Source organism: Tiliqua scincoides, chromosome 1, assembly GCF_035046505.1.
Source record: "Tiliqua scincoides isolate rTilSci1 chromosome 1, rTilSci1.hap2, whole genome shotgun sequence".
NCBI classification, from domain to species: Eukaryota; Metazoa; Chordata; class Lepidosauria; order Squamata; family Scincidae; genus Tiliqua; species Tiliqua scincoides.
The window spans coordinates 198396736-198624724 of record NC_089821.1 but is presented as its reverse complement, the minus strand read 5'-3'; the positions used below and the strand labels follow the sequence as shown (position 1 = coordinate 198624724).

The 227989-nt window shown below is 43.0% G+C and overlaps 3 protein-coding genes across 7 annotated transcripts; 2 read left to right on the top strand and 1 right to left on the bottom strand.

The window, feature by feature from the left end:
- Positions 1-5115: 5115 nt before the first annotated feature.
- Positions 5116-137791, bottom strand: NT5DC1 (5'-nucleotidase domain containing 1). Of its 2 annotated transcripts, none has more exons than XM_066610949.1 (12): positions 137607-137791; positions 134323-134414; positions 130640-130711; positions 126075-126181; positions 123975-124054; positions 121969-122050; positions 41360-41534; positions 35726-35823; positions 22046-22164; positions 19491-19649; positions 15776-15944; positions 5116-6663 (listed from the first exon to the last, which is right to left on the bottom strand). In XM_066610949.1, the coding sequence occupies exons 1-12, from the start codon at positions 137697-137699 to the stop codon at positions 6545-6547; spliced, it is 1365 nt and encodes a 454-aa protein (XP_066467046.1). In that variant the 5' UTR covers positions 137700-137791; the 3' UTR covers positions 5116-6544. The 2 variants fall into 2 exon arrangements, with proteins under 2 accessions (XP_066467046.1, XP_066467049.1); XM_066610952.1 differs by lacking the exon at positions 137607-137791 and adding an exon at positions 136353-136417.
- COL10A1 (collagen type X alpha 1 chain) lies at positions 108428-117803 on the top strand. The gene is made up of 2 exons (XM_066611819.1): positions 108428-108569; positions 115936-117803. The coding sequence occupies exons 1-2, from the start codon at positions 108428-108430 to the stop codon at positions 117801-117803; spliced, it is 2010 nt and encodes a 669-aa protein (XP_066467916.1).
- A 16630-nt stretch (positions 137792-154421) lies between the features above and the next one.
- Positions 154422-202518, top strand: FRK (fyn related Src family tyrosine kinase). Of its 4 annotated transcripts, none has more exons than XM_066610942.1 (9): positions 154422-154488; positions 154561-154855; positions 176210-176331; positions 180898-181061; positions 183204-183372; positions 188372-188530; positions 190480-190661; positions 201520-201685; positions 202304-202518. In XM_066610942.1, exons 1-9 carry the CDS (start codon positions 154422-154424, stop codon positions 202516-202518), a joined length of 1539 nt encoding a protein of 512 aa, XP_066467039.1. The 4 variants fall into 4 exon arrangements, with proteins under 4 accessions (XP_066467039.1, XP_066467040.1, XP_066467038.1 ...); XM_066610943.1 differs by having other exon boundaries at positions 154422-154538; positions 154611-154855; XM_066610941.1 differs by having other exon boundaries at positions 154422-154538; positions 154605-154855.
- Positions 202519-227989: the final 25471 nt, after the last annotated feature.

Genomic DNA, 227989 nt, shown 5'->3' with positions numbered 1-227989 from the left:
GCTCAATAGGTGGATCGCGATCTACCGGTAGATCGCGAGGCAAAATGAGTAGATCGCGGAGTGCCGACCCCTCCCTTCAGGTGTCTCTGGGAGGAAACGCCGGGAGTAAGGCCCATTGTACTCAATGGGGCTTACTCCCAGGTAAGTGTGGCTAGGATTACAGCCTCACAGCCTAATCCTAGGCATGTCTACTCAGGAGTAAGTCGTTATACTCAGTGGGGCTCAAGGTAAACCAACATACATTGTACACATAAATGTTATATGTTAAGATGGCGCAAACATTGTAAAAAAAAACTCTGGTAGATCTCCGGGCCTTGCTGGGTTTCAAAGTAGCTCTCGAGCCAAAAAAGTGTGAGCACCCCTGTTCTACAGCAATGTGGTAGGGGGAATAGCACAGCTTCCCTTTCTATGCAAAGTGAATCATTGGTCTTGCAACTATAGGAATCAGGCCTAAATGTCTTTTTCCCCCCCTCCAAAGCTAATGAAGAGAGAAATTACAGCATCAAAGAAATAAGTACAAACATATAACATACAGATCAAATGAAACGTTTGATCTTTCCAAACATGATTTGGATAGTTTTTTCTGGATTACCCATGTGTAGCATATATTGTTTTCTTGGGATAAAAGACATTTAAAAAGAACAAACTTTCAGCTTTCAGTTCTAAGCTTGACATTGCTGGTCATCTTGTTTTACTGGAGAAGAGGTGAGAGAGAGAGAGAGAGAGAGACTGTCTTCATAACTTGTTTTGCCTTTATTATTGCAGTCCTCTTGTTTATTTAATGTTTATTAAAACACACACACACACACACACAGAGTACACCTAAAAATCTCAATGAATATACGTAAAACTTATACTTTCTTTTTCTTAACATAGCTGGCAGCCTTTTTTTATTTCCCCATTTTTGATTTAATGAATTTTGTAGGACTGCTGTGTGAAAAAGCCCAAGGTTGATGGCCCGAATACAACTTGGAAGGATGAGAAGACCGCATGCAGAGCTAGGCTGCCTTTTCTATCCCATTTGTGTTGTGGCTCTTTTGGGTGTTCTACCCTTCAATTTGGCCAAGCAACCTAAACCATAAAAGTGTTTCAAAGTGGTAAGCATGGTTTTTGACTACCCAGAAAACAAGAATGTGAAACATGCTTGTTGGGAGACCGAAGCTTGAACTCAGTCTAGGGTGAGAAGGCCTGCCTTGCCTTCAGCACAGTTCTGTTGCAAATGCTTTTGTTATGGCACTGACCAAGCTTCAGATCTTGCCTCTATGTGAATAATCGCATCTGTTCAGTTCCAAGAGACCTTCTGTGGTCTTGCAGTGCTTATCAAAGAGGAACTCACAGTTTTCCACAGCACTCCCTCCCATTACAGCAAATGCATCAGGCATCCTGGATGCACTTCAGTACCTTGGGCTGAAGAGGAAGGAATCCTGGCCTTTTAGCCATAAAGAAATGGTTTGTACTGTATATTGGCAAAGCTTTCTTTCACAGTGACAATCCCAGGCACTGTCAGACTTCTGAAAATCCATCTTATGTTTTGGCAGCGCCTTCCTCTTCTGTTTTTAATAACACGCTACTCACAAAATGCAGAGCCCTGTGCTTATATGTGCTCGCTCGCTCGCTCTCTCACTCTCTCTCAGTGGTTCACTGAGGCCTTACACCTGCTTTCTGATGTTCCATTGATTCACACGTGCAATTAATAAGCTTAATAAAATAGCTCAGAGGCTAGGTGATACACAGAGTGCTCACTTCAGAATTTTTTTAAAAAGGTACTTGGTAGATGCAGGGTAAGGGTTTCTAAGTTTAGCTTGTAATACTTAGCATTTGTTGACTGAGCAAAGTCTTCACATGAATTATCTTGATGTAATCCTTACAACAGCCTTGTAAGGTATGCATTATTATCCCCATATTGCAACTAGAGAACTGAGCTGAGAGGGCACGGTTTGTCTAAGGCCATCTACTACCTTCACAGCAGAGGAGAGATTCAACTGAGGAAGGCCTGGTTTGCAGCTGAGGCTCCAAGACAGCCCTCAGCCCTTTATTGTTCTTTCCCAATTATCTGGTTCTGTATCACACTCATAAGCAATCCAAATAGATGCCAAGAATGGAATGGCTACATTACTGGTTCCCAACCTATGTTCCCTGGACCATAAGTGGTCCGCGAGACCCTGAGAAATGGTCTGCAAGGTATGAGAGGAAAAAATAGCTTTTGATCACTTTCAGTGTTTCGCTGAGTGCTCTGCCACAGACCAGCAGAGAGGGTAAAGAATGGACTGCCTGAGGCCAGCACAGAAGCATCAGCTGCTGTATTGGAATCCTGGAAGATCTGGTGAGAAGGTAGATGTGGTGTCAGCAATGGTCCCTTTAATGGTAAGGCCTGGGCATCCAGCAGAGTGTGCTGCACAGCTGCAGCCACTTGAAGGCAATTGGGCCCTCGCCCTCTGGGATATAAGGAGCACCTGAGGCAGGAAGGGTTTGTGGGTAGCAGAAGGAGGAAAAGCTTGAGGAGACATTGGTGAATGGACTTTGGAGACTGCTGGAGATACTGGAGTTTGGCATGTGGCTGCTGAGGACCAAGGGTTTGCTGTAGTGGCTGGAGGCTGCTGGCAGAAGAGAGGACCTCTGCAGGTTGAACAGGCAAGCTACCCTGGAGGTGGGGTCCAGCAGGACAGAACCAGGGTTATTTGTTGGGGGAAAGAAGGGGAGTTAATTTGCTTAAAGTGGGTATAATTCTCCAGGCAGAGCTTGGCCTTGGAATTTGGCAAAACAGCTGCAGCTGTGGATGGTCCATTCTCTGTCGGTTTGTGGGGGACTGCTTGCTTGGGAGCACTTTCCCACAGATGGCAAGAGAGAGTGGAGAATGAATTGCCTGCAGCTGCACCTGGCAAAGAAAGCAGCAATTGACAGATTTTCTCTAAAAAATGTCTAATAAATCTCTAATTATTACAAATTTATATTTTTTGTGGGCAGGGGGGTTGAGGGTTGCATGTGGTCCACAATGATTCCAATTTTTGCCTCAGTGGTCCTAAAGGTTGGGAACCACTGCACTGGACAGATACATGTACACACTCACTGTAAACTTTGGGCTGTCCACCAGCAGAACTTGAGTTCTGCTGGCCTAAGGGCCAGCCTGCCAGTAGAAGTGATATTCTGTTGATGGGCTGGCATTTCTGCTGGTGAGCAGAGAGAGGTGGCTGTGGGGGCTGAACAGGGGGGAATCAGAGCCTCAGGGGTGCATGGAGAAGGTGGGTGAAGGGCAGGTAGCTGCGGAGATGTCTGTCGATAACCTCTGCTCCGTTTTAGCCCTGGCACACTCTCTACTTGAGCTTGTGAACTAAAGGGCTGGTGCAATATTTATCCAAAACAATTTGAGCTAGCTGTTGTGGTAAAAATATTTAAAGCACAGAAACACTTTCTAAGTTAGATGGGGAAAAAACCAAAGAAAAAGGATAGAGTAGAAAAAATGCTTTGTAAATTTTTTAATCTTCCTGGTTTCTATCCAGGAAAAATCTTATGTTATTGGAGATGGAATATGGGGTGAGAGAAACTACAGCTTTGAGAATATTCTGCTGTCTATCAAGGTAGTCTATTCCTGAATTCTGAAAAATCCAGAAATCCAAAGAGGGAAATCATGCTGAGAGAGGTGGATTCTTTATTAAGTAAATATTAAATTTTTGGTTTAAAAAAAGAAGTGCTGTCTCTGGAGAATAAAAGCTAAGTCAGTTCCTCAGCTTGTGTAAAACTAAGAAAAAATGGTAAACCTAGTGTTGATCAAAACTTACATGATTTCTGGAGCGTAAGCCAAGAATGAGCTGTTGCATATCTATGTATAATTTCCTCTCTCATGAGACCTCGAATGTATTTTTTTTTTTGCTGAAGGATTGGTACTGTACTCCTTTGTATGATGCAATAAGTAGGTGGTTTAAGCAGCAGCCTTGGGCCAATTCATGTGAACCTTGAAAATATATTGAGATGTGAGTTGAAAAGATGTGGTCTGAATTTGGAAAGCTGCCATAGTTCCTCCAGGCAAAGGTACCTTTAACAGAGTTATTGCAGAAATTCAAAGGGTAAGAGGGAGCGTGCATTTTCACTCTGCCCAAAAGAATATATGTTCAAATGCATGTTTACATGCTAACGAAGCACATCCTGTGCACTCAGAAATAGAATGTGGCAATCATATAATTGAATTTGTCCTGCACTAAATTCAGATTAGTATTGTCAGATTGCAGTTTGGAACTCCTCCCACCCAACTTTCTTATTTTGAGATCTGCTGCTTAGCTGGGTTGTGAGATAGCAAAGATAACATCTCGCAGCTAGGGCAAGTATGTCAACACCACCACCAAGGATCAGGACAGAACAGATAGGGAAGATGTCATTTCCTCTTCTTCTATTACATTGGAGAATTTAAAACTATACCCATGTTCTTCAGGTTGTAATATTGACATTCGAGGTCCAGGCAATTAACTGGGTCACTGCCATGTGCAGTGAAGTGATGCTTTTTTTTTAAAGTGATAAATGGGGCAAGAAAGGGGAGCAACTTGGATACCACCCAGTGGGGGGCTAAGGCCCCCACTATGCTCCTGCCATGACTTTGGACTGATTTGCATTGCCCCATTGCTCATGCTATGGGTAAAAACCTCATGGGGTAAAAATTCAAAAGCACAAGTTTTCATGCACATCTAGTTCGACCCTAAAGGCACAATCCTAACCAGGTCTACTCAGAAGTAAGTCCTATTTTGTTCAATGGGGCTTACTCTCAGGAAAGTGTGGTTAGGATTGCAGCCTAAGTTGGTTTTCTTCTGCAAGCAAGAAAACATTTGGGTTTGTACACAGAGCCAAGCAATCAGTCAGCAACTTCAACACACACCAATGCTCAGCATATTTCTTCTCTCTGACTTTAATAATTTGACTTAAACATGAAGGAAATTAAAACATGACTTTTAGATTCTTTATGTTTCACGTCTTTGAAAAGTGTCCTTAGATCAGCAGTGAATCAGCGTAATTCATGAGTTTCTTCATTTTTGCCTTACTTAATACTGAAGAATTCACGACTTTCTGATAGCCTAAAAAGAGTTTCGACTCACCCCGCCTGCATAAGTAAGAGAATCAAGAGTATCACAGGAATAAATAACCTTTATTTTCAATTTCATACAGAGGTGCACTGTCTGAAGATGGAAGGGTTTTAGAAGTTGTGACGTTCATGTTTATACCAGATCCTTAGACTGTAATTATTATTACAACAGATCACCCTTCCTTAAGAAGTCCACATACAAGGCAGATTCTTTCCAATTTGGTAAATCATTTTCTCTTGCTGAGAAAATAATTTACTGATGTACATACTGGCTCACAGCCCAATCTTAAGTGTGCTTACTCAGAAGTAATCTCAAATGAGATAATTGGGCTTACTCTCAAGTAAATGTGCAAGTTTGTAGCCTTCATAAAGTTCCAGAAAAAGGACCAATTTCTCTCATATAGATTTTGTTTTAGCCATTTGAAGGGTGGAAATGATGAAACTACTGAGCTTTTTTTTACAAGGCAGGATCTGCATTTAGTTTACTGTCCTCTGCATCCTGCAAAGTTATAAAATTTCTAAACAAGAACCCTTTCAAAGCAAGGGCTGAGATGTAAGTGGGAGAGTAGTCGTATTAGGAGAAATACTCACCCAGAAGAGAGGCAAACCAGCCCTTGAGGGTGCAGGCAGTAGGAGTAGCTTACAGATGAGACAAAGATGAAGCTGCAGAACATGGCTTAACATAGTGATCCCTTGCCTGTCTTGCTTGTTTACATATTAACTTTCAGTGCTTTATTGTTAGACCAGGATTTATCTGAAGCAATCTGTTCAATCTGTATACAACAAATCTGTATTTAAAAGGATGGATCTCATAAATGTGCTTTGAAATAGATGCAGTATTTTTCTCTAATCTGGTATGGAACTCACTAGGATGAAGTAGTTGATTTAAGTTGATCCACTGTGGATTATGACACAGTTTGTACATTACTGGGCCTTAAAGTCCATTCCTATTCTGGAGAAACAGGTGTGCCTTGTCCCCTCCACCATGCACATCAAGTCCTGTGTGGAATAGCCTTGTTTGTACTATCCCTGCTGCCTCATTTTACATTAGAAGAAAACAGGAATGGGAGCATCGTGCCTATGGCTGCTGGCATAAAGCTCTTCTGCCGTACATTATGGAAGATGGCAAGTGGAGGAAATGGAGAGTGCCCACTCTCCAGCCATAAGATAGTACTTGTTGGGCCCAGTAATATATGTATGGAACCAAAGTGGCAAAGTGTTTGTATCATGAACTAAAAAGACTGTAGCAAGTTCTCAACAGGCAGACTGAGAAAACATTATGGACAAATAATCATTACTTGTCTATCACTGTCATGCTGTAAACAAACAACAACAAAAAACCCAAGTAGCCTCTTTTGGAAACTGTTTGGGTTCTATTTTGGTTTTGGTGTCATTCCATTCTTCGTTACTCAGTTACTTTCCAGCATATTAACTTAAGCAATATAAAGGCATCTAGCTCTTCATTTTTGTACAGATGATCTATTTTGTTGGCACTTGCTCACCACTTGACAACAAGGATCTTGGAGGTTTGGGATAGTAGCCAGCAGTTATACAGCTATCTGAAGAAAATCGAGTGAATCTATAATTCAGTGGCAAATCTGAAAAAAGCAGAGAAAAAACAAACGTACCATGTTTTTATAAGATATACAGCTCATATCACAGCAGTAATCTACAAAGAGCGGTATTTGTCCTCCTTAAGCTTGTCATCTGTGTGCTTATTATTGTAAGCATTTAATCAGACCACATAATTATCACATGATTACATATTTACTGTATAGAGTTCATATGCTTGAGTGTGATGTTGATACTTTGGCTTATGCTACCAGGCATGCTGAGGTTGTTTAAAGGATGTTTTCTTTAAAAACTACTTCTAAAGCATCTGAAACTTGTATTTTTATTTAGAAATAAATTACCTGTGTAATTTGTAAGGATTTTGTCGTGTGTAAGTGGAGCACGACCTACTACATAATAATAATCACATACTAGCAGTTTAAAGAAGGGCTGCATTCACTTTCCCATGCTCTACTTTTAATCCACATTGCAATGCATATCAAAATAAAAGCAAGGTGATACTTGCAATAATTATGCCATTGTAATCTCTCTTCTTACAATGATTTAGAGAAACAGGAATATAGCCCATCACTTGACAGACGTGGGCAAAGCACTGCACTGTTGATACTTGTGAGAAACTTTTGAAAGGGCTTTTATAATGTGATACCAAGCATCAAACATTGTGTGTGGTTGGGAGAGCATCTAGTACCGCTCCCAAGAGTAGGGGCAGATTTCAAAAGTGATTGCATACAAACCTATGCTTGCATTTGCAATTGCATACCTGAAAGGTATACTGATCCTGTATAAAATTCTCATGCAGATAAGTAATGACAGGATTAAAGAACAAAAGCCCAAACTTCCATTCCTTCAGGACTAGCTACAGTATTTATAACAGTATAAAGGAATGCATTATTTATTTTATCTATTTTCTCATTCCAAGCCAATACCCACTGGAGTGCTCCTACTGACTTCACAGGAACAAAAAGAGCTTTGCTGAGTTCCAGGCATCAAAAGATACTTTCTCCATAAGCTTCACAGCACAATCCTATGCATGTCAACTCAGAAGTAAGTCCCATTGTGTTCAATGGTGCTTACTGCTAGGAAAGAACGGATAGGATTGCAGCCTCAGTGTTCTTACTTGAGACACTGCTCTACTTCTACTTTTGCCTACCTATTATTGCCCACCTTTTAGAGTGAAAGGAATTATACTCTATCATTTTTGTTCTCACTGTTTCACTTACACAGCCACACTCATTATTGATTGCAGCTTATTAAAAGCAAATAACTTGTATACTTTAAATATAATTGTTGTAAGTGTTTGCGTGATCATAGCTGTGGCGGTAGCAGCATTTTTCATAGAACTCCGGTTAGGGGGGCATCACTGCCTCACCTTCCATCTCCACACTGTTAGTCCCTGGTACTTGACCTTGGATGGTTCTACAGTGTTCTGGCTTCCCACAGTTTCTATAATTAGGGTTTTAGTCTGTGCTGGCCCTGCAGCCATCAACTTTGTAGACATGGCAAGATGACAGTAGACCACGAAGCAAGAAGAGTTTATGTACCTCTTGTCATGACAATATGGCAGCAACAAGAGATGTAGAAGCTCTGCAACTATATAATTGGTGTGCATTCATTGTCCCTTTTAAGATTGTCTAGTTTTTGCCAATACTTCATTTATTCATTCAATTTATACCCTGCTTTTTTCCGAAATGGGCATTCAAAGCAGCTTTTTTCCTTATGAAATATCCTTTTCATTTTGTTGACTACTTACTCAATCAGCATTATAACTGACTGAAGCCTGCTGTTGGCCATTGATCTGACAACAAATAGACCACAGTAGACTGTGTGTGAGAACATCTAGCTCACCTTCACATGTGATTCCTTTTCACATAATTTCAGATTTTAAAGACAACTTGTGATATTTGTGCAGATGCATCTTCCCAGCAAAACATCTAGGTTAAATTAAGTACTATGCCACTGGATACTCAATTTTAACACTACTTGGGGCAACATGTTTGCCATAGGCAACACAGCAAAAATGTTTTAAAAGCTCCAGAAGCAGTCAGATCACCACAGGCATGCTGGCCTGAAGATGAGGCCAAAGCAGGAGGAGGAGGAAGCTGAGAAAAGCAGAAAGGGAAGAAGTTGAGTAAAGCAGAAATCGCTGCTCCTGTATCAAAGAATGTTATGATTCATAATCTTAGGGGAAATGACTTGGCAAGGTTGCAAAATATCACCACTGGGGTCTCTCTAAAGAGATACACAAAACGAAGGAAAAGGCCTGGAAGAAAGTACTAGCTGGCTGAGAAAGGACATGAAATGCCATGCAAAGTGCCTAGAACACTAGTTAAGAACAGTTGTAGATTGTGTGAAAGGGGGTAGTGGAAACACACAAATCCAGGGTGATTTTTCTGAAAGCCTACAAAATATGTCCAAGAAGGATGCTGTTATGCTATTCCTTAGACAACTCCTTTCCCCCCTTAAGTGATAGTGCTCTGTGCACTGAGACTAGGAATCAGCCTGTCACATTCTCCATGCTGTTTAGAGCCCTGGGTCACATTTCACATATAACATTCCCCTCGCATACTTATACTAGAGTCCCCTGCCTATCTGAGTTTCCCTGAACAAACAGCCTTGACCAAAACTTTCCTGGATCCCTAGGTTCACCTCACGTCTGGTCACTGGTTCACCTCCTTCATTTGACTTTGAAGCAGGAAATCTGAACACCTGTTGATGTCAAACCAGCCTATCTGAGCCTGGGGGTTTGGGGGCGTTTAATGCCAAAATGGGGTAATAAAGGGAGCTGACCAACAGGTGAGGAAATGTGTGTGAATGCAAGATATAAGATGAGCCACACCAAGATGAAAGCCACAATGTTTCCAGGTAGGAAATGGTTAATTCCCAAGAAGATTTTTTTTCTCCAGTGACAGGGGATGTGGAATTGTAAGTGGACTATTTAAGTCAAAGAAATCTAATTACTTATGTACCAGGGGACATCCACTCAAATTGAGTGTTGAGAGAGTTAGAACAGACAAAAGAAAATATTTCTTTGCTCAGCGTGTGGTTGGTCTGTGGAACTCCTTGCCACAGGATGTGGTGATGGCATCTGGCCTGGATGCCTTTAAAAGGGCATTGGACAAGTTTCTGGAGGAAAAATCCATTACGGGTTACAAGCCATGATGTGTATGCGCAACCTCCTGATTTTAGAAATGGGCTACGTCAGAATGCCAGATGCAAGGGAGGACACCAGGATGAGGTCTCTTGTGATCTGGTGTGCTCCCTGGGGCATTTGGTGGGCCGCTGTGAGATACAGGAAGCTGGACTAGATGGGCCTATGGCCTGATCCAATGGGACTGTTCTTATGTTCTTACTTTATTTTGGACAGTGGATATTGATCTCAAGTATAGAATCTATTTGTCTGCTTTTTCTCTTTTTCCATTTTAATTCCCAAAAACCTTTTCCTTTGATTTGATTAAAACAAACCTGCCTAGTGCTTTAACTCAAATGGCCTCCTGCATCTGTAGCCTTGTTCAGCCCTACCCCAAAGAAGGCAGATGTGTGATTGTATTGGAATGTGTAGGAGAGAAGCAACACAAGGATGTAGGTGAAGACACTTACAGCCCAATCCTGGGCTCCGTGCTGCAGCCCTGTGCTGCTGCAGACTGCCGCAAATGTGCCATAAGGCATGTTTGTGAGCCTCACTGCTGGGCTCCCACCTGTGCTAGACCAGCACCGGCTGGTGCTGGGCTAGCACGGGGCTATTGACCAGCCTCTGTGGCTTGGCGATCTCATGGACCGCAGAGCCACGGCATGGTGGACGGGGACGGGGACAGGGACAGGGAGGAGGCATTCCAGGGAGGGGGGAGGATGGCAGGGGGCGGGCAGGCGGAGGCGTGACGCGGAGGTGTGCTGGGGGAGGGGAGCGGGTGGGAGGTGTGCTGGGGGGAGGGGAGCGGGTGGGAGGTGTGCTGGGGGAGGGAGGGAGGCGGATCCACGGAGCTCCGCTCCACAAGATCCAAGGCGTTTGTGGAGGGCTCCACACCCTTCACGAACACCTTTACTTTACCGCCGACCGTATGGTTGGCAGTAAGGTGAGTAGTCCCACTGCAGGGCTGCTTACCTTACCCAGGAGAAGGGGATGAAAGTCTCCTTCTCCCGAGGTGCCTCCTACGGTAGCCTGGGGCGTGCAGGATCCGGCGGTAGCCGTTCTTGGTACTGCCTAGGCTGGGCGCTCCGGGCAGCTCAGGATTGGGCTGTTGGCCTCCTTTTCAGGTAAGAAATCAGGGTTGTTTGTTGACAAAGGGCCCAATCCTATCCAACTTTCCATTGCTGATACAGCTGCAATGCAGCCCCGATGTAAGGGAATGCACACCAGAACCAGGGGACATTCACTAAAATTGAGTGTTGGGAGAGTTAGAACTCACTAAATAATATTTTGCAGAGTAGCGCATATTTGCAAGGGTGGATGTGTTCTCACCCAAGGCCATCCTGGAGATCACAAAAGATGCTGAAACTTATCTTTGCATAGTCCTTCCTTGCATTATAAACTTTAAAGCACTTGATGTACATTTTGTTCAGCTTAACTTGCTACAACATAAAACTTCGAAACCTACTTCCTTTCTTAAGTCACACACCACTGCAACTTTCTTTTCTATTTTTAGTATTAAAAGCCTGCTGTCAGAGCTCATCAATTTTCCCCACAGCTCTGGGAAAGAATGTTTCATTCTTGCTGACTCTGGCAATGTGGAAGTTTTGTTTTGACGTGGGAGACATCCAATCTCCACTTTGGAAGACCTCAACACTGTAGCTCATTATTAAAAAATACTGAGATCCGAGTAACATGTTTCTGATCTTACTTTTTAATGATTATGGGTATCTTGTTGCATGCCTGGACTCACAGAGTGATTTGACTTTGTATAATTAAGATTTTTTTCTGGATGGAGGCAATTTTTACACTTCCATTATCTGTTCTGGTACTCTGTACACAAAAAACAGTGAACCTTTGTTCTCAGGAATGGGATAGCCAATCAGGAAGCCCGTCTTGCATGTAATACTGACTAGTCACCTGCCCTGCTCCTGAACTCCTCTAGTGAAAGCAAGGGCATCATGGGGGAAAAGAGAGAGCATTATTCTCTTTGCAAACTGAACACCTGCAACTGGTATTCAGAGGCATACTGCTGCTGAATGTAGAGGAAGTGTAGGCCATCATGACTATTGATAGACTTGATTACCATGCATGTGTCTAATCCCTTTTTAAAATCATCTAAACTAGTGGTTATCACCCAGGGATGGCCCAGTCATGAGGCTGATTGAAGCAGCTGCTTTGAGTGGAGAGCTGGAATAGGCAGAGAATTGTCCCCAAGTCTGCCCACTGCACCACTCTACCCTACTGCACCCCCCCCCAGCTGCTTCAAACCAGCACTTCAACTCCTCTCACTCACTGAGAGGAAAAATGGTGCAGTAGATCCAAATTCCATCCACCCACCTTTTCCTTTAGCACTGTTGCTGCAAGCAATCACAGCAGCAAGGCTGCAGAAAGAAGGAGCAGACCACTTTGATGATCCCATTAAGATTGCTCCACTTCCATAAATGGTTAAAACAGGATTGTTCCACACCTGCCTCCTTCTGGCCCACCAGGCAGGAAGATCGAATGGGCAAGAAAGAGAAGGGTATGGAGCATTCATTTCCTATGCATTTTATGTTTGCCATCTCCCACTTGTTCTTGCCCAGCTGCGTTCAAACAAGAGGTTGGGTGGAGCATGCTGGCAGTGACAGGGGAATCAGCTGCTCTGTGCTAAGTTTCCCTCTCCTATATTTTCCTCTCCTTGTCTGCTCACCTGCTTTTTCAAACAGCAAGTGAAGAGGAGATGACAGTGGCAGGACCTGCATACACTAATGAGCATGCAAGCAAACATAGGTGGGGGGTGACCTGGGGGTACATGCTGGTGGGTATGGTGAATTCTGCACCATTTTATCAGCAGGTTTGCTTGAACTACCCCTACTATCACTCCTGTATGTCTTACGACAACAAATTCAAAAGATTACTTAAGTGCTGTGGAAGTACTTCCCTTTTTCCCATCCTGAATCTCCCACTACTCAGTTTCACTGGATGACCACACGTTTTAATACTGTGAGAGAAGGTGAATAAATTCTCCCACTCTGCACCATACATAATTTTATGCCTCAATCATGTCCCAGCCTTAATCTCAGAAAATCTGCTCCGATGACTACAATTTCTATGATGATCTCAATACCATTACCATCAGGGACCACTGTGGAATCACAATTAGTAATGGGCATTGCCAGACAATGCTAGACAAGATTTAGGAACTTTCATGAGATCAAGTGTGCTAAAACTGAAAAGGAAGAAAAGATCACACCAGTTAGGGTCACACGGTGTGCCTTAGAAGCAGATGTTCAAGATATTAGATTTTGTTTTGGGAAGATAATAATAGAACTTGAAATAGAGGACAAAATGGCAGGTAATTTTTAATACAGTATATCCTTTTCCCTTCTCTGCCTTTTCAAAAATAAGCATGCTGTTATTTTCTTAGGACAAAACCCGCAGGCTGCTACTCTGAATTACGCTAAAGCACATCTACATTCTTTTGCACCTCCTTTTAAGAATATGGATTGCACCAAAGTTTACTAGTGGATGTTCATGTTATGTTAATCAGTGTTGGCTGCACTAATAGAAATGGATTTGCGTGGTCTCTTGGGTTACCTCCTAATTCGGAATGTTGATGCAGATAATACATTTCTCCTGGATGTTTCAACAAAAGAATTAAATTATTATTCAATAGAGGAATAATATAGAGACTGATTTTTGTGGTCAACTGGAAGGCACAGAGAGGTTTATGCATTTTAGAGAGAACAACTTTAAACAATAATCTTTAATCATCATATACATGATAATCTATCTCTATGGTCCTAATGATTAAAGTAAAAACTGAAATGGATTATTGCACCAGCCAATCATCAAGGAGAAATTGGACAGATTTTGAGTATAGGTTCAATCTTTTTAAAACTTTATTAAAATCATAGTACTAATAAGTTAGAATGTTACTGGACAACACCATCTTCTTTTGTTCATGATAGTGGGTCAAAATGTTTGGGAGTTATTTTGGGTTCTCCTGGGCCTCCTTTGTTTTTCAATTCTGGCTCAGTTGATGTTCCCTAAACAGAAAAAGCTTTCTTTTTTTCTTATACCCCTCATTCCTTAAAAAAAAAAAAAATCAGTAAACTAGAGAAAAAAATAGAGATGTTATTATTGCTCAATCTTCAAGGGATTTGTTTGGATAGTATAGAAAAAAAAAACATTTTGTTTTGGCCATTAAAACTGTCCCATTTGATCAGATTACATGGATTACTTTGTTCTAATTCTTCAATGCTCTGAGAATATCTAAAAAAGGATTTAGAGATGAGCATTACATTTCTGAAGTAGGTCTTCTGTTTGCATTAGATTATAATTATCTGATGATGTGTTTCCTTGCATGTTTGGATAACCACCAATTTATTTCTATGTAAAACTGCACTAAGAGTTTACTGATAGATAGCTTGTGACGTTAATCTTCTAAATCAATTGCAAGGTAATCAACACACAGAGACCAGCTCTAATGCTCATGCTCACTGAATGCCAAACTGCTTTTTAAACTTCTACAAGTTTTTTTAAGTATGTTTCAAGTTTGTTGGAAAAGTTAGAAAAACAAGAACAATATTTGCAGCTATTTTCTTTCTGTATTGGATACAGCTATATTTAATCTATTAATGTTGAAAATTCCAATCAATCTCCACCATCCTTGCCCAGTTATGACATCATTGCTTGTGTATAAATGAAGAGTGGAACTTGTGGACTGTGGGGCTTTTCTTCTTGGCTTTACAGCATCTGAAGGGTATGAATGGTGTTCCAACACAAGGCCCAGTTACAGCCTGCATAAAATCATTTAATGGAAATGAAATCAAAGCCTACCATGAAAAAACAGAAAAACATTAAAGAGAAAATGATGTACCTTACTCATTTTACTAGGAATTTTTCTCTTAAATCTTACAGATGTGGCAAAATTTGACATTTCATAGAAGGTGGGGATCAACTTTTGGAGGTGGGGATCAACCACTGATGAGGAGGTAATCTTTTGGGTTATATAGTACTGGTTGTTGCAAGTCAGTATGTCTTTATGAGTTGTTACATAAAGAGAAGGGTAGCCCAAGCCTATCCCTGCCGGTGGCATTGGGTACAACAGTGCCAAGGCTAATGCTGCATCCAGTGGCACCCCTGGGGCAACCAGAGGTCTCCTCAGGGGGACTTTCATCCCCTCCCCCTGAAGAAAGTCCCAGGCCCTGCAGTGGGGCTTCTTAAATGTGCGCCAGCTATTTTGCCAGTGCAGACTTGAGAGCCTCTGTGTCAGGCTTTGTAGTTTGACACAGAGTAGGATATGGTTGAACAGGGCTCCACCAGTCCCATTCCCCTCTTGCCCTGGTTCCTCCCCTTGGTCTGCCCTCCCCCCACAGAGGAACGCCTCCTCCCTGCCTTACAGACCTTACAGCAGTGATTTTCAACCTTTTTCATCTCATGGCCCACTGACAAGGCACTAAAATTCTCAAGGCACACCATCAAATTTTTGACAATTGACAAGGCACACCATGCTGCCAGTGGGAGGCTCACATCCCCCATTGGCCCTACTAATAAATGACCTTCCCTCAAATTTCTGTGGCACACCTGTGGACCACTTGCGGCTGCCTTACAGCAAGGGAGCTGTTCCCTTACTCTGGTTGGCGTCCATCTGATGCTGGGCCGGTGCCAGCATTCCCCACATGGAGGGTGCTGTAAACGTGCTTTACTGCATGTTTACGACACCCAGTGAAAGGGCTGAGGAACTTTAGGATTGGTTCCTAAGATCAGGAGATACGTATGCAACAAATTCAAGTCAAGCAACAAAGAAAATTAAGAGTTACAATGACAGTTAAAAAAGGAAGAATTTATCCTGCCTCTGTCTGAGCTCTCCTCACTTTGGGATAGCTAATCTACCACCACACACACACACACACTCACACACAAAACAAACAAACAATTATTTGGCAATTATTTAGAATGCTAGACATCAGTATTTATTTTAAAACATCAATATTATTTTGGAACTTCTCAAGGTTCTTCATTCTTACCTGCTATTGCTTCAATGCTTGGGATTGTGATGGTGCTATAAGTCTTAACACATTTGCAGGACCATGTGTTTACTAAGATTTCCTTTTTGTCTTCCGCTCCTGAAATGGTATCCACAAAGAAAGAACCCCATTGTTTAGAAACAGAATGAAGAGGTTTGGGATGATGTCTCTGAAACATAAATAAATATGAAAGTAAATACCAGCTCCATATGTGTATGAATGAATGAATACATTAACGGAGTTCCTGCATGAATGAGATTCTTACTGATTTTGGCACAGTGTGAACTGCAGGATCAAAAATTCCCCCAATACTAAGTCAATGGAGAAGGCTTAATCTCCTGTAAGCACTGGGCTACACACCACTTCCAATAGTTAGTCATTCTAGGAATCCTTAGCTTTTTCTTCCTATAGAATGAATTGAACTGAAATGTAATTGATAAATGCTGTTTAATTTTTTTTTAGCTCTAAGAATGCCAAATTGATAAAGCCACAACGCTTGGGGATACTTTCTTTTATTTGGTTTGGTTTCGCTGTCTCTCAGCTTTCAGGACTGTTATCTCAGGCACTCGGTTTAAAGATTAAGAGCACAGGAAAAACGTCATAAGAACTGATTGATGATTGAAAGCTTGCAGATGATTTTTAAACCACTTGAAACACTCCTATAAATAGGGTATTGATGTAATTCAACACCCACCCCAAACACACAGAAGGTTGCGGTTGTCTTTTGTCGCAGAATGTACAACATGCTTAGAGCCTTTCATAGATGATTGAATAGCACCTCTTTGTGTGGTCAGAGCCCTCATGGTTAACATATTTACCTATTTTCTATCTTTCAAAGTTAGCTATTTCTTAAATAAATATACTTTAAAATAATGGCACCATGGGTGGCATCAGGGATAGCCAAACTGGGCCTGGTCAGTTTGGCTAAGTCCACCCTTGAACCCTGGTGGCTGTGATAGTGCCTAATATGCCAAAGGCATCACTGGGGTTCCAGTGCAGGACTCTGGCTCAGGGCTCAACAACCTGGTACCAGCTCTGAATGAGAAGTCATTTACTAGGCTTCAAGGTGAAAGTACAGGGCCAGCTGTAATTTCGGGATCACAGGCAACTGTGAAGTTTAAGGGCTATAAAGCGTGGGGCACATCTCAAGTTTGGTTAAATCACACAATAGTATTAGCAGCACTGGGACCACAATAATCAACTGACACCAGTTGGCTCTGTCTGATGCTCATCTAGGCTGGCATGTGCTAGGAAAAAGAATCAGTTAAGCAGAAGAGGTTGACTGGGATTATTTTAAAACAGTCTAAAAGGTTGAAACAGACTAGTTAATTGGTTCATTCAGTTGCAGGGATGTAGATGTTATGGGCTGTGCCTCTGTGCAAAGGAACATAATGAACTGACATTTCTGACCTACCATAGCCCCACTCAGTTCAAAATCCTTTGATCAACTCAAGTTGACTTTTCTTCTGCTTGCTTGCTGTCACTGATAGTAGATACAGTAATTTAACATAGGTTTCTTGCAGAAGCACAGATGACACCTGGCTGAACAAAAGCTCTCTGATGCACTTCCAGAAAGAGATCACAAATTAAAATCCAGCAAGTGCTGGTGCTTCATAACCTACATTGATTTCATAGGGAATTTACACTGGATGCCTTAGAAGTTCCTTTGAAATCTTGCAGGATACAGAACACCAACATATGCTGAGCTGTTCTAAGGATTTCATGTAAAATCTCAGTAATGGTTGGACAAGTAGTGCAAGAGATCCAACTTTTGTGTGTGTGTGTTTTGCAAAGTGACTCTATCCATTGTAAGAGAACTGAGCCCCAACGATTAAAGGGGACTCTTACACCATGCAATTGAGGCATACCTAACTACCCTGGTATTAGGGAAATAGTTAACAATTGGCCAAAACTGACTGAGGACCCAATCCTATCCAATCTTCCAGTGCCCGTGCAGCAATGCCAATGGGTCGTTCACTGCATCCTGTGATGGGGTGGCAGTCACAGAAACTCCCTCAAGGTATGGGGATATTTGTTCCCTTACCTCGGGGCTGCACTGCAGCTGCACTAGCGGTGGAAAGTTGGATAGGATTGGGCCCTGAGGGTGCCAAACATGAATAGAGAGCGGCATATTGAAGGAGCAACAGTTGTGGCTGTAGGGCACTTCAGAAGATGCTGATATGACCTTTCCATTGGCTTTCAATTGTAGTGTGCCTTTTCAAATGGCTTCTTAATGTAGTTGCTGAACAGGTCACTAGGATGTGGATTTCATGTTGTACCTAAACACACCTACTAAGGTGTCAGTGCTGATGAACAGTGTGGAACCAGGGTGGGAGGGAGGTGGGACTGGCGAAGTCCTGTTCTGCCATATCCTATGCTTCGTGTCAGGCTGAAAAGTCTGACACAGAGCTCCTCCAATCTGCGCAGGCAAAATAGCTGGCGCAGAATGGAGGAGGCCCATTGTGGCCCTTGAGCCCTTACTCAGGGGAAGGCAACAAAAGTCTCCTTCCCCTAAGGAGACATCTGGTGCCTCTGGCGGTGCTGCTGGGTGCAGCAGTAGCTGTTTTGGCGCCACTGCACCCAGCGGAGCTACAGGTGATAGGATCGGGCTGTTTGCTGCTATATAGCGCTTTAGGTCAAATTAGATGTGTGCTTAATTGTGCAGTGTGACCTTACAAAAGTTTAGTTTTACATACAAATAGTAAGCAGGGAGGCACGGATGGGACTAAATTCTGCAGGGAGTTAGGGGACCTTTAACATCTTGCCCCTACTACAGTTTTGATCCCAATCATGCCTCCCTTCTATTTTTAAATGAATTTTTCCCCCGCAAAAAACCACATGGTGCCCAATTTTGGGATCCTCCTCATGCTATATACAACAAAAATGGACTCCCTATCACGTCAGGTCGCACAATTAAGTAGATATTGGATTTGGCCCTTATTCGGCCATGATAGAAAACTGTCACAAAGACAGTAATACATGTGTGATTCCAGAAATGCATACTTTACACACATTTTCAGTCTGATATGTATTTTTAAAATGTAAGAGTAATCTATTTCAGAGACAGCATTTGTTCCATATAGTTTCTAGTGTTCTGGAAAGTATCACTGTGTACACAGTTTTAAATTCCCATATTCTGACCAGTAAACCAATTCACTGACACAAGGAACTAATTCTTTTGCTCTTTTTTCCTATTTTTTGAATACTTTTTGCTAACAGGAAAGGATTGTCTTCTTTCCTGTCTTTGAAACACAGAGGAAGGAAACCACGCTTGAATACTTATTATTTTTCTTCTAAATTTGATGTGCTATTTCTGACTTCAAGCAAAGCAAACCAAAACAAACAACTATTTATAATGAATGGAAAGTCAAATAAAGTATTGTCATAGTTCTATTAAGAATTATTTCACAGCTTGTTTAATATCATATCACCCTGTAGGGTTGACAATGGCTTTTGTAGGGACCTTGAGCATAAAGCTGGTGGGTTCCTCTACCTGCATACAAACCCGCTACCCCCTCCAACTGCCCCAGAAACTGGGCAGGAAATGGAGAAGTTCTGCAACACCTGCATGATGGAGAGCTCTATATTCATAATGTCTGCAAATTATGGCCTTACTGCTAAGGTATGTCTTCCACTGAATGTAGTTGAAACCGAAGTTATATCAAATCCAGTGTTTTTAGGGAATTCATTTAAAATAACTGCAAATAGTCCTTACCTCATACTTTCCTTTTTTCTCTAAGGGCTCAGACTCCATTTTTGTACGCACCATAGCCTGGTCTTCTCTAAGCTCCTCCAAGATGAGGACAGTCTCCCAGTTACTGTAGTGATTGGCTGAGAAAATGTCTGAGTGCATGCTGTCACCAAAGTAAACAATCTGAAAGAGAAGTAGTAAGATAGTTGCACACTTCATATAAGAAAAGTACAAAAAGAAAAAAAAAAGCTTCAAGAAAGTCAAGTAAAAAGAATCAAGTTCATGAAATATCTATCAAGGAATTTCCTCCTCCCAGCCAACTCCCAAACGACGGTAGGGCATCACAGAATGGTTTATATGTAGGGAGTGCCATTTGAAAATTGTCATTGGCATTTCTGATAAATTTTGCAAAAAAAAAAAAACTGATTCTGGGACATAGCCTTTCCAGTTTTCTGGTGCTGGCGCAGCTATGCTCATGAGGTGTGCACTGAATCCTGTGGTGGGGATGCAGTCACAGAGACCTCCTCAAGGTATGGGAACGTGTTCCCTTACCTCAGGGCTGCATTGTGGCTGCACCAGTGCTGGAAAGTTGGATAAGACTGGGCTCCTTAGAGTCAAATCCTGAGCTCCTAGCACTGGCCCTACGCCATTACTAAGGGCAATGTTTGCATTGCCATTGCAAACATGCTGTAAAGACACATCTGTGACACTCGGTGTAGGGTCAGCGCTGGTGCTAAGTCAGCGCCAGTCCATGCTGAGCACAGTGCCAGCTGGAAGCCTGCTGTGCACTGCCTGGAACAAGGGAAGAGCTCTGGGTGGTACAGAGGTTTGTTGGGGCAGAGGTGAGGACAGGGTGGGGGGCGGGAGCAGGACAGGACTGGCAGAGCTCTGGATATCAGATGTCCTCTTTCCCCGAGGAGATGATGGTGGCTGCCCAGCTCGAACAGGATGCAACAGCAGCCATTCTGGCACTGCTGCTCCTCTGGGCGCTAGGCAGCTCAGGATTGGGCTATCAGATACTAGGGTAAATGAGGATTACAAATGAAGCTTGTCACATACAACCTTGGAATTTTCATATGAGAGGACCAGCCACCTTTTTAGGTGGAAATGAAAGGACTCTCATTGGCCCAGTGGTTTTAACCCTCTAACTTCTGAAATTTGAAAGAAGAGCCAATTGTCAGAACTGCAGTTTAACTTTCAATGCTCTAGTCCAGGGGTCTCCAAACCCAGGCCTGGGAGCCAGATGGGGCCCGCAGAGAGCCTCTATCTGGCCTGTGGCCAGCCTTTGATCCCCTTAGAGTCTCTGGCCCAGTTGACCAAACACAACCAGAGTTATGCTTGTGGGGTGGGGGAATGAGGGTCCATTTAAGTACATGTGATTTATTTCTTGGGCGGTGTTGGTGCTTGGAGAAATCCTGGACATTTGAGCCCATTCATTCATTCATTCATTCATTCATTCATCCATCTAAGTTCCATCTCTAAAGTATTTATTTAAATTTTATATTTAATTTTTTTTCCGGTCCTTGACACTGTGTCAGATATTTGATGGGGCCCTTCGGCTGAAAAGTTTAGAGACCCCTGCAGTCTAGCCCATCACTCTCCTCTCCTCCACACTTCATTTTCTGTTCCACCCCCACCTTTGTGTTCCAAATCAGAGTGTGGGAAAAGGAGCAATGGAGATGAATAGACAACTGGAGGAGGATGCATCTCTAATCCGCTGCCTAAAGTGAACACTTTAGTTGGCTTCATGGCTGGGCTGGTCCTGAGTGTATAGTTAAGAGCAACCATAAGTATTTGGCATATTACTTACAAAACAAAATATGCACCTTTTAAAAAATGTTTATTATACTAGTCAATCTTGCTCATATAAATTATGGTTAGCTGAATGGCAGACTGCAGCAAGACAATTTAATTTAGCCCTGCCAAATTTTAATCAAGGTGTGATTTTAAAAGTTGCCCACAGTTTCACTCATAAGAAAATGAGTTTCCAAAAGTTGTGAGGAAAAAATGTTTTTCTAGCATTTTTCCCTGGGTTACATAAATAATGCCCAGTCATGGTATTCTATGCTATGAAATTCTAGGTATTTTATTATACTGACCACCTAGATGGGCAGTTTGTATTGTGCAATACACTGTTGGGGAAAATATAGGAACTGCTCATAATACAAATATTGACCATGTCTGTTTTTGAAGGCTGCCATTAATTTATGGTACACAAGACTCAAAACAAATGTAAAAATACCATATTTAAATAATCTAAAAAGCCATGTTGAACATGATTAAGGCTGCAGTCTAATGCACACCAGCTTGAAGGTAAGCTCCAATGAACACAGCTGGACTTTGTTTTCAAATAAACAAGCAAGGATTGGGCAGTAAAGGTCATGTATGAACTGCTAAGAAAATTACACAACATAAATATATAGGCCTCTCATTTCTAATCTACACAGAAAACACTGCTACTAGTCACATGCTGCAGTCTGCACATGTGAAAAATTAGCCAGTTGCACTTATATGTTAAATTTCTGCAGATATTTTGAAAGTAGGTCTGCTATTGTACCTTGTCATCTTTTTCTAAATACCTTTGGTTCTAGTTTCCCAGTCATCTTCTTCAGCAACTCATACAATTGGGTTGCGTTACCTTGGGAGTACCAGCCAGGTTTGTCCAAGGATAGGATGGCCTCTTGTTCTTCATCATTCTCTGATATAACAAAGCAAATTTAGCCTAACTTTAGTAAATATACATTGAATACCCAATCAGTCTTCTAGAACCATTTGTAGAAGGGTTTTAAAGAGACTTTGCTCTGAGAAAGTTATTGACTGACATCCGCAACACAATCACAAACTATTTTGCCCCTAGTGTCTCTGAACTTGTTTGGAGTCAACAGCAACCTCAACAACCTGCTTGGAAAAGCTTTAAAGAAATTCTCTATCATAGACTCAGGGTGCAATCCTAAACGTGCCTTATGCTGGCTCAAGTCCCTTGGGCCAGCATAGGAGAGTCGCAAATGTGCCGTAAAGAATGTTTGCACCTCCATGGGAGGAAGCTGCATTTGCGCATGCACAATGGTAGGTGTGGGGGGCGGGAAGGAGGCATTTCTGGGTGGGGGCGGGCAATGGGCAGCCCTGGGGGCGGGCGTGTGGAGAAGGGTTGGGACCCGGCAGCTTCAAGTGGCTCCGCTCTCCTCGGACTTGCGCCACTTCCAGAGGTGGCGCAGGTCTAAGGAGACCCATTGGGGTGAGCAGCCCTTACCCAGGGGTAAGGGGAAGAGCTTCCCCTTGCCCGTGGCTGAGCCGCTGCAGCCAACGAACCTGCATTGGATGCAGCATAAGCCTCCAGGTTGAACTTGATGGTCTCTGTGGCCGAAGTTCGCTGGACAGGTAGACCTGCTCTCTCTCCTGGACTTGGGGCCCAGGTAGACCTGGGCTCCCAAATTAACTTATGGTCTCCATGGCTGAGTAGACCTGGGCTCCTGCCTGGTCTTGGAGCTGTTCGTTGGAATAGGAGCCCAGGTCTAAACAGCCAGTAGATCTGGGTGGGAGCCCTGGTCTACCCAGCTGGTTGATCTGTGCTCCCATTTCAGCCAATCTTGCCCGTTCCCACCCCAGTGGGTGTTCCCTCTTCCTGATTTTGCTCCCCATCCCAGCAGGTGCCCTTCCCTGCTGGCAGACAATTTGGGGAGTCAAGCACCCATGGCCCCCCCTGGATCTGCCCCTGCTTGCAGAAGGCAAAATATCTAATTAGCTATCTAATTAGCTGATGGGCTAAAATAAGAGTTGAGGCAGCCATTTGGGTTATATTATAGTTTGCTGCTCACTGTGGATTTTGCTGAGAAGTAGCACACATTTGGGAGACTGTAGGTAAGCTACCAGGTCCATAAAAAGCAGGGAGATTGGAGATATGTAAATTAGAATGTTGAGCTGAACTAAACTAAACTAAGAGATCAGAGATAAGCTGCACTAGAGCTTCAAGAAACACAGAAGAAGGAGCATCTACAGGCCACAAAAAACTAACAATAAAGGGAAATACTTCAAATGGTTTGGAAGTGGGGGAACTGAGTTCAGTTGAGGGGAGAATTGTGCCATCCTGTGCAATCTGGGGCTGGGTATCTTCTAGGGCAGGACCGGCCCACAGATAACATGACCTGAAAGTTCAAGGCTATCAATTGTTACTTGCCATAAACAGACCTTTCAATTCAGTGTTGTGTCCACCCAATCTTATCCCCTGCCACGTTACAGCATGTAGCTACACTACCCGAACAGAGGCTGTGCAGTGGCAGCCTCCTTCTTCCTCCAGGAAGAAGTAGAAAAAAAATATTGCCACAGCTCCAAAACACATGTGCCGTCTGCCAGGGGCCAGCCCATCCGTGAGCCCCTGACTTACCTGTGGGGGATGAGGGGGCAGCATCCAACCCCAAGCTGTCCTCCAAGAGCGCGGACGGACCCGCGCTGCTACTGCCATCCCTGGAGGGCCACCTGGAGGTGGCGAGCATTCGCCTAGCCAAGGCCTCCAAACCGCAGTCCCAGCAGGGAGGGCGGACAAGGTGCAGCCTCCCCGACTGCCCCTCCACAGCCGACCAAGGCCCCCCTTTAACCAGGGCAGGCAGCGGGAGGAGCGGCCGCTGCTCACACCCTCCGCCCGCGACCAGAACACCAGGAAACCTTGTTGCTTCCCAGGATGGCCAGTGGCAAAGACCTTGCCAGCTGGAGACGACTGCAGCAAGCCCCACCCTGGACAAGGACGCCATGTGCCATGGCAGTGGGGCGGGTATCCTCTCCACTAGGGCAGGCAAATCCGAGGAGCTGAAGCACCCCCGACCTGACAGGCAACTGTCTGCCATCCCATTAGACACCAGGGAATATGCAGGGGGAAAAGAGGCTGGGGTCACTTTAAGGATGTCTGGCAGGAAGGGGGAGAGTCAGGTGGAGCTGATAAGCTCAATAAAGCTGGGCCTGGCCAGTGATGACTGAGGACAGGTGAGGCAGGCAGTGCAAGTGAAGGCTGCCTGCCTGGGAGCTACTGGCTTGCCTCAGGACCCAGGCAAGGGGGTCAGGGTGCAGTCAAGCCCCCCCCTGGAAATAGTCTGAGGCTGAAGGTTACAGGTGAGCCACGCTTGTGGGACCACTTGTCCAGCAACGTTGAGCGGTGCCCTGGACCAGAGGCCTGACATCATCCTACTTGGTACTTTGTTAGAATGCTTCCATTTTTACAGTTAGCAAGTGCTGGAGTGAAAGCACAAAGAATGCATCTCAGAGAGAGGCTGTGCTGGAAAGAATAGGGACAAATATTGTACAGAAAACACAATTAGTAGATATGAGATTCAAGTTTTTGCTCACTTCAAATTTGTCATGAAACAGAAGCCATTCCCAGGAAGCTTAATGGCAGATGGTCCCTCGCCCTGTCTTAGCCATCTTCTTCACTTAGCAAGCTCTTTCACTAATGGCCTCAGAGCATATTAACGCTGTTTACATGGCAGAAAACAAAATGTTCTCTTTTCTGAAAGGGCTTGCTGATATGTAATAATGTATTAATGCTTTCACAAGAATAGGCAAAAGTGAGTTACAAATAACAAGTATTTTACTATAGCAGTTTTAAAAATAATTATAGAAGGGTAACTTCTAGACAAAATACCTCTTGTTTATGAATGCTCTATAAATTGGATAAAAAAGAACCCTAAAGTTAAAACAAACTTGTCATCGTCTTTTCATAAAGAGACCAGATTTCCCTCTCAAGTTTTTTGCATAAGCAATCAGTTATATGGACAAAGTAAGATGTGCTATTCTTAATTTATAATTTCCTGGTTTATATCTTAGATTTGTTCCACATCAACAAGCACATCTGAATGTTCTTAGTTGTTCTGTAAACATATTGCTATTTTAAAATACTTTGTCTGAAACTCTGAAAAGCATTTGAATATTTTTTTAATGCTTGCCAAATGCACATGTCAGGGTATCAGAGCTGACAGATAAACGTCAGAAGAATACCTTATCCATAAAACTTGTGAGTTTATATGCAGATTTTTGAAAGTGATTGTACAGAAAACGTACACCTTGAAAGAAGGTGATACTGGAGGCCAAGCGAGACTATGAGGAACGCATGGCCAGCAACATTAAGGGGAATAATAAAAGCTTCTTCAAATATGTTAGAAGCAGGAAACCCGCCAGAGAAGCGGTTGGCCCTCTGGATGGTGAGGGAGGGAAAGGGGAGATAAAAGGAGACTTAGAGATGGCAGAGAAATTAAATGAGTTCTTTGCATCTGTCTTCACGGCAGAAGACCTCGGGCAGATACCGCTGCCCGAACGGCCCCTCCTGACCGAGGAGTTAAGTCAGATAGAGGTTAAAAGAGAAGATGTTTCAGACCTCATTGATAAATTAAAGATCAATAAGTCACCGGGCCCTGATGGCATCCACCCAAGAGTTATTAAGGAATTGAAGAATGAAGTTGCAGACCTCTTGACTAAGGTATGCAACTTGTCCCTCAAAACGGCCATGGTGCCAGAAGATTGGAGGATAGCAAATGTGACGCCTATTTTTAAAAAGGGAAAGAGGGGGGACCCGGGAAACTATAGGCCGGTCAGCCTAACATCCATACCGGGTAAGATGGTGGAATGCCTCATCAAAGATAGGATCTCAAAACACATAGACGAACAGGCCTTGCTGAGGGAGAGTCAGCATGGCTTCTGTAAGGGTAAGTCTTGCCTCACAAACCTTATAGAATTCTTTGAAAAGGTCAACAGGCATGTGGATGTGGGAGAACCCGTGGACATTATATATCTGGACTTTCAGAAGGCGTTTGACACGGTCCCTCACCAAAGACTACTGAAAAAACTCCACAGTCAGGGAATTAGAGGACAGGTCCTCTCGTGGATTGAGAACTGGTTGGAGGCCAGGAAGCAGAGAGTGGGTGTCAATGGGCAATTTGCACAATGGAGAGAGGTGAAAAGCGGTGTGCCCCAAGGATCTGTCCTGGGACCGGTGCTTTTCAACCTCTTCATAAATGACCTGGAGACAGGGTTGAGCAGTGAAGTGGCTAAGTTTGCAGACGACACCAAACTTTTCCGAGTGGTGAAGACCAGAAGTGATTGTGAGGAGCTCCAGAAGGATCTCTCCAGACTGGCAGAATGGGCAGCAAAATGGCAGATGTGCTTCAATGTCAGTAAGTGTAAAGTCATGTACATTGGGGCAAAAAATCAAAACTTTAGATATAGGCTGATGGGTTCTGAGCTGTCTGTGACAGATCAGGAGAGAGGTCTTGGGGTGGTGGTGGACAGGCCGATGAAAGTGTCGACCTAATGTGCGGCAGCAGTGAAGAAGGCCGATTCTATGCTTGGGATCATTAGGAAGGGTATTGAGAACAAAACGGCTAGTATTATAATGCCATTGTACAAATCTATGGTAAGGCCACACCTGGAGTATTGTGTCCAGTTCTGGTCGCCGCATCTCAAAAAAGACATAGTGGAAATGGAAAATGTGCAAAAGAGAGCGACTAAGATGATTACGGGGCTGGGGCACCTTCCTTATGAGGAAAGGCTACGGCGTTTGGGCCTCTTCAGCCTAGAAAAGAGACGCCTGAGGGGGGACATGATTGAGACATACAAAATTATGCAGGGGATGGACAGAGTGGATAGGGAGATGCTCTTTACACTCTCACATAATACCAGAATCAGGGGACATCCACTAAAACTGAGAGTTGGGCGGGTTAGGACAGACAAAAGAAAATATTTCTTTACTCAGCGTGTGGTCAGTCTGTGGAACTCCTTGCCACAGGATGTGGTGATGGCGTCTAGCCTGGATGCCTTTAAAAGGGGATTGGACAAGTTTCTGGAGGAAAAATCCATTATGGGGTACAAGCCATGATGTGTATGCGCAACCTCCTGATTTTAGAAATGGGTTATGTCACAATGCCAGATGCAAGGGAGGGCACCAGGATGAGGTCTCTTGTTATCTGGTGTGCTCCCTGGGGCATTTGGTGGGCCGCTGTGAGCTACAGGAAGCTGGACTAGATGGGCCTATGGCCTGATCCAGTGGGGCTGTTCTTATGGTCTTATGAAAGTTCACAAAGAAATAAAATATGAACAAGCGATGGGAATAATTGCTCACTCCTTTTTAAGGGGTAGTCTTCCCATTAGGTATTCTTCCATATTTCCTCTAAGGGGTCTGCAGAGTTGCATAGACTCCTTTGGTTGCTGTGCACTGGTTCTGTGCCATAATTGGATGCATGTAACACGTTATCACTGGACATCCAGCAATGCTGAGCTCTGAACTATATGAAGCTTGGCTTTCCAGAGCTTTGAGCTGTGCACCCACACAGCTTAAAGGGAACAGTGGTAATGACTTAAAGGGAACAGTGGTGTGTGTACGTCGTCTGCCCCAGGGCCAGCACGGATGGCATGGTGGGCAAGAGCTCCATAAGGTTTCAGGGGATTGCCCACATATATATCCAGGTATTTATATCCCACTTTTCTACCTCTGAAGAGGCCCTCAAGGTGGCTTACAACAGTTCAAAAATAACAATACAGTACTAAAACTCTCAGGCCAGTGCTAGTTTCCATAGGAGCCAGTGTTATAAGCTCCCTTAAGTCTGGGCCCTTCTTTCAGATGAATGATGTCTAACGTTTGAGCAGAAACACAGTACAGTACTCATTATGTGAAATATACGGCAGCTAAAGATTACAAATCTATCAGCATTGTTTTAATTACACTGAACTCACTGTATGCTTTGTACCAAGTTCAAATACTGAGTTCTATGCCTTTGTCACAATGATCTTGAAAGAGAAGCAAGGGATGAAGAAGTAAAGGGGTGGGACCGCATGAGTCAGTTCTCTGGCTTTCATTGAATTTCATGGAGTCAAGTAAAAGGCCTCAATCATTTTGGATACTATGTGGGTCACAAAATCTGTTCCTATCTCAGACACTGGCAGTAATAGGGCCTGGAGGCAGGATTTGCTTTTCCTTTAACTGTGCTCTTTATTGTATCTTGTTTTGTTTTATTGTAACAAATATGGTAACTCGATGGGACCGTCTAACAATGAAGTCAGCCCCTATCTCTGGACCCTGAGAAGACCAGTGTCAGGTAACCTCTACTCTACTCCAGAAACACCTCCAAATTGCTTCTATTCATTCTCATGAAAAACAAAAGTGATAATGTGATTATATCCTTCCTCCATCCTGCCTAGATAGCCCTCCCATTGACTTGGAAACAGGAGACTCACAACACAATCCTATGAATATCTATGCAGAAGTAAGCACCAATGAGACTTTCAGCCCAATCTTATGGGCTCATAGGACTGGCTTATGGCAGTCGTGAAAGCATTTCTGGTAGCGCATAAATTTGTGCACTGCTGCAATGCTGGCAGGAAGCCCAGAACCTTCCTGTGCAGACTGGGGCAGCAGAGAGGATCTGCCACCAGAAGTAAGGCAGCAGGGAAGGCAGGATGGGGTGGAGAAAGCAGAAAGGGGCATGGGAGGGCAGGACGAGCTGGCATGAGGGGCAGGGGAAAAGCGGATCAGGTCCATGAAGGGGGGATTCAGAAGTGACAGCTGCTTCCAAACCCTAACCCCCTTTCCAGGCCCGATCCACCATCCCATGTTAATACAGACTTGCACCAGCACAGATCTAAGTATATCCCCCTTGCACCATGGACATTTACCTCCAGGTAAGGGAATGAACATTCCCTTACCCAGAGGAGATCTCCATGACTCAGATCCCCCCCCCCCCAGATGCAGTGGTAGCCTTTTTTATTAGTGTGTGTGTGGGGGGGAGGGGTTAAGATTGGGCTCTTACTCCTGGCTAAGTGTGTATAGGAATGCAACCTTAGCAAGAGACTTTTGCAAGTGATTAAAATCAAGTAATTCTAGTGTGTCTCAATTTCTCCAGCTGTAAAGACATTTATTATTTTACTGGGACATCAAATTGCCAAAAATAATACATAACTCTACAAAATCCTTGGATCGATATCAGACATTTTCAGCCACTGTGCCACTGCACACTGGTGTGCTGCGAATGGTCTGCGGGTGTGCCATTGGGAATTTGGGGGAGGGTAATTTATAAATAGACCATTTGGGGATTGGATCTCCTCACCAGCAGTGCAGTGTGCCTTGTCAATTGACAAAACACTGGTGGTGTGCCATGACAATTTTAGCACCTTATCAATGTGCTGAGAGATGAAAAAGATTAGACATCACTGATCTATGCAAACAAATTTTCAGACAGGAGAACAATGGGGATAATGAGCAAGAAATCATTCAAACAGTATCAACAGATCATATGAACAATGATCAACTAATATACCACTTGTGAACAGTGGCTGCATGCATAGAAAACTCTGAAAAAAATATACTGCAACTTTGAGTCTGATGGGACTTTCAGAGATTTAAAATGGAGAGATTTAAAAGAGTTAAATACTAGCAGTTTTTGCATTGCATTTTTTAGGTGTACACCTAATCCTATAGAACAGAGAGGCATTTATAAATATATGTACAAATACATATTTTACATAACCGCAACTTTGTATGTAAACTCCATGGCAAACCTAGATCTGCCTCTGTGTATCATGCATATATCATGTATAGCTGCCTTGAGTCATTTCAGGGAGAAAGGCAGGGTAGAAATACTGTAAATAAATACAATACCCCAATGCACTAGTCTAAGCCTCCTGTAGAAATTTCATTCTCCATCAGGGTAACACTAATTTCTTCGGATTTAAATTTTTTTTTTTTAAACCACTAGTATGTCCATTCACTATAAGGTTCACTATAAGGTTCTCACTCCTATAGTGAAGGTCCATTCACTATAAGGTTCTCTCTCCTGCACGGCCCACTCCAAGTTATTACATGAGAGGGATACTTTGCTTCTTGGTGAAGGATTGTGGCCAGTGACATCGCTAGGGGTGTGTGGACCACACAGGGTGGCATGTGGGGGGGGGGTAAGTCCCATTATAGACAGTGGGGCTTACTCCCAGGAAAGTGTGAATAGGATTGCAACCTAAAACAGAAAAAAATTTCACCTTACCCTGTCAAGCCTCTGTTTCATTTTTTTTTATGGGGGGGGCTACCTTCTGGAGCATTTGTTGAGCTCCAGTTGCATCAAATCAGGATCATTCTGGTGGCCTCACATTTCCCTTCGCCTGACCTGCCCAGGAGCCAAGGCACATTTGCTTACTTGCAAGTAAACACAACCATGTGGCTTAGTTTCACTTTCCATAAGGTTCAATATATTCGCCAGCTTGGAGGGAGGGACTTCCTTCTTGGGTGTTTTTTGGGGTTACGTTCATTGGATCAGGACCATTCTGGTATTGTTGGATTCCTCTCAGCCTGCCCTTTCTGACGGACTAAGGCATGTTCACCTACTCACAAATAAATGCATGATACGGCTCGGTTTCACTTTCCATTGGGCTCCATGCATTTTTTGTTTTCCGGTTTTTTGCCAATAACTTTTGTAAGAAAGGAGATATTTCACTCTGGGTTTCTGCATTGCAGTCTGCTGGAAATTCCGCATCCAACAGTACATAACATGATGGTATTACTCCTAACCACCATGATTTTAGCACATCACCCTCCCAGTGTGCGTCACCCCCCCTTGCACATCACCCGGTGCAACCTGCAACCCCCGCACGACGCAACTGGAGGTAAGAGAACATACATTCCCTTACTTTGAAGAGGCCTCCATGAGTGAAACCCAACTGCAGGATGCAGCACATGTCCCATTGGCACTGCTATGCCAGTGCTGGTAAGCACTGACATAAGGGGTTAGGATTGCGCCCTTAAGGGGAAAAATGCTATGTGTTTTAATCAGAAGCCCTAATTTCCAGATACAGTCAAGTGTACACCTTATAAATTAGCTGTGGGTTAAAGCACAATCAACACAACACAGCAGACTAGCAAAGGAGACAACCCCTGTGAATTATAGGCAAGAATTTAACCTTCCCTAAGCTCTGTACTCCAACTGTTGCCGAAATATGATGCTCTCGCAGTCTTATGAGTTAATTAATAACCAGAAAGTTTTAGAACTAATTGTAACATGCTGAAAATAACTAACTTGATATTAAAGGTAATAAAAAGCAGAATGTGTTTCCTGTGAAAAAATAGTTTAAGACCAAACTGTAGAAAAAGACTGGAGATTTTTTGGGGGGAGGGGGAGGCCGAGAACAACACAAATGAAAAGTGAAGCTTTTAATGAAAACCAGCATGAACAGATGCCTGGAAACTATGTCTAAAGGAAGTTTTTTGGCAGCTGCTGCCAAGCTCGAATTTGTAAGGAATGTAGTATGCAAAACCCTTCATTTTCATCCTCTCATTAAATGCTTCAAGTCCTGGTTTGCAAATCCCACTACTAACTGTAAAAGTGATGTAATTGCATCTTAGGAACTCTGCCACATCATCTAACATTTACACTAAATTACTGTAACAGAAGACAGTAAAAAGATATTGATCCTTTAATAAGTTCACAAACGCTATGCTGATCACTAAGTAGCATTTTCTTCACATAGTTTTCCTTATGAAAGAATGCATCCTCCCTATACCTCCATATGAAATATTTGCCATGCCAGTTAAAAAAAAATCTAAAATAGGTTGTTGTTCTCTGTTGTATTTCTATAACGAGCAGTAAAGGTGGCCACCAATTCTTCCATGCACATTTCTTCTTAGACATTTACATTTTTTTTTCATTTTTGACAGTTTATTTCCATTCCTCCTCCCTTCTTATAGTAGCAAGCAGATTACTTCATTAGCTACTTCATCTCACAACAACCATAAGTATGTGAGTGCATGCACATGCTTGCTAACAAAAACATTTGCTAAAGCTTTTTTCCCTGCATATTACAAGAAAATTGGGTTTGCTCATCACAGAGCAGGTTCATCACAGAGCAGTGCAGTTCTGGGACGTTTTCATACATCTGTTTGGTAATTCACACTCTCCATTCTGAGGCTGATAATTACAAAATCTTAGATGTATAATAAAAAGATAAAAGATATATGCGATGATGTCCTACAATAATAAAAGGATGCGAAGGGATGGGTATGTGTATGTGTGGTCCAGCAACCAACCTTGTCTTCAAAGGAGCTTTAATGGAAAGGTCTGACCTAGCTAAGATGGGGCACTGCCTCTCCAAGAACTAATACCATTGGATATACTGCAGCTGCCCTAGTTGGGAAGCACAAATCTATTGTTCTAGGAAGAGGGGACACCTCCAAGACCTGGAGACCTGAATGTCCTGCAAGAGGAGGAAGGGAGCATGGGATGTATCACACTTTTTGGCTCCTATTTAATCATCAATTGAGCCCACCTCTGAACTTAGCCAGATCAGAGAGAGAGAGAGAGAGAGAGAGAGAGAGAATGCACATGGTGGAGGAGAAGGCCCTGGGATGATGCAGTCTCCTTCCCCCTGAAGACCGAGGCCCCAAGATAGAGGGCTGCAAATGGGTCATGACCCCAGATCCTCGCAGTGTGGTAGAAGCATATCAAGGCTGCAGACCAAGGCTGAACAGTATGCATTTCTTTAATAACACACCAAACTTTGTACTAGCACTAATGTAATCCAAGTTCTAAATAAATTCAGGAGTTTATTATAATGAGGATTTGATATTATAGCATCTTCAAAGGACAAGTAAATTATTCCACAGAGAAACATTTATTTTAGGTGCATTTGGCTGGATACACTAAAGCTTTTTCCACCCTCAACAAAAGGAATATTGTGTCTGTCTAGTCTCTGGAGGAAGCAGCACTGGCTTTCTTTGAAACAGGTTTTGCATAGCTTTCAAATCACTTTAATGCCAAATGCCGCATTTAATATCAAAGCCGAGCTGAAGGACAGGCTTCTTGTACTTTTAGGGTTTAGATTTGAAGATGCTGATAGAGATACCAGGAGAGACTTTGAAGCAAAAAATGTAGAGCCCCCAGATATATAGTTACTTAACTTTTCACATTCTACAGAAGAACAAGCACTCGTGGAAATTAGTGGGAATTTCCAACAATGGGTAAATTTCTCATATAACTTTGGAGGCTGACATATCACTGATCACTATAGCATTTCAAACTTGAAATACAAAAAAAATGTTCTGAAACACAGCAAGTTTCATTTACAAATTGCTTTACAAACAGCAACGAAGAGTACAACATGCAATAGGCTGGCAGCAGATGAGACTAAATACTTCTGCGGAGACTAATACTTCTGCAGAGAACTGCTGAAACCAAAGATCAAACGTTTTTTCTCAAAATTGCAGCATCGATTCTATCTGATAGTACACATTCAGAATTTTATCAGCAATTCCACTGCACTGCACTGCATCGTGGGCTAGTGTGACTGCCAACCCTTGTGAGCCATGGCAAATACCTGGATTGTGTGGGTGATAAGAACTTAAGAACAGCCCAGCTAGATCAGGCCAAGCTTGATTTAGTTCAGCTTCCTGTATCTCACAGTGGCCCACCAGATGCCTCCGAGAGCACATAAGACAACATGATCTTAGCACCTGGCATTCAGAGATAGGCTACATCAAAGAACAAGAGGCTACATATAGTCTTCATGACTTATAACAGTGATGAACTTTTCCCCCATAAATCTGTCCAATTCCCTTTTAAAGACATCTAGGCAGGTGGCATCACAACTTGCTTAAAATAGGAACACTTTCCTTATGCAAGCTTGATAGTGGCAGTGTGTTCTGAAATTAACAGCCCAATCCTATCTTCTGCCAGCCCATAGCATTCCATGTCGCCAACACAGCATACCCTGCATGGTATTGTGCGGGGTGGGGGAGGATGACAAGACAGCTTAGGAGAGGGAAGTAAACATCTTTTTTACTTACTCCCACAGAAGCTGCCTGGCCACCAATGAGTTTCTTTGGACCTATGCCAACTATTTAGCTAGCATAAGTCCAAGGAGCATCAGGGGATAGGTCAGGCAGGGAAAAGGGGGATATTTATTTTCTGTATTTATACCCCACTTTATTTCTCCAATTTAAAAGTGCATAATCCCAGGGAAGGCCACCAGTATGGTTGTGTAAAACAGCCAAGCTAAGTTCAATTAGAAAGTTTTTGAAATCTTACAAACTCAGGCAATTTTAATCATCCGAACAGAATGTCAATTCTTTAGGTATAGTTCCTACACTGCTGGAATCACATAGATAGCTACTTCAGCAAAATGGCTTCCAAAATGGTTTTGTGGGGGACTCTTCAATAGTTACGCTTTCAGATATATACCTAAGACGTTAGAAGCCTATACTTTACAATGTTAAGTCTGAATGCAACAGTAACTTGCCTGCAAGCACATACTTCAAACATAAAAAGTGGGGCAGCCCAGTTCCATGTAACTCCTCACGTGGCAATGCAGCAACACCAATGGGGCACTGCTGTATCGCACAGGCCCTGGAGGGGATTTTCAGGTCCTGGAGTTCTCCTCTGTGTAAGAGAACATTTGTTCCTTTGCCTGGGGGTAAGCCTCCATCACCTGCATGGGTCTACTTGGACCTGCGGCTGCTATGTAGCTGATGCAAATTCAAGTGGACCTGGGAAGTGGACTGAGACCAGGAAGGGGGATAAGATATCGGTTGTACCACAGCCACCAGTACTGTCCTCTTCCTGGTCTCGCTCTACCCTGCGCTCTGCCCCATACCTCCCTACCTCCCACCCCCTGTGCCAACATACCGGCACCGGGGGATATGGATGACTGATGCTGCATGTACCAGCCTGCCAGCTGCTTGCAGAGGCCCTATTAGGCTTTAAAAGGATACTGTTAAAGAAACTTTTAGAGGGACACTGGTCAGCCAATGGTGAAGAGCTGCATCTCCCTGTTGAGAGTACATTCAGTGGCAAACAAGTGGTTTACCTCTGTGTTATGAATAAAATGCCACAAATTGGCCACTACTTTACATTAACCCTTTACATTAACACTACTTTACATTCAAAGAAAACCACAAAATTCGTACCTAGTGAAGATACTTGCTTGCAAATGCTTGGACATCTGATGTATAACAATCAGCAATATTACTGACTTAAATTTCTACTGTGTGACAATAGGATGTCTTGTACCACTTTACTCTGTTAGTCCACAATCATCACTTATGCCTTTATCACCACTTCCTATCTTTTTTTGTATTCTGAGAACGTAAAGCTTTTTTTTGGTCAAAATCTGTTTTTTAGGAATTTATTGTATCTTAAAAAATAATCGGCACTTTCACTGTTCACAGCAGCATCTCTTTTTTGCCTGTAATAATGTGCTTGCCTGAAGTTCTTACAGTGGCTTGAATATTTACATTTCACCCAGCTTACCAAGTGTTCGGAAAGGTCTTTGATTTGGTGTCTGAGAGAAGAAACCAGGCTTCAAGGCGTTGGTGATCACAATGTCAAAAAGCTCTGCAAAATCATTCCTGCAACAGCAATAAATAAATAAATAAATAAATAAATAAATAAATAAATAAATAAATAAACATGCATTTTCATGAATTAAACTGACATTCCTCTCAATCCATAACTCATCAAGCACTAATACTGAACAGATCTAGCTATAGTTACCTGTGTCTCAATAACTTTATGTATAGATAACTGTAACATACTTTATGTAGGATTGCCCATGAAGGCCTTTAGGAAGCTTAAACTGGTGCAAAACATGGCTGCTAGGATACTGAAAGGTGCCTAGCTGCATGTGCAATTCTGGATGATATGTCCTACATACAAATCATACCTGGCTCAGAGCAAAGTACTACTTCCCTCCACATGAGCCTGGCTGTCCATAAGATCTTCCAGGGAGTGAATTCTGTCACCTTCTGAAATATATCTGGTAGCAATTCATCAAAGGCTATTCTTTGTGGTGGCCCCCGGTCTGGAATTTCCTGCCTGTCAAGTGCGGGTAGGCTCCCTCTACGCTGACATTTCAATGCCAGTTGAAGGCCTGCCTATTTTGGCAGACTTTTGTTGGTTTGTTAAAAGTTTCTGTTCTGGCAGTCAGATTTTATCCCCTCTCTTCCTTTTTTCCTCATGCGTCTGACATTTATACTGAGTATTTTAGTGACTGCAATTATTGCTGCTGGCTGGTCCATTTTAGTTCTTGGCTTGGAACTTTTTTTCCAAGTATGATTATTGTATGTCACCCTGAAATGTGTGAGAAGCAAGGGACAGACATTTTTAAAACAAGTAAGAAAATAAACCACTGTCATTTCATAAATTAGTTTTTTTAGTGTAAAACTATCATGCCTTGTCAGAACATAAACATCCCAATCAACGTAGTAGTTACTTGCATATATTAGAGCCCAATTGGATTTCCCCTCTGCCACCGGTGAAGTGTGTGATCCGCAAGTAGGAGGAGAGGATGCTCTTGGAATGACATTTATGCCAGCACCTGCAGCGAGGCTGTCAGTGCTATTGCAGGCAGTCAGACAGCTGACCAGTGGAAAAGACTGTCTGCTGGCATGAGAAGAGTGGCAGTAGGGGTAGGTGGTGGGAGGAATGGGGGAGTCTCTGGGTGGGGAGGAGTGGGATCAGTGGCACTTGCATGTGGCCGGATCCTATCCCTCCTCCCTCTCCCTTCTCCCTTGTCACCGCCATTACATTCCCTGGTTCTGCACTGGAAAACAGATGGCGCAGGACTGACAAGACCCATAGCAAAGACTTTCCCTAGGGCAAGGTAACAAAAGTTCCCTTAACCTAAGGAGACCTCTGCAACGGTCCTCCCCCCACCCTAGGATGCTGTAAGTTGCAGCCACTCTGGGCACAATTCCATGCCACTCTGTGCCACCCCCTTCCTCTCCTCCTTTATGCACTGCACCGGGAATTAAAGCCTCTCTCGGAGGAGAGAAACGGGGGGGGGGGGCGTCCAGAGTGGCACGGAATCGCACTGGGAGTGGCTGCTAGTACTGGTGTGATGCAGCTCTGGGGTGTGTCTTTCCTCTCCTCTGAAGAGATTAAAGTTGCGTCCCAGAGTGCCATGGAATCATACCCAGAGTGGCTGCAACTTGCTCAATTTTGAGCTGCCCCTCCTTCTTCAGGAGGAAGGTTTATTTTTTAAAAGGGAAAGAAGCTGGCAGAGCTGCTGGCTTTTTTTTCTTTGAACAAAAAAAAGATAAAAAATGGGTGGTGGGGGCTGAGGCTGGCACAGCCACTCCTGCAGACATGGTGCACGGGGCATTTGCCCCCCTTGCACCCCTAGGTACACCACTGGCCTGTGCAAATTTGAACAGGGCACTTCAGGTCTTAATGGTGATAATTATTTGTTCCTATTTTGGGTGAAAGACAAGAATTGCATAAAAGCAACAAGACACTTCTGTTTCCAACTAAGGGCGCAATCCTAACCCCTTTTGTCAGTGCTTTCCAGCACTGGCATAGTGGTGCCAATGGGACGTGTGCTGCATCCTGCAGTTGGGTGTCACTCACGGAGGCCTCCTCAAAGTAAGGGAGTGTTTGTTCCCTTACCTCAGAGCTGCATTGCCCATTGCTGGAAAGAACTGACATAAAGGGTTAGGATTGCGCCCTAAGTCTAAGAGGATATATCTAAAATTCCAGCCTGGACTTAGTTATTGAGAACCATTAACTTCTTAATGGTTTTCTTACTGATGGTTAGTGATGATGGCTGATATTTTACATTCACCCAAAAACATCACACATATTTCTCTATCATAAATCTGCAATGGCTGCTAAATTCTAGAAAATGTACATCTAATCATGTAACAGCAGACTCTGACTGCACAATGTTCTATTATTATTTGTTTAAAAAAAAATCCTTGCTTCTACCGAAAGGAAAATAGCCCCACAAGAAATGTGTAAAACACACTCTTTATGGCAGTGCTAGCACATTTTTGTCATGCTACTGAAATTCAACATAGATTTGATAGTTAATCAAATGTGAAACCGATCTAAGAATAATTAGACAAATAGGCTTTACAGGAGACTGGGCATCAGAAATGCCTAGAGCTCTTATACTGACTAAAAATAAATAGTTTAATACCCCAAAATTAACTCCATCTGTGAAATGCGTATGAAATATAATGCTTAGAGTCAGATAATCTACTCTGAAAAATACTGAGTGGTGATGACAGGAAATTTCTCCCAAAGAATTACATTTTAATAATATTAGATATAAGCAAATGGTAGCATTTATATATACTTTGGGCACAGTCCAGGGCAAGTTATGCTCACTTAAATACCACACTGAAATCAGTGAGACTTAAAAAATTCAGTTTCAATGGAATGTACACATGCCTTGAATTCAGTCTGGATTATGCTCAGTGGCAGAAAGCCAGATGCAGAGGTAAGCATGCCAATGTCCTACCTACTTCAGGTGGATGTATGTGAATAATTGTGCACTGCAATGCAAACATTTTGGGCATCTTTTATGAAAGAATACAAAACATTGTCCAGTCTCAATGAAAGCAGCCAGATACTCTGTTATTCCCATGCACTATTAGTAAACATTTTTTAAAAGTTAAAAATCTTTTTTAATGCATTAGTCAAGGTCAAATTCTCAAAAGAGATAGCTGAAGACAAAATTTTCTTATTGACCAGACTGTGAAATATTCTGTACCAGGGTCTACAAACTAGCCTTATTTTTCCAACTGCAACTGGACAGATGCTTTAAATCAGGGGTATCCAAACTTTTTGGTAGGAGGGCCACATCATCTCTCTGTGTTGGGGGCTGGGAAAAAAAAATTTACATTTAAAATGTGAATAAATTTACATAAATGAATATATTAGAGCTGGAACTTAGATGAATGAATAAAAGTCTTGCGATAGCTCAAGGCCTGTAAAAGGCCTTATGCAAAGCAAGGCTAGCCTTTTCTTCACTGCCACTGCTGCTTTACATACGTGAAACAGCAAGCAGCAGAGGGAGCCCTCAGCCTTCAGCTCATGTGAGAGATCGAACAGTTAGCCTTCATACTGAGCAGTTGCGTCAGGCCAGCACAGGCTTGAGCAAGTCTCCAGTGGGCCAGAGGCTTATTGGAGACTGAGGGCTCTCCACGGGCTGGATTGGGAGTCCCTGAGGGCCGCAAATGGCCCCTGGGCCAGGGTTTGGGTACCCCTGCTTTAAATAGTTAGATGTGCTTGTTGTTTTGTTAAGGAAAGTGTGTGAAAATCAATAGCAAAGCGTAATAAAATCTTTATTATTCTGAGGGCAAATGCAGTGGATTTTTTAGGTTTGTTCTAGCACAGGGGTGTCCAAAGTTTTTGGCAGGAGGGCCACATCGTCTCTCTGACACTGTGTTGGAGGCCGGGTAAAAAAAAGAATTAATTTACATTTAAAATTTGAATAAATTTACATAAGTTTACATAAGTGAATATATTAAAGATGAACTTATATTAATGAATGAAGGTTTGGCAATAGCTCAAGGCCTATAAAAAGCCTTGCACAAAGCAAGCCTGGCCTTTCCTTTGCTGCCACTACTGCATCACAGATGTGAAACAGCAAGCAGTGGAGGGAGCCCTCATCCCACAGCTCACACAAGAGGTCAAGCAGTTGTCCTCACACTGAGAGCAGTTGCATCAGGCCAGTGTGGGCTCCAACAAATTTCTGGAGGGCCAGAGGCTCATTGGAGACTGGGGGCTCCCTGAGGACCGCACTGAGAGAACTTGAGGGCCACAAGTGGCCCCAGGGCCGGGGTTTGGGCACCCCTGTTCTAGCATATCGAGAACATAATCGGGTGCAGGAAAATATTCCATATGCCCACAATGAACATGAACTGGAGAGGGCAGATGGTTATAGGCACTGCCCAGACTTATGCAGTCTTAGCACAAATCACCTGTGTGCGTATGTGCGATTGAAACTATCAAGAACGCTGTCTGTTTTGTCTTCCAGGGTTCCCTTTCGATGCACATTATCTATGCACACCCAGTTTGTATGCATATAGGGTGTGTGCAAAAGCTTTTTTGGATGTTATAGAAGGGCTAAGTGCCTGATCCAGATGAATGTGCGCCAGCTCAATGCTGACAAGCACTGTTGCAAACACACCATATGGCATGCCTGTGACCATTAGTGTAAAAATTCAAACATGAGTGTAAAAGTTCAAACATAAAGAAGAAAATCTCTCTGAAAAGGAAAACTTTTTACCATTCCAATTTGATTTTTTTTGCAGTTGAATCTGCTCCTTAATTTCACTGGAAGTTGATTTCAATGAAAAGAAGCAAACCAATTCAACACATCCAGTACTTAAAAAGAAAAAGAATCTTGGTTTGCTCTTATTTGTGCCCACAGAGGCTGCAGAGGTCTCCCACTAGTGCTATTGAGAGCTTTTCTCTCAGGGAAAATAGCCATTATGTGAGTCCTATTTGTCCTGGGACAAAAGCTCCCATTTGGAATCTGGATTGGGACCATGATGGAGGCAAGAGCTAAAGGCCGCCCATCCTCATGTTGCAATCCTGATCCAGCTTGATCTCCTACTCCATAACTGCTATCTATAGGGTTACCAGATACAAAGTGGGACAGAGTGACTATGCCTTTAAACATTGTATAGAAAAGGGAATTTTGGCAGGTGCAGCTTTTTAAACCCATGTTGAGCTGCACCTGCCCTGCCAAACTTCACTCTTCCATAAAATGGTTAAAGATATTGGTACTCTGTCCCACTTTGTATCTGGTAATCCTAGCTATCTAGCCCAGAAAAACCAAGCACCTCAGAATCATGCATGTTACTAGTTCGGCTCTAATGTGCATTAGTCATTCTAGATTCTAGAATAAATATAGGCAAAAGTCCTTAAATGTCCCTCTCTAATTGTAAGCACTTTTATTACCATAAAAGGTACCATCTATATAAAACAAAAGTGGCTTTTTCGACTTTAGGGCTCCTGGACCTTTAACAATCTCACAGATGACAAGCTGCATCTGCTGAAATTTCTTCCTCTGTTAAAGGTCCAGGAGCCCTAAAGCTGAAAGGTTGGCCATCCCTGATACAAAACATTAAATTATGAACACACTGCACTTACCCAAGGATGTGCTCACAAAGGAGTCTGCAGTAGTCACTGTGAGAGCTAGTAATTAACAGAAGAATCTTTCCACTATCTTTCAGCCTTCTTAACCACTTTTTAACCAATTCAGGACAACACTGTATATATTTCTCTGGATTTCTTTTCACTTCTGGAAAGTATGTTCCACAATTTTCTGAAAAGTAAACAATAAGATCACGTATATTACGACCAGTGTATCCACTGGTGGATTTCCTCCATGTCACTCTCTTTGACATGTCTCCACAGGACACCAACCAACTGCTTTTTAAAATTCTCTGTGTTTTAAAAAGCAAATTGAGGAATCCATACAGGAAGATACTAAGATGGAAGCGATCTGAGGAGACCCACTGTGGAATGAGAGGCTTATGGAGGGCTAAAGGGATAAATCCCCTTCCCCTTCCAAAGTCTCCCAATCTGCATTCCTAGTTGGCTTTTCAGTGGCTGCACCACTGTGTGTGTGTGTGTATGGGGGGGGGAGGATAGGATAGGGCTATTAAGTTATTACCAAATTTAGCAAATGAGTAGACCAATATATAGGGCTTGAATCCAAAACAACAAGGCTTTCCTGGCACCTTCCCCCCTGCAGCCTCTTCATCCCTAAAAACTAAATCATGATGGTTTGTAAATACTCTGAAACAGTGTGGCATGGGGCACAGAAGGTTTAAATGGGAAGAGGGATCAATGAATTTTGGAGGCAGGGTACTTAATATAAGCAGAGCTGCCTTTTCACTCTCACAAGGCCTTTCCAGATCCAACCTTAAGATAACTAGAGAAGTCACAAAAGGGACCTTTGTGTATCTTTTGCTCAAGACAGGAAGAGCATCCCACAACATTTAAGGTTCTTCTATAGCAGGGGTGCCCAAACTCCAGCCCTGGGGCCACATGCGGCCCTTGAGGCCTCTCAATGCGGCCGTCAGGGAGCCCCCAGTCTCCAGTGAGCCTCTGGCGCTCCTGAGATTTGTTGAAGCCCACACTGGCCCAACGCAACTGCTCTCAGCATGAGACCTCTTGCATGAGCTGTGGGATGAGGGCTCCCTCCACTGCTTGCTGTTTTACATCCGTGATGCAGTAGCGGCAACAAAGGAAAGGCCAGCCTTGCTTTGTGCAAGGCCTTTTATAGGCCTTGAGCTATTGCAAGACCTTCATTCATTCATGTAAGTTCATCTTTAATATATTCATTTACGTATACTTATGTAAATGTAATCAAATTTTAAATGTAATTTAATTCTTTTTTTCCCCGACCCCCAACACAGTGTCAGAGAGATGATGTGGCCCTCCTGCCAAAACCTTTGGACACCCCCGTTCTATAGCAACTAGAAGGCTGAACTTTGGCACACAAATAGCCGAAGACACACTAACTCAGGGGTGATATCAGGGGTTGGCAGGCTGGGTACTAATTGATGGTGTACCCCTATCAGAGGGCCTAACCAAAGGGACTAATTGCTAAACCACAAATACTAGGAACAGCAGTAGTGCCCAATACACCACCAGGGGATGAGTGGAGATGCCAAATAGGCCTAGTGCAGGCTTTTGCCTCAGGGGCAGAAACCTTGCACTGTTACTGCATTAACTGCTAGGAAAAAAAAATTTAAATGGTCCTGGAGGCCAAATTTAGGCTTTTAGGCAGGAAGCTGAAAGCCAGGACCTCAAAGGTAGCGTTCTCTGAAGTGCTACCTGTTCCACGCGCAGGGCCAGCTAGGCAGGCGGAGATCAGGTGTCTCAATGCGTGGATGAGACGGTGGTGTAGGGAGGAGGGGTTTAGATTCGTTAGGCACTGGGGAACGTTTTGGGACAAGCGGGGCCTGTACAAGAGGGACGGGCTCCATTTGAACCAGAATGGAGCCAGACTGCTGGCGCATAACATTAAAAAGGTGGCAGAGCAGCTTTTAAACTGATCCCTGGGGGAAGGCCGACAGGAGCCGAGGGGCATCCGGTTCGGGACTCCTCATCCCTATGGGATGAGGATGGGGAGGTTAGAGAACAACAAGACAAAGGCAGGGTAGGAGAAGAAATTGGGAAAGGTAGGGAGATGGGATGTGATAGACAGTTTGGCACAATGAGAGGATGCGGGGACAAAGGAGCGAATAAGCAGCCCATCCTGGGGCATTCCGTGTATAAATGCTTTTATGCGAATGCCAGAAGTCTACGAGCAAAGGTGGGAGAACTGGAATGTCTGGTGACAAGGGAAAATATTGACATAGTGGGCATAACGGAAACCTGGTGGAATGCGGAGAATCAGTGGGATACCGCAATCCCGGGCTATAAACTCTACAGGAGGGACAGGCAGGGGCGTGTTGGAGGTGGGGTGGCCCTTTATGTTAAGGAAGGGATAGAATCCAGCAAAGTAGAGATTGAAGGTGGGTCCGACTCCACCGTAGAATCTCTGTGGGTTAAATTACCAGGCTTGAGCAGCGATGTAATACTGGGGGTGTGCTATCGTCCTCCAGACCAGAAATCTGATGGGGACCTTGAAATGAGGAAACAGATCAGGGAGGTGACAAGGAAGGACAGGGTTGTAATCATGGGGGACTTCAATTATCCTCATATTGACTGGGTCAATTTGTGTTCTGGTCACGATAAGGAAACCGGATTTCTTGATGTGCTAAATGACTGTGGCTTAGATCAGCTAGTCACGGAGCCCACCAGAGGACAGGTGACTCTGGATTTAATTTTGTGCGGTACGCAGGACCTGGTTAGAGATGTAAACGTTACTGAGCCATTGGGGAACAGTGATCATGCTGCGATCCGTTTTGACGTGCACGTTGGGGGAAGAATACCAGGCAAATCTCTAACAAAAACCCTTGACTTCCGACGGGCGGACTTCCCTCAAATGAGGAGGCTGGTTAGAAGGAGGTTGAAAGGGAGGGTAAAAAGAGTCCAGTCTCTCCAGAGTGCATGGAGGCTGCTTAAAACAACAGTAATAGAGGCCCAGCAGAGGTGTATACCGCAAAGAAAGAAGGGTTCCACTAAATCCAGGAGAGTGCCCGCATGGCTAACCAGCCAAGTTAGAGAGGCTGTGAAGGGCAAGGAAGCTTCCTTCCGTAAATGGAAGTCTTGCCCTAATGAAGAGAATAAAAAGGAACATAAACTGTGGCAAAAGAAATGTAAGAAGGTGATAGGGGAGGCCAAGCGAGACTATGAGGAACGCATGGCCAGCAACATTAAGGGGAATAATAAAAGCTTCTTCAAATATGTTAGAAGCAGGAAACCTGCCAGAGAAGCGGTTGGCCCTCTGGATGGTGAGGGAGGGAAAGGGGAGATAAAAGGAGACTTAGAGATGGCAGAGAAATTAAATGAGTTCTTTGCATCTGTCTTCACGGCAGAAGACCTCGGGCAGATACCGCTGCCCGAACGGCCCCTCCTAACCGAGGAGTTAAGTCAGATAGAGGTTAAAAGAGAAGATGTTTCAGACCTCATTGATAAATTAAAGATCAATAAGTCACCGGGCCCTGATGGCATACACCCAAGGGTTATTAAGGAATTGAAGAATGAAGTTGCAGATCTCTTGACTAAGGTATGCAACTTGTCCCTCAAAACGGCCACGGTACCAGAAGATTGGAGGATAGCAAATGTCACGCCTATTTTTAAAAAGGGAAAGAGGGGGGACCCGGGAAACTATAGGCCGGTCAGCCTAACATCTATACCGGGTAAGATGGTGGAATGCCTCATCAAAGATAGGATCTCAAAACACATAGACGAACAGGCCTTGCTGAGGGAGAGTCAGCATGGCTTCTGTAAGGGTAAGTCTTGCCTCACAAACCTTATAGAATTCTTTGAAAAGGTCAACAGGCATGTGGATGCGGGAGAACCCGTGGACATTATATATCTGGACTTTCAGAAGGCGTTTGACACGGTCCCTCACCAAAGGCTACTGAAAAAACTCCACAGTCAGGGAATTAGAGGACAGGTCCTCTCGTGGATTGAGAACTGGTTGGAGGCCAGGAAGCAGAGAGTGGGTGTCAATGGGCAATTTTCACAATGGAGAGAGGTGAAAAGCGGTGTGCCCATAGGATCTGTCCTGGGACCGGTGCTTTTCAACCTCTTCATAAATGACCTGGAGACAGGGTTGAGCAGTGAAGTGGCTAAGTTTGCAGATGACACCAAACTTTTCCGTGTGGTAAAGACCAGAAGTGATTGTGAGGAGCTCCAGAAGGATCTCTCCAGACTGGCAGAATGGGCAGCAAAATGGCAGATGCGCTTCAATGTCAGTAAGTGTAAAGTCATGCACATTGGGGCAAAAAATCAAAACTTTAGATATAGGCTGATGGGTTCTGAGCTGTCTGTGACAGATCAGGAGAGAGATCTTGGGGTGGTGGTGGACAGGTCGATGAAAGTGTCGACCCAATGTGCGGCGGCAGTGAAGAAGGCCAATTCTATGCTTGGGATCATTAGGAAGGGTATTGAGAACAAAACGGTTAGTATTATAATGCCGTTGTACAAATCTATGGTAAGGCCACACCTGGAGTATTGTGTCCAGTTCTGGTCGCCGCATCTCAAAAAAGACATAGTGGAAATGGAAAAGGTGCAAAAGAGAGCGACTAAGATGATTACAGGGCTGGGGCACCTTCCTTATGAGGAAAGGCTACGGCGTTTGGGCCTCTTCAGCCTAGAAAAGAGACGCTTGAGGGGGGACATGATTGAGACATACAAAATTATGCAGGGGATGGACAGAGTGGATAGGGAGATGCTCTTTACACTCTCACATAATACCAGAACCAGGGGACATCCACTAAAATTGAGTGTTGGGCGGGTTAGGACAGACAAAAGAAAATATTTCTTTACTCAGCGCGTGGTCGGTCTGTGGAACTCCTTGCCACAGGATGTGGTGCTGGCGTCTAGCCTAGACGCCTTTAAAAGGGGATTGGACGAGTTTCTGGAGGAAAAATCCATTATGGGGTACAAGCCATGATGTGTATGCGCAACCTCCTGATTTTAGGAATGGGTTAAGTCAGAATGCCAGATGTAGGGGAGAGCACCAGGATGAGGTCTCTTGTTATCTGGTGTGCTCCCTGGGGCATTTGGTGGGCCGCTGTGAGATACAGGAAGCTGGACTAGATGGGCCTATGGCCTGATCCAGTGGGGCTGTTCTTATGTTCTTATGTTCTTATGACATTTTTACATTTAACACTCAAAAAATAGGGGATAAATTTTCCTTCTGAGAGCAGATGGCACTTCGTACACAGCAAAACCATACACAGGTGAAATGTTGACCAGTGGGATTTCAATGGGTTGTACATTCGAATCAGAATTGGGAAGTATTTCCAGTGGCAGCCAGCAACATGCACCAATGCCTGCAATTCAAGTTAAATTTACTAGCACTTCTGCAACCATCCCCCACTCCTCTTGCTAAATATCTGTGGTCAGGTTCACTTGAACAAATCTTAGGCATTACTTTTCTGGGTGGAATGTGCACAGTGCTCTTTCCCAACTCAAAACAAAAACAGAGATTTGAACTCCTTAGCTTTCAACTATTTCATAAAAAGGAGCAGAAGGATATTTGAAACTGCAATATCTGTAAGAAATGAAATTGTTTTGGCTGCTCATTCAAAACCAGTTGCTCTAAAGCAGTATTTGGATTTAAACCAGCAAATTACCAGCAGATTGTAAGGGGACAAAGTGATTTAAACTGAAAAGGAACTATTCTATGGTTCTAGTCTATGGCTCTGGCTCTCAAAATTAACAATTAAAATATTTTGTAACTACATCACAAAAACAGTATCTACAGCAACCTGGTAAAAAGGAGAGCAAGCAGCTTTATTACACTGGAGTTTAAGAGGAATCAATATCATTCTCTTAGATCAGGGATCTCCAAACCCCAGCCCGCAGGCCACATCTGCCCCTCTGGAGAATTTTATCCAGCCTGCGTGGTTCCCCAGCCTCCTGGAGCTAAAATGACTCCAAAGACGCACTTTCACATCTCCCGGCATGGGAAAATAGCTCATTCAGCCACTAGAGGAGCCAAATGAAATGCACTTGTAATGGAATAATTATTCCATTCCATTCCATTCAGCGTCTCCAGTGGCTCAATGTGGTGTATATCCATGCTTTTTCAACCCTTTTAAAAAATTCATTACCCACTCTTCCTGTGAAAGTCAATTTTGCCCTCTGCTGCCCCATCCTTTTTTAACATCCATTCTCCCCCTTCCTGTACAAGTCAATTTTGCCCTCTGCTTCCCTCCTCCTTCCATGCCCACCCATTTATTGTATTCAATCAAACTCTCAGCCATTGTTTCTCCATGTATTTATTTATTATTTATTTTCCGGCCCTTGACACCATATCAGATGTACCATGCGGCTCTTGTGCCGAAAAGTTTGGAGACTCCTGTCTTAGATAAATCTTTTTGGTAAGAAGGAGTGGCTTTTGATATGATGACATCCTGGTAGGAATGAAACTAAAAGATCTGGAACACAAACAAAATTCAGGTGGCTGGTCCTGTCAGCAGCATTTGAAAATCTCTCCATTAAGAAATGACTTCCAATTAAGAAATTATTTGAGATCAGAACTATGGCCCCATGCTCAAACAAACCATCAACCAGAAGAAAGGCAGGTGAGATGGCCAAGGTGTGCGTGGGCTCTACATCACTTCAGGTGAGGTGGAGGGTTTTCTTGACACAGAAAGACAAGATTCCGGGGAGGAATGGCTTAGCCTTCCTCCTGAGAGACTAGGAAGAATCTTTCATGGTGTGATAGCACATCATGTGAAGCCATACCTGCAGTGGGACAATTCAAACACAGGTATACTGCATTATTTGTGGTCTGTCAGAACAAGGTCTAAGTAACCACAGTGTCTCTATAAGGAATCTGCTCCAGAAAGCACAATACAGTATTCTTTGAGAATGATGTTATAGTCCAGCAATCTGCACTATAAGTCTCCCCAATGTTTATGTTGAAGACTAGCCAAAAACCCATGGATTTTCAGGGAAACTAATCAGATCAAAATATGCTTCCTATGTTTTTTCATTTCTTTGAGGATCAAGGTACTGAAGCTTTTTCTACTTTTCATGAGACTGAGAGAATGCTTTGGAAACTGATATGATGAGGTTGTAGTTTTCACCTTTCCTTATTTTGTTGCTTTAATAACCCCAAACGCTGAAGTTTGATTTGAAGGCCAATAATGTACAGGTATAACCTAATTATCCATGGATTTTCTACCTGTGGTTTTATCTCAACCCGATAAGGGCCCTTTAAATTAAAGAAAAAAAGTTGCTTAACTATAGCTTCATTAATGTGAGAGAGGGTAGCTGGCTGACAATCCATCAAACCTTCTCTCTCCAGGCACTTAGAACAGCTTCATTCTAAGGCAAGTGACCCCTCCCTTCCCCCTAGGTGAAAGAAAAACACTTTGCATTGGTGGGGTCGCTGGTTTGGAATGAAGCCTTTCTCAGTACCTGGAGAGAGACTGATTGATGGATTGTCTGCTTAATGACTGTCTTACATCACAAGTCAGCAAGCTGTTTTTAAATCACCTAGCAAAGGGACATTGTTTTTAAAATGGATTTGCTTTAATGCAATTTTTGCCATCCACTTGAGTTCTGGGAACGGAAGCCTCATGAATAACATTGTAGTTTCACTGCTCAAGATGAGTAGGCCTGACCCAGTACACTAACTGAGAATGCTGCTTTGAATTCCTTGAAGGAAAAAGTAATAAGCACATTGTGTTGGATCCAAAAGGTGACCTTTTGCACACAAAAAAAGTATTCTGTTTAAGGTGGGGTCTTTTGTTTGGATGGTAGTGGAACCTTAATTTCAGGTCAACAGAGAATTTCCATGTATTTATTATTTATTTTTCACATTTCTATACCTCCCTTCCTCCAGTGAGCTCACCGCAGTGTACATAGCTCCAGAGGCTTACATAGCTCCGGCCTCCTTACAACAACCCTGTGAGGTAGGTGAAGCTGAGCAATAGTGACTGGCCTAAGGTCACCCAGGAAATTTCATGGCTAAGTGAGGTCTAAGTCCAACTCCCAAACCACTACACCAGTGGTTCCCAAACTCTCCAGGAGTCTGAGAACCTGGGGTAAGTGCTTATGGGGGCAGGGACTGGAATGGGGGGATGTCCTGATGGCACTGTAGTGATCACGGTTCCACAGGCACCCAGGTGCATTTACACATATCGGGGGCGGGGCGGGCTGTGCAGCCCCCCAGCAGGTCCTGGAGGCTCGTAGCTCCCTTGGTGAACTTCTCCGCTGCAGTGGGCAGTGATTTGCAGTTGGAGCCCACTTCCAGTTTCGGGAAACTCTATGCTCTGGAGCTCTGAACGCAAACTGGAAGTGGGCTCCGACTGTGAATCGGAGCCCACTGCAGTGGCAGGGAGGCTTGCAGAGGGGGCTGAGCCTCCAGGCCTGCAGGGGGGCTGCACAGTCCTCCCAGGTATGTGTAAATGTGCCTCGGTACCTGCTGCACTGCGATCGCTGCTGGCACATCCATTAATGGGTCACTCCCCTTAAGGTAAGTACTATACTGTAAGATAAGCATAAGATAAGTACTTCTAGTAATGTAAGATTCAATGCTTGTTTCCCATACCACTCAAACTGGAAAACTTTGCATCATGTCTGAAACCATCCCAAGCTTCATGGATTCACACAAACAGCTGGACTGGGAGGAGATGACAGCACAAGAAGCAGCAGCAAGAAGCTTGGCCGCAACAGCCATCACCATCACCAACAGCTCAGCCACAGGAAATATGGAACATCTGGCAGAGGTTTCGAACTAAGCATTAGAACAACTGTGGCAGGAATGAGTAAGCACTTGGAACTGAAAAGGCTGCTTGACATACAGATGTCCCAAAGATTAGCTACACTCTAGCAACTTGGTGCTGTGGTCTATTGGTGCTGGGGAGCAGTGCACTGTTTTCATCTGACCCTGTCAACATCTTGACTTGTTACATACTTTTCTATGGACAAAAACATGAATGTGTGGGATTTTCCCCCCTTCACCCGTTTAATATTTCTGCTATTTATAGTTTCTAGTGGGTAAAAAAGGAAAGAAGCAAGGCCACACTGACACTTCAAGACTGAGAAAAGAAGTTTTAAACATTCTGTTGAACTTGTTACATGGAATGGAACACAGCCCAACTAAGAGCGTTATAGTTGGCTTCTCACAAAGACATATAAATCCTAGAAGATCCTGGAATGAAAACAAAGGCAACACATTTGTATATTTGTTTCACAAGGACATCATGGGAATTTTATGGGGAAAAAGTATACTTTACAGGATGTTAACACTTTGTAGGAATCCATGATTGAGAAGTTTCTGGGCTGTATTCTAGAGACCATCTGAGAATCAAAGTTGAAACCTGGACCCTATAGATCAGGGGTCTCTAAACTTTTTGGCTAAAGGACCACATCAAATATCTGGCATAGTGTCGAGGGCCGGAAAAAAAAATTAAATATAAAATTTAAATACATCAGAGATGGAACTTGAATGAATGAATGTCCAGGATTTCTGCAAGCACCAATACAGCCCAAGAAATAAAGCACACACTTAAATGGGCCACCATTCCTCCACCTCACAAGCACAACTCTGGTTGTGTTTGGTCAACTGGGCCAGAGGCTCTCAGTGAATCAGAGGCTGGCTGTGGCCCGGATAGAGGCTCTCCGCGGGCCACATCTGGCCCCCGGGCTGGGGTTTGGAGACCCTTGCTATAGATTATGAATATACTCGTATACCAGAGCTATGCATAAGCAGCAGTCCACAGGAGCTTAGCTCCCACCCCACAAATACCATATCATGTTAGACACAGAATGGGGAGGTAGCTTAGCACATGCCAGATTCAGTCCTTGGTACCTGAAGACAACACTGAGCTAAATGGATCAACAATGCACTCAGTGCCAAACTTGATATGATATTAAATCCATCATTGTTTTTAAACCTTAAAACACCAAATTCTGATTAGCAGGGCAGTACTAGGTATTTAATATAGTAATTCTATGCTGCTTCCCATTGAAAGTAGCTGCTATGTGTCCCTTGAGATGTAAGTGCAGTAAATGGAACCATTGGAGCCTTGAGTGGAGGGTGATTTTCATCAGGAAAGTAAACGATTAAGCACTTTATTTTGGAACCACGGTCCCAATTCAGATTTGACCCCCCCCCATACATACACATAGCTGCTATTTTAAAATTTAACACACACACACACATACACACACACCCCCCCTGAAGATAATGCATTTAACACTAGTTTGGTCCTCATTTGTACATGTTCAATTTAGCATATTAAAAATACCATTTTATTGAAAGAGAGGTTTCTAGCTGTTATATCTACTAACAAGGTAGGCTCCACACATGAGGCTGAGAGAGGCATGTGTGGGGGCTCCATTCCCATAGAGTCCACACCTGTGCTCAGTGAAGCCCTGAGGCAGTGAGACTCCTCAAGAGGTGGCGCACGTCTGAGGAGACCCATTGGGGCCAGCAGCCCTTATCCAGAAGTAAGGGAAAATGTTTCTCCTTGCCTCTCGCTGAGCTGCTTATGGCTACAATCTTGTGCTGGATACTGTGCAAGCCTCCTGGCTTGCCTGGTTCAGCGCAGGATAGAATTGTGCCCTTTGTTATAGAAGGTTCTACTGAAAATTTATATGGAGCAAAACCGCCAAAATACACAAACCTAAAAATATAATTTTTTAATTATGATTTTCACCCATTCTGACATCTTTTCCTATTTGGATGTCATTTTTTTTCTGTCTGTGCTTTTGGCTTAAGTCAATATATTTCAAGCAGAAGTTTCCAACAGTTTATTTTCTTTCCAGACAAAGCGGCCATGGGAAAGATTGTATACGCTGATGTGTAGCCCCTATGTCACAGGAGACTTGCTTGCAAAAAAAGTGGCAACTCTCTTCTGAGGTGGGAAAAGAATAACTTCAAAACTGAGAGCATTAGTTAATTCTTTTGAAATGCCAATCTTTCAACTTAACTTAGGTAGTTACTGCCACCTAGTGGCACTGGACTGAATTTACTAAACATTTTGAAACATTTTAGATGTGTGTTTTTCAAACATTTATGGTCACTTTCCACAGCCAAGGAAAACCAGAGAGTTGATTATGAAACCTTCACACAGGATCATAGGGCATCTTTTAGGTACCCACTCCATTTCTGTGGAGGACTGGCCAGTTTTATTGGTCTCTCCACTTTTCCACTGAAAGTGACCCCTGAACCTGATGATCTCTTGCATTGGTGTATTGTTGAGGATGGTAGTAGCGCTGAAGAAGCTCCCATTCATTAAAATATTTCTGATCTTTCTTATAAGAACATAAGAACAGCCCCACTGGATCAGGCCATAGGCCCATCTAATCCAGCTTCCTGTATTTCACAGCGGCCCACCAAATGCCCCAGGGAGCACACCAGATAACAAGAGACCTCATCCTGGTGCCCTCCCTTGCATCTGGCATTGTGACATAACCCATTTCTAAAATCAGGAGGTTGTGCATACACATCATGGCTTGTACCCCATAATGGATTTTTTCTCCAGAAACTTGTCCAATCCCCTTTTAAAGGCGTCTAGGCTAGACGCCAGCACCACATTCTGTGGCAAGGAGTTCCACAGACCGACCACATGCTGAGTAAAGAAATATTTTCTTTTGTCTGTCCTAACCCGCCCAACACTCAATTTTAGTGGATGTCCCCTGGTTCTGGTATTATGTGAGAGTGTAAAGAGCATCTCCCTATCCACTCTGCCCATCCCCTGCATAATTTTGTATGTCTCAATCATGTCCCCCCTGAGGCGTCTCTTTTCCAGGCTGAAGAGGCCCAAACGCCATAGCCTTTCCTCATAAGGAAGGTGCCCCAGCCCCGTAATCATCTTAGTCGCTCTCTTTTGCACCTTTTCCATTTCCACTATGTCTTTTTTGAGATGCAGCGACTAGAACTGGACACAATACTCCAGGTGTGGCCTTACCATAGATTTGTACAACGGCATTATACTAGCCGTTTTGTTCTCAATACCCTTCCTAATGATCCCAAGCATAGAACTGGCTTTCTTCACTGCCGCCGCATATTGGGTCGATACTTTCATCGACCTGTCCACCACCACCCCAAGATCTCTCTCCTGATCTGTCACAAACAGCTCAGAACCCATCAGCCTATATCTAAAGTTTTGATTTTTTGCCCCAATGTGCATGACTTTACACTTACTAACATTGAAGTGCATCTGCCATTTTGCTGCCCTTTCTGCTAGTCTGGAGAGATCCTTCTGGAGCTCCTCACAATCACTTCTGGTCTTCACCACTCGGAAAAGTTTGGTGTCGTCTGCAAACTTAGCCACTTCACTGCTCAACCCTGACTCCAGATCATTTATGAAGAGGTTGAAAAGCACCGGTCCCAGGACAGATCCTTGGGGCACACCGCTTTTCACCTCTCTCCATTGTGAAAATTGCCCATTGACAACCACTCTCTGCTTCCTGGCCTCCAACCAGTTCTCAATCCATGAGAGGACCTGTCCTCTAAGTCCCTGACTGTGGAGTTTTTTCAGTAGCCTTTGGTGAGGGACCGAGTCAAACGCCTTCTGAAAGCCCAGATATATAATGTCCATGGGTTCTCAGTAGGAACTCCTGAACCATTACTTAGGAAGTGCATAGTTTCCTCAGAACAGAGTTTGAAACCCCACTGTTTTAGGATAAAGACAGTTTAATCGCAAAACACCAACAAACAAAAACTAAACAAGCAACTTATGATTCTTGACCCTTTAAGGACTATAAAGCAAAGCAACAGTCAATAGTTCCTATTATGGTAATCCTATGGACCTGTATGAATGAAACTGTAACTGGCTGACTGCTTTCAGGTGATTACAGTCTAGTGCGCTTACAGTGTATGCACACATCTCCCCTTGTTTCTTGGTTAGTTTTCTTAACTGTGCATGTGGGGTTGTCCAAACTGCCTCACAACATGTGCTGTGAATACAGAGGGGAAGTTCATGAACCATCTCCCCCTCAAGTCATTAAGGAAAATGCCCTGGAGCAAGAACAGGGCTTAAGATGTACATGCACAATTACTGCATATGTCTTTTAACTACATGGGATCAATCTGGTGATTAAAGTATCATCTATACCAGTGGTTCTTACACATTTAGCACCGGGACCCACCAGGACAGACTGAGAATCTGTTGGGACCCACCGGAAGTGATGTCATGACCAGAAGTGACATCATCAAGCAGGAAAATTTTTAACTATCCTAGGCTGCAATCCTACCCACACTTACCCAGGAATAAGTTTCCTTTACTATCATTGTTAAAAGAATATACATAGTAGTTTGTTAAAAGCACAGGTCTATAACATTTCCCCATATGCAGTCACATCCCATGGTAGCATCAAGTCTAATATATTAAAAATAAAATATTGAAATGAATGGGGACCCACCTGAAATTGTCTCGTGACCCACCCAGTGGGTCCCGACCCACAGTCTGAGAAACACTGATCTATACCAACTATGTGAAGGCAGTGGAAATGACCAGCTCCTAAAGAGAAATAAGCTCTGCTAACTTTGGAATATGACTTTGGCTAAAGACAGCATCTACATCCCTAAATGCTCTGATATATCACATGAGCAGTAGACATTCTCCCACAGGGTCCCCCCTTTATCCCTTGTCTTCTCCTAGCTGCAGTAACCATGAAACCTGTAATTTTGCCTCAGAAAAGACACACTTTCCACGGTGCAGTTTTTAGTCAGAGGTGTGCTGCAAGAAGGTTTCTGCAATTAAAATTGTAATGTGGGTAATGCATTAATACATGGTATTAAGTCCAGTTTGAGAATGTCAAGCTGCTGACTCTCAAACAGTGATTGGACACATATTTCAGCACTCCTCCGACTGAAAAGTTGACATTACATTATGGAAACTCTACTTATACAAGCAGCACTGACTATCAAAACATCTGAAAGTTTGTATCATAAGCCTACATTTTAATAAAAATATTATATTTTTTCACATTATTTTTCTCTTTGAATAAATAGTCCCACGTATGATAGAAGTTAGCATTACAAACTGCACTAGATCCTGAGCTACAAGAGATGTTCATTTACAGAACCTTTTCTAGCAGTACAATATTATGCATATTTACTCGGAAGAAAGTCTATTACATTCTAGTAGACTGACTCCCAGTGTGTATAGGATTGCAGGGCGAACTGTCACAAATTGACTGGAAAGCTCAGTTTGGTAGCTAACCAGGAATACTTAGAGTGGCCAATTTCACTTATCTAGACGGCAGACAACAGCAGTCTGGAATACAGCTTTAGTATGCCTTTCTTTTTTTTTTAGTTAAATGATATTTCAGAAGTTTTTACCCTAAAAAACTGTGCTTCGAATTGCTGTGATATTTAACCAATGTATATTGCTAGCTTTGATTCACCTTCTTACGGAAATAATAGTTCACGTTTGTTGCTTTCTGCCAGTCTTCTTGGAGGAACTCCATAGAGACCTGCAACTCAACCCAAATGGAACCAAATCCATCTCAAAGTCAAAGAACCCACATTGAGAGATCCAAGTTAAGTTAGACTCAGGGTCAGCTGGTAACATTGCTTTTTTTGGAATCACAGTACCAAGTCCGTAGCATTCAGTGAGCTATTTTAATTTTAAAAAATCTATAGAGAAGTGGTCACGTAGGAATGGTACTGCAAAAGCAGGGTTTTTTTTTACTGCAGCGTATTTAGTATTCCCTTGTTTCTATGAGTTGATGAAAACATATCTGCAATTCATTTTAATAAGGAAAAGGATTATAATCCTTCAAAAGAATATTTTAAATGTTTTCTATGTTTTTAAACGTTCAAGTTGTTACAATCCTAAAGCAAGTCATTTCACGCATCCTTCTGCCCAGTTACCAGTTACCAGATAAAAACCACAGCATATAAAAACATAAGAAAAGACCCACTGAATCAGGCCATAGGCCCATCTAGTCCAGCTTCCTGTATTTCACAGCGGCCCACCAAATGCCCCAGGGAGCACACCAGATAACAAGAGACCTCATTCTGGTGCCCTCCCTTGCATCTGGCATTCTGACATAGCCCATTTCTAAAATCAGGAGGTTGCACATACACATCATGGCTTGTAACCCCTAATGGATTTTTCCTCCAGAAACTTGTCCAATCCCCTTTTAAAGGCGTCCAGGCCAGATGCCATCACTACATCCTGTGGCAAGGAGTTCCACAGAACAACCACACGCTGAGTGAAGAAATATTTTCTTTTGTCTGTTCTAAGTCGCCCAACACTCAATTTTAGTGGATGTCCCCTGGTTCTGGTGTTATGTGAGAGTGTAAAGATCATCTCTCTATCCACTCTGTCCATCCCCTGCATAATTTTGTATGTCTCAATCATGCCCCCCTCAGGCACTTCTTTTCTAGGCTGAAGAGGCCCAAACGCCATAGCCTTTCCTCATAAGGAAGGTGCCCCAGCCCCGTAATCATCTTAGTCGCTCTCTTTTGCACCTTTTCCATCTCCACTATGTCTTTCCTGAGATGCAGCGACCAGAACTGGACACAATACTCCAGGTGCAGCCTTACCATAGATTTGTACAACGGCATTATAATATTAGCCGTTTTGTTCTCAATACCTTTTCTAATGATCCCAAGCAAAGTACTGGCCTTCTTTACTGCCGCCGCACATTGAGTCGACACTTTCATCGACCTGTCCACCACCACCCCAAGATCTGATCTGTCACAGACAGCTCAGAACCCATCAGCCTATATCTAAAGTTTTGATTTTTTGCCCCAATGTGCATGACCTTACACTTACTGATATTGAAGCGCATCTGCCATTTGGTTGCCCATTCTGCCAGTATGGAGAGATCCTTCTAGAGCTCCTCACAATCACTTCTGGTCTTCACCACTCGGAAAAGTTTGGTGTCGTCTGCAAACTTTGCAACCTCACTGCTTACCCCTGTCTCCAGGTCATTTATGAAGAGGTTGAAAAGCACTGGTCCCAGGACAGATCCTTAGGGCACACTGCTTTTCACTTCTCTCCATTATGAAAATTGCCCATTGACACCCACTCTCTGCTTCCTGGTCTTCAACCAGTTCTCAATCCATGAGAGGACCTGTCCTCTAAGTCCCTGACTGTGGAGTTTTTTTAGTAGCCTTTGGTGGGGGACCATGTCAAACGCCTTCTGAAAGTCCAGATATATAATGTCTACGGGTTCTCCCGCATCCACATGCCTGTTGACCTTTTCAAAGAATTCTATAAGGTTCGTGAGGCAAGACTTACCCTTACAGAAGCCATGCTGATTCTCCCTCAGCAAGGCCTGTTCATCTATGTGTTTTGAGATTCTATCTTTGATGAGGCATTTCACCATCTTACCCGGTATAGATGTTAGGCTGGCCGGCCTATAGTTTCCTGGGTCCACCATCTTTCCCTTTTTAAAGATAGGCGTGACATTTGCTATCCTCCAATCTTCTGGCACCGTGGCCGTTTTGGGGGACAAGTTGCATATCTTAGTCAAGAGATCGGCAACTTCATTCTTCAATTCCTTAATAACTCTTGGGTGGATGCCATCAGGGCCCGGTGACTTATTGATCTTTAATTTATCAATGAAGTCTGAAACATCTTCTCTTTTAACCTCTATCTGACTTAACTCCTCGGTCAGGTGGGGCCGTTCGGGCAGCGGTATCTGCCCAAGGTCTTCTGCCATGAAGACAGATGCAAAGAACTCATTTAATTTCTCTGCCATCTCTAAGTCTCCTTTTATCTCCCCTTTCCCTCCCTCACCATCCAGAGGGCCAACTGCTTCTCTGGTGGGTTTCCTGCTTCTAACATATTTGAAGAAGCTTTTATTATTCCCCTTAATGTTGCTGGCCATGTGTTCCTCATAGTCTCGCTTGGCCTCCTGTATCACCTTCTTACATTTCTTTTGCCACAGTTTATGTTCCTTTTTATTCTCCTCATTAGGGCAAGACTTCCATTTACGGAAGGAAGCTTCCTTGCCCTTCACAGCCTCTCTAACGTGGCTCGTTAGCCATGCGGGCACCCTCCTAGATTTAGTGGAACCCTTCTTTCTTTGTGGTATATATCTCTGCTGGGCTTCTATTACTGTTGTTTTAAGCAGCCTCCATGCACTCTGGAGAGATTGGACTCTTTTTACCTTCCCTTTCAACCTCCTTCTAAACAGCCTCCTCATTTGAGGGAAGTCCGCCCACCTCCATGCACTCTGGAGAGATTGGACTCTTTTTACCTTCCCTTTCAACCTCCTTCTAAACAGCCTCCTCATTTGAGGGAAGTCCGCCCGTCAGAAGTCAAGGGTTTTTGTGAGAGATTTGCCCGGTATTCTTCCCCTGATGTGCATGTCGAAACGGATTACAGCATGATCACTGTTCCCCAATGGCTCCGTAACTCTGACATCTCTAACCAGATCCTGTGTACCGCACAATATTAAATCCAGAGTCACCTGTCCTCTGGTGGACTCCTTGACTAGCTGCTCTAAGGCACAGTCATTTAGCATGTCAAGGAATCCACCTCCTTTTCATGACCAGAACACAAATTGACCCAGTCTATATGAGGATAATTGAAGTCCCCCATGATTACAACCCTGTCCCTCCTTGACACCTCCCTGATCTGTTTCCTCATTTCAAGGTCCCCTTCCGATTTCTGTTCTGGAGGACGATAGTATGCCCCCAGTATTACATCACTCCACAGGCCTGGTAATTTAACCCACAGAGATTCTACGGTGGCGTCGGACCCGCCTTTAATCTCTACTTTGCTGGATTCTACCCCTTCCTTAACATAAATGGCCACCCCACCTCCAACACGTCCCTCCCTGTCCCTCCTGTAGAGTTTATAGCCCGGGATTGTGGTATCGCACTGATTCTCCGCATTCCACCAGGTTTCCGTTATGCCCACTATGTCAATGTTTTCCCTTGTCACCAGACATTCCAGTTCTCCCATCTTTGCTCGGAGACTCCGGGCATTTGCATAAAAGCATTTATACACGGCTACAAATTGTACAATTGTACAATATGGCTACAATTACTTCTTTCTCAGCATACTTTGGAGCAAAGAATTTTAACAACATGTAAATATCAGGTAAACATGGTACTTAGGGTAATTAGAGCTATCAGAGCCAGTCCTTCAAATTTACTAACCAAACCTGAGCACACTTCCTGGCAAGTTAAGTTCCACTGGGCTTAGTAGAACTTCTCATTAAACAAGCTAAGGATGGTACTGGAAGTTGCTTAGGAATTATACTACTAATAAAGTGGCCTGTGCTGTATTCAGTGCAGGTTTAGAGGCCGCTGGAGGTCACCTCAAGGTAAGGGGATATTTTCCCCCTTACCCCATGTCCAGTCACCCCATAGGGCTACTTGGATCTGTGCCAGCTATTCAGCTGGCTGAAAAATGAGCAGCCTTTGTAAGGTTTTCCAGGCTGGGAGTGGGGGTTAGAATTCAGCCTGTGCTGCTGCAGCCAATCTCACCCCCTTCCTGAGCCCAATCTGCCTCATGTTCCACCCTCCCCAACCCAAAAATGCCCCCACCCCACCTTTGTTCCACCCTCCCACCACCCTCTCCCACCCTGGCACCACCCAATGCAAACTTACCCCATTGGGCTGGAGCAGAGTCTAGATCTGGCTCTTCTGAGCTGGTACAGGCCTCCATGCTGGCCCAGCTGACTCCCAAGTTGGCAAAAATGTGCCCTATGGCATGACTGCCACACTTGGGAGCTGGTGCAAGGGGCCTGTGCCAGCTCAAGTAGTGCTCTGGATTGTGCCCTTAATAGAGTAAAGAACAACTGTTTCTATTCAACCCAGCATGATATCTTTATCGACAGCTCATTGCTAGTGTCTCTTGCATTTCATTTTAGATTGTGGGCCCTCTTCAACAAGGACAATCTTTTCATTTATTTGCTATGTAAACCACTTTACGCTATGCAATCTTTGTGTACATTTTTGTAAACAAGCACCATATAAAAATGATTCTTTTTCTACTACTACCACTATGACTAAATGTAGCAGAAAGTGTACGTTGTATGTGAGTTAGGGGTGCAGAGGGAGAAGGACCTCAGAAAAGTACAGGATCTTTAGGATACTGATTTCACAACTGTTTGGTCTATCAGTATGGTAGTTGCAACAGTTCCTGTGCGGACTGTGGGTTTCTGCACAAATGAGTGAGAATGTCAAGCATAAGAACATAAGAGCCCTGCTGGATCAGGCCAAAGGGCCATCTAGTCCAGCTTCCTGTATCTCACGGTGGCCCACCAGAAGCTTCAGGGAGCCCACAATATAGCAAGACACAACCAATGTCCTGGTGCCCTCCACTGCATCTAGCATTCTGAGGTAGCCTACTTTTAAAATCAGGAGTTTGCACATACCTATCATGACTTGTAATCTGTGATGGACTTTCCTCCAAGCACAAATAAGTGCCTCCATCTGCAGAAGTATTTAATGTTTCCTCTGAACAAACATTGTTATTTATAAGCCCTGTCAAATATCAGAAAATAATTAAGATCTGGATAGATTTCATTACTTTCCATATCCTTTTTTATTTTGAACAGTTTTGTCTACCATACAAGGTAGACAAGGTTAAGAGAAGTTGCCAGTGTTCAGTCCAGATCTTAATTCACTTGCTTTATGGTAGCAGTTGCACAATTTTACAGTTTCAATGCACAGAATAGATGCATGCTATCAGGTAAGCACAGCATAGTACATACCAGGTTGTACACTGCTTATATACAATTATATTTTACATATAAAATTTGCTAATTTGCATATATTCATTAATTTTAATATCCTAGTTTATGTCACTTGCAAATGGCTTGTAGTCTGTACAAAGCTCTTTTAAATTCTATTTTTTATGAACCACCAGAGGGAGCAAGTTACAAAAAGAAAGCTTGTACAGAAAGCATACCTTATTTTGGGGAGAATATACAGTATTGTCACGCTACTCTAAGTTAAATGTCTATATAACCTGATGCATCTAGACTGGCATTATTTTCCCTGCAATCCACTAATGATAACCATATGATCCCCACATAACCTGTGGATTAGTTTCTGATTTTTCCCCCCCAGAAAAATGTCTTTTACCTCATTAGAGTTACAACACACCTTTAATTGCTCCCCTCCCCACTGTCCTTTTACAATCATTATTGAAGGCTTAAATAGAATATGCTGAATTTGTCAACACTGCACTCATATGTTCAGTCACAGACCAATCCTAACCTGTGTTAGGCCAACTGGCCTGCACTGCATCCAGTGCATTTTCGCAGGTGACTGTCATGCAAATTGGAGTAAGGCTGTGGTTTACAAACTCTCAGGGAGTTTGAAACCCGCAGTGAATCTTTGCGGGGGCGGGGGGGGAGGCAGCAGGGGCAGGGGGAAGGCAGCGACGCAATCCCCAGGATCATGTCACTCAGGGGCTGCAGGGACTGGGGTGCACTCTCCAGTCCCTGCAGCAGCCGTCCCTGTGTGCAGGGAGCCCTGCGCAAGCGCCTGCAGGGCGCCCCAGGTCAGGGAAACGGAGAGTGGAGCGATCTGCTCTGCCTCCGCAAAGCGGAAGGGGAGCGCCATCGCCCCACTCTCCCTTTCCCTGAGCTGGGGAGCCCTGCAGGTGCTTGCTGCTGCATGGACTGGTGAGTGCACCCCAGTCCCTGCAGCCCCGTCAGAAGGGAAAGAGGAGCGATCGTGCTCCACTTCCGGTTTTGCGTAGCGGGGCGTGATCACTCCACTTTCACTTTTCCTGACCTGGGGAGCCCTGCCGAAGGTTGTGCATGGCTCCCCGTACCCCTGGAGGCTGCAGGAGGCTTGGGCAAGTGCACCCAAGCCCCTGCAGCCCCCCTGAGCCCCTGTCTCCTGGCTGCCCCTGACCCTTAAGGGGGCAGAAGCCAGGACCCACAGGCTGGGGTGTCGCGACGCCCCAGTCTGAATACCACTGGAGTAAGGGGATACTCATCCTCTTACCCAATGTTGCATGCCAACCACCCCTATGGGGCTACTTGCAATTACTGGTGCAAATCTGAGCTGCCCAGTATAATGCTGGGCTGGCTGGGAGGGGGATTAGGATCTAGCCTGAGTTGCCCAGGTTGTCATCCCAGGCCCAGTCCACCCAGCAGTGCGCGACCTTGCACCAGCGTACCTGACTCCCAAGATGGTGTGAACATGTTTTACAACACATGGGTGGCACCTAGGAGACAGCACAAGTTTCCCACTTAGGCCAGCCTAAGTGCCAGTTAGGAATGTGCTGTTAATTTATTTCAGCAGATAATATACCGAGCTCCTTCAGTCAGAGCCTAAGAGAGGGGGGAAAAGGGGGTAATTTGTACCTGGGCACAGGGTCAAAAGGGGGACCCAGGAGTCAAAGGAGGGGGCCCAGAAATTTCTTGGAATATTACGTTTTCCTGTCTATTCAGACTTGTTGCCCGCATGGGATGCTGGGGACACTAACATGACTGGGGATGCTTTGGGCACTACTGATGCCACATTGGTGGGTAGACCTGGGCTCCAAAGACTTTTCCAGCTGTCTCTACTCTCCCCCTACCCTGTTTTGCCCCTCCCTGTCCCTATTCAGCTTGCCTGTCACCAACCTCCCCCCCCCCTCTGTTTCACACCCCCCCTTGCAAAGGGGCCCAAAAGATACTTTGTACCAGGGCCTAGGGGAGGTGAGTAAAGGGGGTAATTTGTACCCGGCCCAGGGTCAAAAAGGGGGCCCAGGAGCCAAAGGAGGGTGCCCAGAAATTTCCTGGGATCTTACATTTTCCTATCTACTCAGACTTGTTGCCCACATGGAATGCTGGGGATACTACCGTGAACTTGCGGCGGCAGCTACTGCAGCTATTGGCAAGCCATATATGCTGGGCCAAGGAATGCATACATGACATCCCTTAACACAGTGTCAAATCTGGCTTGCTACAACAGCTCTTTGGTTTGGGTATCTCCTTAGCATGAAGGAGTGTGTAGGAGCTCAGGGACACAGCTGCAGGACTACAGCTGCTGCAGAAGCAAGTTTTGGTACACACAGGACACTTTCCATCCTAGTGTCAGCCTAAATGTGATCATGCTAATTTTCTGCAGTGGTGTTCTATATTTAAAAGATTTTAAAGAGACTGAGGAGTGTGTTTGGTTTTCCGCATTACTGTATCTAGCTGCCTATGCAACATGAGTGGGTTGACTTTTCCAGCTGTCCCCACCTTCCCTCCACCCTGTTCCGCCCCTCCTTGCCCCCATTCTGTTTTCCCATCACCACCCTCTCCCACTCTGTCTCACCTCTCCCCCTTTGAAAAGGGGCCCCCCAAAAACTTTGTACCCCCTGATAAAATTTCTCTCAGAGGCCTTGCCTTCAGTACTGGAGACCAGATCATAAATCTATCTTAAGATCCCTTTCCTATTAGGGACGCTTCACCATTTTGGGGGTAATGAAGTAAACAGGTGACCTGCAATTTTGATAAATCATTTATGAATTTTGTTCATATTACTATGGGCCATCTTTGGTAAAGATTTTTATTACATTAGTTAACAAAGGGCCCAATCCTATTCAACTTTCCAGTGCCAGTGCTGCTGCAATGCAGCCCCTAGGTGAGATAATAAATATTCCCATACCTCCCTAACTACCATCCCACCACAGGATGCAGTGCGTACCCCATTGGTGCAGCTACTCCAAGGCTGGAAAGTTGGATAGAATTTGGCCCTAAAGCTGCAATCCTAACCATACTAGCCTGAGAGTAAGCCCCACTGAACAAAATAGGACTTACCTCTGAGTAGACCTGGTTAGGATTGTGCCCTAAGAGAGCAATCCTAACCAACTTTCCAATACCTAGGTAAGGACAATGCAACTCTGAGGTAAGGGAACAAACATTGCCTTACCTTGAGGTGGCCTCCGTGACTGCCCCTCAACTGCAGAATGCAGCACATGTCCCAGAGACACAGTCAGTGCTGGAAAGTTGGTTAGGATTGTGCCCTAAATTTGTTAATAAAATAAAAGTAATAAATTTAGGAAAAAATAATTTGGTAAAATTTAGAAATTGGGCATCATTTACATCTATTTACAGAGGAACAAAGATGAAGAAGGGATTTCAGTAAGATTCGGCTGAAAAACTTCCAACATTCATACTTGGAAATTCATATATATTCATAAACTTTGATATACAGGTCCAGCCTTGTTATACACAGATTTTTTATCCACGGATTTGACTCAACACGAATGGCCACTGCAAATGAGAAGGAATGTGCTGATCCCTGGAGAAAGGGAAAAATGCACCCCTTTAAAATCAGTTTAAAAAACTGAACAGTCCTTTAACAATAGCCTCCTTAATGAGAGAGAGGGCAGCTGGCTGACAATCCATCAATCCTTCTCTCTCCAGGTGACCCCTCCCTTCCCCCTGAGCACATGAAAGAAAGGTGATCACTTTGCATTGGTGAATGGAGGGACTGAGTGAAGCGCCTTTGTAAGTGCTTGGAGGAGGACTGATTGATGGATTGTCTTCTTAATGACTCTTATCTTACAACACAAAGGTCAGCAAGGCTGTTTTTAAACCACCTGAGCAAATAAACTTTGCTTTTTAAATGGATTAGTGCTGTAGTGCGTTTTTTTGCCATCCACCTGAGTGCTTGGAAGGGAACCCAAGCGAATAATGAGGCTCAACCTGTAGGTTTAAAGAGGAAAAACAAAGGTACTTCTGAATATTGCAGCAGAACAGAGTTGCAGAAATGAGACCTCCAGAAGACTCTTTTTAGCATGGATTACTTCTCATGTGGAGGGAAGAAGTCTCCTGGCTAAGTCTGGTATTTTCAGGGCACAATCCTAACCAGGTCTACTCAGAAGTAAGTCCTATTTTGTTCAATGGGGCTTACTCTCAGGAAAGTGTGGTTAGGATTGCAGCCTCATTCTACCATCCCACAAAAAGCCATATTGCTACTGTGAAAGGCAAAGAGAACCCCAAAACTCTCCTTGCTTCACATTGTCGTCTGCATACTGAAAAACTGACATGTTCATACTAAAAATAATGACTAGGTTTTCCTATTGCCAGTTGTGACATTTCTCTTCCAGTTCCCAATTCCAGATCAGTGAGGCCCCACAATGCTAATCTGCCTTTCCCTCATTTCATCCAGCCAGGCTTCAGTGATGACAGAATATTGGGGCTCTATTCCTGAAATAGTTATGAACTAGGAGACGTTGTCTATCACTGATCTGGCATTGTTAAGCACCAGGTCACAGCTTTGCATGGGCCAATGGGAGAGAAATGAATAATGATGTAAGCCCACAATTGTCCATGACCTGGTCTCTTGCTTGTGTAATCAGAACATCTCCAAAGTCCCACACAACTCCTCTCTGCTATGTAGTCAGAGCAATAACAAATTTTTCTACAAAGTTTCTGGTTCACTGGGTTTTTTTTTTTGTTTTATGGGTGTATTCATTATTTTAGAGTCCAATGTATGATCCAACAGGGCCTTAGGACAGCCGAGGTGAAAGAAGACACATATCTTCTCCGGTCACTTGGGGAGCCATCATGCTACGTAAACTATGTGCTGCCTTGAGTCCTTTGGAGAAAGAGTGGGATACACCAGTGGTGGTGGTATGGTAGACTGCATGGTCAGTCTTCTCACATAGTTGATCAGCTGAAAACCATCTGTGTTTGCTTGGGATGTTGTTTGTTGTTAACTTCTTTGAGTGCAACTATGGGTCTCTTGTTCTTGCTCAGCTTTCTTTCCGGCTGCTGATTGATTCAACAGCAACCAGATGGTAGATAAAATGCAAACAAACAAAAACAAAAACGCTTTGCAGTCAGCACGCAGTACTGAGCTTCAGAGCATGAGCCATGGACTGGGAATCCATGATTAATAACTCAATTTAGCCATGAACTACTAGGTGGCAGGCAAGTCACTGTGCACTGCCTTTGGCAACAGGCAATATAATTTTGATCTATTACAGCTGTGAACAATAAGCTGTAAAGTTTAGTAAGATGTGAAATAGTCAGAGCACCTAGAAAAAAACACTATATACACGCAGTGTTACTGGTTAAAGATCATGAAATGTCATAGGTGAGGTATTATTTATTTATTTATTTATTTAAGAGATTTATATCCCCGCTTTTCTATCCAATGAGGACACTCACGGCGGCTCACAATTAAAAACATATTAAAAACATAACATACATATATAAAGACATTAAAAATAATAAAACACAATAAAAGCCTGGATCCCAAATTAAAATCCATTCAAAAAGTGCCATGCCCCCTAGTGTCAGCATAAAAGGTCTCACTAAATAAAAAGGTCTTAAGCCCCTGCTGAAAGGATTCTAAAGAGGGAGCTGTTCTCAATTCCAGGGGGAGGGAGTTCCACAAATGGGGAGCCACCACTGAGAAGGCCCTCTTTCTTGCCGCCACCCCCTCACCTCCACTAGTGGGGGCCCCTCTGATGACCTGAGAGGACAGGTCAGATTATATGGATTATATGGAAAAGTACCCTTCTGTCGGTTAATTACTACTAGTCATTATGACTATGTCTGGGCAGGAGTTCTGGTCTAGAGGGTAGAGCCTCCATTGCCTGAAGATTAACATCCACAAGGTCGCCAGTTCGAGGCCACCGGCACCGTGCGACCTTGAAGCAGCTGGCAAGCTGCAGCTGAGCTATTCCATCTGCTCGGAGCGTGGGAGGATGGAGGCCAGAATGTTAAACCAGATTGGAGTGTAACACCTTGAATGTAGTGGTTCTTGAAAGAAAGAACCTTCTTTCAATTTGTAAAAATCCCTGCGTGGATTTAATAAGCCTGCCTACGTAAACCGCCTTGAATAAAGTCTTGAATAAAGACCAAGAAAGGCGGTATATAAATACTGTATATTATATTATATTATTATGTGCTACCTCCAGCTGCAGTATGCCTCTGAATACCAGCTGCAAAGGGAGAAAGAAGGGGTGGGAGAGAAGTATGCTTCTCCCCTCTCCTGCTTGTGGGTTTCTCAGAGGAAGCTGGAGAACCACCGTGAGAAACAGGATGCTGGACTAGATGGGTCTTTGGCTTGATCCAACTAGGCTTTTCTTATGATAACATAGCTACTCACTTTAGAGCTTGGGTAAGCTATTATCTTTCAGCCTAATATTTTCCAGGCATATTTTATGAACAATTTAATAAACTCCAAGATGGTTTGCTTTTATTCGATCATAACATTTCAAAGTATTTTGACTAGGCGTTTGTAGTGTATTAGGGTCAAATCGTACCCAATTTTCCAGTGTGGGTGCAGCTGTTCCAATGGGGTGTGCATTGCATCCTGTGATGGGGAGGCAGTCACAGGGGCCTTCTCAAGGTATGGGAAAATTTGTTCCCTTACCCTGGGACTGCATTGTGCCTGCACCTGTGCTGGGATGTTGGATAGGATTGGGCTCTTTGACCTCAATAAGACCAATTTATTAATTAGACCAGTGTTTCCCAAACTGTGAGTCAGGATCCACTAGTGGGTCACAAGCCCATTTTTGGTGGGTCACTAAAAGTTTCTGAAATTTTTTTAAAAAACACTTTGCAAGCTACCTTGCCCAGTTTACAGAAGAAAACTGCAGCAGCGGGCAAACCAGAGGGAAAGACTGCTCTCATGGCTAGGACTCTAAACTGTGGTATGAGGTAATCTTCATACCCCCAAATTAAAATGTTACATTTTCCAATTTTCTCTAGTAATTGTCATCATGTAGATCATGTGAGAACCCAGTTTCAGCCTTTTGTCTGGTCTGGAAGTCCCTAATTGCACATCTTGCTCCAGTTCAGCCTTCTGGGTACCCTGGAATGACTGAAAGGTTTGGGGGAACAGTTCTTAAACTCTATATGGGGAGTGTAGCAAATGTCTACACATACTATATGTAAAGCCTCGGGAGTACAGGACCCCAATTATTATTAATATTTTATTAATTATTATTAATAAATAAAAAATATTCTTTCTATATCACTTTTTTCTAGTATAGCTATGTGGGTTGCATTAGATTGTCCTTATAAAAAATGATGCTATGAAGTATAAAAAGTCTTGATGCAAAAAAGTTTGGGAAGCACTGAATTAGACTATTTAACTTTTCCTTTCCAAACCCTAAAACAGGCTGTTACCTCCTCATATACTTCAGATCCAGTAATGCAATCTCAGCTTCCTGCATGAAATATAATATATATCATTCTTCCCAGCATTTCATATGCCATGTAGGTCTAATAGTTCAAAGTTGTACAGTTAGTAAAAGTGTCATCCTTTAAGCTAGCAGCATTTCTTTCTAATGCTGATGAATGAACTTATACAAGCCACATCCATGCTTACAGCTTTTGCCAATGCTGAAGTGACTGTGTAGTCATTCTGCTGCTGACACATCTTCAGAAACATCCAATGCAATTTTTGTGTCAGTTGTCAAATCACCCAGAGAATATGGTTAAGAGGTGGATATAAAACATGTTCTGTGTTGAATTGCTGATTCAAAGAGCAGAGACATCATTTCAGTTCAAGTACTATTTCTTTGAGGACAATAATAAAAGAAGGAATCTTGTTCTAAACCTGGTACATTATTTAGACTTGCTTTCAGCAAAGTATTGTTTTTGCTTCAGCTGAAGAGACCAAACAGAGGGAATATAATCTGATTTAAAGATTTAGATAGTGTGACCAGCGCTTAGTTATAGTCTAAGTATGCTATACTGGCAGAACAAGGCATCTAATTTGAAAGAATTGACATTTTCTACCAAACATTTTTGTTTGTTTGCTTTGTTTTACTTAAAGCACATTTTCCTGGATTCAAGAAATGCACAAACTTTGAACTGTATGTGTTCAAGAAGTTGCAGCTTTCAGAATAACACAAGAAGTCCTGCAACAAAATGTTGCATCTCTTCATTCCTAAATTGTTCTATATTGCTTAGGCAAAAAATGTCAAAGCACTGGGTTTTTGTTTATTTTCAACTGACAAGCAATTCTGATTTTGCTGGCAAGTACCTAATTCTCACCTAGTTATATTTCAGTTTACAACTCTACACAGCCTCCGGCTTTTCATAAAATGAGATCCAGTTTCAAGAACCTCTTGTTCTTTTGGTGAGCACGGTACAAACTGGGACTTTGTGTCCCTTATGGTTTGTATAAGTGCCTTGCATGATGTGTGATGACACTTTGATAATTTCTGCAACCTTTCCCACGACTTTCACTGGTTCTTGACGATCCAATAGATACTGCATTAATGTCATGAAATCTAACCCCACTGTGTGATATCTTACAACAACTCTGTCAGGGTTTTCCACATTTTTATTCATAATCTAGCCCTACCTCCTCTCAATTCTTCACTTTGTAACATCCTAAGTCCCCAATCTGAATGGGTGGAGGGTCTCTGTAACCCCAATACTCACTTCTTCCTGTTTGCACATAACCCTTTCCTTGGTGAATGTGATGGATTTGGGAACCATCACCATCAGCTTTGGTTTGAGATAATCATAAATAGCTTGGTGACAACTGTCCCATCCTTTCTCCCCACCAGTTAATTCTTCCCCCAAGTCTTCAGCAGAAGAAATCTATAAAGACTGTTCTTCTGACTGCTCCAGTAGCTTAGCAATCTGCACCTTACTTCAGCACTTACAATCAGGATGTATCTGATCCTGTTTTAAAGCTAGTTCTTTATCCAGTCTTTCTAATCCTGACATATTGATGATTTCAGTGCTTACTGGGATGGTTTGGCTGGTTAACTCTTCAATGATTTGTCTTCGCTCTCACAACTGTGATTGATATTATTCTAAGGACACCATCTGATTTTGTCCCTGTTCATTCAGAACCTCGTTTTCCTGACACCCTTTAAACTCTTTCTGACATTGCTTATTGCTCTTAACAGAAGTTTCTTCTCTCTCTGCTCACTCCAACTACTGTGGCTGCGCTCTGTCAATCAGAAGTTTCCACAGTATGTGGAGAATACTATTTCTCCATCTGAGAGAGAGCCTGTCTTTTTTATTATAACATCCCTTAGCTCCCACAGCAAGATCCTGAGAGTAATAAGCAGAGTTTTCTTGGGGCTATGTAGTTGACTCAGCACTGTTACTCGTGTCAGTAGATTTTCCTCCTATTAGTTTTTAGGCTCCTTTTCCCTCCACATTTTTGGCTGTCCCTTGTGCTGGCACAGTGTTCCCAAACAGTTCATGTAACTATGAGTCAGTATGCAGTATAGTTTAATTTGTGCTTACACTTACAATAGCAAATGTGATTTGGATTCTCACACTATCCAATTCTGAAACAGTGACCAGCCTCCCCCTTACCATATTTCTCCACCAACTGATCAGTAGAATTTCTGCAGCTGGTACAAGCTGCTCAGGGATCTTTTCTGAGAGGGTCACTGCTCCAGAATGAGTCTCAAGACGCAAGTATTTATTTTAGGAAAGCTTTATTTCAATTAGGAAAGATATAGAATTATTCTATATAGAATTAATTCTATATCCCAATTATTCTGTTGTCAACTGACCCATATCCAAATCATAGTTTCATAAGCATACAACTTTGGGTAGCGAGCCCGAGGGTAGCTCAGTTTCTGAAGTTTGAATGTATGCTGCCTTTTCTTTCGGATCAGTGGTCTTTTTACTTTGCATATGTTTTCAAATTTGTTCTTCTTGGTCCTGCTTTTAACACTTCTATCAGCTCCTAGCTGACATTTTGCATTAGCATTATGCTACTCGGCTGGAGAATATGCCAGCTCTGTCTGGTATAGATTGAAACATGCAAAACAGGTGGATGTGGCTTTAAATGAAACCGCAAGATTGGTTATGGGATGTTTAAAACCAACCACAATACAAAAGGTGTATTATCTAGCAACCTTTCCCCCTCCTAAATTTTGTAGGGAAAATATGGGGCAGATAGAGTGGGTTAAAGGGACGTCCTTAGAAACTAAATGGCCATCAACCCCCACAGTCGAGATTGAGACTGAACAATAATTTCCTTTGGACTGTGCCCCCCCCCCCCCAACAACCAGTCACCACAGACTGCTCTGGAACTCTGGAACTTCTGAGTGAATGGGCACAAACATATGCCTGTCCACCACCCAGCCAAGAACAACCTTGGCCTATATGGAAAACTTTAAACAGATTGCGTGCTGGGGTAGGAAGATCAAAGGATGATTTCAGGAAATGGGGTTTCCCCATAGAAGACACTCTGTGTGAATGTGGAGAAGAACAAACCACTTCACATATGTTACAGTATATATGGTGCCCTTCAATATGTAAGGAGGAAGACCTTATGTTGGCAAGGAAGAATACTGTTGTAGTGCCCCCGGTATTGGGTAAAAGATATCTAGTTTTAACCTTTTTATGTATAGTTATTTTATATGTGTAAAATTTCATTTCTGTAGGTGCTTCTCACACAAATAAAGAAGCCCCTAGCTGCCTGCCTGCTTGATCACTCCTTCCTCCCTCTTGAGTGGTGTTTCTCAAACTGTGGGTCAGGACCCACTAGGTGGGTTGTGAACCAATTTCAGATGGGTCCGAATTCATTTCAATATTTTATTTTTAGTAGACTTGATGCTACCATGGGATGTGATTGCATTGGGGAAAATGTTACAGTTCTGTACTTTTGACAGGTTACTATGCTATTAACAATGAAAGTAAATGGGACTTACTCCTGGGTAAGTGTGGGTAGGATTGCAGCCTAGGCTTATTAAAAAGTTTCCTGCTTGATGATGTCACTTTTGGTTATGACATCACTTCTGGTGGGTCCTCATTCTAAAAAGTGGGTCCCTGTGCTAAAAGTGTGAGAACCCCTGCTCTTGAGCATCATCTGTCTGTCAGGCTGTGGTTATCTTGTCCTCTTTCCCTGGCATGATTTAGTGATCTTCCAATGGGCATATCTGGACTGGTTCACATACTTGTTGCATCTTCTCTCATCCCTGGACAAACATAATGGCATCAGGATGTAATGGCACTGTTCTGTGGTCCACTGGTGTTTTCGAATATTTTTCGAGGTCTTTCCTGGGAGCCAAAAGGGGTAACTGAGTACAGAGGAGAGCTGTATTCCAGGTCTCAATCTTGCTTGGAGCAAGAAACTCAAACTCAGTTCATCAGCCATTTTGTTTGGTTCACACTCTCAAGCACCACAGAAAAGAATACATGATACTCATCTAACATTTATTCAAAATCCAAATCCAATGTGACCCATGATAGCTTTACTTAAGACTTTTGCAGATACATGGAGGAGGTCCAGCAGTCCCTCTTATCACACCAAAAGCTGCTTTGGAGGGTCTCCAACTTCTGGCATGGCTTTTAAGGGGGCACAAGGAACTGTAGTCAGGAGGAATGCACAGCTCAAACCTACACAGGCTGGGTATAGTGTGCCACATATTTGTAAAGTGGGTTGGAAAGGAAGAAGTGTGGAGGCTGGGGGAAAGATTTCATCTGTAATCCATTTCATCTTCTCACCACTGTTTACCTTTCCATTCTGTTTGACAGGGTTATGTGAAATGCAAAAGCATACACAGTTCTATTATCTATATCAGGGGTGCCCAAACCCCGGCCTGGGGGCCACTTGCGGCCCTCGGGGAGCTCCCAGTTTTCAATGAGCCTCTGGCCTTCTGGAGACTTGCTGGAGCCCATACTGCCCCAAAGCAACTTTTCTCAGCATGATGATGACTGTTTAACCTCTCACCAGAGCTGTGGGACTAGGGCTCCCTCTACTGCTTGCTGTTTCACGCCTGTGATGCATCAGCAGCAGCAAAGGAAAGGCTAGTCTTGCTTTGTGCAAGGCCTTTTATAGCCTTGAGCTACTGCAAGACCTTCATTCATTCATATAAGTTCCATCTCTAATAAATTCATCTATGTAAATTTATTCAAATTTTAAATGTAAATTAATTCAGTTTTTTCCTGGCCCCCCACTCAGTGTCAGAGAGATGACGTGGCCATCCTGCCAAAATGTTTGGACACCCCTGATCTATATTGATCCCCCCCATTTGTGGTAGTTTATATCCACTGTGGTCTAAAGACTTAGCTGTAGTTGTACTTGGCTGAAGATTTTAAGAAACAGATTTTCATCTTGAGCGCCCAGCTTAAACTTCATTTAAAATCAAATTGTCTCTAGTTATGTTGACAAGGAACTGCCTTAGTCAGTCAGAGAAGAATTTCAAGAGTCATTAAAGTCTAAAGAACAGCTTTAAAGGCATTATTACCATAAAAGGTCTAATACATGTAAAACTGATGGCTAATCTTAGAGCCCAATGAGGTGTGCTGGTGCAACTGGGAGGTCTGGACAAATGTAATGGCACCAAGATGTAATGGCACTGTTTTATGGTCCACTAGTGTTTTCAAATATCTTTAGGGGGTTTTCCTAGGAAATGAGATGAGATCTGCTGGTGCAACAGCTTCTCTATTTGTCTCTGGAGTGCTGCTGCTACAAAAGTTGGAAGGCTACAGACCAGCTGTTGCAGCGGTCATAATGGTGTTGGGTTTGAACTAGGGTTGGGATTGGGCCAGGTCGGGCCAGAAACAGATCTCAGTCACCAAATCCTATCCCCCTACCCTGGGCCTGATCCACCCCCTGCGGCTACAGCTAGTGTAGATCTTAGTAGGCCCATAGGGGACCCCGTAGCAGCTGAAGAGGTAAGAAAAAATGTTCTTTATTAACCTCTCCTGGCCGGTTGAGACCCCAGCTGGCCTGCAGGATGAAGCTGCCATTACACCAGCAGCTCTGCACTTTGTAGACCAGCCCAGGACAAGATTGGGTTGTGAGTTGGGCATAATTTATTCCATGTTACAAGTGCTACACAGAGGAAGGTCATGTTAATTGCCTGTACCCTTTGTACATTCACACAATACGTATGGGATAATTAGGTGTCTGCCACTTAATGACAGTGATATTTTCTCCAATCCCCATTGTTATGCGATTAGGTTTTAAGGGAACATTCAGACCACTCTAGTGTCTTTGTTGTGAAAACAGACAATCCCTGCCAGAGACCCACTGGCTGTTCAGGCTACTGGAGACTGATTGCCTCTTCTTCATATTAAGAGCCTCTTTGCTGTGTACACAGAAACTCTGCTGCAGGCTATGGGACACCTGATTGACTCATTAAGAGTTTCTTTGTTGTGCTTTTATATGCAGTCCATCATTAAGTGGAAGATAGTTAAGTGGCACATGCCTGTACTGTCTTATTAAAGCAAAGAAGGCAAGATACCCTTCTGCAACATTTTGATATAATATGCAAAGTAGGGGACCAGTATGACTCACCTGAGGGCCTGTGTATGAGAAAGCCCTAGTCATGCAAAAGTCTTAGGTAAGTGCACAAATGTGTTAAAGTAGTCTCACTGATAAGTACAAATGTTGATTTGTGAGCCCAGGGACAAAAACTAAACCACAATTCCCATTCACACATGTTTGTCACAGGGCAGTGTGTTTAGTGATCTAAGCAACAATTTCTTTGGAATAATTGCTCACTCCTGGCAGATGGCTATCTGTGAGACTGAATACAAGAAGCTCTCATATTGCATTAAGACAGCTGTTGGACACGTAAGCTAAGCCCAACATCCAAACAAACCTGAAATGTGATTCTGTAACATAAACAGAGGAACACACATGGGAAAGCTTTACAATTTTCCCCCTGCAAAGTAAGTATATATCTGGTACGAACTAATTAGAAACTGCAAAGGGAGTGTTTTCTTAGCCAGGATAATCCTATCCCATTGTAAACAGGTATGCCAAAAGATATGTCATGCCTTTATTTAAATGAAGACATGGGATCAGATGTAAAAGAATCCCCAGTCCCGTACCACTTCTCTTACAGAGCCACTTGCTGCTTGGAAAGAAGAAAAAAAAAATCCCTTCTGCAACTGGCTCAGAAGGCAGACCCATCGTTCAGTAGCCAGCATATGATTCAACCTATCTTTATGGGGAAAAAACGTAACAACAAAAAGCAATCCTTAGAAGGAAACAAAGAACTGCTTTGTTTTAACTTTCCTGAAATGCTTTTTGAAAGTTTTTGTGAATCAGGAATATTGAAGAAACCCTGAGAGAAGACAAGTGGTAGCTGTCAGCAGGCTGACACTCACTGTACTTGTGAACACCTTCTACACCGCTGCAAAGGTAGGACTAGACTAAATGCATGGAAGTATAAGTTTAAGGTCAAACATCTGTCATGAAGATAAACTAAAACTTAATTTTTTAAAAAATAAGTCTCATTTATAGAATTAACAGTCCTTGGGGGGGGGGGGGAAGAATCAATCAGTGTGAATTATATACGTATATCATGGCTGATAATTCTTGTTTTGTTATTTTTAGAAAGCAAGCACCAAACAAAAGTGCAATAAGCATTCCTGCAACTCGGGAAAAAGTACATTCCATTCTTTAAACAAAAATAATATTCCAGAAGGTCCCCTCACAAAATACACCAAGTATTCCATTCCATTTGTGTGAAATTTAATATCTGAACAGTCAAGCTTTTCTGTGTCATTAATACCTCATGTAAAATAGTTCTTTAACAAAAAAATAATTCCTATTCTTAGCCACATATGTTTCCATTGGGATACATTTCAGTCAAGAACGGGTCATGTACCAGTTACTACTCTAAGTGTTTCTTCAAATTAACAGTGTTAATTTTGTAAATAACTTTGACTGTGAAAAAGCTTGAAATTAAAATCCTATGAACAGAACAAGCACACACCTTTGAACATTACACTGCTGCACAAAAATCGCCTTTCCCCAGTGCTCTGAATATTACATAAAGCATTATGATATAGAAGTCAACCCTTTCATTAATACCCCACAAGTATGTTGATAAAGAAAATGAATTCATACAGCTAAATATTTTGTACTGCTAACATTTGAAAAGCATACAATGGAAGACAAAGGAAGACTCATTTAGGCTGCAATCCTAACCACACTTTCCTAAGCCCCATTGAACAAAATAGAACTTACTTCTGAATAGACCTGGTTAGGATTGTACCCTTAGTCTTTTTTTCTCCTCTCAATAATTCTTCCAAAAACAGTACTGCTATACTGTAAGAGAATACACACAAGAAAAACAGCCAGAGGGAATTCCTTTGTGGCTTCAAAGCTTTTGTTTTTTTTTCCTGGTCACGGTCTACTGAAAAAGGGATAATAATAAAAAAAATTAATGGTATTTGTGCTTCCTCTTTACTTGGCTAGGAGACTTGGTAGTATCTGACTCATTTTTTTTTTTTTTGAGATTATTAATTTTATTAGTCTAATAAAATTAGACTAATAGACAGATGACCTTTTCCAACCTGAGAATTGCCTCATTGTAAGACAAAAATTCAATGCAGATTCCAGGACTATCTTTTCAATACTACAGGCAACCCCTCCAATATAACCAGAATGGTAGAAATTAATTGTATTTTGGAGAGACACCATGTGAACTCTTGTAAACATTAACATCTGAAGGTGCTTTCTGCTGACGTGGACCACTGAACCATTTAGCTCAGAAGTCTATGGTGAGTAAGGGAACAAACATTCCCTTACTTTGAGGAGGACTCTGTGAGTGACACCCAACTGCAGGATGCAGCACATGTCCCACTGGCACCGCTATGCCAGGGCTGAAACGCACTGACATAAGGGGTTAGGATTGTGCCCTAATCAAATATCATGATATTTTGTAATCCCCCCCCCCCCAAAAAAAATGAGTCTGTATGTATAAATTACTGAATGGTTTTGTTTTGGCTTACAGCCCGATCCTATGGTTGTCGGCACCACTAGGTGCAATGGCGCCAAAATGGCAACTGTTGTATCCAGTGGCCCCATGGAGGCCACCAGAGGTCTCCTCAAGGAAAGAAGCCTAACAAGGAGGATAGGATCCGGTGGACGAGGTCTCCACTGGTTGCAGCCCCTTCTCACCTAGTCCCTCCCCTGGAACATTTCCCTCCTGCCCCAAATAGCTGCATCGCTGGCCAGATGTGCCACTCACTACCAGCCAGTGTTGTTCGGGTGCTGGACCCAGCGCTGTCTGGCGCTGGCCCAGCACTGGTGCTCCCTCCTCCTACAGTGCCATAAATGTGCTTTATGGCACGGATACAACAGCTAGCGCTGGTGCTATAGCCCAATAGGATTGGGCCCTTAATGAAGTTGCAATCGTATAAGACTTTTATGTTGTACTTTTATAGCTTAGGTACTTACATAAAGTGTTAAAAACCATATAATTAACTGGATGTGATATAAATATGAAAGCCCCTCCCTTTATGTCCCAGAGGACTTAGTATTTAAGCAGATGAACTAATTTAACACAAATGGTTTGGGAGATTATTTAATTTGGCTATTTTTGTCTAGTTCCAATAATTGGTATAGTTATATGAAATCCTTACCCCAAATGTTAACTTTTTCCCGTCTTCTAAAAGTAGCTCCCACAAAAATAGCAACAAGCCTGCAGCTTGTGAATAATGAGGTATAAATATGTTCCCATTACTAATAGTTATAAGGTTACTAAATATAAATTTAAAAAAGTAAATTTCTCTTTTCAGTTGACGTTTACTTATTAAATATAACATGTTTGTTTTACTTCAGCTACTTTATAAGGACTTGGTATTTTATGGGGAAGTACGAAATACAGTACTTTTGAAATACTTTACCTATTTTTATGATAGAAAAGCATTCTTTTATCTTTCTGTTTTTAAATTTGTTTTACTCTGGAAAAATGATCGTGGATCTGTTCAGACACTATGTTTGTGGCAAATCTGCATCTTGCCATACAGTTTCAGGGGATGATACTGTGTATGAGAAGAAAATGAAGGACAACATCTGAAATTTATTATGTATTTTTATATCATTTCAGCCTCTGGAAGGGCTGCTTGGCAAATGCACTTTGTTACTATGCATACAGCAGTAAAACCATAGTGCTGGTTCAATAAGGGCGCAGTCCTAACCCCTTATGTCAGTACTTTGCAGCACTGGCATAGTGGTGCCAATGGGACATGTGCTGCATCCTGCATTTGGGTGGCACTCACGGAGGCCTCCTTAAAGTAAGGGAATGTTTGTTCCCTTATCTCAGAGCTTCATTGCCCTTAAATCAGTGCTGGAAAGCACTGACATAAGGGGTTAGGATTGTGCCCTAAATTATTTTTGACATTGCTGAATTTGTCTTAAACTGTTTATTTTTATATTGCTTTATTCATGCTTCTGCATTTCTAAATATCCTCATTGATTTAGCAATTCTGTTCAGGCATCTGAAGTTGAGGATATACGTATATGGCAGTTTAAAGGATAACAGCCCTGGTGTTGCATTGGTAGCCAAGTGAGTCAATCTGTCTGTTGTGGTATCCTTGGCATGTTGCTCAACCGCTTCAGTCTTACTCAAAAAAGTACTTTTTTTCTGGTAGAGTTGAGGCAGACAAACAATCTTTGTCACAAAGTGTAACAATTAAGAAGTCCCTCTCCCCTATATGGGCCTATCCCTTCCAATTGCAGCGATAGTAATTATACTTTGTAAAACAAAGTGTTTGGGGAGAAAAATGGAATTACAGGCATGCTCCCCATCCATGGGAGTTCTGTTCCGGAACCCCCAATGGATAGCTGAATCCACAGATATGAGGGAATGCCTCCCACCCTCTGGAGGCGAGGGATGCTCTGCTCTGCTGTGGATCCCTCACCTCCAGAAAGTATTCTAAAACCCACAGAGGCCACGTGTGCCTGCTTGCAACCCCTATGGGCCTCAGAATGATTTTTAGAGTGAAAAAAGTGACTTCTGGGTTTTTCCGTAAAACTAGAAGTGACACTTTTAATGCCATATAAGGCACTAGGAGGCCCGGAGAAGACTCTGAAAGGCTTTTATGAAAAAACTGGAAGTCGCATTTTAACTCTAAGAGTCATTCTGAGACTCAAAGAGGCTAAGGGTGGACATGCATGGCCTCTGAACACCCTCTGGAGGCGACGGTAGTAGAGCTCCGCTTGCCTCTGGAGGGGGCACCCACAGACTCAATCCACAGATAAGTGAAAGCGTGGATAAGGGACCAGCAGATAAGGGTCTAAAAAGTAATTAACATTGTAATGCCCCCATCTCACATTTATGTTAATCAAATGTTACATTTGTGCCTTATTTGAAAACACATGCATCTCGCATAACCTTTAATCCAGTATTTTACATTTTCAACGTTTCTAACATGGAATAAGTACCCTTTAAGTTGTTTCTTTTTACTACTTTTTTTTTGGGGGGGGGGGGAGAAAACTGGGGAAAAGTTTTACTACTTTTCCCCAGTATTAATTAAACATATTTTAAAACTATACATATTAGAATTTCAGTAGTCTGGCATCCAGTAGTCCACCACTCCTGATAATCCAAAATCAAAATTGTTTGGGAGCAGATTCCCAATCTCTTCGGCTGCTGCACAGGTGTAGTCATGCCTGGCTCAGAGATGGCAAGTTGGATGGTGGTCAGGATAGCCAAATCTGCTATCCTCAATAGGATGTCCTCAATAGGATATCATGGGGTATGAGACATCCAGGTTTTGGCATGTAGCTATGATATTATTGTCTCATACCAAAGCTTAGAAGTACCCATGTAGATCTTGTTCTGCTCAAGAATTCTGGGACTTGGGTCAGATATGAAATGTATCCATAGGATCTGGGCTTGTGGAACTGCAATTGTCCAAGCCAGTAACTCTGGAAATGGCTCAGAATAGCATCCAAATGTCTATCTACCCTTCCCCATTCTCATGCTGTGTTGAAGTAAGGGAGTGTAAAAATGTGTGGAAGTAGCTTAGTCTCAAAAGGGTCAAAAGAGAGTTCATCTGACTAAATACCATATTTGTGTGTACTCTTAAAAGCAGTGGTGTAGCTAGCGAGGGGCGTGGGGCGTTTTGCCCCAGGTGCCAGCCTTGGAGGGGGGGTTAACTCCATAAATGAACCAATATCGCTAACATCGCAGAGGTTAGGAATAACCCCGTCATGCTATATACTTTTGGATGTGGAATTTCCAGTGAAATGCAAGGGAAATAAACTGGGGTAAGATCTTTCCAACAAAATTTATGGTCAAAAAACCGGAAATAAAAAAAAAATGCATGGAGCCCTATGGAAAGTATGCCCTATGGAGACCGAACCATATTGCACATTTACTCACAAGTAGGTGAACTTTCTTTAGTCCATCAGTAAGGGCAGGCTGAGAGGAAACCAAGGACACCAGAATGGTTCCTATCCAATGAAAGCAGCCCCCAAAAAACACCCAAGAAGGAGGTCAATCCCTCCAAGCAGACGAATGTATTGAGCCCTATGGAAAGGGCAAGTAAGGCACATGGTTGCATTTACTTGCGAGTAAGCAAACATACCTTGGCTCCTGGTCAAGTCAGGCAAAGGGGAATGCAAGGCTAGCTGCAGGTCCCAATCTGATGAAAGTGGAGCTTAACAAATGCTCCAGAAGGCAGCCCCCCCCCCCCATGAATAAAATAGAGGCTTGAGCTGGTAAGGTCAATTTTTATTTGTTTACAGACTTGCAAAGCCAGATGGGTCCTGATAGTGATTTGCTTGAAATATAAGAACTTACACTGAACTAGGCACTGGGGAGGGCTGAAAACCTCACTGATATTTATGTGCGGGGTGTGGGTGTTATTGCAGGCAGGCTACAGAGAAAATTCACTTGGTGAAACAGGGCTGGCTTCCCCTTATTTATTTGTTTTTCTTTAATTTAATTATTTATAATTATTTTATTTTGTTTGATGATGTCACTTCCAGCCATGACATCACTTCCAGTGAGTCCTGGAAAAATTGTCATTCCAAAAAATGGGTCCCAGTGTTAAAAGTTTGAGAACGACTACCTTCACTCAAAACAGGGCAGTGAGACATCCTTGGGGGGGCGGCGTCCTCCATGACCCTCCCCTGAGTGTCATGCAGTCTGTTTATTGCCCTTAGTGGTAATTAAATGGCCATAACGATCTTAACCACTTAACACCTCTCAGGCTTCTCCAATTTCAGTTGCCAATTGCTCTTTAACCATAAGAGCTTTCAGTCCTGGTAGTCAGGCCAATTTGGTAAACCCCTTGCAGCCGTGCTCCAGCCTGAGCCTCTCTGACTTGGCTTGAACCCAGGAGCAGGTCTCTGTTACTGGGGTCTCTAGTTTACATTCACTCTGGATTAGCTTCCACAACCAAGTCCCCTTTGTTCCATCAGTCCCAATAATCTAGTCAGTTGTAATAGATAGGATTTATTGAATAAAGATTTAAAGAATAGTTATACAGACAGCACTGCATCAGTCATAGATTTCAGAATTTAGGGTAGAGCATATCAATACAATACTCAGCACTAATAAAACAATAAAGAGCTACCTCCTAACTCTAACTATCACTCACCAAAGTCCTTACTCTTTTAGAGTTCCAGTCCAACCCATCCTTGCTGCAGTCAAGGCGGGTCCATCTTGTCAGAATGGTCCAAGCTAAGACCCCCTTAGCCAAAGATAAAGCTGTAACAAAGGAAAGCCCTTTCCCTTCACCTGACCCATCTACCAATTAGAACTCAGATCCAGCTGAACATTCTAGGGATAGTGCCACAAGCCTCCTTGCTCATGGTGGACTCCCCCTCCCAACGTGAAGAGTTCACAGCGGTACCTTGTTGTTAATCAAGTTGGCCTTGGAGCCAATTTAGTAGCTTGGCACCTTATCTGAGGGCCCTGTGAAGCAGCCTCCTCCACAGTCCTCTCAGACCTGGTATGCACTAATTAGAAGTTGGTTACAGCTGGGCCTTGTAACTCAGGCCTAGCAACGTGGCTATGAGCAGAAGCTTTCCTTATTCTGATGTTACCTGATCACCAATGTTCACTTTTCCATCACAGGGGTGACACACTAGTGATCAAAAATCTTGAAATTGTGGCTTTTAGGAATAATACCAGCATGTTATATACCATCTGAAGCAGAATTTCATCCATTGCTTGTGGGGAAACATTCACTACATTTATTTTTCTGGCCATTATTATTATTCATTCCATGTCATGATTATTACTATCTCTGTCTCACCTACCTCACTGGGTTGTTGTGAGGACAAAATAAGGGGAGGAACCATGTACACCACCCTGAGCTGCTTAGAGGAAGGGTGGTATAAAAATGTGAATGAATGAATAACATAATAAATAATAATTAATAATAATAATTAAATTAATTATGTGATATGGGGTAACAAAAATTTATGGGCCCCGGGTGTCAAATGACCTAGCTAAACGCTTAAATGCTTTTTTTTTTTTTAACATTATGAGATGATGTACAGATGATCCTGTAAATGTGATGAGTGGTCAAATCAGTGGCATAGCTGGAAGGAGTGCTGCCCCAGGACACGCCTTCCAGGGACGCTCCCTGACCTGTACTTCCCCGAACGTGACCAGAGCTGTACTCCAGTTGCATTCGGGGATTGTTTGGAGACTCAGATGGCGTCCCCAGGCCTCAGAAGGCCTTGGAAAGCCTTAGAACATCTGGTTTTCTTTGGGGGCGGTGGTGGGGGTTGTGATCAGCTGCAAGTGAGGGGGCAGGACCCCAGCAGCTGCAGTGGGGGCAGCATTGCCACCCCCCATTGAGTGCCACCTGGGGTCACAGCATCCCTGTGGACCCCCCCAGCTATGCAATAATAATAAATAATAATAAAACTTTATTTTTATCCCGCCCTTCTCCCTAACGGGACCCAGGGCGCCTATGCAACTGGGTCAAATAGTAAGTACCAACATATTTTGTATAATAATATAATAGTTTAAAATGGTTTTTTATCTACACATGAATATAAACGTTCCCAATATTTTCATAAGAGATAGGAAAAAAACAACACAGATAACTTTCTCATGATTTCCATTTTTTTCCATGAATGTTTCAACATCGAATTGTATGTGACTTTCACGATTTGTTGGGAATGATGTGAACAAACTACTGTCATTATGTGAATCACTGGAGTTGGGGCTATAGAAAGAATCCTAAACAATTTCAGGAGTGCTTGAGAAATTAGTTACCTAAGGGCGCAATCCTAACCCCTTATGTCAGTGCTTTCCAGCACTGGTACAGCAGTACCAATGGGACATGTGTTGCATCCTGCAGTTGGGTGTCACTCACAGAGGCCTCCTCAAAGCAAAGGAATGTTTGTTCCCTTCTCTCAGAGCTGCATTGTCCTTATGTCAGTGCTGGAAAGTAAGTAAAGCACTGACATAAAGTAAGCACTGACATAAGGGGTTAGGATTGTGCCCATTGTTATATAAATGGATTCGGACATTATTAGAGCAATTCCATGATTTTACAAAAGTGGCACAGAATTGAAGCAAAAGAAAGTTGTCTTTTGGGGCTACCCAAAGCTCTGCAGTAATATCTTAATTGGGCCTGCATTGAATGTTTATAACTTTTGGACACGTGAGGAAACTTGGACCATTTACCACTATTTAGGAAATTCAGAGGAGGGGTGGTGGTGGTAATGGTCTGTCACAGAGAGGCATCACAGAGCTCACCACATGGATAGAACAGTGCTGTAATAAGCTGCACTAACCCCCTGTCATGTATGCTTGTGTGATTCTGTGCCAACTCCTCTACAGGTATGTGTACAGTGTCCCTAGATGACTTCATATCATGACCATGAGGCAGTCTGGATAACACTTTAATTGCAGTGGTTGTCACTCCCCTAATTTCTTCACTAGTTTCCTCAACTGCATTGATTTAGCAGTGTGCATAGAGGGAAGGTTCAGACAATCCCCCCCACCACCACCATTGTTACCAAAGAGAATGACACAGAAGCATGGGCTGGGGCCAGGGTGTGCATGCACATCCATAACAGCATATGCAAGTCTTTAGAGTTGGTACACAAAGCCTCTTACTCTAGCTCCATCCAAAATTGCTTCTGACTCTTGACCACAGCTCCAACTCTGTACCCACAGGCTGGCTCAGTCAGAGTCAGAGTCACGGAGTCAGAACTGGAAGCCATTTTGGGTGCAGCAAAAAGGCAAGCACAGTATCCATAAGCCTCCTGCTTGCCAATGGATCTCCTCAAACTTGTACCAGCTCATTAATGGCACAAGTCTGAGAAGAAAGGGATGGGTAGCCTTGCAAAGGAGACAATAGGATCCAGTGAGAACAACTGCCACCAGATTCACCCCTCACACTGGCTCCCCATCCCTGCAACCTCCTCCTTCCTAATGCTACCTTACCTGTTCCAGCAGGCGTGGCGGGCTCAGCAATGGAGTTGCAGAGCCGCTGCCTCTTGTAGCAACACACACAAAATGGCAACCAACTGACGGCTCTACACTTTGTTGGCAACCATTTTACATTAGTGGAACTTACTTCTGCTGTCATAATGGGCTCTGCATGACAGTCTGATTCTTGATAGGATTGGGCTGTTGGTGCACCAGCTCTACAGCCCCGATTGTATGGGGCTGATTACAGATTAAAACTGTCACTCAAATCAGACCAATGACTGAAAAGAATTTGGTTGAAATGGGTTTACATTGCCAGCTGCAAAACCATTGCCTGCTTCTGTAAGGCAGGGGTCTCCAAACCCTGGCCCAGGGGCCAGATGCGGCCTGCAGAGAACCTCTATCCAGCCCACGGCCAGCCTCTAATCCCCTGAGAGCTTCTGGCCCACTTGACCAAACACAACCGGAGTTGTGCTTGTGGGGTGGGGGAATGAGGGGTCCATTTAAGTTTGTGCTTTATTTCTTGGGCTGTGATGCTGCTTGGAGAAATTCTGGGCATTCATTCATTCATTCATCTAAGTTCCATCTCTAATGTTTTTACTTAAATTTTATATTTAACCTTTTTCCCCAGCCCACAACGCTGTGCCAGATATTTGATGCAGCCCTTTGGTCGAAAAGAGACCCCTGCCTTAAGGGGTAGGGACGGCTGATGGCAATGATGTGATAGGATTGATCATGCCACTGCTGCACAGGAACCTTTTTTGTACTTACCCCTGTCTGCAGCAGCCTCACAGAGCCCTCTGCAGGGCTCCCCACACCTCAAAACATTTAAAAAATGTGATTGCAACCCACTTCTGGGTTATGATTGCAAAACAGGAAGTGCTTCAGGATTGCATTTTTTAAATGTTTTGAGGTGTGGGAGCCCTGCATTGGCTGCTGTGGAAAGGGGTAAGTACTAAAAAAAACCCGTTACCCCAGTAACAGCATAATCATTCCAAATGTGTTGACACCGTCCCCCATCAAGACTTACCTCACTTCTCAAATTCCCTGTGAGCTTGAGAACCACTGGCATAGATCCATCATGTTTACAGAATTTGTCTGAAGTGACAAACGCCATAGAAAAGAGGAGCTCTTTCCTGTGATTAGGAGGGCTGTAAGTGTGGTGCGTGGGGTTCCAAAACTCACTGACAGGGCTTGTTGGTGCACTCTTTTTCCAACACTATCACATTTTGGTCTCCCTGGATGCAGTAATATTTGCAAAAGGGCTAGAGCAGTGGCTCTCAAACTTCTAGCACAAAGACCCACTTTTTAGAATGACAATCTGTCTGGGACCTGACGGAAGTGATGTCATGGCCAGAATAATTATAAATAAATTAAAGTAAAACAAATAATTTAAAAAAAGGGGTAGCCAGTCCTGTTCCACCAAATGAATTTTCTCTGTAGCCTGCCTGCAATAGCACCCAACACACACACATAAACAAAATCAGTAAGATTTTCAGCCCTGCCGAGCACCCAGTTCAATGCGCTTATATTTAAACCATATCACTATCAGGAACCACCTAGTTTTACAAGTCTAAAAAGAAAAAAAAATTCATCTTACCAGTTTAAGCCTCTGTTTTATTCTTTCCATGGGGGGGGGGGGGAGGCTACCTTCTGGAACATTTGTTGAATTCCACTTCCATCAGATTGGGACAATTCCAGAGGCCCTGCATTCCTCTTTGCCTGATATGACCACAAGCCAAAGCACAGTTGCTTACTCATGAGTAAATGTGAACATGCAGCTTAGTTTTGCTTTTCATAGGGCTCAATACATTTGGCAGCTGGAGGGAGGGACTTGCTTCTCAGATGTTTTTGGAGGTGTTCATCAGGTGTTCATCAGATCAGAACCATTCTGGTGTAATTGGATTCCTCTCAGCCTGCCCTTTCCAGTGGGTCTAAAGCCAGTTCACCTACTCACAAGTAAACTCATGATACGGCTCAGTTTCACTTTCCATAGGACTCCATGCATTTGCTTTCTCAGCAATCAGCTAAAGCAGGGATCTCCAAACATTTTGGCTAGCGGGCCGCATGAAATATCTGGTGCAGTGCTGAGGGCCGGAAAAAAAATTTAAATATAAAACTTAAATAAATAAATTAGAGATGGAACTTAGATGAATGAATAAATGAATGAGTGGGCTCATTCACTCAGCTTTTCCGACCCTCAGAACACCCTCCAGATGCAATAAGAGCACAGCTCTGATCATGTTCAGTCGAGTGTTCAGTCCTCTTTCAGGGAACAAGAGGCTGGCCACAGGCCGGATAGAGGCTCGCTGCAGGCTGCATCTGACCCCGGGCCAGCGTTTGGAGACCCCTGAGCTAAAGCTTCGCAACCCAACAACAATCAGGTCACACACAACCCACCGTTTGAGAAACCCTGGGTTAGCAGGTATGGCTAAATCACAGCTGATGAAAAGGACAGCTATGACAAAATGTCACTGTACAAAGATTCATACACAGAAATATTTCTTTTTCTTTCTCCTCCCTCTCCATGCAACGTCACTCTCTGTCTAGTCTAGAAAGAATATGAGCTGTTTCACTTCTCAAGTGTACACTAAGCCACAGGGCTAAATAAGACTGGTATGGTCTAGAAATATGAATATATAATCTCTGCTGAGTGGGCAGCCATCCACCTTGAGAAAAAAATCTCGGAACCAAGGAGGATTTGAGTATTCATGAGCCTCAGTTTCCAACATTATGACTAGCTTTTCCACTTATTGTATATAATATAAATACTGTTCTCGATAGGAACCTGTTAACATTTATCAAAGTTTATTATTATTAGCATTTTTTTTTAAAGTCTCTCATTTATCCCTAAGCAACTATCCAGCTGGCTTAGATTATGCTGTTTGCACACATTATTATTATTATTATTATTATTATTATTATTATTATTATTATTAATTAACAGTATTTATATATCGCTTTTCAACTGAACGTTCACAAAGCGGTTTACAGAGAAAAATCAAATAACTAAATGGCTCCCTGTCCCAAAAGGGCTCACAATCTAAAAAGATGCCAAGGAATACCAGCAGACAGCCGCTAGAACAGACAGTGCTGGGGTGAGGTGGGCCAGTTACTCTCCCCCTGCTAAAAAAAGGAGCACCCACTTGAAAAAGTGCCTCTTACCCAATTAGCAGGAGTTACACATTACATATAATGAGAGAGTCCGAGCACACTTTTTCTGTCATACTTGAAAAGGAAGCTACCTGTACTGAATCAGACCTTTGGTTCATCTAGTTCAGTATCGACTCCATTGACTGGCAGTAGTTATATAGGGTTTCAGACAGGGGTATTTCCAGCCCTACCTGCATGTCAGATATTGAACCTGGGTCATTATACATGCAAATGCTCTTCCCTGAGCTACAGTCCCAGAGCACTGAAGTATAGGCAGAACAGTCCCAGATCAGATGGCTAATATTTGTTGACATCAACAGAATTATTCCAATCTATTGTACATATGCCCTACTCAAATGCTACACTTTATGGATACTTAGTGAGGCAGACTTGGATGAGATGGATATACAATTTTTTTCTCTCTCACCACAAGTGAGAGACTGGGGAAAACACCACAAGGGAGAGACTGGGGAAATCACTGAACAACACTACTGATGGTTCAAAACATGGAATTCAAGATTCTGTTCCAAACTAAACTGACTGTTTCTCTTTCATTTTCTCTCTGTTTCCTCCACTGTCCAGGTCCCTGTGAGCCTCCCCCCCCCCCACACACACACACCTTGCTCTGATAGAGGGTAAACACATGCAGTGTTTATGTGGACTGTAGTTCCCTGCAAAGTAATTTAAAAGAAAGGCAAAGCCACTTCATGATAAATTATTTTTCTTTTTTTTACTCTGAGCTAGCCAGCCAGCAGATGAAGTAGAAATGTTGTTCAAGGATTCTATTAGTGGTTAGCTAATAGTACCCCCTTGTGTACCCCGTTCTCCAAAATATTGCTACACTGTTTGCATGTTTACCCTCACTTTCTTTTGGCAGTTTTTCTAAGGAGGGGAGCTGTGAACTATTTGCTCCTGCTAGGTTATATGTGTTCTCTCTCTCTCTCTCTCTCTCTCTCTCTTTCTACCCCCACCCCCCAAGTAACCAGAAGGAAGTGCTGACTTTGTTTTAATTTGGCCTCAGATGTCAATATATAGCCAATGAGCACTGGCTACATGGTCTGTGGCCAAATCAGAGTAGGGGAATACTTCTTGCCTTTGCTCTGAGATCTTGTGTTAGGTGCAAAAACGGGGGGGGGGGGGTTGGAATAAACAAAACCATGCTTCATAAGAGTAGAAATGGAACTTGCTGCCATCACCAGAATCACAAACAGATGGTAAGACAGAGAGAAAAAAAGGTGAAGCAGTGGTCAAGGAAAGGTTCGAAATTTGATCTTTTGTTGGCCCACACACTGCATCAAATCTGTCACATTAATCCATGTTAGTGCCATAAGATCTTACCCTTCCAGGCTGTTGTAATGATGCTTAAAAATCTGATGTTGATGCCTGAAGGGTACTGGAATATTTCTGAAGAGTTGAATGAGGTTATGGGGAGGGGCACGGAGAGAGGGGTGTATTTGCATTTGCAAATAGGTCTAACATCCTGAGTTTGTTTCTGTACCTGGCTAGCTGTTTCACAGCAGCTGTTTTGTTTTCCATTTTTGAAATGCTATTTTGTTGTTGCTAGTTTTAAAAGAATTTTTTTTTCCAGTGGGGGTTTGTCAAGACTATGAATGGAAGTTCTGTGTGATGTTTAATGTAGGTCAAGTTTTAAGCCCACTATTTCTCAGAGCACCTTTTTAATGACTCATTCTGTCACCACAGCCAGAATTATACCATAAACTTCACTATGTGGATGTGTTGCCTATCCCTGAAGGCCACATTTCAGGGCTTAGCATATTTACACCAATGAGAAGTCTTTGACTATGGGAGGGCTTTGTGTCAATATTGAGAAAGTCAAGAAATGGTTGCATTGACCCTACCCTGAAAAATAAGGGTGTCTAGAGGTCAGTCTAGACACCAGTGGTGGAGAGTACATTATTTCCTGCCACTTATAAGAACATGACTTATTTTTGAAACTTTTTAAAAAACCTGGCCATGGGAAGGTCAATCTGAACTGGGACCATGGCATACAGGTCCAGCCTTGTTATACATGGATTTTTTATACACTGATTTGACTCAACACAAATGGCCACTGCAAATGAGAAGGAATGTGCTGATCCCTGAAGAAGGGAAAGAATGCACCCCTTTAAAATCACAGTTTAAAAAACTGCTTTTTACTGTGGCAGAGAAACAGTCATGCATGTGATTACAGGTGTAACCCACCATAGACACTCGCCTATAAGTCAATCCCACAGATAAGTTGAGGGCAGGTTTTGAGCCAACAACCATGGAATTTTCTATGACCCTTGGATAAGTCGGGGGTTAAACTTAGGGGGGTGTCTGACTATAGTTTTGTTTGATTTTACTCAAGGCCAGATCCTGAAAAATAACCCACCACTAATTGTTACCTAAGAACTGTAATCTCTAATTTATTAAAAACATAGTAAAAGATCACAAGATACATTTTTATTCTTTTAAAATTCTGGTCTTCATCACCTTTTTGTAAGCCCTATCAGAGTAAGTGCACTGTAAACTACATACCAGTAAAACAGTGGTTCCCAACCTGGTATTCACGTACTCCCAGGGACACTCAACAGGACCTTTAGGGGTACTTGAAAAAGAATGGAATAATGGCAGAAAAAGGCAGGTCATGCTCCAGAATGCCTTGCAAGACAGGAATGCCTTGCAAGGACCAGCAAGGCAAGAAGGGAGGTAGCTGGTTGGCTGTGAAAGCCCCACCAATATCTAGTTTTTGGTCATCAATTCATGTATGAACCAGTAATTGAAAACCAGCATAGTAAAAAAGCTGAAACATAATATGGAAAGTGATCAATCACCCAGAATTTCTCAGCACACTTCTGGTGCAAAACTGTGCAAAGGCAGAGTCTTCTGTTCTTCAAACAGATAAAAAGAGAAAACACTGATAAATACATGAAGTCTGGGCTTTCATACAGAGGAGATGAAGGCTTGTATTATTAATTACAAACATTTTGCTAATATGAAGGGTACAGTTTATGGAAATGGGCTGCCAAGGGATATGCAAGTGAAAAAGGTTGGGAACCCCTGCAGGAAAACCATTAATCAAATTCACCTTGAAGGTGTCTGGTGTGTTAAGCCAGAAGCTCTACATACAACATACGACCCATAACACAGAACTGGGAGTGTGCAATTCAATTCACAGCAGAGAGATGCAGCTGCATATATTTGCAAGCCTTTTTACTCAAAAGTAGACCCCCTGCTTTCCATGGGTGTTATTCTTAAGTAAGGGTGCATTGAATTGTAGCCTGCTTCAAATGGAAAGGAGGATTCCCATCCTTGTGTTTCAAAAAACAGACCTGCTTTGCAAGCATTTGCAAAGCAGAACCAGGCTGTAGCAGAAGGAAGGAGAATAAAAGGTTAACTTTGACTGAACTGTTGCTGTAGAAACAAATTGCTTCTAAGGAGTTTGTGCCTACCTGCTGCTTGAGAAACTTGGTGCTTGAGAAAGGAAACTTTTCAGAGCTGAAAGGCTCTACCCTCTGATTGACCTGGAGATAAGGCGAAGTGATAATTTGAGCTTGATTACTTGGCAAAAATTTCAGGTACTATAGGAGAGTATCTACAGCAATTATCCACACATTTTTCTATCTCAAAGCTGATGTGAAGGGCCCTTTAAATTAAAGGAAAATAGTCATTTAATAATGCCAGAAAGGTCAGCCAGCTGACCATCAATCATTCTCCCTGCAGGCTTCACTCCTCCCTTCCCCCTGAACACCTGAAAGAAGGCTAAATGGCAGCGATTATCACCTTCTTCATTCTTTCCCCCTCTCTGGGGCTCCTGGTGAAGGGAGAGATTGCTGCCTCCTAGTGAAGTCTAAGCACCCGATTACCTCTGTGTGCATTTCAAAAGGTCAGCAAGGCTGTTTTTAAATCACCTGAGCAAAGAGACTTTGTTTTTTAAATTGATTTGCTATAGTGCGTTTTTTGCCATCCAAGTGAGTTCTGGGAACGGAACCCTTGCAGATAATGAGACTCAACCTGTACAAGCAATGCATGGCATACAAGCAATGGATTCTTATTCCTTTTTCAGAGTGGTAAATTGTGCCCCAAAGTTGCTGTTAGCCCTGGGAAGGAAGCTTCTATTGGCCCCACAGAAGTTTTCATTCTATAGTTAATAGCACTTTTTGGGGAGGGGGCTATACTATTTTTGTTGGCACAGCAGAAAGAACAAGAACCCCCCAAAATGGCAGCTGCGACATCCAACGTGCTCTGGGCAACGCCGCCTCCTTGGGAGAAGGGGACTTTCATTCCCTTCTCCTGTGTAAGGAAAGTAGCCCCACAATGGGGCTACTCGATTCTGCACCCACTATTGAGTGGGTGCAGAGTAACAGAGTTCCATGTTGCCAAGCGGCTCTGGATCTGGTGGAGCCAACCCAATATGGCTGCCATTTAAACTTAAATAAGCAAACATGCAGAAACAAACTATGCATTTCATGGAACGTGAAATTGACTTGGAGTCTTACCAGCCAATGGTGCCTGACACAGAATCAAAACTCAGTGCACAAAAGCAATAAGAACTCGTATAGATGAAAATGATTTCCAATATCCCTTAATGCACAATTCTATGCATGTCTACTCAGAAGTCCCACTGAGTTCAATGGGTTCATACTCGCAGGTATGTATGTAAAGGATTGCAGCTGGACAGTCCAACCAGTGTAAACAACCCCGGCATCCTGCAGCAGATTTTTGAGTTCCAGAGGCCACCTTGAGGTCAGGGAACATTTGTTTCCTTGTCCTCCGACAGGTATACTCAGACCCACACCAGCTTTGCTTGCGCAAGTTTGAGTAGACCCAGGTAGATGAACTGAGGCCAGGAAAGGGAGCCGCTGCCACCTATAACTGCCCCTTCTCAACCTCGACACATCCCCATCCCCAGTCACCACCTTTTTCTTCCTGCCCCATTTCATCCATCACCTGCCCTCCACACCAACTTCCCAGTGCCAAGGCTTCCATGTTGGCTGCTCTCACATAGGCAACAGATGTTTACTGTAGGCTGTGCTCTATGGAGGGTCACATTTTGCAATGGCCATAAAGTATGCTACGTCACTGGAACATGCATTCTGGTGATACAGAGGCCCAATAGAATTGGGCTGTTAGTCACTGGATCACTACGATCATAATCATAACATATGAATTGTTACTGGTGAAAAAAGTTATCAAATGCAGCTAGATGCCATTCACAGTCACTTTGACAATGCAACCCTTGGCTAGTGACTGCAATCCAAAGAGCAATTCTATTAGTTTCCTCCATATTTTTAAGGGACACTAATTTAGTATAGCATATGATTTTCACATTACTAGATTTGGAATATGTCTAGCAAAAGTTTCAAAAACAATAACAATAAAATCAAATTCAAATCCTCACTGCCTTGAGAACAGTGGGAAAATTCCACTGACCCCCCCTTTCATAAAAGCAGACATCAAGTTCAGAATGTTTTAGTCCTTGTAGGACTATATTAACTACAGTCTCATATAAATATTGTTTGTTTTTCTATTGGTTGAGCTAGTTAGTTACTGCACAAGACAAGACAGAACTTCTGGTAAGCATATATCAAAGGCCGACCACTCTCGGATACATTCTTGCACATTTCCGACTGCACAGCCTTTAAATACAGCACTCACTATACATAAAGCAGTAGCAGAGCATTGCTCACCCTTACAGAGGAGTCAGTTTGCAAGACAGAAACATGCCAAAATAACTTGTACTAAGGACAGATTTGAATTCTGGCAAATATTAATGGAATTAACAGATGGCATGCCAAGGATGAGACTTTCTGTTTGTACCTAGTGACTGGCTGTGCAAACGTATTCACTTGTAAATAAGCTGGAAATTCTGCCAGACAACAGACTGTCATGCTGAAAGTACACTTGGGATACTCTGAAGAGACAAGTCAATCCACTGTAAAATATCAATGTTTAAATAATGTTCCAATGTTTGAGGACTCAATATAAAAAACAAACACTTCCAACTACAGTAAACACATGAGTGTTCAAAAAGCAAAATAAAAACTAACACAACCTGATGTGAAATACCAGTGAAATGCTAAAGGAGTGACTAACTTCCTTAGGCTCTTACATGATATGATAGTGCCAGGAGGGTGTAGCGTGCCAGGGAGTTGTAGATAATGCATGGGTAAGTGGAACTGACATTTTGGCTGCTTTTCTACTGCATTTTGGCGGCTGCATAGGACAAGTGCAAGCCAGTCAAGCTTCTGGCTATATACAATGAAAGGAGAGCTGGTCTCTGCCCAACATATTTGCCATGTTCTCTTAACACTGGATGGAACAACTTATGAATGGGGGGGGGGGGGTAGAGAAATCTGCAAGATCTAGAACAGTTCAGTAGGAGTGTGCTCTAGCAGTCTAGAAAGAAAAACTTGGCTTTGCCAACATTCAAAACATTTTGCAGCACATTTAATGTAGGCCAGAAAGCATGGGGAAAATATTCTAATTGCACCAACAGGTCAAAATCAGCATACCTCCTTGTTATTCATCTATTTATAGTATGGTGGCAGCACAAAGTGTTGTGTCTTACACGCAGGTTTTAAAATCTCACCATTGTTACAAACATAATTAAAAGGTTAACTGACACCCTAAGTCTGAATCATGTGCTGAGTTCTTTGAGTGAGGCCCTCTTGTATGCCCCTCATCTGTCTAAACTGAGGTTGGAGGAGATGCATTAGAAGGACCTTTTTGGTGGTAGTCCCTCTTTGTGGAATGTACACCCATTGGAGGTTCACTGTGCTTTACCCTTTCAGTGCTCTTTAAAACCATTTTTTTTGTTTTCTCAGGCCTTCCCGTACAAATTTAATTGCTTTTGGTAATTGTGTTTTTCTTTTACAATTTTATATTTATTATTTTATTTATATATTTTTTCTATTTATTGTTGAACAGTACTTTAAATTGAGTTGTTAGCTATCTCAAGTCTTTTTGGATGAGGCAGGGCACACATTTTAAAAAATGAATAATATAATAAATATATGAAACTCAGGGCAGCATACAAAGAGTTTCTAGATAGTCATCAATTCAAGCACTGACCAAACTAACACATGCTCATTATCAACATGTATCTTGTCCTCAGGCCATGCCCTGCGAATAAAGCCTTTGGTCCCAACACTATCCAACTTTCCAGCACTGATGCAACCACAATGCAGCCCTGAGATAAAGGAACAAACGTTCCCTTACCTTGAGGAGACCTCTGGGACTGCCCACCATCACTACAGGATGCAGCACATATTTTTTTCATATGAAAAGAGAAACAATGGTCTTCATTCAAGCTCTTGATTCATGAGGAGCAGGAAACTATATTAGTAATATAAATATAAAATGCATATTTTAAAAGCAGGCCTAGACACTTGTTCTGATACTAAACAAAAGATTTCAAATACTTTTTACCTGAGCACATGTTTACACATGGGGAGTTCTCCTTCATGAATCAGATGTTTATCCACAGCCAGATAGAAGCAAATCAATGCTTGTATTCAAGAAAGTACACTCTGCAAAATAGCTGCTAAGTGTCCAGAGACTTGCTGTGGAAGATTCCTCTAATTATGTGGTGTTTGAGGAAATATCTTGAACACTCCTACCTTAAGGGGAAGTGGGTTTAGCACTTCTCCTTCAGGATTTCACTGACGTACAGACTGGGGAAAACCAATACACTCGTTAATAAATCCGAGAGAGAATAGCAACTGGTGAAATGCTGGTTTTCTTGAAGATAGCAGAACATAATCTAAAATGACTTGATGTTTCTTTTTCTAACCCGAACAGTAAAAATGGATTTTGATTATAGCAATAATGATAAAAAGGGAAAGCAACATTTACTATGTGGATGCCTAGAGGGAGTAAAACATCCCTGAAGTTACGATCTATTAGAAATTGATCATGTAAAGAGCCAGTCTTCTTAATCAGAGTTATTATTTTTAATTTTGTCACTCCAAAAATCTTGAAAACCTAGACCTTCTCAAATTAACCATTATTTCAGAATACAGGTGGAGTCTGTTTATCTGCGGATTTTATATCCGTGGTTCTGGCTTCAGAATGACCCACAGAGGCAAAAAAAACACAACTTTGGGTTTCCCTCGGGAAACCAGAAGTGATATTTTTATGTCTTTTAAGGTATTCTGAGACTCGGGAAAGCCCCCGGAGGGCTTAAGGGGCCAAAAATTGTGGATTTGATTATCAGCAATTTTCGGCACCTGCAAGAGTCCGAGAATGGATCCCGGCAGATACTGAGGCCCCCACCTGTATGTGGAGGGGCAACATCAGCAAGCTGCCCCTTCCATTCAGCTACTCTCCTTCCTATGCACCTGTGCAGAGACTGGATTAGAAAGGGAAGTGCAAGCACTCTGCAGTGCAATAGAAGAACTATTCACATAGTCCAGACTCTTTCACATTTTTTTTCCTTCCTTGGAAACAGATTTTCAGAATACAAGAGGATGAAAAAGAATTCCAAGGCACCTGATTTCTTGCAATACAAATATGAGCTTTTGTGAGACAAAAAGTTTAATGCCGCACATGCACGAACTGGCCAGAGAGGCGACGCCTGTACACATCTACATGCATATGTACAAGGCTTGTGCAGGCCACTCATATCGATGGCAAGATAGAAAGAGCAGAATCATGTTGGTAGGCTCCACCTTGAAATGTTGATCTTACTTCATGCTCAGACTACATGTATCACCTCAGGTTGCCAACCGTTTGGGCCTCTTTAGGAGTCTCTGAGAATCAGCAGTGATCTCCTGGGTTGGTTGGCAACCTTCAGTCTCGAAAGACTGTGGTATAAGCCTGCAGCACCTGGTATTCCCAGGCGGTCTCCCATCCAATACTAACCAGGCTACCAATAACAGCAACTGGAGAAGCGTTCAAGCCCCTGAAGTGCCCGCCTACCATTCCTGAGACTCAGTACTAAATCTTCCTCTTAAGTATTGACCATTACCTGCACAATAGCCTGCACACATCTTCCCCAGTAGATTATATTTAGAGACCTTTATTGGCATTAATCTTCCCCAGTATCTGAGACACTGAGCAGGCAGGTTACACAAGATAAGTGAGATGAGGCAGCAAAGGTAGAGGAGATAGCTGAAGCCTGGATTGCTGGGGGGGGGGCAGGGCGAGGGAGCTCAAAGGCACCAAGACTAGGAATGTTTTAATTTCCCAATAAGATAACTAAATTGAAAAATGCATGCACTGGTGCTGTCCCATGCAGTCCTAAATGAACTTTAAAATGAACGGAAGCTGCACTCTCTTCTCCCCAAGCCCCTGGGTTTCATCATTATGCCTCTAATTTTTTTTTTAACTGAGGCTATGGCACAGATTTTAAGACATAGTTGCCCCCTGACCTGAAAAAAATGCATAAAGCAGTCCCTACTTCCCAAGTCATTTTAAAAAGTAAACATATAAAATAGAGCTGTATAAGTAACATTTTACTGTGTAGAGAGGTTTAATGGCTCACTTTCTATTGGAAATTGTGTTTCATATACAAACATGGATAAAGACACAAGGAGAAATAATATCTATTTTACAAGGTGATACTAAAAAACAAAAAGGAACCCATCCTCACCCATCCATGAGCCAATCGACTAACCCAGAAATTATAACCATGTTAAAACTCCACGGACATCTATTTAAAAAATCAAAATCAGTGGAAGCCAGGCATGACATATTTAAACTGCAAAGTCAAATGGATACATAAGCACTGCTAGAGTATCACAAGGGTAAAAACTGCTTGTCATATACTCAGTTTTGCTTGCTGAGGATTTCACAACTTCATGTATCTGATGAAGTGACCTGTGGACCATTGAGAGTTCTTTCTCATTATAAGGACAATGTGTGCTTATTCTACTTTAGCAACTGACAAAGAAGTTATGACTCACCCTAAAGCATTGGTCGTCAAACTGTGCGTCACCTGAGGTTGCCATGGAGAACTCACATGGATGCCATGGAATGTCTCCAGCGGTTTCTTCTCCCTGGCGCCATCACCTTGGATCTTGCGTGATCCAAGATGGCAGTGCTCAGGAAGAGGCCACCGTGAAATAAGGTAACCATGATAAGTGTGGGAACTGCTGCCATAAAGAATAATAAATGTATTTCAGCATAAGCTGTATCAGCATAGTCCCAAGTCACCCGAGTTAAACTCTATGAGGATTATTTCGAGCCTGGACAGGGTACATCAACAAGCTCAAAATACCTGTGATAGCAGGTACTTGTTCTATTAGGTACTCCTAGTTTGGCTTGCTGCTACCACTACAGAGGAAGCTGATATCCCAGAAAAAACTTCAGTCTTTGTAATACTTGTGCTTTTTCCTCTGCCCATGTGAACTCACTCACACCTGCTTCTTTACTCACTGAAATCTGAATAAATACATCTCAATTAGGAAACCCTGTGCATATTTAGAGAGTTTGGTAAACTCAGGTCACCTGTGTAACAGTTTTGAAGGACTATAATATGAAAACTATTTTAGCTAAAGCCACAAGCATCACAATTGACTGCAGGTAAACAGACAGCAGGACAGCTATGCTATTGGGACTTGGCTAGTTAGTATAAAAATAGTCTGGTACTAAATAAAATGTTATGGTCAGATGTCACCCTAAATGACCACTCAAGTTATCATGCATCTAATGCCAAAATAAACAGGCCATTCTTTCACAGTAGAATAAATCCAGAGATTTACAGGAGAAACCTACCATCCTTTGTTGTCTCAATATGACAGATGCAAACCTAAAAAATGACCAATAAAAAGAGAGTTATAGTATAACCTTAAGCATGCTTACTCTGGTGTAATTTACTAAACATTTACTAGGGAATAAACAACAACTACAGAGCAATCCTAACTTCTGGTTTAGGCCAGCACAATTCACTTGTGCCAACCCAGGGGTATCACAAATGTACTGTAAGACACATTTGAGCCAACTTTAGAGTCAGGAAGGCCAGTACAAGAAGTTGCGCTGGCCTCCCTGCGCCAGATCCAGGCCTGGTGGGCTAGGTTTGCGTCAGTCATCAGGAGAGGGTGGGTGGCAGGTGTTCCCGGGGGTGGGCAGGAAGCAGGAGACGGACCAGGTGGTTATGCCAGATAGTGACCCCATTCCTGGGCAGTGCGGAGCAGTCTCTGGCTGCTCTGTTCTACTCAGATTTGCGACACCTCCTGAGGTGGCACCGATCCAAGTAGACTTATTGGGGCCACTGCAGCATGACACGGGGTAAGGGGAAAGTTTTCTCCTTGCCTTGGGTTGCGCTGATTCTGGCCCCAAACTGGCCCCAGTGGGCCTGCGCTGTATCCAGCGCAAGTTAGGATTGTGTCCTTAGTTAACTGTCACTGTCATAAGAAAAAAGAGACAACACAGCAACCAAAGTCATTTCCAAAAAGTCTCTGGCAACTACATCTTCATCTACACTGTGTACATCTTCACTGTGTTGCTCAGAATTGACACAACGACAAAAGACACCAATCAGCACATAACAACAACAACAACAACAACAACAGGTATTTATATACCGCCTTTCTTGGTCTTTATTCAAGACTTTATTCAAGGCGGTTTACATAGGCAGGCTTTATTTAAATCCCTTATTAAATAGGGATTTTTACGATTTCAAAGAAGGTTCTTTCTTTCAAGAACCACTACATTCAGGTGTTTCATTCCGATCTGGCTTCACATTCTGGCCTCCATCCTCCCACGCTCAGAGCAGATGGAATCGCTCGGCTTCAGCTTGTCAGCTGCTCCAAGGTCGCACGGTGCCGGTGGCCTCGAACTGGCGACCTTGTGGATGTTATCTTCAGGCAGACGGAGGCTCTACCCTCTAGACCAGACCTCCTGCCCATGGCAAATTCTCCATAACAACCAGTCATGAAAAGTATTAGTCTAGTCTACAACAGGTACACAAAGACTGCATTGTGGAAAGAATCTTCCACCTAATGCCCAACGGGATGCCAGGAAGAACCTATTGTACCAGGTCTGGCACAGTTGAATATACCAAGCGATTAAGAGGTTTGCTCACAGAACAACCAGAACACAGGTTTCGGAGGGGGAGAAGTTATGCCTATCATGAGTCCGCCACCAACAATGTGCAGAAAACTTCATATACAGCCATTTTACAAGGGAAAAGATGGGCTAACATGAAAAGGAACAATGTATCCTATACTGTGCCTGCGTGCCCAACGAAAGCAAGACAGGCAGTGAGACAACCTAGTTGTTATTTCAGTGGGAAAGGATAATGCAATCAGGGGAAAAACAGAAAATGGAGGTTCAAGTCTTATTCTTGGGAAACATTAAATATAAGTGACAGCCATAAGGGGCACCTATTTTTGGGTGCCTTGCCAGCAACAATTATTTTGCATATAAAAAGTCCTCAGCAGGAGGACTGGAATCCAAGCTCCACAGGTCAGGTAAGTCAGTTCTTCCACCTGTAAGGCGTGTTACTGGTGCAGAGAATAAGACATGTCAACGCTGCTAACAGTTCAAGGCCTTCAGTATACCGAGTTCATCAGCAACTCTTTCTCTGATGCATCTGTGGATCTATGAAAAGTGTGGGTTTTAGCGTCCGAAGCTCTTTATGGATTTGTCTGCAAGCTGAACAGTTTTTTAAGGAGGTAATCTTCCAGCTTCCTGACATCCATCATCTTTATACAGGTTGAACCTATTTATCAGCGGATTTTGGATCCGAGGATTTGGTTCAATGTGGACCCCCCCTGAGCCCGTTTTGGCCTAACCCAAAGCCTCTGGAGGTGGCAGGAGCTCTGTTTCGGTCACCTCTGGAGGCTCGTCTGCAGAGCTGCACATAGCCTCCAAGGGCCTAGGAATGGTCTCCGGAGGTTCTAGAAGGGCATGTCCAGTTTTCAGCCCGCAAACTGGAGTGAAGCTGGTATGAGTGATTTAGAAGCCATACAACCAGTATTCCTCAAAGAGAGTATTGCACCTCAAATTACTTTCATATATTTATTTAAAGTATTGTTCTGATATATTTTAAAGAAAATACTACATTTAATGTTATCTTTATTTACCAAGTAAATTTTATGTTATTTTACACAGTAAGAACCCTCCATTCTCAAGTCTTTAGTACTACTCTGAAATCCCTTATGGCAGTGGTTCTCATGCATTTAGCACCAGGACCCACTTTTTAGAATGAGAAAGTGTCAGGACCCATCGGAAGTGATGTCATGACCAGAAGTGACATCATCAAGCAGGAAAATTTTTGATCCTAGGCTACAATCCTACCCAGACTTACCCAGAAGTAAGTCCCATTTGCTATCGTTAAAAGAATATACATACCATATTTCCCCAAAAATAAGACACTGTCTTATATTTTTTTTGGCTCAAAAAACCACACTAGGTCTTATTTTCAGGGTAGATCTTATTTTTTTCAGAAGTCAGTCTCTTTATAGTTAATGGGACTTACTTCCTGGAAGGTGTGGAGAGGGTGTCCCCTAAGCACCCAGGAGAATCTGTGCCTGCCTGTCTACTCAGAAGTCAGTCCCTTTATAGTTAATGGGACTTACTCCCTGGAAAGTGTGGAGAACCTCAGAGCCCGGTAGGTAGGGTTGCCTCACTTGCTGCTTCTCACCTCAGCTCCTCCTCAGCGTCCTCTGCCCAAGATAGCACAGCAGGCGCTTCCTAGGTGGCACGCACAGGAGTGCAGCATTCCCGGTCATGTTGTCCACCTGCCCCTGCCCGAGGACCCCTTCCCTGGAGGGGGCCTCCATCCCTGCCCTGATTGCAACTAGGTCTTATTTTTGGGGAAACAGGGTAGTAGCTTGTTAAAAGTACAGATCTGTCACATTTCCCCAAATGCACATACTAGGGTAGAATCAAGTCTAATATATAAAAACTAAAATGTTGAAATGAATGGGGACCCACCTGAAATTGGCTCATGACCCACCTAGTGGGTCCCAAACCACAGTTTAAGAAACACTGCCTTATGGAATTGTTTGATAAAGAACACTGGATATTTAAGAAGTCTTAAAAAGAGTAGCATTAATTCCGAATTAATTTTGCCTTTTCATTTTGAAATGTTAGCTAATAATGCTCTCTCATGGGTACAAATTCCAAGAGGCTAAACTGTATTTTAAATTACATGGTATTAAAGACTCATTTTTTTTTTTTTTAAAAGATGCTTAAAGGTACTCAGTTCCTATATATACCCATAGGCATTTTATACTGTAGGTCAATACATTCGTCAAAAATAACCGCTACCAATTTTTGCTTTGAACATTTTTGGGTAATGGATATTTATAAAAGATTTCTAACAATTTTAACCATGAACCACTCTGCAAACCTGGAGCGTGGGAAAATATTTATAATTTACTTACACACACACACACACACACACACACACACAGAGAGAGAGAGAGAGAGAGAGAGAGAGAGAGAGAGAGAGAGAGAGAGAGAGAGAGAGTAAACTGGTATTTACTTAAATACTTTTCACTTAAAGTGGTAAATTATAATTAAGAATGCTTATATTTATATTTTATTTATTTATATTCACTTTTCAATAAAAGTAGTTCACGAAGTGGGTTACATAGTAAAATAAATCAATAAATGGCTCCTGGTTCCCAAAGAGGTCACAATCTAAAAGAAAATATAGAAGAGATATCAGCAACAACTACTGGAAATGTCATTATGCTGGGGTGAAGAGGAACAGTTGCTCTCCCCCTGCAAAGGTGTCTTTTTGCCCAGTTAGTATGGGTGTTAAAAATGGGGAAAAGACTTGCCTTAGGCAATAAGACTATGTACAACTGTCCTAAGCATTCCTCCAATACGAAAGATGCAACACAACTAATTTCATTACATAGTCTTCCTGCTCACTTCTCTTCTCCCAAGTCTTTTGGACTCTCCATCGTGCTATTAAAGTGCACTCTCATTATAAAGAATTGGTGGATAAATGCACTGTCAGTAGGAGCAAAGAAAATCCATGTTTGATCAGGGCAAAAGAAAAATATTTTGTACCAGCAAATTGTGACTTCCAATTTACTCATAGACCAGTGTAGGAATAGAGGATTTTCTCCAGGTTAAGGGGCAGTATGCCTATGAAAATAAGTTGTATGATAGCAGGATGGGAGAGGCGTATGCCTTCATCTCCTACCTGTGGGATACCTACAGGGAACTGTTGGGCCACTGTTGGAAACAGGATTCTGAACTAGCTTGGCCCAATTCACCAGGGCTCTTATTATGCCTAGATCAAAGCTTGTTTCTGTGGACTAGCATGCCTTCAATTCAATCTACGCCTTCTCCTGCTTCTGAACTACGGAGAGGGCTGTAAATCTAGAGTGTAACAGAATCTCAAAGATACAGTGCAGTTATGAGGTCTAGATTCATATATTTGGATAATTTAGGCAAGTGGTTTTCAAGTAGTGTCCCAGGCCCCTTGACGGCAGACTAAATTTCCAGAAAGACATGTTCCACACCTGTAGGATTTTGTTGTGTGTTCTAAGTGCATACTCACAGCATGTGTGCGGTGGCAGCGAAACCTAGTGGGTCCAGCCAATGCTGCCCATGAACTGTGTGTCTCAGAAAATGCCCCAGAATCCTGTGCAATATGGAAGAGGTTTTGTGTAGCAAATACACAAGGTGTCATCAGCAGATTAGATTCTCTGTGGGAGACTGCTGAAAGGCCCAACTATCAAATTGCTCACCGTATAAATGGAAAGGAATGATTTAATTTTAGTTTTGTAAAGAGTGGGTGGCAGATGTTTAAATCCAAATAGCTACATGTCAAACTATTTTGTAAACATTTTTTATTCCTGCTACAACATGAAAACAAAAGACAATCTCTTCCAGAAAGGGTTCCCTGAAGGTGCAAAGTCTAAAAAACTCAGCACAAGGCAAAACAGTAAAAGGGTACTCACCATCACTAACCAGTCCTAGATCCTGGATCTCCTCATCTTGGCAACTTCCTTCTCACCCAGCATTGTTAACTTTGTGGCTGCTCTAGTTCCAGCTTTCCTTCATGCCCAACTATGACATCCATTAGCCTCTGAGTGAGTCTTGTGCCTGGACAGCCACTGCTGTTTACTTCTCCACACCTCACACCTGGCCACAAACCCACTGGACTCCTAGGAGCCACAGCCTAACTAGGGATAAAGTTTGGGGTGCAACTGACCTTTCACTTTAATTAAAATACCTAACTCTTGTTCCAAGTGGTCCTCAAGTGGCTCTCAAATAAAAATACAAACCCCAAATTTAAAACATCTAACACCAGATCATTTCTACAAATCATAGCAACAACACAATCAACAAAAACCCAGTTACAAAAACAGCAGAAACTTAGCATTCACGTGATCGGTTTGCTCTGAAATGCCTGGTACAACCAGCAAGATTTGACCAACCTCCTGAAAACTTGAATGGACTGGCCTGTGATGCCACCTTTGGAAGTGGGTTCTACGAGATCAGTGACACAACAATACCTCTGGACCAGTTCAGTGGGTGAATTTTGTTGGAAATCTAGTGATCAAATCCTATTGACAGGATACACCACCACATCTTTAAATATGCCAATGCAGTGACAGCCCTGCTGGCACAGAAGTCTGCCTGCTGATGGATGTGCTACGAACACTAGTGCAGCATTCGAAAAAATACCATGCTATTGTAGCTTGGATGTCACTATGCAAGGATTGCATTGAAAGGGACTGACTTATTTGGAATCACAGGAAGTCATCCCTCAGGTAGATCACTTAAGGCTTCCAAGGCTCTTTCCACTTGCACTGTGCTATATAAATTATTAATTATTATTATTATTATTGTTAACAGTATTTATATACCGCTTTTCAACTAAAAGTTCACAAAGCTGTTTACAGAGAAAAATCAAATAACTAAATGGCTCCCTGTCCCAAAAGGGCTCACAATCTAAAAAGATGCACATGAATACCAGCAGACAGCCACTAGAACAGACAGTGCTGGGGTGAGGTGGGCCAGTTACTCTCCCCCTGCTAAAAAAAGGAGCACCCACTTGAAAAAGTGCCTCTTACCCATTTAGCAGGGGTTAAGGGGTTCAATAAATTGAAGTGCTTATTTTAGCTAACGGAAGCTACTTTTTTCTGGCATGAAATATATTGTGAATTGCACAGAAAGATGGCGATTTGACAAAGTGTTTTTTAATCTCTCCTTACTCCCAACAAGTGCTCCCTAAAGCCCTGTCTATTAGGGACAGCGGTAAGGTTAGCCACATTTATAAACTACTAGTGGATCTAAGAGTGGAATCTTGCTCCTCCTTTTACTAACACTAGCTCAAATAGGGTAAGAATTTATGCAAAAGTATAATTTTTGGTCAGCTATTCACATATGGATAAACAGGTGCACTTTTAAAGCACGCAGTTGCTACAAATAGCAGTCAGGGTATGCAAATAATCCCACGTTTCATTATGCAGACCTACAATAGCAATACATTTATGTCAGGAACCAAGGCTCACTCAAGGGTGGGACAAAGAGTCAACATGGTTTTGTGTACTTTCTTCCTGATCAAACATATGTGCGACCACACAGAGGCTATTCAATTTTTTGGCTGCAAGGAAACTGACAGGAGCTACTCACACTGAAAAGTAAAATGCAGCAATACCTTGAATTGCACAGGGAATATACTCCCTGAAAGTTGAGCACTGCATGGAACAGCACTATTGAAGACATTGTTGACCTAACAGGCAGGAAATGGTTGCCGAATGACCCAGAATGCATTACTCCCAGTGGCAAGAATGTCTCTCCATCACATCAGCAGGGCCTAGGATGGGGGAGGGTAAAAGGGGTAATTTGTACCAGGGTTCAGGGTCAAAAAGGGGGCCCAGGAGTCAAAGAAGGGGCTCCAGAAATTTCCTGGGATCTTACATTTCCCTATCTACTCAGACTTGTTGCCACCCGGGATGCTGGGGATACTACCACAAGCGTGCGGCTGCAGTTAATTTAGCTACTGGTAAGCCATATATACTGGGCCGAAGAATGCATACATGACACTCCTTAACACAGTGTCAAACTGGGAGGAAACTGGACGGCTACAGTAGCTCTTTGACTTGTGGATCTGCTTACATGGAGTGTAAAGGAGCTTCAAGCTTCCCATCAAGGAGTGTATAGGAGCTCAGTTTCAAGAATATAGCTGCTGAAGAAGCAAGGTTTGGTACACACAGGACACTTTCCATTCTCGTGTGAGCTTAACATGATCTTGCTAATTTTCTGCATGATTTTCTATATTTAAAAGATTTTAGAGACATTTAGGAGTGTGTTTTGTTTTCCATATTACTGTATCTAGCTGCCAATGCCACATGGGTGGGTAGACCTGGACTCCAAAGACTTTTCCAGCTGTTTCCACTCTCCCCCCCCACCCTGCCCCAATATGCTCACCCATCACCACCCTCCCCCACTCTGTTTTACCCCCCCCCCTTTGCAAAGGGGACCAAAAGAAATTTTGTACCTCCTAATAAAATTCCTCTCAGAGGCCCTGCACACCAGGAAAAAGCACTGTAACTAATCAATGCTAAAGAAAACAAGGTTATGGAAATTATCACTGCACAGAGATACAAGAACAGTGCGTTGACTCTTTTGAACTTGCAGGCATTAATATTTCAACCTCCTCAGCTTTGATGCCATGTAAGACAGCACTGGGAGGTTGGATATGAGTTGTAATTCAAGGAAACACCTTGTATCCTTGCTGAGCCATGACTACATATCCTGGACTGAGGCAGTGTCCATTACTGGCATTGCTGCCCAGTACCAAGTAATGGACAACCATTTTGAACATATGGAAACAAAATGAAGAGCTATAATTTCCTGAACTTAATGCCAACAATTTAAGATGACTGCCGTTCCCAAAAGTAATCTATAATGAAAATGCAAACACAAAAGTATATGTGGAATACTGGAAGAACTCTTACCTTTTTAAATAGTTTAATGAAGAACAAACAGTTAATGACATATTTAAAAATAACAACAACCATACGTTCAAAGCCTTAGCTCTACAAGGGCCTTACTCGGAACTATCTCCTCGGTAGTCCTATGGAGACAAATAGTATTATGGAGACAATCAAACTACCTGACAGAACTAAATTTATGGTGAAGGAGAAACCAGAATGTTCAGAATTAAAGATGACCAGAATGACCAATGCATTCCAAAAGCCTTGCTCAAAGACTGATCACAGGATTGTGTGTGTCCAGAAACAAGAAAATGCACACATAAATCATTGGGATTATACATACAAGCCTAGATCCTGGGCCCTATTTTCACCTTAATGTATACACGGTGCTCCTGGTGCATAGCTTGCCCCATTCAAGAGAGGAAATCAATAAATACAAAGAAAGATGCACATGGATCTCATTCATCAATTGCAATGAAACAATCCTTCCTTTTCCCTGAGTTCTGATGCATCTGTGGATGCATCTCACATCCTTGTTCTTCCACTGTTGACCTCTTTGACAGAGGAATTTTGAGATTGAAAATTTTAGAGTTGAAACCAATTTGGCACAATAATAGTGCAGATGGACTATTATTATAAGATATAATTATTATCTTATATTATTATAAGATGCAGACCTTATACTAACCTTATAGTATAGTTGTGGCCCACTGACAGAGTTTTAAATTCATGTCATTTTATGTGCTGCCTTTTGCATTTCTGTTGTGTCCCATGGCTGATATTCACATAAAACAGTTGCAATAGTATCAGTATGTGAACCCACACATATTTGCTAAGCTTTATCCTCCTTCCATGACAGATTTTTGTAAACAAAATATTTTTTTCCAACTAAAAAGTTGATAAAGAAGGTTCTCCATCTGCACTATTATTGTGCCAAATTGGTTGCAACTCTAAAATTTTCAATCTCAAAATTCCTCTGTCAAAGAGGTCAACAGTGGAAGAACAAGGATGTGATATTTGTAACTGGAAAAATTGAACACAAAAATGGATGTAGTGCTGCCACTTCCCTGATTTGTGTAGCAAACTTGCATACTCTGAAAACATACACTGTGAAGTCCTTACACACTGGTGAAGGTTTATCACCACTTACTTTGGTAGGGTCGGCTGCCAAAATAACCAAGTTAAAGAAAAGCTATTCCTAGCACAACTTCAGTTAAATTAAAACACAACTTTTCTATTGCTTGTTGTTTGCTTTTTTCTGATGCTAGCTTAACCTGCCTCAGTTCTAGTACAATGAAAGGGAATTCATAAACAGAGAAGGGCATCTAAAATAATAATAATAAAAAAATTCAACCTGACAACATGCCTGGCCACAAAAACTTTCCACCATAATTAGCATTTCCTGGTTTGAAGGCGGTGCTACAACATAGTGCAACTTCATGTCAGAAGACACAAACAGTATAAATAACTCAGGAGTGATGCTTGAAATAACAGCTTCTGCTCTGCACACCTGTGGCAGAAGGACATATGAGCCAAGACTGAAGCCTGCTCTACTACTGCACACTTGTAATTCTACATATGCCGGTATGCTGCAATTCCATCTGGTTTGACTTCCATTTAAATGGGACAGAGGTTTTCAGGGGCTCATTAAAGAGACTTGAGGGTATTCTGGTTACAGTTCCTGCAGAAGGATTTCTTGCTGTATTTGCATAGGCTTCTATTTCTGAAACAAGAAGACCCAAGCCTCCTTAGAGAAACTTTTCATGGGCTTGTAGATATATAATATTGCAGTACCTAGACCTTTAGCAATTTTTCCTTTATTTCTGAGACCATTCCCACATCCTGCATGCTAATTACAATTGATGCTGATCAAGCAATAAACTGTGACTAATCTGATACCTCTAATGATTTGTATTCTCAACAAGCAAAACAAAATGATGAACATTTAAAAATAAATCCTTCCCTGAACCCACTAAAACGCTAAAGCAGAGGGCTGGGGTGGGAAATACCTATGTTTTGATTGCAACTGTTCTGGTGTAGAAAAACCCACCAGCTCACCCTGCAGTAAAGCAAATTATACATAATTCTTTTTTTCTATATTTCAGGGTGGATTTATGAATATGAAGTCACAAATATCCTCTCTGGTGCTGCTGTTCTCTATGACCATTGTCCGTGGTGGCGAGGGATTTTACCCTGAACGATATCAGAAACAAGCCAGCGTGAAGGGGCCACCTTTCCTCCCTTTTAGTGTCAAAAGCCATGGTAAGTTATGCTTCTTTTTAAAAAAAATATGGAAAACTTAATAGTTTCGTTGCATATGTAGATTATGGTTCAAAACAATGCAGGATGCATAATGTCTTGTAACTGTTCTTTGGAAGTAGAAAAAGATGACTTTTTTTTAAACAGGTAAACTACAGATTTTCCTAAGGCATATACTAAAATTATCACTGTAGAATATCAAGGGAATATCAAACTTACCTGCTTTTTACCCATACGTATGAACTTTGCCATACTTCAAAGTAGTAGAGTCTTCATGGGACTGTATATAGCAAATTCTTCCTAGGACCATGTCCCAAGGTTGGTAGAAGATGCATGCATAAATGCTATTTGTGTAACAAGCCCTCAGGCTACAGAAAAGTAGAACAGGAAGAAGAGTTCAAACCACACTTCTCCCAGACATGCTAGCTTTCTATGAAGAAGTCTTTCTTTTTTTAAAAAATGACGAAACGTTCAAACACAAACCTCCTACCTGCACGCTGAGGTGGTACCTTCCAAGAAGGTGGCACCATGTGGTTTTTCTGAATAGAGAGATTGCTATAAATTCACACACGAACACTGATGCAATGAATGATCTTAAGAAAACCATAGGTTACAACTTCCCTTAGATACGGGCATTTCAGCTGATTTTGAGCAGGACTAATCTATAGTATACACGTGCAGCCAAACTTTATGCATATAATTAAAAACATGTATATGCCACCTTTCAAAGGCTCAGTAGATAAGAAATTGATTTTTAAAAGTTTAAAAATCACAGGACAATAAAAAATAAATGGTAAAGACCTGCCAGTGGAAATGTCCTTACTAAATATATGGCACATATTGCCACAATACTAACAAATACGGGTTGTCATTACAAAAACTCAGCTATATTTCCAGAAATTTATAATAGTGAGCACTGTTTCATCATCAAAAACCTCATGAGAAACAGAAGAGTAACAAGCACAAAAAGAAGACCAGACTATACAGAGACATCTTTATTATTATCAACAGACAGCATAGAATACACTTTTGCTCAAGATAGGTTAAATTTACAATGCAATCAGAGGCATGTTTGCTCAAAAGTAAACCCCTCTGTGCTTAGTAGCTTTCTCCAAAGTAACTGTGCAGCCTAAAACAACTCCAGATAGGTCTGATGGGGCAGAAATACTAATTTAAAAAAAATGAAAAAGATAATTTTCATTTAATTACAATTTCCTTCTGGATAATTTTCACATTAACCATCTAGAAGCAAAGGAGAAATGAAGAAATATGTATTTCTTTATTCTACTTTTTCATACAGTGTGTATAATGTGCATATAATGCATGTATACATTATATAGAATATCAAGTCACTTGATTAGGGAAAAAAGGCAGATACAGTCCAATCCTGAGCTAGTGTCTCAGTTAAGGTCCTACTGATCAACTGATTTAGATTTCTATTCCATCCTATCCACTCTATCATGATGCTGCATGGTACCAACACTGTTGTTATCATGAACTTGAAAATGAACTCAAAAACCTTGCTTGAATTTATGGACAAAGCACCTTTGGATAATTTTTGTTCTAACTGGTAGAAGATATTTGACCTAGAAATTGATTTAAATGCATTAAATGTAGAACTGTTCTTAATGATATTTGCTTATGCTGAAATACATACACTAAAACATATTTTGATTTAAACAAGTGAACATCTACTCTACAAGCTTTAGACTGATTAATGATATTTTCCCTTTCTTTAAGGAACCCTCCAAATTGTAGTTTGTGAGGGACTAGGACAAGAGATCTTTAAAGGAGAATGTTCTTTATTAACACTGCAATCCTAGCCATACCTATCAGGGTTTAAGCATCATTGACTATAAATGGGACTTATGTCTGAGTAGATATGCATTGGATTGACCCCTAAATTACAATGTCTTTTGTAATTCTTTATCTTAATCCCTTACAAACTCGAGTAAAACCAAAATATATGTTATTACATACATATCCTTTAATAGAGGAAAGTTTTACTTACTTGACATAAGAATGAATACATTGGAATGACTGTGAAATGTATTGTCTAGAATACAATACAGATTAAGAATGCTGTCATAGAGGCTAGAAGTACAGGCAAAGGGATTAATATATTTGTAAATTTTACAGAATTGAGATTTTTTAAAAATCTCAAGCTATAATTACTTAGGGAAGTTTTATACATTACTATTTCTGTTACTATCATATTTTTAAGGGGAACTTTAAAATTTCAAATGTTTGAACTGTTGCAGCCCATTCATGAAGCTAGGTGATGTGGCAAGTGGTGGACTGCAGGAGGGCAAATTTAGGGTGTCTTTCACCCTGAATCTTCCACCTCCCTACAGCCTACTGCACATGCAATCCACTCTGACCCACTTTCCCTTGAAAATGTACTCATTTTCCCTTGCCAGAAGCAAGTGGAAAGTGGATAATCCCCCTCCTTACCTTGCATCTTGAGCTGTTTCTTCAAACATGGAAGTGCAGGGCTTCTGGTTTGATGCATGGGGCTGTGTGAGTGAAGGAGCATGGTAAGGGGCTAGGCATGTATGCGTGTATGTAGAGGTGGCAGCAGCAGACCCATCAGGACGCCTTGTGTGTGAATTTTAATGTTGATGGGGAGGTGATCAACCTTCCCGCCCACCTGATTAAACATACTTGAGCTGATGGGTTATGTAATTCAATTGAGTGCCTTAATATCTTGTATACTTTATATCAACATTTAATGACGTATATGAGAAATAGTCACAAATGTCAAATGGCAACAATACTGTGGACTCTTTACTAGGATGAACCATTCAGAGACACCATTTTATGGTGAACCCAATAACACATTGGTTTTTTCGTAATTCTTTTCAAGACTTCAACTTTTGCCACAGAACTAGAGTACTTCCCTTTCTAAAATGTGATTTTAAAAGGTGCCTACTGCGCTCTTTAGGGGCTACTGTAGGAGCTGAGAGCTACTTAAAAGGTTTGCATTTACCTTCACATCAGATCCATCCCTCAGCACATACACAGCCACAATATTAATCACAGTTATGCGCTAAGATGAGACCAAACACTTGCAGTTGCATTGCTATTGGCTTATGTATCACCCTTGAGGCTCTGCTGATGGCAACCATAAGCCCTTCGTACAGTGAATAACCTAAAATATAATGAGCTTTGTTTTGCCAAGGAGAGTCCATCGTGAAGTGATTTGACCCAGTTGTGAGTCCATCATAAAGCAGAGACCTACTTCACTTTAAAGAATTCATAAAGTTGCCATTTCTGACAAGTTGAAAGTATTTCTAGGGATTTCCCTCCCCCCCCCCCCCAGAATGCTGTACTATATTGGAATTCCTGGAGGCCCTATTGACATCTGCAGGATTGCTTTCAGTAGGACTGCTATCTCTACCTGCAATAGCAGGGGAGAGCATTGACATTCATCCATTGTTTGTGGGGAAATATTCACTGCATTTATTTTCTGGCCATTATTATTATTATTCATTTCATGTCATGACTATTACTAGCCTCATCTACCTCACAGGGTTGTTGTAAGGACAAAAGTAGGGGAGGAACCATACACACCACCCTGAGCTCCTTAGAGGAAGGGTCCAAAAATGTGAAAAATATTGATTGATTGATTGATTGATAAAATTAAATTTTGTTGTATGGAGGTGTGTCAAAAATTTATGGGCCTCAAGGATCAAATGACCTAGCTATGCCACTGCAACAGATGCTTTAGTTCCACAGTCTAACTGAACAGTTTCTTGCTTTCTGCTATTTCTGGCTGAGTTTTCACAATTTCTCTCATATCCAAATGTTCAAATCTGCCTGCCCCTCTTTTCCTATGGTGTTCAACAATCAGCTTCAGGGATGTGCAGTGCGGGGGTGGCAGGTGAGGCAGAACTGTCCCATCCTTGTTTGTGGAAAAGCCTCACAGCTGCCCTGCCTGCTTACTCCCGAGAAAGCTCTCCTAACACCTGCCTTAGGAGACAATGGAGGTCTTTAACACATTGTACTATCAGGAAGTTCTTTTTAATGTTTAATCCTTTGTTATAATTTAAACCCATTTGTCCTGTCCTGCTCTCCAAAGCAACCAAAATCAAATCCAGTCAATCTTTCACATGGCAGCCCCCTCAGATATTTAGATAGTTATCAGGTCCCCTCTTATCCATTTCTTCTTAAACTAAAAATGCCCAACTCTTTCAATTTGTCCTCACAGGACAGGACATGTCTTCAAACCTTTCAACATCCTCCTCTGGACTGCTTCAGTTTGTCAATATCTCCCTTTACCTGTGGCCCCAGAACTGGACACAATATTCTAGGATGGATCTGATAGAAGTAGAATGCAGTGGCACCATTATTTCTCTCAGTCTCAATTCTACTGAGACCTTCTTATACATTTTTGTATGAAATAAGTTCCCTTAAGAACCATCTAGGAACGTAGACTTCTTTGTTGTAGCAAGCAAAACTCACATTGACTTTAGAGATATTACAAACAAATCAGTAACATCTAATTTTTTGAATTTCAGGAAGAAAAAGGAAAGGGCAATCTGTAGATTCAGTTTTTTGCTAAAAAGAGGCTTATTTTTTCAGTGCTTCATACACAGCTAAATGGTTCCATCTACTGGTTAAGAAAATTCAGCGCAACTATCTAGTGCTTAATTCTTATCTTACATCACAAAGGTCAGCAAGGCTGTTTTTAATTCACAGGAGCAAAGAAACTTTGTTTTTTAAATAGATTTGCTATAGTGTGTTTTTTGCCATCCATGTGAGTGCTTGGAATGGAACCCACGTGAATAATGAGGCTCAACCTGTATATCTTTGTAGGAGTTGTTTTATTAAAGTCAACTGAATAGATGTCAACCGAATAAAATTGTATTTTGTTTTCTTCCCTCCCACAACCCCAACAATGTAATAAATACAATATTTGGTATATTAAGTACACCCAATTTAAATGCAAGGTTCGTGTACGGCTGAGAAAAGAAAATATTAGGAGATATGTGTTTATATAATACAGAAGTTAGAACCCAATCCTATGCATGCCTACTCAGAAGTAAGTCCCATTTTAGTCCCAGGTAAGTGTGGATAGGATTGCAGCCATAATCTATAATGAGAAGTAAGGTAGTGTAGCTTAATAATGTATTTTAAAACAGTTCCTGAACATATATATAATTCTTTCTGCATATAATTTTTTCATTAAAGTTTTAATGCTCAATATAGATTTCAAATTTGAAGTTTTCAATACCAAGCCTCCCACTGTTGAAATGCAGACTATTAACTTCTTGAGAAAGGAACATGATTTTTTCTTGACAGGAGGAAGGGGTATTTATTTATTTAATTTATATCCTGCCTTTCTGTCCCAGTAAAGGGCACGCAAGGCAACTTACAAAAGAAATCATATAAAAACATAAAATATATAAATATGTATAGAAATAAAACATTTAAAAACAATAAAACACAATAAAACCTGGAACCCAAAATTAAAATATATAAAATAATAAAAAAAATAAAAAGCCATGCCCCCTTGTGTCAGCATTAAAAGGCTTCTTTAAATAAAAAAGTCTTAAGCCCCCACTGAAAGAACTCTAAAGAGGGAGCTGTTCTCAGTTCCAGGGGGAGGGAGTTCCACAGATGGGGAGCCACCACCAAGACCACTCTCTTTTCTTGTCGCCATCCCCCTCACCTCCACTGGTGGCGGCACAGTCAGAATGGCCCCCTCTGATGACCTGAGAGGACGGGTCAGATTGCATGGAAGGAGGCGGTCCCTCAAATACCCTGGACCTGAGCCATATAGGGTTCGACATGATATTTATGATATATCATTATATAAATAATAATGATAATATATATATGCACACATTCAAAAGCAATGGGGGGAAAATGATTACTCCATTCTGAACTGTCTGTGTTACATTCAAACAAACTTCTGCCTTGATATAAGAATGCTGTCATACAATCCTGATTATAATCCTGTGCACACTTTCTTGTGAGTAAGACCCATTGAATACAATGGGATTGACTCCCAAGTAAACATGCACAGAATTGCACTGTCAAGGAAGCTGCTATGATCTTGCAATGTTCCAAATCTTGTACAGAAAATAGAGAGAATCTATATTCTAAATGTTATGTAGAGAATTTATTATGTACATTAGATGTAATAAAAGTAGGACTGAACTGAAATTAAGTCCTTTTCTGAAATATTTTTGGCCTTATTGAAAAATAACCCCCATTTGATGACTTTTCTGTAGAAAATAACCAAAGGGCAGTGACTTTCTGATACTGCCCAAAAGATTTAGCACTATGAAAGTGCTCAAAAGTGCGATGTGAAACCAGAAGTGGTTTGCACATGCTGTTTCTCAACATTCCAAGCCTCGAGGAGCCCTGCAGAGGGCTGTGCAGGGATTCCTGCACCTCCTGCTGCTTGCCCATGCCCAGAGTAAGTAAAAGCACCCCCTCTTAGCAACATGATCCTGGTGATCGTGTCCCTGCCTCACTCCTTCCCCTGCCCCTTAAAGGGACAGGAGAAGCTTTACACAAACTGGTGGGGCACGACCCACCAGTTTGAGAACCACTAACATAATGGTATTGCAGGAACTCCCATTCCAATGGGTTAAAGTATGTATTATCCCAGGGTTGGCGAATCTGCAGTTCACAAACCACACTCAGCTCTTTGACATATAACGTTTGGCTGTCAGAAATATGTTGGCTGAGCTCCTTTCTGCATTACAAATAACATAAAAGGCAAATAAGAAATTTTCAAGTTTCATAATTATTCACCAGGTATAAACTGTGAGTCCGCTGGATTAAAATATACGTTTAATGTTCATCAAGAGTAAATATATTTAAGAATATAAATGCTTCTTAAATATTGCAGATCTCAAACACCTCTCCTGTGGCTCTCAAACATCTGAAATGTATTGTATGTGGGTTTTACATTAAGCAAGTTTGGGTACCCCTGTACTATCCCTTGGAGAGTAGGTGGTAAATATGTTTCTCCCTGAAAGCAATAATTTTGAACCAGAAATGGGTGAGTATTTAGTGCAGTTCTAAAAAAGGAGGAGGAAGGAAGATATCAGGAAAAGTAAGGTGCAGGAGTAAATAAATCCAGTTCCTAAATCAGTCTTTTATTAATTGGATCCTGCCCCAACATCATTGGTGCCTTTGAAAATTATCCCTTACATAGGTCATCTGACCAAACTCACAAAAATATCACATCATGAAAAATGGCTGTCATGATTCTAACTAAATTATGTATTATGTAATTTTACTGATTTATTTAGACTTCATTGCAATTTTTTAAAATGTTGACTATTTTAACTTGCCATTTTTGAACCAGTCAACTTCTAGAATGATACTAATTCTTTTATATTTGTTTTAGTTTTACAGGCAAGGGGAGAACAAGGGCCTGCTGGCCCATCAGGACCTCCTGGCCCAAGAGGACTCCCTGGTCCTGCAGGGGCTCCAGGAAAACCAGGATATGGAAGCCAAGGAGCTCCAGGGCAACAAGGCCCCCCAGGACCACCAGGACTGTCAGCAGTTGGAAAGCCAGGTCTTCCCGGTTTGCCAGGAAAACCAGGGGACAGAGGTCTAACTGGTGAAAAAGGAGATATGGGACCTGCTGGTCTCCCAGGGCCAAGAGGGCCACCAGGAGCCCCTGGAATTCCTGGTCCAGCTGGAATTTCTGTTGCCGGGAAACAAGGACTCCCAGGGCCACAAGGGCCAAGGGGCATCCCTGGAGAAAAAGGCGAGCCAGGCATTCCTGGTATAAATGGTCAGAAGGGAGCAAGTGGATATGGAGTTCCAGGTCGCCCAGGTGAAAGAGGTCTGCCAGGGCCACAGGGTCCACCAGGAGCACCAGGGCCTGCTGGGATAGGGCGGCCTGGGGAAAAGGGATTTCCAGGTCAGCCAGGTATTAAGGGTGACCCAGGTTTGCCAGGCACACCGGGACCAGTTGGTGCCCCAGGTCCCCAAGGTGCTCTTGGGGAACCTGGAGAGTCAGGAATAGGAAAACCTGGACCCAGTGGACCACCTGGATTACCAGGAATTCCTGGAGCAAAAGGACTTCCAGGCCCCTCAGGCTTGACTGGACCTCCTGGTCTCCCAGGCTTTGGAAAACCTGGGTTGCCAGGAATGAAGGGAAACAGAGGACCAGAAGGTTTCCCTGGTACTCCAGGAGCAAAAGGTGATCAAGGCCCAGCTGGCACTCCAGGGGAACCAGGACCAGGAGGACCCCCTGGGAACATGGGTCCTCAGGGGCTCAAAGGCTCAGCTGGTGAAAATGGATCACCTGGGCTGAAAGGTGAAAGGGGTCCTGCAGGACCAGCAGGATTCCCAGGAAGTAAAGGAGACAGAGGACTACCAGGATTAGAGGGGAAATCAGGATACCCTGGGGAACCAGGACTTCCTGGATCGAAAGGAAATCCAGGTTTGCCAGGTCCGAAAGGGGAAACCGGCCAAGTTGGATCTCCTGGCCTGCCTGGTTCAATGGGTCCAATAGGACCTAAAGGAGCAGCAGGAGTTAATGGTGAGCCAGGCCCACGAGGTCCACCTGGAATAACTGGGACAAGAGGTCCAGTTGGCCCTCCTGGTATTCCAGGATTCCCTGGCAGTAAAGGTGATACAGGTACACCAGGATTACCGGGTCCAGCTGGCATTGCTTCAAAGGGTTTGGATGGACCTATGGGGCCCCCTGGACCACCAGGTCTAAAAGGTCACACTGGAGAGCCTGGATTGCCAGGCCCTCCAGGTCCACCTGGTCCTCCTGGACAAGCAATACTCCCAGAAGGTCAGGCCCTGGCAGGAGTGCCTGTTATAAAAGCAGGTGCAGCAAATCAAGGTCTCACTGGAATGCCAGTATCGGCTTTCACTGTCATTCTCTCCAAAGCTTATCCTGCATCAGCAGCTCCAATCAGGTTTGATAAAATTTTGTATAATAGACAACAGCACTATGACCCCAGATCAGGTATCTTCACATGCAGGATACCAGGACTTTATTATTTTGCTTACCACGTGCATGTAAAAGGCACACATGTTTGGGTTGGTCTGTACAAAAATGGTTCACCCATCATGTATACGTTTGATGAGTACAAGAAAGGATACCTTGATCAGGCTTCTGGTAGTGCTGTTGTTGACCTCATGGAAAATGATCAAGTCTGGTTACAACTGCCAAACAACGAATCAAATGGCTTGTACTCTTCAGAGTATGTTCATTCCTCCTTCTCAGGTTTCTTATTTGCTCAAGGTTAACAACAGCCTACTGAAAAATACAGTAACTTAGGATGTGTATTTGTGTTTCTAGATGTCAAGCAGAGACTAGCTAAAGAAAATCTGAACACAAGAATTAAATTTCTATTGTAAATGGTGCATGATGCATATCTTAGGTGCTGTTTTTAAGAGACATTTAAAGGGTAATATAATTCTTCACAACCTATAATTGTATTTTATGCTAAACACAGAAATGTATTTAATTAAGAACATGTACATGCTCAAATACTAAGATTATTTATTATTCTCAAGATTAGGTTTTAGGAAAAGGATAACATTATCTTGTCTTATGTAAACCTCCAAATTCACAGACATGTGTTATGTGCATGCCTTTTCTTAGGCAGGAAGTGTTTCTAAACTCCACGGGACTAACGTTGCTAACCTTAAACTACTTACTCTTGAATAGTCCAATTCATAACTCTGGTAAGTATGTCAGGATAGGAGGTTTTAGGATTGCAGCATAATATGAGTAATTTGTTTTTCTTTCCATGTAAGATACAAACATTATTTTCATAGCCAAAACAGGTTAAAATTCATTGCAAGACAGCAGATCGACCCTACGATTACAAAGTTGTTTCTTTTAAAATCACCTTGTTCTGTAACAAGGTGTTAGGGCAGGTGTGCAAGGGCAAGTTGTCATGCAATGCTTCTTGTGTGATAACTTTAATTATCGCTTACTGATCTGAATATGAAATGATTATAATTAATCATGAACGATGATCTTTTATCACATCAGGTAATTATTTAAAATGCATTAACATTTATATAATAAAATTAAATATATGGTGCTACAAACTGGAATTTTCTGAATAAAGTTAGATTAGCATGGTTCAGTTTTGTTAACAGAGAAGTGAATCTTCTCCACTGCAGAAAAATATCAATTCAAGTATTTTGAAAAAGGCTGTTTTTCCTTAAAAACTTTAGAATCATCTGTTAACCAATTATTTCTTGAATAGTAATGAATATTTCATCATAATCTGCATCTTTATTAAGAACCTGGTTCAGAAAAGACAAGAATGAGGAACCTAGTGTTAATCTTACATACCAGATTGACATTACAATCTTAAGCATTTGCACTGAAATTACTCTTCTGTAACACCAATATATTTATTCTGTAGTACTGTTCTAGCAAGTTAGTATGCTTACTCTATCTCAAGAACTGACCTGACAACACAACATGCTATAAGCGCAGTTCATCTGTCATCTGACAGAGCAGCACGTGAGCCACAATCCAGCTCTAATCATGTACCACTGCAAGAATTAGTAGACCTAGTAAAGATGGATATTCATAGAACCATCCAGACATTTGCAATACATATGAGTCTGCATAGGCAAATATCCAGCTATACCTCTTTCTTGCTGCCTTGTATGAATCACATTCACTGCATCTATAAATATATTTAATTCTCAATTGATACAATACACATTCACTAGTATGAGTAAAGTACAAGTATGAAAATACTAGAATGAGTGGTCACTTAACTGAATAATCTCACTAAATGTTTTGTACTTTTACCCTCTACATAGAGTTATCTTTTTATGACATTCAGAGAATGATATGCATCTGTTAAGTAAACTAGAAATATTTTGCAATATTTAAGTTCATTAATATTACAATATGGTGCTTTTACAATTATCACATCAGTATGAGAGCAGTTGTATGTTTAAAAGTAGGTAATATTTCTATTCCATACTATGTTCTTCATAATGTGACTTTTGTTTGTGAAATCAAAATAAATTGATTGAAACCAGGACTTTATACTTTGTTCTAAAAATTTCTAGCTTGTTTCTTGCAGTAAAATAAAAACTTTTTATTCATTTTCAAAGAATATATTTTTCTGTTATTTAAAGGAGTTGTTTTGCAAAGTTTTGCTATTTCCCCAAGTGACGTGACTGACAAAAACTTGATATATCATTTAAAAAAAGTTTTATTGCAGAATTAATTCTGTTACAATAATTAACAGCCCAATCCTATCCTTCTCTAGCTCCCAGGGTTACATTGGTGCCAAAATGGTGATAGCTGTGTCCTATGGGAACAGGGAAGCAGCACCAGGTGTCCTTAGGCAAAGGGAACAAACATTCCCTTACCCCGTGTAACACCCAGACAGCCCCAAAGGGTCTCCTCAAATCTGCACCCACTATTGAGCAGGTGCAGAACTAAGGAGACCCATGTTGGGTTTCCCGGCCTGGGAGGGGTGTTAGGATATGGCAGCAGATATGCCACCATTGCCGCCCCCTCCTGGGCCCACTCCTCCCCTCTTCCCACCCTCCCCTCCTCCCTGGCAGTAGCACTGCAACAGCCTGGGCTGGCAGTGCCAGGAAAGCACCGGTGCCACAGCCCATAGGGTTGGGCACAGGACTACAAGAATATTGACTTCTAACTGTAGATTACAAGGCTACATTAAAGAGAAATCCACCTCTCTCTCTCTCTCTCTCTCTCTCTCTCTCTCTCTCTCACACACACACACACACACACACACGTAGGGTACAATTTCCCTAGTTCCATGTGGATTGCATCATTTACAAATCTTTACTCATCTTTATTAATTATTACATCTTACTTCAAAGAACTGTAAGAGAGGCAAAAGATCACGCCATGAAGAGCACAGGGCATTATGCACAAGCCTGAGTACAGGTTTTTCACATAGGTACACTACATTAGAAGAAGTAGTTCAGCATCAGCACTGTGCAAGAGTTCAGCATCAAACAGAAGAACCTAGTTTCAGTCCCCTTGCCTTGATCATATTACACTTAAAATGCTCGCCTACATATTATCACCATCCCTGAGGAGAGTTTTTTACTGCCTCCTACCACACAACAGAACATACAAGTTTTCATCACATTATGGTCTGTCACCATGTATAGCGAGTATCCTGGCCCTTCCACTTCATGTCAATGGTAGCACATGACTTGGAAGTTGTCACTCAGGATCCTTTCTGATGCTACACGGCATTCTTGGGTACACCTTTCATACATCTTGCAAAAACAACTGGCAGTTTGCACCCTGTGAAGTGTGCTATCTTTGATCTCTTCTGCCTTGGATTATTATTATTTAATATTATTATTAAGAACATTTATATACAGATTTTCAACAAAAGTTCACAAAGCAATTTACAGAGAAAATCAAATAACTAAATAACTAGAACTAGACATTCAGAGGCAAACATGGATTTACCAACCACGTGTTTGTCTCAAAATGAGGGCAGGAGATGGTACTTGCACTAGAGAAAAGGTCAGGATGAGATGCTTCAGCCTTCCCCTCCCTGCAACCTCTCCCATATAGCTGCTTTTCTTCCCGTCTGCCTCCAAACAAGGTTTCCCAGTTAAGTGAGGAAAAGTGACAGATAGGAGATGCTGCAGAGGAAGAGCGGCAGGCAGGGAAAGGATGCACAGCACACCAGTTCCCTGCTTTTCTCTTGCTAATGTCCCAGTCCCTTTGCACATTTAAGTCAAGCATAGGATTGGGAATTCTATGTTTGCTATGGAACATCCTGTTTCACTCTTAAATGAAGTGCTTTGAGAAACACTTTTATATCACTTAAAATGGAGAATACAAATCAGTAAGAACATAAGAAGAGCCCTACCGGACCAGGCCAAGGACCCATCTAGTCCAGCTGCTTGTATCTCAGAATGGTCCTCAGATGCCTCAGGGAGCACTCAAAACAACAAGATACCTGCATCCCATTGCCACTCCCTTGCATCTGACATTCAGAGGTAGCCTACTTCTAGAACCAGGAGGGTGTGTATATCCATCATGGCTATAATTGACTTTACCTCCATAAATCTGTCCAATCCCCTTTCAAAGGCGTCTAAGCCAGGTGTCGTCACATCCAGTGGGAAGGAGTTCCACAGATTAATTACACACTGGGTAAAGAAATGTTTTCTTTTGTCTGCCCTAAGTCTCCCAACACTCAATAATACAAATTAAGACTTTCATCAGTATAGAAGTGGGCATTACAACATATATAAAAATCCATGCAAACACTGCAGATTAGTTAAGGAAAACTATATGTTCAATGTTGGGATTTAAGGTTGGATTAAAACCATCAACAACCAGACAGTTTCAGCTATGTCATGACAGATACAGAAAATGTAGATTTAAAAAAAAAAATGCAGCTGTTATACAACAGACAGTGACTGTACTCACCTTTAAAAGCTGAAGTTTTATAATTATATTGTATGGCAGCAATCACATCCTTCCAAAAGTCATACTTCTGTCTCGGGCTGCGCTATAAACAGAAAAAGAATTCCTTAGTGAGAATTCCTCATTGATATAAGTTGCTTCAAATGTTAACAAAAACAAGCACTGTAACAATAATTAGCTGGGTTGACATATACAATAGATTGTAGGATGGACTATCCCACTTCATTTAAGTATCTACCTTGAAATGTTGTACCCCTGGTAGAGTGGTAGGTTGGTACATGTATGCATAATAGCTTGTGGAAATCAGGTACATCACCATACTGTTCAAGTCACATTGTCAGGAGGGGGGGGCGACAGTGATAGCACATAGACTGAATGCGTGCAATATATTTCCAAACAGGAGATGGCATGAACCAGCCCCAAAAGAATCACAGTTCAAGCATTTCAAAGGGATAGAGGTTATAACTTTCCTTCTAGCACAAGATGTCTTCTTATAGTCATCTTGCAAAAGAGATCCCGGTAGAACTGATTATGGAAGGAACTCAGTACTCATCTGCTCATAGGATTGTTACAGAATTGCGGCAAAGTTTTATCTGCACAGTATCTACACATTTCAGTTGTTGTTTATACTTGCAAATTGAATCCCAAAAAAGGTCCAAGTTACTCGGTCAAATGCTGAAATGCTGGTGCCCACTTTCTAAGCACAAACAACTTGATCAAGATGTCTTCTGTGAGAAGTCTGTGTCACTAAGTCCACTGTCTGTGGGAACAGTGCTGACCTCCTGACATGGACACTGTTATCTGTTCTGCTCATAGACTGTTCTGGGTGGAACATGCTTCTGAGGAAGGTTTGGTCCTAGTCCACCACAGCAGCTCAGTCAGATCTGACATTAATATGGATGATGAAGGAGGGTAATTCCATCAAGATCACATCTGTGACAGATCTACCATCAAGTCAGCATGGCCCTCAGGAATAGACAACAGGTTAATATATGAATTTATTAGTTTGTTCTACAGTAAAAGAACTACATGTGGGGGTCTATCCCTGCAGAAACTAAAAACAGTTTTATTCAAAATGTTTGCAAGCTTCTGAAGGCTGTGCATTCCACAACAGCGAGTGTTACTACAAGGCCATATTACAGAATATCATTGGTTGTATTTGATAGCATTCCACTCCAGAAATAAAGTTAATGTTGCAGCACAATGGTCAAGGAAGCTATTGTGCATTACACAATACATGAGCAGGATTGGAACAGAAATATCAGAAAAATGAGAGAACTTGTCAAACAGCCCAATCCTATGCTCCTATTTGCCCCCTCCAGCTACATCAAAAAGGTTTGTGATGCATATATGGGAAGGGGGCAGTCTCAGAAGTATCCACTGGGTAAGCTTCCAAGGCAAGGTCAGGTATACTTGGACCTGTGCCAGCAAAATCACTGGCACAAGTCCTCGTGGACCCAGGTCAGAGAATATATCCTGGAAGAAGGGTTTTAATTCAGCGGACACCACTGCTGCTGAACCTGCCCCCTTCTTGGATCTGATCCTTCCTCTTCCCCACCCCCATTCCGCCTCCCCATCAGCTTACCTGGGTCAGTGGTCTTTCTCCAAGCCTCTGCCACATGCAGGGCCACCACGGCCTTCCTGCCAGCACTCCAGCAGCACATGGCTTTTCAAGCAACCAGAGAGGCTTTTACAACTGCCATAAGTAGAGGTGTTTGTTTCAGATGAGTAAAATAGGATTACAATCCAAGTCTGAACACAATGGGCTTACTTCTGAGTAAAATGTTTATTATTATTATTTTTTATTTATAGAATTTATACTCCACCTTTCTACCCCGCTAAGGGCACCCAAGGTGGCTTATAAGTAACTCCATTTTCAAATACCTCTAGCCATAAGGCAGTTTCTGCTGGCAGAACCCTCATTCTGCCTGCGGATTTGCTCGATAGGACTGAGATGTAAAGTTATTAAGAATGTTCTTTTTGTAAGTTTTAAATCACATAATACTTACTTGATTCAAAATATCTACAATCCGTGCACAAAGAAGGGCTCCTGGCAGGTCAAAGTAATTGTCATAAGCATAATATTTAGCTGCAAAGAAGAAGAAAATAATAACTGAAGAACCATGTTGGTCATTTTACTAGAAACTATCTTCAAATAATCTCTAAGAAAACATGAATTTCTAACTATATCCTAACAGGTAAATTGGGTAACTTGCAATTCCAAAACGTTTATTAGGATATGGTTTTTCTTCTTACAATTCCACCTTTTACGGTTACTAACTTTTACAGTAGTCCCATCTTCTGTGCCATTAACAGCAGCTTAATTTTCAAATATCAGAAGTGATAGTGGACCATACTTGGGAAAGCTTTCAGCAACTCAATTAGAGAGTCAGTGCAGTAAGAGGTTAGAGCAGTGGTTCCCAAAGTCCTCCTTAGGAGGAGGGAACCACTTAAGTGCTTGTGGGGAGTGGGAAGATTGCAGCAACACGATCCCCAGGATTGCACTGTTGCTGAGGAAAGAGGAGAGGGGGTTCCTGGCTTATGTGAAGCCAGTGATGGGGCCCAGGGGGTGCAGGGAGCCTCGCAGACACCTCCACAGGGATGCCCAAGTGTGGAAAATTGTTTCTAAAAGTGATCAGAGGTCACTTCCCATTTCGCAATCGGAAACCAAAAGTGGCTTCCAACTGCATTTTTTTAAAAATTCTCCAGGCTTGGGGAGCCCTGCGCAGGTGTCTGCGGGGCTCTTTGCACCCCCCAGATCCCATCGCTGACTTCACATAAACCAGGAACTCCCCTCTTTTCCCAGCAGCAGCAGCACAATACTGTGGATCGTGCTTCTGCAATCCCCCTGCCCCTGCTCCTTAAGGGGCCAAACCTAAGCACTTCCTGGTTGGTATGTTGCAACCCACCAGTCTGGCAACCACTGGTCTAGAACAGTGTTTCCCAACCAGAGATTCTTGTACCATTGGTGCCCGTGGTACACTGCCTGGCAGCGACACCCACAATGCAATGCAACTAGCAGCAGCAGGAGGTTCAGCTTGGTAGGCAGAGCTCCAGCGTGTGCCTTTTGCGTGCTTAAAAAAGCCCTCCCATTTGTCCTGAGCCTTTTACCAGTGTTTGTTGCGTTGTGTCTGGCCTCCCAATCTGGAAGTAACTGGCAATGATGATATCATCGCCAGTTACTTCCAGTGGTACTTCTAATAAGAGGACCATGTAAAGTGGTACAGTGAAGGACAAATATTTAGAAACAAGGCCCTGAAATATCTTTAACTATTTGAAAGTACACTTTACCCCAATTAAGGCATTCAACCTGAACCCAATGAGAGAGAGAATGGGAGTGTACTGACTAACCATGCCTGTGCAGTCTGTAGCCTTACTCCCTGGTCTCTTCATGTTCAGCACTCTCTCCATGTTTGGCACATGTTCAGCATTTGCTTCTGCAAACACTGAACCTGGAAATAGTTTCTCACCTTATCTCTGCAGACAAGCACTGAATATGAGGAGCAGGTGAGTGGTCATGCAGCAGGTCAGCATAGGGGCATGGCTAGCCTGTTCCCATTTCCCATATATCTGGGTTCAGGTTGACCACCTGAACATAGCTGTTGAGTCCCACATTTGTGGGAATAAATGTAAAAGTCCAGTTGTTAGATTCAGATGACACATGTACAACATTTCAACGTTCTAGCACAGGGGTGTCAAACTTGTTTCACACAGAGGGCCGAAGTTAGCATTCAGGGCTCCAGTTGAGGGTGGGAAGTGATGTCATTAAGCAGAAAGCGACATCATTAAGCAGCTAATGGCCAGAAATCAGACCCTGTTCTCATATAGAAACTCATTAACTGCAAATGACAGAAGAGAAAGTATGCAAATCTTGGTCATATTTCAAGATTTGGGAAAGCCCAATTTTCATGTGGGTCACCATTTCAGCTGTAACACCTTAGCAGCTGAGAGCCTGAGGGCCCGATTAAAAAGATTCCGAGAGCCGTATCCGGCCCCTGGGCCTTATGTTTGACACCCCTGCTCTAGCACATCAAGAAGTACCTATAAATTGCAATACCATTATCAGAAATGCCCAAGGGTCTTAACACACTCACAGCCCTATAAAATACCTGAACGAGAAACCATTCCACTCATTGTCTTAAAGTGTCTCCATTCTTTCCTTCCATATGTTTCCAGAATATCTTCAGAACTCATATGTTTCGTGCCATGACTTGCTCTGTTCAACATAATTATATGCCAGTAATTAAAAACATGAATTTTACTCAAGTTTATGAAGTTTCTGCTATTTCTCCTCCCCAGATTACAATGGGTTACTTGCATCCCAAGTCTGAATAATAACTGTTCAAACAATCACCTAATATTTCTGAAAGCAAAACTCTGTTTCATTAGATTGATCCTGTCAAAAATAATTCATATTTTTAGAATCCTGACAAAAGTTCAAAGTATATTTTGTTACTTTCATTACTTCCCAGTCAAGGAAATGTAATAAAACACAAACCAACAGCCGCTGTTAGGGGACGGTGCAGGCTTCCAAGAGTACATTAAGAGAAAGCAAACCTCTGGATGGTTCTATAGTATACTTTATCTAGTATACTTTATCTGACAATACAATTGTTCTATGTGTATTAGGGACCAATCCTATTCAACCTTCCATGCCAACAGAGTGTGTGCTGTGTCCTGTGGTGGTGGTGCAGGGGCAGTCACGGGAGCCTACTCAAGGGAATGTTTGTTCCCTGACCTCATGGCTGCACTGAGGCTGCATCAGTGCTGGATAGGATTGGGCCCTTAGTGTCACAAAGAGCAAATATGTACACTGTGAATTACATATGTGCTCATTTAGGCTGGGGCTCCCCAATACAAGTACAGTATATGGGTGTTTAATGACATGTTATTCATATTTTTTGTGTTTACTGCTAGAAACAATGGTGTATCAGTGCCATACTTCTACATGGGGTAAAGTACTAACTAGTCTTTGTCCATTTTGAATTACCCAGACAGATGCTACCAATGTCTGGTTTTGAACATGAATCTTAACCTATACCTTCAATTCCTAATCTTAAGGCAACAATGTGACAAAAGTGTTACAGTAACTTCTCATTATCTGCTAGGCTTAGGTTCCTGGAAAACCTAGTGGATACCAAATTAGCAGATACTAAATCATTGAGCCTAAGGGGAAAATGGGGCTAGGTTTACAGGGAACCCTCTTCACCATGCACTCTATGAACTTTATGAACCTGAATCTTAATAAAGTCTATGGGGCTGGGTGATGGCGAGGTCCTATCAACATCTCCAACAAAAGCGGAAGCGGAGCGCGATCGTCCCACTCTCCCTTTCCCTGACCTGGGGAGCCCTGCAGGCGCTCGCACAGGGCTCCCTACACACAGGGACGGCTGCTGCAGGGACTGGTGAGTGCACCCCAGTCTCTGCAGCCCCATCAGAAGGGAAAGCGGAGTGACTGTGCTCTGCTTCCGGTTTTCCAGAGCGGGGCACAATCACTCCGCTTTCACTTTTCCTGATCTGGGGAGCCCTGCTGAAGGTTGCGCAGGGCTCCCCGGCACCCCCGGGAAGTTGCAGGAGGCTTGGGCAAGTGCACCCAAGCCCCTGCAGCCCCCCTGAGCAGCGCAATCCTGTGGATCGCGATGCTGCCCTCTCCCTGTCCCCTGGCTGCCCCCGCCCCTTAAGGGGGCAGAGGCCAGGACCCACAGGCTGGGGTGTTGCGACGCCCCAGTTGAATACCACTGACCTAAGCAACTAGCTGTATTGCCTTCTGGATTGCAGCCCTAAATCATAAATGCTGTGATTAAGGATTCATGTTCATATTTATCTGAAAACAAATTTGAGTAGATACAGATTTAGACATTCTGTAATTGCTATATAATAATCAAAAATGCTCCTGCACAAGTGCATAGATGATTGAAAAATCAACATTGGTTGACTTCGTTTAAAAGTCAACCAAAATTATCCTTAACAAGAAATAAAAAGGCAAGACCCATGCTTCATATAGCTTCACAAAGCATTCTGTGTAGAACATTGCAGGAGTCATATGGATTTCCCCACAAGAAGCTTTCTTTGTTCATCACATAGGCTTGACAGAAACTTGGTTATTACACAGAAATTTAATAATCTTTACACAAGGGGAATATAGGATGAAGACAAGAGAGGAATTACAGGAAGAAAAATTTAGTTGCCAATGGTTTCAGTATGTACAGCTTTTGGAGAGATTCAAAATGGATAAGAAAATACAGGTATGCACCACTTAACTAGGGGGATATGGTCTCCAATCTCCATTGTTTTGGAGAGATTCAAAATGGATAAGAAAATACAGGTATGCACCACTTAACTAGGGGGATACGTTCTCCAATCTCCATTGTTATGTGATTAGGTCATTAAGTGAACTTTCAGTCCAATCTATTGCCTTTGTTGTGAAAACAGACACTCCCTGCCAGACACTAGTTGGCTGCAAAGGCTACTGGAGATAGATTGCATCTTCTTTGCATTAAGAGCCTCTCTGTTGTGTAAACAGACACTCTGCTGCAGGCTATGGGAGACCTGACTGCCTCATTAAGAGCAACATTATTGTGCTTAGACCACTGTCATATTTGCGGCCTGTCGTTAAGCGAACGGTTGTTAAGAGGCGCATGCCTGTACATGGCTTTGAAAATCAAATGTCTATTAGAGAATCAACTCTGTTTAGAAGAATGAGCTCTTACTAAAATGTATAGGTCATTGTTAAAATATGAGACAGGAGAAGAACAGGTTAAGGAATTTATGATACAGTGGGCTAGAAACATTGGTCAAGAGATTTTAATGGAGCAATGGGAAAATTTGAGGACCAAAAGACTGAAATTTACATTAAATGTAAATCTTAAAGAGAATTTTTGTAAAAAAGATGCACAGATGGTAAATAACACCAGCTAAAGTAGGAAAAATGTATGAAAATGTACCTAATAACTGCTAGAAGTGTAAGCAACAAGAGGGTTCATTTTATCGTATGTGCTGGACATGTACCAAAGCAAAAAAATATTGGACTCTGATTCACCAGCAGATGCAGCTGATCTTCAATGTAAATCTGCAAATGAAACCAGAAGCTTTTCTTTTGGGAATACTCGATGACCAGATACAGAAAGACAATGAAATTTTATTTTTTGTATATGACAACTGAGGCAAGGATATTGTATATTAAATACTGGAAGATTCCAAAAGTACCTTCAGTTGAAGAATGATGGTTATTTGACTTAGCTGAAATGGATAAAATTACAATTTTACTTAAAGAGAAGTAGGAAAAGACTTTTATGGACAATTGGAAACTATTCATAGGCTTCCTGCACACAAAGGAGAAAACTGGTCTAATGGATTATGGATTTGACAAGTAGAATATTGATACAGAGATAAAATCTTTTGTTGAGAATAAGATAAAGAATTGACAAATAATTGATAAAGGAATTAAAAAATTAGAACAATTTCTTAAAAGTATTTTAGAAATAAGTAAGAGACTGTATAATGATTATTGATTAATATTTTGCAGAAGAACAAAGCAATTTAGATTTAGAACTCCGCACTTAATAAAAATAGACTTAAAATTATATAGTATTTGTTTGTAGTAATTTGTAAGGTGTATAATTGTGTAATTGTATTTTTAAGGTTTTGTGTTTGTTAATTTTAGTTGTCTTAATAAAGAAAGAAATAGAGAAGGGAAAAAGTATATTGCAGGAGTCATGTAAAGTATCTAAATTTAGAAATAATTTTTATTGTACATGTTTTATAATTCACAGCCCAAGTCTAATTTTCCAGCACCAATACAGCTATGACAGTGGGGGGGGGGGGTGCAGCCATGGAGGCTTCCTCAAGGTAAGAGCATGTTTGTTCCCTTACCTTGAGGCTCCATAGTAGCTTCATCAGTGCTGAGAAGTTGGTTCAGAATGGGGATCAATCAGATCCCCAAGTCAGTAATGTGGGCACAATTATGAAGTAGGTGCAAAAGAGAGCGACTAAGATGATTACGGGGCTGGGGCACCTTCCTTATGAGGAAAGGCTATGGCGTTTGGGCCTCTTCAGCCTAGAAAAGAGACGCCTGAGGGGGGACATGATTGAGACATACAAAATTATGCAGGGGATGGACAGAGTGGATAGGGAGATGCTCTTTACACTCTCACATAATACCAGAACCAGGGGACATCCACTAAAATTGAGTGTTGGGCGGGTTAGGACAGACAAAAGAAAATATTACTTTACTCAGCGTGTGGTCGGTCTGTGGAACTCCTTGCCATGGGATGCGGTGCTGGCGTCTAGCCTAGACGCCTTTAAAAGGGGATTGGACAAGTTTCTGGAGGAAAAATCCATTATGGGGTACAAGCCATGATGTGTATGCGCAACCTCCTGATTTTAGGAATGGGTTATGTCAGAATGCCAGATGCAAGGGAGGGCCCCAGGATGAGGTCTCTTGTTATCTGGTGTGCTCCCTGGGGCATTTGGTGGGCCGCTGTGAGATACAGGAAGCTGGACTAGATGGGCCTATGGCCTGATCCAGTGGGGCTGTTCTTATGTTCTTAAGTACTGATCCAGTGAACAATATAAGAAAGTGCTTTGAAAAGACAAAGTTATTTGACAGTTACCCCAACTCTGCAAAATACTGAGACTTAAGCATACAATCTTTATAGGAAATTTTAAGCGTTACCTCAAAACAGTTCCATCTTCTGCAAGTTTAAGGAAGTTCCCATCTTCCATATCTAACACCAAGCCTTTACAACTGCGTTCATTTGGTTTCATCAATGGAAGAAGAAGAAAAAATGTACACAGTGAAAACTTGTATTCAATTATATATACACAAGATCATAGAATCATTGAGTCAGAGCAGCCTACAAGGCCATCTAGTTCAACCCCTTGCCTGTAGTAGGAAATCCTCCTAGAGCATCTCCTGCAGGTGCTTGTCAAGCCTCTGCCTGAAGATTAGTGAGGGAGAATCCACCCTTGGTAGTCTGTTCCACTGCCAAACTGCCCTTACCATCACGAATATTTTTCCTGATGTCAAATCAGAATCTCTTGCAGTTCGTACCCATAGGATCTAGTTCTTCTTTCAGAGGCAGTTGAGAACAAATTGGTCCCTTCATCCATATGACAGCCCTTCAGGTATTTGAAGAGTGCTATCATATCCCCTCTCAGCCTTCTCTTCTCCAGGCTTCTCTTCTCTTCTCAATCTTTCTTCATAGAGCTTGTTCTCCAGTCCTCTGATCATCCTCGCTGCTCTCCTCTGAACTCGCTCCAGGTTGGATATATCTTTCATAAAGTGAGGTGCCCAGAACTAGACATAGTACTCCAGGTGAGGTCTCACCAATAAAGAGTAAAGCAGAACCACAACATCTCACAACTTGGAAGCTACAGTTCTACTAATGCAGGCTAAAATTGCATGTACCTTGTTTGCAGCCACATCACACTGCTGACTCAAGTTCATCATGTGATCTACTGAAACGCCAAGATCCCTCTCTCATATTGTGCTGACAAGTCAGGCACCTCCCATTCTATACCTGCGTTTTTTGTTATTTTTGTCTAAGTGCAGAACCTTGCATTTGTCTCTGTTGAATTTCATCTTCATTTCATTTCTTTACATTCATTTCAGCCCATTTTTTTCTAGTTCTTCCTGAAGTTCTACTTCAGTTCTACTGTCTTCTATTGTGTTTGCTACTCCTCCCAGTTTAAATTTGATGAAGCCCCATTGTATCCCTTCATCCAAGAACTGATGAAGATGTTAAGAGAACCAGGCCATAACATGACATGAAATAGGACATGACATGAAATGACATGAAATATGGGACAGACTGCAATTTAAATACATACACTTATGACAATAGAGCTTCTCAAGACTCTATGGGAGGGGGGAATTTGCTTAAGATCTGGCAGTTCAGCAAGGTCTGCATGATGGGTCATGTATGTACCCCAAGCATCACATCTGAGAGATGAGGTACATAGCAAGACTCTTGGCTAGGAATCCTGGCTAGGCAAGACTCCTTGCCTATGTGTTCTTAGAAGAGATAGACTTGGAAGTGCACTAGTCTCAATAATAGAGAAAATATACAGCTCCCAGTGCAGTGACTGGAAGAAGAAACCAGAATTTCTGGCAACCAGCATGAAGGGATTCAGCAACATCACTGACACTGGAATGCCTGAGATAAAGGAAGTCAGAATGAGTACCTGGGAACAGAAAGTGAACTGAAAACAGGCAGGACAGCCACCCACTTAAAGCTTGTCAATTACAAAATTGTGAGCATCCATGATTCCCTCTGAAGCACTGAAACTATTCAGTGGGGGTGCTCCAGCTCTAAAGTCTTCAACATAGGAAAAAGAGATAACTAATGTACTAGTACATCTGTACTGGAGAAATTGATTGAGGGGAAAAAATTTGGTCACTTCTTGGCAATTTACTTTCTCAATATAAAAACAAACATGCATCAATATTTTTGAGTGCATAGGGGTTTCTGAATGAACAGTGAAATTGTTAGCTGTACTTCCATAACGGCCCCCACCATTAGTCAAGCTTTCTTTAAAAATAAAAACAACCTTCTGCATTAACTACAGAGCTTTTTAAAAAGTACATTTCCAATTGAGAAGGAAAAACTTTTGGTTTTAAGCCAACAGCCCTTTGCATCACAATACCATATTCCATAGTTACTTGAAATAAATCCTTCTGACAGACACGCTTCAGAGAGTGCACACAGAGGACCTCACAACACATCGCTCAAACCTAAGTTGAGAGATAGGCAGCCCAATCATAACATGCGCTGGCACAGCTAGGCCACATGACCTGTGCTGTATTCACTGCTGGTTATTCCAGGTGGCTGGAAGTCTCCTTAGGGTAAAGGAATATATTTCCCCTTACCCCGGGTAAAGCCCCAGCCATCCCTATGAAGCTTCTCGAATTTGTGCCAGTTATTTAGCTGGCACAAATCCGGGAAGCCCAGTGTAATGTTGGGCTGGCCAGGAAGGAAGTTAGAATACAGCAGAGGTCTGCTCTGCTGATCCTGCCCCCTTCCCAGGTTTGATTCGCTCTGTTCCACACTCCCCTGCCTCCAAAACCCCTTTCCACCAGTCTCTCCGAGCCCCCATGCCACCCAGCACAATCTTACCTTTGCCTTACCAGTGGATGCAGCACTTAACAGGCCAGTGCAGGTTGTTGGGCTGGCACTGCTGGCTAACAAGTAACTGTAAATGTGCCTATCAAAGCCTGCACAGGGACGGCTGCACATGCTCACTGTCGTATACTTGGTCTCACTCCCAGGGTTTTGGGTGCTCAGAGTTGTTGGTTCTGAACCCTAGAGCCCTCAAAGATCCCTGTTCGGTAGTACTGCCACCACCCTGTAAGAGCCAGTGCCTCAGTCCAGGGAAACCGAGACCCTCTAGGCTTAACTATATCCCTTGTAGGCACTGAGCACTTTCTTTACTTAAAGTCTCAGTCCTCAAGTTTCTAGTCCACAATGAGGATTTTTGGTAGCTTGCTGAATGGCTAGGCAGGATTCTGAACCTTTTGCCCCAGCAGACAATGAACCAACATGTTAAAAAAGATTTTTACTTTATTAAGTACATAGGGTTACAAAAAGTTACAAAAGGCAGCATAAAAACTTCTAGGAAACATATCAGCATAAAACAACAAAGCTAACTGGCTAACTCTATTATTCTCTAACCCTCACCTGGATCAGCTTCTTTTGTAGATCCTCAGGTCAGTTACCTATGGGCCACATGGTTCTGGCGGGGCAGGATGTGCACCCACCACCTATCTCACCTAGAGACAAGGAACAAAGACCAACAGCCAAAAGACTCTGTCCTCCTGAAGTGGGCTGGAAGCTCGTCCTCTCAGCTCTTCCCTCCCCCCTGGAGATCTACAGCTGCATTCCATCCTTGATGGGAGTCCTTCTGGCTGCCTAGGTGCTACATAATCACCTTCCATTGAATTGTAAATTCCTAGCAGCTAGGAAATGCAAGCCACTTCTGTGTTACTGTTTTCGCTTGGTTCAGGCTTTACATGTTACTAGGCCTAAACTCTACAGATTCATGACACTCACGGAAAAGTTAGGATGGTGTAGTTAAACAGTCTCTCTAAGGGCACAATCCTAACCCATCTTCCAGCATCAATGTAAGGGCAGTGCAGCTCCTAGGTAAGGAAACAAACATTCCCTTACTTTGAGGAGGCCTCTGTGAGTGCCCCCCAACTGCAGGATGCAGCATACATCCCATTGGCACAGCTATGCCAGTGCTAGAAAGTGGGTTAGGAATTGGGCCTAACAGTTAAACAGACCGCTATCTTAGTCCACATACAAGAGGTGAATTGGCAATAAATCTAGATTGTTTTTTTTTTTAAAAAGCACTTACCAGAAATCCCAACTTTCAGGGGAGACATTCAGCAGTTCTTTATCATAACCCTTCTGCGTTACCATGTACTGCGCAAAGCTTTCATATATAAGCTGCAAATTAAGAGAGAAAAAGAACTAACACTACATAAAATTTAATATACTGAAAGAACCAGGACTCTCTCACTTCACACTTTAGAGTCTCATTAGCACCAGGAGAATGTTCTGTAGTTTAAAAAAAAAACCACAAAGTTAACATTTTAGATGACAGCCAGACAACTTTACCACAAGGTGACATTTTAAGAAAGTAGGGTGAAATTTTCAGAAATGTCACAGTTCCATGCTTCAAGGATTTCTGCTTCCAAAAACTGTTTCGATCACAATAAACTTTTAAGAGGACCACTACACACATTTAGGTACAGAAAAGGCCATCCATAAGGTTGACTGAGGCAGTCACCTCACAGCAGATTTGAGGCCCCCTCCATCCTCCCACTAGTCTGCACTGTTCCTCTTTCTCCTGCCATTTCTTGGACTGGAAAAGGAGGAGGGGATCAGGGATGCTTTAAGCTACTGCTTTCCTCTCCTTCATACTTCCTCTTCCACTCCACCCCCTTCTACCTTTTCCAGTCCAGGGGGTGGAAGGAGTAGAGGCTGGCACATCATCATGTAAGACACAGTATTTGGCATGCCATCTCAGGCATCAGGAGGCTATTGGGCTGGCCTTGTTCAACTAGATAGCTCCATGGTGGAGTACCAATATTTGACCCAAACCGCTTACCCTCAACAGCTGTACCCCAAACCTTCATGTTTCTGAAGTAAAGAGCCAGTGTGGTGCAGCAGGTAGACAAAACGTGGGGAAATCAAGGTTCAAATCCCCAGTTCTGAAACTCAGTGATGACCCTGGGCCTGTCATCATCCTCAGTTTAAACTACCTCACAAAGATGTTGCATGCTCCCCAGCCACCAGAAGAAGGGGGAGATAGAAATGCAACAAAAAAAATGTAGGTATGGCATGTAACATGCAGTTACCTTTGAGATCTGTTTTTTGTAGAAAGGTGGGATATAACTAGCTACCTTTTTGCATTACCAGAGCAAAGCTTTCATATATAATCTGCAAATGAAGAGAAAGAGAACTAGCAGTACATAAAATTAAATAGGGATTAAATTCCCTTAGGAATCCTGAAACTTCAGTTCAGGGCAGGAAGTAGGTAAGGGCATCTAACAAAGAAACCATTTTCTAACAACATTTCCCTAAGACTCTCTGTAGGAAGCTTGACAGTTCAACCAGTATGAAACCAAGGCTGCAGAAGACTGTCCTTCAAATGTTTCATGACAGGGGAAAGTTAGGTTTTTACTTTGATAATATAAATACTAGATCTCATCACATAAGAGTTGCTTTACATAATTGTCTGTTGAACTACAAGCAGCCAGCATCCTCCCCATGATACAACTTTCATCTGCTATCCTTTTGAATATCCATCTGTCTCTTCCCAGTAAGGAGTGCCTCAAGCCTATCAATAGAAACTTGAGGTGAGAGAGAGAATAGAGGGAGAGGGACAAACCACATAAGGAAGAAGACAATTCTACCAGCCTTCAAGTTGGTGTACTTCACAGTACCATTCAATTCTATGCATGTCTACTCAGGAGAAAGTCCCATTGCATTCAGTGAGACTTACTTCTGGGAAAGTGTGGATAGGATTGTAGCCTTAGTTAGCCTTGGTTTGAAAAAAAAAGTTTAAAGTCTGTTTTCTAAAATAGGATGGTAATCAAGTACACACTGATCACCAGAACCCCATAGGGCACTTAAGCATAATGCAAGGAATATGTAATTTTAGGCATAAATAATCACATGTAAGATTGTCCTGCACAAGCCAGTTTTTCCAATCACATGTATTGTAAAAGTGCAATTTAGTTCAGTTAATTTTTAGGTGTTCTGATTTTAACGAGTTTGTTGCTTAACTTTTTGGTCTGCCTTGTAAGCCACATTGAGGGGGGAGAGATGTATGTACTGTATATAGAAGCAATATGTGTGCCTTAAATAATAAATACCTACATCTTGAAAACACAGAAGAAAAAGTCTTACAGTTGTCAGAGACTTCTTGGTAGTTTGTACCTGACTGCCACCTTATGAGAATATTCCTGCTGGGACAAGGGTCTGTGTGTGAGAGTGAGGGCCCAATCCTATTCAATTTTCCAGTGCCAGTACAGCTGTGTCAATGGGGTATGCACTGTAGTGGGGAAGCAGTCACAGAGGCCTCCTTAAGGTCTAGGAACCTTTGTTCCCTTACCTCAGGGCTGCATTGTGGCAGCACCAGTGCTGGAAAGTTGGATAGGACTGGGCCCTGAGTGAGTGAGTGTATGTGTGAGAGAAAGTGCATGTGTGTGAGAGACAGTGCAAGAGAGTGAGAGTAAGAATGAATGAGAGTGTGTGTGTGAAAAAGTGTGCATGAAAGTGTGCGCGCACACGTGTAAGAGACTGAGTGTGCAAGAGTGTGAAACTGAGTGGGGGAAGGAAAGATAGTGTGTGTGTGTGTGCAAGTGAAAGTGTGCATGAAAGTGTATGTAAAAGCGTGTGTGTGCGCACACATTTAAGAGTGTGAGTGTGCAAGTGTGAAAGAGTGGGTGTGTAAGAGAGTGTGAGAGAGTGTGGGGGGAGGGAAGGAGATAGTGTGTGCGTGTGCAAGTGAAACGGTGTGCATGAAAGTGTGTGTGTAAGAGCATGTGTGTGCACATATGTAAGAGAGTGTGCAAGAATGTGAGAGTATGTGTGAAAGAGTGGGTGTGTAAGAGAGTGTGGGTGAGCGTGTGAAAGAGTGTGGGGGGGGAGGGAAAGAGATAGTGTGTGTGTGAAAGAGAGCCCAACCCTATGCATGCCCTCAGAGGTGAGTCTCATTGTAGTCAATGGGGCTTACTCCCAGGAAAGCGTGGATAGGATTGGGATGTGCCAACTTTGCAGGGGTCAGTGGGGTTCCCACGCCCTGCCTCGGGCCTGCAGCGAGGGCCGCGCAGGCCGGCCGGCCGGCCAGCACACGCCGCCTCCTTCCGCTTCCCCGAAGCCACCAGCCCGCGCCCGTCCTACGCACTCGGGGCGAGTTTCAGCCGCACAAAGACGTCAGAGCGCCTTCGGAGCCGGCAGTGCGAGCGCGCCAGCTCAGCCAGTGCAGGGACTCGCACGCGCCTTTCCCTCCGAGCAAGAGCCGCCCTGCAGCCTGCCCAGCCCTTGGGAAGGCTGCAGGCAGGACTGCAGCAGCAGCCGCACCGCAGAGAACGGGCCCTCCCGCCGCCCAGCTCTGGGCCGGCCACTCACCCGGGCGGTCTCCACCAGGTTGTAGCGGCACAGCGTGTGGTCCAGGTCGAAGCCGATCACCTCGCAGTCGGCCAGGGAGAAGGAGCGCGCCATGGGGGCTGTGCGCCCTCCGCTCTTCCAGCAGAGGAGCGGCTGCCTGGCTGGCTGTGCGTGGGACGGGACTGCTGCAGCTTCCTGCGGTGGCTGCTCCTACCCACACTCTGCAGGCTGCCAGCTGCCGGTGCCCCGCGGCTCAGTCATCCTGCACTTCAGCCCGCCTTCCCCTGCTCCAGATCCTTTCACTAAGGCTGCAGTCCTGCCCACAGTTTCCTGGAAGCAAGCCCCATAGACCACAGAGGGACTTACTTCTGAGTAGACAGGCATAGGCTTGGGCTGTGAGCCGCCTGCAGACCCTGCAGCAGGCACTATCCCGAACAATTACCCTTCTTAGAGTAATTGGTAGGAATTCCCATAAAGGGCTGCGCTTCCTTGGAACCCAGGCCCTGGCCCAGAACCTGCTCTGAATACCCAACCTCAGCCCTGCATGTACCATGTGCAGAGTGCATTTTCCTCCTAAGCATGAAAGCTGAAGAAAACAGGGTGCACCTTCCCCTTCTGGTTAATTACACTTGCTGTGTAAGTCCTGATTGATCAGATCAGCATCCTGTGTTAGATGCATCTGGGAAGCCTACAAATCAGGTGTGGAAACAGCAGCCCTCTCTACTGCTTGAACTGCTGGGGCTCTGCTTGAACCCCAGCAACAGGTTTGAGGCACCAATCCTATCCACACCTTCCTGGGAGTAACCCCATTGACTATGATGGAACTTACCTATGAGTAGACATGCATAGGATTGGGTTCTCAGTTGCTTTACAAATTCTATAATTCAGTAATGCATTGTGTTTTTCTAACCTTTGGCTGTTCTGAACTATTACCAATCAGTTTCAGTAGGTGGCCTTAAGTTCCGGTACTGCAAGACATCAAGGAAAAAAATTCTATCTACATTCTTCATGCCATTAATAGTTTGTAAACATCTGTCATGCCCTCATTTTTTTCTTCTCTAAATGCTTTTGCTTTTCGAAACAGATACTGTCTTCCAGCCTCCAGGGTTTTGATTGGTCCTTTACCACACCTTTGCTGATTCAGAAACTACCACACCTGTCCTGATCATTGGCTACCTGTAAGCAAACATTGAAAAAGGGTGGGAAGTCTTATCTTTTGTCACTCTTTAATAACACAGATTGGTCACAGAGAAAAAAATGGCTTAAATTAATTAGTGTGTAACTTATCTGTATTCTGTGATCTTGAGAATTAACTTGTGATTTCCAGGGAAGGATTTGGCTGATAAGGGGACAAGCAGATAGCATCTGTAATTACAAAAAGGCCACTTTCACAAACGCAAACAAATAAAAATCAGGGTCTGGTTTCATTTAGAATTGAAACTACTGTACTGTACTTTTTTTCTGGTAGAGTGCCTGTGTCTTTAACAGCTCCAGTCAGAACAGAACGGGGTTTAGCATTTTCCAGCATAGACGTGTACAGTGGGGAAAGCTCCTATAGAATTTTTCCATGCCATTTAGCTGAAGTTGAAGTGAGATGAAGAAATTAACTTTACATACAATCATAGCTGCATTTACTAAGTGAATCACCATAATGTCAATTGGACTTGCACATGAAGAAGTTGCCTTCTGCAGAGTGTACTGAATTTAGGAAAGAGCTGTAATTCAGTGGAAGAGCACCTGCTTTGTATGCGGAAAGTCTCAGGTTCCATCTAGGCAGTGTAGATAAAAAAATTCCTATCTGAAACTTTGGAGAGCTGCTACCAGTCAGAGTTGACACACTTACACCACAATCTTATGCATTTCTACCCAGAAGAAAGTATCATTGAATTCAGTGGTATTTATTCCCAGGCAAGTGAGAATAGGATTTCAGCCTAAGGCTCAGTAGAAGCCAGTTTCTTCTGTTCCTATGAATTGGATCACTGATCTGTGTAGTTTGGTCAATATTGCAGATTTTGGGGGCAGCAGGAGGCATTCCAGGGTGGGGGAGGATGGGGAGAAGGCAGCCTGGGGGGAGGAACTAACCTGGGAGGGAGGTTCTTAAGTCTGCACCAGCAAAATAGCTGCAGCAGATGTGAGAAACCCCATTGTGAGACCTGAGGCTGTCCGTTTTTCTTGTGGGAAGGGGACCTCTGGCAGCTTCTCCACGTGTCTGCATCCGTGGGATACATTTGGATGGTGCTCTTCCTCTGGGTGCCAGGAATCCTGGAATTGGGCTGTAAGTCCCATTGAATTCTAGACACTCTTTGGGCAACTTTTTACATTACTCTTTTAAGAGTAACATGGAATGTGACATATATGTTTTATAAATACATGTATAATACAAATACTCTCATCAGAAAGTATATTTGGTGCTAAACCATTTTTTTGTTGAATGCATTCATCTCTATTAATGGATTATTCTTATAAACAGATTTTGAGGTAAATTTCTAAGTTGATTTTGTTGAAGAATCTTAGTTAAATATTTGTTCACAGGAACATGTCGGATTTAAGATACACTTTTTTCAAAACAGCAAGTAAATCCATGTTTTTCCTTCCTTATAATTTCTTTGGGTAGGATTCCATGGAAAATGTGTCAGTGAATGCGGCAACAGTTGCTGCTCATAGTAGTCCCTGGCTGAGTTGTAAAAGCAGTTTTATAAGTCTATGAGAGAACAGCATCTGGGTTCATTCATTTCATGTTAACGTCGCCTGTGTAGTCTTTCTGCAAATTTCAGAAGAATGTGAGACAGGTCAATCAATAAAGTTATAACATTGTTATCCTGAACCTTCATATTTCTAAGTTCCATTGGGGTTTGTAAGCAAGTCCAGAAATGAAATCGTAAAGCACAGTACGAGGTTATGAGAAAATACTAATCCCTCCGTGTACTGGGATTCTATGAATTTCTTTTTGTTTACTGTGCAGATACTAAAAAGGCATTTCTATGAATTTCCATGTACTTATGGGTTACCCACCTGTAAAAAGATCTGACTTTGCAAAGATGTTTGTAAGGAACATTAAAATTCAGCATTGCAACAAACCTGAAGTCTTACTGAAGTATACTACTTCCTCTGCCATATCCCTCTTTCTAGGGAGGCAGCCTTTCTAGGCAGGCTGCTCAGACTTCTGCCAGCTAAACAGCTGGCAGAAATCTGAGTAGTCCCATAGGACATGGGCGCTAGTCGGGGTAAGAGGCAAATAACCCCTTATCTCGGGGAGACCTCCAGCCAGCTCCCAACTAGTGCTGGATATAGCACAGGCCATGCAGCCCTGCCCCTTAGGATTGAGCTGTCAGCAGTGATAAACTCTGATCATCTACTGTCCTAGCTGTACTTGAGTATTTCATTTGCAGTAATAGTTAGCTCTATTACTAACTTCAGAATACTTCAGAAAAGGAAAGGTATTTTTAGGCTACAATCCTATACACTCCTGAGAGGAAGCCCTATTGAGCATGAGCCAAACAAACTAGCCTTTTTAAAAAGAGAAAAAATCTAGAGCAACTGAAATTTAGAAAATGGATCCATGAATATCGAAAGCTTTGTGATAAACAAGCTGAATTAAACACATTAGACAACCTTTCAAAAGCTATGGTATACATTAATCTGAAATACCACAAACACGATATACAGTAAGGGCGCAATCCTAACCAACTTTCCAGCACCAGGGTGAGGGCAATGCAGCTCCAAGGTAAGGGAACAAACATTCCCTTACCTTGAGGAGGCCTCCATGATTGTCACCCCTCAGCAGGATGCAGTGCTTGACCCATTGGCACAGCTATGTCAGTGCTGGAAAGTTGGTTAGGATTTGGGCCTAAGTGTTAGTGTTTTATCTCTTTAGAACACCAATATGCGGTGCAATCCTAACCCCTTATGGCAGTGCTTTCCATAAGCACTAACCATAAGTGCTTTCCATAATCCTAACCCCTTTATGGCAGCACTGCCATAAGGGCAATGCAGCTCTGAGGTAAGGGAACAAACATTCAACAAACAAACAACAAACAGGAGGCCTCCATGAGTGACACCCAACTGCAGGATGCAGCACATGCCCCATTGGCTGTGCAGTGCTGGAAAGCAGTGACATAAGGGGTTAGGATTGCATCCATGGTGTTCTAAATTGCTAGCTTCAACCCTAAAAATGAAAACCCAAAGGAATTGAATTATAGCATTAAAAATGAGCAACAAACAAAAAAAAAAACATAGTAGAGGAATTTGCCTCCATTTTGGTTAGCATCTCTATAGATTTTGGGGCAGGACAAAACGTCTTATGATCCATGTTTTTCACAATAGCCATGGAAGTCTGGGAGTCAACTGAAATTAAAGGGTTAACTATCAGGAGAACATCATGGAATTCGTTTATATGCTAACAAATGTTTTTCTTAGTGACCCACTGAAATAATTTTACAAAACAATCAGGCCGACTATTGTGAAGTAGCAGGATTTCATATTAACTATACCAAGTCAATGATGAAGTGTATCCCAGGTCCAAAAATGGCAAATGCATTGTATTTTAGGCTACAATCCTATATTTTTAAATGTATTAAAGAGGACCATATAAGTTACTTAGAAGTCCTTGCCCCAGCTAAACTATCCAAATTGAAAACAATAAATGATAAAAGACATAAAACAAAAGACATAAAAACAAGATTTTAAAAAAATGGGCAAAATTCAACCTTTCATTAACAGAACATATTTTCACAACAAAAATGACAGCATTGCCTGAACTATCATTTGTCTTTCAGCCGAGTTCAATTTTATTGTCAAGTTCTGTCTTACAAAGATGTCAAGAGCTTCTTGGCTTTTATTTGTCCAATAAAAGCACCCCAGATTTCTTAAAAGCACTCCTTATTATCCCACACATGTGGGAGGGCTAGGTTTTCCCTGGCTACGATGATACTTCAAAGCCTTTCAAATCAAGAAACATGTGAATGTAATGTTACGCCATACAGATAAACCCTCGTCATTGATGGGCTATTTGAGACATGCAATCCTTTCTTGTTGACAGCACTGCAATGAAACTCAGACAGAAGCCAGAATCCTTTTCTGAGAACTGCCTTATTGGTCTGGGAAAATGGGCGCAAACTGTTGGCATCAAAAGTTGGCATCAAAAACTTCAGCCCCATTGCAAGATATTCCCATTTTCTAAGATCAGGATAAATATTAAAGATTCTTTGCATGGAAGTAGTGCAGGATATATAGACTCGGAAACCTATGTATTAGGAGCCAAAGATTGACTGTCACACAGATTAAAGAGAATTCTTGTACTCAGAGGTTACTAACCAAATCTGAAAACATCTTGTTAAATACTGGTAAACTATTGAAGGCGCAGTACACAGACCTATAATTTGGTGGTAATGGATTATCTGGGTAACATGATGGCATTCACTCAGCATGGGAACAAAACCTGCCTGTGGAAATACAGCAATGGACTACCAAGCCATTTAAGACCATTTTGACATCTCTCAAAGAATCCATCCAGAAAATTAATTATAAGTGGTATAGGATACTGGTAAAATTGTTTGGCGTGAAACCAGTCCCAAACACAGAATACTGGAGGTGCTGTGCAACTCAAGGGACATATTGCCACATATGATGGGAGTGTGATATTATTTCTGAATTTGGGTCAGAACTATTTTCAGTATTGTCTATTCACCACTACTGGTGACTTTCAGTTACTATTGGACTCAGCCATGGCTTTGTTAACTTTATTTACATAGTCATATAATTCTTTCCTGCACAAGGAACTAATCAGCTTTTCTCTGAGAAGTGTGATTCATAATTGCTAAACATTGGGAGTCAACAGCATAACCTATACAGAGCGCAGTACTAAAAGATTTAGGCCAAAAGCCTAAAGTGAAAAATTTTCACTTTGGCTACGTGCTTTACAAGACTCAGTCCAACTCAGACAAGTTTTATACTACATCTCATTTTATTGAATTGTGAACATAAAAGATTTTGCAGTCCATCATCAGGCACTCAATAATAATTAATAATTAATAACTAGGTATTTATATACCGCCTTTCTGGTCATCGGATTACTCCTCTGACTTTATTCAAGGCGGTTTACATAGGCAGGCATTTCTAAATCCCTCAAGGGGATTTTTACAATCATAGAGGTTCTCTCTTTCAAGAACCAACATTTCAGAATGGATCTTCCTGGTTTGGTTTCACTTCTGGCCTCCAGTTCTCCCACGCAGGCTGACAAGCAGCTCCATCTCTCACATGCAGGGCAGCCTAGACGCTTCTTGCTCACACCAAGAGCAGGTGGAATCACTCAGCTCAGCTTGTCAGCTGCTTCAAGGTCTCGCCATTCTCAGCCGTTCAGGGAGCTGCCGGTGTCCTCGAACTGGCGACCTTCTGATGTTATCTTCAGGCTAACGGAGGCTCTACCCTGTATACCAGACCTCCTGCCCCAATAAGTGGTCTGGTAAGGTATTCTGGGTTAACCTGACATATAAAATAAAGAATTGAGAATCAGTCTAATTTGTAATTAAACGTTGTTATGTGTTACATGTGCTTACTCTCTATTTCTTTGTTATGTTTAATCCAGGACGAGTTGTGATTGAATCCTACTTCTTGATTCTGTGTAATTTATAAGCACTTATACATGCTTGTCCAAAGCAATTTTTTGTTGTTTTCTTTGTGTATCAGGTAGAAAATCCAATAACACTGTCCAGCTTCTTCTGTCCATTTTTCCCTGGCCTTGGATGGTGGCAGCAAGAACCACCGTATCATTTTAACCCCAGTTGCTGAATGGGATGGCCTGGAACTGGGTGCCAGTTAGGCACTGCACCTATCTGTCTCCTACCACATCAGTACTCCCCTACCTTCCAGCTTCCAAATGATTGTGGGTGTGTGTTCATGCTTACATGGTCAGAGGTTACACAAAAAACCTGTTTTTCACATGCTTGGAGGCACCATCTATGATAAGTTTTGGGTAAGTGAGTATCATATAGTTGTTATGTGGTACCGCTCAGTGTCTAACATTCAGGAGGAAATGCTCCATGCTGTCTGTATTCTGAAAACTGCTCCCAAGAAATAGTGCTTCTTAAATAGACATAGTCACAGTTAACATGAAGTTTAGTTCCGTATTTATGTTCACAATGGCTGCTTGCTTGATGAGTTACTGCAGACGTTTCAAGCCTGTCCAGTAAGCAAAGTCAAAGGGAATCCCTTGGGTCAACAGCAACACTATTTACTATTGATGTTGTGCTGCTTAGGCCCATTTAGAGCTCAATCTTATGCATGTCTGCTCAGAAGTAAGTCAGGTTATAATCAGTAGGGTATACTCCCAGGTAAGTGCGAATAAAACTGAAGTCTTGCAGCCCAATCCTGAGCTACCTGGCACATGGAGCTGCAGCAGCGCCGAAAATGGCCGCCACTGCATCCAGTGCACCCCAGGCAACCACTGCCTCCTCCTTGAGAGAAGGGGACTTTTGTCCCCTTCCCCTGGGTAAGGTGAGCAGCCCCACAATGGGGCTACTTGATTCTACAGCAGCCCAAGGGTCAGCGGAGAATTTAGAGCCTCCATTTCAGGCGGATGGTTCCACTGGTCCTGCCTCCCTCTCAGCCTGCTCCCTCTCCCTGGAATGCTGCCTCCCCCCACCCCCACCTACCTCCCCACTGCCCAGTTCGACCACCAAGCGGCAGAGCACCGGCCAGCGGTGAGCTAGCACTGGTGCTCCACCGGCACTAGGGCCTACAAACATGCCTTACAGTATGTTTGCAATCTTTAGGATTAGGCCCTTAGACTTATGGGCCTTTGGCCTGATCCAGTGGGGCTGTTCGTATGTTCTTATGACTTTCACAATTGCTTGGAAGGAATTGCAAAGTGACACTGTATGTACCCACACTTCTCTGCAGGTCCCATGATTTGTCCAGCAACATTTGCACAATTATGCTCTCTTTCAAGCTGTGGCAACTTGAAAAAAATCACAGTGATTAACTTTAGGCCTCACATGAGAAATCCATGCAAGGATTTGCACAATCAGCATTTCTGTGCTGTCCCTGCTGCCTTTTACCTACTAAAATAATCTGGATAACATGGGTGGTTAATCAATCAAACAAATGTTCCAGGAAATTCCTGCAGTAAAAATGCAGGCCAGTGTAATAAAATAATTTCCCCTTCTAGCATGTAAAAAACTAAAAGCTAACAGAACCAATCACGAGATTGACTGTTCCAGCAGGTAAACGCTTAGGATGTGGCATAATGACTTCTGGCCTGTCAGTTCTCACAAATCGCTGCACATGCTTGCCCAGCTGGTGCAACGGTTTAAAAACAGGACAACTGTTAACAGAGATTTTCCTTTGGGAACCAATGCTGTAACCCACAGGCCTCCTAGATTTTAGGAAGAGTTCAGCTCTGCAGCTGTTATTTGTATTTAAACATTTTTAGCGGCAACATATCTTTACTCTTCTGATGTAGAATAGAGTCTCCAGTCTGCAGCTTATCAGGTTTGTAAAGCTAACACAAATGTCCCCCACCCTGGTGTGACTAAGTTCAAGATTTCTTAGAGAGAGAGAGAGAGAGAGAGAGAGAGAGAGAGAGAGAGGTTTTAGTAAGGTATTAGGAAATGAATGAGATCAAAACCAGGGGCCTCTTTCCTCTGATGGCAAGTCATTCAGTGTTTTAGTACACAAATACAGTATTGAACCCTCTTGGTTCTTCACAGACTTACAGTATCTATCAACGCTCCTGTCATTTACCATTGATCTGATTTGGTAACGCTTCTTGGGATTTTGAATTCTGGGAGAGATGGGTCCACTTTCTGGGGCCCGGTAGGTCATGTAGTTGGGGCCCATGCAAGGGTCCACACCTGTGACTGGCCAATCCTGAGACAATGGGGTAATAGTTCCTGCCAGAACTTTTCACCACTGTCCGGCAAACCAGGATCCATGAACCAGGTGATTCTGGCGGAGCAGTGGCAGCAGTGAAGCATCCCTTCCTTCCCCAGTGCTATTTTACAGTTACGCAGCAGCCCCAGCCTGTGTCATATCCTATCCCCCTTCCCAGTCCAGATCTGCTGACACAGATCAACTTGGACTTTTGCCAGCAATATCAAGTTGACCCATTGTGGCTGCTGGGGCTTACCCGGGGGCAACCTCCTTACCAGAAGGATACCTTCAGCAGACGAAATTCCCCGTATAGGATGCGGCATAACCGTGCAACGTAACAGCGGAGGTTATTCTCTGAAGAAAATAGCCATTCAGTTTTTAACATGGTCCTGTTAAGTAGAAAACAAAATACTCTTTCCAGACTCAATTTTTGTACACATTCCACTGCAAATTAAGCCTTGTTTTCCAAAGAATGCACAAAAGGACAACTGGTTTAAGATGGGATTCTCTGATTTAGACAAATGTAAGCCCATTGATTTCATTTAAATGCACATGTACACTGGCTTAAGTGATTTGTAGTGCAGGTCATAATTCATTTTGTAAATGTGCTTTGGTGTTCAGAATAACATCTTGTATAAGTACACCTCCTGGTATTAATGGGTACTTTACCTACTTGCACAAGGATATTTCAGAAAGTAATGGTATTTTCCAATATACAGCCTGGAAAGCCATTTCATTGTTGCTTTCCAAAACAGCATTGTGAGGTATGGTGCCTATTAATATGTAAATACTAGGTGTTCTGTATTTCTGAAACACAACCATCCCAGCTATATTATAGCTGTGATTTAATTAACTGAGTAAAAAGAAAATAATATAATAGTAAAGAGAAAACATAAAATAATACTGCAGTCAAGGTTTTTCCTATGTTAAACTAACTCCTAATTTGTTTACAGAATTATTGTCTCTTGCTTAGCCAAGAAAAGCATGTTTTACAGCTGTGTTTAATCATTACAATTATTTTGTAAAAGTAAACAAGAGCTAAGCTGATATTAAGTTAAATGGAATAGGATTTAATGGAATTAGAGGTAACAGCAGGTTTTTATCAGAGAAAATGCTAGTAACAGAAAATGTTATTTGTTAAGGACGTACACCTCTAGAATATAAGCTGGGCATTAAAAGCCACTTTAAAATGCTGTAGTTCCCAGAAACTGCAGTTTATATAAAATGCCAATAGCAGCAGGCACTGCTCAAGTGGAAATGGAACAATTGAACCATTTCATAAGTCTCTGCACGATCATGCCCAACGCTTTAAAGAGCAGTAGCCCATTCATGCAACTCTTATGCTTGAGGTGAATCTGGTTCACTTCAGAACAAGTTCAAAATGTCATTCAAGCATAGAAACATTTTGAACCAAGTTTGACCTGTGTATGTAGTTCATACTTATACAGGTAGCTCTCAGTTTACCCAGAGGTTATGGTCCTGGAATATCGTGCATATATAAAAAATGTGTTGAGACTCCTTTTCCCATAGGGCACTATGGGATTAGCATGGGTTATGGCAGTGGTTCTCAAACTTTTCAGTCTCTGTAGCCCTTTACACTCTTAAATGGAGTCTTGGAGAGCCCTACTGGTGTGGGCACATAGTCTCAGGGAGACTTGGCATACTCGTGGAGTGGCACAGAACGGATGGTGGTGCTCATGGACCCCTGAGAGGGTTTCAAGGAGTCCCAGGGCTCCGAGAACCACGCTTTGAGAAATGCTAGGGGAAAAATCATTTAACACTCATGCTGCTGGCTGCTGACTTCGGGCCCAATCCTATCCAACTTTCTAGCACCAGTGCAGCTGCAATCCCCCCTGAGGGAAGGGAACAAATGTTCCCATAACTTGAGGAGGCCTCAGCAACTGCTTCTCCATTGCAGGATGCAGTGCATGCCCTATTGGCACAGCTGCACCAGTGCTGGAAAATTGTATAGGATTGGACGCTTCTGCTTGCCCAAGATGGCGTGGGGGGCAGAGGGTTGAAGAGGAAGGTTACTGGGAATGAGAGTGGTTACTTATGTTGATGGCTAAATAGCTGGCAGAAATCTCCCCTTACCCCAAGATGACCTCTGCTCCTGACGAACACTGGATACAGCACAGGCCATGAGGTCTCACTGCACCAGCACTTGTTAGGATTCGGCTGTCAGTATTTTATTTTTGAGGTCTCATTTAAGACCTTCCCATTCCCTTTTGTTCCAATCAGCCTGAGAAGAGATGAGGCTTGTCATTATATTCAGGGAAACTTGAACAGATATGGAATGATGGACATAAAGTTTCAGAACCATTCCTTCCCCCAAGTTAGGAAAAAAAGTTACTCCAGGAGTATAGTATACAGAATCTTGTAGAAACATTCTATATTTTATTGCATCAGCATATTGAATGTCTAGAAGCCACAATGCTAGAGTAACAAGTAAGTGGCAGCAAGTCCTATTTTGATGGAATTGTTGACAAGGTTAGACCTTATTGGCCTTTACTTGTACTTCACCAGACCTATTTTTGTGATGTTTCATATGTGGGTATGAATGAAATGATGAACAGCAAGGGTCAGAAAAGATGTGGAGTTTAAATGTCTCCTTTTTTTTTCTTTTAGACATCAAATGCATTAGATAACTGAAACAATGTAAACTGGCTTTGCTCCATAGGTGAGAAATTACCACTACATTAGCAATGGAACAGTATCCTAGATCAAGATTAATCCATTTTTTTTTTTCAAAATGCATTGTTAGCAAGCGCTGCTGTTGATCTTAAAAATATATATATATATATTTGCAGTCTAAGTGCCAGAAGGGTTTATTGTATTTGTTCATATTGCTAAAAGGGATTCTGGAGATGAGTTCAGAGAGGCCGAGGAGAAAGGCAGAAAACATTATACAGATTTTCTTTAACCCAGAATGGGGAACATTCAAGGTAACACAAGTTGGGTCATTGCATTGATTACTGTGAATATATCAACACAGTGAATATATCAACACTAGCACTTTTCACTGCAATAGTTTCAAGTGCAAATATATTTCCACATTAACATGACAGAAAACCCTTTGCTCCTGTCGTGAAGGAGTTTTGGTCATGTAAATAGAGATTAAATGACTGCTGTTTCTCTCTAATCCCCTGCAACCTTTAGAAGAAAACTGCTTCTTCTCTTCTTCTAGGAGCTGTGGTTCCCAACCTGTTTTCCATGGACCAGAGGTGTTCTGCGAGACCCTGAGAAGTGCTCTGTGAGGTCTCAGAAAAAGTCACTTTCTATCACTTCCAGTGCTTCGTTGAGCAAGTGCTCTCCCATGGACCACCAGAGAAGGCAGATAACTGACCACCCACAATCCCAGCCAGGACTTCCAGCTTCTTGCCAAGTGAGTGCTCCCACACAGACCATCAGAATGGGCAGTGAACAGACTGCCTGCAGCCAGCTACTAAAGCAGCAACCCGCAAATTTTCTCTAAAGAATAAATGTCTAATAAATCTCTGATTTTTCCAAATTTACGTCATTTTTTGTGTGCATGGGGTGGGAGATTACATCTGGTCCACAACAATTCCAATTTCTGTATCTGGTCCACGGGCTCCTAATGTTTGGGAACCACTGTTCCAGAAAAGTATTAGTGGCGATTTTGTATTCCTATGCTTTGAGTAAGGGAACTTGGAAAATGTTGCCTTAGGGAAAAGAAAAAAATGTTCCCTTACCTTGAGGAGGCCTTCGTGACTCCTCCCTACCACAGGATGCAATGCATGCCTCATTGGCACAGCTGCATCAGTACTGGAAATCTGGATAGGACTGGGCCCTAAGAGACTGAATATGAAACAGCCAAGTTGTTCCTCTCTGTCTCAGTTTCCCAACTGGAATATAGTGATATTAATACTTAGGGCCCAGTCCTATCTAACTGGCGTGCCTGTGGAACACACACTTTGCCAGCTCACCAGGCCTGAGTGCTGCTGGAAAAGTGCTATATAGGCTCTTTGATGATGTACCAGTATCAGGAGGAAGACCAGAGCCTTCCCATTGGCACCAGCAGACCTGGAGCAATGCCTTCTGGAGCAGGTTAGTCTGGTGCAGGGGAAGGTTGGCAGATGGTAGGGAGGGGTGGAATGGGGCAGGGGTGGATAGGGCCTGGGAGGGGGTAGAATCAGTAGCACTGGTGCATGCCATATCCCATCCTTCTTCCTGAGCCTAATCCACTGACACAGATCAAAGCAGACTTGCACCAGCTACATAACTGGCGAAGGTCTATGTTGACTCACTGCACCGGCTGGAGCTTACCCTGGGGCAAGGGGACAAATGTCCCCTTACCTTAAAGAGACCTTTAGCATGCAAATTTCCCCGCAGGATGTAGCAGAAGCCACACTGGCACCACTGCATTGGTGCAGGGGAGTTCATATAGATTTGGGTTGCCCCTTACCTTATAGGGTGGTTGTAAGAATTTTATTTGATTGATTCTGGGCCCAATTCAAGGTGCTGGTATTCACCTTTAAAACCCTTCATAGTTTGGGACCATATTATGCTATTCTGGTAGTATTATTATCCCAATAATTACCCTAATACCTTGGTATGGGGGGCGACTTTTGCCAATACATTGTGGCCTGCCATCTTAGGTCAGGGGATGAGGGCTCAAAACATTTTTGTTCGGTCAGAAGTTTGGGTGATGGGTTGTTTGTTATCTCCTGTGCAATTATATATGATTATCATTTTACTGCTGTTCTTTCATTTATGCTAATTTATTTTTAACTTATATTTTGGTCTAAATAGCTGATACCCAATTGCCTTTATTAATTGTTTTATTAATTGTTTTATATATTATAAGTTTTATTATCTTTTTATGGAACTTTCTGAGCCACACTGGGCATTTGTCTCAGCAAGGGAAAGATGGGATATACAGTATTTTTAAAAAAATAAACAAAAAATTGATATGAATTACTTTAAAAATTATACAATTGACAAGCGTAATTATAATCCTCACCCTCATCATCACAGTGTTGCAGAATTGTTGGCATACAGGAGCTGAACCAGCCACAATACTTACTTGGCCATCTCAACAGATTTTCTGTTGTTTTGGCAATGGTTCCACCTTTTCTGAACAGGGGTGGAGTGTGATGCCAACTCACGAATCCACCTCTGTGAAAAGGAAATCACTACTGGGCACAAACCTCTGCTGTAATGATTGGCTATGTCTGAAATGCAGACAGACTGGGAGAACAGCTTCCCACTTCCCTTTAGGGTTGCTACTTGATTCTGTTTCACTAGTCCAAGTCAACAAAACTCCAGGTGGAGTTGCTTTATGAGAGGCACCGGTGCAACATCTAGAAACATTTTGGCTAATATACTGCTGATTCTTGAAGAGAGAGGAGAGGAAAATGAAAACAGCCCAAATTCATGAGCATATAATTGTAAGTGGTATCCTTTTCCTTATCTGAATGGTGTTATCAAGAAGTCACGTCTGCAGAAGGGCAGTAAGGCTGTTGCAATACGTCACCCACAGATTTTTCAGAATTCTTGGCCTCCCTTCCAAATTCTAGATCTTTATTTTTTTTCAGGAGTAGACTGGATCCAATCGTAGTAAAATGAAGTGGATGGAAAAAGTAACTTTGTCATTGGTGGGGAAGAGAGTGCTATATTTTGAGAGGGACTTGCTTCTGCCTCTTTTCCCCCTTCATATGCAGAGTGACACTGGAGAGAGGGAGATCACAATTTATAAATAAAAATATATATATTTTGCGGAAGGAAAGGGGTTTGAATAAAACTAGATGGGACAGCAACAGATTCATGTACAGTACTGAAATAGAGATCTGTCTCAATCGCATAGAAAGAAGGGCATAGAGGTAATGTGTGCAGAATTCTCCTGCACCGGCAGGAATCTGTCCCTCTCAGTGAGGGGCGTCAAACTTGTCTCATGCAGCAGGCTAATAGCATTGATGGTACCTGCTGAGGGCTGAAAGTGATGTCATTAAGCAGGAAGTGATATCATTAAGCAGGTGATGGCTAGAAACAAGCACTTTGTTCTCATGGAGCAGCTCATCAGGTGCAAATGACAGAAGAGAAAATTTGCAATCTGGATCAGCAGCTCCTCCTTTCTCCCTATCTCACCCCTCTTGGTCTACCACTTCCCCCTTGTACCATTCCTCGCCTTCTGAGGTAGCTTCTGTCTTTCCCTCCCAGCACCTCATGAGAAGCAGCTCTGAGGAGAATGGCTTCAAGAGAGGAGAATGGCTTCACCTCAGGAGAAGCAGCTCTCAAAGAATGGCTCTGGGAGATCTCAATTATCAAGCAGGCTGCTCTTTCAGCAGTGACAGAAGCAGCATGGCTGAGGGCAGCCTGCATGACAATTGGGTTCACCTAGCACCTCCTTTTTGGCAATGCTGCTTCTGTGGGGGCATCATTTTGCAGCTTAGCAGCTGGGAGCAGTTGATGGTGGCACTGGCAGAGCCCAATTATGAGGTGGACCAGATAAAAAGTTTCGTGGGCCTTCTGTTTGACTCCCCTGCCCTAAGTGACTCTCTTCTTAGCAAATTCTGATACCAGCTAGGAGAGAGTTATTGAGAAAGTGGCTGCAGGGATGTGTGGAGCACGGGGAGAGGGGAACTGGACAGAATTGTTCTCTACTCCAAAACATAATGCATGTTTTATGTTAAAAATGGAACCCCACTCCTGTTTGTGACTGGGAAGAATTGCTGTTTAAATACATGGTTCTGTTTAAATACATGGTTCTGCTGCTATCGCATCTAACAGGTCTGTGTTGTTGTTTTTTTAAATATTATATTATGAGCAACTTGGAATTTGCAGGTGAAAGCATCCAGCCTGTAAAAAGTCAAAAAGTAAAATTTAAAACCATTTTGAACAGCCTAATCCTATGCATTTTTACTCAGAAGTATAGAGTTCATTGTGACCTACTCCCAGGCGTGTATAAGACTGTGGCCTAAAGATCTCAGATGAAACAAACACAGCAGGGGCAGATGTGTCAATAGGCATTAGTTGTGTGAGTGACTAGCTGCCAAGCATTCATGATAAATGCAACCATAATCCACACATTATTCAGGGGGTTCATTAGCTCAGATGGGAGAGGGGTAAAATTTACATTTTTTCTAAGTGACAAAATATTGCAGTTTATCACTTGGACAATGTTAATATAGTTACACAGTGGTCAAAAATCTTTCCCAAATTATTACTAAGAATATAGAAACTATTCTTATATTCTTAGTGACTATTTGGGAAAGATTTTTGGATGATATGTAACTACTGTGTAATAAATGCACATTTTTTGTGCAATAAAATGATTTTCTGGAAGATTCATCAGGCATAAGGGGAGGTTCCTATTGTGTGTGAGTGTGAGTGTGTGTGTGAGAGAGAGTCTGTGTTTGACTTGGTAGAGAAAAGGTTGAAAAGACAAACCAGGAAGTAGATAGAAAAACAGTCGGCTTATTACACATCTCAACTCATTAAAGCAAATGGTCAGTCAAGTTGGTTATTCATTACCAGGAGCTATGAATTGTGCAGAGTTACAATGCTATAGGAGTACACTTGATGCAAATCAAAAGAATGAGGAAGAGCAAAAGTAGGGAAATTCTGCTGGATGACTTCTGTAGTGCTTCTCTTCATCTGCTCTGCTTCTAGGTGTTTGTCCCACCAAACGCAACAAGTCTTTCTGCCTGATCAGAAGAGGAAGTGAAAGATTTTCTTGATACGAACAAGTGCACTTTGGTGCTCAGATTTCACTCCCCGGTGTGAAGCTGGACGGCAGGGAGGAAAAATAGGTGAAGGCTGGGAGAGAGTCCGAAAAGAAAAGACTTCCAGGATACAGTAAGATTTATTGCCTTTTGTACTGTAAACAAAACAAAAAAGGTGTTGGGAAATGACACTTCAGGATAACAAAGTTTTTAAAGTATTCCTGACTGCCTTGGGATAAGTAAAAAGGAGAAGTCAACAAGCCACAACAAAAGAGGGAGCAGCATGGGGAACTGCTGCCAGAAGCATTGTGCTTGCCTGGAACCTTACATTCCTTGGCTTTTTCAAGACAGTGATTCTGGACAAGGGGGGAAGCCTGGCCAAACTATCTGCAACCCAGCTGTGGTACAAGGAGGCTTGCCAGATGACACCTGCTCTACAGGGTCACCCACTGAACCTGACCCAAAGAGAAAGAGAGCGCTGCCTCCTCCACCAGTGCAGAACTGCAAATTTGTGGCCTTGTTTGATTACCAAGCACGTACTGAGGATGATCTAAGCTTCCAGGCCGGAGATAAGCTTGAAGTGGTGGATGCGTCTCAAGAGGGCTGGTGGTTCGCAAAACTGCTTGTGGACAATGGGCTTATCAGGCCTGGGCAGAAGCTGCAAGGCTATATCCCTGCCAATTATGTGGCTCCTGACCAGAGTATTGAAGCGGAACCGTAAGTACTATAAAGCATTCCCACATGCCATGCAGGTGCAACTGTCGTCCTGATAAATGGTCCCGGGCAGATCTAAGCAGAGAGCTGTGTTTGGTAGACTGCAGCACATTCTAGTAGTCGGGAAATGTGAAACAGTGATTGATTCTGTGCCATACACTTAAAATTCCTTTTAATTGCAAACAGGGCTATCTAGTAAGATGCTAGGGTTGAGCCTGTACTTATAGTAACCTAATGGATCAACCCCAAATTTTGTGAATTTGAAATTTCATATTGCAAGGTTTAATTATAAAAATAGTTAAAATGTAATTATGTTGAAATCTAAAATATATTTACGCATGCATATAAATTTAAATGTAATTATAGTTTCCTGTTATAATTTCATGAATAATTTTTTGTGAATCCTGATTATTTTGAGACGACATTGTGGTCAATTCCTTAATGAATAAATATGTCGAAGCTTAAACAATCCAGGTGTATTATAAACAGATACTCTCCAATATATGCTCCAAACTGCTGTGTGATGGAAGTAGAGCATGTCTTATAAAATACCTCTGCTTTTAAGTGCAAAAAGGTAAAGCAGAGCATAAAATACAGAAAACTTTGGCAATTTTTTTCCAAGTAAAGACCACAGGATTAATAGCAACTGGAGACTCCCTAAATCAGACTCACAGGCTATACTTCCTTGCAGGCATGTGCCTTAATAGTATTCTTTCCATGAACATGCTCTGAAAGTGGCCAGAGTAATTTTTTTCTGTCATGGTGACTTGAAATAGATGACGACATAGTTTTGATCAGTCTGTTTTGGGGCACAGCCATAGCAAAAATAAACTGTGTCTATCTGAGTGTGGTTTGGAGACATCTGGTTGAGAAGCGGAGGGAACCCATGTTTCCGTGTGCAGATTCAAGAATTTTAATTTCCTCTTGGAGAACTTTTAAAAAGGAAGTAGGAAATATAACTGTAATCCTCAACGTATGTACCACTCCTATTGGACTTGAAGTGTCTTATCTTAATGATTTAAATATTTAGAAAACTACAAGTATTCTAATGTAGCACTGAGATTTAATTTTAATTTCATTGTACCTTGTTAATGTTACACAAAGTGTGATTGATATTTGCATGAAAAGCAGAGCAGAAACTTCTCTTATTTCACAGTTGTACATGGGGATATGTGCTGAAACAGTGGCTTTAGAGACATATGCTATGGAACCTAAAAATTCATATTGCTCCATGGCATGGGTCTACTGTGTGTAAGGATGTGCATCACCCCTTCACATTCTTTAAGTCAGTGATTTTCAACTTTTTTTGTCTCACGGCACACTGACAAAGGACTAAAATTGTCAAGGCACACCATCAGTTTTTTGACAATGGACACCATGCTGTTGGTGGCGGGCTCACATCCCCCAATGGCCCTATTAATAATTATTATTAATACCCCAAACTCCCGCTGCACACCTGCAGACTATTCACAGCACACCAGTGTGCCACGGCACAGTGGTTAAAAATGGCTGATATAGATGCAGAGCCACGGTAAGCACGTCTCCAAAATCCTTTGCTATTTCATGCAGCAGTTATACTGTATACAGCAGCCATTTTCAACCTTTTTCAGCTCACAGCACACTGTCAAGGCACTAAAATTGTCAAGGCACACTCCCAGTTTTTTTACTTACATTAAATTACTATATTACAATTAATTTTTAATTAATATAATTAATACAATTAAATCGTTACATGACAAAGGGCACAATCCTATCCAGGTCTACTCAGAAGTAAGTCCTATTTTGTTCAATGGGGCTTACTCTCAGGAAAGTGTGGTTAGGACTGCAGCCAAAGACTTGGGGGGGGGATGTGCCTGTGGGACTTACTTCTGAGTAGACATGCCTAGGATTAGGCTTTTGATTGCACTCTTTTTTCTCAAATACAGGAGCAGGCAATTGGCGCTTCTCTCCCCTCCTCTCCCCCACCCACCCCCTCCCACAGGGACATTCCCCCCTCATCTCATAATTGCAGTTAGCACCTCTCCTACTATCCTTCCCCTCACTGGTTCACACCTTCCAAAGGTCCAGAATCGCTTGCCTCACATTCCCCTCCCCCCCAATTGCCTGCTCCTGTATTTCAGAAAAAAAGCCCAATCCTAGGCATGTCTACTCAGAAGTAAGTCCCATTATAGTCAATGGGGCTTACTCCCAGGAAAGTGTGCATAGGATTGTGGCCCAATGCCCCTCCTCTGAAAGGCAAAGGCAGGGAGGGTCACTTTGGGGAGCTGCAGGCAACTGTGGCAAGGAAAAGGGACTTCAGCCAGCCCATTCTTAGGCTGGTGGCCTCAGCAGACTGCTCACTTCCTACCTGCTTGCCTGCCCAACTCCACCCAGACCTCTACCAGGCTTTTCTGGTTGCCCAATCAACAGGCAGGGCAGACAAGGGACTTGATACCCAATCCCAAGCATGTCTACTCAGAAGTAAGCCCCATAATATTAAATGGGGCTTACTCCTAGGTAAAGGAGGATAGGGTTACAGCCTTCCTCTTGCTCACAGCAGGAGATGCAAAGCAACCTCAGCTGCTCCTTTTTCAGCAGCTGCTTCTCCCACCCACGGCTGCTGCCTGCCTCCTCTGGCCCCGCAGCGCACCTGAGGCTGCCTAATGGGACACTAGTGTGCCACGGCACAGCGGTTGAAAACCGCTGCTTTAAGTACTTTCAAAATGACAAAAATAGGTGCAGTTAAAAAAAATTAAAGGCTTTCAGTCAACAAATATGGACTGCACATGTGCAGTTTGTCACACATGTCATTTATGCTGTAGGGCAGTGGTTCTCAAATTGTGGGTTGTGACCCAATTTTTGGTGGGTCACAAAACTGACAAGCTGATGGCTGACAAGGAAAATATATTGAGACCTATGGAAAGTGAAATTGCACCACATGTGCAGGTGACTATGCCTTGGCTGTTATCGAAAGCCAGGCGAAGGGGAACACAAGGTGACCATAATGGTCCCAATCTGATGAACAGGGAACTCAACAAATGCTCCAGAAGGCAGTCTCCTCCCACCACCATAGTAAAAAGGATAAAAACAGAGGCTTGAGTGACTGGTAAAGTGAAACCGCTTTTTCCAGTTTCATAAAGCTAGGTGGGTTCTAATAAAGAGTCAGTTTAAAACATGGAAACCAGTGCTAAAATGTTTGCGAGCCACTACTGTAGAAGTTGTGAGTGCTAAGTGGGATGGTTAGATTATACTAACCAGAAAACACAATCCTTCAGATATATAGCTATAAGCATGATACAAACTCTATGCATACCAGAAAATCCCAGGATTTAGCTCTGGGCCTACTTTTAGCATTTAGTGGATCTGTGGTACTGTTAAGTGAGCTACCAGAAATTACCCTGGTATAGAACATACTCTCATTTAGCCTTTAACTGCCACTGTAATTCACACACTGTAATTCACATCCTATAGCCAGCCTAGGTCACACGGCTAAACACAAACAGCCTCCTGGGAGCTCCTTTCAGCTATGTCTACAGGTAATACTGGCCCTAACTACAGGGACCCAGTAAAAGCTGTAAAGCTTAACCCAAACAGTAGAGTGGCCAAGCAGCAAGACTGAATTTAGAATGGCAACAGTTCCAGATGCTCACAAAGAATACAAGCTTATAGCTTAAATATATTTATTAAGAAATAAACATTTACATTAGTCTATAAGAGACCAATCTATAAGACAGACCAATAGAAACTTAACAGAGACACATTAAAACAATAAAGCTATGCACCTAAACTTAACTAAGCCTATCACTTACAAGGTAGTTAGCTCTAAGAGCCTTGCTAGTTCACCTTCCCATGTTGGAAATCTGGACAAAAAATTAAGAAGATGCTCTGATCTTCTGATGTTCTGAAATCTGCCGGCTTGAACCAGGTATCTTTTACCTCTAGTCCAGTGTTATTCAAACTGTGAGGCAGTTTGGGAGGCCTCTTTAGGGAGGCGCAGGGAACTCAAAGGGGAGGGGATGTCCTCTCGAAGCGATACAGTCCTCCCCCCCCCCCCAGTAACTCCTCCATCTCAACTTCTTGCCTTTTTCCAGAACATGAAGAGGAGAGTGGTGGATAGACACCCTAGCAAAACCTTTCTTCTGCCTTCACTTTTTTCTGAGAAGAAAGACAAGAGTTGAGATGAAGGAACCAACTGCTGCAGCACTCACATGGAGTGCAATGGCATCACTAAGGGGTGCGGACCACACTGAGTGATGCGCATGGGAGGGTGACACCACTAGTAACCAAAATAGCTAAAATTGCAGTTTATAGGAATAATACCATCATGTCATATACCAATGGTTCTCACACGTTTAGTATTGGAATCCACTTTTTTGAATAAGAATCTGTCAGGACCCACCAGAAGTGATGTCTTGACTGGAAGTGACATCATCAAGCAGGAAGAGTTTTAACAATTCTAGGCTGTAATCCTACCTACACTTACGCAGGAGTAAGTTCTATTGACTATCATTGTTCAAAGCATATACAGAGTAGCCTGTTAAAAGTACAAATCTCTAATGTTTCCCCAAATGCAGTCACATATCATGGTAGCATCATGTCTAAGGAATGAGAAGGCTATAGCACAGCCTAAAAAGGCAGAGAAGGCTAATCCCACAGCCTTCCTCCTGCATCTATCTTCCACACCAGTCTGTAGTCTCATTCTTCGCTCCGGCTCCTGCGCCACACCAAGCAGGCCTTGACTCTCGGGTCTCGGACTGCTTCCCAAGTAGCATTGCACTGCTACAGAGGACTTCCCATATTTTTTGTGAGGCAGATTGATGTGTTTATTTGGAGCCTATCCCAACATGTATGTGAGCATTTTCATCCTTTATTATCCTGAAATACTCCTGAAGAAAAGAAATCCCTGTTTGCCCCTTTTATTGGGAGTACCACAAGGTGCTTTAAAAGGGTAACAGAAGAGCTGGGATAGATATTTTTCAAGATCACTCAAAACTCACTGCTTACCCTCTTCATGTACCCATCTCTCACTGCTGTCATAGGCAACACAGGGTGTTTTTTTATCAGGGAAACTCCAGTAAGCATAAGGGTGATGGTGATAATGAAAAATCCACCCTGTATCAGGGAAAATCTGGAGTGAGCAGAACTACGCAGGTCAGGCAAGTGGAGTTTGGAGCACTGCTGCATGTGGACAGGGAAGACAATGATATTTGCTGCTATAGCCTTTTTTAAAAAACTAGAATTGTTCCTGTACCAAAAACAAATTCTCATTCTTTAAATGGACACCCACATGCCACAAATTTAGAAGCCAATTTCCCCCTCCCCAAAATGTCCTAGGTGGGATTTTGTACCCACTGGCATCACCCTGACTGCTTGACCTTCATTTTTGTATTAATGTGCTTGGCCTTGCAATGCATTCATTATTACAGCTAGAGCATTGGTTCTCACACATTTAGCACTGGAACCTACTTTTTAGAATGAAAATCTGTCAGGACCCACCAGAAGTGAAGTCATGACTGGAAGTGACATCATCAAGCAGGAAATTTTTTAACAATCCTAGGCTGCAATCCTACCCACACTTACTGAGGAGTATGTCCCATTTACTAACATTGTTAAAAGAATATACATAGTAGCTTGTTAAAAGTACAGATCTGTAACATGTCTCCAAATGCAGTCACATATCATGGTAGTATTTAAAATATATATATTGAAATGAATGGGGACCCACCTGAACTCACTCATGACCCACCTAGTGAGACCCACAGTTTGAGAAACACTGAGCTAGATAATTGCTCCAAAGATAGTCTGTTACTCTTACTTAATTTCCTATGGCTTTGCAGTTCAGCATTGTAATCTTATACGATCAAATTGCAGGAGCAACTTCTTAAAAAGAGAAACTGATGAGGCGATATGTCCTCTGACTAGGAGGCCATGTCCACTAATCCCATATGTTTTGGAACAGGTTCAGGCCACTGGTTCTGGTGGCTAGGTCTGGAACACAAAAAGCACAAATACAGGGACTCTTTTCTTTAGTCATGTGTTACACTGAGTCTGGTACTTAGATGTCTAAGGGCACAATCCTAACCAGGTCTACTCAGAAATAAGTCCTATTTTGTTTAATGGGGCTTCTCTCAGGAAAGTGTGGTTAGGATTGCAGCCTGAATCTGCAATGAGTCATATCTCAAATAAGGCATCAGGAAATTGGCCCATCAGCTATGTACGGTGTCATGCCAAGGACTTAAGCCTTCTTTTTAGCTCTGTGCCTGCGTAATGAATAAAGCTGGTGGTTGTCACGATCCTGGAAAGTCTGCATACGTGATTGGTGGGCTGCATTTGTCTTTGTGGGCAGGCTGTATCAACATGTAGCCATCACCCATTTTACTATGTCTAGATCTGAAATATAAATGTTGTAGCATGATTGGAAGATTATGAAGAGAACATTTAAACTTTCAATACAGCATAATCCAAAGAAGTCGATTGTGCAACATCATGCAACAATATAAATGCATTATTTATCTTGATATTTATTTGTTTGCACCTTCCTGCCCCCACACTCAAGAGTGGCTAAAGAATAAAAGCTCCAAATAGAACCAGTTATATTTATTTTACTACAAGCATCATAATAATGCCTAATAAAGGTGTCTGAATCTGAAATCTGATCTACAAGCATCATTACATATTTTGGCCTATTTTTAACAGATATGTGAAACTGCAATCCTAGTACACACTTTCCTGGGAGTAAACCCCATTGAATACAGGGACATCTGATATTTTTCCCGTATGTTATGATGTATTAATCAAAATAATCTCTAATCTATGGGAGGGAAGGGTGAATGAGGTTGCAGCTGTGCATTCTGAATCCTTCCCATTTTGGGATCTGACCTATATAGCTGGTCCAGTAGGTCCAAGGAGATCCATGAACAGATACAATGGAGTACGGAGTGCTTATACCTTTAACTATTGTACGGAAGAAGGATGAGGGCGGTTCAAGACCAGGAGGGGATGGCGACAGCTGCTGCATCCTATCTTCCCTCCTATGCCTGAAAGCCCTACATGGGTCTACTCAGATCTGCACCAGTGATCGAATTGTTCCAGATCTGAATAGACCCTTAGTGGCTGTGGGGCTTAACTTAGGGTAAGGGAGAAGAGTAAGATGCTCAACCATGTGTAGGTTGCATGATCATTTTCCTCAAGGGTTTTTTTTTCCCATCCAGTTTGTCAAAATCAGCCCTATCAAGCTGCTTTTCACACAGCTGTAGTTTTTTGCCTACCTATAGCTTTTCTCTGGATCCAGGATGAAATGCTGATTGCAGTGGGTAATTCTGATAAGCTTTTGATAGTTTGACCTGATGATGTTGTATAACGTTTTGTTCTTTGTCCAGAGACTATTACTGTGTGTGTGTATTTTCCTGTGGAGAATACTTTAAAAGATTCGGCCACCATATCAGATTTATAATAAAAGTGTTTAAAGGGACCTTTATTTTGCACACTATCAGCCCAGTCCTAACTGACATTCTAGCGCTGATGCATCCATGCCAAGGGGGTGCGCACTGCATTCTGTGATGGGGAAGCTGTCACAGAGCGAGTCCTCTTCAAGGTAAAGGGATGTTTGTTTCCTTACCTCAGGGCTGCATTGCAGCTGACTCAGCCCTGGAAAGTTGGTTAGGTTTGGGCTGTTAAGATATACTTTTAATGACCTGAATTATATTAGTTTCTAGCTCATAAATAAATGCTGTTTTAATTTGTAAATTATTTAAGCCTCACTTGTAATGCTTACCTTAAGTATCCCCGTATGCTTAATATTGCAATGGAAAGAAAAAAAAGTTTTAACTGAAGAATTCATTTATTTTGTACCTATAAGTAATGCAAATGTTAACTCAGGGCATACACAAATGTTCTGAACGAAAAGGATGGTATCTCTTTCCTGTGCCTTGTTTTGGATTGCATTCTGCACTGCAAACAGGAACCATGGAAACGAACAAATCACCTGCCCTTGCATTATTAGCACCAATTGTTTTACCTAAACACAGAAATGACCCTTTGCCAATGTGCAGTGGACAACAAATGCTGTTCAGCTGTGCTGTTAACTTTAATAACCTGAACAGCCACGTGGGTTGACTGTGGTTGAAAAGAAAACCCCCTTTGTTTCCTGAAAGAAGAAGAAAAAGCACAGGAATCCCTTCATGCTTTTTTTTTTTTAAAGATATTTGAATAAAGGTCTCTTTCACAGTTGTAGAAAACATTCACTGAACTAGCAGTGAAACATCAGTCAAGGGTATCATCTCAATGAAAGTTGCACAATCCATTTGCACAGAAAATTAAACCTAAGAAAACAGTTACAGTTAATACCTTGAGTTAAAGCACAGATGTCATGAATCCATTTGCATTATAGAAAGCATTTTATTATGATTTATCATTACACTTTTCATATGCATCATGCTCTACTGTGCCATAGAGTCTCACAACACTGTTGCTGTTGTCTTGGGAAGGGACTATCATTTATATGGTTCGTCTTCCCTCAGGGACAGAGTTTGAATAGGATGTTGGGAATTGTCTCACTTTGGAATGAGATAGGTTAAGGGAATGCTGGGAATTATGTTGTAGGAATTAGTTTATGTTTTGATTTTACCAATACCTTTGGTTTTATAATGGTAAAGGGAAAAAAATATTCCTTTACCTTGAGGAAACCTCGGGGTCTCTCCCCCCCCCCCCCGCACGATCCAGCTTGTGATCTGGTGGTGTGGCTGCACTGGTGGGGGTGCATTTTGATAGGATTTGACAGTAAGCTTCCTTGGGGGCCTCTTCAGACATAGAAGAGTGGAATATAAATATCTGGATAGATAGATATTTAACATGGAAATTTTCTAACAGCCCAGTCCTACCTAGGGATGTGCACAGGGGTTTACAACAGTGGAACAGAGTTCCGCTGTTGAAAAATGGCTTGTGGCGGCACGAGCAGCGCACCACTGCCAGCCATCTTGCACACTCTGCCACAACTGGTGGAAGTGCAGGAGGCTCCCAGCTGGACCAGCAAATGTAGGTGTGATGGCAGCGGGGGTGGAACTGGAAGAATAAGTGCATTCCCAGGTTGTGAGAAATGAAGCTTGGGGGTCCTCCTGGACTCGCAGCTGCTCCTGGATTCCCAGGTGGCGGCTGTGGCTAGGGGGGCCTTCGCTCAGCTTCAGCTGGTTCGCCAGCTGCAGCTGTACTTGGATCGTGCAGACCTGGCCACGGTGATCCATGCCACGGTGACATCGAGGTTAGATTATTGTAACGCGCTCTATGTGGGGCTGCCCCTGAAGACAGTTCGGAAACTGCAATTAGTGCAGAATGCGGTGGCCCGTGTGTTCACTGGAGCTAGGCGGTTTGACTCTGTCAGTCCGCTTCTCTGGGGGCTACATTGGCTGCCCATTCGTTTCCGGGCCCAATTCAAGGTGGTGGTTTTGATCTTTAAAGCCCTATACTGCTCTGGGCCAGGATATCTTAGAGACCGCCTACTCCCGTACAATCCGGCTCGCCCTCTCAGGTCATCAGAGAAGGCCTTTTTACAAGTGCCGCCACCCAAGGAGGTCCGGGGGGTGGCTGCAAGAAATAGGGCCTTCTCGGTAGTGGCACCAACATTATGGATCTCTCTTCCCCTTGACTTGAGAATGGCTCCCTCTCTTGAGAGTTTCCGGCGAGGCCTGAAGACACTGCTGTTTACACAAGCCTTCTGATTTTTTGGCCTTTTAAACATTTTTTACACGTTTTGTAGTTTTTACAGGCCTGATTCCTCTGTGACTTGCTCTTTTGTACTCTTTTTATTCTGTCTTTTAATCTGACTACTGTTTTTATGGTCTCTGTTAATGTGTTTTTAATGTTTTTATCTGCTATTTGTCCTAATTTATGTTTTTAAATTTGTTTTTTACATGTTGTTAGCCGCCCTGGGTTCCTTTAGGGAGAAGGGCGGGATATAAATAAAGTTTATTATTATTATTATTATTATTATTATTATTATTAAGGTGATTCCAGACAGGACAGAGAGGGAGATGGACTGGGGGCAGTATCGGTGGCACTCGTGTCCACCTCCCTTACCATTGCTGTTACGTGGCTTGGACAAGGCTGCTAAACAGCAGGAATCCCATGGCAGTGGTGGAGACTTTCCCCAGGGTATGTGAACAAAAGTTCACTTACCTTGAGGAGACATTTACAACTCCTTCCTCTCTCACGGAAGCAGCTTGTGCTCCATTGGTGCAGTTGCATTGACAGGGGGAATTTCAATAGAATTTGGGCTGTAATATATATATTACATATATAATGTGTATATATATATATATATATATATATATATATATATATATATATATATATATATATATATATATATATACCTCCACGTGAGCCTGCCCTGAAATGAACTGGGGAGACCTTCTTGGCTTACAAACATAAGAAGCTTGTTTTTGTTTGAATAATAAGGTATTGTCGTCGTCGTCGGTTTATTTATTGGAATTTAACCATTGTTTTTGAGCCACCTTATTAGAAAAAATCAGGACAGATTTTGAATAACTAAATATTAACACTAATAAAGCACCTTCAGTGCTTTCAAACATAAGAAGCTTGTTTAGTGGTTGGCATACATCTTCACAGTTCAAGTGGGTTTGAGTTGAGTTCCTATCCAAAGAATAACTCGCTCATTATGATTTTCTGTGTAGTAGCAACAAAACATAGGGTTGATACTAGCCCTTCCATTCTGGTGCAAAACTAATCTTATTCCCTACCTGAGGAACTGAGAATTGCACCCATCTCTTATACTGAAATACAGGGACACCTACTTCTTGTATTTTTGGGGAGAGAGGAATTTCCCTATGTGCTGAATATTGTGCATGATGTTTTGTGGTGTAAGAAAAGGCCATGGAAATATACAACCCAATCCTATGCATGTTGACTCAGAAGTAAGTCCCTGTAGAGTCAATGGGACTTACTTCCAGGAAAGTGTGGATAGGAATGGGCTGATAGATGGTCCCTAGTGCTCTATCCAAAGAGACCATCCTGTTCTATTACCAACATAATGTTCTATTATTATACTGAAACAGTGCCAAAGGGGTTTTAAGTGTTTCAAAGTTTGACAGCGATGGACAGATCTATTTGCCTTGCATGTGATGGTGCAGCTGTTTATTTTTAGCATTTCTATGTTGTCTTTTTACCTGGCAGAACACTCAAGGCAGTTTATCATATAAATATTTTAAATTATCTAATATAAAACCACGGAAGCCAGCTAATAGCACCGGCTCAGGCCCTTGTGTTTACTGCAAAAAGCTACAGCAGGGATAGAGCCAGATTTTCATTCATTTGGTGAGATTTTCTTGTATGGCTGCATGCCATGGTATGGCATCTACTAAAGTCAATTGTGGATTCCAGGGCAGGAATAGCCTACTTATGAACTCATTCAGTTTCAGAGGTCTGTTCATAAGTCATTTTGTTTGTAAGTACAGTCACGTGCCCAAGTACACGGATTCCCTTGGCATGTTAGCTTCACTAGGGACGATGTCAGTGCTGTCAACTTCAAACACTGTCCGATACATTCAGAATGCTGGTATTTCCTGATTTTTCACTTCAGAGCCTCTTGGAATGCTCCTGAGTGGCTGCTGTAGCTAGCAGCACTGGCTGCAAACCAGAAGTCAGGGCTAAAAGTGTTCCCTAACTTCCATGTTAGCCCAGTCCTAATGCCCCCACACTGGTGCAACCATGCCAAGAATGGGCCTGCTGTATCCTGCAAGACGGGAGGAGACAGATTAGAAGTTTCAGAGGCAAAAGGAGATTTAAATCCCCTTACACCACTATAAGACTCCCAACCTGCAATGGGCCTTGCAGAGACTGTAAGACTCCCAGAGAGGAGGCCCAATTTTGCCCTTTCGCCACCCTCTACCTTTCCTGCTGACCTGTCTTGTCCAGCGTGTGGCAAGAGAGTCAACGACTCTGAGTAGTGCACTGCCAGAGCACATTTTAGGACTGCTTTGACTGCTGTAGCAGTCAGTGCCAGTGGAAGAGGCACAACAGTGCTGGTCGGTAATTACAAGATTGGGCAGTTTGTTGAATCTTTGTAAGTGGAAAGCTTCTGTTCTTCCAAAAATCACAGGCTGACTAGGGCTGAAGTTGGAATTGTTGCATCTAGGAGTTATACAACTGATAAAAGACACACTGTATTTCCTTTCAGTTTCTTCACCACACATACTCCCAAACTGATATGGCCTTGATCTCGAATAGGAAACATACAGCCCAATCCCCTTTCAGTGGGTAAGTTGCACAGTTGAGCACATGTGTAACTGGACCTTGAGCAGGGTGGGTCCATCCCTTAAAATAACTAGGTAGGTTGAGCCTACCCAGGCCCACTTTGAATTCCTCCTCTCCCCTTTCCAGATATTTGACCTGCTTATCTGTGCACTTGGTGAATTAATGCAGGAGCTGTCCCAGGCTCTGTCCCATAATACACATGATAGTTTGCAGATCTGTAAAGTAGCCTCTCCTGTATGTGAGGACACTTTCTACAAATGTGTGGACAAATGTGCAGACAGTGGGAAAAGAGCATGCTAGCAGGCCATCTTCACTGCGATTTCGAAGAGCAGCTGCAACCCAGGAAAAGAGCTACAGTCTTAACAATGACATATCCTGTAAATTCTACCCCCAAACATCAAGAAGTTATTTTTTCAATATTGTCTTCTCACAGGTCTCAAGATGAATGAGACAAAACAGAGACAGCTGGTGTACATTTACAAAGTGATGCAGAACAGCTAAGATCTGAATTGCCAATTCAGTAAGCATAGCAGCTTCCAGCCGAGCAGAACTGCTGGAACCTGTGATTTCAGCTGAAGGGCAATCAAGGGGGAAGGAGAGTTCCTGATGTTACTAGTGGCAGTTCGGAGGTGGCAGTGACAACATCATTCAGCACCATAAAAGTTCATAGTTGCTGAATGGCTCACCACCTCCACTGATGTCGACATACCATGCTGGTGTGACATGTGCGTTCCCAGTGAGGCACCTCTTCCCTTCACAACTACCTCACAGCTGCTACCAGTAAGGACGTGAACTTCCCTCTGCCTTCAATCTCCCTGTGGCATTAGCAGCAGCCAACAATTCTTGCCAGTGAGCTTCCTTCTTGGCCTGAGTCAATATTATAGTTAATATCTAGGCATAATTCCACGAGTGAACAAAAATAAGCATTATCAAAGTAATTATGGAAAGTTATTTGAGAATGTTTCCACTACGGCAAACTAAATTTATTCCCTCTTTTTTTTAAAAAAAAAGTATTGTAGCAGCTGTTAAAAAGAACAATCTTGCAGCAATTAACTTTCCTTTTTTCTGATTTTACCAGTGAGCCCAGAACTTCATTTGAAAGCCTTGCTAGGTTCAGCTGTGCAATTTATTTAAAATAAGAAAAAAAATTAAGAAGTTGTATTTAAAGGATGGAGAAGAAAAGTGCTTTAGCATTGCCAAATCTTAAGCTTTGTTGTTTAGCAAATGCCATTCAATGGGATCATACTTGACCAATAATTCAGAGATGTCTGTTTTCCTCCAAGCCCCACCATGGATAAATTGGAAATTAAAGGCAGTGATGGGCACAGTTCCCTTACCTGGCAATACAGAGATGGTGATAGGGATGGTTGCCTTGATCTGAGGCCTCTCTCTCTCTCTCTCCCTGTGCTAGAAGAAACCAACTTTAAGGAAATTTGCTAGAGACAGGAGGAGCCCCGTACACCACATCCTTCACTGTCCTTGACATAGCTGAACATATCCCAACGTCTCTTTTTCTGCCTTGGTACATAGGAATTGTAGTTTCCTATGTCTCTCAATACAATTAATTGGATTAGAAATAGAAAACTATTGAATAGAAAATGATATTTTCCATGGTTGTTAATGTTCCTCTGCTTTCCCCTGCGACCCTTTCCTTTTGTCCATTTTCTGTCCCCTTTGCAAGAGTAATTTTTCTTGAGTAGGAAGGAGAATGGCAGAGAAGGGTTGGCTGGTGGTGGAAAAGAAATACATTATGATGAAGGGCTCAAATTCAGAGGGATCTGGGTTTGGCAGGTAATGTAATATTACATAAACTGTAATATTTATTACGGACATAAACTGTGGGACTTCCTATTCTGAACTTCCCCATTTTTCAAATTCTTGTGCTTCCCAAACTTAACCAAAAAAGTCAACAACTTTTAATGAGGAGTGTGTTAAGGGCTAAACTGCACATTACATGAAATGCATAAGATGGCCTATTTTTGTTTTTGTGTTTTTAGAGCACGGGGGCAGCAAAACTGGGCAAACCCATGGCATGGTTAGAGGGACTTTTCCCCCACTATGGTGCCAATCCTGATCACGCCTCCCCCACACGTGCAATTTTTTCTTTCTTTCAGAAAACAGCTCCCAATGACTTATAATCGGTCGTTTCCATCAGGAAGCTTTCTGCATCCTAACCCCGTTCCCGAGCCTGAAAGCCCTACAAGGGGCTATTTGTTTCTGCACCAGCATTTGATCTGGTTCAGATCCTCCCAGCCACATTGGGCAGGCTGAAGCTTGACATGAAGCACAGGAGATAATGTTCCCTTACCTCGAGGAGACCTCCAACTGACTCCCTGCCCTTGCAGGATACAGCAGCAGCTGTTTTGGCACCGTTGTACTGCTGGATGGGCAGCCCAGTTAGAACTGGGCTGTAAGGTTGCAATTCTATCACTGTTACATGGGACGCAACTGTACTGAAAACAATGGAACTTTCTTCAAAGTTAATATACTTCTAATAGGAGTACCCTTTAATCGCTCCAATAACCCAGTGAGGTAGGTGACCATTATTCTTGGATTTCTCCAAGCATACTCTACTAAATCAGTGGCTGCATTTCCAATGAAATTTGCTTATTCAGGTTATGTTTGAGGATTCCAGTCTCAATATTGCAGTGGCTTTCTAGAAAGAAATGAAATATTTCCTTAAGATTTAGAATGAGAGGCTATACAAAAGCCTCTGTATTTCCTATAGAGTGACATTGCCGTTTTCGGTCTGTACTAACATTAGCCTTCCCATCCTCCTTATTTTGCTGTCTGTCTTCCCCTACTTTGTAACCAAAATTACTTTCCTATATTAAGATGCTTCAGTAGGTGGTAGCAATTAATAGACTTTAGATTCCGTGCTTTTGATGCTCAGGTACTTTCTCTCTCTCTCTCTCTCTCTTGTTACGATGATTAGGACTCCAGTTCATTACATATTTACCTGGAAGTGAGTCCCATTGAATCTAATGAGATATGTGTAGGCTTCTGCTGTTCAGCTATATGCACAGGATAAACAACTATCAGCCCAATCTTAACTCCCCATGCATTGATGCAGCAGCACCAACATGGCACCTGCCATATCCTGTGGGGGAGTTTTGGCCTCTGGAGGCCTTCTTGGAGCAAGGGAAAAATTGTTTCCTTACCCAAGGGTATGCCCATGCCGGGCCACTGGGTCTACTTAGACCTGCATCAGCTCTAAAGCTGGTGCAAGTCTGCAGCAACCTGGGTTGGGAGATGGAGGCCAGGAAAGGAGTTTGGATTTGGAGGATGCTGCTGCCACCTAGCCTGCCCCATTTGCAGCCCCAATCTGCCCTCCTCCCTACCCCCATTGCAACCCTATTCCGCCCACTGGCACCCATTCCGCCTACCTCATGCCTCCCTCCAACCACCTGGGCATATCCACCAGGGCCGGCAGGAGTCTAGTCTGCGGATGCATGGAGCCGGATGCTCACCACTTGCAGTGGCCAGGTCATGTGCTCTGGCATATCGCCTTTTGCAACAACACAGAGTGCTGCTGGAACACTCATTCCAGCAGCACTAGGCACTGATAGGATTGGGGCATAAGTTTCAAAACTTTACATATCAAGTGCACTGTGTGGCATAGGGTAGGGTCTCCTCTGTGGGATTAAGGGTAGATGTGACTTATTAAATTATATGTGGTGCGGAGAGAGGGGATAGAGAGGTGTTTCTGTCCTTTTCTGCCAGTGCTAGAACCAGGGGTCATCCAGTGAGACAGGGTGGGAGATTTACAACAGAAAGAAAGGAATATTTCTTCACAGAGTAAAAAATTAGTCTATGGAATTTGTTGTCACAAGACCACATTGTGGTAGCCACAAGTCAAATGGCTTTAAATTTGACAAATTTATGCAACAAGTCTAGCAATAGTTATTAGTCATGAGGTGTGTGCTACCTCCAGGTGCAGGAGCAGCATTGCTCAGTAATGGACCTGCTCCCATGGCACCCCAGGGCCCAGGTCTGCAACATGCCACCCGCCTACATCACCCCCCCAAGGGATACTTACCCAAGTGCAATGGAGCCTCGCACAACACTCTGCAGCGCTGGTAAAGCCTTCTGATGCTTTTACTATGCTCTCGGAGGGTTCTTCCGGTTTCCTCCTTCTTGCTACTTCTGTCCCTTCTCTCAGGCAGGCCATCCACCTTGTTTACAGATGGGAAGGGGACATCATGGGAGTGTTTAAAGAAAATTCTGATGCGCACAAACACCTCCAGCAGCAGCTCTGTTTTTCCCCACAGAGTCATGCCTGACAAGTGTATCAAAAAGTATCAAGTCTTTTCAGTTGTGAAACCACTATGGACGACTCGGAAAGTCCGCCCATTAGGATTTGTTTTTGAGTTGAGTTGTGGGAGGCAGAGTCTCCTGACTCGGGTCAAGCAATGCTGGACTTGTCCATCTCTACTGCATACAGGCTGAGGCTGGCAATATGAGTATATCTGTTCCCTTCAACTGTTCATTATCCACAGAATTTTGGCCATGGATTAGGGTGAGTCAACATCAGAAGCTTTAATCTGAGACAAAGATGCATCATGCTGCATAGAGGCAAATGTTAGGAGGAAGGAGTGAGGCACGGGATAGAAACAGCAGCAAGGAAAGAACTGGGGTGCATACAGGAAACAAGAGCAGCTCTGATCTGAAGATGAATGCAACAGAACCTGAGAGTTGAGCAAAGTAAACTGTTATTCAGATAAAGTTGTTAGTACTTCACTAACAGGGTTTTCTGTTTTGGTTATTAATAGTATCAGTGCTACCGTATCAGAATCCGCTGTTGGGCTGACTTGGCAACTAAACTGGTGTACTGGAACCCACAGAGGATGTATACAGAAGTCCCTCTGACAGCCTAGTACCTCTGACACTTGGGATAAGCTAGGCTAGACAAAATAATAAATAGGTACAGAAATGCTTGGCCTTTGTCCTTTTATTTCTAGCTACTGAGTATACCTAACTGAAAGCATTGGCAGAGCACCAAGTAGTGTCCTTGCTGTTTTCAGGTACTGTACTAATATCATTACTAGTACTGCTCAAACTGTTCTGTACCTGTACATGATGTAGTTACCAGTTAAATATTCAACTGAAAGACTCAAGAAATAACTGAGAGGTGAGTCAGAACACAGTGCTCATAACTCAGAGACAAAGAGCTTAGCATGTAACACAGCCCCACATTGGTGGATTGCTCTTCAAAGGTTAAGTTCGGGAAATACTCATCTGATATTTACACACGAACAGAAACTATGAAAGCAAAACTGAGAGGTCTGATGACCTGTAATTGCACTGCCCAAGAGCCTTGATTCACACTGAGCAGCTCTTTCAACCAGAAGCGGAAGTGGAGGGGGGCAGGCTCTGCAGCAGTGCCCTTCCCTCTCGGAGCCATTCAGGGCAGTGATGGTACGTTGCCATTGCTGCCCCAAATGGCCCCAACGAGGAGGGAGGGGGTGCTGACACGGTACATTGAGGAACCTCATTCATTCATTCCACCTTTATGGGCATAAACAATCCAACAAGAAAACAAAATTAAAACATTCAGGGTAGCCACCAATCATTGATCAGGCAAAGAAATACAGAGGAATTTACGCCTTGACAGTGACTTAAATATATAATAATAATAATAAACTTTAATAATAATAATAAACAATATAAGGAACCATTGAGGAACCCACTGTACTTACCGCGTGGCCCCCCTCTAGCTCAGTTTCTGCTATACCTGTATAGCCTTCTGAGGTTTTAGATGTAAAGTTTCAGTTCAGCCACGAGACCTTTAAATGCTTTCTTTTCCTGCGCTTTGAAAAAAATGTGTAAAGCTGTAATGACGTTTTTCTCTAACTACAGTTTGATGATCCAATTTGAGCCTTACAATTACAATTAAACTTATCTGTCTGAAGGCAGCCCTACCATTAATGGACAAAAATGTGCCCTGCACAGGCACACAATTCTTGTATTTGTGAATATAATTTAGATAATAGCTTTGGAGTCCTGTTTGCACCTGCTCCAAATATGTATCAAGTCCTTTGAAACTTAGGGTTGAAAAGAAAAGATGTGCCCCAATTATGGTTTTGTTTCACCTTCTTAGTTACTCTAGAGTTCCTGTATTAATATTTCTTTTCACGTTCAGCCAGTATATGTGTACAATAGTCTGCACAAGGTCATGAAAACTTCATGATAGTCATTTTCTTTCCTAGATGATGCCTGACTGGCTGTTTAGATTCATGCAATTTTATTCATCACATTTTTCTGAGTCATTGCATGACATCATTCCATTCAGTGTGTAACATCAGATTGTCCTACTGATCCATTTGATCTCCAGTTCCCACTGAAGAAACTGACACAATATGATGTTACCAATTGTGAAAGACCAAAAGTGTAAAGAAGGCTTGAGATAATTTTTAAGAAATTGTTTAAAATCAAATGGCAATTATAAGAACAATTTAAATACAAAATGGTCCAACATTGTGTGCCTTTTTAGCGGCCCTTGAAAATCCCTGCTGCAGCCACCATCTACCACCCCTTGATCTCCCTGCTGTGCCATTCCAGCTTCTCCTTTGGAGAAGGAGAAGCCAGAACAGCACAGCAGGGAAATTGAAAAGCCCTGCCACACCCACTGCTACTTCTGCTTCTTGCCACCTGAGCCTGCCAAATGACTTTGGCACCTCAGAACCCAAAAGTAATTGGCAGTGTCACCATCACATCACTGCAAGTTATTTCCATGACTGTGCACTTGGAGGGGGGCTGACGCCAGATCATGCAGCCCCCAGCTTTTAAAAGTTGAACCTCCCTATTTAACAACTGATGATTTAAAGCCACATGTTTGATATAAAAATGGAAAACCCACCAAATTTGGCAAAATCTCATATCCAGTAATTCTTTCTTCCTTTTTCAGCCCCATTTCAGGTAGATGTGTGAAGTGTATGACAAAGAGGCTAAAATTCTATACACATTTTTTCTGGGAGTAAGCCCCACTGAATACAGTGAAACTTACTTCTGAGTAGACAAATATAGGTTGGCACTGTGAATCAAGTAGTAGATCATTTCCTATTGACTGTTAAGTGTGTGAATGAATTTACAGGAAAGCCAAGACTCCTTTGTCTTCGCTAAGTCTGTTACTGTTTCCTCATTCCTCACCCTGGAAACATTTATTCACAATCTAGTACTTGATCAAAGAAACAAATCACTGTTATTTCAAAGGCTTTACATTGCTTATTTTTACAGTACCTGCAACAGCCCAACCTAATTTGTTGATTATTCTTTGACCTTTTCATGGTTAACTCTTAGGATGGTTGACAATTCAGGCAACACTGTGACCCCATCCCCTCCATACCAGCAACCAATTTACACTACCATGATGTCAGCATAACTTAGCCAGGATCTAATAATGCAGTGTATTGGAATTGTGGAAGATCTGGTGAGGAGGTAGATGTGGTGTCAGCAGTGGCCCCTTTAAGGGTAAGGCCTGGGCATCCAGCAGAGTGTGCTGCACAGCTGCAGCCACTTGAAGGAAGGAAGGGTTGGTGGGTTGTAGAAGGAGTGCAAGTAGGAGAGGAGACTGACTGACTTGGCTTATTGATTTTGGATTCTGACCTTGGTCTGTGACTTGGATACTCTGACTGATTTGACTGACTTACCTGGAATCTGACCTTGGACTGTGACTTGGCTCATTGACTTTGGACTTTGCCCTGGATACTCTGACTGACTTTGTGAATAATGGACTGACTAACAGACTGCAGGAGACACTGGAGTTTGGTGTGTGGCTGCTGTGCCCAAGACCTGCTGAGGACCAAGGGTCTGCTGTAGTGGTGGGAGGCTATGTAGTGGTGAGAGGCTGCTGGCAGGAGAGAGGACCTCTGCAGGTTGAACAGGTGAGCTGCCCTGGAGGTGGGGTCCAGCAGGACTGCAGGGTAGAACCAGGGTCATTTGTTGGGGGAATGAAGGGGAGTTAATTTGCTTAAAGTGGGCGTAATTCTCCAGGCAGAGCTTGAACTGGGAATCTGGCAGAACATGCAGCAAACTTGAAAAAGTCAGTACTGTAAAACCAACTGTCCCACTGTCTATGGCAACACTTGGTACACACATCAGTAATGGAGTGGTGTGCTAGCAATGCCCCCTCACCCCACACACATGCTACATGCTGGGATGTTTGGTTCTTCTAGGATAGGCTAGGGAATAAATGGCAATCTCTAGTGGGGGGCTGCCATTTTTTTTGTGGCAGCCACCATTTTCACCCATGGTTCTCCTACAGGCATGCAATATGCAGACATTACCCAAGAATGCAAAAACAGCCTTGCTAGTTTAGGCCAAAGGCCCATCTAGGAGATAAAGGTATACTTCTCTCCCATTGTTGCTTTCCCACAACTGATATTCAGAGGCATAAATCTGTGAGCCTGGAGGTAGCATATTGTTAACATGAGTAGTAGTCATTGATATATCTCAGTGATTCTCAAACTGGGGTGTCATGACTCCCCAGCCTGAGAGCCCTGGCTTCTGCCCCCTTAAGGGACAACTGAAGGCAGAGATAAAATCAGCAGGATTGTGCTGCTGCAGGGGCAGAGAGGCTTTTTTCCCAACACATTTTACCCCCTACTGGGGTCTAGGGGGTGGAGAGAGCCCTCTATAGTGAAAATAGTGGTCGTGACCCACTTCTAGGTTGTAATTGTGAAACCGAAAGTGAGTTGTGATAACTATTTTCACTGATTACAATCTGAAGGAGGCTCTGCGGGGCTTCCCACTCCCCTTGGACCCCAGCAGGAGGTAAGATGTGTTAGAAAAAAGTCTCTCTGCCCCTAGAGCAGCACAATCCTGAGGATTGCATCACTCCCTTTTTCCCTGCCCCTGAAAAGACTTATCTCAGGAGGTTTACACCCAGGAAGTTTGAGAACCCCTGATATATCTGTCTGCTGTGAATTTGTCTAATTCCCTATTAAGACCTGACCTACAAAACTGGCCACAGTAATATCATTTTAACCTTCACAATCTTTCACTAACGTCATGTCATTTGTGTCAAACTGTGCCTCTGTTTTAAAACAGACATAGCTGTACAAGAGCAACTTTGATTGCTAATTAATTCTATATTTTTTTTGTCTACTTTAGGTGGTTTTTTGGTGCTATGAAACGAGCTGATGCTGAGAAACAACTGCTATATCCTGAAAACCAGGCGGGAGCTTTCCTAATCAGAGAAAGTGAAAGTCAAAGAGGCGAATTTTCACTTTCAGGTATCACAACTTTTTGCCTAAGCAAATATGTTAAGGCTTTAATTTAATTTCTCCAGTGTTGGTTTATCTAAAATGTAGAATTGTTTCTTAGAGAATCATAAATGCAGATTGGCAACAACAACTAGCTACCTCAACAGACTTCTTATGTTTGTAATTATTATTTCCTTATAAATGTGTTCTTACACATGCTGGTTCACATAAGAATCTCCAAGAAGCTGTTTGCCTTTTTATCCAGGCAAGGAGTTAGAGGCAGGAAATGAGCGAATAGATGTTCTCTTTGAAGCTATATCATTTTAAGTATTGTTAGCTGTTTTCAGGCCCTTGGACAAGATAAGTTAACTAGCCACAGTTAATTAAAATTGCAATTATATGCATACTTTTCTAGGAATAAACTCTAATGTGGAGGACAGGATTTACCTTCTGAGTAGACCTGCCTAGGTGTGGCTGAAAAAGGTATTCTTATACATCCCTAAGAGCACAAACCTGTCTACTCAGAAGTCCCACTGTGTTCAATGAGGCTTACTCTCAAGAAAGTATGTATATGATTCCAGCCTTAAATATCACCCTTTTGCTCGTCATGAAGTACTAATGATGGTTTCCTTAATACTGGTAGCCCTGAAGGAAAAAAAAATTGCAAAAAAAAAATGGTGTAAAATGAACATAATTATATACTGTAAGTCAATGGAAAGTCACTGAGTTACATTCAAAGCCTCTCGCCAAATTGACATACGTAATATGTTATTATATTTAAAGCTCTGAAACGAATGGTATGAATGTAGAAACAGCCTGTGGGCTGTTGCTTGGCTCGTAAATGGCAAGGGAAAGATCCTTCAGGTAGTGTGGCCATGTGGGGAGACAACAGGAGGTTGCTGCTGCTAGCGGTAGATGTGGCGCTCTGCAAGAAGATCCTCGCTGTTCTCCCTAGGCTCATCCCAACCATGACGCTCAGAAAGACGCTCCTCTCCAGGGCACAGATTCAGAAAGATCCTCTTTGCCTTTCCAGAAGGTTTGCGATGACTCATAATAACTGTCATTATTGTGAATTGTCGCAAAACAAACTGTTGTAAACTTGTATTCTCAGTAGAACCAGATTTGGTGATAATGGATATAATTCAGTAGCAGAATCTCTTCCTTTAACAACACCTCCAAAGAAACCTAACCCTCATTCTGCTACTCATAAAATAGATCAAATGTTTATTGGAATGAGCCACCATATGTTGAAAATCCATTGCTATTTATTTGTATTTTGGGAAAGATTTCGTATCAATGGATTGAATCCTAAGGAGTGTGGGTGGAAGGAAGTTTCCAAAGTTTTCCCTTTCTCTCCATAGTCACTTCCTTTTCCTCCAGGGATTGTGTTCTGAGGTTTGGGAGACTTTTGGGGATGGGTTGGGATTGGACACAGGAGGGCTCAATATGTTCCCAGAAATTTGGAAAAGGCACCTTCAGTAGGTTGTGCTCTTATTTGTGGAAGGTGCTTCCACCTGATTTCTCAGAACTCCCTTCTCTTCATCTCACCCTATTCCTAAGACCTTCTAGAACAGGTATTTTCAACCACTGTGCCGTGACGCACTGGTGTGCCGTGAGTGGTCCACAGTTGTGCCACTGTGGACCACTGTGGAATTTGGGGGAAAGTCATTTATTAATAGGGCCAATGGGAGATGTGAGCCCCCACTGGCAGCATGGTGTGCCTTGTCAATTGTCAAAAACCTGGTAGTGTGCCTTGACCATTTTAGTGCCTTATCAGTGTGCCGTGAGATGGAAAAGGTTGACAATTACTATTCTAGAAAATCGTTCAGGGAAACCAGGTGGTTGCTGTGGAGAGGAACAGGTATGTACATGTCCTTGCAGAGACTTTCTCTGTGCACCCTTCTTTAGAATCCCAGCCAGTATACTGAAGCACTGATTTTTGACTTTACCTTCATTTAGAATATATCTATATATAATAGGAATGGAACCTCTATAATCTGTCTCATGGCACAAGACAGGTCTTAATTAATGTCTTTTGACACCTGTGCACCCTCTAATGGTAGTTGAAGATCACTGCACATTAAAGGGTACACCCTTTGAATAAAACAAGTATAATGTGTAAAGAAGAAAGATTTAAATATAGGAATGCTGGAGAATTTCATCCAACATGCGTTTGGGAAATAATTCCTGGAGCTCAGAAACTCTCCCTCCTCCCCAAAAAGGGGAGGTGAACTTCTCAAGATCCAAGAATTATTTTGAATTGCGTATTCTAATAAATTTTTGTCTCCCTCCTTGCCAACTCCCACCTTCTCCTTACCTTTACAGTTGTTACAGCAGCAGAAGCAAGAAGAGTGTTCCTGTGGAACTGCTGACGGTCTTTTCCTTCTCCCCTCCCCCTATATTCAGTGCTGCAGCAAGAGAAGAAAGGCTGCTGTGTTGATCAAGTCTGAGTAAATGGAGAATTTTTCCAGCCTTCCTCCTCTATCCTTGTTCTGCTTAATGACTCAGGATTGGCTATAGGAGAAGGAGGAAAAGAGGGAAAATTCTCCATTTACTTAGGGCCCAATCCTATCCAACTTTCCAGCACTAATGCAGCCATGCCAGTGGGTTGAGCACTGCATTCTGTGATGGTGGGGCAGTCCTGGAGGCCTCCTCAAAGTAAAGGAATGTTTTTTTCCCTTATCTCTGGGCTGGATTGTGGCTGCATTGATGCTAGAAACTTCAATAGGATTGGGTCCCTATGCCTGATGGGTGCAGCAGCTGCTCTGCTCCTATTGCCATGCCTTGTTGGGCGCTATCACTATCACCAGTACTCAGGATTCAGGAAGTGGCCGGTCAGTTTGGCCCTCTGATGTTCATAGACCTTTGGCCAATGGCCAGCCTAATGAACCCCCTACACCACCCCTGTGTTCTTGGAATTCATGATAGTAAATAGGATGTATTGTCCTTATTGCCATTAATATCCTAGGGAATTTTGTGGACATCTTATATTTATCTGTTCAGCAAAAATGTTCCAGCAGGAGAGGTTTTTCAGTGGCTATAGTCAAGCAAAATCCCTTGATGAATTTTGCCCACTGGGAGAGGCTGAGAGTTTAGAATGGTGGTGAGGGGATAGCTGGGGGGAGAACAACTGAGGCGGTTTCCAGGGAAAGGGTCCAGAGGGGAACGAGGATACAGAGGATGCCAAAATACACAGATGCATATAATCTCTTCACCTAATGGGAAAAACAGGAAGGATCATATCTGTGGAAGAATTTATATCTGTTTTGGCTTTCAGGTAGCAAAAACAATGTTTCATTTTGAGACAGCTAAAGGAATTTACAGTGGGGAAAATGATTTTTTTTTTTTATAAAAATGTTTGTTTATTACAGATGCAGGGTAGGGAAGTGGGCAGGACTTAGGGATGGATCTACACAGGTAACACATCAGGATATTGGCCTTGGATTACAACATGTATTCTTAAAAAAATACTAGAAATAAATAATCAATGCAAATATTACCACATTTGCCATTATAATATTTACTAATTTATCTAAACAGTCAATATTATTTATCTAAAATTATCTATCCAGTCATATATAGGCTTCCAATATTTTCTTATTCTACCTATATCTCTTTCATTCTTTCTGTTAAGACATCTATTTCTGCTATTTCATAAATCTTCACTATTAATTTTTCTCTAATTGGAACGTCTATAGATTTCCACATTTGTGCATATAATATTCTTGCTGCTGTACTAATATGTGCAATAAGGTGCTTCTTGTGTTGATCTTTAATTTCTGATGTCACCTTTACGAGAAATATTTCCAGTTTGAATGGTATTACACAATTCAATATCCCTTGTAACATTTTATGTATCATTTTCCAATATTTCTTTGCATTTTTGCATGTCTACCACATATGGTAAAAAGTCCCCTCGCAGTGGGGAAAATGATTATGGTGGGAAAAATGATGCAGTAGTTCCAATGGATATAATCTTTTCAGTGTATGTATTAAGAAAGTCTTATATACACATTATAGATTAATTAGACAGTCTGCTAAGACGTAATATATTTGTTAATGCATAACAAATTAGCAGTATTTCTTATTTGGTTATTCTAAAGCAAAGGTCTAAATGTTCCTATATTTCACCACTATTTTATTTAAAGCAGCTGCAGTAGTAGTAAAGGTTACATTCTGGAACCATAATCTACCAAACTCCACTACATGCCCTTGAGGACTTATGTACAGCAAGGAGTACTTTTAATTTGTTTTTTATTTTTGATTTTTGAAGTCCAGTTTCCAATGCTTTAATCACAAACTACCACACCCAGGGCCACTCAGCCGTTTTGGCATGGCAAGGTGCCTAGCAACCACCAATACAGAATCACTCATAGCTGGTCAGCAGTAGAGCTGGACTGAGGTCTCAACATTAGTCAAAAAGAGGACTTGTTTGGCCCATGCTGGTTTTAATATTCTTTCCAATGAGTGTATAAGATTCAGGGCAATAGCTGATTTGATTGTGCCATCAGGCAAGTATTTGTGTGTGCATGATTTGTATGCATTTGTAGTAGGCAACACTTGATACCTTTCTTCCTTCTTTTTTTATTTTCCTAGTTTATGATGGAAAAGCCGTGAAGCACTACCGAATCAAACGGCTGAGCAGTGGTGAATATTTTGTGACCAAAAGGAAACTTTTTCATAACTTGAATGCTTTTGTCAGATACTACAGTGAGAGCAGCGATGGGCTATGTATCAAGCTTGGGAGGCCATCTATAAAGGTAGAGCTGATTCAGAATATTTCCCCTTTCAAACTCTAGAGAATCTTTTGGTTAGTTAGATGATAAATACTTAGCCACTCACCCCAAACAACCGTGGTGATTACTTTAGGAAATTGCATGTTATTGCACCATTTCATTTTCAGCGATGGCATATCAATAACAAAAAGTCATGCCATTTCGGACAAATAAGTGTGTTGGCTCCAAGAGAAAAGCATGCCAACTGGTGATTGATGAAGTTGTGGCATAAATGTATATTGAGATGAAATCACCAAACTCATAACTCTAGCTGTCTGCACAAACTGACTGAAGAAATGCAAACCAGCTCCTATTGGCAATATTTCATTGTTCTAAAAGCTTGCCTAGGTGTATTATTCTTGTTATTTTCTAATCTATATTTTAATCTTTCAAGAAGAAACACATAAACAGAATCACATAACTATCACTTTGGTCTTTAAAATTTTCTCCATAATATCGGTCATTTCAGAAGCGATGCCTTCCAGGTGTGAATGTTTACACATTCCCACTTTTGATTCCCTGAACTGCTCCATTTTTATCAAATATGTACCATTAACTCATACATTGTAATTCAAGGCTTTAAAAAGCCCCACTCCCTCCACACGCACCCAGCATAAGGGAAATGAAGATATAGTGGGATCGATAATGAGTGTATAGGAGTATGCATACCTTTCTGTAGAAAACATTTTGCAGCTTTCATTGTTTTCGTTGTTTTACAACTTTTGTGTACCATTGAGAAAGGGTGAGGTCACCTGAAAAGCACTAGTATTTTAGTAGACAGAACATTTTTTAAAGGATTGAATGAACACATTATCACTTATGTGACCTGCTACTCTTTTCTGAGTGTATTGATTACTGTATTGGTAATGATCCTTTAGATGAGGGGTGCCAAACTCATTTCATACAGCAGGCTGAATAGCATTTATGATGCCTGCTGAGGGCCAGAAGTGATTAGGCAGGAAGTGATGTCATTAACCCATTTTTGCCTGGTCCACAGGTATACACATTTGATTCCTCTTGCTTATATGCAACACTGGACAGAAATGGCTTAAACAGGTCATAACCAGAAATAAGCACTTTTTCACTTAGAAACATATTAGCTGCAAATGACAGAAGATCATATTTCTGATCATATTTCAAGATATGGGAGAGACCAATTATCATGCAGGCTGCCCTTTCAGCAGTAATACATCAGTTTTAGATGTATTAAACTGAGAGCCCAAGGACCAGCTAAAAAGCTTCCGCAGGCCACATCTGGCCCCTGGAATGTGTCCTTATGTTTGACACCCCCGCTTTAGATTTTTGATGGCTTCCATATTGCCAAGGCAGCATGGCAGTCTAAAACTATACAGCTGACAGTGCAAATTCACCCCTGAGCCTCTGTCCTTTTCTACATGCGCATACTGCATGGGAAGGGTGGATTATTGAGAGCAGGAAAGCAGCTTATGGAATTTAGCCCAGTAGCCCAAAGCAACTGCTTCATATTGCTTCATATAAGCCTGGACCTTCAGCAAAATGGCACTGTGCATCTTTTACATGCATCTTGTACATCAAGAAGCCCCAGTGCCTGGGGCAGTGACATCACATGTCATTTGTGATGTCAATTCCAGGCTCTCCCTAGATGAAGAAGCAATGGTGGCTTCGCGCCCCCATTCCTTTGCCTATGGAGGCTCCTCCTTGAAGGAATGCCACTTGAAGGGGGCACCACTGAGCAGAAGGAACCAGGGCACAAAGCTGCCAGTGCTTCTTCCTCCGGGGAGAACCCTGGAAGTGACTGCCTTGCACCTTTTACAGATCTCCTGAAGGACGGGGTATTAGCTATGGTGGTTCTGCGCCCCATTTCGTTTCCTATGGAAGCTCCCCCTTGAAGGAGCACCACTTGAAGGGGTGCCACTGAGTGGAAGGAACCAGGGCACAAAGCTGCCGCAGTGAGCACCCCCTCCTCTGAGGGAACCGTAAGCAGTGCAAGGCAGTCATGCACCCCCTTTGGCGTAGCATCTTAGGCTACACCTCTCAGGCTCCACCCTTGTTATGCCTCTGTGTATGTGGCAGACACCATCTTGGTGTGCTCTGATAGTCATTTAAAAAAAATTATAAGATCTATGTGCGGTGTTTTATTCCCACCAGACAGAAGTCCCAACTCCATATGATTTGTCCTACCAAACTGCCGATCAGTGGGAGATAGATCGGAATTCAGTGCAGCTCTTGAAAAGATTGGGCTCTGGCCAGTTTGGCGAAGTATGGGAAGGATTATGGAATAATACCACACCGGTGGCAGTTAAAACGCTCAAACCAGGTATGTTGAAAACATCTTTCAACCTTTCCTATACATCAGTTTATCTTGTAATTCTATAAGGCCTCTTGCAAAAAATTAATCCGGTCAAATGTTGTAAAGTAAAAATAACAGACTCCTTTAGAAAGTGATATGGTTGGCACTGGAAACCCTTTAATGTTGCTTTTCATCTTGTCCTGTTCATCTTAAGCCATTTGGTTGGTATGTCCTTGCTAGATTTTCCACTAGATTTTTCCCTATTTGCCATGGTATTTGGATTTCTTTTTCCAATGGGGCTTACAGTGCTATTCTATGCATATTTACTTAGTAGTAAGCCTCTCTGTTTAATGGGGCGTATTCTCAAGTAAATGTGCATAGAACTGCTTCCCCATAGTGGTCCAGGGAACATCCTACCCTAAATGATGTGTCACTTTATGTATCCCAGTCTTCCATAGCGATATTGTCACCTGCTGTTCTCTTATGCACAGGAGTGTAAGAGCATACAGAATTCAAAAAATTATAGTTGTAATACTCAGTGGCATTGCAAGTGTGTACAGCAAGCATGCCAAATACAGAAAAGATAAGGTGAATGTGAACATGTGTCTTCTGAAATCTCACTTCCACAGTCACTCATTAAACTAACTTGCCGTTTAACATACAATATTGCCATATATGAAGGTAACCTAGGACTCCAATTCCTCCTCCGCATTGAAATGGCTTGTGTTTGGGTTGCTCTGTGTGTGTGTGTTTTAATTTTACTGTCCTTGTTGATTCTTTAGTTTTAAGGTTATTTCAAGGTTGTTGTGTGTGTTCACATTCCATTAGTTTAATATTTTTAAACACTGTAAAGCTACACTGTATAAAGGCATATACTGAGATATACTTAAATTGGAATTGAAGGAGTCTTTTTTGCAATAAGTCACTATTGACTTCAGGGTTGCCAATTTTTCCTCTCCAGCCTCCCCTCCATCTAGAGCAAGGGTGGCCAACCTGCAGCACCAGTGCCACTAGTGGCACATGAACACTTCCTAAGTGGCGCACATAAAGTCACCTGTCTAGACTGCACTGGCTGATGCAGGGTTCCACAACTGTGAGTGCATGGCACTTCTCGCAGCGCAAAGCGCAGAAAGGAAGCATGAAGTCATGGGGCGGGGCGAAGATAGTTTGGTTGATCTCATGAGCCAGCCAAACCACCCAAGCAGATCTGGAGAGGACCAAAATTAGGTAGAATGGCACATTCAAGATTCTGTACATAACGAATGGTACGTGGTGTGCTGCAGGTTGGCCACCCTGATCTAGAGGTTCATCAGGACTCAGGAACAGCTTAATGGTTGTGTCTGTTGCTTTGGACATGCAAAAAACATTATATAAATGCGAAAAATTATTACGGGATATTGTCAGGGAATGAGAGGGTCCCAAAATGTCCCACAGTATTTCATCAGTGAAGAGTCAGGAAAGAAGTATAAGTAGCAGATAGTTAGGTTTACCAAAGATAGTTTGTATCCAGTAATCCATCATTACATGCACCAGAGATATATACACTACAGCAGTGGTTTGTTTTCATTTTCACTATATTTTCCCCCAACTGCCATGCTACAAATTCCACCATGTTTAAAATACGGAGTGTGATTTGTCTTGGTATGTCTTTGAAGCACTTAGAACCATTTATATACAACCTATCATTAATAATATATATATTGTTGAAATATGCCCTTAAGTGTACAAAATTTTGGTCTTTTATAGGTGTGTAATAAAATATTTACTGTGAGGCAGGGAAGAAAACAATGCATCCATTTAATAAAAGATAGTGAAGGGGCAATATTTCTAAGCATACTGCATTTGGTCCCTGTTGTGTATAAGCAACGTTGGGCAGAAATGGCTTAAGGAGTTTCACAAGATGTATCTCTATTTATTCCAAACTGTTTTCTCACAGGCTAGTTACAAACTGATCTTTGATCCTGCCAATGCAGGATTTAAAGTCCAGCTGATTAGTTTGCAGCACTTACATTTTAGAAAGGCCTTCAATTAACCTCACAGAGAGAGGCACAAGATTTCTAATTAAACTGGCAACAGCGTTGATAAAAGCAATGCAGCCCCCCCACCCTCAAGCATCTTTAAGATCTTTTAATAATCAGTGTTTTTTTAAATGGTGACAGCTTCATTTGCAAGACTAGCTAGCCCGTCATGTTGTAACAGTTTTCATAGCTATGTCTATGTATGCTGGCACCAGCATTGCTGTTCGATTTTGATATTGCTGAATATTGTCCAGATGCCCTTTAATTTTCTGTCTTGTAAGAAGGAAAGAGCTGTGTCTTTGGTTAATAAAAAAAGGCTATAATAACAAGAGAAGAATGTGTCCCACAGTGACAGCTCAGGGATTTTTTGGGAAAAGTCCTAAATAGACAGCCTGACACAACATCAATGAAACCAGCGAGCATACAACATCCATAAAGGCCCCACAGTATTATCTGAACACATCTGAAAGCACTGCAGGCGAGGTGGTTCATGCAGAAGTGTGAGATGGTCACTCTTATAATAGATTCACCTAGGAAAATTATGTGCGCCTGTGTGCAATGTCTGGTTTGGCTGCCAATGTATCGCATAAAGGCTTAACAATATGCTGTTACAGTAGTTCATGTTGCTTTTTCCACTGTATTCACTGAATGTGTAGAAAATTGGGTCATGCCCAGTGGACCCTTTCCAACAGTGCGCACATGCTTTCACTGGGTCCCTTGGCCTGTGCACATTCAGTAGACATACGCTTGTGACACAGGCATGTTTTCTCAGATGTGCATCTAAACATGGCAACCAAGAGTTGGTGGGTACAGTCTCACTATCCCTTGTGAAACAGTGCACTTTTGTAAAAGCTGCTCCATATAGTCAAATAAAGTGGAATTGAAGTTTGAATACTGCTACCAAAGTAATTTTCAAGATATTAAAATGCTGTAATTACCACTTGAGAGCATTCTACCAGGCTGTTTGAAAATTGATTTGAAAAGGCACCTCATAGTGGTTCTCCTGCTCACCTCATAAGTATCCATATGAATTGACCTTAAGACTTAGGAGCATTCTTCCACAGTGAAGACTCCATTAATTTCAGTCTGCGTTTAGCTTTGCAATTTACAAAAATTCTTTTCTGTCTTTCTGATTTTGAGGCTAGCATGATTAAGCTAATTTCTTCATCAGTATCTACAGATTTTAAAAGAAAACAATATTGTATTAGTATACAAACTATACCACTGGTAAAGAAATGTCATCTCATTAGAAAAGCCCTTCTTGGATCATATTAACATCTTCTGTCATTTTTTTATTTAAATCCACACAATTATCATATACCTATATTGTCTGTAACACAGCTGGTTCATATGTGCATGTATATCACTTGATTTCTCATCACTTGATGATTTGCTGTTGGATGTGTGGATTAACTCTTCTAAGTTTGTTTGAGGTGTTCAGAAATGAGATGAAAATAAACCTCCTTATCTTGGTATTTGATGTGTGTCAACTCATTCACATGTTGACATTGTCACTTGGTACTGCAGCAATCAAGTGATGATGTGCAGGTATGAATCAGTCATATCCTGTCAGCAACCTGAGCAGGAACCATGTGACCTCCATCTTCTCTGTAGCCCCTGAAACATGCTTGGTTTGTTTGTTTACATTTTCATTCCGCCCTTCCTCCAAGGAGCTCCGGATGGTGTATATAATTCCTTTACTCCTTTTGTCTATATAGTTTTGTCTTTTTGTTCTCACAACAACCCTGTGACGTAGGTGAGGCTGAGATATTATGACTGCTCCCAGGTTACCCAAGAAGCTTCTCGGCTAAGCAGGGATTTGAGCCTGGATTTTTCAGGTCTAACTCTCAAACCACTACACCATGCTTGCTCTCTGTTTACTAGCAGTATTATCATTAGCTGCTGTGAATAATTGAACAATATCAGGGGAGGTTCACAGGGCTATTCAGTGGTGTTGTAATACAGATGCTTAGTTTGGTTCATTTGGTTCAAATATCATCCTGCCATGGATATTGGGGAGGGGTATGCAAATATCCAGTACATCTAGGCTCTGCAGCTCAGTAGCTGAGCACATGCTTTGCACATGGAAGCTCTCAGGTTCAATTCCCAATACTTCCAGGCAAGGACAGAGAAAAATTACTATCTGAAACCCTGGTAAGCCACTACCAATCAGTTTTGACAGTACTGACCAAGATGGTTCATTGGTGTGAAAGTAGAAGGCATTTTCCTAATTTTGCAAATAAAACATTGAAAAAAATGTTCTAATTCGCTTTGGGAATGAACACCTGTATCCATATGAGATTCCTTCCTGAGTCGGAATGTGTGAGGGCAACACAGCATCACTTTCTTGACCTTATGACTTTTTGCAGGGATTGTCTGTCTCTTGACATAAGAAGTAATCTTAAGTTCTTTTGAACTCTGACTTTCTCCAGGCACTTGATTAGTCTGCTGGATGGTAGAAACTGCAGAGCATTATATTTCCTTTCTTGGCTGAGACGGCTTCAGTAAAAAGCAAAGTAATAAACATGTTCTATTCCAAAGTATAATGAACTACAACAATGTAGCTTGAAGGTGATGAATACGAGAATCAGTATTATTGGAGTCTATAGCTGGAGGGATGGATACAAATAACAAAGGTGTGGAAAATTATTGCTCCATTTCTACATTTCGAGTAGCTAGGAGAAGCTGCGAAAGCAATAAAACACAAAGACTACAGCTTGAGTCATAAAATGACCAATATCCTTTATGTTGGACAAAAAAAGCAACTCCACTTATTCATTTTTCTTAAACTGGAGAAAAGTCATAATATGCAACCTCTGTTCTCCTTGTGCCGTCCCACTTCTGTGGCTTCCATTCTCAAATTACTTCAAGGATTTTTGCACGGATGGTACATACCACTTTGTGAAGGAAAGAAAGAGGTCACAGTCATTTGAAAAAGACTGTGGGGCAGACAAAAATGACCCTTAATAACATGGGCTAATTTTCTTTTGTTGCTGTTCTCATTTCAGGTTCAATGGATCCAAAGGACTTCCTGAGGGAAGCACAGATAATGAAGAATCTGAGACACCCAAAGCTTATACAGCTCTATGCTGTTTGCACTTTAGAGGATCCAATTTATATTATTACAGAACTGATGAGACATCGAAGCTTGCTAGAATACCTCCAAAGTAAGTAGGAGACATTTCATTCTGCAATACTCTGTGTAGTTATACTGTAGCATCAAAAATGCACTAGTGAAAAGAATGATTAGCCCTTGAAAAAGCTCTGGTTGGACTCGATGGTTGTCATGGGAAGCAAAATGTCTTAAAAATCTACAGGCAACCTACCTAAAAATAATAAAAGACAACCCCCACTTGAAATTTTATACCTTCATTCCTGTAGAGCAGTGGTTCCCAAATGGGTGGGTTGTGACCCACCAGCCAGGAAAGCACTTGTCCCTGCCCCTTTAAGGGGCAGGGGGGAGGCAGCAATGTGCTCCCCAGGATTGCGCTGCTGTGGAGGGGATGGTTTTTAAAAAAAACTTTCCTAAGGAACCGATGGCCTCTGGGGGTTGCAGGGACCCCTGCAGATGCCTTGCAGGGCACCCCAAACCTCTAACAGTGAAAAAGCAATCAAAAATCACTTCCCTGGTAGGAAGGATTCTAAGAGAGGGGATAAGATCCTCTTAGGGTGCAGTAAATGTTTCAGTTTATTTATTAATAGTGAGGGATAGGATTGGGCAGTTTAGACTGTTTGTTTGTTAATGGACAGGGATAGGATTGGGCAGTTAATAGCATGAAGTGCAATCCTATACATGTTTACTTGGATGCAAGTCCCACTATGTTCAATGAGACGGATTCTCAGATTTGTAACCCCTGATGATTTGTCAATATTATGTTGTGAAAGTTGACCCAGCTCTTGTCAAAACCGGAAGCAAAGTTCTAGGGATGGAACAATACTGGTGAACGGAGTCAAAGGCAAGACAGACAAAATGAGGTATTGTAAGGACTTAGTGAGGCAGTGGCCAGAAAAGGTCCAAGATTTTCTTGTGAAAACACACTTATCATGTATTTTTTCAACTGCTGATCCATGTAATTACAGGATGAAAATGTGGTGCTACGAAAATGTCACTCTGTTATATGAGCTTGTGGGAAATGTAACATTCATGCTTGTAGACAATGAATGTCACAGCAGAGGGCACACATCCTACTACTCTGCCTGAAACCCCAAGCCTTCAAATCACATTAGCAAGCCTATGACATAAGTGCTGTTACTCTTGTGATTTATAACCTGGGCAGGAAAAAAAAATACCCCTTGGTTTGCTATGAGGAAATTGTTGAAAAAAAGGTAGAAGAGAAAAAAGTACTTTGGATGATGATAGTCCATGGCCATATTTTGTTCATTTAGGAGTTGCCTTTGTTATGTACAACAGATCCAACCTGTCCTAGCACCTGTTACCCTGCACATGCCCAATCTTGTCTGATCTCGGAAGCTAAGCAGGGTCAGGCCTGGTTAGTACTTCGATGGGAGACCGCCGGGGAATACTGGGTGCTGTAGGCTTATACCATAGTCTTCCGAGACTGAAGGTTGCTAACCATTATTTTTTCCTTAGCCAAAAGTAATTTGCAGTTGGCGTAAAACACGTTCAAGAAAAGACATGATAATGCAGGTAATATTTCAGATTGCTGCTGCAATGAACAATAGTGTGGGCGGCACAAGTTTGGGTACGAATTGGGGGGTGGGAAGGTGCTGCAGAGCGTGATTCTACACCCCTTTGCTTGGAAGCTCCAAGAAATGACTGACAGCTTGCTCCTGCACAAGCAGGTCAACCCAGTGCATGCTGGCACAGAAAACAAACAGCGCATGAATCCTGCTGTCACTGGCAAGAGAAGAGCATTTACTGTCCTTAGAAGGGCAAACCCTCAGGGGGAGTAGGATAACCCTCAGATAGAACTGGGGCCTCACAAAAGTTTATTTTGGTTCTTGTGTACAGCTAAACAGTTGCCAAATTACTGCCAGTATGTTGCTTTGTGAGTGTAGTTCTTGTCTTGGTATTCTTAAATCAAACAGCCAGTCCTTATTAACCAGCTTGCTCAAGGCGTTCTCTTTTACAACAATTTTTTTTTATTCTGTACAGATGATGGAGGTACCAGAATCCACCTGCCCCATCAAGTGGACATGGCAGCTCAAGTTGCATGTGGAATGGCTTACCTTGAATCTCAGAATTACATCCATCGTGATTTGGCAGCCAGAAACGTACTTGTTGGTGAACACAATGTTTACAAAGTGGCAGATTTTGGACTTGCGCGGGTTTTCAAGGTAAATTCATTTCTAAGAAATTTAGATTATTTTAGGGATATATTTGCAGTACACATTAGTCTTGCATGGCAACAAATCTGTGTGTGCAATTATTTACCCGGGTGCAGTGATATCTCTTAGGCACGATAGCTAAGAGCAGAATGTCCATATTTATGGGGCGGTATACCTCTTGGTACCAATCTTGGGATGGCTATCAATTTTATACTTTGCTTGTGAGGTTTTGGGGCACATTGTTATTGTTGGAGATTTCTACACAGTTTTTACAAGGGTCACATAAGGAATCAGGAAAAAAAGCAATTATTGGAGTCATTTACCATTCTCTGACACTGCAATCCTATACAAACTTTCATGGGAGTAAGCTCCATAAAACTCTAAGGGACTTACTTCTGAGTAGGCATGCATAGGATTGCACTGTTGAACTAGTTTAGTCATAAAACAACATTCATGTCAGTAAATCACCTTAGAATGAATATTATAAAACATTGTCAGTAAACTTTGTCTTTTATGGTGGTGATACAACTAGATCAGTGGGAAAGGAGAAGTTGAACTAGCCTTCACCTGCCTGTCACCAATCATCATAGGATGAAAACAGCAAGCACTCATTGTGAACTGCCATAAATCTTTGCATTTTGAGGATCTGAAAAAGTTACATGAAGATTATTAAACATACAAATGTCCAACAAATATGAAGAAGCCTTATACTGAATGAGACCATTGGTCCACCTAGTTCTGTATGGTCTACTATGCTAAGTAGTCATGGATGTTCAGGTTACAAATGTGTTTTTTCAAGTCCTACCTGGAGATGCATTCTGGGAATGCAGCCTGTGTTTGCCATTGACCTACTGTCCCTTCCTAATTCATTGTTTCATTCATAGGTGACATCTTAGAAATGGATAGGGAAATAGAAATTGATACCATATTACTGTGCAAATGGCAACACCAGTACTAGCACAAGACATTGTGCAGACAAGCAGGGCTGGCCTTGCCATGCAGCAACTTGAAATGGTCACATGGAGCAATGTCCTTGGAAGAGTGGCGAACAGGTCAGCCCTGGCCCTGACCATCTGTTTATTGCCCTCTCCAGGTTGCCATTCCACTGGTGGCTCCAATCCTCTTTTGACTTGCTGAGAGCAAGTTGAGAAAGGATCACAGCACCAACAGCCTCCTCCCTCAGCACTACTGGAAGAAAGAGAAGGAAGAGAGAAAAGCTGTCAGTTCCATATAGCTTCTCCTTGCCCACTTGGTGCTCAAGGGCTGGCCTTAGGAGCTGTGGGGGTCCAGTTGGAAACTTTTTTTAATAGGGAACCAGATACACAGCCAAGGTCTGTAGAATCTTAGAGATATAAATAAAATTTATTATAGACTTTATATCTCTATGGTAGAATGGAAAGCTATCAAAATGCGCACTTAAAAAGTGTGTGAGAGAGAATGGATCTAAGCACGTTTTAATATAAAATTGCATTTATGCAAGCCTACAAGTAAACAAAATGTGTAGATCACTTCTGAAAAGTGAATAGTTACAAAACCACTTATTTTAGTGACTGTGAAATGATTTAGTAAAAATATTAATTTAATTTTTTTATTTTTACGCGAAGGCAGTGGGGACCAACTGGAAGCAGGCATGGGGCACAGTTAGAAGCAGTTGGTCCAGTTGGTTTAAAGCCAACCCTGTTGGTGCTTATTAAGCACCAAGTAGGCAGGGAAAGGCAATCTGGAGCCTGTCCCTTTCTCTTTCCACCCTTTTACTTTCCATCATCCACTGCTCCTGTTCATTGCAAAGAGAAGGGGCACAGACCAGGGAGGCAGGCAAATCGTGCTAACTGTAAATAAAGGGGGCACCCACTTATTTGCCTGCCCACCCTCCCCCGTCATCCATGGGGAGGTGGAAGCATGCCAGCATGCACATATGGGTAGCATTTGGGGTGGCATTGGCAGCACCTGCTGCCTCTGAGGATAGGAACAAAAGACAAGGTACAGAAACAGATCACTCAGTATGGAATGGGCACAAGAGATGCTGACATAAACAAAACCGGAGAAGTATGAGGGACAGGGCACAGGAAAAAACTAGTCATCAATTGGACTTAGGAGACAGTACCATGCATTAGATAGAAAATAGGAGAAATGCACAACAGCAAATGCACATGTAAGTAATTCAGCACATTTCTTATCTAGCCTAGCCCTGCCACTGCTGTTGGCCTCCTCTCAGTCCACAGTCATTCAGTCTACTATTGCCATGTTTGCCATCACACCTGACTTTACTGGAATGAACTAGACCCAGGCATTGGTCTGGATGGGGTAGGGCTTTCCTTTCAAACTGTGTAAGTTTGCATCTACCATTCCATTACGGGGTACACGCCATGATGTGTATGCGCAACCTCCTGATTTTAGAAATGGGCTATGTCAGAAGGCCAGATGCAAGTGAGGGCACATAAGAAGGGCACCCCTGCTGCCCCCTTCCTGGCTGCCCCCTTCCCCTGCTGCCCCCTTTCTTTCAATCTGCCCTCTTCCCCACCCTGATTTTTGCCCCATTTGTCCCCTTCCCCACTCGGTTCCACCTAGTCCCTGCTTCCTTCCTCCCCCCCCCCCCACTGACTTACCAGTGCGGAGAGGACATGGATGAACTGCCGGTGCACTGCCACAACCGCTCGTCACTTACAACATCTGCTCAACTGTGCAAAACTGTGTGTTGGGTTTTGCAACAGCTGTAAAAGACTTAAGATGCTGGAACACTAATTCCAGCAGTGCAAGGCCTTCATAGGACTAGGCCATAAATTAACGTCCTAAATAAAGATCTTTGCCTCATTACATTACATTGCCTCTCTAATCCCAACAACTCTATTCTTCTTTATATTTCTACTACTGTTTGTACTACATGTAAAATGTCATAGGGCTACATACAAAGTAAAATATAACAGCCCGGTCCACCAGCTTACAGTCTCAGAATAAAGACAAAACACAATAGAAAGGAAAGCCAGTTGTGAGGTTGGAGTCAGATAACTACTCTTTCTACCTTTATAGTTCCCCTTTGCTCAAATTAATGGAACTATTGAAGGGCAGGTAGCTCCTCATTGACCAAATTATTCTAGCTTTAAAGCAGTGCTGGTGACAGGTAGCTGACAAGTCTGGATAAGGCCATAAAGTGCCCCCCACAGTGCACCCCTGCTTGCCTTCAATACAGAGGGTTCAGGCCCTGTCAGGTGGGCACTTTGATGGACATAGGGCTTCAAACAGTGTTCAAGTAGGTTGACCCTGACACACACACCTGCCTCAAGGTTGCAGAGGCAACAATGACAGTCTGCTTCTGCTCCAACTGTCCTGACTGACCTGGGACAGGTCAGACAGGTTGACCACCCCCACACACAAAAAAAGTTTTGATTTCCTAATGTTTGTTAGGAAAAATTGTGCGCATGCATGCTCCTTTGCTCGCTGATGTTGAGCAGATATGTGTGGATCCCAGCTATGGGTACATAAGAACAGCCCCACTGGATCAGGCCATAGGCCCATCTAGTCCAGCTTCCTGTATCTCACAGCGGCCCACCAAATGCCCCAGGGAGCACACCTGATAACAAGAGACCTCATCCTGGTGCCCTCACTTGCATCTGGCCTTCTGACATAGCCCATTTCTAAAATCAGGAGGTTTTACTAAACTTTCTAAAATCAGGAGGATAGCAGGGCTATCCAGTGTTCTGCATCGAGTGCCACATGTATGATTATATGTCTCTGGGGCATAAGTCATGGGTGTGTCTTCGGTGTAAGGAGCTCCAGGGTCTCAGGGAACGCGACCGCTCCCTTGAAGCCTTGGTGGCCGACCTGGAGAAGCGCAGGCAGCCAGAGGAGGACCGTGGGGAGACTTCCGGGGACGATCAGGCTTTGTCCCAACCTCAGGCGTGCAGCTCCTCGGCTGCCCGGGTGGGAAGTCTCGGGACTGGAGGACATCATCCTGGAGAGGAGGGAAACAATCCCCTGGGGGGATCCCTTCTCCAGGGGATGGGCCCGTATCCGAGCGCACTCGGGATACTCTTCGGCGGGAGGGGGGTCAGGGGCTTCTTGTAGTGGGGGATTCGATTATTAGAAACATAGAGAGGGGGGTTTGCGATGGATGTGAGGACCGCATGGTGACTTGCCTGCCTGGTGCGAAGGTTGCGGGCATCACTTCTCGTCTAGACAGGCTAGTAGACAGTGCTGGGGGAGAGGTAGCGGCTGTGGTGCATGTCGGCACCAACAACGTGGGCAAGTGTAGCTGGGAGGTCCTGGAGGCCAAATTTAGGCTTTTAGGCAGGAAGCTGAAAGCCAGGACCTCAAAGGTAGCGTTCTCTGAAGTGCTACCTGTTCCACGCGCAGGGCCAGCTAGGCAGGCGGAGATCAGGGGTCTCAATGCGTGAATGAGACGGTGGTGTAGGGAGGAGGGGTTTAGATTCGTTAGGCACTGGGGAATGTTTTGTGACAAGCGGGGCCTGTACAAGAGGGACGGGCTCCACTTGAACCAGAATGGAACCAGACTGCTGGCGCATAACATTAAAAAGGTAGCAGAGCAGCTTTTAAACTGATCCCTGGGGGAAGGCCGACAGGAGCCGAGGGGCATCCGGTTCGGGACTCCTCATCCCTATGGGATGAGGATGGGGAGGTTAGAGAACAACAAGACAAAGGCAGGGTAGGAGAAGAAATTGGGAAAGGTAGGGTGATGGGATGTGATAGACGGTTTGGCACAATGAGAGGATGCGGGGACAAAGGAGCAAATAAGCAGCCCATCCTGGAGCATTCCGTGTATAAATGCTTGTATGCGAATGCCTGAAGTCTACGAGCAAAGGTGGGAGAACTGGAATGTCTGGTGACAAGGGAAAATATTGACATAGTGGGCATAACGGAAACCTGGTGGAATGCGGAGAATCAGTGGGATACCGCAATCCCGGGCTATAAACTCTACAGGAGGGACAGGCAGGGGCGTGTTGGAGGTGGGGTGGCCCTTTATGTTAAGGAAGGGATAGAATCCAGCAAAGTAGAGATTGAAGGTGGGTCCGACTCCACCGTAGAATCTCTGTGGGTTAAATTACCAGGCTTGTGCAGCGATGTAATACTGGGGGCGTGCTATCGTCCTTCAGACCAGAAATCTGATGGGGACCTTGAAATGAGGAAACAGATCAGGGAGGTGACAAGGAAGGACAGGGTTGTAATCATGGGGGACTTCAATTATCCTCATATTGACTGGGTCAATTTGTGTTCTGGTCACGATAAGGAAACCGGATTTCTTGACGTGCTAAATGACTGTGGCTTAGATCAGCTAGTCACGGAGCCCACCAGAGGACAGGTGACTCTGGATTTAATTTTGTGCGGTACGCAGGACCTGGTTAGAGATGTAAACGTTACTGAGCCATTGGGGAACAGTGATCATGCTGCGATCCGTTTTGACATGCACGTTGGGGGAAGAATACCAGGCAAATCTCTAACAAAAACCCTTGACTTCCGACGGGCGGACTTCCCTCAAATGAGGAGGCTGGTTAGAAGGAGGTTGAAAGGGAGGGTAAAAAGAGTCCAATCTCTCCAGAGTACATGGAGGCTGCTTAAAACAACAGTAATAGAGGCCCAGCAGAGGTGTATACCGCAAAGAAAGAAGGGTTCCACTAAATCCAGGAGGGTGCCCGCATGGCTAACCAGCCAAGTTAGAGAGGCTGTGACGGGCAAGGAAGCTTCCTTCCGTAAATGGAAGTCTTGCCCTAATGAGGAGAATAAAAAGGAACATAAACTGTGGCAAAAGAAATGTAAGAAGGTGATATGGGAGGCCAAGAGAGACTATGAGGAACGCATGGCCAGCAACATTAAGGGGAATAATAAAAGCTTCTTCAAATATGTTAGAAGCAGGAAACCCGCCAGAGAAGCGGTTGGCCCTCTGGATGGTGAGGGAGGGAAAGGGGAGATAAAAGGAGACTTAGAGATGGCAGAGAAATTAAATGAGTTCTTTGCATCTGTCTTCACGGCAGAAGACCTCGGGCAGATACCGCTGCCCGAATGGCCCCTCCTGACTGAGGAGTTAAGTCAGATAGAGGTTAAAAGAGAAGATGTTTCAGACCTCGTTGATAAATTAAAGATCAATAAGTCACCGGGCCCTGATGGCATCCACCCAAGGGTTATTAAGGAATTGAAGAATGAAGTTGCAGATCTCTTGACTAAGGTATGCAACTTGTCCCTCAAAACGGCCATGGTGCCAGAAGATTGGAAGATAGCAAATGTCACGCCTATTTTTAAAAAGGGAAAGAGGGAGGACCCGGGAAACTATAGGCCGGTCAGCCTAACATCCATACCGGGTAAGATGGTGGAATGCCTCATCAAAGATAGGATCTCAAAACACATAGACGAACAGGCCTTGCTGAGGGAGAGTCAGCATGGCTTCTGTAAGGGTAAGTCTTGCCTCACGAACCTTATAGAATTATTTGAAAAGGTCAACAGGCATGTGGATGCGGGAGAACTCGTGGATATTATATATCTGGACTTTCAGAAGGCGTTTGACACGGTCCCTCACCAAAGGCTACTGAAAAAACTCCACAATCAGGGAATTAGAGGACAGGTCCTCTCGTGGATTGAGAACTGGTTGGAGGCCAGGAAGCAGAGAGTGGGTGTCAATGGGCAATTTTCACAATGGAGAGAAGTGAAAAGCGGTGTGCCCCAAGGATCTGTCCTGGGACCAGTGCTTTTCAACCTCTTCATAAATGACCTGGAGACAGTGTTGAGCAGTGAAGTGGCTAAGTTTGCAGATGACACCAAACTTTTCCGAGTGGTAAAGACCAGAAGTGATTGTGAGGAGCTCCAGAAGGATCTCTCCATACTGGCAGAATGGGCAGCAAAATGGCAGATGCGCTTCAATGTCAGTAAGTGTAAAGTCATGCACATTGGGGCAAAAAATCAAAACTTTAGATATAGGCTGATGGGTTCTGAGCTGTCTGTGACAGATCAGGAGAGAGATCTTGGGGTGGTGGTGGACAGGTCGATGAAAGTGTCGACCCAATGTGTGGCGGCAGTGAAGAAGGCCAATTCTATGCTTGGGATCATTAGGAAGGGTATTGAGAACAAAACGGCTAGTATTATAATGCCGTTGTACAAATCGATGGTAAGGCCACACCTGGAGTATTGTGTCCAGTTCTGGTCGCCGCATCTCAAAAAAGACATAGTGGAAATGGAAAAGGTGCAAAAGAGAGCGACTAAGATGATTACGGGGCTGGGGCACCTTCCTTATGAGGAAAGGCTACGGTGTTTGGGCCTCTTCAGCCTAGAAAAGAGACGCTTGAGGGGGGACATGATTGAGACATACAAAATTATGCAGGGAATGGACAGAGTGGATAGGGAGATGCTCTTTACACTCTCACATAATACCAGAACCAGGGGACATCCACTAAAATTGAGTGTTGGGCGGGTTAGGACAGACAAAAGAAAATATTTCTTTACTCAGCGTGTGGTCGGTCTGTGGAACTCCTTGCCACAGGATGTGGTGCTGGCGTCTAGCCTAGACGCCTTTAAAAGGGGATTGGACGAGTTTCTGGAGGAAAAATCCATTATGGGGTACAAGCCATGATGAGTATGCGCAACCTCCTGATTTTAGGAATGGGTTAAGTCAGAATGCCAGATGTAGGGGAGGGCACCAGGATGAGGTCTCTTGTTATCTGGTGTGCTCCCTGGGGCATTTGGTGGGCCGCTGTGAGATACAGGAAGCTGGACGAGATGGGCCTATGGCCTGATCCAGTGGGGCTGTTCTTATGTTCACCAATATCCTAATCCCCTTCCTGACCTTGATCTGCCTTCTCAGCTCCACTCAGACTTGTGTTAGCAAAGTAGCTGGCACAGTTCTGAGTCAACCCAGTAGGGCAAGGAGGTCTCACTCCTGGTCAAGGGAACAATATCTGGGACTGCCTCCCTGTGCCACGGTTGCATTGGCGGGTTTGGGGGTGGGGGTAGAAGTTAGATAGGATTTGACTGTTAACCTTTTAAACTCTTTAAACTTGGTCTGCAAAATCGGTAGTGTAAAATAAAAACATGCTGTTTTAAGTGTAATAATATTGCAGCAGTACCCCCAGGCTTTACTTAACACTTTGGAAGTGTCATAAAGTATTCCCACAGGTAGATGTATCTGCAGTAAAAATCATAACAAGTGGGTCTGAGGAAAGAAGAAACTAACCTCAGAAAGCCTCAATTACAAATAAATAATTCTCCATTTATTCTCCTATGTCTGTCACTTACTTTGCTGAAATTAATTGGTATCACTTGGAACCAATATATTCATTTAAATCTCTTAGAGTCTGTATTTTTACTCCTGGAGCTGTTTAAGTGATGATGATGATCAAAGTCACTGGCTCTTTGGTGCCAGCAATTAATCACAAAACAAAGGCTCTTGAATGCATTAGCTCTTGCTGTCGCCTTGTCTTCTTCTTGAAGGCCAGACATGAGTCCCGTGCCTCCGGTGCCAGCAGGAGGCTTGTGCTGCTGTCAGTGCCAAATTCAGGATTCACAGTAGTAGGCCCCAATTAATCAAGGGCATTTCGATATTGCATGTACACTTGGCAATCAGAAGAAGAAGAAAAGGCTTAGGAATGAATGCATGAATAAAGATTCTATCTACCAGGCTCTGTTTTTGTCAGCGCGGATCTTTCAGTCCCATTGAGTACCAACACTCAGTTCACAATGAATTCAGTGAATTCACAAAACTTTAACTGGCCTCCTAGAGCTGTTTGTCAGAAATGTTTAACATTAACCCTTTTGGACGTTCCTTTGAATGCATGAGAGAGGAGAAGGATCATGGCTGATTTTGACCCCTGCACATTGATTTTAAGAACTCCTTGTATTGGCAACCTTCAGTCTCGAAAGACTATGGTATCGCGCTCTGAAAGGTGGTTCTGGCACAGCGTCTAGTGTGGCTGAAAAGGCCGATTTGGGAGTGACAATCCCTTCCACACCGGGAGCAAGTACAGTCTGTCCCTGGTCTGTCTCCCTGGCTATGGGCCTTCCTTCTTTGCCTCTTAGCCTCAGACTGTTGGCAAAGTGTCTCTTCAAACTGGGAAAGGCCATGCTGCACAGCCTGCCTCCAAGCGGCCGCTCGGAGGCCAGGGTTTCCCACCTGGTGAGGTCCACTCCTAAGGCCTTCAGATCCCTCTTGCAGATGTCCTTGTATCGCAGCTGTGGTCTACCTGTAGGGCGCTTTCCTTGCATGAGTTCTCCATAGAGGAGATCCTTTGGGATCCGGCCATCATCCATTCTCACGACATGACCGAGCCAACGCAGGCGTCTCTGTTTCAGCAGTGGATACATGCTAGGGATTCCAGCACGTTCCTGGACTGTGTTGTTTGGAACTTTGTCCTGCCAGGTGATGCCGAGGATGCGTCGGAGGCAGCGCATGTGGAAAGCGCTCAGTTTCCTCTCCTGTTGTGAGCGAAGAGTCCATGACTCGCTGCAGTACAGAAGTGTACTCAGGACGCAAGAACTCCTTGACAAGCTCATTTTCCAAAGCCTGTGCTTGAAGTAACATGTAGTATGGCCTATAGTTTCTGATAAACTTCAAAGGAGAGGAGTTCCAGAGCTGGGAAGAAGCCATTGGAAAATAATAATAATAATAAACAACTTTATTTATATCCCGCCCTTCTCCCCAAAGGGACCCAGGGCGGCTTACAACATGTTAAAAACAGATTAAAAGCATAATTTAACAGCAAATAAAAACGTATTAAAACACGTTAACAGATACCATAAAAACAGCAGTCAGATAAAAAGTCAGATAAAAAGAGCAAAACGCAGCAAATCATAGAGGAATCAGGCCTGTAAAAATACTAAAAGATATAGAAAAGATATTAAAAAGGCCATGAACTCAGAAGGCTTGTTTAAACAAAAGGGTCTTCAGGCCTCGCCGAAAAGTCTCAAGAGAGGGAGCCATTCTCAAGTCAAGGGGAAGGGAATTCCATAATGTTGGTGCCACTACTGAGAAGGCCCTATTTCTTGCCGCTGCCCCACGTACCTCCTTAGGCAGCACACTTGTAAAAAGGCCTTCTCTGATTACCTAAGAGGACGAGCCGGATTGTACGGAAGTAGGCGATCTCTAAGATACCCTGGCCCAGAGCAGTATAGGGCTTTAAAGGTCAAAACCAGCACCTTGAAAAGCTTCCTGATTGGAGCTGCTATCCACCTGATCTATAACACTGAGCCTTCCATGTGCATGAAACATTCATGGCAATCTGATCCACAGGTGCATAGGAAATTTGGCATTGCCAACAGTGTTTGGATTTGGACCACTTTGTTATTCATGCATAAGTATTATAACTGAGGAGGTCTTTTCAGAGACTGAATTTTGCCTATGCATAGCCTTTTTAAATGAATCAGATGTCACCCAGCATTACCACCAGTTTCAGGGAAGTAGAGGAGAAAGTGCTATTGCCAGCAAAAGTGCTTTAGTGCTCATTCTTTGAGGAACAGTGCATTAGAAGATGTTATGAAACACTGGGAAAGAGGTAGTATCTCAGTCAGGGAGTTAAATTGCTGTTGATCCATTTCTATTTCTAATGGAGAACACAAGCCTATTCCCTAAAATTGTGGGTGCATATCTGAGTAGCCCCATTGTGTTTCCTAGGGCATTTCCCGGGGTAAGGGGAATAAAATCCCCTTACCCTGAGTTGCACCCCAGTCCCAACCTGCCTCATGCTGGATACAGTGCAGGTCTATCAGCCTGCCTGTTAGGATAACTGCCATCGCGAGTTAGGATTTTACCCTGAAATACTTTGTTTAGGATATATTAGTTAAAAAACTTATTAAAAAAGGAATGTTCCTGAAGCAATGTAATCCTAAAAATTCAGCATTTATATGTGAACATTTATATTTTTTAATGACACAACAGGTAGAAAATGAAAATGTGTATGAAGCCAAACATGAAACGAAACTGCCTGTGAAATGGACTGCTCCTGAAGCAATTCGTCTCAATAAGTTCAGCATTAAGTCTGATGTCTGGTCCTTTGGAGTACTCCTTTTTGAAATAATCACATATGGAAAGATGCCTTATGCAGGTGAGTGTCTTGTTCACAAGGAATACTGACACACTTCCTAGCTGTTTTTACTAGTCTCTGTTCAACTGCTGTGAAGGTCTAGCAAAGATTTGACATGCTGCGTTTAGAATAAAACCTCTTGGATAACACACATTGATGACCTCAAATATATTTCACAGCTACTGGGAAACAGAAGCCTATCAGGCACTCTCCATTGCCAATGGACTCCAGTCTGCCATGGTTCACTAAGCTGGAACCATTTCAGTTTTCTTCTCATTTTTTAGCCAATTGGCTGTCCATCTGGGTTCATCATATCTTCTGCTAGAAGGGCAGGAGGATAAGAAAAGAGATTCTCACTCAATGTAGGGAAATAAGGAAGAGGGTTTTGCAATGCAGGGCATCGCAGGAAGTTGTCATTTGCGAATTTAGTAACACAAATTATTATTTTAGCCTGCAATTCTAACCACACTTTCCTGAGAGTAAGATCCATTGAACAAAATAGGGTTTACTTCTAAGTAGACCTAGTTAGGATAAGATTGTGCCCATAGTAACACAAATAGTAACCCCATTCCTTTCAAAATAGTATGAACCTTTACCTTGCATGCATTTCCATTTCAATCTTTTAAAACTATATTGCAGGTTTGATGGGCTATCAAGTCCTCCAGAAATTGGATCAAGGGTACAGAATGCCTCAGCCAGTGAACTGTCCTAAAGAGCTATATAACATTATGCTGGAATGCTGGAATGCTGAAGCTAAACAACGACCAACCTTTGAAACATTGCATTGGAAACTGGAAGATTATTATGAAATGGATTCTATATCCTACGTGGATGCAAATTCTTTTACCAGATGATCTACAAAAATAGTCCTGTGGATCACTTAAGTGAAAATGACAACCAAGTAACTGTATTCCTTTCACAAATGTTAGCCTTTACCTTTAAATGTCATCTTATACAATGTATATTTTCACACAGTCCACCAGGAAACTGATGAAGCAGACTCTTGTCTATGAAAGTTCCTGATGCAAGAAATTTGTTATGGTGTCATAGGTTACAGTCAGCCTAAGGCGGCTACTCTTCTGGAATTTTCACCAAAGTAACTGTGAGATCTGTTTAACCTCAAAATAGACAAACTATGTGGTTAAAATACTAATGAATCTTAAGGAATATGTACATACTGAAATCTGTGATGAGATGCCCAGATCTTGATGACAGCAGTCTGTCTTGTAAGATTATGCCAACTGTGCGAGGCAGCATTTTTTAATCTTTTTGCCATACAATGAAATTACTTTTCTATTTATTATTTAGACAGGAGATGGTAAAAACATGAATCATTAACAGATAGCCTGCTGCACAATAGGCATCGTAACATTGCACTTTTAATATATGACTGTTTGTTTGTTACTCTTCAAATTCCGCTGCTTATCTACTCAATCCCATCACTTGGTTATTATGAAGGAATTTGATTGCTGTTTTGCACAGCGGGACCTGTGCGCCTTTTTCTCTCTGTCTCTGAATATTCTTTGACTACAATATGGCAACACTACAATACAGGTCTTTGTGGAATGCAGAGTAGATGTATGTTTGTTTTGAAGGAAATGAAAACGATGGCACATCTTGGAGTAAATATTAACATTCTATAGCAATAAAATGATTTTTAAAAGAATTAACTGCAATTGTCTTATCTCGGGGTCAGATGATGAGCTGAAACCTGCTGATGTATTTGTAATTCATACATTATAACATAAATATTAACCTCTTGTGTACTGCTGCACTAGAACCTTCATTTTTGCAGAACCATGTGGTTCTATTTTGAATTTCTTTCAAGTAGTGATTTGAAATACTATAGAAGAAATACAGTCCTATTTGCCGATTTTTCAGACTTTGATATCTGCTTTTATTCACCTGACTGTGGGATTTCTTTCATCCTTTCATTGTCTTCATATGGACACCAGCCCTCCAACAGAGCTGCTAGTCTCAGCACTAATGCACATTGGGTTTTGCTGAGTTATTCTAGGCTCCTGATTGGTGTTTTATTTAGTGTTTGTTAAAAGTCATTCCATGGAATGTGGAAAAAATCAAGTATCACCAATACTCACAAACATTGTTTTCCTCTGCTGTACAGCTATCTGGTTTTTGGTTTGTTGTTGTTTTTTTGCCTTTTTGTGTGTTCTATTTATTTTTAGACTTGAAGTTTTAAAACTGTGAATTGTTTTAATGCATTGTATTGTAAACCACCACTAGAACTGTTATGACTAAAAGCAATGTCAGCTTTTATCTAAATGTCAGCTTTTATCTAAAGCTTTTAGCCTAAAGCTATGTAGACTTAGCTTTTATCTAAGATTGGGAGGCCATCTTGCATATGTGGAAATGCATAAGGCATTTCCACATATGCAAGATGGCCTCCCAGTTCCCACCACCTGCTGTAGTCCTCTGTGCTACACCACTCCAGAAGATCCTCAGCCCCTCACATGCAGCTTTTTAGGGACAAAGGAAACTGCAAGGGGGAGGATGTGGGGTTGGAAAACACTATTCAATGATTGGTGTTGCGCTTGCGCATCTTTGGATCAAAACATGAGGAAAATAAAATACAGCTATGGAGAGTAATTCCAACTTGAAAAGAAAATATATAGCAATTAAGAGTGTTACACAGTTGGATCCTTCCTTTTTGCTATTGAAACTGTGTGTTAAGAATCAGAGGTTGATAGCGAAAAATGTGTTTACTTGTGGTAAAATATAAGCCTGAAATTTTCCCCATCAGATTGGGTTTTTATTTCAATCTATTTTGTAATAATTCTATTGCATGTGACTGTTCATTTTAGTTTACACTGACATGAGTGCTTTCTTTTCCAGTTAAGAATGGTTAACCTCCATGAACTTCATTTCCAAGGCCTTTTGTGTTCAAAGCTCTGCCAAGCCAAGGGTAAAAGCTCTGCTCTTACCCTTGGCTTTCCTAAAAATCATAGTCTAATAATGGATTCAGTTATAAGAAACAGTAAGAGATTTTTTGCACAATTCAGACTAGGCTTTGCGATGTCCTAAAGGCACGTATGACAGTGTGCATGCCTTTATGACATCACAAATTGTCTGATGCTGTCCACTATTTTGGAAGTGCTGCTGCAAATAGCAACAGAGGTAGCCCTGGCACACTGCTGCAGAGAGTGACCTGCACTGAGGCGCGTAAGCCATCACAGGAGGCCGGAGCAGGGGGTGGAATGGGGTGTGGAGGGGGAGGAATGGGGGAATTTCTGGGCAGGGAGGTTTATGGGCAGGAGGTGGAAGAGGGGGTGAGGGTGTGGATCCCACCAGCACTGGCATGTGCTGGGATTCTATCCCTATTCTTTTCCCCTGGTTCCTTCTCCCTTGCTCTCCTTGGTTCTACTGCATATAAATGGCTAGTGCAGATCCGAGGAGATCCATGTGGGCAGCAGAGACTTACCCCAAGGAATCAAAAGTTCCCTTCCCTTGAGGAGGCCCCTGAGACTGCCACACCCACAGTCTGTCGCATGTACTCCATTGTAGTTGGAAGAAAAACAGGTGCATCTTTCCATGTGAGTTTTGGGATTGTGTTTATTGACCTGTAGCCCCATGCCACAAAACAGATTTTGATGTTAAAGTTTCAAAGGCTGTGATGCGAAATGAGAGTCTGCTGTTCAAAGAACAAAAGCCTGAAGCATGCCTGAAGTAGCTCTTTGGAGCCCTTCAGTGTTAAGGTAAATTATACAGGCAGGTGAAATTTCTCCACGTCATGGAGCCAGTTCAAATGCGTCTCAGTCATGTTCTTACAGCACAGTCCTATGCATGTCTCTCAGAAGTAAATCTCAATGGGGTCTGAGACATCCAGGTTGTGTATAGGATTACCCCCTTAGAATTACATAGTTTTGGATCAATCTTAAATTCTTTAACATAATAGCATCTCATTCTTTTGATTTATATCTTAATGGAGAAAGCACATTCAATATTACTGTTTTAGCTCCATCTTCATTCTTTTATAATTTTTCATATTCATTTTAATATGTATGTAGTCCCATTGAGCCAGGAGGATTCTCATTTCAGTGAGTTCAGAGGATAGCAACAAAGATGGTGACAGGTCTGGAAGCCATGTCCTGCAAAGAACAGTTAAGAGCCTGGTACATTTAGCCTGGAGAACAGATGAGTAGGGGGACATATAACAGCCATTTTCAAGTATCTGATGGGCACTTGGGGGGGGGGGGAGGCTTTCTGTCTGTGGCTTCTGAAGGGAGAACTAAAACCAGTGGGCTGAAACTACAGAGAAATAGATTTTGGCTAGACATGTGGAAGAATTTCTTAACTACAAGAGCTTGTAAGAGCTATAAGTTTTTCTTGTGTAGACTCTCGCTTGGATAAATTCAAGCAGAGGCTGAATGGGCACCTGTCAGGGATGCTGTTGCAGCTGCCTTCATTGAGCAGGGGGTTGGATAGGAAAATCTCCCTTCCAACTCTGTATGTTGGTTCGAACTTTATTGGGCCAATTGTCACCTCTGTCTTCAGTGCGGATGTGCAGCAACCAGTACTATACTGAAGTCATAGCATTAGTGGCTTGAATTGCATGTCATCCCTAAAGGCTACTATAGGAGGCAAACTAGTACTGGTTTCTCAATACCCATTCTCCTCTCTCTCTTGATGCTATACAACATCTGGCCAATCTTATTACCTTTTTAACCAAACTGGAGAAGGATAGGGCCAACATTACTTTTTAAAAGGGATCTATTTTTCCCATGACACTCTTCATTCTGTTCCACTAGCAAAAGTTGCATCATTTAAAGGTCATTTTCCCTTAAGATGTTTTATATCCTTTCAGCCGCAAAGGATCTTTGAGCAAAAAACCTGATTCCTTAATAAAGCCTAAACTACAAATATAAAGGATAATACATTCTCTGGACAATAATAATAATAATAATAATAAAACTTTATTTTTATCCCGCCCTTCTCCCTAACGGGACAATAAGGGTCAATCCTTGGAGGATCAGAATCAAGATCAGAGTGACCTGGAACATGCCTTGAAGGAGAACTGGTGATGCAGCACTTCTGAATCGGAAATAGGAACCTATGTTTCCTCAAGTCATTTCGCCCCAACATTGCATATACGCAACAGGCATCAGATGTGACAACCTGTGGGCTGGGCAGAAATGGGTTTAATGCTGAACTGCAAGACGAACAGTAGAAGAGAAAAAATGCAAAATGTACAATCCAGCAAAAGTTACTCATTACTTAATCCTATTGTAATAGGATTGTAGCCACTTTGGGTGCCCCATAGGGATAAAAGCAGGATATAAATGTAGTGTGTAAGCAAGCAAGCAAATTTTGAAAATAATGGAATAAAACCGAAGCTGCAATCACACTTGCCTGGGACCAAGTCCATTATACTGAATGAGGCTTACTTTTGAGTAGACATGCCTAGGCTTGCACTGTTAGTCTTGATTAGCTAGCATCCAATTGATTTCAGTAATGGTCATCACGATTATTTCTTGCAGGATTGTGCGTAAAATGTGGACAAAATGGGGGCTTTGTATTGTATTCCAAATGTACTGTATTGTTCTGAACTGCCTTGGGGTGTCCAAATAGCAGAATAAGTAAGGGGGGAACAAACATTGCTGTAGCTTCCTAGCAGGGCATTATGAAAGGTGGAAAGGACAAACCACTTAAGATAAGAATATAGTTGAGCTATTAGCATCCCAAAAAGATGGGTGCCATGCTGCACTATATCCATTCAGATCACTGGGGATATGTTTCTTGTAAAGATTTTATGACTATTTGTTGGCAACCTTCAGTCTCGAAAGACTATGGTATCACGCTCTAAATGGTGGTTCTGGAACAGCGTCTAGTGTGGTTGAAAAGGCTGATTCGGGAGTGACAATCCCTTCCACACTGGGAGCAAGTATAGTGTGTCCCTGGTCTGTCTTCCTGGCTGTGGACCTTCCTTCTTTGCCTCTTTGCCTCAGTCTGTTGGCCAAGTGTCTCTTCAAACTGGGAAAGGCCATGTTGCACAGCCTGCCTCCAAGCAGAACGCTAAGAGACAAGGTTTCCCATCTGTTGAGGTTCATTCCTAAGGCTTTCAGATCCCTCTTGCAGATATCCTTGTAGCGCAGCTGTGGTCTACCCATAGGGTGCTTTCCCTGCATAAGTTCTCCATAGAGGAGGAGCTGGATTCCCTGAGGCAGTTTGCAGCTGAACACAGTCACACTCTGGCAACTCCTGTGACGCCACTGGAACCAACTGTATGACTGAATAGAAGAAAGCTTAATGGATATCTTTTAACAGACCAACTGGACGAAGTTTGATTCAACAGCCTGAGCAATATGATCCGTGTCACCCAAGAAGTGAATTTACTCATTTTATTTTGTTCTTCACACAGCACTGTTAAAACAGAAGCACGGTACTTGAACATAACCTGAGGTGCTATGGAAATCCTTTTAACAGTTCTTAAATTGCCCAGAAGGTGGAGGTATAGATTGCTACCTCGATTCATCTTCAGAGATAGACTGAAAACTACGAGCAGGAATCCTAACTGGTAAGGTTCATTTAGGCACCATACTGTGGCGTTTACCCACTCCTAATCTCAATTCTGGCAGTTGCACAAAGAACAACTGTTGGCATCCTTCAGTCTCGAAAGACTATGATACTGATGGTGGTTCTGGAACAGTGTCCTCTCCAGTGCACAAAGCCTGGGTAGAGTAGATATGGAGGACAGACTGTTACCCATGCAGCAAATCCCCCCTCTCCACGTCGCTGAAATGGTCCAATGGAAAGGCAGAAGCCAATACGGTTAGTTCCAGCCGCATCACAGGAGTTGCCAGAATGTGACTGTGTTCAGCCATGAACTGCCTCAGGGACTCCGGCTCTGGATTTTGCCTCGAGGTTGACTCCTGAAGCCTTTTCCATAACTGGATGTAGCCACAAGGCAGTGGAGGTTTGGGATCAGAGTTTTTCTTCTCTCAGATGAGCTGTCTTCCCTGGCTAACAAGTCCCATCTACCCAGTGGCTGTTTAGTCACCTCTTACGACAAGTACAGCCAAACTGAGGGCCTATTCTTATCCCCCAGCCCCCAGGGGTTAAAGAACAACTACTACCATATCAATAGCATGCAGACTTTATATTAAAGTTCAGACAACAAAGAGTGTATGATTACTGTTTATTGTCATAAACCTAGGTGCTCATTTGCATCTAAATGGTGAGCCTACTCTGAACCCCAATGAAATGACAGTCCTATGCTTATCTACTCAGAAGTAAGTCCCACTGTCATCAGCGGGGCTTCCACGCAAGAAAGTGTGTATAGGACTGCAGCCTGAATCTGTCTTTTTGATGTCGAAGGGAATCTTCATCTTTCTCTAGTGATTGCCTGCAACTAATTGCATGCAACTGGAGATGGAATAGGGACACTGAATTTTGTATAAGTTCTCTGACCAATAAGAAATGAGACCCATCCTCCGCTATTCACTGTGGCATAAATGTATCCAGAGGGCAAAAGAAAAATGAGAAAATGTGCTCAAAATGTATGAATTGTTTATTGCTTGCACCCCATCTTAGTGCTGTATGAGGAGTCAGGTTTTTTTAGTGTTACATTTTTAATGTCCTTTTCAGCACTATAATTTAAGTACAGAACATGCATCAAATATTGATTTTGACTTAACATGTGACTGATATCTAAATCATAATGATAGTATTTCCTAAAGCTAAGCACCGCTGACCTTCATCCTTTATTGTCTTTTATATTTTATGAATAAAATTAAATTGCTGTCCCAGAATTAAGGTGCATAGTTATTGTATGCTGTGATTATAAATGCATTTCTACTGATGAGAAAAGGCATTGGGAAAATTTCCCCAACTCTCCAGTGACCCTTTTTTTCTTCTATAAACTTGGAGACATTGTTCATCTTCCTCTCTGACATTATTTTGTTCTACATGCAGTATAATCCTAATTTTTTGTTGAAAAGTGCTATATCAATATTATTTTTATTAATAATAATTTGATCAGAAGTAAGTTACACTGTGTTCAATACTGCTGACTCCCAGTAAGTGTATTTAGGAATCCAGCACCAGTAGAGGGGTTTTTCCTCAACCATGTCGCCATGTCAGCTATGTTTACAATTTTGATGGCAAGTGGGAGTACTGTGAGCTTTTAAAATGGTCTTTTATTTGTATGTTGTTTTGTAATGCTCATCAACCACCACGAATGGTAGGAAAACAACAGCATCTTTGTGCAATGAAGGCAAAATGGATGGAGAGATTCAGGGTTGGCTTCAAGTGTTGGGCAGGTTAAGAACTAGACAAGGGTCTTGCCTTTCACACGGTCCAAATTTACCCCTGAATCAGCCCCATACCAGGGAATTGCCACAGAATTCCCTCCCTATTTGGGAGGAAATACCATCCGCTGCCACGAATTGCCTGCTGGTAAGCTGGGAAGGAGGCACAGTACTAGGCTTTGTTCCAGGATTCCAGCAACTCAGCCCAGAAAAGACTTCTGTGGAGGATTAACATGAAGAGAATTTCTGTACTGGAAAGAAGTGGAAACACTGCCTGTCCAGATTATTATTACTTGACGGTAACAACACCCCATTTATATATTCACAAGATTTATATTCTACTTTTCTTAGAGAAAATTCCAAGTGGCTTACAATGATGAATAAAAAATTTAGTATAAACATGGCAACACCATTAAAAAATGGCAGCACTTAGAGCCCACTCCTATGCATATCTACTCAGAAGTAAGTTCCATTATAGCCAATGGGACTTATTCCCAGGTAAATGTGGATAGGATTGCAGTCTTAAACACTTATGGACCAAGGAGACCAAAACCAGTCAGAAGAGAGGGAGGAACACTCATGACAAACCAGCAAAGGGGATGAAGTCGTGGTGTAGTGCCAGAAAACTGGCAAAAAGGGACCAGCCTCATCTCGCAGGGTGCATTGTAAGAGCCACGGTTGAGAAAGTCCTTTTACAGATTAGCTCCACCCTAAGCTGTGATAATGCTGCACGAGGATCTCACTGAAAGATGTCACTTGAAGGGTAGATTCAAATACGTTGGCCCTAAGCCACTGCACGCTTGAAAGGCTACCACCAGCACCTTGATTCATGCCTGGAAATGAACTTAATAAATAATAACATGGGGCACGCTACATTCGAAGGGTCATTTCATTTTGGATCTCTGTCAAATCAGAGCAGGAGGCAGAGCTTTGGAAGACAAAAGATCACAGCAGCTGTGACAACAGCAGTGGTGGAGACAACAGCATCTTTTAATTGGCTTCAGCAGCAGGTAAGGGTGGAGGTGGGTAGCAGTGGCCCCAACAAGAAAAATGAAAGGATCTGTGAAAAGCACTTACACGAAAGGAATCTGGACAGCTCTCCTGCTTACAAAATGATGCTAACTTACTATGGATGAGTATAGCAACCACACTTGACCACCAAAGTGAATCACAAACCCTTCCTTAGGTTCATCATTCAAGTAAAGAGGGCTAAGCACTTAAACAGTGGACCAGTTTGAATGATACTCTGTCCAAACAGCATCCCACACATCCTTGCCCTTGGGGGAATCACCCCCAATGCAATTTAAGAAAAAGCCCCCATCTGCTCCAGATGCAAAGGGTAGGAAGTGCATGTTCCATGTGAGTGCATGCCTTTTATTGGAGCTGGATGGGGTGTCATCTGAATGGGCCCGATCCTGAGCTTTTCAATGTCTCCTGGAGCAGCAGCGCCAAAGCAGCTACTGCTGTATCCAGTGGTTGCTGTGAAGCAGCCATAGGTCTCCAGGGGGAAGCCCCAAGCCCCAGAGTAGGGCTTCTCAAGTCTGCACTGGCTATTTTACCAGAGCAGACTTGAGAGATTCTGTGTCAGATTGGAAGCCCAATACGGAGTTCAGGAAACGGTGGAGCAGGGCTCTGTTAGTCCCCCTCCCGCCCCACTTCCTCCCCCACCCCACTCTTCAGAGGCCGCACTGCTGCTTGGCAGTTGCATTCACCCAGCATGCACATCCTCCTTCTGCCGGCGCTGGGCCCAGTGCCTGACGGGTGTGGGCCCAGTGCTGGCGCTCCCTACTCTGAGGGTGCCGTAAATGTGCTTTATTGCTTTACAGCACATTTACAGCACTCAGTACCAGCGATAGGGCTCAGTGCTGGCACTGGGCTAGTTTAGGATTGGGCCCTAAAACTGTTCATGTTACATAAAGCACCTTTTGTCACCCTGTCTAGCTTTTATTTGTCGGAGAATGTTGAACCCATTGCCAAAGCGGGCTAAATATAGTATATGTATACTTTCTCATTTGGGGAGGTGTTTAATCAAATTCTTTCTTATATAACATAGTGCTCATTGCCATAATATAGCTATTGAGTGGGTATTCTCTATTCCTCTGCTGTGAACCTCACACTGCAAGATCTGAATGGGAATTTTCCCAAGTATGTCATATGCCGTGCGCAGCTCTCATCATCTTGATTTAATATGCCATGACTTTATGATCCAACCTCTGTTTAACATTTAAGAGGATATTTCTGTTCATTACTTCTGACAAAGAGTGGATGAAGAAGGGCACAAAAGTGTGCAGGCAGACAAATGGTCAGTATCCTGCTTGGATTTGCTTTTCCCTCATTGCAGCCTAAAGGGGCCTGGAAAAAAGTAGAGCAGAAACATACTGCTGTAAATTATTCAAGGGATTCTGCCATTTCTAGATGCAGGCAGGATGGTCTGCCCATAAAACATTAACATGACATTTCCAAGTAGTGACAGGTGGCTTGGGAGAAGGCTTCCGAACACTGCTCTGTGGGCAGAGGGATGTGTTCAGCTGTAAATAAACTCATACCCGATTGCTTATTTCCACACAAACACACCCTGCTGAGCGTTGCATAAGGGTGTGCGATCATGAATACGCAAAATACCATCTGATTCTTGCATATCAATTAAAACAGATTTGTTCATTGCTGTTTTGAGCTACAGCATCAGGGCACAGTGCATATTCGATTCCCTATCCCTCCTTTCAAAAAAGCGTGCCCAGTTTGCCCTATTTCCAAACTGAAATATCCTAAAGTGTATTAAACAGTTCTGACTGAAAAGAAGGAGCCTTGGTTCAGCCATACCTGCCCCTGTTTTCCCTTGTGCCAACTGAAAAGAACTGATACAAGAAAAGATTTGCCTTTTTTTAAATAACCTCAACAGACAGTAGAGAGTAGCCCAATTCCCAAGCCTGATAATCACATTTTTCAAGAGGGCAGCCTCACGGCAATGTCAGATGCCCTTCCATTTAATGACGTCCCAGCTTCTTAGAACTAAAATATTATTGGACAGTCTGAAGATAGACTACCAGTTGAGCAGAAACTCTCAAGGGGCTAGTGTTACCAAAGAAAACTGTTATCTGTCAAGACCCCATGGAGTTGGAGGTTTAACAGAGCTCTAAAATTCATCCTCCTGAATGACTTCTATTTCTCATTTCTTTATGAATTACACATTTTGTAATTCCATTTCATTCTCTGTTGGTCGACAACTAGTACAAACACAGGGAGGGGGGCAGCATAGGTGTTTCAATCCAGACTTCTGGCAGGGTGGGCTTTATCCACTGAAGCCACAGTGTGCCTGTAGGACACACAAGATGGTAACCAGCAGCACACACATTAAGCTAGGACCTAACTTTATCCTGTGTGCTTGTCAGTCCGCCATGTTACAAAAATAATTTTACAAGATCCTTCTGGATTAGTTTCTGTCCTGTGCTGATAGTGCCATGGACCTAATTTGTCTCCTCACTGAGGAAATTTTATTCTGAATCTGAGTCAGGAGCAGGAAGACAAACATAGTTGGTGCCAATGTCAAGAAACTATTTCTAAAACAGCGTTTAGAGGAAATTCAAGGCTCATCCTTAAGAAAGGACGTCCAATAAGTATTTTTGTGTAGGGGAGGGAGGGTGAACATTTAATGTTGTTGAAACATCTGTATTCAGAATAGAATAATCAATGTCGATGTCTTATAAATGACTGCATATTGACTCAGATTAGGCAGTTCCTCTCGCCTGGTTCTAACAGCAGCTTTCAGGCATGTCTGGCAGAGGTTTCTCAACTCTCGGTACTCGGTTAAGTGGAAATACCAAGGGTTGAAACTATCACCATAAGTCATCATTGTAGGCCTATGTGTTCGAGTGTGCAATGGTCCTTCCCTTTGTACTGGACTTCTACAGAATTCTGCAGATACCGTTTATCTAAATTTTAAAACAATTGGAAAGAAACATAAACAGGGTAGAAAAGTATTATTTGGTGTGGGTGCTAATAGGGATAGATATTGCATAATGCTTGCACGCACTGCGTAAGAACTTAAGAAAAGCTCTGTTGGATCAGGCCAAAAGCCCATTTAGTTCAGTTTCATCAGGCCCACCAGCACACAAGAGACTGACATCCTGGTGCCCTCCCTTGCATCTGGCATTCTGAAGTAGCTTATTTCTAAAACCAGGAGGCTACACATACCCATCACGGCTTGTAACCTGTGATGGACTTTTCTTCCAGAAACTTGTCCACTCTCTTTTTAAAGGCATATAGGCCAGGCACCATCACCACTTCCTGTGGCAAGGAGTTCCACAGACTAATTACACTCTAGGTAAATAAATATTTGCTTGCATAGGATAAGTCCTACATATGAACAGACCAGTGCTACTGATGCTATTAAAACCAACTGCAGAAAGGTCTATTGAAGATCTTAAAATCCAGATGTCCTGCTTATTACTGGCTACTTTCTAGTCATATCTATGTTTCTTATTTGCTTCCTCCTTCTGTTAACAGTGATATTATCATTTTGTCCCCGTGCCCCCCTGCATCCAGTTAGGCACCAGTTGCCACTGGTGTTCATGCACAGGTGATAGTCAAGACAGATACTCAGCAGGCTTCTCTGACAGCGTGTTGTGCTAGTGGTGCGGCCATGTGCCAGCACAATGTGCCAGAATACTCCAACTGTTCACTCTCCATTTTTTATCTTGGAACATGGATTTACCACCTTCCTGCCATATCTTCTGCCTCCAGAGGTAACAACCTCTACAATTGTGTGCAAGGTGCCAACATGTGCATCAATGCCAACTTTATAATAAGGTTGAGCAATCGCATTTATTCAGTGTGGCTGTCTCCCACACACTCACTCAGCATTCCAATATTTCTCTTCATTACAATTCCTTGAAAAACAACAACGCTGTTTAAATTTGAATGAAAATGTGTGTGTTTAAACACAACACATAACGCTTTCTCTTGAATTGCTATAGGGATTGTTTATCAAGATGATCAGGCTCTGGTAAAAACACATTTATAACCAGACTTATCACCAGTAGGTGCATGCATCAAAGTATGTGCACATGTACACAAGAACAGACATTAACCAGAGATTGGCCTGATACTCGGAAACTGTGAGCTGCAGTACCTCATGGGAAAACCAGGAGAATGTTCATTTCTTTTCTTTTTTTTTCTTCCTAGTAGAGAATGGCCAGGAGGAGGCCATAATGTGCTGCATTGCTGGCATGAGTGAGTTGGCTGAAGCACTGAATGGTGCTTCATTCCCAGCTGCTTGTTGATTGATAGAACTGAATTGGTAATAACTCTGGAGGGAGCCGTTCACCATGTCTTCCATCTGGAGCTGCTGTGTTGTGACTCATGGAGATGGCTACCAATCAGGCAAATTTGGCAGATATTCCCTGCCAAGTGAGGCTTGGATGCTGGGGAATAAGCAAGTTGTCAGGAGGGAGGTATATGGAATGAAGAGAGTTTGATGCATCGAATGGTGGAATCTCTTGTTACGAAGAAATGAAGCACTTGGAAATAAACTGGCAAGGGGCAGGAGAGAGTGTAAAGAAAGAATGCTTGATGGTTGCAAAAACAACCAAGAACTTTATGTGCCATGTTCCTTCCTCTCCATAACTGCTCCTTCCTAAGGGCCAAGTTCTGACCTTAGATTTGCACCATATCCTGTCATAATGGGCCTCAATTAAAAATATGAGAAACCAACAGCTGCCACCGTCTTTAAACTGCCATCAGACACTTCTGTTCCATATGGTAGAACCCAGGTCCAAATGCTGTCTACATTTGGTTGCTCCCCAATGAGTTGTTGGCAATGGAAAGTTTTAAAGGAGATTTATGCTACCATCTGAAACAAAGTGAACTGGAAATGGTTATATGTTGCAGTCAACTTTGGAACTTCCAGTGTTCCTGAGGTTTTTCCTAGTCAGGAAGAAATTGTTCAGATAGTTGTATATTGATAATTGTATACTATATTTTATCTTATAAGTTCAAGGTAATTAAAAAACACTGATTTAAAATATGGAAAATGAAAATAAGCTTTTAAGGCTTTATTCCAATAAGCACAAAGTAGTGTTGCCTTGACTGTGGTAACAATAGAAAAAAATTATGGTTTCATGTTATCTGTGGTAACATAGACCACAGACCATAAATTTAGGTTTTTAAGCTCTCTCTCTCTCTCTCTCTCTCTCTCTCTCTCTCTCTCTCTCTCTCTCTCTCTCTGGACACCTTAATTGGAACTGTTCAGTTAGAATATGTGTATGAACTGTGCTACACTAATTTCTACAGGTACTGGAAGAAGATGGTAAGCTAGTATTGCCAAAGAGATCATTACACATTCACAGTTTGACATGTATAACTCAAGACACCTTTCAGTACATATGGCACAGGCATACTTGTGACAGTCCATCAGTATCATGTGTGAAAAGCAATATGCTCCATGAAAGAGGCCAGTTTCTCAAGTTTTTTCAAAACCTTTTTTTTAAGAGACTGGTGAGCAGCTCTCAATTATAGCTCGTATTTTGAGAATCCAGCATATGCCGAGGTGAAATGAGCCTTGTTCTCATTTGAAGAGACCATGGACAGTAATGCTAGTGGTACTAAAAAAGTATTTTTAGTTCTACTCACCTAGAGAGCTACAATGTAGTAGAGCAACCAGGAAACTGACCATGCATCAATCAGATAGCAAGTAGTAGCAGACACAACAGCTGCTGCAGCCAGGTAAGGCATGGGTGGTGTCAAGGTTGAGTCATGTGGTCAAGGTCAGTGGTCAGGGTGGAACCAAGAATAGGCAGGAACCAGAGGGCAAGTTGCAATTCGGGAGCCAGAGTGGAGGAAAACATTTCCAAGACCACGTCCTTTCTTGGACAGGAAGCCTTCATAGATCTTACAGTGGCTGGCCTGCCTTGATAATGCCAGCACTGAACTTGAGAAACCACATGATCACCACCATTAAAACATGGCAGCTGTCAATGTAGCAAAGTACAATTTTTATAGCGGCACAGCCCTACCCTCCACAGCGTGTAGGCCGGTGCAGGTGCTAGCTGTCACAAATGTGCTATAAAGTATTTTGTGATCACCTAGCAGTTGCCAGCACTGGCACAAAGGCCTGTACTGGCCTGTGCATACTGGCAGTAGGAGTGAAGCATGGCAGATGAGGTAAGATACACACTGAGCAGCACAGAGGCAAAACAGGATAGGGGAGAATGGGGGAGAGCAAGGAGGAGGTGTAACCAGGCAAGGGAGGGTGGCAACAGGTGGATTGGGCCCAGGAGAAGGGCAGGGCCAGTGGCAGCTGTGCACACCATATGCTGTCCCTCTTCTTAGGCCTAATCTGCCAACTCAGGTTCACTTAGATTTGTGCCAGCTATTTATCTTGTGCAGGCCCAAGTAGACCCGTTGCACAGCTTACCCCAGGGCAAGGGAACGAAGGCCCTCTTATCTTGAGGAGAGCTCCAGCCTTCCAACTTTCTCCGCAGGATGCAGTGCAATCCAAGCTGGCGCTGCTGCATTGGTGCAGGAGTGGGGGTTGGATAGGGTTGTGCTGGCAGACTTTGTTTTTTGTTCTTTTACTTTACCTGCATGGCTGTGAGCCAAACTCTCCCCAATGAGTTCTGGCCGGTGATGCTGGTGATCCAGCAGCAGGCCACAGCACCTCATGATGACATCAAATGAAGGCCCTGCTGAGGTGTTTGGCATTTTGCCTTCAAAAGAAGAAGTGGAAGGAGCAAGTTCTGGTGACCAGTGAGCACAGCTCACAGTGGTACCAGTGGTACCAGCCTCTAAATGGGATGGGGCAGGGGGAACAAATGGGGGGAAGGGAAGAGAGAGCTAAGGGGGAGAAGAAAGTTGACAGGTGTTGTTGGCAGTGCTTTTTAAAATATGAGTAACATGAGCACATGAGGGGGCAAGCAATTATGTGCAGGGATCCTGTGTCAAAGCTAATGGCTTGTCTATGTAAGGTGGTGAACGGATGAGTGGGGCAAGAGTTGAGGTGCACCCAAGTGCACTCAAAGTGCTCAAGAACCAAGGCCTCAGAGAAAAGCAGGGTCTGTCTTTTGGTCCCAGTGTGGACATTCAGTGGTCTCCGGCATACATCAAAATCATTTGGGATGACTTGACCTCTTAAATTTACATAAAACGCCTGGAAAAAACCCCAGAATTTGGTAGCAATGCAAATTAGTATTGCACATTATTGACCTGCTGACATGTTTACACTATTGAAGCAAAGCATTCAGACTCTTCTCCCAGAATCATAGCCTTTTGCATGTTTTGGTACAAGAAAGTGTATTGCGTCACTATTAAATCAAAATGCTCAGATTTGCAAAGACAAAATAATATTAATTTGACAATATTCATTTCCTTACATGGCATTTTATCAGTTATTTTCTTTTTTAGAACACAGCATTTTGGATTTTTGTACTAGATTCTGATATTTCAGTGTCTACTAAAAAGGTCTCATCTTAATGCAGTTTATTCAAAGTCAGCTGTAAAGAGTCAAAGGTGAAACATGCTGAAGAAACTGCCACATCTGTACTTGACTGCCAGCACAGGAATTTATTTTCAACAGTATTGTCCTTGTGACACATAAATAACTTCTCATCTCATATAGATATTAGTTTTCTAAAATGATATATTTATTCAGGTAAACTTTGTTGAGCTCTCAAGGTCAGTGTACTCTTGATGGAAATGTTCTTTCTCTTGAAGGTTTCCTGTTTTCTGTTTTTAGGTCTAGTTGCTTTGAATGTTCATTAACAGAATGGCAGCAAACCTTTAAAGAGTCCCATTCCTTTCCAAGTGTGATGTTTATTCAGTGAATACAATGGTTTTTCTTTGTGCCCTGTGACCTAGGAAACTGGTCCTTCCACTAGGAAACTCCACAGGAATCGTTCTTCACAGGGAAGCATTCTGGACAACAGCAGACATAGCAGACCAGTGGAAATGCTACAATACTTCTAATGCTATAATAGAATTCAAGAAAAAAATCAGAAAATAGGCAAGAGACTGTTGGAGAGGCTTGAATGTGCTCCAAAAGACTGAAAAAGAGTGTGAAATGTGGGTTGTGTGTACCAGCGACCTATTTGCACTTCAGAACTACGTAGGTTGTGCAGAAAAGCATGAGGTCCTACAGTGGCTACGAGGACAACAGAGGAGATCTGTGCCCATTGGACCTTGACAAGCCATTTAACCAGAAAAGCAGCCCAATCCTATTCTTTGCCATGCTATAGTATGCAGCTGTGCCAAGGAGGTGTGCTTACCTGGGGGGGGGGGGGAAGCTATCAGGGAGAGATAAGAATGTTTACTTACATCTCTGTAGGCTTCCTGATGGCCTATGGGTCTCCTTGGACCTACATCAGCTATATAACTGTCCAAAAAAGAAAAGGAGAGACCAGGCGAAGTAGAGGGGCTAAGATCCTGGTGTACACCATCACCAGTGCCACTGGAATCCACCCCTCCTTTCCCTGATCCATTCCATGCCCTCCCCCTGATTGGCTCCCAAATCCCCCTGCCCCATTGCTGAGTTTCCAGGAAGAGTGCAGCCTGGAGTCTGCTGTGCCATGGGTTCGATGCTGCAGCTGCTTTGTGGTGGCAGCTCAGACTGGCCCAGCAGCAGTCACTGGGCCTTTTGCTCTTCCCTTTTTGCTGCTTCTGCTCTGAGTTGAAAAGACTGGTCAGCTGTGCTTTAGACTGTAATGAAATGAAATGAGAAAATGAAGTATAGCTACAACATCTATAAATAAAGCAATAGAGTTACGCTGGCTTATCCAGGCAACACATTTCACCGACTGCTACCAGCAGCTACCAGAAACTGCTTATTGATTTTTTTTAACCATCTGCCTAGATCAGAAAGTTCTTAATAACTACTAGACAGTAAATACTAACATTTTTTACAACTAGTAATCTGTATTCTTTACATTTAATGTTTCCAAGCTAGTTCCAAATATGTATAGGGTGTTTTTTTTCCTACTGGAATTGTGTGATCTTAGGTTATCAAAGACTGCAATTCTATGCCCACTTAACTGGGTATAAATCTCAAATATCTGAGTATGAATGCATAGAATTGCACTGAAAAAAGGCTACAATCCTATACACACTGACATGGGAGTAAGTAACATTGAATTCAATCAAAATTACTTCTGAGGAGACATGCCTAGGATTATGTTGAAAAAGTATGCTTTTAAAATAGGTATTTGGGGCCGGGAACACACACACCAGGAATATCAACATTAAATGGCTTTTGAAACTGCAAGACTTCTGCAGCTGTACTAGTGCTGGTGCATTAAAATGCAAAAAAAGTTTATTCTGCAATAACCCTTGAAACTGGAGCATGAGTTCAGGGACTGTGTGTAATTGGGGCAGGTGGGAATTGTAGTACAGGTAATTGCAGCCTCATTGCCTCACATATGTAAAATTTATATAGAATAATATCAGATTATTCCTATTTATGCATTCCCTTCGACTCACATTAGGCAATGACATGCCAATTACCAACATTCAAATCATTTAGTGCTCCAATTACTGTGTACTCCAAAGTGCAGGGTTTTGATTTATGGAGCTGGATCACACGATTCCCTAAGGAACAATGTTTGGCTCAAATTCAGCAACAAAGTTTCCTCCCCCCACCCTAATTCTCTCTGTGTTTCTTGTACTTTTCTGATGGATGAATATTTAGGACGTTTAAGCTGGAAAAGGGTAAAGACAATGTCATGGTGACATGACAGTTTATAGATTGTCTTTTGATCAATTCTCAGTATTAACTGGGAGGTTGACACGCTGCTAAATGCCTAAGTATAATCAGGGTCCAGCAAGAAGAGAATACCACTGGAATATGAGGGTATTGTTCTTTAGAGGATATGAATGTGTATACTGATGTGTACAATACTTCCTTGACGAGGAAGAACCAAGCGCCAAAATAGGCAAGATAAGTGATGTTTCATTAGGATAATGGTGTGGAGGTAGAAGTGGTTTAACTCCCCCCCCCCCCGTTTTCCTGATAAAAACCCTTCCCTTTCAACTACCGCATGCCCTGGGAGAATACCATTTAGGCACCCAAGATACAGGAACAAACTGTTTGTTCCAGCCCAAACTTTTGAACACTACGACCCACCTCGGACTGCAACGCAATACTCAACGTTGCACCAGAAAGCATCCCTGGGAGCTTCTGTAGGACACTCCATTGACTTCCACAGGCTCCAGAATGCCCATGAAGTAAACCAGAAGTTGCGGGTTCAAACTGGAAGTTGCTTCCATTACCTTCCTTAAGGCATTCTGAAGCCCATGGAGGCCAATGGAATGGGTTGCAGACCCGGCACAACCCAGAGAGCAGCCTCTGGAGGGTCCAACGCATCCCAGCCCATATGCTACTTGGGTTTTTGGGTCACAGCATGTCCAGTGAATAGACAGTGAGGAGGGAGGCAGGAAAAGAGAAGCCAAAAAAAGCAAAGAACCACCATCACCACCTCCATCTGCTGGCGCCTCTTGAAATTTGATCCCCTAAAACTGCTTTGAAAGTGACTACTGGCAAATATCCTTGTCTTTCACTGTTCTCATAGTGGCCAGCCTATGGAGGGTGGTTTGAGACAAGGTAGCATTTGGTTATCTATGTCTTCTCTCAGCCCTTGCTTGACCTAGGTCAAGAAAGCAGCCACAAAGTGACTAATCTGCATAGGGAGGGTGGTTAAATATTCTTTGATGGAGGAGTCGATGCTAGCCTCCTTGAAGATGGTAGTGACCTGAACCTTCTGGAAGGAACCATCCCTAGTATTATGACAACTACTGGTTGTTCTCCAATCTACCATTCTCGAGCAAGGTGCCTGAGAATACAGTGGCAACCCAAATCTAGGGGTTTCTGAGGGGGGAAAAAAATTACTTTCTGGATCCATTTCATTATTTTCAGACTTTGTTTGAGGACTGAAATGGTCTGGGCCATGTTGGTTCATGACCTTCTGGACTGTCTTGCCAGGTCAGGAACATTATTTTGCCATGACTCCATTCTTTCCCAGACGGCAGGTTCTAGATGGTGGTGCTGCTGTACTTTTGTTCAGTGCCACAGCCATTGGTTTCTGTCAGGTTTCTATCTCATCCTCTATGCTTTTTAATATTTATATGAAACCACTAAGAAAGGTCATGCAGGGATTTGGGGTTGGATGTTGCCCATTTGCAGATGACACCCAACTCTTTCCCTCATTTCCATCTTCACTGAAGGTGACCACCCCCCTCCCCAACTTACTGGTCCTGGAAGGTCTGGCAGCCACTGCACTGCAGCTCTGATGCTGTGCTCACTTTGCAGTGGTGGATCAGACAGACTCGGAGGCACAGAACATTTTACAACAGTTGGATGCTGTCCAACTTGTTGTAAATTCAAGGATAGGATTGGGCTGTGAAGTACTTTAAACAAGGAGATCAATTACCTGAGAAATCAATTGTTATTTTGGTTTCTTTTATCCCTGACGGAGGTGATTCTGGTCCCAGTATCACCCAGGGCCACAACAGTAACCTACCAGTTACTGGATGAACCTCCTGATCAACTGCGCGGCCACACCCCTCACCAGGCAGGCTACAGCCAGGCTATACCCCATGTCTGTCTTCTAGGAGCCCGGGGAGGCCATGCACAGCCTCCCTAACCCTCTGCAGGCCTTGTAAAGCCCTAGGATGGCTGAAAAACATCACTTCTGGTTTCACAGATGAAACAGCTCTCAAAATACTTTCTAAGAGCTTAAAAATGTCTCTTCCAGTTTCCTCTGTGAAACTGGTATTTTTCGGCCCTTCAAGGGCTTTAGAAGGTCTTCAGATGATTGGGGAGGGAGCACACTGCTTTCCTGGCTCTCAGAATGCCTTTGGGTGAAAGGCCTTCAGGGGGTTGCCTTCAGATCAGTGCTGAGCGCTGGAGGGGGGAGGCTGCAGGGATGTGGATGGAAGTGGCACCCCTCCATACTTGGCACCCGGGGGATTTGTTCTTCTTCCCCCCCCTCAGGTACGCCACAGATCCCTGACACTTGACATATTCCACATAGGATAACCAGATAACCACCATGTAGCACAATCCCAACCCCCAGGTTAGGCTGGCACAAACCATAAGGCATGTTTGTGCCAACATTAGAGTCAAGGAGGCCTGCGCAACTCCTTGCGCTGGCCTCCCCATGCCAGATCCAGAGGAGTAAGTTTGTGTCAGCCGAGCTTGGCTGATGCAGGTGTCTGCGGGGGGGGGGGGTCATGGGGAGGGTGAGAGGGCTGAGGAAGAGGCGTTTCAGGGCTGGGAGAGGGTGGGTGTTCCCAGGGGTGGGTGGGTGGGTGGGTGGGGAGTAGTCAGCGGGACCTGGTGGTTATGCCAAATCCACACCCCGTTCCCTGGCGGCGCGGAGAAGCTGGTCCATTCTGGGTGCTCCATTCTACTCATATCTGCGCCACCTCCTGAGGTAGCTCAGATCCAGGTAGATCCATTGGGGCCAGTGCAGCATAACATGGGGTAAGGGCAAAGTTTTACCTTTGCCTCGGCTTGCACAGCTTCTGGCCCCAAACTTGCAGTGGATGCAGCACAGACCCGCTGACTTGCCTGCTCCAGCACAAGTTAGGATTGCACCCTAGGATAACTAGTCACAACCTGGATTTACCTAAACAGATAAGTGCAGATGTATTTTTTGTATCCATGGACTAAGGTTCACCAGATCTCGCTGCCTGTATCCACGCATTCACACGCATGTACACAGTCCCTTGAACTGAAATTTGTAATTGTCCTCTTGAACAGCTTGGACATGTTTTAATGTATAAAGTTAATTTGCTGGAAAATAAATCCTTAAAATAATCTTTGCCTTGCAGTGCTGGGCGATAGACACTTGATGGAGCCAGCAAGTTCCCGAATATTTATTTAGTGCTATACAGCAGCTGTCAGTAGCTTCGAGGCAAAACAAACTGACTTCTCTAAAGAGGGTCCTCTTCATTTGGGAATAATGAGTGAAGATCCTGTCAGTGCCATTGATGGTTGTTGCTATATGTCCAGAATCCAGGTCCCTTCATACAACCATTTGCAAGTGCTGTGCTTGTGGGGCAAAACCAAATGGGCATATGCTGGCTTCAAGCCCGTGGTACGGCACTGAGGTGAATTAAGAAAAGTACACAAAAGGATTTAGTTTTCAACATGTTTGTGAAAGTTCTCTTTTTCTGAGGCTTTCCAATATGGGCTAGTGAAAACCTACACAGGGTGGAAGGTGGATTACACACAGGGTGGAAGAGATTACACACAGCAAGGGTGGAAGAGATTACACACAGCTGCCCTACTACAGGTCAGGTGCCACAAGCATCTTTTTTGGCTCTTCCTGCAGGTTGGTCTACCATCATCTCAGCCCTCTGGCTTGCCCTTTAAGGGCAGAGGCTGCTGACTGCTGGCCTGCAGGAGAGTGGGGTGGGGCTGGCTTATTTGAGACACCTGCCTGTGGCTGACCCAGCTCCATTTTGGCTCTTCTTCCTGCAGGTTGGTCTACCATCATCTCAGCCCTCTGGCTTGCCAGAGGCATGAGCCGAAGCGCGAGAGCCAAAGGGCTCTTCGCCTGTGGAGTTGAGCCCGGAAGATCTTTTGCTGCTGTCACCAGCCACCCCGCCAATTCCCCCGTGGATTGATAGGCGCCAGCCTCACTTGCTCCTTATTTTTGGAGCCTTGAGCCTGTCAACGTACCAGCATCAGCCTTTTTAACTGAGTGAGTGTTCGTGTGAATGTGAGAGTCAGGCCAGGAGGGTTGAAGGGGGTACCTGCCTCTGTGAGAGGGGGGCAGGGAGGGACGGGTTAGAGAGACCTCTGCCTCAGTGAGAGAGAGGCAGAGAGGTGCAGTAGCCTAAGCCTCAGTGTGAAGGGGGTGAGGGTTGCTGCATTGGTTGGTTGTGGTGTGTGTGTGTGTGTTAATTTTATATTTGTGTGGCTGTGTTGGTGTGTAGGTCAGTCCCGCCGGAACTATGTGTCTGACACCACGGGGGAGCTTAGGGGAGGGGAGGGAGGCCACCATCACTAGAGTTACGGGCCATGGAAGGTATGGCGGTGGGGGTTGGCCTGGTCGTTACAGGAGAAGGAGGATCAGTCATAGACTGTCCCTCTTTCTGGCCCTCCTCTTATCCCTCTGACCCTCGGCATGCCTGGCAACAGCCCCCTGAGTCTGAAACTGCTGCTTCTGAATGCCAGGTCAGTAAATAATAAGATCTATTTAATCCAGGATTTAATCCTGGAGGAAAAGGCCGAACTGGTATGTATCACGGAGACCTGGTTGGGTGAGCTGGGGGGGGGGGCTTGGTCTTTCCCAGATTTGTCCACCGGCTTTCCGGGTACTGCAGCAGCCAAGGCTACAGGGGCGGGGAGGCGGGGTTGCAATGGTCTACTGGGATTCCATCCGTCTTACCAGAAACCCTGTTCAGCGGTCCACTGGGTTTGAGTGTCTTTGTGTTGTGTTGGAGGGGCAAGACAGAACAGGGATTCTGTTGGTGTACCGCCCGCCTTGCTGCCCAACAGACTCCCTGCCTGAGCTGACGGAGTTGGTCTCGAGTGTGGTGCTGGAGTCCCCCTGCCTATTGGTGTTGGGGGACTTTAATGTCCATGCTGAGGCCCCGGGAACAGCTGCGGCTCAGGATTTCATGGCCTCCATGGCAACCATGGGTCTGTCTCAAAGAATATTTGCCCCAACGCATGATGCGGGACATACACTGGACCTGGTGTTTACTGCTGGGCAGGCTGATGGTGATCTGGAGGTGGAGGATATTAAGATCACTCCTTTGTCATGGACAGATCACTTTCTGGTGGAATTTAGGCTTGTTGCGGCCTCTCACCTCCGCAATGGCGGGGGATCACATTTTATGATCCAGCCTCGGAGGCTGATGGATCCAAATGGATTCCTGAGGGCTCTGGGGGATTTTCCTGCTGCCAGTGCTGGTGACCCACCCGGCGCTCTGGTTGATCTCTGGAATACAGAGATGGCCAGGGCCCTGGATGAGATCGCTCCCGAGCGTCCTCTGCCCAGTCGCAGAGTCAGAGCGGCTCCTTGGTTTTCTGAGGAGCTGCGGATGATGAAGCAGCAGGGCAGACGTCTAGAACGTCAGTGGTGAAAGACTCATACCGAATCTGACCGTACATGGGCTAGGGCCCAGTTGAGAGCATATTCTAAGGCGGTGGTGGCAGCTAAGAGGGCACACCTCTCTGCCACCATTGCATCTGCAGAGAACCGTCCAGCTGAGCTCTTTCGTGTGGTCCGTAGCCTTTTACATCTGGCCCCCCCTACTGGTGGGGAGGAGCACACGGAAGCTCACTGTGACGAGTTTGCAAGACACTTTGCAGAGAAGGTCGATCAGATTCGGCATGACTTGGACGCCGCTGTGGGCATGTCTAGTGATGTCCCCGGGGCACCTGCCTATCCTGCTATTTGGGATTCTTTTCAGCTTGTAGAGCCTGAGGATGTGGACAGGATTCTCTGGAGTGTGAGACCTGCTGCTTGCCCGCTCGACCAGTGCCCAGCATGGTTAATTAGGGCTGCCCGGGAAGGGCTGGCCAAGTGGACGGGGAGGGTGGTGAACTCATCTCTGAGGGAGGGGGTGCTCCCGCTTGCCTTGAAGCAGGCGATGGTTCGCCCCCTCCTGAAGAAGCCCTCCCTGGATCCCACTAATTTAAATAACTTTCGGCCGGTCTCGAATATCCCATTCCTGGACAAGGTGATTGAGCGGGTGGTGGCGTCCCAGCTTCAGAGGGTACTGGAGGAAACTGATTATCTGGACCCATTCCCATCTGGCTTCAGGCCGGGGTTTGGGACGGAGACTGCCTTGGTCGCCTTGGTGGATGACCTTCGCCGGGGGATGGACAGGGGGAGTGCAACCCTGTTAGTCCTGCTGGACCTCTCGGCGGCATTCGACACCATCGACCATGGTGTCCTTCTGGGCCGGCTGGCCGGGTTGGGGCTTGGAGGCACTGTTTTGAAGTGGTTCCACTCCTTCCTGGCTGACAGATCCCAGAAGGTGGTGCTGGGGGATGCCTGTTCGGCACCCCAACCTCTTAGGTTTGGGGTGCCGCAGGGTTCCATCTTATCCCCCATGCTTTTTAACATCTACATGAAGCCGCTGGGAGAGGTCATCCGGGGGTTTGGAGTGGGTTGCCACCAGTACGCTGATGACACCCAGCTTTATCTCTCCTTTCCCCCTGATTCTGAGGAGGCGGTTGGGGTCCTGGATCGCTGTCTGGAGGCAGTTAGGGGCTGGATGTGGGCGAACAAGCTGAAATTAAATCCGGATAAGACAGAGGTGCTTCTGGTTCGGAAATCCACAGCTCGGGTGCTGGACTATCGTCCTGCTCTGAATGGGGTTGCACTCCCTCTGAAGGAGCAGGTTTGCAGCTTGGGGGTTCTCCTGGATCCACAGCTGCTCCTGGAGTCCCAGGTGGCGGCGGTGGCCAGGGGAGCCTTTGCTCAGCTTCGGCTGATTCGCCAGCTGCGACCGTACCTGAGCTGCGCGGACCTGGCCACAGTAACCCATGCCCTAGTGACATCTAGATTAGGTTATTGCAATGCGCTCTACGTGGGGCTGCCTTTGAAGACAGTCCGGAAATTACAACTAGTACAGAACGCGGCTGCTCGTGTGGTTGCTGGGGCACGTCGGTTTGACTCTGTTGAGTCGTTGCTTCGGCGGTTACACTGGCTGCCGGTTCTGTTCCGGGCCCAATTCACTAGTGTTGACTTTTAAAGCCCTTTATGGCTCGGGTCCGGGGTATTTGAGGGACTGCCTCCTTCCCTACAATCTGGCCCGTGCTCTTAGATCTTCTGGGGGGGGGGCCCTTTTGACTGTGCTGCCACTAAGAGATGTGAGAGGGGTGGCGGCCAGGAAGAGAGCCTTCTCAGTGGTGGCCCCCGAACTGTGGAATACCCTACCCTTAGAACTGAGAACTGCTCCCTCGTTGCTAATGTTTCGGTGTGGACTGAAGACCTTTTTATTTCAAAAAGCTTTTAATTGTTGACAGGCTGGCTGGCGTTCTTGCTTTTTATATGAAAATCCACGGGGTTTGTTTTGTTTTGTTTTTAGCTTTTTAATCATTGTAAATTGTTTT

Coding starts and splice junctions, on each gene's coding strand:
- COL10A1 (XM_066611819.1), top strand. CDS start 108,428: ATGAAGTCACAAATATCCTCTCTGGTGCTGCTGTTCTCTATGACCATT. Junction 108,570..115,935: donor TTTTAGTGTCAAAAGCCATG/GTAAGTTATGCT, acceptor TATTTGTTTTAG/TTTTACAGGCAAGGGGAGAA.
- FRK (XM_066610940.1), top strand. CDS start 154,422: ATGGGGAACTGCTGCCAGAAGCATTGTGCTTGCCTGGAACCTTACATT. Junction 154,856..176,209: donor CAGAGTATTGAAGCGGAACC/GTAAGTACTATA, acceptor TGTCTACTTTAG/GTGGTTTTTTGGTGCTATGA. Junction 176,332..180,897: donor AGGCGAATTTTCACTTTCAG/GTATCACAACTT, acceptor TTATTTTCCTAG/TTTATGATGGAAAAGCCGTG.
- NT5DC1 (XM_066610949.1), bottom strand. CDS start 137,699: ATGGCGCGCTCCTTCTCCCTGGCCGACTGCGAGGTGATCGGCTTCGAC. Junction 126,182..130,639: donor GAAGATGGAACTGTTTTGAG/GTAACGCTTAAA, acceptor TATGTTGAACAG/AGCAAGTCATGGCACGAAAC. Junction 124,055..126,074: donor TGGAATGGTTTCTCGTTCAG/GTATTTTATAGG, acceptor TCTTCTTTGCAG/CTAAATATTATGCTTATGAC.